At 35.5% G+C, this 288,358-nt stretch overlaps 2 protein-coding genes across 3 annotated transcripts in view; one reads left to right on the forward strand and one right to left on the reverse strand.

The window, feature by feature from the left end:
- Positions 1-9,185, forward strand: part of Insl6 (insulin like 6) — a 9,991-nt gene extending 806 nt beyond the window's left edge. Inside the window, exon 2 of the mRNA XM_076841466.2 lies at positions 8,845-9,185. Within this exon, the coding sequence (XP_076697581.1) occupies positions 8,845-9,185 (341 nt within the window). The remainder of the gene's footprint in view (positions 1-8,844) is intronic.
- Positions 9,186-41,782: 32,597 nt separating this feature from the next.
- On the reverse strand, positions 41,783-189,166 carry Jak2 (Janus kinase 2). 2 transcript variants are annotated; one of them, XM_076846003.2, is made up of 25 exons: positions 188,688-189,166; positions 188,289-188,375; positions 177,658-177,908; positions 126,760-126,883; positions 103,309-103,426; positions 94,294-94,439; positions 90,164-90,485; positions 88,915-89,034; positions 82,037-82,194; positions 79,952-80,063; positions 77,639-77,825; positions 76,826-76,953; positions 74,519-74,653; positions 73,658-73,745; positions 72,766-72,893; positions 71,888-72,026; positions 70,067-70,218; positions 69,768-69,918; positions 68,809-68,945; positions 53,310-53,499; positions 52,589-52,713; positions 52,253-52,425; positions 46,069-46,186; positions 43,685-43,798; positions 41,783-43,445 (listed from the first exon to the last, which is right to left on the reverse strand). In XM_076846003.2, exons 3-25 carry the CDS (start codon positions 177,881-177,883, stop codon positions 43,338-43,340), a joined length of 3,399 nt encoding a protein of 1,132 aa, XP_076702118.1. In that variant the 5' UTR covers positions 177,884-177,908; positions 188,289-188,375; positions 188,688-189,166; the 3' UTR covers positions 41,783-43,337. The 2 variants fall into 2 exon arrangements, with proteins under 2 accessions (XP_076702118.1, XP_076702117.1); XM_076846002.2 differs by having other exon boundaries at positions 188,249-188,375.
- Positions 189,167-288,358: the final 99,192 nt, after the last annotated feature.

Consider the following 288,358-nt stretch of genomic DNA (forward strand, 5'->3'; position numbering starts at 1 on the left):
TTTATCGGTTTTTGTCTTTATCTCCTCTGCTCACACTCGGTCCATTTTCCCATCAGACTTCACTTAAAAGTTCATGTACTTAGACTTCACCCACAAGTTCAAAGATAAGTTATTGAGAATTTCAAGACTGCAGCAACAGAACTTTAGAAGCAAACGCACAGCTTGGGCAACTGTACAAATCTCACACCTATAAAGCCAGCCAGGCATACCACATCATATTATGGGAACTATCTCATTCATGTTTTTACCTAAAATGCCTAGCAAAGGGCTTAGCATATAAATCTGTGCTTGGTATATATTTAATTTGTACTCTAAGCTTTCAAGCAGTTTTCAGGAAAATATTCTTGTGTCATGTCTGTAAGTATTGTCATGTATTTACATTTTTACATTTTGTGACTAACAGATTTCAGACCTTACATGATTTGCCATTTTAATAGAAAATGCACTCTGTTAATATTCTATTCACAATATAGTCATTGAAATTGTTGCCTTTTAAAGTAATTCACTTGATTTTTGGACAAATATTGTAAAAGTTAACTAAAATTAAGAAAAGAGTCAACTATCATGCCCAAAATAGACACTAATGTAGATGATTCAACAAACAGTGCTGGCACATTTTAAACACTTGCTCAATTTAACTTTTTAAGTGAGTGAATGAATGAATGAAGGGATGGCTGGATGGCTGAATGGAGTTAATTAAACTATTGCTGTTTAGAGAATGAAAATTTTGAGACAGAAACTATCAGACTATATCTCGATTATTTTACACCACCAAACCTACTTACAAATAAACTTATCTTGTCCTTCTCTTACAAAGGAGGAAGTCTCTCTCCCCAAAGTCTTCTACTTGTGATTTAGTTCAGTGATCCTCAGATTTAATGTTCATATGAATCACTTGGGAATTCTGTTAATGTAGAATATACAGAGTCTGATTCAATAAGTTGGTGATGGGATCTGAGATTTTGCATTTTTAACAAGTGCCTTGGGGGATGCTGATGATACAAGTTGGTGGGCAATATCTAAGTTACTAGGTCTATTTCACCTTCTCTGTTTTATTCCTTCCTTTTTTTTCTTTTCTCTGTTTGTTTTAGGTTTACTATCACATTAATTCAAAGAAAACTCTGTCATTGGTGCAGTCTTTCAGGCATTTCATTAGACTTCATATTCCAGCAGAGAATTCAGTAAGAAACTGCTACCTGCACTAGTAACATATGCTTTCCAAATCCTCTGCCTTATGAACCTCAGCTATCAAGCCTACTCTGAAGACAATTTTGGTGTTATTTATAATTTCTTGGATGAATAAATGATATTAATTCAGTGAGAGGGAATCTACAATGGAACTGGAGTTTCAAGTGTGTCTGATAATGTTTCAGAATTGTCATACTCACTAAACTTGTTAATATGGCAACTATTAGGTAAAGAATAATTTGGTGGAGTGGAAATATGTGCCACCATTGTTTTGAAATGTGTAAAGAAGGAAAAATATGTTTGAATGTATATCAAAAATTTAAAAAGTTAAAAGAGAAGATGACATTTATTCTGTCCTGTTAATTTCTCATGAATTAGAAATTGAGAGGTATGTGTTTTCAGTATTGAATATATAATTATGCCATTTATTTTACACATGATGTGCTTAAAAATTTATTAATTTTTTATTTAGCTGTCATCAGTGGGACACATTACTATATTAGATCAAGTCAGCTATCTACAATTTTAATCTTCTAATGATCTGTTTGACTCTTGACACAGGAAAAGATAGTGTGTACACTGATATTAAACATTTTTTTTCAGAACTACTCATACAAAACTTGAATCTGAAATTGTGTGCTTCTTGTTAGTAAGTGTGTGGACTGTGACTCCAAGACCTACCCAGAATATGGCACCATGAAACAGACATCATACTTCTAAACTATGGTTGAGTAGAGCCAGGTGAAATCATTCATGTTTCAACATCAGCTTTTCATAATCCATAACCCCTTTTGCAGTTAAATTGATCACATTCTCTTATTTTTGGTCTTATTCATCTATTCCTGGTTTTCTACTTGTATTTTTAGATATCACCACAACCTAGTCCATTCAGGGTTCCTCTCTTTACATAATAATTCAACATTATTTTAAAAGATTTGGTACCAAGGATTGTTGAGCCCAGGAGTACTTTGCCACTGAGCTACACTCATAGTCCTTTCTACTTTTCTTTTTTCATACCAGGGATTGAACCCAGACGCTCTTAACCACTGAGCCACATCCCCAGCCCTTTTTTGTTTTTATTTTGAGACAGGGTCTCACTAAGTAGCTTAGGGCCTCACTAAACTACTAAGATTCTCTTGAAATTTGTAATCTTTCTGCTTTAGCCTCCTAAGCCCCTGGGATTATAGGTTTGTGCCACCAAGCCTGGCCCTTTTTATTTTTTATTTTGAGATAGGGTGTCACTAAATTTCCCAGGCTGGCCTGGAACTTGTGATCCTCCTGCCTCAATCTCTTAATTACTGGGATTATAGGCATGTGCCACTGCACCCAGGCTAATTTAACACCATCTGAATAACTATTATGTGCTACATATTCTCTTGGTACTTGGGATATGAGAAGAAATAGTAAGGCTCCTGCCTTCATAAGGTATACAGAATGGTGAAGATAGAAAAATATAAGTAAATTATACAGTATATTAGAGCATCATCATCTTCACTTGTCCACTTTCTACTCCCATGCCCCTTCTCTCATGGGCAGCTTTTCCATACATTTATTATGTATGCTTGTTTTTATACATTTTGGAAAATTATGCATTGCTTCCAGTATAACTTTTAAATATATCTAAATTGTAGTTAAGATCTCTTGTTGTCATGTGAACATTTATTTCATTGCTTTTAACTGCTGCACACTACTCATTTTACCTCACCTTGCTCTTGGTTTGAGCATATTTCACATGCATCTTAGCCTTTTGGCTTTTCTCTTTCTGAAACATTCCTGCTTTTGTATTTGATTGGGGGTTTTTTTGGAGGGGGGTGGAGATTGTAATTATTCATTTGATTTTTAACAGTTATTCAAATACAATAGTTATACTTTTACTTTCCACACTATGTCCTTAATTCTTCTGGGGTTCATTTTTAGTTCTGGTCTAGATAGGGATACTATCTTGTATTAGTTTTCTCAACAAGTCTTATTTTTCTCTATATAAGGAGCTAGTTTCCTGAACCCTTTTACCAATCATTTTTTCCCATTGATTTACAGGGATCCACCTTTATTGTTTATTAAATTTGAATGAGCTTCCTATTCTATTTAACTGGTCTATTTGTTTGACCTTGTAACATGATTACACTATTTCTAACACTATAACTCTGTAGTATGTCATTTATCTGTGAGGGCAAGTCTTTGGTGTTTAACTTTTAAAAATTTTGTTCCCTTAAAATTGACCAAGTTAATTTCCAACCTTTATTCTTTTCTATATATAATGAATAGTATATTTATTTTTTAAAAATTCATATGAAAATTTAATTGGGATGCATGGAGTGTAGAGCTGAATTTGAAGAGAATTAACATCTTTATAACATTTAAGTCATCTCAATCAAAAATATAAAATATGTTTATATACTATTATTAGAATTTTTAAGTTTTCTCTATAGAGACTTTTTGTATTATTTAAGTTAATGCTTAACACTTTGTTTTTGATGCAATTATAAATAGTTGTGAATTATACTTCTTTGTTAGTGATTATTGGTTAGAGAAACTTAATTGATTTTAAAAGGTTGAACTTGATCCAGAAACCATGATGAAATATTTTCATGGTTCTAATAGTTTTCTGATTGTATAGGTTTTTCTATCATTTGCAAATGATAGTTTGTCAGTTTCTTTATAAACCATTTTTTTCTTTCCACATAGAGCTGGCTAGGTTGTCTAGTCATGTTAAATCAGTATGATAGTGGGATATCTTGTCTCCAGTCTTAAAGAGCATGCATTTAAATTTCTCCATTAGTCATATATTGGTAGGTTCATGTTATATAATCTTTACTAAGACAAGGAAACTTGCTAAGAGATTTATTTTTTATAATTAAGAGCAGGGTTTAAATTATTAAGAACTTTGTTTTGCTTTATGTATAGTCACGATTTTTAAATTTTTATCAATTAATTCAGCAAATACTTATGGGATACCAATTAAGTGGAAGGCATTGTTCTAGATCCTTGGGATACATAAATAGGACAAAACAGACAAAGGTTCTGGCCTCATGGAACTTGCATAAATAATAAATGTAATAAATAAGGAAATATTAGAAGGTAAAAATAGCTACAGAAAAAAATAAAAAATTAAATAGGATAAGGGAGACACATAGGATAAGGGATTGAAAGGTGGTGAGAGGACTCATTGAAAAGGTGATATTTGAGAAAGGACATTTTTGTGGTTTAAATGTGTCCATCAGAGTTCATGTGTTGGAAACCTACTCCCCAGTGCCACAGTGTTGGTGGTGGCACCTACTAAGAGGTGATTAGGTAAAAAGGGCTCTTCCCTCATAAGTAGATTCATGTTGTTAATGTTATTATCATAGGAGTGGGTTATCACAAGAGTGAATTATTTGTAAAAGCAATTTCATTCCCCTCTTGCTCTCTTGTCCTTGCCTTCTCTTGTCACTCTATCTACTATCCATGAGATGATGTATCACAATGGCTCTTACCAGATGCTGGCATCATGCTCCTGGATTTTCTAGACCCCAAGAACCATTAGGTATCGAAATTTATGTCCATTATAAATTACCTAGTATCAAGTATTTTGTTTCAAGCAGCAAAAATGGATTAAGACAGAGGTGGCAAGGGAATTATGCAAGTGAATATCTAGGGAAGAGCATTTAAGAGAAAACAGCTGAGTACAGAAAACTTTTGCCTGGTGCATATAGGAAACAGCAAGTATGCCAGGATGACTGGAACAGAGAGAGTAGATGAAAGTAGTAGAAGATAGGTCAGAGAAATATCAGTCAGGAAAGTTAAAATAGGGTGTTTTAGGCCATTTAAGAGACTTTATATTTTACTCTGACTGATATAGGGAGTAATTACAGTTTTTTTGAGCAGTAAAATGACATGAATAATTTTTTAAAGGGATCACTGTGCCTACTATGTTGAGAATAGACTATAGGGTAGAAAGAGTAGAAGCAGAGAGGTCTGTTAATGAGGGAGGGTCTTAAAGTTGGTAGCAGTGGAAATAGTGAAAACTATTATAATCTAGATATATTTGGGAAACTTTGAACAGAAAGAAATAATGACTTTCAAACATAAAAAAGTGATTCTAAAGTTTTTATGTGGACCACCTAGAAAGATGGGGTTTCCATCAACCAAGATTGGACAAGCCTCAAGTGGAACAGGTTTGGAAGACAATATTAATAATTCAGTTCTGGACATAGTTTTTAAAATCCAGGTAGAGTTTTAAATATATTGAGTTTGTTTAAATCAGAAATATTGAGGTAAAAATGTTCAGTAGAAAATATTCTATATGAATCTAGACTTTAGAAGAGAAATCCTGTTTGAAGGTAGAAATTTAGGATTTATAGTTGCATAGATGATTTTTGAGCCATAAGATTAAAGGAGATTACTAAGGGAGCAAATATAGATACAAAAGAACACCAAGAAATGAACCTTAGGAGACAAACATTTAAAAATTATGGAGGAAGAATTTGCAAAGGAGATAGAAAAAGGGATAGCTAGTCTAGTAGGAAGAAAAGAGAATGTGGTATCCTGGAAACCAAGTGAAGAACATCTTTCAAGAAGCGGTTGGTGAGGTTATAACTTTCATAATCTAATGTCTTCACCTCTGAACGTTTCTACACTGGCAATCATGTTTCCAACACATGAGTTTTTGGCAGGAGGCACTCATGTCCAAACCATAATATTCTACCCCTGGCCTCCAAAACCTCATTCTCATCTCACATTTCAAAATACATTTAGTGCATCTCCAAGGATCTTCATAATCTTAACAGTTCCAGTATTTCTCAAAAGTACTGAAGTCCAAAGTCTCAACTAAGATTCAAAACAAACTCTTGTTCTCCTCTAAAAATCAAAAGCAAATTACATATATCCAATATGCAGTGGCACAGAGTAAACATTCCAATTCCAAAAGGTAGGAATAGGGGTATAGAAAGAAGCAATACCAAAACTGAACCAGGCAAACATTAGGTCCTTTAACTACATATCTGCTACCTGAGCCACATGGTGGCAAGATGTGAGTTCCAAAGGGCTTGGACAGCCCTACCCCTGTGGCCTTGTAGGGTATATAGCACATATGGCCTCTCTCTGGACATATCCTTCAGCTTTCCTGAGCAAACATTCCATGTTCCTAGCATCTCTTCATCTCTTAATTGTTAGGGTATCCATTCCAGCTTTGGCTTCATTCTTCTTTTTTTTTTAATTAAATATTCTATATTCACATCAAACAAATCTTAACCACAATAATATTATATCATCTTTTTCTGAATATCAAGTAACAAACTGAGTGAGCAATTAGTTGCCAACATATCTTTTATTACATATTTTAAAATATATTATGGATTATAAAATTAGCACATTTGAATTTACAATTAAAACATTCACAGATTTGTTTTTAACTAAACTTAGCATGGTAGAAGAAACACTCCACCTTGCCTTTCTGACCTCTGCCCTGCTAGCCTCACTCTGTGTAGCTGCCTAATGTTGGGAACATCGTGTGCTCCCACTTTCTGCTGGAATCTTCAGTCCCATGTGGTCTCCAGTCTCAGAGTCTATTCCGGATCTGTCTCCCTGAGTCCCCATTTCTTCTAGTACACAGCCTTCTTAGGGCACCAGACCTCCTTCTTTAGGAGCAATGCTCATCTTCAACTGAGTTTCTTATCCATGAGGAGTTCTACAGGGTTCTCTATGATTGTCAACCTTGGCTCCATTATTACATCTTCACGTACCACCCTCTTGTGGGCTTCATACAAGGATTTCAATCCTGCTACAATTTTCTTGACATTCCAGGCCTTCCTTTGAAATCTTGGTAGAAGCCTCTCTGATCCCCTCATTCCATTATCCTACAATCCTGCAGAACCAGAGCCATGTAGACAATGCCAACATCTGCTGCCAACTTGTGTAGTAGCTTGCTCCATTGGTGCAGCAACCTCTGAGTTTCTGGGCAGCTGAGCATGGTGAATCAAATCCTGGGGAAACAACTTCCTCACCTGTTTGAGTAGGGTCTCTTCTCATATGACTTTTAACTCTTACCTTTCCCTTGATCTTGCCATAGGCATGGTCTTGCAGCTTCCTGAGATGTCCTCAAGGCATGTTTTCTCTTATCTCTGTCCAAAGTACTTACTTTATCTTTAGTGGTGGTAATCTCTTCAGCAACCATGCTTTCATGGCCCCAATTTTACATGTGCTCCTTTTCTAACTAAACTGCAAGTTTTTAAAATATTTGCTCTCCACTTTCTGCTCCTGATTCCCACAATAAACTTAGCTAAAAGCTGCCAGTTATGCCTGTGCCACCACCTGAATGCCATGATACAGAGAGGCTGGATTTATGGTGGAGGCTATTGACAAATATATCTTCCTAGAAGGTTCTATAGATGAGTCAGGTCATGACAGAAATCTAACAAGTCTCCAAATAATTGTCTTATGTAGTTGTTTTGTTTTCTTGTGGATAATATCCAATAATGTTGAATGAGTTAAGAGCACTATAACAGCAACAATTAGATCATTCATCAAACCTTGAGCATATACCACTTCTTGTTTCTTTATATTTTGATGAAGAACAAAATGGTTTCTGATGACTGTTTACTTATAAAATATCCATAAAAAGACAACCCAATTTAAAAATGGATGAAGACATTAAATGGACATTGATCCAAACAGGATATCCAGTAAGCACATGAAAAGATTGCTTAGTATCATTAAGCATTAGGTAAATATAGATAAAAACTCAATGAGATAATATTTCAAATCCATTAGGATAGCTGTATCAGAAAATGGAAAATGTCAAGTGTTGGTGAAAATATGGAGAAATTGGAACACTATTTTGACAGTGTTAAGATTGTGAAATGGTATAGTTGCTGTGGAAAAGTTTGTCGGTTCCTCAAAAAATTAAAATTACCATATGATCTATGTGTTTAGCCAGAAGAATTGAAAAAATATTCACATAAAAACTTGCATGTGAATGTTCATAGCAGTGCTTTTTTTGTATTAGCCCAAAAGTGTACACTACTTAAATGTTCATCAACTGATGGGAGATAAATGGATAAACACAATATAATGTGGAATATCTCTGCAACAGAATCTCTTTCCGTCATAAAGAAATAAAAAGATCACATATGTTACATCATGAACATAGAAAACATTATGCTAAATGAAAGAAACCAGACACAAACAGCCACATAGTATATACTTCCATTTATATTCCATTTACTGTATATACAAAGAAACAAAATAGATGCCTGGTTGCCAAGGGCAACCAAGGAGGAGAAACTAATAGTGACTGCTATTTTTTCTTGTTGTTTTTTGGGGTTAGTGTTTTTTTTTTGGGGGGGGCGGTGATATATATATTCTGGAATTAGATGGTAATGGTGGTTGTATATCCCTGTGAATATATTAAAAACCACCAACTTACATACTGTAAAATTTTATGGCACAGGAATATTTTAGTTAAAAATGTTATTACAAAAATGTTCAAAGAAATTATAGGAAAACCCCACAACTATTTTAGTTAAAAATATATATTGCCTTTGAATAACCATACTTTCTATTCTTTATTTAAAATGTAATTGTTTTTAATCATTAGCAGATTTCTAGTATTCCAATATTTAATTTCAATCTAAGGGAAAACTTTAATAAGGCAGTAATATTTTTCTTGTTTCTCAACAGCCTCTGCCTCTCCGGGAAAACCAATAAATAGTTTGAGGATACAGTCACACTCTAAGTATCACTATAAAAAGGTCAACTGGCTGCCCATCAAGATAAGCGATTATTCTTCATCAGATGATGTTGATCCATATTCTCATGACAGTATAAAACCTCAGAAGAAAAGCGCAGCTAAAATTAAAACACCATACAGTTTATTTTGGGGGAATCATCCCCAAAGAAAACGCAGAGGATTCTCAAATAAATGTTGTATTAAAGGATGTTCAAAAGCAGAACTTGCCATTGCATGTCTCCCATATATTGATTATTTAAACAATGATAAAAGAACCATCACTTTTGACTAAGATATGTTATCCATCCTATGAACTATATTAATTTAATAAAAGTTTATTATATTTAATTTACTATTTATTTTTGGTAATTGTACTTATAGGTACTGTGTTGTGAACTACATCTGAATGTACTTGCAAACACATATAGTAGTAATAGGAATCCTAGTATTTTCTTCAATGACTCCAATTTTTTTCTTACATTTCATATATTTTTTAAAGAAGATATTATTGGAGGTGGCAGGGTCCACGGAGGCATCTAAGAATCACCTGTTTGTTTTTTGTTATTATGAATTAACCCTCTGTTAGCTGAATTTAAATGGATTGTGGAATGTTATACATTCTATCTATATGACATACAGACTGATATCTGTGACTATTAGGTTCACCCAAGTATTAATCCACTACACTGTTGTAACAACTTAGAAATAACTAACCAACTACACTCCTGGTAGGAGTTCTTCTACTGTCATAGTAGGTACACTTTTATTTCCTTGAGTTGTATTACAGAAGTTGTATTACAGAAGAAAGATTCTCTTAAAATTTCTGCTGAGACAGTTCAGTGACTGTCAAGGTTTAAAATCCCTCCAAGATACTCTTTACTTTGAAGTTATAAAAATAAGGTATACGAACAAATTATTCTCAATATTATTCAGAAATCTGCAGCAGGGGTTCTCAAAACATGATCCTGGTCAAACCAGAAGCATCAGCATCTCCTGAGAATTTGCCATAGTTCAATCCCTGGGACTACCCTGCCCCATCCAAAGAAAAGAAATACAATTCTAAGGTTCCACCTAGACATGCTAAACCAAAAAGTGAGTATGGAGACCAGTAATCTGCTTCTTTTTTTAAAACAGGTTTTCCAAGTCATTTTGATGTATAGGTTAGAGGTTGAAAACCACTGGTAATAAAAGTCACTATGAATAGTTTTAAAGTCCTATAATGTATGTACTTGTATAGAAAAGGGCTAGGGATGTGGTGCAGTGGTTAAGTGCCCCTGTGTTCAATTTCTGGTACCAAAAATAAATGCACATCTAAATAAATATAGATGTTATTACACTACAGAACACCGAGTTTTGGTATATTTTTCTACTTTAAGTCCACATATGAGATAATTTTAATTCTACAAAGTAGATCAAACTTTAATCCAAAGAATCCAAAGTGTTATTTCTACTTTCCACCCATTAATTAATGAGTAAGCATCATTTTTTTAAAAAAAATCTCTATTTTCTTCTCCAAGTATGTGCTATAATGCTCTTTTCAATTAAAATTTTTATTCCTATTTAGCTCTGTTATTTAAGACAAAGGTTCTTTTTCACATATATCTATATCACACTCTGCAGGCATTAACAAATGTTGATTTTTTTCCCAAATGTTGCATTTTTAATCAACTTCAGGATATAGTTGATAGTTTTCTTTGTAACATATGGATCCACTTATTTATATAGATGATAACAGATTATATCATGGTTGAGTGAGAGAATATATCTGTAGCTTCAAATGAAGATTCAGAATTGCCTATGCTTGGGCTAAAAGTACACATGAACCACTTAGAAAATGTATAGGTAGTTTAGAAAATGTATTTGTAGTTTAAGAATAAGAATGCATCCTATTAACTTATTAATATCTACACATCAAAAATCCAAATTAGAAAATCATGAGGTTGACTGACAGCATTATTATTTGCACAGCTATTTAGTTCCCTACACACTTCAATAATTTGTATGTGCTTTAGCTTGGCTAATTATCTCCCAAAGGCCCATGAATTAAAAGCTTGGTCCCCAGCCTGTGGGAAGATAGAAAACCTTCTTTAGAAATGGGCCTAGTTGGAAATCTTCTGGTCATAGCAGGTATGGCCTCAAAGGAGATATTGGGATTGTGGCCCCCTCCTCTTATTCTGCTTCCCTGCCACCATGCAAGAGTACAGCTTCTTCGACCACACCCACCCACCATGATATATTCCCCTACCACAGGCCCAAAAGCAAAGGGGCCAAGAGACCCTGGACTAAAACCCTGAAACTGTTAGCCAAAACAGTTTCCTCTTTACAACTTAATTAATCTCTGGTGTTTGTTATGGTAATGAAAAGTTAACACCGGATGTTAGGTCATTTTTTATTTTCTATTTGGCTTAGTGTCTACCTTTCAATATTAAGAATTTACCAACAATGATGCTGTACACTTGGATAGAACACTCAAGTTTATCTTATAGGCTCTGTGGAGCAACCCCAAAGTAGGGGGAAAATAAATGAAAGCTAAGATACCTTGATAATTGTTAGGAGATAGTGAAGACATAGGTAAACAGAACAGGCAGATTGATGTTTGAGAGGTTGGCTCAACACACTTGACACATATAGACCATTTGAAAAGTGCTTGGTACAACACTGAGAAAAGACAAAATATAAAATAGGCATTGTAAGGAACTTCATTCTCCTTGGAATAAAACACTTTGTGAGTGAGTGCTGGGAGCCATCAGCCAAGTAGGTATGACAAATTCCTTGCCAGCTTACTCCCATGCTGTCTAGTGGAAGGACTTCTGAAAGGTGACCTTGCTCAAGGACCAGGGCAGGATCCGTGTTTAGGGTGTTCCCCCTTTAGAATAGGGCGGTTTAGCATAATAGGAGATTAGGGTGTTCCCCCTTTAGAATAGGGCAGTTTAGCATAATAGGAGATTAGGGTGTTCCCCCTTTAGAATAGGGCGCATCCTGCTGCTGAGTTCCTCTTGAGTGCTTAGGGTCAGACAGTATATTTTGGGAGACAGAAGCCCATGCGGAGAGGATTTGGGAGAAGTGGATTTGGACAGAGTAGTGGATTTGGGAGAAGTGGATTTGGGCAGAGTAGTGGATTTGGCAGAAGTGGATTTGGGCAGAGTAGTGGATTAGGGCAGAGTGTGGATTTGGGAGAGAACATGGATTTCCCCAGAACATGTTTGTAGACGGCCGGTGTGAGTTCGGGAATAAAGAATTGCTGTTTGAATCTACAAGCTGTGTGGAGACTCGAGATTTGTGCCCAGTCAGAGACTGCGGCAAGTGAGCCAATCAACTTAGCACTTCTCTGATCCCCAATTAACATATATGGTGAGCAATGCCAGTATTAATTAAGTCCCTAGACTAAAACACTTGGATGGCAAACCTTTATCAGAACCCCTGTCACTCAATGAGAGCTCTTTCCTTTCTTGCTTGCTTGAATAAATATTATTCTTTTGTGCTCATTCTCCACTATCCATGGATTTTATTCTTTGCATTAGTGAGACAAGAACCTTGTCTGGAGGAATGGCTGGTAGACTGTTGCTAAATGGCAATACCTGCTGCAGGGCTAATGAGCTGTAACAGCAAACAGGCCTCATCCACCACTATCCAAAACATCCAGTTCCAATATTAAGTATCTTGTTGAAGATCCTGCATGTTAAGTTACTTGTTGGTGGTAGAACGTAGAGCTGGATCATGATTTTAATCCTGACATTTCACCCAATACTACTATACTCAATAAAATCATGAACCAAAATTATCCACGCATTTTTGGTTGGCATTCATTATTTATCTTCTCCGTCATTTTGTTTGGCATTTGTGTTAAAGAGTAATCTATTTGTTGTCAGCACCAAGTCTCTTCTTTTTTACTCTGCTTCCTGATGCTGGGGCTTGGATTCTGTAAACCATGTTTTTCATAATAACTGGATTTTGTTAGGTTCTGTCAAGGGGGGCACTAGAGGATCCTCCTTCTCTTATCCTCCCACCTCACCATCACCCTGGCAGCATTTCTGTACACTGGGAGGGGCAGTTGTAGCCTCCACTTCTAGAGCCAGCCTCATCACTTTCCCTCAGACATACTGACACCAGCTACTTGCCTCTTTCTCAACTCTGTCACATCTCTGTAGTGGCCATCCCTCAAACTTCTAAGGCACAAACACTACTGGGGCAACATGTTCATCAAGAGGTTCCAGTTTAGACTCATGGGCGGCCCTTCCTCCAGGCTTTTAGTTCTTGATATCCTCAGCTTCCTTCTTGTGTTTTGGCATGGAAACTGTGTGGGAGGCGTGGGAGGATGCTGGGGTTTGAATCCAGGGCCTTGACATGCTGCTATCCAAACTCTACCAGCTATATCCCAAGCCCTTTCCTAAAGTTTCTCTCTCTGTATTAACTCAGTGTTCAACATTTTCCTTTTTAGTCCTCCAGTATGAGCTTAACTCTTTTATTTGTTCATTTAAATTACACATAATATTGGGATTTATTTTGACGTACCATACATGCATGGAATAATTGAATCCAATTTACCCCAGTACTTATCCTTTTTCTTCCCTCCTTCCTGCCTCCATTTCCTTTCCTCTACTCTACTGATCTTTCTTCTATTAATTATAGTTTTTGCTATTTTATTGCATTACGGACATACATAAAGGTCAAGTTCACTGTTTTATATTCATGTATGTACATAGGAAAAGTTTGGTAAAATTTATTCCACCATTCCTTCCTTTTCCCATCTCTCCACCCTCCCTCACCCCCTCAATCCCCTTCCTCTACTCATCTCTCTTCTATTTTCATGGAATTCTCTCCTCCCTTTCTTCTTGTTTTTTTTTCTTATTTTGTATTACGTTCTCTGCTAAAATAGTGTGGTTTCTTTCTGTTTACTTGAGTTGTCTGGAATGATAAAGTCCCTGACGGTGGTTTAGAAAGTGGTTTTGTGTTGAGAGCCACAGCCGAAGGGGCCCCAGCAAACTTTCAGACTGCCAGCTGATGAGCTGAAGGGGCCCCAGCAAACTTTCAGACTGCCAGCTGATGATTGGCTCACAGCGGCCCCAGCAACATCTAGCTGATTGGCTCCTCTGCGGTGATGCTCATTGGGCTGTTTCCCTGCCCTTTCAGACCACGGAGCTGCTCATTGGGGAACTTTTTTGGCTCCGCCCATGTGACCCAGCCAATCGGCCTCAAGAGCAGGAGGATTGTGGGAGGAGGAGGCTGGGTTGGGGTTTGTGGCTTGTGGGAAGCCGGTGGTGGCAGTTGGGCTCTGAGGGTTTTTTCCTGAGGAGCTGTTTTGTTTATCGTGGGTGGTTCTAAAAATAAAGTTAGTTTCTTTTGACAAGTGGCTCCTGAATTGTGCCCAGCCAGACTGCGGCAGTTTTGAGTTGTTTTAGGGCAAAAATGATAAAAGGGTTTCATCTTAAATGCAAACTCCAAATTATTAGCAACAACTTGCCCATTTATAGTTAATCTGTGTTGAGGAAACCACTGCCATCATAGCTGAATCTTCCCTTTTCTAGAATTTCATGTAAATGGGATTCTGCATTATATGCAATTATGTCTGACTAACTTTACTTAGCATAAGATTTTTGAGATACATATATATTGTTGTACAAATCAGTAAGTTGTTCCTTTTTATCTTTGCATTACATTCCATTGTGTTAGGAATAAATCTGCTATGAAAATGTATGGACAAATTTTAGTGTGGACATAAGTTTTAATTTCTCTTAGATAAATACATAGGCAATGCTGTAGCATCTGAAAAGTATAAATTTAATTTGTAAGAAATTGTCAAATTGATTTCCAAAGTGAGCTACAATTGCTCTGTATCCTCTATATCTGTAGTCATTCTAGTGAGAGTGTTGTGCTAGCTTGTTATGGTTAAGCCTTGTATTTTTCTGACAATGTTGAGCCTCTCCTCCTACTATTCTTGGCCATTTGGACACCTTCCTTTATGAATGTCTATAAAAATCTTCTGTTTATTTTTAACTGATTTTTTTCTGATTAATATAAGAAGTTTTAATTGATTCTGGATATAAATTCTTTATTGGATGTATACATTGTACAGATTTTCTCCCATTCTGACTTCCTTGCTTTTGTTTTCTGTGACTCTAAGGTTGAATCCAGGGGTGCTTTACCACTGAGTTATGTCTTCAGCCCTTTTTATATTTTGTTTTGAGACAGGGTCTCCCTAAGTTGCCAAGGTTGACTGCCACAATCTGCACAGTTGTTAATTCAGAAAACTGGTGAGGGCTGATGGGGGATTAAGAAAGGCACACAAACATTTAGAGAGAAAGTAGGATCAGGTGAGACACTGATCTCAGGTAGAGAAGAAGTGACCCAGAGCTGGCTCTGCACATTTATTATATAGGGTCTCACAATCAGGAAGATAAAGACAATATATATATATATAAAAAGACTAGAAACATTTTTGTAGCTATTCCACTGTTGCAATGCTAGGACCTTCCTGTAGAACCCAGGAAGCTCATTGTCCAAAGTGTCAATTACTATGGACAGGTTTGGAGCTTCCAACACTGGTGAAATATTATGGTTATCTTGCTATGCTTAGAATCCTCTATTCCTGGAAGCTATTGTCTGAGATCTAGGTCAAGACTAATATAGGTTCATGGTTTGCATTGAGCCTCCATGGACAGGGTGTCACCATAGTAACTGGGATTTTTTTTTTTCTGGTACACAGGATAGAACACAAACCACATGCCCAACCCCATTTTGTATTTTATTTAGAGACAGGGTCTCACTGAGTTGCCTAGCACCTCACTTTTGCTGAGGCTGGCTTTGAACTCAAGATCCTCCTGCCTTAACTTTCTGAGCTTCTGAGATTACTGTCTTGCTCCATCATACCCAGCTAACAACTGGGCAATCTTGACCCATACTTTTTGCACAGGAAGTCCTCAAGGTTTGGAAGTTCACAACAGCCACTAGCCAAAGACTCTGATCCAGATCACCACATACTTGACCATGAAATAGTGATTCTCCTGCTTCAGTTGGGCTTGTCTCTTTTTTGTTTCCTTGAAAATAAAAGAACAGATATTTTTAATTTTGATGAAGTTCAATATATCAATTTTCTTACTATTTCTGATATTTTGCATTTTAATTTTGCCTTTTTTTAAGTTCAAGATTTTCTCCCAAGTTTTCTTATAAAAGTTTTATAATTTTATCTTTTATGTTAGGTTTATGATCCATTTGAATTCGTTTATTCATTTCATTCTTAGGAGTCAGTGTTTGTTGTTTCCACTTTTTTCTAACCAGCAATTTCAAAAAATTTATTTCAATACTATTCTTTCCTCCAATCATCTTGGTGTGCAAGACGTGCACATATATAATCACACTCATATTTATATGGGTATATTTCTGTTACTCTATTTTGTTTCCTTAATCTACACATTTATCTATACATTTATCTTTATGCTAGTACCACACTGTCTCAATTACTACAACTTTTAACTAAGTTAAAATGTTTAAATATAATAGCTAAATTCTCTGACCTTTTAAAAATTTTTCAAAATTGTATTAACTATTTTTCCTTCTTTGTATTTCCATCTAAACATTAGAACCATTTGTTATCTTTTTTACAAAATTCTTTTGTAATTATGATAAGAGCTGCATTGATTCTATAGTTTAATTTGGGTGGAATTGAGTCTTGTGACCAATGAGTATGGTATATTTTTCTAATTTTTAGTCTTATATTGCAGCATAAGCTTATAATTTTCATCACACAATTCTTATATCTTGTTAAACATACCCCTGAGTATTTTACTTTTATGCTCTTATGAGTGATATTTTAAAAATTTTGTTTTTAACTGTTGCCAGTATAAATAGCTAACTTTTTATATCAGCTATGTATCCTACAACACTGTAAATTCAATTTTTCTAGTACCTTCTAAACTTTTATAGAATGTGTAGCATTTTCTACATAAACCATCATGTCATCTGTGGGTACAATTTTTCTTTCTTTATAACATGATGTCTCTTTTTCCCCTTGACTCATTGCATTGCCTAGGACCATTAATACAACATTGACTAGAGAGTTGCCCTTCTTGCCTTGTCCCAATCCTAGGGGAAAGCTTTTTTTTTTTTTTTTTTTTAACATCATTAAGTATCTTGTTAAAGATCAGTTTTAGGATTTTTGTAGATAAATTTTATGTGCTTGAAAAATTCCCTTCTATTTTCCTTGTTTGCTGTGAGTTTTTATTGTGAAAGGGTATTGAATTTTGTCTAATTCCTTTTCTGCATTAGTGAGATGATTATTTAGGCATTCTCTTTTATTCAGTTCATATAGTGAATATAGATCTGTTGCTAATGGGGGATTTTTGTGTCTACAGAGATATTAGTTTATGGTTTTATCTCATGTCTTTGTTTCTCCTTGATGTCAGAATAATGGACCTTAAAAAGAGATTTGTGAAGTGTTCCCTTCTTTATTTTCATAAATTAACTGTGAAGTATTATATGATTTATTCCTTAATTGTTTAATAGAATTTAACAGTGAGGTTATTTTGGCGAGGAGTTTTTAATTACAGTTCAATTTTTTAAAATATGTATTTCTATTTAAAATTTGTATGTCTTCTTGAGTCCGTTTTGGAATATTTTTCTCTTAAGAAATTTGCCAACTGTGTCCAAATTGAGTTATATTTATTGGCATAAAGTTGTTCATTATATTACCTCACAATCCTTTCAATGCCTGTAGATAGGTATTCTAACTCCTCTTTTATTACTGATTTTGATAATTTGTTTTTCTTTTTCTCTTGAAAAAGATTGATGAGCTGTGGTTCATCAATTCTATTAATCTTTTCAAATCATTGACATTTGATTTCAATGATATTTCTATTGTTTTTCTATTTAATTGATTTATGTTTCTAATTACATTTCCTTTGTTTTACTTACTTGAATTTATTTTTTGTGTGTGGTTTTCATAGTTTTATTGAGATAAAATTGAACTACAATAAAATATGCATATTTGAAGTATGAAATTTGATCAGTTTTGACATGTTTTGACACATATGTAACCAATACAAACAATATAAAAAACATTTTATTACATTTTTAAAAAATTGAAATCATGCAAACTGTGTTTTCTGCATGATATATTACATTAGAAATCAATCACCTGAAGATATATAGAACTCCACTCCCACATGCCAACTACTTCAAAATTAAATGGCACATTTACAAATATCTCATGGGTCAAGGAAAAAAGAAATAGAAAAGTAAATTTAAAAAATGCTTTGAACTAAGTGATAATAAAAGCTTAAAATAGGGGCTGAGGATGTAGCTCAGTAATAAAGCGCTCGTTCAGCACGTGTGAGACACTGAGTTTGATCCTCAACACCACATATAAATAAACAAAATAAAGGTATTATGTCCATCTACAACTAAAAATATATTTTTTAAATTTTTAAATATCAGAATCTCTGTGATGAAACAATACTAAGATGAACATTTGTAACTTAGTTGAATTTAATTTCCTTTTTGTTTTCTAGTTTCTTAAGTTATTGATTTTCTTCCTTTTCAGTAGAAGCATATAAAATTGTAAATTTCACTCTAAGCTGTAACATCACATGCTGTTTTCATTTTCATTCATTATAAAACATTTCCTATTTTATCTTGTGATTTTCTTTGATGTATGGGGTTATTGTTTATTTTCAATTTCTAATGTTTCAGCATTTATAAGATATCTTTATTTTATTGGCTTGTGTATATATTGCTGACAGAAAATATTAATTTAAACTTTTAAATTTTTTTGACAATTGTTTTATGGCCCACTATATACTTCATAATGAAAATTTTTTCATGTCTGCTTGAAATGAATACATATTATGCTGTTTGATACAATTAGGTCAAGTTTGTAGATACTATTGATCTTCTGTTTTCTTATTTTGTAATTTAGTGAAACAAAAATTTTGAAATCTCAATAATTTTAGGTTTGTATACTATTTTTAGGTCATTTATTTTTCATCCATTCATTCTTTATTTATTTCAACATTCTGTTGATAGGTGCCTGTCATGTTTTCTTGATAAATTGATCCGTTGGTCATTGTAATGTTTCCTTTTGATATTAGTAATTTTCTTGATATTAATATAGCCAATCCAGCTTGCTTTTGATTATTGTTTTCATTCCAATATCATTTTTCACCTATGTAGATTTTTATATTTAAAATTGGATTCTTATAAACATGTTATTGGTTCTTGCTTTGATATTAAGTTCAAAAATAACTGCCTTTTATCAGTGTGTTTAGATTATTGATTAATGTTAATTATCAATATGGTTTGAGTTTAATTTGATAAGTTTGACTTTTAAAAAAATTTATCCCATCTGATCTATTTTTCTTTCTTTTTTTTTCACTCTATTGGGCTAAATTTATTTATAGAATTTCATTTTATTCTCTCTTCTATTGACTATTTATCTTAATTTTTAAGTTTGGTTTTTGCTTGTTGCTCTGTCTATGGTAAATCACAGGCTGCCTTCAAATAATAATATACCATTTCACATGCAGTTTGAATTGTATAATTGCATGTTTCAATTTTTCCCTCCTATATTTTCTGCTATTTGTGTTATACTTTTATTGCTGTATATATCATAAACCATAAAAAAATTTTTTCTTTAAACTCAATTATCACTTTGGGGCTGGGGTTGTGGCTCAGTGGTAGAGTGCTTGCCTTGCATGCATGAGGCATTGGGTTCAATCCTCAGTACCACATAAGTATAAAATGAAGATATTGTGTCCACCTAAAACTAAAAAATATATATTTTTTTAAATTATCATTTTATTCATGTATTTTTATTTTTTCCACATTTTTATCAGTGCTTTATAGTTATTCATAACTGTGGGATTTGTTGTTGCATATTTGTGCATAAATATTTGGCCAACATTTTATGCACTTTTAGTGAGATTATTGCCATTTCATCCATCATTTAATGAAGTTTTACATTAAGTCACTATCTATCATGTAGCCATAGAATATCTTACACTAATTTACTTGGGGTTTTAATATTAGACTCTTGCTTTTTGAATCACTATTTTCTGACTGTTTTCATTAAGTCCTTATATTCCACAAATTTTTAAATACACCCACTGTGGTACAGACATTTCTCAGGTTTTGCTATGGTTTAGATGAGTATCCCCCAAAGGTCCATATTTAAAGGCTTGAAACTTAACATAGTATTGGGAGGCGTTGTGGATCTTTAAGAGGTGAGGCCTAATGGGAAGTCCTTAGATCATAGGGGAATGTCCTTTAAGGGTACAATGGGATACTGGTATCTCTGTCTCTATCTTGCTCCCTCTCTCTGTTTTTCTTTTGGAGATGTGACCATTTGCTCCTACATATGCTCCCACCATGATATTCCACCATCTTTCACCTTCACTGGAAGCCAAACCTATAGGACAACCCTATTTTAGACTTTAAACTTTTAAACATGTGAGCTAAATAAATCTTTTCTCTTTATTTAGTTGCTTCAAGTATATCTTTGTAACACAAAGCCAATAGTCTGTTTCATTAAAGTCATCTGAGCTTCATACTTGCTTCTAATAATTTATTTCATCATGCCTTGTAAAGGTATCTATGGATTTTAATACATATTATTTTTGTTTGTTCATCTGATTATTCAATAGTTTCTATTTGCTTGGAGGAAGCAAAATAGGATCCACTCTACTTGGCTGTTTGCCATCACAATCATTTTAGCTCTGTGCAGAATATCATATTCATTTTTATTAACCCTATTCAAGTTTTCTGAATCTATCAGCTGAAGTACTTTCAGAAAACCAATGTCCATCAATGGCATCTATTTTTTTCTGTAAAAAATGATGCATAGCATGACTCGTAGCATAAACATTTCTCTGAGAAAATGAGCACTTTCACCCATGAATTTATCTACAATAGAAATTATTCTACATTAAAGAATTTATTCTAGAGGCTGGGGATGTGGCTCAAATGGTAGCGTGCTCGCCTGGCCTGCGTGTGGCCCGGGTTCCATCCTCAGCACCACATACAAACAAAGATGTTGTGTCTGCTGAAAACTAAAAATAAATATTAAAATTCTCTCTCTCTCTCTCTCTCTCTCTCTCTCTCTCTCTCTCTCTCTCTCCCCTCCTCTCTCTCTCTCTCTCTCTCTCTCTCTCTCTCTTTTTAAAAAAAGAATTTATTCCACATTAAAAAAATTGAAGAATTTCAAGATGGCAGAATAGAGAAAGTTGCTTCCCTGGCTGCTCTGCAGCATGAAACAGAGAGCAGATTGCAGCTTCACAGAAAGGTGAGTGAACAAAAAAAGAGGGGTGGGGGGACTTCACTGGAATTTAATATTGGACGTTCAAAGCAGATTAAGAACTCAGGAAGTTGGATATACTAAAATAAAGAAGAAATCTCCAGTGTCATGGTTGCTGCCATGGACAGAGGCACCAGCCAGAGCAGTCCATCCATGAGGAAAGTGGAGGAATAAGGAAATTAAAGGAGCCCACATTTGAGGAGGCCTGATGTGTGTCTGCTTATGAAGAGTTTAGAAATCAAAGACACTGCCCAACTAAACTGAAAGTCATGCTATACAATATCCTTGTGCAGGAAAGAAGCCCCATCATGCTAGAACTGTCTGGAAGATAGAGGAAGGAACCATTTTGCATGTTGGAGGCCAGTAGCTGAGGGAGCCAATTCCTGGCAAACCCAAAATACAGGCCTAGCAAACACATAGAAGTGAGTCTAAGTGACCAGGAGAAAAATCAAATGTGGAGAGAGGTTTACACAGGAGAATACTTGTCAGAGAAACCCACTCAGCTCTCCCTCTCCCCCTCCAAACTGGCTGCTTGCAGGAATAGCTTGGAGAAATTCCCTGGCCAGGAATTCCAAAGGTGAGGGAGGAAGAAATTGAGTTTGGAGACTGAACCCAAGACCAAGAAATATGGGGCCCACAGGTGATGTAGTGGACTAAGAATTGGCTCCTCTACCACATGAGAGGAACTCAGGGTGGATCCCTGGGGTGCAGTCTTCCAACATGACTTGGTAATTGCTAGACCCAGGGAGTACACTGATTTAAAATCTCCAGATAGATTGGCATTCAGTGAAGAACCTGGATCCTATCTAAGCCTAAACCTTGCCTCCAGGAGTTCCACCTACAGAATTAATTATCTCACTCTAGCAACCCCACCCTGAAGGTGGAGCTTCACACACCAGACAACCTACCTAACACTGTTGAAAAGGGGAAGCTGAGAAGCTTTTGAAATTCAAGGGAAATAATTCTTTAACTTTTCATCAATACCTTCTTTTCCCCTTTCCCCCCCCCTCTAATTGTGACCTTAATGGTTCATGGACATTAACATCTGCTTTGAACTTATTTGTTGTTTTTTTTTTTTTCATTTCTAGCATTTTTGAAGCCAGTAATTTTTCATGGATCAGTTTTTTTCTTATCAGGACTGTAACATAACATTTAACTTTTAGTGTTACAGATGTCCTTCCCCTTAAGATACAGTTTAATAATCTAATGTTATCTGATCTTGCAAAATTCCTTTACTAATATGACCTCTGTGTCTAATAGAGAAACCTTTAATTCTGTTACTTAGATCTGAATAATCGTACTAGCAAACACTAAGTCTACCCGTGTAGGTTAGAAATAGCTGTAGGCTTTAAACTAAAAACTACTCTGGCAGTTCCTTTTGATAGTTATCAGGCATTCCTGCCTAAGAATCTCTTTTGTACCCTACAGTTTATTTATTCTTGGAAGTTACATTTAACTATTATTATTATTTAAAATGCCCAGGAATAACTGTGTTTTGGTTTTAACTGTCTTTGCTAAGTGTTTAAGATGAAGCAGTCAAACTGACTTTTGTTTCTATCTATTGTTAACAGTCAGTGAGTTTCCATGGGAATCCTGGGGGAACTTTACAGCACCTTCTTTTCAGCTAGTGCCATTTGCGCTAGGATGGGTCCAGGCCTTGTTTGACCATGTGGCTTCCCTTGGAAGCATCAGGAATGTCTCCCTTCTCTGATGACCCTCCTCTTCATAGCAAATGCACTAATTGGCTTTCTGTTCTCCAGTGGTCTCATTAATCTCTCTGATCGGGAGGTTAGGTGGCCCAGAGTTGCAAAGCTCTTTAGAGATGTCCCCTGTTCCCTGGATTCAGACTGACTCAGAGGGCAAGAGCCAAACATTGGTTTTCTTGGCCCTTTTAATTTAACTTTAATTTTAAAACTTAATCTTAAACATCCAGCAAATAAATTTCAACACCCTTATATTAAGTGTACTGGGCTTTAATGTCTATCTCTCTATCCTGTAGGTGATAACTCATTATCTTAAATCAACCCAGGTTGTGTGTTCTTAAATCAGTACCTCTACAAAACATTAACAGGCAATCTTTAGACCATTTATAAGAAAACTACAAAATAAAATTAACAAGAGTAAAAACATATTTAGTTCATGTAATAGATACCTTGAATTTTGGCAGAGTTATACATTATAATCCCCTGTTTGAGATCCTAGTAATCTTGATAAAAACCAACTTTTGGACACAACTTTAAATGTACTGAAATCTGGCCTACTTCTTTCATAGTCATTTTCATATGTAGTGAGATGGGACACAGAGCCTTATCTCAGGTAAGGCGGGGCTCTTCATAAATCTTAAGTACTGTAGTTCTGAAGCTGATCTTTGCTTTTTAGACATCATTTTACAAAGCCTACATAAATTGTTGCTCAAGTTCACATGAATATTAGCTAACACAATATAATATCACATCTAAAACATGAATTAAAGAAAGGCTGAAAGCTTTTAACCTTTTGTAGAAAAGTAGCAAAGTACTTTTGTGTTTTACAATATCAACCTTTACACAGATTAGTCTCTCATTAACTTAAAAATACATTTAAATTGTATCTCAGTGTAAAAAGTAACATAGGACTTTAATATCTTATTGATAACAAGTCCAGTTATAGAACACAAATGATATAAATAAATCTCCAACATGTTTTTCTTTTAAGCCTAAAATTACCATACAACTTTAGAACACCAGCTTGATATAATGTTCTTTTAAAGCTTCTACCTTTCAGACTTGTATACCTGGAAGATATGAACATATTAATAGCACCACAATTACATTGATGTTTTTATATTAACCAATTTATTTTTTAAAGAAATAACATAGCATAATTCTCTAAACAACAGTTTTTGTTTAACCAGCTGCTTAATTTCTTTAAGATTACTTGCTCAAAAAACTTATACATATAAAACCAACTTAAACAGACCTTCTTTATCACTTACTTAAACCCTCTTATTTACTTAATCACATAGACTCTCTTATCCAGAAACACATTTTCCCTCTATTAAATCCATACCTAGAACCTTTAATTTCTCTTTTCCATTTGTTAACCTCCTTTTCTGTTCACATTTTGAAACAATTCTTGTAAATTTCTGAATTTAGGCAGATTATTTCATAGACATCAACATTTTATTAGTTTTTTTAATCACCTAGGAAAAACTTATAAGCTTAATTTTAAAGACATCTTTACTTTCATGTACTTACCCAATTTAAATTGAACCATTTAAATCATGTGAATCAAACATATTTGGATCCATTTTTTTAATTTCATGAGGCTCCTCATATATCTGCCAATTGTCATATCACTGCATGATATATGGACATACACACATACAGACATACAACACATAACACAAGTGTGCACACATAACACAATAGTAAAGGCCTTGTAGCTTTTCTCAGGTGTAATCTCCATTGCAATGTTTAAAAAACTCCACAGTTGATCAAAAATAGAACTGATCAGAAAAACAATAACCTAGGTCTGTAGGATCAAAATCATGAGCTCAAAAAAATACAGAATCTAAGAAAAAAGCAAAAGTCCTAGAAAAAATGACCGGCCAGTAATTAGTAAATACCATATAATTTTTTTTTTTTTTTTTTTGGTTTAGTCTAGTTTGAGTTCAGGTAAAAAGACACTTTTACTTTTTTTTTTTCCCTTGGGCTTCAGATCAGTCTCCTACTGAGCTCTCAGGCTTCTTCTATTTGCATTTCAACTTAAGACCTGGCTGAGGTGTGGAAGGAGCAGGAAAAACTGGAATTCTGAGCAGAAGCCTCATGCCTAAGGCATTTTAACCTTAAGTCATAATTTTCAGGTTTGAATGGTGAAAATTATGATACAAGTTTAAGATACAATTCACAAAATTTCATACCTATTTATCTTCCTACACTAGAAAAACTTGCTCACACAAAACTGAAAATAGGATCTTACTTGATTAAAAAAAAAGCTACCATCAGAAGAAATTCCTTCAGTATCATTAAGCTACTTCCTTTGTTCTGAAGATCCTAAAGTAGTATTAAGTTACATTAAATCACCTGAAAAAAATTCCAAAAGAGAAACACACACTACCATGTATATCCAAAATTAAGCTTTAAAAATTCCCAAGACTGTTGTTATTCAATGTCATTTCAATAAGCCAGACCAACATCTCAATCCAACACTTTCCTTTCCTAAATCCTACACACTGAGGGGAACAGATACCATGTCATAATTTACTATCCTTGCCCAAATTAATGCTCTGGTACACCTAGTGAAATCTTCCCAGGCTACCCAGTTCAAAAATTGACGAAAAAATAAAACTAAATGATTGGGAGTTACTTGCCAACTTGGAAGTAGAGTTCTTTAATTTTCCATCCTAAGTATTTAAGTTCTCTGGCATGAATTATCTGAAATCATAAACTAAACAATTATCTAAACCCAACTTTTAATTGCAAGATTGTGCAATGCTTCAAAAACCCATTCAGATACCAGATTGTTACAATTAAAAAAAAATCATCTTTTAGACACACATTCAGCCAAGATAATTCCCAAGAATCAATCTATAATATCAACACATTACTGCATTCATTGTCCCCCCCCTTTTTTTTTTAAGTAGACAGAGGTGGAGTAATTCTTACAGTGCAGGGAAGGAAGAGGGAGTTCCCCGAAGCAAAATGGCTTTGGCAGCTGCTGGGAGCCCCTCAGTCCCTCCTTTTACTTACAGGATTAGTTCTTTTGGTTTGGTCTGGCACCAGGCACTCTCCATATCTCCTAACTTTTCAGTAGTCAGCTCCCAAAAAGCTCATCTTACATCCTTGGCATGCAGTTGTTTGGAGTGCTAGGCTCCCCAAGAAAGCAGAGGGGAGGCTCCTCTAGAGTCCTCCCTGGGATGTCAAAATTTGTAACTGAAAGTTCGGTTCCCATCCCCAAAGCCAATTAATGCCAATAACAATGAGGACAGGGTTTTGTGAAAAAGTAAAAGCGAGATATCAAAGTTCTTAGATCCCCAGCAGGCATTTCCCTCTGCAGTGGGTGCACTCAAGCCAGCCAACTATGGGAAAAGAAAACATTGCTTCCCTAATCCCATTTAACAAAGGGGAGTAAAGTTTATCAAAGCTCTTTAAATCATAGCAAAAAGGTGTAAAACATGAGATCAGAAAAGCTGGCGGTTCTATTGACTTTTGGTCCCTTACAGGAGAAGCATACTAGGGAAATTCTTAGGCTAAAATTTAGCTAAAGTTACCTCCACACATCTAAGGCAGATCAGAACTTGGGACTCTGCATCTGTCCAAAGTAAAACAATGCCATCACACTCAACAGAGACAGACAAAAAGACACAAAAAGGCACACAAAGACACAGATTACCTTTTCAGATTGTCAAAAAAACAGAAGTGGGGTGCTGGCTCCAAGCCAACTGGGGCCTTCCCTTCAGACAAACAGATTGGGGGAGTATCCCCCTCAGATTGGGTCTGACAACCAAAGATTGGGAGATTAGTTCTCTTGCCAGGGTGTTGGGGTGGAGATGGACAGGACAATAGAAACAAGCACACATAACACAAAATTCTCAGCATAGCCCCAGAATTTGCAACGTGTCGTGGATTGCTACCCAGAAACTACAAGCAGAGGCGGACTGCGGATCCATCAGCTACAAAATACTTTACTAAATACTTCTCAAAATACTTTACTAAAGGCAATCCACTCAGAACCCAGAAAGGGGCTGGGGACATCTCCCACAAACCCCGTCGGCTGCCCTTTGGTGCATCCACCTGGACCTTTTGCAGACCACACAACACAGAACCAGAACCTGCAGGCAACCTGAGTACAGAAACTTACAGATCAGCAATGCCTTTACTTACCGGCCGGGTTTTCATCATCTCTCGATTGGGGTGTCTGGGTAGGCTTATAATGGGGATCCCGGGTGAGCCCCCATATGTTATGCTTGAATTCGGGACCCCCAAAAGACCACCAGAGACCAAGATCTATGTAGGCAGCAAAGAGATGTTTATTGCAAACTAGCTCAGTCCTCTGTGCACACACAGCAACTGGTGATGCTGAGAGGCCGTGAGCCCAGGGTTTGCAGCAGTTTTATACATTCTTTGGGAAAGGCAGGGACCCCACACACATCATAGCATCTCTTAGCAAATCATCACACACCACGGGAAAATCAAACAACAACTCTAAAACATGATTAGCACATTCACTGGTGGGAACAAGTTGGGTAGGGGTGATTGGTTACTACAAAAGGGGGATTCATTTGAACTGATTGTTTAAGCCAAGAGGGGTGTTCGTGCTGAACTACAGGGTTTCCAACACCATAAACTACTGGGAGGGTCATCTGGCATCCCAGGTATTTCCCTGTCTCATGCTGATTGGTGGCTGCTAGGGGTTGCTATGGATCTCCACCTAGCCTGACTGAGTCAGGGACACCTGGCGCAGCAGATCTCTCCTGTTGTTTGTAGATAAGGAATTTAGCAGGGTGGGAATGTGCCTAGGAGTGCTCTGTGGGTCTTTCCAAGGACAAAGGTCATGTCCCTTCCTTGGACAGGCTTTGCTCTGAGGTAGAGGCTGGTTTTTTACACCCTGTTTTCCAACCTTCCAACCTGCAAGAGCCAGCCCCATCAGTCCCCACTAATTGCAGGTCTCATGAAGCTAAGTAGAGCCTCTCTCCAGCCTCTTTAACCTGTGTGTCCCATACCCCGCCCCCTACTGCCCTGGGTGAAATATACCCAAATTCTGACTTTTCTCATATTTTCTAGGCTCAGACAGGTCCAAACAGAGCTAACTTCATACTCATGGATCTGGGTTTCCAGTTTCTGTGGGCTCCACCATACTGGAATCCCAAAATGGCTCCTGGTTGGGCTCTCCATGGATAATTGATAAGCTCAGGTAAACAGTTTTTTTTTTTCAGATCTGTTTAATGAGTCAAACAGTCTCTGATTCAGCTAGGGCAGACTGCTTACTCCTCCAGTCTCAGGATTTTTCACTCTAAACCTGCTAAATACTTGCTAAGAATTTCTTTGTGGCCCAATATATGGTCTATTTTAGAGATGGATCCATGTGCTGCTGAGAAGAAAGTGTATTCAGTTCTTGATGGATGAAATATTCTATATGTCTGTTAAGTCTAATTTATTAATTGCTTCATTAGTTCCATAGCTTCTTAATTTAGTTTTTATTTGGAGTGTCTAACCAGTGGTGAGAAAGTTATGCTAAAGTCACCCAGTATTATTGTGTTGTGGTCTATTAGATTTTTGAAATTGAGAAGGGTTTACTGGATATACATAGATGTTCCATTGTTTGGGGCATAAATATTTATGATTATTATATCATCTTGATATATATAACTCAATTAAGCAGTATGAAATGACCTTCATAGTCCCTTATAATTAACTTTGGCTTGAAGTCCATTTTATGAGAATAGAAACCTTTGCTTGTTTATTATGTCCATGTTAATGGTATGTTTTTTCCCATTCTTTTATCTTCGGTCTGTGGATGTCTTTGCTTATGAGGTGAGTCTCTTGGAGACAGCATATTGTTGGGTCTTGCTTTTTTTATCCAATCTGAAAGTCTGTATCTTTTGATTAATGAGTTTAGGTCATTTACATCTAATGTTATTATTGATAAATGATTTTTATTCCCTATCATTTTGATTTATTTCTGGTTTTTAATTTGAATTAGTTTCCCCTATGATTGTCTATTCTTTTAGCATAGTTCCTTCCTTTGCTTGTTTTCATTTTGATTTTTCATTTCTTCTTCATGAAATATTTTAATGAGAATATTTTATAGTGCAAGGTTTCTAGTTGTGAATTATTTTAACTTTTGTTTATCATGGAAGTTTTTTATTTCATCATCAATTCTGAGGCTTAATTTTGCTGGATATAGTATTCTTATCTGTCATCCATTTGCTTTCAGAGATTGGTATATATTATTCTATGACCTCCCAGCTTTAAGGGTCTGGATTGAGAAATCAGCTGAGATCCAGATTATCTAAATGTGATATTTAGTTTGTCTCTGGCAGCCTTTAAAATTCTGTCATTGCTGTGTATGTTAGTCATTTTCATAATAATGTGCCTTGGTGTGGGTATGTTGTAATTTTGTATATTTGGGGTCCTGCAAGCCTCCTGTATTTGGTGTTCCATTTCATTCTTAAGATTTGGGAAATATTCTGATATTATTTCATTTAAAAGGTTGTGCATTCTTTTGGTTTGAATCTCTGAGCCTTCATCTATTCTGATAAATCTTAAGTTTGGTCTTTTCATGTTATACCATATTTCTTGAAATTTCTGTTCATGGACTCTTTACATTTTTCCCAGGGGGGTAAACCTTATTTCTAGATTATATATTTTGTCTTCATTGCCTGAAACAAGGTCTTCCAAGTGTTCTAGTATATTGGTGATGCTTTCCGTCATGAAATTCATTTGGAGACACAGAATAGCCAAAAAAAAAAAATCCTTAGTGAGAAAAGTGAAGCAGGAGGCATCACAATATCAGACCTTAAATTATATCGCAGAGCTGTAGTCACAACAACAACAAGGTATTGGCACCAAAACAGACATGAAGACGAATGGTTCAGAATAGAAGACACAGAGATAAACCCACATACAGTTATCTCACACTAGACAAAAACCATAAACATATATTGGAGAAAAGATACCCTCTTTAACAAATGATGCTAGGAAAACTGAAAATCCATATGTAGTAGGTTGAAATTGAGCTCCTGTATCTTACCCTGCACACTCAACTCAAAGTGAATCAAGGATCTTGGCATTAGACCAGGGACCCTGTACCTACTAGAAGAAAATGTAGACCCAAATCTCCATCATGTTGACTCGGAAACTAATTTCCTCAATAAGACTCCTAAAGCACAACAAAAAAAATCAAGAATCAATAAATGGGATGGCATCAAACTAAAAAGCTTCTTCATAGCAAAGAAAACAATCAAGAACGTGAACATAGAGCCTATAGAATGGGAGAAAATCTTTGCCACCTGCACCTCAGATACAGCATTAATCTCCAGGATATAAAAATAACTCAAAAAACTTAACACCCCAAAACCCAATAACCCAATAAATAAATGAGCAAAGAAAGAAACTGAGCCAGCACTTCATGAAAGAAGAAATATGAATGGTCGGCAAATATATCAAAAACTGTTCAATATTTCTAGCAATTAGCGAAATACAAACTAAAAGAAAAAGATTTCTCAGAAAACTTGAAATGGAACCACCATTTGACCCAGTTATCCAACTCCTCAGCTTATACCCAAAGGACTTAAAATCAGCATACTAGAGTGAAACAACCACATCAATGTTTAGCAGCTCAATTCATACTAGCCAATCTATAGAACCAACCTCAGTGCCCTTCAACAAATAATGAATAATGAAAATATGGTATATATACACAACGAAATATTACTCAGACATAAAATAGAATGAAATTATGGCATTTGCTGGTAAATCGATAGAACTGGAGACAATCATGCTAAGTGAAATAAACCAATCCTAGAAAACCAAAGGCGGGTGGACCAATGGTACAGAATAGAGGACACAGAGACCAATACACAAAATTATAACTTTCTTATATTTGATAAAGGGGCTAAAAGCATGCAATGGAGGAAGGATAACATCTTCAACAAATGGTGCTGGGAAAACTGGAAATCCATATGCAACAAAATGAAGCTGAACCCCTTTCTCTCGCCATGCACAAAAGTTAACTCAAAATGGATCAAAGAGCTTGATATCAAATCAGAGACTCTGCGCCTGATAGAAGAAAAAGTTGGCTCCGGTCTACATATTGTGGGGTCGGGCTCCAAATTCCTTAATAGGAAGCCCATATCCCAAGAGTTAATAACAAGAATAAACAAATGGGACTTACTTAAACTAAAAAGTTTTTTCTCAGCAAGAGAAACAATAAGAGAGGTAAATAGGGAGCCTACATCCTGGGAACAAATTTTTACCCATCACACCTCAGATAGAGCCCTAATATCCAGAATATACAAAGAACTCAAAAAATTAGACAACAAGATAACAAATAACCCAATCAACAAATGGGCCAAGGACCTGAACAGACACTTCTCAGAGGAGGACATACAATCAGTCAACAAGTACATGAAAAAATGCTCACCCTCTCTAGCAGTCAGAGAAATGCAAATCAAAACCACCGTAAGATACCATCTCACTCCAGTAAGATTGGCAGCCATTAGGAAGTCAAACAACAACAAGTGCTGGCGAGGATGTGGGGAAAAGGGTACTCTTGTACATTGCTGGTGGGACTGCAAATTGGTGTGGCCAATTTGGAAAGCAGTATGGAGATTCCTGGGAAAGCTGGGAATGGAACCACCATTTGACCCAGCTATCGCCCTCCTCGGACTATTCCCTGAGGACCTTAAAAGAGCGTACTATAGGGATACTGCCACATCAATGATCATAGCAGCACAATTCACAATAGCTAGACTGTGGAACCAACCTAGATGCCCTTCAGTAGATGAATGGATAAAAAATGTGGCATTTATACACAATGGAGTATTACACAGCACTAAAAAATGACAAAATCATGGAATTTGCAGGGAAATGGATGGCATTAGAGCAGATTATGCTAAGGTTTCCCGGCTGCTTGTATCTGGAGGGGGTGGGAGTCACACACCTGCTAAAGTGGATTCTGCTGGGAAGGAATTCCGCCGGCCGAACTCCGATGACGTCACCTCTGCTATGGCGGGCCCCAGGCTCCTTGCCGGAGTGTCCTAAGGGAGGGGTGGGACTGGTCTGTCTCTGGTTGGTTTCAGTTCTCGGTTCGCTATTTCACGAAGGCTTGGCTAGAGACCTCTTCCTAGAGTCCCTGCTGCTCCTGCTGAGCCCCGCCTCGGAGGCTAGCCGCTGAGTCGCTGGGGCCACGGGTGGGCGGTCAATGGTTGCTGAGTCACGCGGGCAGCGGCTGGCGGGTCCGGACCTCTGGACCTCTGCGCCACGTGGTGGAGATTCATTCGTCTGGAACAAACTGTCACTTCCAAAAATCCTACCAATTGCCGGCCGGTCTCTCTTCAGTGGAATTTCGCCAGGAGCCTCTCAGCAGGTTGAGTCCAAGCATATCAATGCGTTTCTCTGACCCCATTACTGAGGAGGTACTGAAAGCACTGCCTCCCCGCCCGCTGCCATGTTGGATCTCTTAGGTGATGTTGAGATGAGACTTTGGACCTTGGACTTGAGATTTGATGTTCCTCCTGCTCAAGTGCCAGAGAACCCAGGGGGGTGGGTTGCACATGCCAGGAGAAGCCCGTGCAGCGTCGGGTGGTAGGGCTTCACCCAGGCCCTGCAGATCCTCCTAGGGTTGACCCCAGGAAGTGCTCCAGTGAGCCTGCCCTTCGCTTGCCCTGTGAGCAGCAGCAGCAGCCAGAGGAAGCCAAGCTGCCTCTGAAGAAGGGTGGTGGCAGTGCCAGCGTGCCTGGCATTAGTCTTCGCTTTTTCCCCAATATCTCTTAAGGAAATCAAAAAGAAAACATTTTTTGTTAGGGCTGAGGTTGTGGCTCAGCGGTAGAGTGTTCGCCTAGCATGTGCAAGGTGCTGGTTTTGATTCTCAGCACCACATAGAAGTAAATAAATAGAATGAAAGTATTTTGTGCAACTACAACTACAAAATAAATTTTTAAAAACCATTTTATGTTTACCTTTATATTCACCATTTCTTGATCTTTTCATTTCTTTATTGTGGAATCAAGCTTCTAGGTAATATAATTTTCTTATTGTCTGAAGATCTTCCTTATTTATTTATTGTAGTAAGGTAATAATAAATTATCTCAGCTTTTGATTTCCTGAGAAGTCTTTATTTTGGATAATAAATTTTATGTAAGCCTTTACTTTGGAAAATATTCCTGTTTCGGAGGATATTGTATAAATTTTAAGTTAATAGTTGATTTTGTCCCTTGACATAGCTTTACTTTTAATTTTCATTCTGCTGAGGATTCATGATCTTCTTGAACCCCTGATGTTATTGTTTGAAATTTAAAACATTTTCAGTCATTAACTCTTTGAATAATTTCTACTTCTTTAAAATTTAATTAATTATTTATTTTTGTGTGTGTGTGATGCTGAGGATTGAACACAGGGCCTTGTGCATTTGAAGCAAGCACTCTACCAAGTAAGCTATATCCCCAGCCCCACTTCTACTTTTTTATTCTGAGTCTTCAATATGAACACAAGTTATAATACTTGAGGGTATTCCACAGGTCAGTGAAGTTCTGTTTGAGTTTTTGCCTTGTTTAAGTCTTTTCTTCTTTGTGCTTCAATTTAAGATAGCTTCTATTCTCACTCACATCCTACATGGGCGAGGGAAAGGGTTCTGTCAGAGGGATAGGCTGGCTGAGAAATAAAAGCTAAGAAAATAGTACTACAAAATAAACACAAAGCATCAGAAATATGTTTTCAGGGTGGAAGCAGCAACAGGCCAAGCAGACCAGAGGGATGCAGCTTCTAACTAAGAGCCTGCACACACTTTATTTATGCAGGAACAGATCAAAAGGATTCAATAGAAACTTCTTCACAAAAACAGGATAGGGGTGGGGACAGGTAGACTGTTCGGTTCTTAATGGGTCATGCTCACCTCTGGCGTTTTGTGAAAATTTTGGCAGAGCTGAAGAGGAGTCACATGTATCAGGCAGTCTCAAACCAGCAGGGTTGCCACTGGGAGTTCCCAGATACCAGATACTTTCCTACCCAATGGCTTCTATCCCAATTTAGTTCACACACATTTCATGGATGGCTTCCCACATTCTGTATTGGAATCATCATACAGTACACCTCACTTGTTTCTCTTCTCTAATGAAGCACAATCTTGCCTACCATCCAATGTCTGAATTGAGGTGTTTTTTATGTTTTATTCAGTTCTCTATTTGTATATAGGGGGAATCAAATCTGGTTACAATGACTCCATCATGGGCCAAAGTAAAAGACTCTGCTTCATGTTTCAGGAAATAGTAACGACACTAGATATGGGTGAACCATCAAATTGACAGTGTCAGCTGGTAGTTTCACTTCAAGCTTCAATGAGATAAAAGTTTATTAAAAGAAAATATTCTCCTGTTTCTATTATCAAATTTACAAATCTTGTTGTGTCCGCCAATAACTAAAAAATAAATATTAAAATTCTCTCTCTCCCCCTCTCACTCTCTCTTTAAAAAAAAATTACAAATCTACCCATATTACCCTCCATTTTACTATCTTTCCTCTAAATACAACTATAGAAGTACCCACATCTATTCAAGACTCATTTTTTTCTTGTGCTCTGGATTCCATTCAGGAAATCAATCCTTTTGTAATTTTCTTCCCCATATCATTCCCTCACTCTATTGTTCACCCCATCAGTATATAAATTTGGTATAATATCTCACAACTAAAAAACAAGAGTCCTCTTCACCCCATTAAACTGTCATGTTATTGTTTTGTTTCCCTTCATGGCAAAATTCTCAAGAGGATCTGCTTTCACAATTATCACTTCCTTGCCAACCTCATCACCTCTTCAACCCGATCCAGTCTGGAAGTTATCCTTCCACTATACTGAGTTTTCCCATCTGTTCAATGTGGCTAGTTCTGGTCGTCAATTTATGGTACCCCTATTACTTGATTTTTCCTACAACTCAATTGCTCTCTACAATTAAAACAATTGTTTTCTATAATTTTTTGTCTCTTGCCATAAGACTTCATTATCCTTTTTTCCCTTTTAGTTAAAATGACCATTCATTGCCTTTCCTTGCTGACTCTTCTTCATCAGTCTAACTTGTAAATGTCTGGGTCTTGCCTCTAGTTGCTTCATTTCTCTAACACTTCTTTAAGTTACCATTACATGTGTTATTTTAAATGCCAATCATCACCACTTGAAATCTATTAGCCATCTCAAATTTAACATATTCAAAAGAGAATTCTGTCTAAACTCACTTCTCTCCTGCTAGTAAATATCTCATACCAACCAAAACTTGAGACATCCCATGATCCTGCTCTCTCATCCTTTTAATCCAATATACCAATAGTATGGTTTTCTACTCTTCATTTCTATCACTACCTCCCTAGTCCAAGGTACAAGAAGCATTCAAGAAATACACGGTGAATAAACCAGTTGAGATGAGATGAAAAATTACTGTTGGAGAGTAGTGGGAGATAAATATAAGAAAGTTTAAGGTGTGTTTTGGAGGTCTTGGAATGACAGAAGCCTAGTTTAAAAGGGTAGCAGCACCAGGTGTAGTGGCACACACCTGTAATACCAGGACACTAAGGAAGGAGGACTATCTAAGCTCAAGAGTTTAAGACCAGCCTGTGCAACATACGAGATCCCACCTCAAAATCAAACTAAACAAATATAATAACATGGGGTGGGGAACAGAGGGAAGTATTCTTTTTGTACATGAGTCTCCTGAAAAGTAATACTTTTTTCATAATTTAAAATATGTTGCCATAACAGTTGTTAAAATTATGATGAAAAACAGCTAATGGAAGTAATACTAAGACACAGTTAGAAAGGTAGTCAAATTATTGAAAGAAAGAAAGAAAGAAAGAAAGGAAGGAAGGAAGGAAGGAAGGAAGGAAGGAAGGAAGGAAGGAAGGAAGGAAGGAAGAAAGAAAGAAAGAAAGAAAAAGAAAACAAAACCACCAAGATAGACCTTACCCCAGGGGTCCCTTCTTTTTTTTTTTTTAATTTGTTTTAGTTATACATGACAGTAGAGTCTATTTTGACATATTTATACCAACATGGAGTGTATCTTATTCTAGGATCCCAGTCTTGTGGATATACACTATGTTGAGATTCACCGTCGTATATTCATATATCTATGTCGGAATAATTTTACTCTCTTTCCTATTCTTAACCCTCCTCTTGTCCCTTTATTCCCCTTTGTCTAATCCAATGAACTTCTATTCTTCCCCACCCTACCCCCTTATTGTGTGTTAGTATCCACATATCACAGAGAAACATTCAACTTTTGTGTTTTGGGGGATTGGCTTATTTTACTTAGCACAATTGTCTCCAGATCCATCCATTTACCAGCAAATGTCATAAAATCATTCTTTTTGAAGTTAAATTTTGGTTCTGTCTCTGGTGAGTCTGGGATCATGGATTTTTTCCTCTAGGAAATAGGAAGAAACAGAAAACTTTTGAGAAGAGTGACACGTTTAAAATTGTGTTACAGGAAGAATGGCCTGTGATGTGAAACACATTATAATGAGAAAAGGTAGGAAGACTAATTAGGAGTTTATTACAATAGTCAATACCAAAAAAATTATAAGGGAGTATAAGAGAAGAGGTGACAGAAACACTAAGAAAGAGGAGAAAGTGCATATGGTTAAAAACAAGAGTCAAACTGGTGGAGGTGTATCTCAGTGGTAGAGCACTTGTTTACCATGTGCAAGGCCCTAGGTTCAATCCTCTAACAACAAAAAATAAAAACAAAAATAAAATACATAAAAACAAAAGTCAAAGGTTTTTACTCACATTTTGAGTTGTGATGACTAATAGAGTTGTGGTGCCATTATTATGACCAAGCATATTAAGAATGGAAGCTGTTTTGCAGTGAAAACATGAGTTCTGCCTAGTTCTGACATCTGTGAATGAGAGTTCTCAAGTGTGATTTTACTTGGTATAATTGGTGTAATTCTCTGGATCATTCACCATCATACAAATATGATGTATGATGGTTCTAGGTTAACATTCCCAAGGTAATTGATTTAATTTAAATAGAATGTCTATTTGCTATATATATATAACTGAAACTGCTCAAATTTTCTTTATCACTCATTCTACAGCAAATTCATCAGAAGTCACTTCATTTTAGTAACATGTTATTGAATGTTCTGTTGTTTTCTTAGGTATTTGCAAGTTGTTTTTATGATGCTTTCTAAAGATGCAACTTGGCCACGTCTCACTAATAGTAGCAACCCCTTGACAAACTTGAACATCTTTGTTCACCAACATTTAGCACAGTGTCTTGTTCAGTGAAGTCTCTCAAAATAAATTGTGATAAATAATTATGATTTGCTTACAACCTAAGCTTACTAAAAATAATTTAGCATGCTGTAGTAGATAGAGCATTTATCAATTCCAGAAGACAGCCTGGCTTTGCTCTTGACCAGATCTGTTATGTGGGCACATTAAGGTAACTGCTCTGGACTTAGTTTGCTCAGCTGTAACACGAATGGTTTCAAATAAATTTGATTCTTTTCTAGAACTTCAGTACTCTTTAATGTAGCAAATATTTTGGTGACTTTTGGAAAGTAGGGTTCAGTTCCTCAAGCAACTAGACAGATGTCTAGACTTGAATCCAATTTAAATCCTTATATTTTGACCTTGTATTCTGAGGAGCAAAGATCATCCAGTCCAAATTTTTTTTAAATTTAAACTTTCTCTTGTCATCTTACAAAAGATGGTATTATTCCCTAGATACAAAGACTTCAATAAATTGTTTAACAATTTAATTCTTTTGTTTGGAAAATAGGATGTAGTGATTCAACTAGAAATACATTCAAATAATTTCCACTAGGAACTGAAATGCTTTGGTCACCTTGCTTCCAGGGCAATATAACCACAGATCACTGCAGGCTATCTAGTTGATTTCTGCTTAATATGTATTGCTGCCAAAGCTATTAAAGGCAGCCTAGCCAAGTGGGGATTATAAATTCTGACATTGGAGTCAGACTGCCTGAGTTCAAATTCTAGTATTCTTTCTTTCTACATGTAGGACTTGAGAATTTACTATGTCTTGCTAAACTCCAGTTTCTATATATTTAAATATGAGAAAATTCTTCCTACTCATATAGTTATAAAATGAGATAATCCACATAGGAGGATACTATCCCTTCCCAAAGTAATCTCTACATTCAGTGTAACCTCTATCAAAATCTGAATGACTTTTTTTTTTTTTGTAAAAGTAGAAAACACATTCTAAAATTCATGTGAAATCTCAGGGGACCCTAAAAGTAGCCAAACCAGTCTTTAAAAAAACTTTCTAAAAAGTTACAGTGAGGCAATGATATAAGTATAGTCATTTAAGACTATATTTAAGTCATTTAGAGGAACAGAGAACAGAGAAATGAACTGTTGAGTGTTTGGCCAAAAGATTCTCAACAAGGGTGCCAAGATCAATTAGTTAGGAAAGGAGTTTTATCAATAAGTGGTGCTAGGACAACTCAATATGTATATGTAAAGGAATGGAATTGAAACATTACTTTATGTCACCTAGAAAAATTAACTCCAAATGGATTATAGACCCCTGAAAAAAAAATCAAACACTTAGAAGAAAACTTAAGAGCAAAAGCTTCATGAAATTGAATTTGGCATTGATACTTTGGTTATGACATCAAAAGCAAATGCAACAAATGTTTAATCCCTTGATTTTGTTGGAATATTTATTTAACAAGGAATTTTTAATTGATACCATCAGGATTTACCCTCAAAGAAAATAATCCAGGATTCCTTTGCTATGTCAATAAATGGTTTATCTATCTATTCTTTATATTCAATATGTGAACAAGATTTAGGACATTATGAAAATACTTAAGAGGTCATGATTTCACTATTACACCATTAACATGAATTACCTGATGCACCTTGAAAGTTGTAGGTAGTTAGCACTGTGGTATTAATGACTGAGTGCATATGCTAAAAGATCTGCAGCGATATATAATGTGGATACAGTCCTCAGAAAACTCGGAATGAAACCATTAATGACCCACATATCCAACTCCTTGGTCTATACCCAAAGGTCTTAAAATCAGAATATTATAGTGACACAGCCACGACAATCTTTATAGCAGCACAATTCACAATAGCTAAACTATGGAACCAACCAGATGCCCTTAAATAGATGAATGGATAAAGAAACTGTGGTATATGTACACAATGGAATATTATTCAGCATTAAAAGAAAAAAATTATGGCATCTGCAGGTAAATGGATGGAACTGAGAATATCATGCTAAGCAAAATAAGCGAATCCCCCCATATCAAAGGCCGAATGTTTTCTTTCCTGGTAAGCAGATACTAATTCACAATTAGTCGGGGGGGGGGGGCACTAGGGAAGAATAGTTACCATAGATTAGGTAGAGGGAAGTGAAAGAAGGGGAAGGAAAAGGAGAGGATATGGTGATAGGAATGATAGAATGAAACAGACATTATTACCTTATGTACATATATGACTGCAAAACCAATGTGAATCTACAACATGTACATTCGGAAAAATGAAAAGTTATACCCCATCTATGTATGATACATCAAAGTACATAAGTGAATTATACTGTCATATATAACTAATTAAAACAAATTTTAAAAACTAACAAAAAAAAAAAGAAAGAAAGGGGAAGGACTCTACCAAGAATTTAAGCATTAAAATGTAGCTCAACTATTTGAGCAAGTATAAGAATAAGAATGACCTACACAATGATTAGAGCCAAGATTTTGGCATTTGATTGAGTTTTCCCTACACTGAGCTTCCACGTGAAGTACAACAATCATAAGAGAGTAAAAGTTCAAGATATTGGGGACAAAAATTCTGTTAAGACACAAATAATCTCAGATTTGTCCTTTTCCCACCTCTTAGTCATTTCTCTTTAGGTCACAATTTCCAATCTCTTTTTAGGAAAAAGGTTGTCTTCTCCAATAAAGTCTCAATTTTTAGAATCATCTTCCTCTTAAATAATACTTTTGAAATTAATGGTGGCTCCTTAGGAAGTGTAATGGTATGCTCAATGTCCTAGTGTTGAACTTCAACATTTTTTCAAAGTCTTTGAACAAAAAGGTTAAAACTTGGTTCCAATTTTCTTTGTAAACAATACCTCACTCCTATTGTCAAGAATTTCTATTCAACAAACTGCAATGCACTATTACATGACTAATAAAGGAAAACGTGGTTATTAGGAGATTTGTGCTACCTTCAAAATTACTGGTAGAAATATATAAATAAGTATTCAAAATCGCTCCTAAAAATGAAAGAAAAGAAAGTCCTGGGAGAACTAGGGGAAATAGTGTGTGACCATTATTTTGTAAATGATTTCTGAACATCAGTCAAAGAATGCTATCAATCAACACAAAGCAATTCTTACTTGTCCTTTAGCTCTGGGCCACATGCAGTTTATATTTATATCTCAAGGCCTTTTCTAAGAAGATTGAAAGTATTTTCATTGGTGCTGTTCTAATGAAGTATCTGAAAAATTTCAACCAAATTCTCAAATTTCAAACAAAATCTCAAACAAATTTCCTTTTTGCTTTTTCTCCAATTAAAAATTGAAGAATCTTAAATGTTACTCAGGACATAAAAATAATAATGTCTAATGTAAGACATTACACATTTAGGATACACATAAAGGTTCATTGTTACAGAAACCTTCAACAGAACTATCTGCAGAAGAAGAAAGTATTATGTATGTATTTGAGTAGTCTTCCACTGTGTTCACATTTGAATTCCATGAATGTCAGGTTTATCTTTCTCATTTGTTTCTATTCACTTTAGTATCTTTGATTTCTTTAGTTCTTAACTTCAGTAGATAAGCTCCAACAAATCATGTAGTAACATGCTACCAGAAAATTCAGTCTCTGAGATTTGTATCTGCTCAAAGCATTTGAAGGATTCTAAACCTTTTCAGTAAAAATACCATCTACTTACATCTACTTATCTTTTTTTGGTGAAAAAAACACCTAAACATTTTCATCTATGTACATAATTGTGATTCGTTAGGTGAAATTACAAAAGAAAAACAATATCTGAACATCTATTACTTTGGTCTTTCAATTTTGTTGGAACATGCTAATGGTACAATAAAGACATTAACATCATCTCAATAAATTGAGCATATAAGCCACTCCATGGAAAATGGCTCCTTAGATAGAGAAATGTAGACATTTTCTAATGTTTATTGCACAATAAAACTGTTTAAATAAAATTCAAGTATCAGAATTTACACCTGTGATAAAAATTTCACTTAACTTTAAAACAGAACTATTGGATTATAAGAAAGTGCTGTTCCACAACAAATGGTAGTACCTCAGCAGCACACACAAATAGCATAAAAAAGTGATCATTTCCTAAAGCAAGCGCCCAGGGAAGTAGAGAATTACTTATATTAATATTACATAACATATTGAAATACGTACAGAACTCTTAAGTAAACATTTTTCCCTTATTTCTGAAGAATGTGAAGAAACATTTGGCATTAACTAATTGATACCATAATTACCTGTTTCTTTTATAAAACCAAATTAACATAGATACAGGGTTAACTTCTTACGTAGAGCCAAAATAAAAATTTTAAATATTCCAAACTCTCATTGTAAAAGAAATCTACTGAAAATTTTGAAATTTTACAATAAAGTAGTCTCTTTAGAAATTTAAGAATATTATGATTTGTTAGGTGACATTAAGAATATGTATGTGGGATTCTTTGAAACTAAAAACAAATGAAACACTAAAACAAAGATACTTTTTTAAAGAAAACAAACAAAATGCTACAGAAATTTGAGAAGAAACTTTAAGTACTTAAGTTTTAGTACAAAGTCTGAAATTAAGCATATTATATTTGCTGCTTTCATATGAAAAGTAGTAGAATCTCTTTCTTACTTGAAAGTCTACATAAATACCTATTATACTCAATTTTAATCAAAATATCTATTAGAAATTTTTTTAAAAAAATTGAATACACTCTCATTTTAGATGACATCTGTATCTGGTATATACTAAAATACCTTATAGACAAAGAATGCAAGAAGCATTTCTTTACTTTCCTTCCCTTCAACCCAAAATCGGAAATCTTAAGTATATGTTTTACAAAATGGCATACACCACTGAAAATAAAGAAGTCATTTCCTTCTTAACTATTATTAAACTTTGTATAATTAATTCACATACACACACATGCACACACACAAACCTACCATATTTTATTTTAGGTATGGGATCTAAATGGAGTCACAGTAAAACATGACAACAACAAATTATTTACACTTATATGAAAATATGTATGTTCTCTCTCCTTTTCCTTAAAACTATACATCATGAATTTTCTACTGGAATTTTTGAATCAAATTATTATAAGCATATTTTTTCACCAATTTACCTCTTTTGTGTAGGAGACACTCTGAAAAAAAATCTATGACTGCAATAGAAAGTTTGGAAACCACTCAAATACATACTCTTTAGAAAAATAATTCTTAATCCAATACGCATCTTAATGAGCTTGTACATTTTAGAAATTATTTTATGGCTTATGTTTAAATGTAATGCATTACCACAGGTTCCAGGGATTGAAGAATCTTATTGGCAGTCAACAGCTCAAGGGATGACAATATTTCCAGCATTCTTAATCTCAAAAATTTTAAAGAATACTATTCATTATAGTCTTAGAAAAGTCTGAAGATACTTCTATTAAAAAAAAAACATACTTACCACAAACAGATACAAGGGAAACAAATAAGAAAATAGATTGTGTTATGTCTTTGTAAGCTTGTTCCATTTCAAAATGTGTTCCTTGGAAGGTCAGGGAAATTTCCTATACAAATAAAACTAGACTTTTGTTCCCTCTGCTTTGAAAAATATTTACAGTACATGAAACTACAAGTCAAAAGTATAAGCCTGCTTAATATTGCCAGACAGTGACACAGATGAACAAGAACACAAAGTTGCTTATTCAATTTCTTAAACATCTTAATCTGTTTGCATAATGAAGTTATTTAAATCAATTATGGAAAAATTAGAAAACATTACTAATGAACATCAGCCCTTGTGTATCTCACACAAGATGCCAAAGTATAATACATTCACTGTGGTAAAAACTGTACATATATATTCTATGTATCTTTAACATTGAAAATTTTACATTATAATATTTCATCTCTCAAAAAGCTGAGTTGAAAAAGAGTCTATTTTTTCTTTTGCTAGAGGAGGAGATGTAACTGACAAAATTCATGATACTTTTCACAAACTTTCTTGCTCAAGACTCTTCATTAGTATCCTCTACAGATGGCTGAATGAAGAAAAATTCACAAAAGTTTGAAGTTTTGAGCAAGTATTTTCACATCTTTGCCAGCAGGCATCATGGTTTATATAAGAATGATATGTGTAAATATAGTCCACAGCATTGTGAAATATAAAACTTTCTTTTCTAAGTGTACTTTGGTCTCAGTTTAAACACAATTTCTTTTATCCAGACATGCTGTCCCTTATTTGATCCACTCGAAGTGCTAGGTCCCTGAAGGTGGGGCGCTGATTTACATTATTGTTCCAGCACTCTGTCATGATCATATAAATCTGTAAAAGAAAAAAAAATTACAATAAACCCTAAGTTCATCTTTTTAATTGGTGGAAAATGAATTTGGAATTTCTATTTAATTTTCCTATAGATTACATATTTCATAGCTATGCCTTGATTCACAGTCATCTATTTGTGTTATTTATGTAAAAGCTCAGCAATTTCAGTGACCTAAAATCGTAGAGTAAAAAGAAAAAGAAAAACCATGATTACTGTGAATTTAAAAAAAAAATGCTACCTCATCTGGGCATCCATCTGGCCTTGGTAATCTTCCATTACTCTTCAGGAGTTCTATCAAATGGAACACAATCATCTGTCCTTGCTTGTCATTGCCAATCATACGCATAAATTCCTGAAATACAAATTCATATTTTAATGATGCTTTTGTAGTTTTAATTTGAATTCTTTCTCAACTTCTTCTAGTAAATGGGAAAAATTCAGTTTATGTATTATTTTAAACTTTTTCAAAAAACAGACTATATTAAGAATCAAAAACTTCCTTTTCAGTCATATTTCAGAAAAGACTTAAATGGGTATGGAACCTCTTTAATTCCATTTCCACAACTTTTCTTGAGAAAGTTCAGAAACACATAAACTAAAAATGTATTACTTAAAGTTTTTTTTTCATTGTTGTTTTTAACACATCTTATTATATTTTAGTGGGAATGAAAAGTTGAATGTAAAAGAGGACATGAAAGAAGAAAATGCAGGATGAATATTTAAGTATAAATGAAATGCAGAGGAAGTTTTCATATGCTAAAGATCCATAAAATTCTGAACTATAAGTTGGAAAATATTTACAATAAACATATCATGTTTATTTTAAATACAGAGAACTATTATAAATTGGTAAGAAACATTACCAATGCAAAAATAGGCAAAGCATAGAAGAGACAATTTACACACACACATACTTTAAACATTCAATAAATACATACTCAACACACTAATAAGAAAAATGCAAGTAAAATAAAAAGATAACAACTCTCATATCGATTTCAAAAAATTACATAAAAACAATTGCTAGTATTGGCAAATAATAAAATGTATGCCCCTGAGCATTGCTGTTAAAATATAATCTTGTACAATTTTTCTTTATTATTTTGAAATGATTTAGAACCTTTACAAAAAGAAAGCTTTTACTAGCTCATAACCTTTCACCTATAATTATACTTTTATTCTAATAAACATAGATAAACAAATATTTATATAGGACTGTTCATTAAGTTCACTTAAGTATTATATTGAAATGTTACATAAATAAATGAAGATTGGAAAGCGTCCAGAAATCTATACCCTTATGATGGAATTCTACTTAGAAATTAGTAATGATATTTTTAGTAAATATTTCTTAATATAGTAAAATACCAAAAATGTAATAATGAAATAGCAGAATAGCAAACTGTACATTAAAACCTTACTTTTATAAGCCAATCATACTTCTTCATAAAATTTAACATTTATATATAAAATAAAAAGAGGCCAAGAAGAAAATATATCACAATATTAATGTGGTTGTTTCTGAGTAATTGCATTAGAGATGACTTTTATTTTTCATATTTTCCTATATTGAAAACAAATCTGAAATGAACAGAAAAAAATTACTTTGAAAGATTTAACTGGAATGATTTAGATTACTGAATTTACTTAAAATAATATTAAGAGATGCTTTGGCTTGGATGTAATTTGTCCTTTAAAGGGTCCTAGGTTAGAAATTCGGTCCCCAATGTGGAAGAATTAAGATGGTGGAATCTTTAAAAAGTGGGGCCTAGTGGAAAGTAATTAGGTCATGGAGGTCATAGCCCTCTGAATGGGATTAACCCTAGAAAGGGATTAAGGCTGGTTTTACAGAGTGTTACTTCTCCTGAAAGCAAGTCATTTTATAAAAAGAGCAAGACAATCCCCTCCTGGCTCTCTGGCTTCAAGTCCTGCCATATGATCCTTCAGCATGCAACTAGTTCCCTTTCTTCTAACCTGTCATATTGTGACACAGCCAAGGACTCTCTCACTAGAGGCTAAACATATGGGGCATCTTGATATTGAATGGGACTTTTGTCCTCCAAAACTATGAGCTAAATAAACTAACTCCTTTTCTTTTCTCCTTTCTTTCTTCTTTTCTCTTTCTCTCTTTTTCTTTATTTTTTTCTTTTCTTTTTTATTTTGATACTACGGAATTAAAGTCCCAGGTACTTTAACACTAAGCTACATTCCAGTATTTGTTTTTAAATTTTGAAACAGGGTCTCACTAATTTTCTTAGGGCCTTGCTAAATTGCTGACATTGGCCTAGAAATTGTAATCTTCCTGCCTCAGTTTTCCAAGTTTCTGGGATTATAGTGAGCCCAGCAAAACCTTTTTCTTTAAAAAGTACTCAGGTATTTTGCTACAGTAACAGAAAATGGACTAAGAAAGAGATTATACTAAAAAGTGTTCTAAAACATCCTTTGACAAATTTTAAGTTAATTTAATGAATAAATTTAGGGTTAATTTGTTGACAGTACCTTACAAGTTAGCAATTAAAGGCTCTAAAATGAGCCCTAGGCTTATTTTTATTCTTTAGGTAATACCTTTCTCATGTTAGGGGAAAAAGAAAGAAAGAAAAATACATTGAAAAGCAAACTGACCGCTGGCGGACTTTTACTCTTTTCAATGTATGTGAAAAGTTCATACAAAACCACTCCAAAGCTCCAAACATCCGAGGCCACAGAAAACTTGCTCTCTGTTAGAGATTCTGGAGCATACCTATACATGGAAAACATTTAAAAAGACAGTTATTCATGTGTCAATTCTAGATTTTACCAACAAAACATTACTTGTTTGTTTGTTTTAAATTTTATAGAAAAGCATTATAACATAGCAGGCCTGAGACTGACATCTTTGGAAGGACCTCCTTGCAATGTTGATCCTTGACGGTACCGGGGAACTTAAGATTTCAGGAAGGTTTCTACAATTCCCTAAATGATGAGCACCTTACTTGTGTCTAAAGTATTTATGCAAAAAAATGTGGTTTATGTTCACATCTGCTTTTCTTATGGGACTCTGGAATTTTGGTATGTGCCAGGCATAGAGTGCTATGTAACCATTCCTAATAAAAAAAATCTTGCATTCTAATGAGCTTCTCTGATAGACAATATCTCACATGTGTTGTGGTCATTTATTTGTGGAATAATAAAGTTATGTTCTATATAACTTTACTGGGACAGAAGATGGAAATTTGTGCCTGCTTTCCTCTAAGCTTTGTGCCACATACCTTTTCCCCCTTTGTTGATTTGCTGTGTTATTCTTCCTGTAATGAATCATGTTGTGAACAGGGCTATATGCTGAGTACTGTGAGTGTTCCCATCAAACTGTAGAGCCTGAGAGTGGTCTTGTGAATCTCTGACATACACAGATAAGGAAAATCTAAAGAAATTTATTTCTGTCTCTATGATCAGCTCCAAGGTCAAATGCAAAGTACCTTCTAAAAACTGAAAAATTAGTGTTTATGCAAAATTTGGGATGAGAGGGGAAAAGAAATATAAATTTAAGAATAAAAGAATGATATAAAGTTTCCATCAAAAAGAAAAAGTGTTTCTGTACCTTTTCAAATATTGTGACATTGGTATTAAATTTGAGTGCATTTAAAAGATTACTATAGTTGTTATTTAAATGTCAATATTTACCATAGTCAAGAAAATGATTATTCATAACTATCAAAAATTTACAAAGAAAAATTTAGCTATTCATTTAAAAATATCCTAGAGAAGGCTGGGGAAATATAGCTCAGTTGGTAGAGTCTTGTCTCACATGTACAAGGCCCTGGGGTTCAATCCCTAGCACCACACACACACACACACACACACAAATAGATAGATATATAGATATATAGATATAGATATATAGATAGATATCGTTTTAAGATTTCTTTAATAAGAAAAGAAATGTTTAAAAACCAATTATTTAGATTTAACAAAACGTTTAGAAACCAATTATTTAGATTTCTGAAAAAAATCTACCTATGTAGCTGCTTCTCTGCTCTTTGCCTCTTCTTAATGTATGTCCACTCTATAGCATCAGTCTTTTGGTCTCAGGATCCCCCATACGCTCTTAAAAATTATTGAGATTCCTCCCCCAAAATTTGTTAATGTGGATTATATTTACTCTTATTTGCTAATATTAAATATTGATATTAAGTATTAAAACTAAGAAAATACAAAACTATTAATTCATTTAGAGTAAAAAAGAAACCCATTACATCTTAAATAAATATGTGAGAAAAATATGATTTTTAAGCATTTTTTTAAATCTCTTTAATGTATGGGAAATAGAAACATGTCCTGTAGCCTCTGGAAAATTCTACTACATATTCATGAAAAAAATGAGAGTGAAAAATTCCAATTAAATCTTCATATTATTATGACTTGGAGTTCTACAGCACAAGTAGAGCTTTATACCTAAAATATGAATTTCACCATGTTGTTCATCTGTATAAATTTCACACCTTACACACTTGTTTACTATGTAAGGTCTGAACTCTACATGATATATGAGGCTTCTCTTAGGCCATTTATGCTGCTCTAACACAATACCTGACACTATAATTTATAAAAAACAGAAATTTATTGGGAAATCAAAGATCACAGTATAGACAAGCCCAGTTGTTGCAATTGATACATCCTTCAGAGGAAAGAATCACTGTGTCCTTAGATGGAAGAAGATGGAAGTTCCACAAGAGGAACCAAATGCTGGGAGAAACCTCCTTCCTAAGAGCCTTAATCCCATTCTCAAAAGACCCTCCTGTCTTAATCATCTCTTAAAGGCTTCCCTCTTAATACTATTCACATTGGCAACACCTAAATTTTGGAGAGCACACACAGGCCATACCAGCACTCAATCTCTTTCTAGCCCCAATTACATCCTGTTTGTTCTGTGATTATGCCTGTCACTTGCAAGCCCTTGATTCTTTTGCTCTTATCAAGTTCCTCATTGTCTATGTGGTAAATTCCTCCTAATCAATATTTGAAATATCATTTCTTAGTTATCATCTTTTTTACGCTTTACTTAAACACTCAGCAGAATTATTTGCACCCTTGTGTTTTACCATTATTTTCATTGTTGCACTTCCATACTGCATGAGAGTGATTTGATTATATATTTGTGTTATGGTTTGGATGTGAGGTGTCCCCCAAAAGCTCATGTGTGAGACAATGCAAGAAGTTTCAGAGGAGAAATAATTTGGGTTAACCCAATCAGTGATTTAATCCCCTGATAGGGATTAACTGAGTGGTAACTGATGTGGTGTAGTGTGGCTGGAGGTGGCGGGAACTGGGGTATAGCTTTGGGTATATATTTGTATCTGGCCAGTGGACTCACTCTCTGCTTCCAGATCACAATGATGTGAGCTGCTTCCCTCCGTCACACTCTTACGCCATGATGTTATACATCACCTCGAGCTCCAAGAAATGGAGCCGGCCTTCTACAGACTAAGACCTTTGAAACTGTGAGCTCTCAAACTTTTCCTTCTTTAAAATTCTTCTGGTCAGACCTTTTAGTCACAACAGTGAAATAGCTGACTAAAACAATTTGATTTTTCCTAAATTATGAGCTCTTAAAGGAAAGGATTATAGATAGTAGGCCTGTCAGCTGAATGTGCCTGCCATAACAAACTTTTCCTTTTACTCAACCTTACTAGTAAAGGACAGTTCTGTTCTGATGCTGATCCTATCTTCTCAAATTCCTTGCATGGAATTTGAAGCACAGTGGGTGGTTAATTAATGTTTATTACACTGGATTCAGTAAGTTTATACAAAGTTTATCCAAATCATTGAATTTTCACATAATTAATTGCCAATTAATTCCATTTAACTTCTTAATCTCCCACCCTAGAAAATGAAAAATGAAGAAAAAAAAAGAATGAAGTAAAAAATAAATTAAATTCTGGTATCACTTGGACATGACCAAAAGAAATGATCATGTAGATGAGTCTTCTAGTTTCGTACATACTCTAAAAATAATTAAATGAAGGTATTGCTAACAATTATCATGAGGATACGCTTTAAAAATTGTTTTTAAAATTATAAAACAATTTAAATATATATAAATTAGGACATTAAACTACCATGTACCTCTCAGCTAAACTCATCGTCTCTTATTTCATATATTACTCTCCATGTTCCCTGCTACTGAATTTATATGAAGTGAATTCCAATATGACAATATTTCAATTTCAAGATACATTTCCACATCTCTAAAAGATAAGAATTCTTCTTTAAAAAATATTCATAATACCATTATAAATTACACTTCTGTGGAAATAATCAATTTGTTCTAAATCATTGGTGTCTTTTTACCTGACTTTTCCAGAATAACAATTTGTAATAGATGGTATCAACTGTAAAATTTACAGTTACAAAATAAAATGAACATAAGTAGCACATATGGATGATCTATGAACTTAGCAGTAACAAACCAAACCATTAATATCTTTCTACTTATAAACACTATTGTTTGCATTAGCACTTCTAATTTTTTTTAATTTCTTACATACATGAGAATAGTGAATGCATTACAATCATAATTATCCTCACTCTGTATATAAAGTATGTTCATGCCAAATTATGCCATTATACATGAGCTCTCTTATTATTATTATTATTATTGCATTACAATTCTTAATACACCTTTATACCACAATTTATCATATCTCTGATCTTATATAGGTATGTTGACACCAAATTCACATCTTCATACATGTATTTTGTATAATGATGAGGGTCTCCTTCCACCATCCATGTTATTCCCTTTCTCCTTCCCTTTCCCTCCCACCCCTATTCCCTATCTAGAGATAATCTTCCACCCTTGCTTTCCCTTCCAACCCCATTTTGAATCATCCCCCTTTTATCAGAGAAGACATTTGGCATGTTTTTTTTTGGGGGGGGGGCGGGGGAGGGGAGATTGACTAACTTCACTTAGCATAATCTTCTCTAATGCCATCCATTTCCCTGCAAATGCAATGATCTTATTCTTCTAATTTTTAAGTCACATATAAAAGACTAAATAAAACATACTTATCTAAAATAAATAAAACCCCTCCTTTAACATTAATATCTGACTCAAATGACACTATCTTAATAGTATTATTTAAACAGATAAATAAAACAGAATTAAAGTCTATTTTTGGAATGTATACAAAACCAAAACAAATGATTTCAAAGTTATCCCTAGAAAAATGAAACATACCATAAAAGAGTGAAGGCATAAAGTAAAAACGTTTCATCAAAATATCTATCAACAGAACTTTTTTAATGTGTATACAGCACATTAAAAAATGAGGGTTTAATGTTCCTCAAAATAATTCACAATTTTCAGACCAATAATTATCTTCAGCTTCAAACTGTTATAACCTATAAAAATAATCAGTTAATGCCAGACTGTACACTACCATAGTTAGGAAAGCTTAAGAGCTCAAACTCTAGAATCAGACTATCTGGTTTAAATCCTAATTCTACTCTGTACCAGTCACATACTAGTGGGCAAACTGTTTAACTTATCTACACTTCAGTTCTTTCATGATTAAAATGGAGATGCAGGCTGGGCACAATGGCACATGCCTGTAATCCCAGCGGTTCAGGAGACTGAAACAGGAGAATTGCGAGTTCAAATCCAGCTTCAGCAACAGTGAGGCACTCAGTGAGACTCTGTCTCTAATAAAATACAAAATAGGGCTGGGGATGTGGATCAGTGATCTAGTACCCTTGAATTCAATCCCCAATACAAAAAAAAAGGAGATGCAGGTAGAGGAACCTTTATCTAAAATGCTTGGGAACAGAAGTGTTTCAGATTTCAGAATTTTTCAGATTTTGGAATGCTTATATAAAGTATACCAGTTAAGCATCCTTATTCTAAAAATCCATATTTTAAAGTGCTCCAAAATTTGAAACTTTTCAAGTGTCATGTGAGGGCTAAAAGATTTTGGATTTCAGAATTTTGTAGTAGGATTCATTTTTTTTTTTTTTCTTTTGGCAGTGCTGGGGTGTCACGAGCCATCTGTGGGCTGTGTGTGGACAGTTGTGCAACACAGCCTAATTGAATAGGGAAATCTGATGTCTGGGAACTTCCAGCGGACATTTCCTCTGGTTGACTGCTCAGATACATTGTGAGCCTCTTTCAAGCTCTGCCAGGTCCCACACAGCACCGGAGATGGGGTGACCTGCTACAGTCACACATCCCCTCTGAGATGGATGTGACTTATTAAGATGTCAATCAACCTGCTGACTACAAGATATCATGAAGCCAGACTCCCCTCTTGAAACTTTCCCCCTGCCTTTTATGTACCCCCTTAAATAAACCATAGGAGCCATTTTCTATTTGTCTAGCTCCAGCTCATGTGTGGACTGCATCTATCAGGGCTCCATCTTTAAAACTGTCTTTTCTAACTCTATCTTTTGTTCTTTACTAATTATTCTAGACTTTAATTTCTCAGGAGGCTTATCCCTCCAAGCAGGCAAGAATTCCCTGGTGAGATGCAAGACACCCGACCTTATGGATGAGTGTTCTATCATTGTGCTACACCCTCAATCCTTTTTCAGAGCATTTTGGATTTTCAGATTTGGGATACTCAGTATGTATTCACCAAGGGCTGTTATGAGGATTAAGTAAGATGATCCATGAAATGCATTTAACCCAATGTAACACATATGATAAATGATTGCTACTATAATAAGCAATATGAAACATTATTATATATTATATAATAATAATAGTAACAAAAATGTTTGAAGTTTGTGCTTTAAAATTTCATTTTATAATACTGAAATAGACTGTACTCACCAGAATATGGGACTTTCACCAGGTTCTTTCACTTTATAGTATTCTTTGTCTTGTGGCAAGACTTTAGTTAATCCAAAATCTCCAATTTTAACTCTGTTCTCATTCTCCACTAATATATTTCTTGTTGCTAGATCTCTATGGATATATCTTTTTGTACCAAGATACTCCATGCCCTATAAATAAAATAACATTTTGCTTTCAGCTGATTGCATAGACCTAATTTAAATGACTTCATCCTTATAAATTCCCTTTGTTAGCTAATAAAAAGTCTAGAAGATTTCTTAATTACTTCAATATGCTCTTCATCTACAAGAAAATAACAAGGATATTAGGTACCTTGCATATCTGAGATGTGTACTGCAGAAGTTTCTTGTGATCTATCCGTTCTTTATGTTTTTGGAGGTAGTCTCGTAAACTTCCATATGGTAAATATTCCATAATTAATCTTAGATTACGCCGTCCTTTTAATGTACAAACAGAACATAATAGTTTACTTTGCTTTATTTTACTTACTACTAAAAAATATATAAATAAGTTAAATAAATGTAAAATTATGTCTATGATGATAACACTTCATTATAACTTAAAGGTAATGTAGTAGTTAAGAATTACTTAGTTAAAAACTACACAGGGTTTTTTTTTAAATCCAAGTTTTGGGAACAATAATTAAAAATATGTTTCAGTCTTCTATGTTTATGTTTTAGTCTTCTTCTAAAATAAGTTGATAAGACAACTTTGATTTTCCTCATTTGTATTGAACAAAATCATGTAATTTAATAATCTTTTGATAGAAAATATAAGGAAAGATTTTTTTTAAAAAAGAAATTCCTGTTAAATTTAAGCAAGTGGTGAGGAGAATGATTAATCAAGCCAAAGACTTCCTGTAGTTATAGCCCATGACTACCAGGTACAATCTCTAGTCATATAGTATGCATCTGTCTATGGGCATTGTCATTGTCATATGCTAAGTCCAGATCTTAAAACATTAAGTGTTTTGATTACCCAGGATGTCAAAAACAAGTCTTCAGTTTAAAATAGGTTTCAATGTGCAACATACCAGCACTGTAGCATACTCCTTTGTACTTTACAATGTTGTCATGCTGCAGAGATTTCAGGATTTCAATTTCCCTTTCAAAGTCTCTGAGATGCTCCTCAGTACTGTGTTGGAGTTTTTTTACAGCCACCACTTCCCCAGTGTTGTCCTGTAGAGGATCATACCGGCACATCTCCACACTCCCAAAATTACCCTAAACAACACACTCCATTAAGATAGAAATCTCAAGTTTTTCAGACAAATTACTAATGAATTCTAATTATACAGGAAATCCTAGTAGCTGGAATTAGCAGACATATCTCTAAGCTAACATTAGGCAGATTGCAGAGCAAGAAAAGAAAATACTATCTCAACAAGTGGGTAGTAAACCTATATATTTAATTTTTTTCTAAAGAAATTATATTAAAATGCAAACTATTTCAAAAAGGCATTTTAAAAAAGGATAAACATTAATTACTAATTAATTAATAATTTTAAGCCAAAGGACATGCCAGAGAGTTCTTATATTTCTGTAACTAACTTTCAGAAAGAACTTCTTCAGATGTATCTTTTATATCATTCTAAGTGATCTGGATGAAATAAGGGTCTGTTACAAACTGAATGCCTACACTGTCTCAAAGTTTACCAGGAACCCTAATCCCCAATGTGACTGTATTTGGAGATAAGGCCTTGTGAGGAAGTAATGAAATTTAAATGAAGTTATTTAGAGTGGGTCCTAATGTAAATAGGCTAGTGCCCTAAAAAGAGCTGGATGAAACACTAGAGCTTTCTATCCCATGGGAGGACACACTAAGCAGGTGCCTTTGGAAGCTAGAAAAAGACACTTCACCAGAAAACAAACTCTGCTGGAAGTTTTATCTTGGACTTTCTATCCTTCAGAATTGTGAGAAATAAACTGTTGTTTAAACTACCCAGTTCAGAGTATTCTGCTATAGCAACCCAAGTACTAAATACAGAATCTGATCTATTTAAGAAAATAAATTTTTAACTTATGGGGATGTTCCTACACTTTTTTTAAAGATATTAGCCTTTAAGAAATTCATTCTCCTTTTACTTAGACTCAAGTTATTTATGTAGAATTGGTATGTCAACATATAAAATATAAAGTATATAATTTGTATATTAATCAAATTCATATATTTTGAATATTATTGTATTCTTAAAGAATATAGTTAGTTCTTGAGCTGCAAGACTATATGAGTGACTAAATTTTCAGTTATATACTTGATGTCAATTTTTTAAAAACCAAGACCATATGTAGGCTCAAAGTTAGATCTCTATTTTAGAGAAGGAGCCATGTGCTGCTGAGGAGAAAGTATATTCACTTGTTGATGGATGGAATATTCTATATATATGTCTGTTATGTCTAAATTATTTATTGTATTATTTAGTTCTATAGTTTCTTTATATAGGTTTTGTTTGGAAGATCTGTCTAGGAGTGAGAGAGGTGTGTTAAAGTCGCCCAGTATTATTGTGTTGTGGTCTATTTGATTCTTGAACTTGAGAAGAATTTGTTAGATGTACACAGATGCTCCATTGGTTGGAACATAAATATTTATAATTGTTATGTCTTGCTGATATATACTTTCCTTAAGTAGAATGAAATGTCCTTCTTTGTCTCTTCTGATTAACTTTGACTTGAAGTCCACTTTATCTGAAATGAGGATGGAAACCCCTGCATGTTTTCACAATCCATGAGTGATATGTTTTTTCCCATCCTTTCCCCTTCAGTCTGTGGATGTCTTTGCTCATGAAGTGAGTCTCTTGGAGACAGCATATTGTTGGGTCTTGCTTTTTAATCCAATCTGCCAGTCTGTTTCTTTTGATTATTGAATTTAGGCCATTTATACTCAAGGTTATTATTGAGATATGATTTGTATTCCCAGTCATTTTGATTTATTTCTAGTTTTTATTTTGACTTAGTTTCTCCTTTGGCTGAATATTCCTTTAGTGTAGTTCCTCCCTTTGCTGGTTTTCATTTTTTTTTTTCACTTCACCCTTATGGAATACTATGTTGAAAATTTTCTGTAGTAGAGGCTTTCTAGTTGTAAATTCTTTTAATTTTTGTTTATTATGGAAGGTTTTAATTTCATCTTCAAATATGAAACTTAACTTGCTGGATATAAAATTTTTGGATGGCATTAATTTTCTTTCAGAACTTGAAATATATTATTCCAGAACCTCCTATATCTGAGGGTCTAGGTTGAGGAATCAGTTGAGATCTGAATTGGTTTCCTCTTAAACATAATTTGATTTTTTTCTCTCACAGCCTTTAAGATTTTATACTTATGCTTTGGGTTAGTTATTCTTATTATAATGTGTCTTGGTGTGGGTCTGTTATAATTTTGTACATATAGACCATATTTTATGCCACAAAGCAACTCTTAGTAAATACAAAAAAAATGGAAATAATACCCTGCATTCTACCAGATTACAATGGGATGAAATTAGAAGTCAAAAATAAAATAAAAAATAGAAGCTACTCTAACAAATGGAAACTAAATAATACACTATTGAATAACAAATGGATAGTAGAAGAAATCATGGATGAAATTTTAAAAAATGACAACACCAGAACAACATATCAAAATCTCTGGGACACTATGAAGGCAGTACTAAGAGGCAAGTTTACTGCATTGAGCTCATTCACTAAAAGAAAAAAAAGCCAACAATAAATAACCTAACACTACATCTCAAAGCCCTGGAAAAAGAAGAACAAATCAATACCAAAAGCAGTAGAAGATAGGAAATAATTATGATCAGAGATAAAATCAATGAAACTGAAAAAAAGAAATAATTGGGAAAAAATGACAAAACAAAAAGTTGGCTCTTTGAAAAATAAATAAAAAAGATAAACCCCTAGCAATACTAACAAAGAGAAAAAGAGAGAAAATTCAAATTAGTAAAATACAAGATGAAGAAGGAAATATCCCAACATACACATCTGAAATTCAGAAGATAATTAGAAACTATTTTGAAAAATTATACTCCAATAAAATAGAAAATATCAAAGACATCAACAAATTTTTAGAGACAAACTGAATGAGGAGGTCATACACAATTTAAGCAGATCAATTTCAAGTAATGAAACAGAAAACACCATCAAAAGCCTACCAACCAAAAAAAGCTCAGGATCAGACAAATTCTTAGTCGACTTCTACAAGGCCTTCAAAGAATTATTAATAGTCCTCGAAGTATTCCATGAAATAGAAAGGAAGAAAAACCTTCCAAGCTCATACTATGAGGCGAATACTCCCTCATACCAAAACCAAAAAAAGATACATCAAGGAAAGATCAATATCCTTGATGAACATAGATGCACCTTATATCAAAGAAGACATTTGGCATTTGTTTTTTAGGGATTGGCTAGCTTCATGAACAGAGCAGGGAGGAGAGCATGAGAAGAAGATTAACATTAAACAGGGACGAAAGGTGGGAGAGAAAGGGAGAGAGAAGGGAAATTGCATGGAAATGGAAGGAGACCCTCATTGTTATACAAAATTACATATAAGAGGAAGTGAGGGGAAAGGGAAAAAAAACAAGGGGGAGAAATGAATTACAGTAGAGGGGGCAGAGAGAGAAGATGGGGGGGAGGGGGATAGTAGAGGATAGGAAAGGCAACAGAATACAACAGACACCAGTATGGCAATATGTAAAACAGTGGATGTGTAACCATTGTGATTCTGCAATCTGTATATGGGGTAAAAATGGGAGTTCATAACTCACTTGAATCAAATGTATGAAATATGATATGTCGAGAACTATGTAATGTTTTGAACAACCAATAATAAAAATTTAAAAAAAAGAACATAGATGCAAAAATTCTCAATGGAATTCTGTCAAATCACATATAAAAATATATTAAAAAGAGGGTGCACCATGATCAAGTGTGGTTCTCCCCAGTGATGCAGAGTCGGTTCAACATATGGAAGTCAATAAATGTTATACATCACATTAATAGACTTAAAAACAAAAATTATATGATCATCTCAACAGATGCAGAAAAAGTATTTGACAAAATAAAGTATCCATTCAACTTCAAAACACTAGAAAAACTAGGGATAGTAGGAACATACCTCAACATTGTAACAGCTATATATGCTAAACCCAAGGGCAGCATCATTTTAAATGGAGGAAAACTGAAAGCATTCCCTCTAAAAACTGGAAAAAGACAAAGATGTTCTCTTTCACCATTTCTATTCAACATCACGCTTGAAACTCTAGCCAGAGCAATTAGAAGAAAGAAATTAAAAGGATACTATGACTATTTGCTGATGTCATTATTCTATATCTAGAAGATCTAAAGAGTTCCGCCTGGAAACTTTTTAAACTAATAATTGAATTCAGCAAAGTAGAAGAATATAAAATTAATATCCATAAATCAAACATATCTTTATTTATCAAAGATGAATCCACTGAAAGAGAAATAAGGAAAACTACCCCATTCACAATAGTCTAAAAAAATAAAATATCTGGGAATCAATCTAACAAAAGAGGTGAAAGACCTCTAAAGTGAAAACTACAGAACACTAAGGAAATAAATTGAAGAAAACCTTAGAAGATGAAAAAGACCTCCCATGATCCTGGATAGGCAAAATTAATATGGTCAAAATGACCGTACTACCAAAAGCATTATACAGATTTAATGCAATTCTTATTAAAATCCAATGACATTCTTCATAGAAATAGAAACAACAATCATAAAGTTCATTTGGGAAAATAACAGACCCAGGATAGCCAAATAATCCTTAGCAAAAAAAAAAAAAAAAAAAGTGAAGCAGGAGGCATTATAATACCAGACCTTAAACTATACTACAGAGCTATAGTAACAAAACACGGTATGGTATTGGCAACAAAACAGCCAAGTAGACCAATGGTACAGAACAGAAGACACAAAGAAAAACCCACATAAATACAGTTATCTCGTACTAGACAAAGGTGCCAAAAACATTCACTGGAGAAAAGACAGCTTATTTAACAAATGGTGCTGGCAAAACTGGAAATCCATATGCAGCAAAATGAAATTAAACCTCTACCTCTCAGCCTGCACAAAAAACAACTCAAAGTGGATCAAAGACTTAGGCACTAGAACACAGACTCTGCACCTAACAGAAGAAAAAGTAGGCTCAAATCTTCACCATGTTGACCTAGGATCTGACTTCCATAACAAGACCCCTAAAGCACAAGAAGTAAAACCAAGAATCAATAAATGGGATGAATTCAAACTAAAAAGCTTCTTCTCAGCAAAGGAAACAATCAATAATGTGAGGAGAGAGCCTACATATTGGGAGAAAATCTTTACTACATGTACCTCAAATAAAGCACTAATCTCTAGGATATATAAAGAACTCAGAAAACCAAACACCAAAAAAAAAAACAAAACAAAAAAAACAAATAACCCAATCAATAAATGGACTAAGGAACTGAACAGATACTTCACAGAAGAAGAAATTCAATCAATCAACAAATATATTTTAAAAAGTTTCAACATCTCTAGCAATCAGAGAAACATAAATCAAAAATAAACTGAGAGGATCCAACATGGCGGCGGCCGCGGAGAGATCAAGTCACTGACCTCTTCAGCTGCGCGGGCATAGGGAGTCGTAAACTGTCTAAATGCTGTTTGCTCAGGATCACTAGGCAATGCTGAGCTGACATGGATCTGGGGCGAACAGTCTGGGCCTCTCAGAACACACACCTAGCCCTGATTGGCTGCATTCAAGCTCCGGTTTGCCTGCTTCTCGCAGCCATACTGCTGTGACTCAGCACTAACGATCCCACTGAAACAACTGCTCGGCCCTTCTGAACTGTGGAGGCAGAAGCCAACCGAGCCTTCATAGGCAGTGGCCACATGATTGAAACGGGGCTTGGGAGAGAGAGTCAGGACCCACCCGTTGCATTGGTCACCCGGCAAAGGGAACGAACTGTCACCATTAGCATGGGATACCACCATGGCAGAGAACTGACGCCACCAAAACACGGCAGAGGAGATAACTTCATTGAAACCAGCGGCGACAGTGACTTCTTCCCTTCCCTTCTAATATCTTTCCTCCCAAGCATCAAATAAATTTATAAGAATAAACAGTAACTCAGCAGTCAAACAGAACAAGAAGTAACATGAGCAGCATGAAAAAGCAAGGAAGAAAAGGAGTACAAACAATGCAGGACAGCCTAAATATTCAGGAGGACCTAGAGTCATCAGAAAAATGGTCATATAAAGAACTCAAGGAATACCTTAGACAGATGAAATGGAACCTTAAAGAGGATACAAGACAGCAAATTCAAACAGTGAAAGAACTCATTGAAAATGAATTACATAAACAGATAAAAGAAGAAGTTAAGCATCTTTATCAGGAGATAGAGATTATAAAAAAAAATCAAACAATAATTCTAGAAATGAAGGAAACTATAAACCAAATTAAAAACTCAAATGAGAGTATCACTAACAGAGTGGAGCAAGTAGAAGCCAGAACGTCAGATAATGAAGACAAAATATATCATCTTGAAAAGAGTCTAGCCAACTCAGAAAGGCTGGTAAAAAATCACGAGAAAAGCTTCCAAGAGATATGGGATAACATAAAAAAACCAAACTTACGAGTCATCGGGATAAGGAAGGTATAGAGATTCAAACCAAGGGAATGAGTAACCTGCTGAATGAAATAATTACAGAAAACATTCCAGAAATAAAAAAGGAAACAGATATACAAATTGTAGATGCATACAGGACACCGAGCACACAAAATCACAGTAGACCAACGCCAAGACACATTGTTATGAAGATATCCAATATACAGAACAAAGAGAAAATATTAAAAGCTACAAGAGAAAGAAGGCAGATTACATTCAGGGGTAAACCAATAAGATTAACAACGGATTTTTCATCACAGATGCTGAAAGCGAGAAGATCCTGGAACAACGTATTTCAAACACTGAAAGACAATGGATGCCAACCAAGAATTCTGTATCCAGCAAAATTAAGCTTCAGGTATGACAACGAAATAAAAATCTTTCATGATAAACAAAAGCTAAAAGAATTTGCAGCCAGAAAACCAGCATTGCAAAGCATCTTGAGCAAAACACTACATGAGGAAGAAATGAAAAACAATAACCGAAACCATCAGTGGGAAGTGCCTCGGTAAAGACAGAGGGCGGGGGGAAAGCTAATCATGGAGAAATGAACTAAATTTAAAAAAAAAAAAAGATAAATAATAAAACATGGCTGGAAGTACAAACCATATATCAATAGTAACTCTACCGTTAATGGCTTAAACTCTCCAATAAAGCGACATAGGCTGGTAAATGGATGGTACTAGAGCAGATTATGCTTAGTGAAGCTAGCCAATCCCTAAAAAACAAATACCAAATGTCTTCTTTGATATAATGAGAGCAACTAAGAACAGAGCAGGGAGGAAGAGCAGGAAGAAAAGATTAACATTAAACAGAGACATGTGGTGGGAGGGAAAGGGAGAGAAAAGGGAAATTGCATGGAAATGGAAGGAGACCCGCATTGTTATACAAAATTACATATAAGCGGTTGTGAGGGGAATGGGAAAATAAACAAGGAGAGAAAGAATTACAGTAGATGGGGTAGAGAGAGAAAATGGGAGGGGAGGGGAGGGGGGATAGTAGAGGATAGGAAAGGTAGCAGAATACAACAGTTACTAATAGGGCATTATGTAAAAATGTGGATGTGTAACCGATTTGATTCTGCAATCTGTATTTGGGGTAAAAATGGGAGTTCATAACCCACTTGAATCTAATGTATGAAATATGATATGTCAACAGCTTTGTAATGTTTTGAACAACCAATAAAAAAAAGAGAGAAAAAAAAAAGAATGTTTTCAGGATGACATTTAGATTCCTTAGTAGACCACACTGGATGCTGGGAGACTGTTAAAGCAAGACCTTTAAACTTAAAAGGGGAAATGATATCCAGCCTAGATTTATGTACCCATACAGTTCAGTCAAATATGGTGCTACAATAAAGATATCTGTTAGAGTCTGTAAACAAGTCAGGATGGCGCCTGGCATTTTGCCTGAGAAATGTTAGAGTCTGTAAACAAGTCTGGATGGCGCCTGGCAAAATGCCAGAGGGAGTGGTTTGTGAAGTAATGCCAGTGAGCCATTAAGTGTGGAGATTCCTGATTGGTTGACTGCTGTATCTAGTTTATGTTAATTGGATAAGCTGTGTGGAATGTATAAATACCTCTCCTGTCCTACAGAAAACGGCTCCCTCTCCTGCTGTAAAAAATAAATAAATAAATAAATAAACTGAGATTTCATGTCTCTCCAGTCAGAATGGCAATTATCAGGAATACAGGCAACAATAAATGTTGGCGAGGATGTGGTGTAAAAGGTACACTCATACATTGTTGGTGGGACTGAAAATTGGTGCAACCACTATGGAAAGCAGTATGGAGATTCCTCAAAAACTCATAATGAAAGCACCATTTGACCCAGCTACCCCACTACTTGTTTTATACCCAAACTACTTAGAATCAACGATACTACAGTAACACAGTTACCTCAATGCTTATGGCAGCTCAATGCACAATAGCTAGATTATGGAACCAACCTAGATGTCCCTCAATAGAAGAATGGATAAAGAAAATGTGGTACATATAATGGAATATTACTAAGCTTTAAAGAAGAGTGAAAGTATGGTATTTGCCAATAAATGCTCGGAGTTGGAAAATATCATGCTAAGCAAAATAAGGCAATCTCACAAAACCAAAGGCCAAATGTTTTCTCTAATATGCAGATGCTAATTCACAATAAGGGAGTACTTTAGGGAAGAATAGAGTTACCTTAGATTAAGTCGAGGGGAGTGAAGGGAGGGGAAGGGAAGGAATATGGGGATACGAGGAATAGTAGAATGAAACAGACATTATTACATTATGTAATACATACACACACACACACACACACACACACACACACACACACACATATGACTGCATGACCAATCTGATTCTACTCAGATATTTACTCAGAAAAATGATAAATTATATTCCATCTATGTATGATATATCAAAGTGCACAAATACATTCCACTGTCATGTATAACAAATTAAAACAAATTTTAATTTTTTTAAAAAGTTAGATCTCTAGTTACATAGTTTGAAAGGCCATAGAGAAGTGGTTAAAACCTGATACTCTCCAGTCAGACAGACTGGAGCTAGAATCTTGGTGTACTATATATTCCCTTTGTGACCTTAGACAATTCACTTACCTCTGTGAAAATGTTTTTTCCTCTTTAAAAATGGAAGATAATAAAATATCTACTTCATATTACCATTGTCAGAAATTATTCCAAAGGGTGCTTATAAAAACCAAAAGTGGGAAATGAGAATTTTATATCATTTCCCCTTACTTAACAATGTTAAAAGTTTATTTTCCAATAACATTATATATTCCTTGAAAATACATATTTTCTTGATTTTTTAATTATTGTATACTGTTAGGTAAATATACTAATTTTTAAAATTATAAACAATGTACACTAAGATAAGATTTTAAAGCACATTCATGTCATTGCAATGATACACTTATTCATAAATATCTGTGTACAACTTTACAGAGGATACTTAAGAATTAGCTGTTCAAAAAATAGGAGCATTTCAAAGGCCCTTCATATCTACTGCATCAGAAACTCTCTAGAAAAGTTTACTAAATTCTGTTATGATGAAAAGTGGGAAAGTGTTTATCCTATCTTTGCTAACACTGGCCACTATATTTTTTTTCTATAGTTTGTTAATTTGAGTGACAAAAATCAATCTTGCTGTTTTAATTTGGAACACCTCCATTTTCTTTTAGAAGAATAAGGGGAAGCCAAATGCTGAGGGCAAAGACAACAAGTAGAATAGAAAACCAGAAGGGAATGGAATGGAACCAAAGAAGAAACCATGTAAGGGAGAATAAAATAACCATCACTAAAAGAATCTTAAGTACCTTAGTCTGGAAATTAGTTCCAAATGGAGATAAACATTTATAACTATTTTTTTTCTTATAGCATTTGAGAGATAGAAGCATAAATAAGAAAAAAAATCAGAACTGTATTTTCACTATACTAGGAAATAACCGGGAAAGTGAATCTGATAGTCAAGGGGAAGAGGGTGATATAACTGCAGATATATGTGAAAGTAATTTCAGTGGTCCACCCAGAAATCTACTCAACAAGGAAAGAAGTCAGTTAAATCTAGAAAGTGGCTAACAGGCTTTAAAAGGAGGACAGTGTCAGCTGGGCTTGATAGTACATGCTGTAATCCCAGTGACTTAAGAGACTGAGGCAAAAGGCAAAAGCCTCAGCAATTTAGCAACATCTTGTCTCAAAAATTTAAAAAATGAAAAGGGCCTACAGTTTAGCTCAGTTTTAGAGCACCATGGTTTCAATCCATACCATTAAAAAAAAAAGAGAGAAAAGTGAATGTCAAAGATATTAGCAATACCCATGCTATTTTTTTAGTGTAAATTGAGAAGAGTCAAAACATACAAAGTAGAAGCATCTGTTGGTAATTAGAAGAGGAGACTTCAGGTTCTGAAATTCCATCAGCAAGGTTATTATAGGGAATTACAGAGTTCAAAGTACTCTCATCTAATACAGACACAGGGTAGAAAAGTTGAGAAGTTTTAAAAAGGCATTGGTTGGGCATTCATGCAGGAAGTAAAGTGAAGAAAATAATGAACACCCAAAGTACTCAAGGATTGTGAAGTGATGGTAAGAAGGAAGAATAACAATCATATTCAGAAAAGACTAAGAGTTTTGCTTATAGTTTCAAAGTGGTAGCGGTAAGGTATACAGATCTCTAAATTCTAGATCTATACCACAGAGGGATAGACAATAAAAAGGATTTTTAAAAAGCTAGGCTTAAATTAAGGCAAGAAGGTAAAGGATGTAAAGAACATATGTTAGGTATTAGTTCATTAGAATTCATGTGGCAGAAGAAAGGCTTCAAAATAGTTTCTTAGCTCTTTTTACAAGAATATTAAATAAAAAATACTTTCCTTGTTTATTTATAGTATGCTTAAATGAATTTAAACTCAAATAGTTATGTAAAATTTTTAAATGTTTTTAGAAGATTAAAATAATAATAACAAGGAATGCTATAAATTATGGCATAATACTTTTAACAATTAGGTTTCAAAGAGTATTAATAAAAATTTTTGATACTATAATAAATGAAAAATAGCAAGACAGAGAACTATATTCACATAATGATTCTATTTGAAAGGAACTATTATGTGGGAACACAGAGATGAACAAAGAGAAGGCATTTTTATTTTCCAATTTCTCCAATAATACGTATACATCATTTTCATAACTAGAAAAAATACTTTTAATAAAGAAAACAAACATTATAATTCTGTCTGTTGATTCTTCCTGTTTGTTATTTAAATCAGTGATGTTTTGATGTATTCTTTTTATGACTATTTCTTAAGTACCAGTATGTATTGCTGAATTTGAACCATATACGTGAACTGTTTTACTTCAGTATCTGAGTAACTTGTGTGCTTATGTGTTAGGGCTAAAGGAACTTTCTTTTATAAATTAAAGAAAAAAGAAGCAAAGAAAAACAAGATCAAATAAACAACAAAAGAGTATATGATTAGTAATTAAATTTTTTGGCAAAAAAAAAATGCCAGAAGCTTTCAGAAAAGGGAAAATCAATGACAAGCTGGAGACATGCAGGAAAAGCTTTATGGCATTGATGATAGTAACAGGCAATACCCATATGGCTTAGTCTTTCCTAACTGGAAACAGAATATAAAAATAGGACATCAATAGAAATTTCTATTTCCTTTTTATTCAGGAACATACTTAGGATAAGACACTGAACACAGTTTAAAAAGAAAAATAATCCAAAAGTTTAGTTATTTAAAGAAGACAAAACAGATGATGTGGGAGAGATACTATAAATTTTACTGCTAGATCTATCATAAAGGAAGTTTTGAAAAAACAGACATAAAGATTCTAGCACTCTTTCAAAAGTTTTTTTTCTTTGTTTTCAATAGTTTTATTATTTATTTATTTATTTTTAAAGAAAGAGAGAGAGAGAGAGAGAGAGAGAGAGAGAGAGAGAGAATCTCAATATTTATTTATTTATTTTTTTTTCAGTTTTCAGCGGACATAACATCTTTGTATGTGGTGCTGAGGATCCAACCTGGGCCACACGCATGCCAGGCGAGCGCGCTACCGCTTGAGCCACATCCCCAGCCCCTTTAATGGTTTTAGAAAGTTTCAATTTATCTTTAATGTTACTTACTTTATGATTAGAAAAATTGCAAACAATCATTAAAGTTCTACCCTGATTTGAGATGAAAATCTCTGTTTTTAAAGGAACAAACAGATGCTATAACATGTACATTTTCTAGTCTTTAATATTTATTTTCAAACCATGGTTGAAAACTTCAGGTGAAGTATGGATGACAGAACTATTTGAAAACCTCCTAATTCATACTTCCTAATTCATTTCTGCCTCTAAATTGGTCTTAACCATCAGCTATGAAAAAGTCCATCAATATTTAACACAGACATGCCTGAATAACAGGGAAATACATAATTTTTATTACCTCTCTAATCAGGTAAATAAGAAAGGGAAAATTGTAATTATGTTTTAAGAAAGCTCAAATATCCATTACTTTAGAAAATAATGAAAATCATCAGATTTTAAACTAAATAAGAGTAATCTGAATAAGTGAACAGTAAGCCAAAAGGCACTAATTGAACTACTGAAGGGTAGCTTTATCAATGTAGTTACTTTTTCTAAGCAATATATAGAAAAATATGTCACATGTCCAAAATTGGCATATGTGCCTAAATATTAATTCTCTTATAAAATATTTTAATAATATAGAAATATACTTATATCCAGCTGAGTTTGAATTATTACTAATATTGAGATTGTTGATTACAAATATGAGATTGTAAGGAACATTTACAAAATGGAAATTTTCTAAAAACAGAAACATACCCTAGCAATACCAGAAAATATTCCTAAAAATAATTTTTTAATATTTTGATACAAACAGGTATATCACAATTTACTACAGGCCTATTTCACTTAGGAATATTTTCTGGGTAATTCTAAACCAATTCTCACTAAGTACTAAATAATAACACAGTGTTGCATTCTTTTGCAAAAATTTTTATTTTTTATTTTTGGGGCCTCACGCATCCTAGGCAAATACTCTACCACTGAGCTACATCACTAGTCTTGCATCCTTGCAAATTATGACCAAAAGTATGTAAGAGCCATCCATGTATGACCAAAAGTATGTAAGGGCCATGTTAATGGAATTTTTGGTGAAAAGCAACTTGCAATAAGGAAGCTATGAACTATCTCAAAATTAAACAACAATCAAGCATATCACAAATATGTATAAAATAAGTAATGTTGACATTTGTTTCCAATCACATCTTAAGAAAATCTTAGAAACTGTGATCAGCATGGAATTTAAAAAGAATACAATCTTATCATACTTTCTTCCAAGGCTGTCTAGTTCCTAGAGTGCTCTTTAGATTGAAAAAAATTCTGATTCTAATAGCAACCATGATTTTTCACTTTAGATTCTGGAATTTGAAATATTGACTTTTTTCCTAGAAAGTCAAGAAAGGTCTTTTGTTGTTGCTGCTGTTGTTTTGTCTTCAGTTTTATTAAAGTAAAACTGGCAAATAAAAATTGTGTATATTTAAGTTATATAACATGATGATTAAATATATATGTATACATTGTGAAATGATTACTTTAATCAAGCTAATTAATATAGAAAGGGTCTTGATCATACAAATGTTCACATATTCATGTTCATATTAAGAAGAGATATAAGAAGAAAATTAAAAAGCTAATTGAAAATATCACTTTCAACTGAGTACAATGAAATTTCACTAGATTTCTTCCCTTTACTTCAAATAAATCAAACTTTTATTTCTAAAACTTTCTTTGTACTCTACCAAAATAAAAATTTCTAAGAGAGATAATAATACCCATTAAAGGCTTTATCTAGGGACTAGAGAAATTAAATTGTTCAGAATCATAGGTAAAATAATTTTAAGGCTCTCAGGATTTTGACACCAAAAATTATGATCAAATGTTCCAATGACTAGTGTTTATGGACATGAAAATATCTGTATACGACTAATAACAAATTGAGATGTATTCAACAATAAATCCATGAATAAGTCATACTGCATTAATTTCTGCCTTTTATGTTAATCACTTAGACTTTTACCATGTGATCAAAATAAAACCTTTTTGAGTAGAAAAAAAAATAATTTTATGTCTTAATGGCACAATATATGATTTGCCACAGAAAGACACTAGAAGATGCCAATATAACTGAAGCATATTTACACACCCCAAAAAAATTAAAATCAAAGAAGAAATGAACAGAAGAAATAGCATGGAATTAGAAATAGGGAAACAAAGACTCACATCACATCTGCCACTATCTTGCTATATAACCACTGGCCAATTATTTAACTTCTCAATACCTCAATTTTTCTTGTCAAAAAATAAAGAGATTTATTATTGTATCTAAGGAATCATTCCCCAAATTGTTCTAGAAAACACTTTCAATAAAATGACAATAAATAATTGAGAGAGACATTGAAAAGTCTTCTATGGTCTAATTAAGTTTAGACACACTACATACTACCAAGAAATTGGTTCTAGTGACATATAATGAGGCTAAAGTCAGCTAGTTTGTTGGAGGACTCTAAGATATTTCTCAATGATCCTCACCTTCCAGTATTCATGTTCTTACATAACATCTCTTCCTTTAGCATGTGAACTAGATTTCTTGACTCACTTGTGAAGAAAATATTGCAAGAGTGTGATGATGTGCTCTCTGATTCTATATATTAGGAATATTTTCTGGGTAATTCTAAACCAATTCTCACTAAGTACTAAATAATAACACAGTGTTGCATTAGGAAACAAATTTTTACTCCTCACACTTCAGATCTGAGGCTTTCAATGGCCATGTGACTGAGTCTGGAAGTAGTTCTTCCCCTAGTAGAGCCTTCAGATGAGACTGTGAGGCCTAATACCTTGAATAGCTAAATTGTTGCCAGGTTCCTGACTCACAGAAACTGGAGATAATAAATATTTGTCTGCAGCTGCTATGCTTCAGGTTAATTTGTTATACAGCAATAGATAACCAATATACCCCAATACCTAGACTATTTTATAAATAAGGAACAAACAGAAAAGTATTAATGTAGTTAAGTCAAGCAAGAGTCCCACAATCAAATCAATTTGGGAATTACTGCCCAATTTAATACCCTCTTGAAGATGTTCATTGCATATCTCACAATAAAAGCTCTGAGAAGTTCTTCATTTCTTTCCTTCAGTTCTTTATTTCACAGAACATGTCAGACAACTAAGCCTTTATTCTAAAAACACCCCTTAAAATATTTATGTAAAGTGAACTTTAGATACTCTTAAAAGCCTTTCTTATTCTCACATAAAATGTTATACTCTATTTGAAAAACTTAAGATACCTTGCCAAGTTGCTGTAGAAATTTCAAATGTCTCTCTTCAAATTGTGTAGGGTCTCTGTCTTCAAATGCACCAGAAAACCCTAGGGCACCAATCCTCATGTTTGGTAGCATGTCATTTTCTGTTAATAGTTCATAATCTGGAGAAATACAGAAAAACACCATCTTAAGTTGGCAAATACATTCTCTGCATTAAACTGATATACATTCAAGCTGACAAAATAATAAGAGTGAGTTAGAAATACTAAATGATATAAGAAAATGCAAATGGTTAGATTATCTTAATAGAGCTTTTACTTATTACTCGTATCTGATTCACCTTCAAGAAATATTTTACAAAGAATGAATGATTATTTTACAAAATAGGTAATTTTAATATTTAAAAAATAAGGTATATATTCTGATTTTTGTGGTGAGAATGGTGAGTAGGACTGAAGCAGGAAGTACCCATGGGGAAAATACATGTGTATTTAGCTCAATATTTGAAAGCAGATAAGAACAACCAAAACCAAATTCACTTCATGTTTAGAAGATCAATCATTAATAAAATATACAGGAACCAGTTGAAAACCTAAAGAACTAGTATTAAAAAAAATCAATGTAGTCAAATAAACATTTGTACAACCCAAATAAACATGCTTCTCATTACCTGGCAAACTAAAATTAAGTTGGAGTCTAATACTCCCATGTTGTGGGCATGTAATAAATTCTGTTTCTTTTTCGTTTTCAAATGAGCAAACAAACAAAAAATGAAGTTACTGAAGAATAAAAGGCATTTTAAAAAAATAAAAGACTACCCAATCAAGGAGATCAAAATATGTATAAAGCATGAAAAATCATATAAATTAAGAATGCCTAGAAGACATCATAAAACTTTTTGATAGGGACTGCAGAATTAATAAAGTTTATTAAATACAACAAAGAAAGATAGTGATCAGTATGATGACTTAATCAATACATACCTGGAGTAAATAAACTGTTAAGATCTCGTATAATGGCTCTGAAAGAAGGCCTAAAATCTGGTTCATAATCCATGCAATTATTTATAAGGTTTGCTAATTCTGTCCACTTTGGTGCAGGAAGCTGATGCCTATCTTCATAAAACTGTAGCTTCTACAATTAAAAAACAAAATGCTGAAAATAAATTGTATAATGATATACAACATTCTTATTAAAATTAATGTGTTAAGAAATATCAAATCATCTGGAAGAAACATGAAGGATCACAAAGTCATTCTAGAGTCAGTCTGTATCAACTTACTCTTTGAGAATCTAGAGCATTCAGAGGCTTATCTCCTCCACTGCAGATTTCCCATAAAGTGGTACCAAAACTCCACTTGTCTGTTGCCAAATTTAGATTTTTAGGATTTTCAATGCATTCAGGTGGTACCCATGGTATTCTCTCCTGAAGAACTTTTAAATGATAGGGACAAAGTATAATAGTTAATAATCCCCAGAAATAAACCAGTGTTTTACATGCAAATAGTTTTCAAATTTATTTGAATAATTGAGTCTTATTTTGTTGGAGGGGGAATGCTCATGCTCACACTTGCATAAGCTTGGAAGGTACATTTGAGATAATCTAATTCAATATTGCAGCTTTTAAAATGACAATATTGAGATGAACAAAACTGACTAATTTGTCAAAAAGGTACACAATTTGTTAGCAGAATGGACAGCATTAGAATCCTATACAAGGAATTCCTTATCACTTAAACTTCTTTGCATTACACCTTAGCATCTCAACTGGCATACTGCTTTCTCTATCTCTTCCCATTAGTTCACCTTTCAAAAAAAATTTTTTTAAAAATATAAAATTTGCCCTAAATACTTCCTGATATTTAAAATTTTTCTTTATAATGTGAAAATAGTAAATGTGTTATTAAATGATTGAAAGTGCTTAATGATTTATTACCACTGGCCATCCTGACTTTCAGATAAACAAGGATCAACAGACATTTACCATAACATGAAGTGAATGACTAAATTATACTAAAATATTCTAGGTATTGCTAAATTGTTTTCTGCTCAGATCATGGAAGTTCTAAAGTAAAGTTTCTGTGGTCCATGACTGCAACAGAAAGATGATATTCAAAGGAAGAAGAAGCAATATAACTCTATCATCTAATATTCTGGCACAGGTAGATAAATAGATTGTATATACATAATAATACACTATTATATCTTTCAGTATATTTTGGTAAAGCAATGTGAATATTTTTGCTGTATAATCAAGATTAAAGAGGACATCAATTCCCCTCCCCTTCAACATATGAATGTATTTTTTCTCTATCTTTATCTCCCATGGGAAAGGGTAAAACTTCCTTGAGTGCCAGATCTAAGACCCTATAAGATTTTCTGTCCTATACTATATTTATTGTTTATTATTGTCTATACTATTATTATTGTCTATACTATTATTGCTGTCTTCACTTTTGGATAAGTCATCAAGTTTAAGTACTACTGGATCAAGTAAGATACTCTACATCACTTCCAAAAACATTGATCATTTTAGATTCTAAATTAGAACATTTCATTAGAAATTTAGCTAAGACGATGAAATACAATTATAATATTATTTGGATACTACCACCGCCAAAAGAAAAAAAAAATTTCAACTCTTTGAAACTTTTACTATTAACTTACTGTGTAAACAGAAGATTAACAGACACACAAAAAAGGCTTTTTTAAGAAGAGTTATTAAATGTCAGAATTAGCCAAATAATTAAATGAGATCTCAAGCTGGATAATATCTTTTTTCAAACAAAAAGTTTTTTAAAAGTAACTAGAGAAAGGGAGATTTTAAACATTTACCATGGCTCAATGAATAATATTAGAAAATTTCAAATTAAAATGAAATAAAATCTCATTTTCCATAAAATAACTATGGACCAAAATTCATAACATAATTAGGGACCAAAATTGTTTTTTTTAATTATCTCACAGTCCACAGTGGCATGCTTATCATGAAGAAGAAATGGACAAAGACAAGGATGTAACTGTAACTTAATTGAAACTGTTAAAAGGGATAGCTTAATATTATTATTTAATCAATGTTAAATGCAATCCCTATTGAACTTACTGTCCTTTGGTAAAACTGTAATACTGATGCCAGGATCACTAAGTTTGATGAAAGGAGGATTTCCTGTTTTCCTGTCTTCTTCTCTGATAAGCAGAATATTTTTGGCACATACATTCCCATGAACAAGGGATTTTTCTTCCTGTTAAAGTTAAAAGGACATACATTGAAATATCAATCCATAAGTATTTGAGCATTTAATTTGGTCCAGACCCAAAGTAGATTTAAAGAAGAAAGATATGTAAGATAGCATAATAAATATTAACATGGTAGCATGCTTTGAGACAGTAAAAGTTTTTATGACAGTACAGTTTTCATTTGCACTTTACATAACACAATATACCCAGGATGAATAAATTAAAGCTACTCAGTATTACTTCACTTTCCAAAGCTAAGATTCTAAACAGTATATATTTCTAGATGGGAGGAAGTATTGTTTTCAGTTCAACAATAGGACATAGGTACATTCTGAGGGGTCTGAAAACTGGGTTGACATTCTAATATTCTGCTTCTCTGTCAACACTGCTTTCTACTGGACTTAAGGTTCAACTGTCCCCAAACACTGTAACAAGGTATTTTCTGCTATCCACAGCAACACAACATATTTCAGCATAATTTTTGGTTAAATTTTCTAACCCAACTGACACACTACAGATTGTCCAACAGTAGTTCTATGAGACCAATAGGATGAAAAAACTGTTTCTTTCTAAAGGTATTTTATTTAAAATGTATATATAAAATAATCCCTTTCATCACCTAACACAGATTTTTTGAATGACTCAGCATCTCACAAATTTATTTCCTTTTGCCAGATCAACATAATTTTACAGTGCTTCATAAAATAAAACAATAAGTTGTGATAAAAAATGCTAATTACTTACTAGAAAATGCATGGCCCATGCCAACTGTTTAGCCACTTCAAGTTTCCATAATATATTTATAGAATTTTTATTCTTTTTCAGATATGTATCTAGTGATCCATATTTTACAAACTCCTGAACCAGAATATCTGCATTAAAATATAGGTATAAAATAGGGCTCAAGTATAAATATAATTAAAAATGTATGTTTTAAACTTTTATAATTATATTTATAGTTATCTTTGGATATCATAGATAAATTAACTAAGCAAAATTCATTAATATAAATGAAATTTAATTAATATACAGAATTTTTAGTTTTTAGTTTATTCACAAGGGTAAGATATAGCAATATAAACAATTATATATATATATATATTTGAAATAATCACATGCAATATACATTATACAATATTATATATGCTATTACTCTAGTACAGATAAAGACTATTTCTGATATCAATATCTAGTAATTCCAGTCAGTTCCATTAATAATTCAGTCTTATTTATATACTTTGTCTTCATGATTCTAAATAAGGAATTATTTGGAATTATTTGAAAGGGCCAATTGTTTCAATGTTGTACTGAACCAGCCAAAATCTGTATTGCCATAGTAAACATAAAAGGTTGTAAGATGTTTGTTTACAATAATATTCTATTGTTTAGTCATTGTAACAAAAGGTGAATTAACTATCTTCTGCATTTTAACTTCATTCATTGGGTTCCTTTTCAACAAGGCATAACTGTACAGTCCTAAAATGTTTTCTGGTTCAACAATATTTAATACCTACTAAATTAAAGTTTACACTGATACCTAACTGTGATCATGAAATTGAATTTTCTATATAAGCAAGAAAAAGATTCTCTGGGAGAGGCATGACACTAACATAAGAAAGCAAATGGTTTTACTTACTCTCGTCTCCACAGACACATACTCCATAATTTAAAACCAAATGCTTATGAGAAAGCTGGCTCATCATGCTTGCTGCTTCAAAGAAAGACTGGGGAAAGAAAAATAACAAGACATGCAAAAAAATTATTGTGTGACTTTTATTCGTTAGTATCCATAGTTCAGAAAGATACTCTCTGCCATTAAAGAAATATAATTTCTCCTATACTCAGCAGGCTACAGTGTGCTTTGGTACCCTTATATGGACTTGCAACTGACATCAACCTTAATTTTCATGGTGAGGAAACCCTTAAGTAAGTCTGGAATACAGAGATAGCAATGAAATAAAGCAATAGTGGTAAAGAGTACTATGAACAATGCAAGTCAAACAGGCTTAGACCCAGAACTCCTGGAATACAGAGAGACACCAGACATGTGATATAGAACTGAAGTAGGAGGATATAAACTTTAAACAACGGTTCCTAAATAATTAAGAATGGTCTCTGTGCAAATAAATAACACCTATCTCAGGATACTGGTATTGTATTGATATCACTCTAACAACCAAACTTTGACAAGAACTTCTAATTCTATGAAACCCATAAGGCTCTGGAGAGCCAAGTTTAAAAGCCACTAATTCAGTATATGAAGAGATGTAATAATACCCATAACACAATGCTAAAAGTAATTAATTTGGAAATCAGCTATTATTTTTAAAATTCCTATAATTTTCAATAGCCCCATCGGAACACATTCTCAAAAAATTCCTTGACACAATTTTTAAAATTACAAATTTGAAAATCTGTATACATAAATCTTGTGTGCATATGAAATCACATCTCTACATAGTATAAACTACATGAACTGCCCAAAGAACATACATACCTCTGAATAATTTCTATGTGCTTTATCCAGAACTTTTAAAAGAACTTCCGTTTCATGCAGTTGACCATAGTCTCCTACTTCTCTTCTTATACCTTTAAAAATTTTTGTAAAAGTGCCTTGACCAAGGCTTTCATTCTTTAAAAGTAAAAAGAGATTTAAAAAATGAGTAAAATGGAGAAAGATGTGGGAAATAGGAAATATAACCAATGATGAAGACAAAAAATACAAGGCCATTGTAAACATTTCCTTTAAAAACTAAATCTAGATTGGAGATTCTAAATTAATTGTTTTATTCTTCTTTAAAAGTAATTAAAGACAGAAAACAAGGATTAATTAATAAAGTACATTTTGGTTCTACCCTTTTAAAAAATCTTCTGCATTGGCTGTAATTATCACTTTTTAAGAGTCAAGGTTTACCTACATTTATAGATGAGTCTCTTTTTCTGTTTGCCTTTCCTACTAATGCAAGAAAAAAGTAAACCAGTGTGGTCTGGGAAGGCAGAATATCTGACTTGTTCCTTATCACTAACTAGCTGTTTGACTTTGTATAGGCTATTTTCTCTCTTTGTGCTACACTTGTCTTGGTTTCTTCATCTGAGGAATAAGGAAAATAACAATCTTTCCCATAGAATTTTTTTAACAATAAGTGAATGAATACATGAAAGCACTATGGTACAGACCATGACACATAATAAATTCACATTAAATAACAGCTACAACTAGTAACAACAGTAGCAGTATTTCTTGTATATCCTCATTGACTGCTGAAAGCCTACACTCTGAAGCAGGATTATCGGTGTCCATATCCAAGCTCTACTCCTCTTTAGTTCTGTAATGTTAGTTAAATTTCTTGGCCATGAGATGTCATGCCTTTACAGTCTGGGTAATTCTACCATCTCTTCATGGAATTTTAACATCTATTAGTCTTCAAATTTCCCTTCCCTTAATTTATTTTTCATTTCTTTCTATTTGCTGCACCCTGGATAATTTCTTCAGGTCTACCTTTTAATTCAATAATACTCTTCAGTTATGAGTCATCTGCTTTCTGATCTGTCCATTTCACTTAAATGTCAATGAACATATATTTGATTTCTGGGTCTCCCTCCAACAAGAGTTCTTTATCCTTTAAAATAATGTCTTATTAAGCTGGGCACAGTGGCATACACCTATAATCCCTGTGACTCAGAAGGCTGAGGCAGGGAGATTGCAAGTTCAAAGCCAGCCTCAACAAAGTAGGGAGGCCTTAAGCAACTTAGTGAGACAATGTCTCAAAATAGAAAATAAAAAATGGCTAGGGATGTGGCTCAATGACTAAATTGATGGATTAGCTTAACCCATGGATTCAATCCCCAGTACCAAATAGTAGTAGTAGTAGTAGTAACAACAACAGAAACAATAATGTCTTATTTTAAGTTGTTTTCATTTTCCCATGTTTTCCATTCCTTTGTTTATCTTTAAATACACATGTTTTGCAGATCACACTGGTAGCATAAACTAAAATTCAAAAGCTTATGACTTAAATTCTTAGTAGAGTCTCTTTTTCCTAAGAGCCCAATTCAAATAGACAATGTTCCTTTTCCTCTCCTTTTGCAAGTGGGTCAATCTTTCTTTTTCCATATATATATTTTGAATTGAGGATGAATATTCTTGAGGGATTTGACTCAGAGATGGTCTCACTTTTAACTCCTATCCTTGCACAGCCTAACATATGGCCCTCTTCTTTGTACTGCTTTAAATTTTAAACTCCATGATAAATGAAACTAATCTCCATCCTCCCAACACCAACAGACAGCCAAATCATCAGCTCTTATATACTGTTTTGCTTTTAGTTCTTTCCTTATTTTTAATCCCTTGAATTTCCCTTAATTTCTTGAGAACTTGAGATTTAAGATATGTCTTTTATAGATTTTAAATTTTTATGTTTTGTAGAGGAATATTTTTAAATTTCTGAAAAAAAGGCTTTCATTCTTAAAATAATTAACTTTGCTAATTTCTCACACAAGATTGGCATATTCTTTATAAGAAATAAAAATATTTAAATTGCAAGTAAATTTTAACAGTATGGTTTATATCAAAATAGTTCCAAATGTCACACGAATATACGTAGGATAGTAAATCAAGAAAATAGTTATTGTTTTAACACTTGTTTTCTTTTTTTTTTTTTTTTTTATTTTGAGGTGCTGAGGATTGAACCCAGGGCCTTGTGCATGTGAGGCAAGCACTCTACCAACTGAGCTATATCCTCAGCCCACTGTTATTGTTTTAAGAGGATTAAAAAAAGACAATAATAAGTATCTAATGACTTACGAATATTAAATCTTCATTTCTGATTTTGTGAAACACCATTTGGTTCACATTATTATGCCTCTGTAATGTTGGTGAGGTTGGTACATCAGAAATGCCATTGGTTCTGAAGACCAGAAGATTTGATTTATCTAGGAGAAAAACAATAAAAATATATTTTTTGTATATATATATGTGTGTGTTTATAACTATATATATCATCAAAACACACTGAAAATACGAATTGCTACAAAGATGAATAAAATGAAATGTGTCCTATATGTAAAAAATTCTTAATAACTCATTGTTGTTAATCTTTTTTCCTAGAAAATTACTTTAGGGATCTATTCATTGAATTTTAAAGTACTCTTACCAATTATTTCATACATTCAAAATCATAATGTCTTCCTTAACAAATATGATTTTTTCAGGCATTTCCATAATTTTAATAAAGACTTATTATCTCAATAAATTACCAATCTATTTTTTAAAATATAGAAAGTAAAATCCTAAAAGCATGTTTAAGTTTATATTTAAAACACCTGAGAATTTGGTAGTGAGAACTTCCAGTTCAATAAGTAAGCAACTGATTTATACCAAGTAATTATTATCTTTAAAATGTCATTTTTACAAAAACAGAAATTCAAGTCACTTATATACAATTCAAACCAAACTATACAATCCTATTTGATGATGTTTGCATGACAGAATGCGACAAATTTAACTTGGTTTTGGACTACTGCTTTAATATTTCTTTTGAAATCCATGTATTTAAGTTACATCCCACCACAGATGCAATGCAAGACCAGTAATTTTTTTAAATAACTAGAAAATTACCTTTTGGCTTTGGGGGACAGCATTTAGTAAACTGGAAAATTATATTGTCTGAGCGAACAGTTTCCATCTGGTAGCAATTCAAAAGATCTTTAAGATTACTGAAATTCTTCTTAGTTCCACTGAGATTATATTCTCTATTTTCATTTTTAGTAATCAAACAGTGTTTATATTCAATGACACTTTCTTGCTTCAAAGTTTAATTATAAAGACAGGGAGAGAAAATCACAATAAACATCATAGTGATTATTTTGTCAAAAAAAATCACAAAACAATCAACAGAATATTCAGACATTTGAACTGTGAATCCTAAAGTAAGTGCTGGTATAGTGATATAGTCAAGAATTTCCTCAAAAAAAGCATAATTAAAATGTCATATAGCCTTTTACTAAAAGCAAGTAAGAAAGCAAGAAAAATTAATAGTAATTTATTAGATGAATAATATATAAAATCTAAACCTAGTGTTATCGTGGTCCTTCATAAGTTTGCTTCTCCCTCTATGTTCAACCTCAGTTCCTGCCCCTTCCAACATGCAATCTATTTTATAACCAAATTAAATGACTTAAATAATTTCAAGTACCTACCACACTGTTCACACCTTGGTAACTGTATTTGCCATTCCTCTACTATGATTGTACACCCTCCCTGAAATGAACTGTTACTCATTCTTTAAAACTCAAATCAAGCTCTACTTTTTCTGTAAGGTCCTAACAACAGTTACCCATTTCACAGAAAGGTTACTGAATACTTATTCCATTGCACCACTATTTTATTTGTTATAATTATCTCTAATATGGCACTTCTAATATTTTGCAGTTTTAAAATATTAGTCTTATGTGCTATACTATGAATTTGTTCCTCCATCTATTTTTTGGGGGGGTGGGGTAGTAGGGATTGAATCCTATTAAATGCCCTAGTAAGGGCAATTAACCAACCCTTCTTTATTTTTTATTTTGAGACAGGGTCTCACTAAGCTGCTTAGGGCCTTGTTAAGTTGCTGAGGTTGGTTTTGAACTTGTGATCTTCCTGTCTCAGTCTCCCAAGTTGCTGGGTTATCTTACTGTTTTTAAGCTGCTTTTTATAAGCATATTCATTCTACTTAGAACCATTTACAAAACATCTACCAAACCCTCAATTTCAATTTCAAATGTTTCCTTCTCCAAAAGACCTTTCTTAAAAATTGCAATCCTTTTTGTTATTGTCTATATTTGTCAATGCTAGATAATTACTAAGTTCAATTTCGTATTTTTTGTTATTTTAAAATTTTTGACTTTCAAAAGATAAGTTTCTCAAATATAGGGTTATATTGTATGTTCCCTAATGCCTATCATTCACATTAGAGTGGGCACATGTAGTAAATTATATATACATTTTGAATTTATAATTCAGTGTAATGAATTGTTAAATGTATAATAAAAAGATACTCTAAAATTAGAATATATTATCAACTTTATACAATAGTAAATGATGAGAAGAAACATCCAACCCTTTGTAACTATAATGTTCTAATTTCAAAAAAAGAAAAACTAAAAAAAAAATGGTAAATGATGGAGTAATCTACTTTCTATATTGATAATTAATCCATTCTCTACTTTTACTAAATATAAGATAGTTGCTTTTATAATAATTTTATTACCTTACTTTCTCTATTTGTAAAAAGTAAAATGTATCTAGATATTGTTATAAAGGTTCTCAGAGTTTAAACAATGAAATTGCCTTATAAATGATATTATCTTTTAAGATAATTTCAAATACTAAGTAAATCTTAAATAAGGTTGAAGATTATCTATATTAACAATGAAGTTTCACTGCAGTTTTTCACTTAAAACAAATTACAAATCATTATTCTTAAAATTGGAAAATCACTAGTTAAAAGTGCTATGATATTCAGTTTCTTTATTATTGCTCTGTTTTGCTCTAATTAGTAACTGCTGCTAGTAAAAAACAAATTTACTTCTAATTTATTTTATTCTACCTGGGAGGATACAGATTTCCATTTTGTGAAGAGACCACCAAAAATCTGATGAAATGCCATTTGACACAGTGATAATACCCAAACATCAAACAACAAAAAAAGAAATGCCAAATAGAACCATAGAAGAACATTGTATATCATTTTATACTTTAATGAAAACACTAGGAATTATATATTTATTTATGCAGAATTCCTGAGGTAAATGACACATTATCATGCCAGTTATATCCAGAGCTGTAATTCTGCATATTAAAAAATAAATACAGTATGGTAGATAAATATGAAGAGGAAAGCACATGGACTAAACAACATGCTACTATTAATAAATGTGATATACTAACCTCAACAGCAAAAGTCAGAAAATACTTATTAAAGTCCTTAGGACTACATCGAAGTACATACAGCCCAGTTTGATTACCTGCTTTTTTCAGTTTACTGATGGCAAAATCCATTCTAAAGGTAAAGAAGAAAGAATTTGAAGGCTAGAAAGCACCATGACGTTATGATCAAATGTTATCCAAAAATTCAGAAATAAAAATCTAAAACTCTCAGAATTTTTAGAAGACTTCTCTACTTTATACGTTTACAATAATCTTTCAAGAAAAAAATTAAAGTACCAAGCTATTTTACAATAAGTTCAAAATAATTCAAGGCAATTATATTACTTTAAAAACACAGAAAAGATATTATGAGATAAAAATCACAAAAAAATTCACTCAGATATTTTGCCTCTGATCACGGATTTAATATTTTAAAAATCATACTCACTCTTATAAGATTTCATTCAACTATGCAGACAACATATCAGAAATACTCCTCATGTCTCTTGTATCATAATTTAAGTTACTAATACGAACAATTATGTGCACTACTTTAACATTTAGTACAATATCAAAGTCTAACAGAAGGCTTGTGAGTAGCTGGAAGACTAATGAGTTTTAAATTTTTCTACATTTTTGAAGCTGCACATCTTAAAAGAAAAGCAAAATATAATCTGCATGAAAGCAAGAACCATTTCTATTTCAGGTGTCACCATATTTGTCATGCACAGACCAGTGCTTACATTTAGTAGGTACTTAGTAAACATTCTATAAATAAATAATGGAGATAAGGGTCAGGGAATGGATGAATGAAAGGAGTTTTTACACTGTTGAATATATAAATTACAAAGATAAATTTCAAGAAGTTCAACCTTATAGTAACAACCATATTTATTATTAAGTAAGCACTGAGCATAGCAGCAAGTCTTAAATATTATTCAAGATACATTTTCTCAAACATTTAGGTGTAGGTTAAGTTCAAGAAACATGCTCAGAATCCCAAATCTTTTTTGTATTCAGGTTCTTCAAATATGATACCAATCATAAAGAACATCCTATCTGAAAAATAACTAGGACTTGCATTAAATAAATTTTATACATCACAACTAGCTTTACCCAGTGTTAAAGCCAGGTTCTATAATTGTGTAGGTCAATATAGAAGTTATTAGCCATACATAGGTATTTAAATGTAAAGAAATTAAAATTGAATTAAATATAAAATTCAATTTCTCAGTTGCAGTAGCCACATTTCAAATGCTAAATAGCCACATATACCTAGTGCCTACTGGATTAAATATCCTATATAAAGAATATTTTTTTCATCACTGATGAAAATCCTATTGCACAGTCCTCATCTAGAAATATGGACATCATATATACATCTTGCATTTGAGGCTTCAGTAAAAGAAGTTGCATTATTCAAAAATAGTAACAATTTTCAAATTTTGACTTGTGGTTCCTTTGCAGTATTTCAAAATTAGTGTAATATAAATTGGAAGTGTTCTTTTAAAAAGAACATCTATGAGTTAACTAAGTATGCAAAAATAACTAAATGTTAAACTTGTATAACCAGTTGTGAGTATTGTAGATTGGGACACAGATGGTAAACTATGTCCAAAATAATTGTTATGTAATCTGACTTATGCAAACAGACTTTATGTCAAAAAAGAAAACATAAATTATAATAATATTTTTCAAAAACTTCTAAACCTACATCTATCATACAAAATTTTCTTTGTAAATACAGTCACCCCTTGGCATCCATAGAGGCTTGGTTCCAGAATCAAATTTGCTCAAATCCCTTATATAAAATGGTATAATTTTCACATGTAAATATGTACATCCTCCTCTATACATTAAATTGTCTCTAGATTATTAATAAAACCTAATAGAATGTAAATTCTATGTAAATAGCTAGTACACTGTGTTGTTTAGGAAATAATGAGAAATAAGGTTGGTACATATTCAGTACAGACACAAAATTTTTAAAATATATGTTTTCAATTGTAATTGACTACATCCATGTATGTGGAATCTAAAGATAAGGGACTGTGCAACATTTGCTTTAAATTTTTTTTTTTTACTTTTAAAGTTGGTATTACTCACGAAATTGGGCCATGACAGTTGCTTTGTATATTTTCAAGCATTGTTGGAGGTGCTACTTCCTTACACAGATAATGATGCGCATCTGCTGTTAATCTGTAATACCCATCAATTAATGACACAAAAGACAAGGCTTCTCTCAATGAGCTAAGTTCAATTTCCTAAGCAGAAAAAAGAAAAATAAGCTGTTAAGTATCATTTAAAAAAGTAAATTGAATGCTAAATAATAAAAATTCACTACACTCCATGTAATATCATTTCTCCTATTTTTATTTTTTTAAATTGCTTAAAAGTCTTTTGTGATTCCCAGTTACTTTATCATGTACTTCCACTTGTAGTTCACTCTATATCATAATTTTACTATATTTTCCAATACCCCTATTTGACTAATATGAGTCTTCTCAATTAGAAATTCATTTAATCTGATATAAAAGTTGGTATTGAGAGGTCATAAGCAGTTGTTTTTACATACCTATTGCACACTGCTAAGTATTCAGGATATAAACTAAAATGTTAGGATATGTTGTGATTGTATCATTATATATAGATATGTGAACATACACTCAGCCTAAAATATAGTATTTATCTAATGGGAAAACATACATACGTACATATATAAAAGTACATATATATGTGTGTATATATACACACACACATATTCAATTTTATTATGTCATGAAAAAATAAAGCCCTATTTAAAACAATAAAAATATGTAGTAGTGAGGATTAAAGCTAACCAAAAAATGTGCAAAATGATTATTAGAAAAACTTCAAAACACTTGTGCAACACAACTTTTTATTTGAATATACAAATAAATAAATTTTTCCTGCATGGGAGAATCCGACATGATCAAATGTAAAAATCTTCCCTAAGTTAATTTTCCATTTTGTCAAATCCTAAAAATACCAACGAATACTAGAGGACATAGCAAGAAGAACAAGGCAAATATGGGATTCAGAGAACTAGGGATCCAACATAAGAGAGATAAGATGATAATTGACAGGATGATAAAAAAAGAAATGCTGAAAGATTACAGCTGTGGTTATTAACACCTGTATCTAGAGAGCTTCCAGGTGAGATTAGGAAAGCCATTACCTAGTGATCAAGGCAGAGCTTCTCTGGAAGAAAGAGACATTATATAATATTTGACAGGTTTGACCATATGAAATTTTATACTGAGAAATGAGCTACTTTACAAAGTCTTTGCAGGGAATGGAAAGACAACTATAAATACAAAGGGGAAAAGCAATAATTAGCTACTGGAAAAACAAAAGATTACAAAAGAATGGAAATGTGATCTGAGTATACTTCTTGGCTCTTCAATAAATAATATTTACATAATCATAGTAGAAACATAGAATAGGGAGTTAGAACAAAAAATTTAATAAGAAGTATGTGATATGTTTGAATATTTACTTGATAAAATAAAGCCACAAAAATAGTTACTGTAGCTGGGTGTGTTGGTGCACACTTGTACTCCCAGTGGCTCAGTAGACTGAGACACAAGGATTGCAAATTCAAAGCCAACCTCAGCAACTTATCTAGGCCCTAAGCAAGTCAGCAAGACACTATCTCTAAATAAAATATAAAAAGGGTTGGGGTTGTGTCTCAGTGGTTATACACCCCTGGATTCAGTCCCTGATACAAACATTCTCTCTCTCTCTCTCTCTCTCTCTTTCTCTCTCTCTCTCTCTCTGCGTGTCTGGGGGAGGAGGGGGGGAAGGGGTGGGGGGAAGGGTGGGGAGGATACTGTAAAAGATTCTAGAAGCAAAATTAAAAGTCTTTGAGAATTACAAGTCAGTACAACAAATGATTAATACTCAATATGTACTGGGGGGAAAATCCTATAAGTCAACTAAAATTAAAAAGTAAAACTAGTCAAAGGATATGAAAAGGCAATCCATAGAGAAGAAATAAATATAGCTACCCTATATAAGCACATAAGAACTGCTCAATCTCAGGTTCCAATTAAATAAATAAAATATAACAAAAGGAATGCATTTTTACTCATCAATTTTGCAGAAAAATTAAGACTGATAATATTCAGTGTTGGCACAGGTTACAGGGACATGGGGGTATACACACATTGGAAACAATGTTGAGACGCACTTTAAAAGTCTATCAAATTATAAGTATTTATATCCTTGACCTAGCAATTTCACTTACGGGTATATCTCCTAATGAAATATTGACATATGTATTTAGAAAAGCATATTCAAATACCTTCTTTTAGCATTTTTTGTAATGACAAAAAATAGCCAAAATTAAGTGTCTCACAATACAATTATTATTAATTCTAAATTAAAGATATATACAGTATGGAATGATATGCAAAAGTTAATTATAAATTATAGGTTAAGGTATATATTCAATATAGAGAAAGATGCAATAGTTTTTTTTAATTAGATCTATATGTACACAGAATGACAAGTCTTTATTTTTTTTTAAATCAAGTTCAAGAACAATACATAAAGTATGGCCATATTTTTGTAAATAAAACATTTGTTTTAAATGACAATGAAAACATATATTTTAATGAAAATGCCATATATGCTGATATGTGTAAAAATACAAAGGCTAGAAAAATACATACACACAGATGGTCACCTATGGAAAGTGGGATAAGACTGAATGAATGTTGATGAAAAAGAATAACCTACTTGTGCTTACATAAGAAAACAAAGAAAAGGGACACACATAAGTAAATATAAAACAATACTGACTTAAAACATAAGAGGGGATAAAATGAAATAAAAGTATTTTAACAATCAAAATAAGTCAGAAATAAAACCAAACAAAATTCATGGGACAATCAGAAGCCAAATAGTAAAATGGCAGACTTAAAACCCAGCTGTGTTAGTAATTATGCCAAATTTAAATGGACAAAATACTATATTAAAATTAAAGATTTTTATTCATAAAAAGTAATTATTAAAAGTAAGATGGCAACCCACTAACTAGAAGATAGTATATATTTTAACAGATATCCTACAAAAGACGTGTATCCAGAATTTTTAAGAACTCTACAAATTGATAAGAAAAAAACAAACAAGTGAATGAAAATGAACAAAGACTTGCACAAGGACTTCATAAGCAGGCTATTCAAAAGAATAATAAGTATATTAAAAAGTGTTCAACATCATTAATCATCAGGGCAATGAAATAAAAACCACAGTGAGCTTCCAGTATGTATTCACCAGGATCACCTTTTTAGGCACAAAATTATAGCTTGGTGACCATATGGGGCAATTGAAAATTTCATACACTGATGAAAAAAAGGTGCATTAGTATAACAACTTTGGAAAACTGTTTATCAGTATCACCATGACTCAATAATCCCACTCTACCAATAGAAGAATGAATTTTAAAATGCAATACTGATTGTGGATACTAACACACAAAAGGGTGGTGAAGAATAGAAGTTCAGTGGATTGGGCAGAGGGATAAGAATGGGAAAGACAGTGGAGTGAGTCTGATACAGTTTTCCTATATACATGAACACACCATAATGAATCTCCACCATGTACAACCACAAGACTGGGATCCTAATTAGAATAAGATATACTCCGTGTTTGTATAAATATGTCAAAATATACTCTCATTTATATCTAAAAAGAATAAGTGTTTTTAAAAATGCAGTACTACCCAGGAATAAAAAAGGAATGTGTTGAGAGCCACAGCCGAAGGGGCTCCAGCAAACTTTCAGACTGCCAGCTGATGATTGGCTCACAGCGGCCCCAGCAACACCTAGCTGATTGGCTCCTCTGTGGAGATGCTCATTGAGCTGTTTCCCTGCCCTTTCAGACTACCAGCTGATGATTGGCTCACAGCGGCCCCAGCAACATCTAGCAACATCTAGCTGTTTGGCTCCTCTACGGTGATGCTCATTGGGCTGTTTCCCTGCCCTTTCAGACCACGGAGCTGCTCATTGGGGGACTTTTTTGGCTCCGCCCATGTGACCCAGCCAATCGGCCTCAAGAGCAGGAGGATTGTGGGAGGAAGAGGTTGTTGGGGTGTGTGGCTTGTGGGAAGCCGGTGGTGGCAGTTGGGCTCTGAGGGTTTTTTCCTGAGGAGCTGTTTTGTTTATCGTGGGTGATTCTAAAAATAAAGTTAGTTTCTTTTGACAAGTGGCTCCTGAATTGTGCCCAGCCAGACTGCGGCAGGAATGAACACGTAAAATCATGAGTTTTCAGATATGCTAAGAATAAGACCTAGATTTTTTAAAAATACATACAATATTATTCCATTTATATAACAGAGCAGAGATAATTGAACGTAAAAGTCAGAATGATGGGTACCTTAAATTGGAGGCAAGGGTGCAAAGAAGCATGTGGAAATCTTCTGAGAATACTGGAAACAGTCTATACCTTAAACCAGGTATGGCTACACAAGTGTGTGCATATGTAAAAATGTATTGAGCTATATACCTAAAATTAATGTATTTTACTGTGTTCAAGTTATGTCTCAACAAAAGTGAAAGAAGAAAAAATAAAAGAAACAAAAATAAAAGCTATATTGAACTACCTCAAAATTTAAAACGTCTAGGCATCAAAGGACACAAACAACAAAATAACAAAGCATACTATGAATAGAAGACAATATTTGCAAACCTATGTCTGATAGTGGGTTAATGTCCAGAATATAAATAACTATTACAACTCAACAACAAAAAATGGCAGCAAGTACATGAAAAGATGACCAACATCACTAACCATTAGGAAAATGCAAATTAAAACCATAGTGAGATACCACTTCATTCCCATTGGTATGGCTATTATTCAGAAAACAGAAAACAAAAAGTGTTGGTGAGAATGTGGAAAACCTAGAATGCTTGTGCACTGCTAGTAGGAATGTATAATGGTACAGCTACAACAGAAAATAGTAGGGTGGTTCCTCAAACAATCACATACAGAATACCATATGATCTATCAACTTTATTTCTTGGTTTATTTCCAAAGAAATTGAAAGCAGGGTCTTGAAAAGATATTTGAACATACATATTTACAGCAATGTTATCTACAATAGCCAAAAGGAGTGGAAACAACCCAAAAGAGTATTGATGGATGAATAGATAAACAAATATGGTATATATATATATATATATATATATATATATATATATATATATACATACACACACACACACACACACACAATGCTATATACATCTATTTTAAAGGAAGGAAATTCTGACACATGTTTTAACATGGATGTATCACATGCTAAGTAAAATACTAGTCACAAAAAGATAGTATTGTGTGATGCCACTTATAAGAGGTTTCTAGAGTAATCAAATTTATAGAGACAGAAAATAGAATGAGGTTGCAATAGTTTTTAATGGGTACAGAGTTTCAGTGTTGCAAAAATAAAAAGTTCTAGAGATTGGATGCACAGCAATGTGAATATACTAAACATTACTGAACTGCATGCTTAAAACAGTTATGAGTCTAAGCTTTATTTTGTATATATTTTACTAAAATTTTAAAACAATAAAAAGACAAAAAATGCCAGTGTAAAGAGAAAAAATGGTAATAAAAAACATAAAACTAACATATAATAGACTGGTAGAATGCAAGAATAAACAAAAATTAGTTACTTTCTTATATCCATCAACAATTTATTTGACAAATAAACTGAGAAAAGTTCTTACTTCTAATAAATAACAGAAAAGCATAATACATCATTAATAAAATTCAGCAAGAAACATGATATATCAAAATGAATAAAACTATCAAGTTACTGAAAAACAATATAATCCATGGATACAAGAGAAATATAAGGTATTCCTAAAATATATGTTATATGGAAAAGAAACATCAACTCTTCCCAAACTAATCTTTGATGCAATTACAACAAAATGTCAATGTAATATTTTTAAGAAGCTTTAGGAATACTCACAATTAAGAACTTAGGTTTTCAAATAATGGATTTGAATTTAAATAGCCTTAACATTTTACCAATACTGTGACCTCGGAAAGTTATTTAACTTCTCTGTATTGCAGACTTCATAAATTAAGCCAACAAGTCCACACACCTTTCCATAAGGAATATTACTAATAGAATATTCACATTAGCATCGACATACTTTTCCAGAAATACTTATTATAGATGCAGAAGGGGGTTGATAATTATTAAACACCCTTTCATCCATCCATGAAATTTTATCACACTCTTAAACTAGCTCCTAGAACACTGTGCAAAATGCAGGAAGTACAAACACACATGAAAATATAACTCTTGCCTTCAAGAAGTTCATAGCCTACTAGATAGTAGGTATACTTTATCATGTTTTTATCTACTAAGAACAGGAAAATGTGCTGAATAAAGTGACTTATAAGTCAGTTGTTTTTTTAGTAATCTTTTAGAATCAATCATGTCTTACAGATTGAGTGAAGCTGACCTGGGATTGGTTTGTATTTTGTCATATAAATTCCATATAATATTGCTTTATTTTTGTCCTTTAATTAGGCAGAATGGTTGGTATTATGCACATCCCTCTTGATTAAAAAAAAAATAGTCAAGAATGAGCATTACAACAGGCAACTAGCACAACCCAGAGTCAGAGGGAGTGGGGAAAAGAACTGGTACTTTGTTAATCACAAAACTGTATAAAAAACTGGGGGAAGAGTTTTTGGTAAAAAGTGAGGTGAAAGTTTTAAAAAAGTTCACTGAACTGATAATTATGTTTAGAGCTATATTATAACTATAATTTAAAAAGTAACTTTGGTGTTGTCATGTATAACTAATTAGAACTAACAAAAAAGATTTTTAAAAAGTAATTTTGGTATTACAAAAAAGTAAATTTGGCTTTTGGATTCTGAAATATTTATTGCTGATAAATGTTCAATGTAAACACTATTTAGTCGTAAAACAAACTTACCAAATTTTTACCATCTTGTTTATGGATAGTTACAATTCTACTTTCATTTGAGCCTTCCTGGTTTGCTTGCTTAATACTGACATCAATAACTTCAGGAAAATCACAATATAGTTGTAAATTCTGTAATTAAAAGCATTTAAAATTTAACAGTTATGGAACCATTTTTAAATAAAACTTATAAAAGAGACAACATTGGTTCAAAATTCTTTAAGAAATACAAATTTTTCCATCATATTTTTTTTAGAGAGAGATTTTTTTTTAATATTTATTTTTTTAGTTTTCGGCGGACACTTGTTTGTATGTGGTGCTGAGGATCAAACCCGGGCCGCATGCACGACAGGTGAGTGCGCTACCGCTTGAGCCACATCCTCAGCCCAAGAAATACAAATTTTTATTTATAACAATAGATAGGCATTATGTGATTCCTTCTTCCAAAATCCTAATCCCAAGACTATACTGTATCTTACTTTGACTTATAAATGAGAACATTAAAGGCTGCAAGGAATCAGGGCTGGGGGTATAGCTCAGTGGTAGAGCACTGGCTATCTCCTGCGAGGCGCTGGGTTCAATCCTCAGTACCACATAAAAATAAATAAATAAAATAAAGATATTGTGTCCAACTACAACTAAAAACTATTTTTTTAAAAAAAAAGAAGCAAGGAATCTAAAGTGTGTTATCATATTCTCCAACCCAATTAACATTAATAAGAACTGCTGCCAGAAAACTGAAAATCTAACTACCAAAAAAAAATTAAAAATAAGAACAAAATCATCTTAAATCTCTAAAACAATCTAAGAATAATACAAACATGAACAAATTTAAAACTTGCAGTGCAAACCTTAAAAAGTAAATTAATTATTTAACAGGTATATAGTATAATAAAAATTAATTTAAGTGAATATTTTCCATTTTATTTTATTATTGTGCCTTATTATCAATAATAATGAATGTAAAAAGGAGACAAGACTACCTTAAAAACCACTTAGAGAATCCAACCCCTTTCTGAAACTATAAGAAAGTCATTAGAAATTATTTTGTCTTAAAAAGATTAAATAAAAATCCATTTAAGAACAATGAGAGAAGAACTATAGATACAATCTTGATAGCGTCACATGCTACTAGAAACTTCCACTTCTAACAATGGAAGAAGTGCAAGACCAGGTTTGAAATAATTAAAACTACTTTGCTTATATTGTCATTCTACTTAAAATTTAAAACAAAGAATGAGAACATATCATTAAGGATTACCTGTTCTGTCAGTGTCTCACTTTCTTTATGTTTCCCTCTTGACCACTGAATTCCACCGTTTCCAGTTATTATAATGGTTGCAAAAATCTCCTCACCTGAAGGACCTCTTCCAGGTTCTTTTACTTCAAATTGCTCTGTGTAGAAGGCAGACTGAAGAGTTTCCAGATTTATAAGATACTTAAGTTTCAAGTTTCTGGCAGTGGCTTTGCATTGACTGAACTGCTGAATAAATTTGCGAAATCTGTACCTTATTCGCTTCCTTGTCAAAATATGATAGTCTTGAATCTTTGCTCGAACACATTTTGGTAAGAATGTCTTATAGCTAGGAATGAAGAGCATACACAGAAAAGGAAAACAAAGAAAACAAAAATTGGAAAATAAACCGAAAACAAAACTGAAAGACAAGTTCTTATCTTTTTCTATGATAGGTAGGTGCTACAATATAACCATCCACAGAGGAGAAAACCTCAATGTTTCATTTGATGGCACACATACTCTAAGTTACCATAAAGCTCAGAATAGAAGATTTTAATTTTCTTCTCCTCATGAAATGCACTCTCAGTCTATAAAAGAGTCTCTAAAAATTCATTTTCTCTGATTATCTTATTTCCCTGGGATGGTGATTTATAAGGTTTTTTTTTTGTACTGTGCTGAAAATATTTCCTATAATATGGAAATTTTTATTTGAATTTTAAACAGATTTTATCTGAATTTTGGAAATTGTTGCTTTTTTTGGTGCTGTTTGTTGTTCATTATGCAAACATACTTTTTTTTGTATAAGTTATTTTGTTAGGTTAACTTCTTAAATCCTAATAATTCCTCTGATTAAATAATTCTTTCTAGAAATACTCTGACCTTTCTGCACTTTTATCTCTATGTATTAAATAGCCTAAAAAGAGGAATAAATTAATATTTCTGCTTCTAGTGAACACAGACATACAGAGTAACCTCTTATATGTATTTTTTAATATTTATTTTTTAGATGTAGATGGACACAACACAATGCCTTTATTTTTTATGTGGTGCTGAGGATCAAACCCAGATCTCACCGGTGCTAGGCGAGCGCTCTTCTGCTGAGCCACAATCCCAGCCCTTATATGCATTTTTTTAAATCTAGTATTTACACTATTCAAAGATCTATATCCTACTGGATATTTCCAGAAACAAGCACCTTATTTCATTCTGCAAGGCCTAATTTCTCATCTGTTCTCCCATCAATTCTAAGTAACTTAACAGCAATTAGAGTTCCTTGTTTATTTTTCAGAAATTACCATCAAATAAGAATTCAGAAAACATCAGTGAATTAAATATGTTTTAAACTATTAAGAACAGCAGGCATGTTTTGCCACAGGGCAGGAATAAATTATTTATCCACTCTTAAAATACCATGGCACAGTAGATAAAAGAAAAATAGGTTAAGTGGGGGTATTTCAAATTTAAAACTTTTATTCTGCAAATGATAACTTCAAGAAAGTAAAAAAAATACACAGAATGGGAGAAATTATTTGCAAATATTATATGATAACTTGTATTGGAGACATCCAGAATATAAAAAGGACACTTACACCTCAATAATAAAAAGACAACTCAATTTTAAAATAAGCAGACAATTTCAAGAGACATTTTTCCAAAGGAGACATACATATGGCCAATAAGCACATGACAAGATGCTAACCATCAGTAGTTATTAAGGAAATGAAAATCAAAACCAGAATGGGATAACACTTTTACTTGGTAAGGTGGGTAAAATAAAGACAGAGGAGTGCGGAAAAAGTTGGAATTCTCATGTACTGCCAGTGAATCTAATATGGTATAGCTGCTTGGGAAAAGTTTGGTAGTTTGTCAAAAAGTTAAACTGAGTTATTGAATGAAATAGGAATTCTACTCCTAAGCATATACACTGGAGAAATAGATATATACATCCACAAAATAACTCACATACAACCCTTTATACCATCATTATTCACAGCAGCCAAGAAGCAGAAACAAGCCAAATTTTCATCAAGTGATGAACAGGTAACCAAAAACTAAAACTAAAACTAAAAAGGAATGAAATATTGATATATGCTACAACATGGAAGAACCTTAAAAACATTATGCTAAGTAAAAGAAGCCAGACAGAAAATGATACCACATATTGTCTGATTCCAATTATATGAAATGTCCAGAATAGGTAATCCACTGAGACAAGAATTAGATAAGTGATTGCCAGAGATTGGGGAGAAAGAGGATGAGGGCTGAATGCTAATGAATATGGGATTTCTGTTAGGAAGGATAAAAATGTTCTAAAATCACATTGTTATTTTCTTTTACAATGCTGTGAACACAACAAAAAATATTTAATTGTTTACTTTAAATAGGTGAACTTCATGATATGTGAATTTCAATAAGTTGTTTTAAAGTATCATCAAGTTTTAAAAGGAATGTGTAATATTCATGCAATTTAAAAAGTAAAGCAAAAATAACGATGCAGAATTTTGCAGATATGTTTATATACTGGTTCAGAGTATGGGTTAAGAGAATCAGAGAAATACAATTAATAAACAAGAATAATAGATGACATATGTTTCAACCTATATGGAAAGATTCTATTTAACTTTGGATATGATCTAGTCTCAAATGCAGAATTATCCCACCACAGTAGAAGCCTAAAGATGGCTTCATATTTACAACATTCGCCTTTAGTGGCTCAAAGCTTCAATTCTTCAACTGTGTTTCTTTCAATTTTCATCAACAATTTTTAAGATTCTGTTCTACTGTAACCTGGCATATACCAAGTATTTAATAAATAGCTGTTTGAATGAATGAATGAATAAATGGATGGATGAATACACTAACATATAAGACATATCTGTCTGCATCTTAATAAAGACCAAGGAATTAGTGGAAAATAGAAATGTTTTTGGTGTTCTTTTGAATGTAGTCTTCTAGATTCCTGAGTGAGTTCATGAAATCATACCTATGGCCTATTCCATTTGAGTTAAGGCCTAACAGACATCTGCAAGCAAAATAAAACCAAACTTAAAACCAAAGAGAGAAACATAGAAACTGATCTAAAAATTGGGTATTGAACTACTTTGAGAAACTTAGTGACAAAACAATGTCAAAAAAAAAAGGAAGTCAACCACATTGACTTTTAATCTCGTAAGTATGTAACTTGTAAAATATTTCATCTTCAAAACATAAGGAAAATCAAAGTATTCTTATATAGAAGTTCTTGGGGGGCAGATACTAGAGATTGAACCCAGGGGTGCTCTATCACTGAACTACAGCCCCAACTCCCACCTCTTTTTATGAAGTTCTCCAGACTGGCATCAAACTTGCCATCCTCCTGCCTCAGCTTCCCGAGTTACGGGGATTATAGGCATGCACAACCATGCCCAGTTATATAAAACTTCTTTAAAAAGTGGAAATTTTGTAGACATTAAACCTATACAGTAGAAGTAGTGTTTCAAAGAACTGTAATTTTAAAATTGTCATGATTGTCAAATTCCAATATGCAGAATAATAATTTGGGGAATGCTGAGTTTGGATAACTTGTATAAACAGAATCCCTGAAGTACTTGTAAAATTTCATATTTGTGGGCTTCATCTTAGAATCTTCTCTTTTTCTATTTTTTGGGGGGAGGGAGGCACAGAGTGCTTAACTACTGAGCCACACTCTCAGCTCTTTTCTTAAAATACGTTATTTAGAAACAGGGTCTTTCTATTGCTTAGGGAAGAATCTTCAATTTTAACAAGCCCCTCAGGTGATTCTAATGCAAGTAAAATACAGACCACAATTTGAGAAATACTGATTCAGATAATTTATACAAAAAATTTGAGGATCTACTACCAAAAATTATTCCTGCAGATGTTCTTTCCATTCATCTCATCTTACCTACCCTTTTCAGAATAAATGAATCAAACAATAAATTGATACTGATCATCTATGATACTTTCTGTAGCACTACAACTTTTTCAATAATTTCATCTTACAAAGTATGTGTCATACACAAGAAAAATAGTTACCCATGTGATTTTTTTATTATAAAATCAAAAGATGGGGACAAACACAAAAAACACTAGTAAATTCTATAAAATCTCTAATTGTTCACATTTATGCATATGCATATGCAGCAGGAAATTACCTGATAGAGTTATAAATAGCCAGTGGAGTCTGATCATTTTCTTTGGCTATTCTCATCATATCTAACACTGCCATCCCAAGACATTCTTCCTGTGTTTCATGAGTCACAGGCACTTTTATCCATCCATGCACAAAATCATGCCGCCACTAAAAGAAACAAAAATATCTAAGGAAATATCTCAGCATAAGTTTTAATCTGCTATCATATTTTAACCAATAACATAATTTCCATAAAATATGTATTTAAAAGGCATAAGTCAAAAAACAGCATTAGAAACATAAACTATAGCCCATGTATCAATATAATCCTATCTTCTCAGAGCCATGTTAGAATTCTGTAGTAATCATGAAATAATTTGTCCAGAATGGTCCTATTTCAAAGATATTTGGACAACGAAAGCTTATTGTTGTCTTCATTGGAATATAAGTATTTATTTTAAGGCTATGCAAGAAAAATGCTCACCATAGAAAATGTCTCATTTTCCTAATTCTTTTTTTTGATACCAGGGATTGAACTCAGGGACACTATACATCCCCAGTCCTACTTTGTATTTTATTTAGAGACAGGGTCTCACTGAGTTGCTTAGCACTTTGCTTTTGCTAAAGCTGGTTTTGAACTCATGATTCTCCTGCCTCAGCCTCCTGAGCTGCTGGGATTACAGGCATGTGCCAACGTGCCCAGCCTAATTCATTTCCATGAGAGTACTGAATTATCTTGTAGATCAGAAAGCACTAGAATTCTTCCTAGCTTTGTTGAAATGGATCCATACTAATAAATTGATGACCATACAGTTTTATTTAACAAAAGAAATGCAAACATGATTTTTTCTGTAATGATCATATATTAAAATCAATTTTCAGTGATAAAAAGGCATAGGTCAACTCCTTAATTTTGCCATAAAATTTTAGTAAAAAAATAATTTGCAAATGAAAACCAATTTAAATTGGGTTTGCAGCTATAGAACACACATGCTGTCAAGCTATTTCATTGCATGTGTTTTCAAACTGTATCTCCTACATAAAAATTACCTAAATTAAAATAGTAACCAATTATGTCCTGAATTCCACTTAAGTTAAAAGCATTATAATAGAGATTGTGTTGCATACAAAGAAACACATAATACAGGCTTAGCCATCAAAAGGTCTAAAATGTAGTTTAGAAGCTAAACATGAAAACAAATAATTTTAATGCCAGATACTTAAGAAGTGCCACAAAATTGATGATTGAGGATATTTGAGAAAGGTGAAATTGTATCCACTTAGGGTAAACAGGAAAGGTTTCATGGTTGATTTAAAATGTTATGTAAGCTTAAATGATGAAGAAATTTTTGATGAGTAAAAAATCAGTAAGAAAATAGAATGACAAAAAAAAAGCAAAAGACATGTACAGAGATTCAAACCAGTTTGGTTGGGGGCAGAATATAGGTAATCTTGAATGAACTGACTCTATAAACAATAAAGATCTGGTTTTTAAAGCATCAATTTCACCATATCTCTTTCAGTGCTAGAGCAGTAGCAGTCACAAATGTGCTTAAAGAAAATTAAATGTGCTCAGAGAAGTTGTAAGAGGCTGCTGTATGGCTCAGATAGAAGATAATAAGTATATGATATAGAAAACAGAAGACATTAAAATTATCTCACCACTAGATAGATCCTCCAAACAAAAACTAAATAAAGAAGCTATAGAACTAAAAAATATAATTAATAATTTAGACTTAACAGACATATAGAATCTTTCATTCATCAACAAATTAATACACTTTTTTTCAGCAGCACACAGATCCTTCTCTAAAATAGACCATAGCTTAGGCCACAAAGCAACTCTTAGCAAATACAAAAAAGTAAAGATAATACTGTGAATTCTATCAGATCATAATGAAATGAAATTAGAAATCAATAATAGAATAAAAAATACAAGCTACTCTAACAAATGGAGACTCAATAATATCTATTGAATGACAAATGGATAGCAGAAGAAATCAGGAATGAAATTTTTAAAAAATACTTAAGAGGTAAATGAGAATTGCAATACAATATATCAAAATCTCTGGGACACTATGAAGGTAGTGCTAGGAGGAAAGTTCATTACAGTAAGCCCATTCATTAAAAGAATAGAAAGACAACAAATAAATAACATAATATCACATCTCAAAGCTCTAGAAAAAGAACAACAAATCAACACCAAAAGCAGTAGGAAACAGGAAATAAATAAAATCAGAGCTGACATCAATGAAACTGAAACAAAAAAAAATCAACAAAACAAAAAGTTGGTTCTTTGAAAAAGTTAATAAAATTAACAAATCCTTTGCCAAGCTAACAAAGAGGAAGAGAGAGAAAACTCAAAAGCCTAAAATTTATAATGAAAAAGGAAATATCACAATGGACACTACTGAAAGACAGATGATACTCAAATTATTTTGAAAATTTATACTCAAATAAAAGAGAAATTCTTGAAGACATCAACAATTTTTTTGAGACATATGACCTACCTAAATAGAATCAGGAGGACACAGGAAATTTAAACAGATAGATCTTAAGAAATGAAATTGAAGATGTAATCAAAAGCCTAACAACAAAGAAAAGCCCAGGACCAGACAGAGTCTCATCCAACTTCTACAAGACATTCAAAGAAGAACTAACACCAATTCTCCTCAAATTATTCCATGAAATAGAAAAGAAAGGAAACCCTCCAAACTCATTCTATTAAACTAGTATCACTCAGATACCAAAACCAAAAAAAAAAAGACAGGAAATTTCAGACCAATATCCTTGATGAACATAGATGCAAAAATTCTTAACAAAATACTTGCAAATCACATACAAAACTATGTTTAAAAGATATGCATTCTAGTGTCATTTATAAACTAAAAAAAAAGATAGTGCACCATGATCAAGTGGGGTTCAACCCAGGGATGTAAGGTTGGTTAAACATATGAAAATCAATAAATGCAAAACATCAATACACTTATAACAGGAATCATATGATCATCTCAATAGATGCAGAAAAAAGCATATGACAAAATACAGCATCCACTCACCTTTAAAATACTAGAAAAACTAGGGGAAATATGAACACACCTCAACACTGTAAAGTCTATATATGCTAAATCCTAGGCCAACATCATTGTAAATGGAGAAAAACTGAAACCATTCCCTTTAAAACCTGGATCAAGACAGGGATGCCCTTCCACCACTTCTATTCAAGATAGTCCTAGAAACTCTAGCCAGAGCAATTAGACAGAAAAAATTAAAGGGATACAAATAGGAAACTATCAAATATCAAACTATGCCTATTTGCTGATGACATGATTCTATATGTAGATGACCCAAAAAACTTTCAGAAATCATAAATGAATTCAGCAAAGTAGCAGGATATAAAATTAATACCCATAAATCAAATGCATTCCTATATATCAGTGATGAATCAATTGAAAGAGAAATTAGGAAAATAATCCCATTCACAAAAACTTTAAAACAATAACATATTTGGGAATCAATTTAAAAAAGAGGTGAAGGACCTCTTCAATGAAAACTACAGAACTCTAAAGAAAGAAATTTTAGAAGACTGAAAGATCACCCATGTTTTTGGATATACAGAATCGATATTGTCAAAATGGCCATACTATCAAAAATGCTATATAGATTTAATACAATTCCTATTAAGATTTTGATGATTTTCTTCATAGAAATAGAAAGGGCATAAAATTCATTTGGAAAAATAAGAGGCCCAGAAAGTAATTTTCAGCAAGAAAAGTAAAGCAAGAGGCATTACAATATCAAATCTTAAAACATACTTCAGTGTTATCATAACAAACATGGCATGGTATCGGCACCAAACACATGAAGATCAATGGTACAGAACAGAAGACACAGAGAAAAACCCACATAAATACAATAATCTCAGACTAGACAAAGGCACCATAAACATACATTGGAGAAAAGATAGCTTCTTCAACAAATGGTGCTAGGAAAACTAGAAATCCATATGAAGAAAAATGAAATCCTCTTACCCTACACAAAACTCAACTGAAGTGGATCCAGAACACAGGCATTAGATCAGAGACCCTACACCTACTAGAAGAAAAAGTAGTCCCAAACCTCCATCATGTTGGCTTAGGAACCTACTTCCTCAACCAGATTACTAAAGCATGAGAAGTAAAATCAAGCATCAATAAATGGAATAGCAATCCCACTAAAAAGCTTCTTCACAGCAAAGGAAACAATCAAGACTATGAACAGAAAGCCTACAGAATGGGGGAAAATCTTTGCCACCTGCACCTCAGACAGAGTATTAATCTCTAGGATATGTGAAGAACTCAAAAAACTTACACATACAAAAAATAATAATAACCCAGTCAATAAATAGGCAAAGGAACTGAACACTTTACAGAAGAAGAAAAAAATGTTCAACATCTCTAGCAATTAGAGAAATGCAAATTAAAACTACGCTGAGATTCCATCTCACACTAGTCAGAATGGCAATTACTAAGAATACAAGTAATAATGACTGTTGGCAAAGATGTGGGGGAAAGGGTTCACTCATACATTAGTGGTGAGACTGCAAACTAGTGCAACCACTCTAGAAAGCAGTATGGAGATTCCTCAGAAAACTTGGAATGGAACCACCATTTAACCCAGTTATCCCACTCCTTGGCTTATATCCAAAGAACTTAAAATTAGCAGACTACAGTAATACAGCTACATCAATGTTCATAGCAGCTCAATTCAAAATAGTCAAGCTTTAGAACCAACCTGATTACCCTTCAACAGATGAATGGATAAAGAAAATGTGATATATGTATACACAATGGAATATTACTCAATCATAAAGAAGAACAAAATTATGGCATTTTCCAGTAAGTGGATGGAACTGGAGAATAGCATGCTAAGTGAAATAAGCAAGTCTCAGAAAACCAAAGGTCAAATATTCTCTCTGATATGTGGATACCAACCCATAATAAGTGAGGGTAAAGAGAGGAAGTTTAGAAATTCATTGGATTAGATAAAGGAGAATGAAAGGAAGGGAGAGGAGATGGGAATAGTAAAGACACTAGAATGAATCAGACATAATTTTCCTATGCTCATAAATATACGAACAGTATAATTTCACATCATGTTCAGCCACAAGAATGAAATCAAAACTGTAATGGGTTGCATCCCATGTATGTATCATATGTCAAAATACACCCTACTGTCATGTTTATCTAAAAACAACAAACTAAAAAAATAAAATAAAACTTACAAAATGTAAAAATAAATAAATAAATAAAGGCTGGATGGAACCTTAAAAAAATACAGGTACAAATAAATGTTGACAAGGATGTAGGGAAATAGGTACACTCATGCATTCCTATTGGAACTGCAAATTTGTGCAACCACTCTGGAAAGCAGTATGGAAATTCCTTAGAAAACTTGGAATGGAACCACCATTTGACCCAGCTAACCCACTACTTGGCTTATACACAAAGGACTTAAAATCAGCATACTAAAGTAACACAGCCCATCACTGTTTATAGTAGCTCAATTCACAACAGCTAAGCTAAAGAACTAAACTATAGGTCCTTCAACAAATGAATGGATAAACAAAATGTGGTATATATAAACAATGGAATATTACTCAACCATGAAAAAGAGTAAAATTATGGCATTTGCCATCAATGGATGGAACTGGAGACTGTTATGTTAAGTGAAATAAGCCAATCCCCAAAAAAGAAAGGCTGAATGTTCTCCTTGATATGCAGAAGCTCACTCAACAATAGGTGGAGATGGAGAGGGGAGAGGAGTGGAGGGAGGTTCACTGGATTGTACAGGGGGAAAATGGGGGAAAGGGAGGGGAAATGGATATGGGAAAGACATTAGAATGAATTAGACATAACTTTCCTATGTTCATATATTAATACACAACCAATATAACTCCACATCATGTACAACCACAAAAATGGGAAGTTATAATCCATGTATGTATGATTTTTCAAAATATATTCTGTCATATAAAAGTAAAAAGAACAAAAAAATTTTTAAAGTTTTATAGAAATTTTTAAGAACTTAGAAGATAAATAATTTGATTAAAAATAATAAATACACATTTTAAAGTGGTATTTGACTTTCTATTAATAAAATATAAATTATATTTCACTAAACAAAAATAAACTACACTTTTTAAAAAGTACAAACCAAAAAAAAATCATTATTAACTGAACCAAAGGTCTAAATGTTAGTAATACAAAACTTATTTAAGGAATAAGTTAGATTTCTCTCTGCTCAATTTTAAACACTTATTTCCTCACACTTTTGAAAATGGGCAAGTTATATTGTTTAAATAGGATGATCAATAACTAGATAGATTATTTCTAATAGCATGCTTTTTGTTCTATATGGCATACAAAACTAGCAGATAATAAGTTCTGCTTATCAGAAATTCTGTTGAACTCATGATCAAAAGACAGTAAATATTTTAAAAAATCAGTGAGAGCAAATATTGTATACAATATTTGTATACAAGTATTTCTTAAGTCATGGATTTCAGTTCTGTTTGTAATTTTTTTTTGAGGAACTACTATGTTATTTTCCAAAGAGGTTGCACCATTTATCATTTCTATAAGCAGAGTGCAAGTGTTCCAATTTCTCCACATCCTTAGCAATACTTAGTTTTTTGATAATAACTGTCCTGATATGTGTGCAATGGTATCTCACTATGATTTGAATTTTCACTTCCCTAGTGGAAGTGCTGTTATGGATCTTTTCATATGTTTGTTGGCCATATGTATATTTTTTTGGAGAAATGTCTATCTGTGTGCACATGAATGCAGCCGGACCTTTCCCTAACAGCATAAAAAAAAAATAACTCAAAATTGATTGAAGGCTTAAATGGAAGAGCTAAAATATAAAACTCTTAGAAGAAAACATGGAGGAAAGGCTCATGCACTGGATTTGGCAATGATTTCTTGGGTATGACACCAAAAGCATAAGCAACAAAACAAAAAATAAAAATTTGGAATACATCAAAACATAAAAGTTTTGTCCATCAAAAACACAAGCAACAGAGTGAAAAGGCAACATATGTAATAGGAAAATATACGTAAAAACATACACCTGATAAGGGATTAATGTTCAGAATACAGAAAGAACTCCTACAATTCAACAAGAAAAACAAACAACATGAATAAAAAATGGGCAAAGGACTTGAATAGACATTACTCCAAAAAAGGATACAAAAATGATGAACACACATATGAAAAGATACTTAAAACATCACTAGCCATGAGAGAAATGCAAATAAGAACCTTAATGATAAACCATTTCATATCCATCAGGACAGCTATTATCAGAAAAACAAAGTATTGTCAAATATGTAGAAAAATCGTAACACTTGTACACTACATGTAGGAATGAAAAATGGTACAGCCACATTGCAAAACAGTATAGTAGCTCTCCAAAAAATTGCAAACAGAATTCCCATATGATCCAGGAATTCAAATTGTGGATATATGTCCAAAAAATTGAAAGCAGGGACTCAAATATATAATGAGTGAATACATAAAATATAGTATAAGACATACAATGGAATAATATTATTCAGCTCTAAAAAGGAAGGAAATTCTCACACTTGCTACATTGCTTTTTCTGAGCATTTTATCACTCAAGTCTTGCCCCAGCTCCAAAATTAGCTGGTTGCTGACCAAACATGGATGAACCTTTAAGACATTATGCTAAGTAAAATAAGCCAGCCACAAAAAAAGACAAAAGATGTTATAATTCCATTTGTATGAGGTATTTAAGACAGGCAAATATGTATAGATAGAAAGTAGAATGGTGATTGACAAGGCCCAGGGAAGGAAGAAATGGAGAATTACTTTTTAATGGGTATGAAGCTTTAGTTTGGAAAGATGAAAAGTGTTCTAGAGATGGAGGGTTGGTGATATTTGTAAAATAATGTGAATATACTTAATTAATGTGCATGAACTATATACTTAATAATGGTTAAAGTGGTCAATTTTTATGTATTTTTACCATAATAAAAACAAATTGGTTTACCCTGTCTCTAAATAAAAATACAAAAAGGGCTGTGGCTGTGACTCAGTGGTCAAGTGCCCCTGAGTTCAATCCCTGGTAACCAAAAACAAAAACAAAAACAAAACTGGTTGACTTCAAACCCCAATAAGGTAAATATTTTCTGATTTATTGTTCATAAACTTAACAAGCCTTATTGGGCTTTTTGGAAATGTGAGGCATGAGGATCTATAGGGTTATTTCCTATGACATTGGCAAATTTTATTTAGAACTCCTTAATTTAATAATACCTTATGAATATCTTTACCCAAGAGCACTAACTGTCTTTTCTTTTCTTTCTTTAGTTTCTATTCATTTGACTCCAACAACACATGAAAACAAAAATTATTTAATAATAAAATATTTCAATTAAGATGAAAGAGAAGAAAATATTATGAAACATTCAAACACAATACAAAATTTAGTATAACAGTACTAATGAACAAATGGCTAAAGCACAGCTCTTAGAATATCAATATCCAGTAACATTCCTATGAGGACTTAAAATATCAATATCCAGTAACCTTCCTATGAGGACCTATTCAAGCTACCATAGATGATTTTTTGTATTGCTTTCTTTACTTTTCAATACCCACTGTTTAAGTCCAAAATTAATCAAAAAAAAAGAAAACACTCAAGAAATTGTACTGTCTAGTATTTCAGCCACATAGGTCCATATGACTCATAGTGTAAAACTCAGTGTACACTTTGTGAAATCCTTAAAATGATCTAAAGCCCTAAAATAAAAGAAAATTTAAAAAGATCAATTCAACAAATCCATTTAAAATAAATTCTATCATTCATAAATCATGAGATTAAAATTTATTGTTAAAAAGACTATCTCTACACCCGCCATGCAACACAGAACTCAGTTTTCCCAGATGAAGTTTCCCCTGATTAAGAGATATACTACATGAAAAGATATTTATCACTTACTGCACATACAAATAAGATAATATAATCATACCTGAGCAAAAAGATAAGACATGACGAAGTCATCAAGAAGAGGAGCTTCCGCACCTCGAGATATCCCATGCCGATAAGTTCTGTTGCTGCCACTGCAATACCAGTGAGGAAAGTAAAATCTAAAAGACAGTTAAAACAGTCCATTAGCCTCTAAAGAGATCAAAATATAAACGTTTTGTATAAATAACCACTTTCAGCATAATTAAAGGTGTCTTTTCTTATCAGAAAACCTATGAATAAGACCTTGATAATAATGTAGATAGAAAATACAAGAAACACAAGGGTAAAATCAATATATTGTTTACTTTGATGCAATATAGAATGTAGAATATAGAAATAATCATAGGTAACAGAATTGTAGAAATGTTAAAATGCTTAATTCATTAACATCAGTAAAGGAATCAAAACGTTAAATTGGGATGAAAAAATAATTACTTCTTCTTTTAGAGAAATGAAAATTAAAACTATCCTTCAAATAATAAACAAGTACTCTCTATTGATTCAGTTGATAGTATTCAATTTAATGTTCTGTAAAATATCCACAGTGTTGTATCAACATCACTATAATGTAAGTATTTTGCTGAAGATTTTTATAACTATATTTATAAAGTATACTGATCTGTATCTTTCTTTTCTTCTAGGTATCTTTGAATTAGTTACCATAGAAAACAGCTGGAAGGTATTCGCACATTTTCTACTTCTTGTCAATAACTGGTAATAATTCTTTAAATGTTTGATAGAATTAACCAGTTAAACCATTTGGGCCTGAACTTTTCTTCATGGGGAGTTTTCTTGAGTTATGAGTTCATTCTCTTTACTAGTTATAGATCTATTTCGACTTTCTATTACTTCTTTTGTTAGTTACTATAATTTGAATCTTTCTAGGCATTTGTGCATTTAGTCTTGGTTGCCGAATTTGTTAGCAGAAAATTGTTTCTGATAATTCTTTTTATTTCTATAGTCATAATGATGTTCCCTTTCCCATTCCCAATTTTAATAACTTTTCTTCTCTCATTTTCAGTCTAGTCAAAAGCAGGTCAAGTTTGTTGATCTTTTCAAAGAACTTTCTCTCTCTATTGTGTTTCTAAATTTCATTTATTTCTACTCTCACCTTTATTATTTCCTTCCTTCTACTTGCTTTAATTTACTGTTCTCTTTCTATATTTTCTTTTCTCTTTTATTTTATTTTTTTAATACCAGGGATTGAACCCAAGAGCACTTAACCACTGAGTTATATGTCCAACCCACTCCTTTTTAAATATTTTATTTAGAGAAAGGGTCTCATTAAGTCTTGTGGAATCTAAGTTACTAATCCTCCTGCCTCTGCTTCTGGAGCCACTGGGATTACAGACATGTGCCACCATGCCCAGCTTCTTAATGGGAAAGTTACAGATTTGGAATGTTTTCATTTATAACATAGGTGCTTATAAATAAAAATCCCCCTTCTAAACACTGCTTTAGTTGCATAGGGCAAATCTGACAATTTGGGTTTTCATTTTCAGTCACATCAAAGTATTTTCTGTTTTTCCCTCCTTTGACTCTTTGGCTATTTAGAAGCGTGTTGGTAATAACCATATGTTTGCAAATTTTCCAGTTTTCCTTCTGTTACTAATTTTTAATGTAATTCCACTGTGGTAAGAGAACATACATAGTATGGTTTCATCTTTCTTGTTTTTACTGAGACTCGTTTTACAGCTTAACATATACTGGAGAATGGTCAATGTGTACTTTAAAATAAGGTATATCACGTGTTGTTGAATGGAATGTTCTACATAAGTCTGTGTATCTATCTGTTTTATAGGTTGTCCAAGTCTTCTATTTCCTGGTTATATTCAATATAATTGTCCCCTCTGTTACTGAAAGTGGGATACTGAAATCTCCAAATATTGTTGTTCAATTGTCCATTTTTTCCTCATTCTATTTGTTTTTGATTCATATATTTTGGGGCACTACTGTTACAATTCATTTTTGTCTGTAATTGTTATGTCTTCCTAATGAATTGGCCCACATCCTTATAAAATGGTTCCTTTTATTTCTAGCAATAATTTTTGTCTGAAAGTCTATTTTGTCTGATATTATAGTATAATTATTATAGGTGTCTTTTGTTCACTGTATACCTAGTAAATCTTTTTTATTACTTGTTTCTTACTTTTTGTCATATAACAATAGGTATCTTTTAACTGTGATTGCAATATTGCAATCTTGCTGCCTCAGCCTTGTAAGCAGCTGCAATTACAAGTGTGCACTATCACACCAGGTTTTACTGTATTTTCTCTACCCATTCATCTGTTGATGGGCACCTACACTGATTCCATACCTTGGATTTTAAGCACAGTGCTACAATAAACAAGGAACTGCAAGTTCTTTTATTTTCTTTGTTATAATTTATTCTTTCTAGTTAATTACAATACCAGGATACACTCTGACATTATCACAAAGGTATAGAATTCAACCCACTCCAATTCAACACCAGCCCTTCCCCCCCACACTGGTGCCTGCTCCCCATCGATCCATTTTGTTTTGTTTTGTTTTGTTTAATTATCGTCCTGTAAGCACCCATAATGCCAGGACCCATTATGCCACATCCATGCATGCACATACAAAGTTTAGTCAGATTCATTCATTGGTCTACTCTTTTCCCATCCCTTTTTCCTCCTGCTCAATACCCTTGACCTATTCCACTAATTTTTCCTGTTTTGATGAAATTTCCTCATCTCCTTCTTTTTTCCTTTCCTTTTTTTATTTCCCCCTCTTATATTATGGGTTAGCTTCCATATCAGAGAAAACATTCATCATTTGATTTTTTTTAATTGCCTTATTTCACTCTCGAGTTCACTCTCTTATTTCAGTTGCCAATTCCATTCATTTACCAGAAAATACCTAATTTCATTCTCTTTTATGGTTGAGTACTATTTCACTTTGTATGAATACCATATTTTCTTCATCCATTATCTGTTGATTCCATAGCTTGACTACCATGAGTTGAGCTAATATAAACATGGATGTGGCTGCATCACTTTACTATGCTGATTTAAAATATTTTTAATATATTCCAAGGAGGGGATAGTTGGGTCATATGATGGTTCCATTCCTAGTTTTTTGAGGAATCTCCATAATGTTTTCCAGATTAATTTGCAGTCCCCCACCAACAACGTACCTTTTCCCCTACATCATAACATTTTTGTTATTTGTTTCTTGATAATTGCCATTCTGACTAGAATGAGATGAAATCTCAATGTAGTTTTGATTTGCATTTCCCTAATTGCTAGAGATGCTAAATAGTTTTTCATATATTTGTTGAACATTTGTATTTCTTCTTTTGAAAAGTGTCTGTTAGTTTTTTGCCCATTAATTGACTGGGTTTTTTTCTTTTTTTAGCGTGAAGTTTTTTGAGTTCTTTGGATATTAATATCTTATCTGAGGAAGAGGTGGCAAAGATCTCTGCCCATTCCATAGACTCTCTCTTTATACTCTTAATTATTTCCTTTGCTGTTAAGAAGCTTTTTAATTTGGTGCCACGCCGTGTATTGATTTTTTTTTTATTTCTTGTGTTCTATGAGTCTTGTTAAGGAAGTTGGTTCCTGTGCTGACATGTTGGAGAGTTGGGCCTACATTTTCTTCTAGCAATTGCAGGATCTCTGGTCTAATTCCTAGGTCTTTCAGTCAGCTTTGGTAAAGGGTAAGAGACAGGTTAAATTTCATTCCATTACATATGGATTTCTAGTTTTTCCAGCACCATTTGTTAAAAAACCTGTCTTTTTTCCACTGTATGTTTTTGGCACCTTCATCTAATATCAGATAACTGTATTTATGTGATTTTTAATCTCTGTGCTTTCTATTCTATTCCATTGGGTTTTGTAACTGTTCTGTTATCATGCTGGTTCTGTTACAATAGATCTGTAGTATAATTTGAGGTCAGATATTACTTCACTTTTCTCATTAAGGATTACTTTAGCTATTCTGGGTCTCTTATTTTTCCAAATGAATTTCCTAAATGCTTTTTCTAGTTCTGAGAAGAATGTCATTAGAATTTTGATGGGAATTGCATTGAATCTATATAGCACTTTTGGTAGTATGACAATTTTGACAGTATTAATTCTGTCTATCCAAGAACACATGGTAGGTCTTTCTATCTTGTAATGTGTCTTGAATTTCTTTATTTAATGTTCTGTAGTTTTCATTTTAAAGTCTTTCACCTCTTGCTAGTTTGATTCCGAAGTATTTTATTTTATTTTTTGATGCTATTGTTAATAGGACAGTTTTCCTAATTTCTATTTCAGCAGATTCATCATTGGAGTATAGGAAAAGGAATGATTTATGGGTGTTGACTTTATATCCTGAGCTCTAGAAGTCTTCTGGTGGAGTTTTATTTATCTTCTAAATATAGAATCATGTCATCAGCAAAGAGATAAGCTCTTGAGCTCTTCTTATTGTATCCCTTTAATTTCCTTTTCAATTGCTCTGACTAGAGTTTTAAGGTAATGTTGAATAAGAATAGTGAAAGTGGGTATCCTTCTCTTGTTTCTATTTGTAGAGGAAATGCTTTAGCTTTTCTCCATTCAGTATAAAGTTGGCCTTAGGTTTGTCATACACAGCCTTTAAGTTCCTTCTATCCCTAGTTTTTCAAGCGTTTTTAAAGGTGAATGGATGCTGTGCTTTGTCATATGCTTTTTCTCCATCTATTAAGATAATTATGTGATTCTTGACCTTGACTCTATTTACATATTTACATAAATTACATTTACTGATTTCCATACGTTAAGCCAACCTTGCATTTGATCATGTGCACTATCTTTTTAATGTATTTTTATATAAGGTTTGCCTATATGTTATTACAAATTTTTGCATTTATGTTCATCAAGAATATTGGCCTGAAGTTTTCCTTCCTTGATGTCTCTGCTTTCGGTATCAGCATGATACTGGCTTCACAGATTGAGTTCGGCAGTGTTCCCTCCTTTTCTAATTCATGAAATAATTTGAGAAGAATCAGTATTAGCTCTTTAAAGGTCTGAAGAACTCAGCTGAGAATCCATCAAGTCCTGGGCTTTTCTTTGTTGAAAGGTTTTTGACAGCTGCTTCAATTTCATTATTCAATATTGATCTGTTTAAGTTTACTATATCCTTAAGGTTCAATTTGCATGAATCATAGGTCTCTAGGAATTTATCAATATCTTCAAGGTTTTATAGCTTATTGGAGTATAAATTTTCAAAATGGTTTCTGATGACCTTCTGGATTTCACTAGTGTCTGTGGTGATACTCCTTTTTATGTCAGATTTTTTTTAGTGTTTTCTCTTTTTCTTTTGTTTACTTTGGCCAAGGGTTTATTAACCTCATGTATCTTTTCAAAAAATAAATCTTGCTGTACCCCGAGGTCTTTTCTCTGAGCACGGCCTTGGACCTGAATTCTGACACTATCTGCCTGGTTGCTGCAGCTGAACCAGAATTATCCTGTCAATCAACCGCCACCTGTACCGCTATCACAATTGATGCTGGCTCTGATTCCACTGCTGCCAGCCTAAGATCACCTGGAGGTCTTCTTTCTGGGTGCTACAGCCACAGTAGAAATCACTGCCTGGGATGCAACTGAAGCCAACATTGCTGCTGATCCCTGGAGATCGCCTGGTGATGCTAGCCCCACAGCTGCAGTTGCAGCTGCCTCTGCAGCCACCGCTACTGCTGACCCTTTGCCTACTGCCAACAACAACCACCACTACTGCAGCTTCAGGGGAGACTCCAGATTTGGTTGCACATGCTGTACCAATTTTTGGGACACCAGTCAAGGCCTGAAGCCAGGGTGCCAGCAGTTTCATCACCACAAGAGCCTCTGTCTAGGGACTCCATCTGGGACCAGTGTGGAAGTCCCTGCAGGTTTGAAGGAGCCTGGGATCTTCCTGCTGCATTTCGGGGTTGCTTCTTTGCATTAGTGTATCCCTGGTGGTCTCTCTGCAAGTAGGAGCAGCACTGAGATCTTGGGACTGCACTGTGGCTGAGCCTGAAGTACCTGAAGACAAATCAGTGGGATAGAGACTGATTTTACGAGGACTGATCTGGGTTTGGTGATCCCGAGAGACGTCAAAGAGAGGACTGTGAAACTGACAGAGACAATTCAACTTTTCAGCAAGATTTATTTTATTTTATTTTTTGATTTACTAATGTCTCTTACTATATTTGGAACAGAATATTTTTTATGCATCAGTATGTAGAGGACAATGATATATAAATGGTGTTTTGCTGTATTCTTATGTCTTTAATTTTTTTCTCTTTATTCGTATCCTTTCTCTCTTGCCTATTTTCTTTCCAATTTTTCTCTAATCAACAGCCAAATATAGAATAACGTGATTCTATATTTAGAAGATCCAAAAAAGACATAGACTGGCAGATAGGATTAAAAAGCAATATGCTGTCTCCAAGAGACTCACCTCATGGGCAAAGACATCCACAGGCTGGTGAAAGGATGGGAAAAAACTTATCACTCATATGGACTGCATAAACAAGCAGGGGTTTCCATTCTAATTTCAGATAAAGTAGACTTTGAACCAAAGTTAATCAGAAGACACAAAGAAAGACATTTCATACTTCTTAAGGGAAGTATATATAAGCAGGTGTAACAATTATAAATATTTATGCCCCAAACAATGGAGCATCTATGTACATCAAACAAATCCTTCTCAATTTCAAGAATCAAATAGACCGAAATATAATACTGGGTGACTTCAGTACACCTCTCTCACTACTGGGCACATCTTCCAAACAAAAACTAAATAGGGAAAGTATAGAACTAAATAATACAATCAATAATTTAGACATAACAGACATATATAGAATATTTCATCCATCAATGAGCAAATATACTTTCTTCTCAGTAGCACATGGATCCTCCTCTAAAATAGACCATATCTTATGCCACACAGCAACTTTTAGTAAATAGAGAAAGAGAGAGAGAGAGAGAGAGAGAGAGAGAGAGAGAGAGAGATAAGACCCTGAATTCTATCAGACCACAATGGAATGAAATTAGAAATCAATGATAAAATAAAAAGTAGAAGCTACTGTAACAAATGGAAACTAAATAATACACAATTAAATGATGAATAAAGAGTAGAAGAAAACAAAGATGAAATAAAATAATTCTTAGAGGTAAATGAGAACACTGATATAACATATCAAAATCTCTAGGACACTATGAAGTCAGTATTAAGAGGCAAGTTTATTGCATTGACCTCATTCATTAAAAGAATAAAAAGTCAAAAAATAAATGATTAACGATACATCACAAAGCCCTAAAAAAAGAACAAATCAATGCCAAAAGCAGTAGAAGACAGAAAATAATTAAAATCAGAGCTGAAATTAATGAAATCTAAACAAAAGAAACAATTGAAAAAATTGACAAAACAAAAAGTTGATTCTCTGAAAAAATAAATAAAATAGATAAACCCCTGGCCATGCTAATGAAGAGAACAAGAGAGAAAACTCAAATTACTGAAATACAAGATGAAGAAGGAAATATCACAATGGACACATCTGAAATACCGAAGATAATTAGAAACTATTTTGAAAATGTATACTCTAATAAAATAGAAAATATCAAAGGCGTTGACAAATTTCTAGAGGCATACGATCTTACCCAAACTGAATGAAGAGGTCATACATGATTTAAACAGATCAATTTCAAGTAATAAAATAGAAAATACCATCAAAAGTCTACCAACCAAGAAAAGCTCAGGACCAGATGGATTCTCAGCCAAGTTCTACAAGACTTTCAAAGAAGAATTAACACCAATACACCTCAAAGAATTCCATGAAATAGGAAAGGAGGGAATCCTTCCAAACTCATTCTATGAAGTTAATATCACCTTCATACCAAAACCAGATAAAGACACATCAACGAAAGAAAATTTCAGACCAATATCCCTGATGAATATAGATGCAAAAATTCTCAATAAAATTCTGCCAAATCGCATACAAACACATATTAAAAAGATAGTGTTCCACAATCAAGTGGGATACATCCCAGGGATGCAGGGTTGGTTCAACATACAGAAATCAATAAACTTAATTCAATAAACTTAATTCAACATATTAACATACTTAAAAACAAAAATCATATGATTATCTCAATAGATGCAGAAAAAGCATTTGACAAAATACAGCACACCTTCATGTTCAAAACACTAGGAAAACTAGGGATAGTAGGAACATATACCTCAACATTGTAAAAGCTATATATGCTAAACCCAGGGCCAGCATCATTCTAACTAGAAAAAAATTGAAAACATTCCTGCTAAAAACTGGAACAACACAAGAAATATCCTCTCTAACCATTTCTATTTAATATCATCACCCTTGAAACTCTAGCCAAAGCAATTAGACAGAAGAAAGAAATTAAAGGGATACAAATAGATAAAGAAGAACTCAAACTATAAGTATTTACTTATGACATGATTTTATATCTAGAAAATCCACAAAATTCCACCAGGAAACTTCTTGAACTAACAGATGAATTCAGCAAAGTGGCAGGATATAAAATCAACACCCATAAATCAAATGTATCCCTATACATCAGCAATGAATCCACTGAAAGAGAAATTAGGAAAACTTCTCCATTCACTATAGCCTCAAAAAAACAAAATTCCTGGGAATCAATCCAACAAAAGAGGTGACAGGCCTCTACAATGAAAACTATAGAACTCTAAAGAAAAAAATTGAAGAAAATCTCAAAAGATGGAAAGATCTCCCATGCTCCTGGATAGGCAGAATTAATATTGTCAAAATAGCCATACTACCAAAAGTGTTATACAGATTTGATGCAATTCCTATCAAAATCACAATGACAGTCTTCATAGAAATAGAAGAAGCAACATGGAATTTATTTGGAAAGATAAGAGACCCAGAATAGCTAAAGCAATGCATAGCAAGAAAAGTGAGACAGGAGGCGCCATAATACCAGATCTTAAACTATACTACAGAGCTATAGTAACAAAAATGGCATGGTATTGGCACTGAAATAGACTTGTAGACCAATGATACAAAATAGAGGACACTGAGATAAACCCATATAAACTAGACAAGGAGGCCAAAAACATTCACTGGAGAAAAGATAGCCTATTCAACAAATGGTGCTGGCAAAACTGGAAATCCATATGCAGCAAAATTAAATTAAACCTTTACCTCTCACCCGGCACAAAAATCAAGTCAAAGTAGATCAAATACTTAGGCACTAGAACAGAGACCCTGTGCCTAATAGAAGAAAAAATAGGCCCAGATCTTCACCACATTGGCCTAGGATCTGACTTCCTTTACAAGATTCCTAAAGCACAAGAAGTAAAATCAAGAATCAATAAATGTGATGCATTCAAATTAAAAAGTTTCTTATCAGCCAAAGTAAGAATTAATAACATGAAATAGCCAGCATATTCGGAGAAAATCTTTACCACATGCACCTCTGACAAAGCATTAATCCCTAGGACATACAAAGAACTCAAAAAAGTTAATACCAAAAAAAAAAAAAAAAAAACAAATAACCCATCAATAAATTGGCTAAGGAACTGAAAAGACACTTCACAGAAGAAGAAATTCAATCAATCAACAAATATATGAAAAAAATTTCAACATCTCTAGCAATCAGAGAAATGCAAATCAAAACTCCTCTAAGATTTCATCTTACTCCTGTCAGAATGGAAATTATCAAGAATACAAGCAACAATAAATGTTGGCAAGGATGTGGTGAAAAAGGTATACTCATACATTGCTGGTGGGACATAGTAATTGGTGCAATTACTATGGAAAGCAGTATGCAGATTCCTCAAAAAACTGGGAATGAAAGCAGAATTTGACCCAGCTATCCCACTACTTGGTTTATACCCAAACGACTTAGAATCAACGTACTACAGTAACGCAACCACCTCAATGCTTATGGCAGCTCAATGCACAACAGCTAGATTATGGAACCAACCTAAGTGTCCCTCAATAGAAGAATGGATAAAGAAAATATGGTACACATACTCAATGGAATATTACTCAGATTTAAAGAAGAGTGAAAGTATGGTATTTGCCAGTAAATGCTCGAAGTTGGAAAATATCATGCTAAGCAAAATAAGGCAATCCCACAAAACCAAAGGCCGAATGTTTTCTCTAACATTCGGATGCAATTCACAATAAGGCAGAGAGAGCACTAGGGAAGAATAGAGTTACCTTAGATTAAGTAGAGGGAAGTGATGGGAGGGGGGTTATGGGGACGTGAAGATAGGAAAAATGGTGGAATGAAACCGACCTTATTACTGTATGTATATATATGACTACATGACCAATGATTCTGTAACATGTACACTCAGAAAAAGAGAAATCATATCCCATCTATGTATGATCCCCCAAAGTACATAAATGCATTCTACTGTCATATACAACTAATTAAATCAAGTAAAAAAATTAAAAATAAGTAACTCTTAGTTGTTGATCTTTTGTATTTTTTTATTCTTAAGGTCATTGATTTTGATTCTGATTTTAATTATTTCATCTCTTCTACTGATTTTCGTATGGGTTTGTTCTTATTGCTCTAGGGACTTGAGATATAATGTTAGATTTATTTGTTATCTTTCTACTACTTAGATGTATGAACTCAATGTTATAATTTTTTCTCTTAGAACTGCCTTCACACTGTCCCAGAGATTTTGATATATCACTATTCTCATTTACTTCAGAGAATTTTTTTTATTTCTCCCCCAATTTCTTCTGCTATCCATTTGTCATTCAAATGTGTATTATTTAATCTCCACGTATTAGATTGGTTTCTGGAGTTTTTTTAAATCTTATCTAGATTTCTAATTTGATTCTATTATGATCTAATAGAATATAAAGTATTATCTCTATTTTTTTGTATTTGATAAGATTTGCTTTGTGACCTAAAATATGGTCTATTTTAGAAAATGTTCCATGTGCTGCTGAGAAAAAAGAAATACAGTTGTTCATTAATGAACAAAATATTCTATAGATGTCTTTTAAGTCCATATTATTAATTGTATTTTTTAGTTCTTTATTAGTTTATGTCTGGATGATCTATCCAGTAGTAAGTAAGGTGTATTAGAGTAACCCTGTATTATTGGACTGTGGTCTATTTGATTCTTAATGTTGAGAAGGGTTTGTTTTGTATATGTAGAAGCATCATTATTGGGGGTATAAATACTTACAATCATTATATCTGGTAGTTGTATGATTTCCTTAACCAGGATGAAGTTACCTTTGTCTCTTTTGATTAATTTTGGCTTGAAGTCCACTTTGTCCAATATGAGATAGCTACCCCTGCTTGTTTATGAGTACCATTTGAATGATATGTCTTTTCCCATCCTTTCACCTTCGGTCTGTAGATGTCTTTGCCTATGTGGTGAGTCTCTTGATGAGAGCATATTTTTGGATCTTGTTTTTTAATCCAATTTACAACCTATGTCTTTTAAGAATTTAGATCAGGGCTGGGGATGTGGCTCAAGCGGTAGCGCGCCCGTCTGGCATGCGTGTGGCCCGGGTTCGATCCTCAGCACCACATACAAACAAAGATGTTGTGTCCGCTGATAAATAAAAAATAAATAAATATTAAAAAATTCTCTCACTCTCTCTTTAAAAAAAAAAAAAAAAAAAAAAAAAAAAAAAAGAATTTAGATCATTTACATTATATGTTATTATAGAGAAATGATTTTTATTTTCTGTAATTTTAATTTATTTCTAATGTTAGAATCTGACTTTACTCTCCCCAATGGACTATTCTTCTAGTATAACTTATCCCCATGCTGGTTTTCATTTCTTCAAAAATATTTCATTGAGTATATTTTATAGGAAAGGCTTTCTGGTTATTCTTTTATCTTCTGTTTAACATTGAGATTTTTATTTCATCTTTAATTCTGAAGCTTAATTTTGCTGAGTATAGGATTCCTGGTTGGCATCCATTTGCTTTTGGAGCTTGGTATATATTATCCCAAACCCTCCTGGGCCCTTAGGGTCTAGGTTCAGAAATAAGTTGAAATCCAGATTGGTTTACTTCTAAATGTGACAGGTCATTTTTCTCTTGCAGCTTTTAAAAGTCTATCATTCTATATGTGAGGCATTTTCATTTTAATGTGGATGTAATAATAATGGAGTGGATCTATTCAGACTTTTTATATTTTGAGTCCTATATGCCTCTTGTATTTGTATTTCAATTTCATTCTTAATATTTGGAGATTTTTTTGATTAGTTCATTGAAAAGATTGTACATCCCTTTAGCTTGTATTTCAAGCTAAACCTATCCCCCAATAATTCTTAAATTTCACCTCTTGATGTTATTCCAGATTTTTTGAATATTCTGGTCATGGACTCATAACATCTTTTCTTTACAGTCAACTTTATTTTATTTTCAAGATCATATACTTTGTCTTTGAGGCCTAAAAATCTACCTTCAGAGTGATCTAATCTATTAGTGATGCTTTTAACTGGATTTTTATTTGGTTTAATGAGTTTTTCACTTTCAGGATTTACATTTGGTTCCTTTTCAGAATCCCTCCATCTCTTTATTGGTGATCTTTCACTTCCTGTATTTTCTCTCTAATTTCATTTTTTACATCTATTTTAGCTTAAAGAACATTTGACTATGAACTCTCTAAACTTTTTCTGACATTTCCTCCCCTTTGTGTTGATGGAGTCAGTTGTTGAAAAATTATGAGTTATCAGAAATGGTTTATTCCCTTGATTTTTCATATTGTTTGTATGTCCACCTATCAGGATAGTCACCACTTCTTTTAAGTAACAGACTACTTTGTGACCTTCTTTCTTGTAAAAGTCCTATGTTAGGTGAATATCCAAATATTGATACTTTAAGTCAATGTGTAACTTATGCTGATCCCAGTATCAGCACCACTTTGAAAGATGCCTTTTAACCCTATTTACTATAATCACTTCAGAGCCAAACCTCAATTCAACCTTATGAGAACAAAAACTTGCTTCTATTATTCTCCACAATTCCTCAAATCCAGAGATATACTTGTAGTAAAGTTCTGAAATAGATCAAAAAATTACTTCCTAATCTACTAAAATTGCTATAACTCTAAATGAGGGCTAAAGCAGGGATAAGAAAGATTGAGCAAAAAGGAAAAAAGAGAAGAAAAGAGAAAAAAAGGAAAATAGAAAGAATAATCTATAGCAAGGTAAAAAGGAAGAATAGATGGATGGTAAGCATTTGAGGTAGTAGCAGATAATGCAAGAGGATGAACAGCAGGTAACAGAAGCAAGTATAAATTAGAATTAGGAAAACAAACATAGAAAGATTCTAATTAATGCTTTAAACAATTAGATGAAATACATTCAAGTGGGTTGAAAGTACAATCTTAGCTAATACGGTAACCAGCATTGTTCAAGTTATTTATATGTTCAAAGTTGATTTTAGATAAAGAAGAATGGAATTATAGCATGTATTGGTGAATGGATGGAACTGGAGAATATTATGCTACATGAAGTAAGCTAGTCCCCAAAACCCAAAGACAGAATGTTCTCTCTAATATAACCCACAACAAGGGAGGGAAGATTGGAAGTTCACTGGGCTAGAAAAAGGGGACTAAAAGGAAGGGAGAGGGAATGGGAATAGAAAAGACAGTAGAATGAATTGGACATATCTTTACTAACCTTGTATATGAATACACAACCAATGTAACTCCATATCATATACAACCACAAAAATGCAATCCTAACTGGAACAAGTTATACTTATTCTATGTATGTATAATATGTAACATACACTTTACTTCCATGTATATCTAGAAAGAATAAATATTTATAATTTTTTAAAAACATACTCTTATTTGAAATGGTGAGAAATTTGAAATTGTATTATTTTTCTTGTTTTATATTGTTCTTGATGATTTGGATGTGTCATTTACTTCTGAAATAAGTAATAAAAGTTGGAATTAAAAGTGGAAAAAAACAAAGTTGATATTAGAGTTACTTATAATAAAACCATGTCAAGGTGAAGAAAATTCTTTTTAAATCTTGGTTTGAATTTTATTGGGGTTCGGACATTTAGCAGATGTCCATCATTCTTTGGCTGTGGATCTCTCTAAAATTTTCAGGAGCACAGGAGTCAATTCCCTAGCTGCTGTGGAGCTCCCACCAACTAGTTCTGTTTTATCAGCTCAGGATCCTGAAGTTGACTGCTTGGAGGGTAGAGTGTTGTGACTTGGTTTTTTCTATTATGTGTAGGAATTCAGGATGCAGGCTCTGGAGTATCCCTGTGATTACTGTGAATCACCATGAACCTGCTCCCCTCTACAGGAGCCTTTTCATGGTGGTGTAAATCCTGGTGGCTCTCTGTGAACATACAATCTCTGGCTGTGTATTTTCCACAGGTGTTCTGTGATCCAGCAGTATTCCCCTGGCCAACACCAGTCTCTGGAGTACTGTAGTATAGGAATTCAGTTAGTTCAATTGGGTCCTAATTTCCATTGCTCCGTACTGTGAACAACAGGAGTTGATTACCTCTGTTGACTAAGACTGATGCAAGATCCAGCCAACATCCAAACAATGCCCTTTCACTCACTAGTTGTGATCACAGGTAAGGCTGGAAGCCAGTTAGGGCTGAAAACAGCCACTTCCCATTGCCTTGGATCAGGCAATTTTTCACTTTAACTGATCTCCCTCTAGCTATGTTTGCAGATGCCTATCCTGGGATATTCAGGGAATTTCTCCTAGCAGCCTTCTACTCAGGCTGCCACCATCCAGGAACTGGATCTCTATATCACTAAATATTCAGGCAGCTTCCCTCTGGTATGGTCCCATGATTGAGAGGACAGTCCCTAGGATTCTCACAATGCCTCCCCACATTGTCAATAGTTGGGACTGGGGCTGCCCAGATGGATCCACTTTCCTCTGCTGTGGCCAAAGACGTTTTGCTGCTCTGTCTCTGGGTCACAGAGGATACGTGCTTCCCCCACACAGGTCTGCTCTACCCTACTCCCCTTGTTAAGGGGAAGAGGGATGAGTTTCCATGATTTTCAGCCCAATATTGGTCCCTTTAGAAGTTCCTTCTGGTTGGATTCTTAAGCGGTCTCACTACAGGGGACTTCCCTCTGATTTAATTTGCAGCTCTCTGGACTTGGAAAGATGCCACAATGATTTAAGAGAGTGATTAGTTGTTGGCTGAGGGCTCCACAAGATGGCTGTAGACTCCAAGCATAGCTTTCTTTTCACAATTTGGTTTAAGCTGCTTGCTCTCTTTATAGGACCCTACCGTTCCCATTGCACTTTAAATTTTGACTGCCTTGCAAGTATTTTTATATGGATAAAACTAAAAGATTTTCCACTCCATCTCGCTCTCTCTGTTGACTCTCCCCCACCCCCACCCAGGTTTAGGTTCAGATTAGGGAACTCTGAGCTTATTTTTTAACATCTTTATTTATTTATTTTTGTGTGTGTGTGGTGCTGAGGATCAAACGCAGCACGCCACATATACTAGGTGAGCATTCTACCACTGAGCCACAACCCCAACTCCTATTTATTTATTTTTATGTGGTGCTGAAGATCGAACCCAGTGCCTCATATGTGCTAGGCAAGTGCTCTACCACTAAGCAACAACCCCAGCCCTCTAAGCTTATTTTCAGCTCTAGTAACCAATCTTCAAGTTTCTCCAGGTTTCAGATTTTGTAATATCGACTCTTAGGTTATTTATTTTGTCATCCACCTCTCAATTCCGCTTTTCCTTCAATGCCTTCTTTCTGCACTGCCCTTTTGTTTGGGTTACTCTTTTTTTGTTGTTTTTGAGTTCTTTATATATTCCGAAAGTCAATCCTTTGTAAAATGAATAACTGGGGAAAAAATTTTTTTCCCATTCTGTGGGTTGTCTCTTCAGTCTGCTGATTGTTTCCTTTAGTGGGCAGATTTTTAATTTGATGTGATCACATTTAATAATTCTTGTTTCCTGAGCTACTAGAGTCCTATCTGGGAAATCATTGCCTGTGCCAATATCTTGAAATGTTTCTCCTATGTAGTTTTAATGCCCTACATTAAGGTTGTTGATGCATTTTGAGCTGATTTTTTTTTTAAACCAGGAGAGAGATAGGTGTCTAGTTCAAATCCTTTACATGTGGATATCCAGTTTTTCCAGGATTATTTGTTGAAGAGGCTATCCTTTCTATAACACATATTTTGGGCACTTTTGCTAGGAATCAGATGGTGAAAAATGTCCAGGTTTATCTCTGGGTCTCCATTGATATACATTTATGTTATTATGCTAATATTATGCATATTAGTAACAATTTGTTACTGTTATCTGTAACATGTTTTAAAATCAAGTATTGTAATGTGTCCAGCACTACTCTTTTTACTCAAGATTGCTTTAGCTATTCAGGGTCCTTTGTGCTTCCATATGAATTTTAGGATTGTTTTTCCTAGTTCTGTGAAGAATGACATTAGTGTTTTGATGGGGATTGCATCAGTTCTGGGCTTTCTTTGTGAGGAGATTTTTATTATTATCTCAATTTCATTACTTATTATTTATCTATTTGGATTTTTTATATTTTCTGAGTTCAATTTTGGTAGGTCATGTGTCCCAAAACTTGTATATTTCTTAAAGTTTTTCCAATTTATGCCATATAGTTTTTCAAAATATTACCTAATGATCCATTGAACTTTAGTGATGTGTGTTGCAATGTTTCCTTTTTAATATCTAATTTTATCTGTTTCAGTCTTCTCTCTTTCTTTTGGCTATTTAGATAAAGGTTTGTCAGTTTTGTTTATTTCCAAAGAACCAACTCTCATTGATTTTCTTAGTCTCTATTTCATCTCTGATACTTATTATCTCTTTTTTTGTTGTTTTTGTTGGTTCTTATTTTTCTAAGGCCTTTAAATGCATCATTAGACTATTTACTTGAGATCACACTATTTTTTTTTATGTTGGTGCTTACAGCTATAAACTTTCTCTTAGTACTGCTTTCTCTGTAGCCCACTAATTCTGCTATGTTGCATTTACATTTTCATTTGAGTCCAGGAATTTTTAAATTTCCTGTCTGATTTCTTCAATGACAATGTTCCTTTAATATTACATTGTTCCATCTCCATGTGTTTAATTTTTGCAGTTTTCTTGCTGTTGATTTCTAGTTTTATTCCATGTGATCATTTAAGATGCAAAAAATTATTTCAATTCTTCTTAATTTTTTAAGGCTTGCTTTGTGGCCTAATATACGGTCTATCTTGGAAAAAGTTCCATATATTGATTATATATATATATATATATATATATATACACACACACACACACACACACACACACACACACACACATACTACAGCAGTTGGAGGGAATATTATGTAGCTGTCAAGTTCATTTGACTTGCAATGTAATTTAACTTTGATGTTTCTACATTGATTTTTGACTAGATGATCTATCTATCTATTGTAATAGTGGGATATTGATGCTGCACACTGTTTTTGTATTGGGATCTATCTCTCCCTGTATGTCTAGTAGTATTTATTAATTGGGTGTTCCCATGTTCAGTATATAAATATATTTATAATCATTATATGTTTATAATGAATTGTGTCCTTGTTCTAATTCATTTTATCTTGAAGTCTATTTTGTCAAATGTAAGTATAACTACTTCTGCTTGGTTCTGGATTCCATTTGTTTGAAATATCATTTTCCATGCTTTCAGTTTCCATCTGTGTATGTCACTACAGGTGATCTGACTTCCTTATAGGCATCATATTGTTGGGTCTTGTTATACAACATACATATTTTGACTTAGTGTTTTATCTATTAATAATTAAAGCAATAATTAAAATTCAAAGGATCATTAGAGAATATTTTGAAAAACTATATGGAATAAATTGGAAAATCTTATTCAGTCACTTATCCAGACTGCATCTTTTAACTGGAGCATCGAGATCATTTATATTCAGGGATATTATTAACTTGTTCCTGTCATTTTGTTGTTTTTCTTTTCATTGATTTGAATATCATGTGTTTCTTTCTTTCTTTCTTATTCTTAGTTTAATGATTTCTTATATCTTAGAAGTTTAATGATTTACTGTGTTTATAATGTTTGATTCTTTCCTACTTCTCATTTGTTTGCCTACTCTTCTAATGAAATTTATTCTTGTAATTTTATTGTGAATAAATTATTATTATAATTGTGTTTATATTTCTTTTTCTTCTGGGTATAGGATTCCTTTAAATATCTTCCATAAAGCTGATCTGATGGTCATGAATTCCCTTGGTTTATGCTTACTTGGAAGGTGTTAATTTTATCTTCAATTCTGAAGAATAATTGTGCTGCAATCTTGGTTGGCAATTATTTTCTTTGAGGACTTGAAATATATCATTCCACGCCCTCCTAGCCTTTAGAGCTTCTGATGAGAATTCTGCTGTTAGTCTAACGGGATTTAGTTTAAATGTGATTTGGTGCTTTTCTTTTGTAGATTTTAACATTCTTTTTCTTGTACTTTTGGCAATTTATACTATGTCATGGAGAGGTTCTTTTCTGTTCATGTCTACTAGAGGTTATAAATGCCTCCTGTATCTAGATATGCACATCTTTCCCAAGATTTGGGAAATTTTCTGACATTACTTCATTATAGCATGTTAATGAGCTAGCTGGAAATGTGGCGGTCAGTAAGCAAAGATTCTCAGGAGCTTTTTGGGCTGGGCCCTCCTTAGATGATGTAATATGTCCCCAGATACCCCACAGGAGGGAGAGGCAATGGAGATGTTGGAAGTCTCAATCTCTTTAAACCACACATCTTTGAGTGACAAATTCTGTACTTGAGGAGCTTACTGGGACTCTTTCCCTTTCATCTATACCACCCAGGGGATATCTCCTGTCCTCCTGCCATGATGACATGCAATCGATGCTGGGAAGCTCTATTTCTCCCACTACTCTGTTATCAAAAATCTAGGTTTCTCCACATTTCTTTCTCTCTACTATTGAATTCCAGTGCTCTCTTACAGTCACTCACCTCAACAAGCAGCTATACACCTGTTGTTTTGGTTCTATCTTGTAAAAAAGCAGGTGAGTTTTGAGTGCCTCTGATTCACCATCTTGAATCCTCCCTGCTTTTTACTTTATATTGTATCTTTTAAAATCCCTTACTTTCACCCTATTGTATCTTTGAATATAAAACATGCCTCTAAAATCATATGTAGTTGGATCATGTTTTTCATTCATTTCTTTAATCTCTGCCTTTTGACTTAGTGTTTTATCTATTAATAATTAAAGCAATTACAATGAAGGAGGACTTATGTCTGTCATTGTGTTAGTAATTTCTAAACAGCTTGTCTTTTTTGTTCATCTATTTCCCTATACTGCTTTCGTTTACATTAAAAAGATATTTTCTAGTGTATTGTTTTAAGTCCCTTGTTTTTTTCTTTTACTATATACTTTTGAGTTATAAGGAGTAGCTCTTAGGATTATAATTAACATCTTAACTTAAAATAATCTTGTTTTTATTAATACCAACTTAATAATGACACTATATACAAACTTGTTTCTATATCCTTTGTGTTATTGTCATATAAATTACATCTTTATTCACCATAAGCTCTTCAACAGTTTTTAACTATTGCTTTCTTATGTTTTCTTGATCTAACTCATACATATTTTATAACAGAAATGAAGAATAACACCAGGCAAATAAGATTTTTCCAATTATATAAGGTCTCCTCTTCAATATTATCTGGTCAGACTTTTCTTTGAACTTTTGATTATAGGTAGCTATGGATATATGACCCTTTAGTTTAAGAAAAGGAATTTCTATTCTAATGATAAGAGAAACATTTTTCAATTCTTGAGGAGAGATTAGCAAACTGCAGCTCATAGGTCAAATCTAGCCCACTGCCAGTCTCAGTAAATAATTTGTTATAATTTTTGAGACACAGCTATCCCTACTGATTTACTTATTGTCTCTGAATTCTTTCACACAACAGGCTTGGATAGTTAACAGGAGAAACAGTATGACTTACAAAGCCTTAAATATTTAGTATCTATCACTTTTCAAAAGAAATTGCTGATCCAGCCTGCTCTACATGCAGTTTTAAATAAAAAGGAACCTTTGTTGATTGCATAAAATATGGTAAATAAAGAAAAATGTGGAAAATTCTTCATAAGATATTTATATATTGTCAATTTATATAACATTCTAGCAAGCTGCAAATACAAAATTTTAGTCTAAAACCTGAAGGAATGTCTTATATAATTTTGGATATATTTAATACCAGATACTTTGCTATTAGTTGCTGTGAAATGACTTCATTTCTCTTTGTGGCATATAGAAACAAGTGATTTTTGAAAATATTAACCATAGAAATTTAGCGCCCTGCTGAAAGCTTATAACTTATGCCTGTAGCCTTGTTCATATCTTGATAGAATTGATAACAATTCTATCAATTCCAATGACTTTTTGTTTCTTTGTTCTCAATTGTTAAACATTTTAGTTATTTTTCTTGTCTTACTATATTAGTTAGGAACTCCTCTAAAATCCTGATGTAGTAGCGATTGTGGACATCTTCGCTTTCTTGTCTTCTTATTTTTTAAAAATATTTATTTTTTAGTTGTAGTTGGACACAATACCTTTATTTTATTTACTTATATGTGGTGTTGAGGATCGAATCCTGGGCCTCGCACATGCTAGGCAGACGCTCTACCACTGAGTTACAACTCTAGCCCCCTTATTCTTCATTTGAAAGAGAATGACTCTAACATTTACCACTAAAAATATTTGCTACATGTTTTTAGTAGATATACTTTATCATTTTAAGTACTTTCATTTTAAATCTTACTTTATATTAAAGTTTCTTTTTCCTTTCTTTTTGTAATTACAAGTGAGTCCATATTCTTTTTAGTATGCCCTACTGTCTGCCTGCAAAGAATTGATATGGTACATGAATAAGGGCCACCTATAAACTAAAAATCCACAGAAATATGGATTTTTAGATTATAGGAGGAATAGCAGGTGACACAAGATTATAGGAGGAATAGCAGGTGACACAAGAACAGCAAATACTATAAAATTATTCTCCAAAGATGATACACAATATTAAGTTTTCACTAGTAAAATAATTATGAGAACTTGCTGGCTTCAAGTATTCATTATTTTTATAACTAATGAGATCAAGCATTTTTTCAAAAAGACATTACTTATTTGTCCTTTTGTGAAATGACATCTCTTTATGTACTTTTAAGTAACTAATTAATATAACAGTATTTTAAATTTTAGTTTAGTAAAACTACTAACAAATATCTGATTTGTTAAAACCATCTTTAAAGTTTGCATTTTAATTTTGATAGTTGATTTTAACTTTCAGAAGTTTAAATTTTTTTATAGTTAACAATAGTAATCAGTCCCGTATGATTTCTTCTACTGTTTTCAAGCTTAAATGGTATTTTCCAAAGAAATTCATGGTTATTCAATTCCAATTCAAGTATGACTTTATGGTTTTTTTACACATTTCTATTCATATATCAATGTACTCTTAAATCAATCTAAAATTTATTTACATATACATTGTCAAGTAAGAAGCCAAAATTTATCCAATCAGGTAACCAACTGTCCTATCAACATTTATTGACCAACCTTTCCCTTCCCCATTCATATGAAAAGATTTCATCATATATTAAGTTTCCACCCATATGAAGGACTACATATTTTAAGCTATATAAATGTCATCACTCTATGGATGTTATTATTTTGAATTTAATTATGCAGCTTCAATAATAGATACCGCTTTGTAGCTTCATATAATGTGACAATATCTCCTAAAATATTTTATAACAAGTGAATTTCCTTTCTTTTGATTATCTTATTTAATTAGTAATTTGAGATTAACTTTGTAATAATGTGGCAAGTTCCTTAAAATGCTTTGTTGAGATTTTACTGGATTAGAGTTAATTCTATATTTTAAGAAAAATCATTATCTTTATAGTATGCCATCTCTCCAGTCCAGTACACTCAGTAGCCCTCCCTATACATGAGTTCTGCACCTGTAGATTCAATCAACTGCTGATCAAAAATATTTAGGAAAAAACTGAATCTGAACGTATATGCTTTTTTGTTGTTATTTCCTACATAACACAGCATAACAACTATTTACATACCATTTATATTGTATGATGTATTATGAAGTTCTAGAGATGGTTTAAATTATATTATAGGTTGAGTATAGGTTACATGCTAATATTAGGAATACGCGACTTGAGCATTTGTGGATGATGATATCTGAGGGGGTACCTATAACCAACACCCAATAGATAATGAGGGATGGCTGTATTATACTCTTATTATTCATGTTTTCAATAAAGTTGGTAATTTTTCCATCCTGTCTGGTGTTTTTCTTAATAAGATTATTCCTGAATGCTTAATGTTTTGCAGCTATTTTGAGTGGATCGTCTTCATCTATTATGTTAAGATTGCCAGTATATAAGAATGACATTTTTGTAAATGACACTTACTGAACACTAATTTTGTCTTTTTGATAATTTCATTAAAAAATGATCTGTTGAATGTAATGTAAATTATATCCTGAAATCAGAAAATTTAAACACATCAAACTACATATTTTCATATAGAATAGAGTGAAGGAAAGAAGCAATACAATATTAAAATATAGTAAAAATCAAACAATTGATAGGTACAATGTTAATATTTACATATTATTCTTTAATGAGGTACATATAATATGGTTAAAAGGCAAGCTTAGGAAAAAACTTTGGTTGGATTTGAACCCTGCCATTTCCTACCTATGAGACCATAAGTAAATATAAGAAATACCTCAAAGCTATATCTAAAAATAATAAATTTTTTAAAAAAAATTTAAAAAAGAAATACCTCAAATCATCAGATATTTTTAACATGGAACTTTAATACCTCATGAAGTTGTGAAGAAAAATAATACATATAAATCCTTGGAAAACCACAGGTATGTGTTATTTGCTTCCTGCTTTTGAATACAAAAATACTTCTGGATTTCTCTAAGTAGGCATTACACATTGCCATATATTATTAAATAAATTAACTTAAATATTAAGGCTCTAGGGCTGGGGATATAGCTCGGTTCACAGGGCACTTGCCTCGAATGCACAAGGCCCTGAGTTCAATCCCCCTCCCCAAAAAAAGACTTTAAGACTATAAATGAACACCAATAAAAATGTATCTTTTTCATTTCAACTTTTCAAAAAAGTTATTTATGAAAGAAGAAATGTGAGGCCATATTTTAATGCACAAAACATGAAATTTCCTGGGAAATCAGCAATATTCCAAACATTTTGAATTTTACTAATAAAGGCCAATCCTACCCCTTTTTATTAAATTTCATTTCACTAATTATAATCTAAAGGGGTTAAGTGGCAACTCACCAAAAAACATTATAATTATCAAATTATATAGCTGGAACTCTCTCACACTTTGCCCTTTTTCCAAAAAGTAAGACTCTGTACATCATAAACAATAAAGTACCTTATTCTGTAGAGTACATTATGCCTTGTTGATTCATCTATATGGAAGACGTGGTTGGGGGGGTACCAGATCCTGTCTGTTTCACTCATTAAAGCAAACATATTATGATACACAGGTGTGATACCTAGAAAAGCAGCAGAAATAAAAAGGATTACAGATAGTTTAAAAAAAAACTGTTAGAAATCAGGAGAAAATGCAGTAGCAATTGAAATCTTCTGGTACAACAACATTTAAAACTGAACTTTTAATCAGACACCTTTTATGCTCCATATTATTAAAATATGACTGTTGAGTTGGGCGTGGTGACATACACCTGTAATCCCAGGTATTTAGGAAACTGAAGCTGGAAGATCTCAGGTTCAGGGCCATCTTCAGCAGCCTCAGCAAATTAGCAAGACCCTGTCTCAAAAAAATACAAGATCTAGGGATGCAGGCCAATGGTAGAGTACTCCTAAGTTTAATCACCAGTACTGCCTAGTGATTAAATATATATAAAAACAAAAAACAAACAACAACAAAATATCCCAATAATCATCTCACACACAGATACACACACACACACACTCACACCCATCCTTCATGCAGTTTTTTTTAAATCCCGTTTTAATTGTCTTCTATAGAAAAGTTAATTCATATGTTCAAGTTTCCTTTAATTGAAGGGAAGCCTATTTGTGTATGTACATATGTGTGTGTGTTTTTATTGATATGGAGAGTATCAAATCATTAAAATATTTAGAAATCATCCAACACTTTTAAAAGAATGATGGAATGATGAAATGATTTCATTTTAAAATGAAAAGTTTTATACAATCCACTAGTAATTACATCCCTTTCACCTTTATTTTTTTTTCTTATAAAGACTTTAAGATCAGCATCTTTACTGTCAACATAAAATGCGCAAGGCTACATGATTTTATCAGATATTTTAGGCAACAGATAAATGGTTGAAGGGCACTGAGTTAAAAAACATATAGAAAACCTAAGCCTCACTAATACTACATATTATTTTCAAACAAATATTAAACATTCACATACATGCATACAAGCACACAAATGCACACAATAATCATCTGAACTCAAAATTAGGTCTCCACAAATGTCAAAGAAAACCAAGTATTCATGTTTTCCTAGTGATGCTTCAATTAATTCAGAAATGAATATGTAAAAATGATTTTAAATCCTTTATATCTGAAATATAAATTTCACAAAAACAAAGATTACTTTTATTCTAGTAATATTTTCATTCTTTTCCATTGCAGACAAAAACAATATCAACCCTACACTGTCAACAAAGATTTAAATTCTGAATTTAAACTGTTAACATAACTATCTATAGATGTATAATAATTTCAGCAGGTATTAAAAAAAACAACATTATTCAGTAGCAACTTTTAAACTGTATCCCTGCATTCATTCTTTTACTTACAAATATTTATAAATATCTCAGATATTTAAATTTCTTTAATATTTTAATTTCTTAAAATTTAATTTTGATTTAAAAATTAAATTAAAATGCATAAATTAAAATGCATTTATAGTGAATGATTACCAAATACCACACATTAAAAATTTGTGAACTACAACTAGAAAGACTCAGAAGGAAAATTATAGCTATAATCTGCTAACATTAGAAAATAGCAAGAAAGATCTAAGTATCTACCTCATTACATTAGAGAACAAAAATGAAGGAAGCACAGATAAAAAGAAGTTAACAGAGGATACTCAATAGAGAATTGACAAAAGATAATTCTTCGGAATTATTTACAAAATAAACATGTCTTTGTTAAGTCTAAAAAAGAATAAAAGGCATAAACACTATGAATTTTTAAAAAACATAATAATAGGTTGTGAAGGCCAAAAGATAGTACTGTAACTACAAATACATTTGAAAATAGTGGACAATTTTGAGAAAAATACAAATGTAGAAAAAGTTCAAGAAATAAAAAACTCCAACGGAACTATAATCATGTAAGACATAGAATCAACCCACTTTTTAAAATGGAGAAGACAGAAAAAGAGGAAGGAAAATAACAAAGAAGAAAGGAAAAACCATCAGATCTGATTGGAATTTATATGTGAATTCAACCAAACAAGAAAGACAATTCCATCTTAAACATACTATTACAGAGAATAGAAAAGAAGCAAACAGAGAGTTGAAATTGGCCATGAAACCCAAACCAGACAGAGATCATAAAAGAGTAATCTCACTTACCAAAATAAATGTAAAAAATCCTAAACTAAGGGAGATCCAAGATGGCGGGCTACAAGAAAGCTGAATTCTGTGTCGCTCTGTGACCTGGGATTCAAGAAGTGGGAATACTGTTTCTCTGCAAGTGATTAGTGGACTCCCAACAGCTGTTCGTACACAGGTCTCCAGGCCTTAGCATTAACACAAATCTCCTGGCCACATGCCGAGGCAGGACCCCTGGGTGCCCAAGCAGGACCACCAGCATCAGCACCCATGCATGACTCTCAGCTGCCCACCCAAGTAGGAATCCTAGCCACTATCCACACTCAGGAATTCCGGCTGCCACTCCCATGTGGACCACCATCTACCAACGTGGGGCACCCCCAGATGCCTCCATCTTGGGACACTGCAATCACCGCCACAGTCCCCTACAGGCAATAGCCTACACCTGGGGACACCTCACAGAGTCTGGAGACAGCTGCCAGACACAACACAGCATACCACAGAGCTGCATCTCTGAACATGACACCCACCACTATTGCCCAGCCCCATATGGCCTGACACCCCATTGCTGAAAGCAGCTACCTCCAACTTGGGACACCTTCGTGGCCATCTTTAATTAGGGCAACCTCCAGCTTAGAAAACCAACTGGGGCTCAGAAGCAATATCAAGATACCTTTAGTCCCCAACTCCCCCCATCTGCCTGGCAGCCACAAACCCAGCACAGTGCTTGCAGCTATGTGGACAATGGATAGCTCGAAAAACCTGGTTCTAAACTGCCCAATACAAAACACCTCTCCATGACAGGTATAAAGCTCCCAGAGCACAGCCCACAAGACCTCCAGAGAAAAAGGTTCCTGATTGGGAAGTAGAAAGAGAGTGGGTAAGTGAGATACAGCTTAGAGACTAAATTAGAGACCAGGAATTGTGAGGTTTACAAGTAATATAAGACGATAAGACCAGGCACCCACATCAAAGAATCTCCCAGAGGAGATCCTTGAGGTACAGTCTCCCATCTGGGACCAGCAAGTGCTATACCCCACATCTAGGAGCTCTGACCAAAGACTGACACTCCCACCATCCTGAGGGTGGAGATACCAGTGAATAATAGACAACCCCACCTGTTGGACAAGAAGGGAGGCAGGAAAGATACTGATCTCCAACCAAAACAATCCTTGTATCTTCCTTCAAGATTTTCTTTTCTCTCTCTCCTGCCCTCACATCCCCAACATTGTGAAACCAAGTATTTTTCATGAATTAGGCTACTGAGAACTGAAATATCTGAATGTATATTAGAGTTGTGTTGTATATTCTTTCTTCTACCTCCTATTTTTACATTTTTTAATTTGTCTTAATATTTCTATTGTCTTCCCACTTACTTGTCTCCCCAAAATCACTTTCTCTCTCTTCTCCTGCTACTAACCAACTTCCTTAGATTCCTCTTTCACACTTCTTTCATTCTTTCTAAGATCTAATAACTCTATAACCTCACCTCCTATCCCCTCAACATTTCATCCTATACCTCAACCTGGTTCTTTGTCTACCATCAGAAACTGTAGACACTTTTCCAAACCTACTCTTTACACTGTTGATAATAATTGAACTCACCATTTCTGTGTATTATGACAAAACCATAAACATCTTAATAGCAGCTACTGGTTTAAGGTTGTATATTGTTTGTATTGTGATCTGTTAATATTGTTCTCCTCCTTAAAGGAGAGGTATTGGAACCCTATAGGGACACTATAAGCAGATAGGATAAAAACTGCAACATCTTGGATCTGCAGTGCTAGAAGGGAAGAAACACAAACAAGAAAAAACAAGGAAAGAAAGTGTCCCAAACAATTCAAGATACTACATTATTAGAATCCATGGCTAGCACAACAGAAGAAATTACAAATAAGGAATTCAATATATACATAATTAAAATGTTCTGTGAACTAAAGGATGATATAATAAAGGAAATACAGGCAGCAAAAGAACATTTCAATAATAAGCTACATAAACAAATACAGGAAGCAAAAGATTACTTCAATAGAGGTTCTGAAAAAAAAAAAAAGAAATCCTTGAAATAAAGAAACAGCAAACCAAATTAAAAACTCAATAGAAAGCACCACCAATAGATTAGAACACTTGGTAGACAGGACCTCAGACAATGAAGACAAAATATATAATCTTGGAAAGTATACTGACCACACAGTGAAGATGGTAAGAAACCATGAGCAGAACAGTCAAGAATTATGGGATAACATAAAAAGACCAAATTTAAGAGTTAGTGGGATAGAGGAAGGCATACAGTTTGAAATCAAAGGAATGAACTATCTAGTCAATAAAATAATATCAGAAATTTTTCCAAACATGAAGAATGAATTGGAAAATCAAATACAAGAGGCTTATAGGACACCAAACATACAAAATCACAACAGATCCACACTAAGGCACATTATAATGAAAATTCTTGGCATACAAAATGAAGAGAGAATTTTAAAAGCCACAAGAAAAAGAAATCAGATTACATACAGGGGAAAACAATTAGGATATCTGCAGATTTTTCAACCCAGACCCTTATAGCTAATATCCTGGAACAACATATACCAAGCTCTGAAAGGAAATGGATGCCAACCAAGAATCTTATATCCAGCAAAATTAAGCTTTAGATTTTATGATGAAATAAAAACCTTCCATGATAAACAAAAATTAAAAGAATTTACTACTAGAAAGCCTGCACTACAGAACATAACTCAGAAAAATATTCCAGGAGCAGGAAATGAAAAACAACAATGAAAATCAGAACAGGGAGGTTTTACACTAAAGGAAAATCAATCAAAGGAGAAACCAAGTCAAGTTAAATACCAAAAATAAACAGAAAATGACTGGAAAAACAAATCGTGTCTCAATAATAACCCTGAATGTTAATAGCCTAAACTCACCAATCAAAAGACATAGATTGGCAGCTTAGATTTAAAAAAAAAAAAAAAAAAAGACCCAACAATATGCCCCTTCAAGAGACTCATCTCATAAGAAAAGACATCCATAGACTGAAGGTGAAAGGTTGGGGGAAAAAAAAATACCACTCACATGGACTACAGAAAATAGCAGGGATTTCCATCCTCATATCAAATAAAGTAGACTTCAAGCCAAAGTTAATCAAAAGGAATAAATAAGGACATTTTATACTGATTAAAGGAACCATACATCAACAAGTCATAACAATTGTAAGTATACATACCCCCAAACAATAGAGCATCTACATTCATCAAACAAACTCTTGTCAAGTTCAAGAGTCAAATAGACCACAATACAATAATGGGTGACTTTAACACACCTCTTTCACCACTGGATAGATCTTCCAAAAAGCTAAACAAAGAAACTATAGAACACAATAATACAATCAATAACTTAGACTTAACAGATATATATAGAATATTTAATCCATCAATGAGAATACATTTTCTTCTCAGCAGCACATAGATCCTTCTCTAAAACCAACCATATATTATGCCACAAAGCAACTCTTAGCAAATACAAAATAAAAGAGATACTACCCTGCATTCTATGAGATCATAATGGAATTAAACTGGAAATAAATGATAAAATAAAAAATGGAAGCTACTCCTACACCTGGAGACTAAATAATATGCTGCTAAATGAACAATGGGTGCAAAAGACACCAAAGAGGAGACTAAAAAATTCTTAGAGGTAAATGAGTACACTGATAGAACATATCGAAATCTCTGGGACACTACAAAGGCAGCACAAGGAGGGAAGTTCATTGCATGGAGTTCATTCCTTAAAAGAAGAAAAACTCAACAAATAAATGGTCTAATATTACATCTCAAAGCCCTAGAAAAGCAAGAACAAATCAACACCAAAAGCGGTAGAAGATGAGAAATAATTAAAATCAAAGATGAAATCAATGAAATTAAAATAAAAGAAACTATTGAAAAAATTAACAAAACAAAAAGTTAATTCTTTGAAAAAATAAAATTGATAAAACTTTTACCATGCTAATGAAGTGAAGGAGAGGGAAAACTCAAATCATTAACATATGTGATGAAAAAGGAAATATCATGATGAACATTACAGAAATGCAGAAGATAATTAGAAATTATTTTGAAAATTTGTACTCTGTTAAAATAGTAAAATATCAAAGCCATCGACAAATTTTTAGAGTCATATGATTTGCCGAAACTGAATCAGGATGATATATACAAGTTAAACAAATCGATTTCAAGCAATGAAATAGAAGACGCCATCAGAAGCCTACCAGCCAAGAAAAGCCCAGGACCAGATGGATACACAGCTAAGTTCTACAAGACCTTCAAAGAAGAACTAATACCAATACTCCTCAAATTTTTTCATGAAACAGAAAAAGAGGGAACACTTCCAAACTCATTCTATGAGGCCAGTAACACTATGATTCCAAAACCAGACAAACACACTTCAAAGAAAGAAAACTTCATATCAATATCTCTAATGAACATAGATAAAAAAAATTCTCAATAAAATACTGGCAAATTGAATACAAAATATATCAAAATTATAATGCACCACATGCAAGTGGGATTCATCCCAGGGATGAAAGGTCGGTTCAACATATGAAAATCAATAAATGTAATTCATTATATCAACAGACTTAAAGATAAGAATCATATAATCAACCCAATAGATTCAGAAAAAGCATTCAACAAAATACAGCACCCTTCATGTTCAAAACACTAGGAAAACTAGGGATAACAGGAAGATACCTCAAAATTGTAAAAGGTATATCTGCTAAGACTAAGGCCAACATCATTCTAAATAGATAAAAATTGAAAGCATTTCCTCTAAAAACTGGAACAAGACAGAGATGCCCTCTTTCACCACTTCTACTTCACATAATTTTTGAAACACTAGCCAGAGCAATTAGAAAAAAGAAATTAAAAGGATATGGTTAGGAAAAGAAGAACTCAAAATTAGCACTATTTGCTGACAATATGATTCTATATCTACAAGACCCAAAAAATTGCACCAGAAAACTTCTAGAACTAATAAATGAATTCAGAAAAGTAGCAAGATATAAAATCAACACCCATAAATCAAGGCATTTCTTTTTTTTTTTTTCTACTTAAATGGGTAATTTTATTGTGAGTTATACCTCAGTAAAACATTTAAACGTATGGATATATTTGACACAATTACAGTTCTAGAAATTTGTCCTTCAGAATGATTTATGTTTATATACCTTGTTGTTCAAAGATTCAAGGCATTTCTTTACATGAGTGACAAATCCTCTGAAAGGAAAACTACCCCATTTACAATACCCCCCCACAAAAATAAAATACTTGCAAATCAACTTAACGAAAAAGGTAAAAGACTTCTATAATGAAAACTACAGAATGCTAAAGAATGAAATTAAAGAAGACCTTAGAAGATGAAAAGATCTACCTTGTTCTTGGATAGCAGAATTAATATTGTCAAAATGACCATACTACCAAAAGCAATACACAGTTTTAATTCAATTCCAATCAAAATCCCAATGACATTCCTCATAGAAATGGAAAAAGAAGTCATGAAATTCATCTGGAAAAATAAGAGACCCAGAATAGCTAAAGCAATCCTTAGCAAGAAGAATGAAGCAGGTGATATCACTATACCAGACCTTAAACTATACTGTAGTGCAATTATAACAAAAACAGCATGCTATTGGCACCAAAACAGACTTGTATACCAATGGTACAAAACAGAGAACACAAAGACAAACCCTCATAAATACAGTTACCTCATATAAGACAAAGGCGCCAAAAACATATATTGAAGAAAAGATAGCCTCTTCAACAAATGGTGCTAGGAAAACTGAAAATCCATATGCAGCACAATGAAATTAAATTCCTATCTATCACCATGTACACAAAACTCAACTCAAAAGTGGATCAAGGACCTAGGAATTAAATCAGAGATCCTGCACCTAATAGAAGAAAAGATAGGCCCAAATCTTTGTCATGTTGGATTAGGCCTCAACTTCCTTAATAAGACTCCTATAGCACAACAAATAAAATCAAGAATCAATAAATGGTATAGATTCAAACTAAAAAGCTTCTTTTAAGCCAAAGAAACAATAATTTAGGTGAACAGAGAGCATACAGAATGGGAGCAAATTTTTACCACACACACATCAGATAGAGAGCACTAATTTCTAGGATATATAAAGAATTTAAAAATCTTAACGCCAAAAAAATAAACAACCCAATCAACAAATGGGTGAAGGAACTGAATAGACACTTCTCAGATGATAAATAATCAATTAACAAATATATGAAAAAAAGGTTCAACGTCTCTAGCAACTAGAGAAATGCAAATCAAAACTACTCTAAGATTTCATCTCATTCCAGTCAGAATGGCAGCTATTAAGAATACAAACAACAATAAGTGTTGGAAATGATGTGGGGGAAAAAGACACACTTATACATTGCTGGTGGGACTGCAAATTTGTGCAACCACTCTGGAAAGCAGTATGAAGATTCCTTGGAAAACTTGGAATGGAACCACCATTTGATCCAGCTATCCCACTCTTTGGTTTATACCCAAAGGACTTAAAAACAGCATACTACAGTGACATAGCCACATCAATGTTTATAGCACCACAATAGCTAAATTGTGGAACCAACCTAGACGCACTTCAGTCAATAAATGGATTAGAAAAATGTGATATATATACAAAATGTAATACTACTCAGCATTAAAGAGAATAAAATCATGGCATTTGCAGGTAAATAGATGCAATTGGAGAATATAATGCAAGTGAAGTAAGCTAATTCCAAAAACTAAATGCCAAATGTTTTCTCTGATATGAGGATGCTGATCCATAATGAGGATGGGCAGGGTACACGGAAGGATGGAGGGACTCTATATAGGGTAAAGAGGAGGGAGGGAAAGGAAGGGGAAATAGGGGAAAGACAGTAGAATGAGATGGACATCATTACCCTAAGTATATGTATGAAGATAAAAATGGTGTGACTCCACTTTGTGTACAACCAGAGACACAAAAAAATTGTGCTCTATATGTGTACTATGAATTGAAATGCATTCTGCTGTCATGCATAACATATTAGAATAAATAAATATATTTTTTAAAACTCCTAAACTAAGTACCAGCAAAGCAAATCCACTGATGTTTCTTTAAAAATATTACAAAAATATTCATCCATTTATCTTAGGATTGGTAGAGATAACAAAATCTAAAAAAAAAATCTATTAATGCAATTCATCACAATAATGTATTAGGGCAGGTTTCAAGATGGCTGAATAGCAATGGTCACTTTCCTGGCTGCTTCATGACATAAAACTAAGAAAGCAGACAGGCAGTTTCTCAGCAAGCTAGGTGAACAAAAATAAAGCAGGGCAGAGTACTGGAATTTAAAACTGGACATGCAAAGCTGATAGATTGATCTGGGAGTCAGGAGGTTGAATATAATAAAATAAGGGAGAAATCCCCAGCACCACAGCTGCTGTTGCAGCCAGAGGTACAAGCCAGAGCAGTCCCTTTGAAAGCAAAGCAGAGGGATGAGGGAATTAAAGGAACCCACATTTTTAGGAGGCCTGATGTGTGTCTGAGGTATGGAGAGTTTAGAGATCAAAGACACTGCCTGACTAAAATGAAAGGCATGCTATACAATATCCTTATGAGGAAAAGGAGCCACCATCTCTTCTGGAAGCATGTAGAAAACAGAGGAAGCAACCATTTTGCAGCTGTGGTGTGGGAGCCAGCAGCTGAGGGAAACAATTCCTGGTAAACCAGAGTTTGGCCCAAAATATAAGCCTGGCTAACCCACACTGCACAACAAGAAGTGTGCCTAAGCGACCAGGAAAAAATCAAATGTGGAGAGAGGTTTACACAGGGAACAATAGGTTGTGGGAACTCACCCAACTTCCCTCCAGTCCCTCCAATCCAGCAGCTGGCAGTACTGTCTGGGAGAGACTAACCTGGCTAGGAATTCAAAAGGGCAGGGCAGGGGAGGGGGTTTCAGTTTGAAGACTGAATCTGAGACCAGGAAACTTGAGGATGCACAGGTAACATAGTGGACTGAGAATTAGCTCCTCTGCCACACAAGTGTAATCCAGGAGAGTTCAATGGGTTGCAGTCTTCCATTGTGGACCATCACCTGCTGGTCACTAGACCTACACTGATTTAAAATTTCCAGACCAGCTGGCATTCAGCCAAGAGCCTGGAGGCCACCTAAGTCCAAGCCCCACCTCCATGAATTCCACCTATAGGATTACCTCTCTCATTCCAGCAATCCACCCACAGAGTGGGGCATCACATTGCAGAGGGTATCACCTAACACTGCTGAGAATCTTTCGAACTCCAATCGAACTTGAACTTTTCTTGAGATGTTTTTTCTTCTTTTTTTTATTTTCTCTTGTTTACTTGTTACCTTCATAAACATCTATACATACTTATATTTGGGTTTTTTCCTCATTTTTAGAATTTTTGAAGCCAATTATTTTTCATGGATGAGTTTTATTTTGAGGACTAAGATGTTTGGTTAGTATATTTCAGTATTGTTTGTATTCTTTTATTTCTGTTTTTAATTTAATTTTTTAAAATTTTACTTTATGTTTTTTTCTCTCACTTATGTTTCCCTTGATTCTCTTTCTCTCTTTTCTCTGTTACTAGATAATCTCTACTGTTCTCTTTTTTACTAGTCCTTTAATTTTTTAATTCTATCTTCTCTTCTTCTCCTTCATAATCATCACATCTTATATCACTTCTATTCTCTCCCTGTCCACCATTTGAAACTGTAAACACTTTTGCAAACTTGCTGTTTTTATTGTAGGCAATAACTGATAATATCATTTATGTTTATTGTGGCAATTAACATTATAGATGTCATAGCAGCAAATATTTAGTTTGATGCTGTATATTTTTTTGCTTTGGTGGTAGTTATTATCTGTCTCTCCCTACATGGTGAGGTTCTGGAAACCTTCAGGGATATCATAAGTCCAGAGGGTAGAAACTCTACTGCCTCAAATCCATACTGTTAGATGGGTAGACACACAAACAACATGAAAAAGCAAAGGAACAAATCGCCCCAAACAAAACAAGATATTCCAGTAACAAAATTCATCAACTCCACAGTGGAAAAAATGTAAGAGAAGGAGTTTAGAATGTATATAATTCAACTTATCTGTGACGTAAAGTACCATATAAGTCATGAAATCAGAGAGGAAGTGAAAGATCACTTCAATAAAGAGATGGAGATTCTGAAAAAAAAAATCAAGCAGAAATCCTCAAAATGGAGGAATCAATAAACCAAATTAAAATTTCAATTGTAAGCATCACCAATAGACTAGGATTACTTGTAAGACAGAGTTTCAGACAATGAAGACAAAATATATACTGTTGGCCATAGATAAAAGATGTTTAAAGACCATGAACGGAACTTCTAAGATATATAGGATAACCTGATCAGGTGATTTACTGGAATAGATGAAGGTTTAGAGACATAAACCAAGAAATGCACAATATTTTCAATGAAATGATACCAGAAAGTTTCACAATAATATATTAAAGAAATATTTAGGGGGACCCAACAAGGCTGCCGGCAAGGAGGCAGCACTTTCAATGCCTCCGCAGTAACGGGAGCAGAGAGGCCCATTAATTCACCTGCATGCGGCCTGCTGAGGGACTTCTAGCAAAATTCCGCTGAAAGGAGACCTGCCGGGAATTAGTAAGTCTATTAGAGGGGTCACTTTGTCCCAGACGAGTGAATCTCAGAGAGTGAATCTCAGCAGCGAGGATCCCGCCGGCCAAAGCCGAACTCACGGCCAACGCCGAACTCCCGCTGCCCACACTTTGCAGCGTGCTTACAAACGGCCACAGCCTGCTTGGGCCCCAGCCGGCCTAGCGCAGAAGCGGTTCGTTCAGCGCTGCAAACGACCACCCCCTCCCCTCCCCCGCCGGCTCGGCGCTGTGAACAACGACCCCCACCCCCCACCCCCCGCGCTCCTGTGAACAGCTCCCGCGGGGGCGCAGTCCTGCCGGCCCAGCCGAAAAACCGCTGCTCACACATTGCAGCGAGCATACGGAAGGCGGGGCCCTGCCTTCCCAGCTCTGTGAGCCGCCTTTGGAGGTTTGGCACTGCAAACAACCACCCCAACCCCCAACCCCGCGCTCCTGTGGACAGTCCCCGCCTGCCGGGCGCTGCTAAAGGCCCCGCCCGCCCGGCTCTTGCACGGGGAATCAGGAGTGTCGTGGGACCCGCGGCACGGAATTCCGGCTACCGCTATCACCAGTGCTGACAACTGAGGCCTCTTGCACCAGCTTCCAGGGGCGTGGCTACCAGAGGACAAGCAAATTTGCAGGGGGTTCTCAGCCCCAACCTCTACAAACTTAGGGTCCAAGGGAATGGCAAACAGGGAGAATGTGCCCAGGCGTTCTTGAAAACAGGGCTCACAGGAGCAGCAGACTTGGTGTGTAGCCAATATTGTGGTGAGCATCACCGGTGCACTCAGGATTAGAGACCCGCCCAGTCCAGGAGGAAGAGCTGCTGCACAGTGACTGGCTCCCACCTACTGAGAGGAGAAGCGTGGCCCGGTGGGCACAGCTCCACCTACTGGAAGAATAGTGAATCGAACTCTAAGACTGCATGTATTAAAAATTTTTTCTTTTTTTTTTTTATTGGTTTTGTTTTGTTTTTGTTGTTGTTGTTTTCCCCCAATTTTTTTAAATTCATTTTATTTTATTTTTTAATACTAATTTTCATTTTTATTATTGTGATTATGATTTCTTTTTAATTCTTTTTAATTTTCTGTTTCCTTTCTCTCTCTCTTCTTTTCTTCTGTCTTTGCATTTCTTTTCAATTCTCATATTCCCCCTTCCTTGAATTCTGCCTGCTTACTTTCATTCTCTTTGGTGACTTATTCCCTCCCCCTATAATACCTTTCCTCCCAAGCAGCAAATAAATTTATAGGAGTAATCAGAAACTCAGTAGTCAAACAGAACAATAAGCAATATGAAAAAGCAAGGAAGGAAAGGAGTACAAACAATGCAGTACAGCCTAAATATCCAAGAGGATATAGATTCATCAGAAAAATGGTCATATAAAAAACTCAAGGAACACCTTAGACAGATGGAATGGAACCTTAAAGAGGATACGAGACAGCAAATTCAAGCAGCGAAAGAACACATTGAGAACGAATTACAAAAACAGATAAAAGAAGAAGTTAAGCATCTCTATCAGGAGATAGAGATTATAAAAAAGAATCAGACAATAACCTTAGAAATGAAGGAACTTATAAGCCAAATTAGAAACTCAAACGAGAGCATCACTAATAGAGTGGAGCAAGTAGAAGCCAGAACGTCAGATAATGAAGACAAAATATATCATCTTGAAAAGAGTCTAGCCAACTCTGATAGGCTGGTTAAAAATCACGAGAGAAGCATCCAAGAGATATGTGATAACATTAAAAAACCAAATTTAAGAGTGATCGGGATAGAGGAAGGCACAGAGATTCAAACCAAGGGAATGTGTAATCTACTACATGAAATAATTACAGAAAACTTTCCAGAAATAAAAAAGGAAACAGATATACAAATTGTAGATGCATACAGAACACCGAGCATACAAAATCAAAGTAGACCAACGCCAAGACACATTGTTATGAAGATATCCAATATACAGAACAAAGAGAAAATATTAAAAGCTACAAGAGAAAGGAGGCAGATTACATTCAGGGGTAAACCAATAAGGTTAACAGCGGATTTTTCATCACAGACACTGAAAGCAAGAAGATCCTGGAACAACGTATTTCAAACACTGAAAGACAATGGATGCCAACCAAGAATTCTGTATCCAGCAAAATTAAGCTTCAGGTACGACAATGAAATAAAAATCTTTCATGATAAACAAAAGCTAAAAGAATTTGCAGCCAGAAAACCAGCATTGCAAAGCATCTTGAGTAAAACACTACACGAGGAAGAAATGAGAAACAATAACCAAAGTCAACAGTGGGAAGTGCCCCAGTAAAGACTGACGGAGGGGGGAAAGCTAATCATGGAGAAATAAACTAAATTTAAAAAAAAAAAAAAAAGAGAGAGACAAATAATCAAACATGGATGGAAGTACAAACCATATAGCAATAGTAACTCTAAACATTAATGGTTTAAACTCTCCAATAAAGCGACATAGACTGGTAACATGGATTAAAAAAACAAATCCAACAATATGCTGCCTCCAGGAGACACATCTGACTGGAAAAGACATACACAGGCTGAAGGTGAAAGGTTGGGAAAAAATATACCACGCACACGGTCCTCGCAAACAAGCAGGTGTGGCCATCCTCATATCGAACAAAATCGACTTCAAGACTAAGTTAATCCAAAGGGATAAGGAAGGGCATTATATACTGTTAAAAGGAACCATTCACCAACAAGACATAACAATAATCAATATTTATGCACCAAATAATGGTGCTGCGACGTTCATAAAACAAATTCTCCTCAAGTTCAAGAATCAAATAGACCACAACACAATAATTATGGGTGACTTCAACACACCTCCCTCACCATTGGACAGATCCTCCAAACAAAAGTTGAATAAAGAAACTATAGATCTAAATAACACAATCAATAACCTAGACTTAACTGACGTATATAGAATATATCAACCATCATCAAGTGGATATACTTTTTTCTCAGCAGCACATGGATCCTTCTCAAAAATAGACCATATATTATGCCATAGGGCAACCCTCAGTAAATATAAAGGGGTGGAGATAATACCATGCATTTTATCTGATCATAATGGAATGAAACTGGAAATCAATGATAAAAGAAGGATGGGAAAATCCTATATCACATGGAAAATGAACAATATGTTACTGAATGATCAAGGGGTCACAGAAGACATAAAGGAGGAAATCAAAAAATTCTTAGAGATAAATGAAAATACAGACACAACTTATCGGAATCTATGGGACACAATGAAAGCAGTTTTAAGAGGGAAATTCGTCGCCTGGAGGTCATTCCTCAAAAAAAAGAAAAACCAACAAATAAATGAGCTCACACTTCATCTCAAAGCCCTAGAAAAGAAAGAACAAAACAACAGCAAATACAGCAGAAGGCAAGAAATAATTAAAATCAGAGCGGAAATCAACGAAATTGAAACAAAAGAAACTATTGAAAAAATCAACAAAACTAAAAGTTGGTTCTTCGAAAAAATAAACAAGATTGACAGACCCTTAGCCATGCTAACGAAGAGAAGAAGAGAGAGAACTCAAATTACTAACATACGGGATGAAAAAGGCAATATCACAACAGATGCTACAGAAATACAGAAGACAATTAGAAATTATTTTGAAAACCTATATTCCAATAAAATAGAAGATAGTGAAGACATCGATAAATTTCTTAAGACATATGATTTGCCCAGACTGAGTCAGGAGGATACACACAATTTGAACAGACCAATATCAATGGATGAAATTGAAGAAGCAATCAAGAGACTACCCACCAAGAAAAACCCGGGACCGGATGGGTATACAGCGGAGTTTTACAAAACTTTTAAAGAAGAATTAATACCAATACTTTTCAAGTTATTTCAGGAAATAGAAAAAGAGGGAGCTCTTCCAAATTCATTCTATGAGGCCAACATCACGTTGATTCCGAAACCAGACAAAGACACCTCAAAGAAAGAAAACTACAGACCAATATCCCTGATGAACCTAGATGCAAAAATCTTCAATAAAATTCTGGCGAATCGGATACAAAGGCACATCAAAAAAATTGTGCACCATGATCAAGTAGGATTCATCCCTGGGATGCAAGGATGGTTCAATATACGGAAATCAATAAATGTTATTCACCACATCAATAGACTTAAAGATAAGAACCATATGATCATCTCGATAGACGCAGAAAAAGCATTTGACAAAGTACAGCATCCCTTTATGTTCAAAACATTAGAAAAACTAGGGATAACAGGAAATTACCTTGACATTGTAAAAGCTATCTATGCTAAGCCTCAGGCTAGCATCATTCTGAATGGAGAAAAATTGAAGGCATTCCCTCTAAAATCTGGAACAAGACAGGGATGCCCTCTATCACCACTTCTATTCAATATAGTTCTCAAAACACTGGCCAGAGCAATTAGACAGACGAAAGAAATTAAAGGCATAAAAATTGGAAAAGAAGAACTTAAATTATCATTATTTGCGGATGACATGATTTTATACCTAGAAGACCCAAAAGGGTCTACAAAAAAACTACTAGAACTAATAAATGAATTCAGCAAAGTAGCAGGATATAAAATCAACACGCATAAATCAAAGGCATTCTTGTATATCAGCAACAAAACTTCTGAAATGGAAATGAGGAAAACCACTCCATTCACAATATCCTCAAAAAAAATAAAATACTTGGGAATCAACCTAACAAAAGAAGTGAAAGATTTATACAATGAAAACTACAGAACCCTAAAGAGAGAAGTAGAAGAAGATCTTAGAAGATGGAAAAATATACCCTGTTCATGGATAGGCAGAACTAACATCATCAAAATGGCGATATTACCAAAAGTTCTATATAGGTTTAATGCAATGCCAATCAAAATCCCAAAGGCATTGCTTGTAGAAATAGATAAAGCAATCATGAAATTCATATGGAAAAATAAAAGACCCAGAATAGCAAAAGCAATTCTAAGCAGGAAGTGCGAATCAGGCGGTATAGCGATACCGGATTTCAAACTATATTACAGAGCAATAGTAACAAAGACAGCAAGGTACTGGTACCAAAACAGGCGGGTGGACCAATAGTACAGAATAGAGGACACAGAGACCAATCCACAAAATTACAACTATCTTATATTTGATAAAGGGGCTAAAAGCATGCAATGGAGGAAGGATAGCATCTTCAACAAATGGTGTTGGGAAAACTGGAAATCCATATGCAACAAAATGAAACTGAACCCCCTCCTCTCACCATGCACAAAAGTTAACTCAAAATGGATCAAAGACCTTGATATCAAATCAGAGACTCGGCGTCTGATAGAAGAAAAAGTTGGCTACGATCTACATATAGTGGGGTCGGGCTCCAAATTCCTTAATAGGACACCCATAGCACAAGAGTTAATAGCAAGAATCAACAAATGGGACTTACTTAAACTAAAAAGTTTTTTCACAGCAAGAGAAACAATAAGAGAAGTAAATAGGGAGCCTACATCATGGGAACAAATATTTACTCCTCACACATCAGATAGAGCCCTAATATCCAGAATATACAAAGAACTCAAAAAATTAGACAATAAGATAACAAATAACCCAATCAACAAATGGGCCAAGGGCCTGAACAGAAACTTCTCAGAGGAGGACATACAATCAATCAACAAGTACATGAAAAAATGCTCATCATCTCTAGCAGTCAGAGAAATGCAAATCAAAACCACCCTAAGATACCATCTCATTCCAGTAAGATTGGCAGCCATTAGGAAGTCAAACAACAACAAGTGCTGGCGAGGATGTGGGGAAAAGGGTTCTCTTGTGCATTGCTGGTGGGGCTGCAAATTGGTGCGGCCAATTTGGAAAGCAGTATGGAGATTCCTGGGAAAGCGGGGAATGGAACCACCATTTGACCCAGCTATTGCCCTTCTCGGACTATTCCCTGAAGATCTTAAAAGAGCGTATTACAGGGATACTGCCACATCGATGTTCATAGCAGCACAATTTACAATAGCTAGATTGTGGAACCAACCCAGATGCCCTTCAATGGATGAATGGATTAAAAAAATGTGGCATCTATACACCATGGAGTATTACGCAGCACTAAAAAATGACAAAATCTTGGAATTTGCAGGGAAATGGATGGCACTAGAGCAGATTATGCTTAGTGAAGCTAGCCAATCCCTAAAAAACAAATACCAAATGTCTTCTTTGATATAATGAGAGCAACTTAGAATAAAGCAGGGAGGAAGAGCAGGAAGAAATGATTAACATTAAACAGAGACATGAGGTGGGAGGGAAAGGGAGAGAAAAGGGGAATTGCATGGAAACGGAGGGAGACCCTCATTGTTATACTAAATTACATATAAGAGGTTGTAAGTGGAATGGGAAAACAAACAAGGTGAGAAATGAATTACAGTAGAAGGGGTAGAGAGAGAAGATGGGAGGGGAGGGGAGGGGGGACAGTAGAGGATAGGAAAGGCAGCAGAATACAACAGTTACTAGTATGGTATTATGTAAAAATGTGGATGTGTAACCCATGTGATTCTGCAATCTCTACTTGGGGTAAAAAAGGGAGTTCATAACTCACTTGAAGCTAATGTATGCTAATGTATGAAATATGATATGTCAAGAGCTTTGTAGGGTTTTGAACAACCAATAAAAAAAAATCTAAAAAAAATAAATAAATAAATAAAAATAAAATATAAAAATGATGGGGGACATGGCTTAGTAGGTAAGTGCCCCTGGGTTCAATCCCAAGTGCTCCCCCCCCAAAAAAAATGTTAATATTCTCTTCAGATTACATGATTCCTATTTTGCCTTTATGTGTATGGGAATATAAAAAATTAATCAATGACAGTAAATCAGATTGTAAAAAAAAAAAAAAAGAAAAAAGAAATATTTAAAGTAAAAAAATGGCAAAATTATAAATTTACAAAGTTCAGTGGTGAGTACCCTCGTACCTATTTTTCTTTTATAAATGAACTATTATTTGACATATTTTATAATTAAAACAGCATTAAAAATTAACAATGGCAAAAATGGAAATAAATTATTCATAGTACAAGAAACCCATATGACTAATAATCATGCAAAAGGAGAATAATATGTAGTATTGAAGGAAATACAAACTAAAATTACATGAGAGCACTTTATCCCCACTCATCTAGCAAAAACAATAAGGATAAACACCTAATAGTGAATTGTAGTGAAAATGATATTGCTACAATAGTAATATAAACTAGAAATATAAACTGGTACACTTCTAAGAAAGCAATATATAATTCAACTTAGAGAAATTGATGTCTACAAAAATTCAAAATAAAACTTCAGCCCAACATCCACTCCTATGTATTCCTAAAAGGGTAATAAGGAGGTAAGAAAATAGAAACAAAACAAAACATAAATTTAAGAGCCAAAAATAAGAAAAACTTGTGGTCATAAGAGCAAATGTAAATGGTTTAAGTAGATTTTTCACAATGTGTTTTTCATAAGAAAAGCAAGATGGACACCAGAATATGATTTCATTTAAAAGAATTACCTCAAAATTCTAAACTGGTGGGAGGCAAAATATTCTACAGAAATGATAACTATGTAATTACAGAAAAGATCACAAACAATCATAAAGAAGGGCTGCCATAATTATCAGGATGGAGACTATGAGTACAGGAAAGAAAGAGTACAGTGGAGAAGAAACTTCATTTTTGTTAAAAGGAATTCAGAAGATAGAAATGGGAACCCCTCATGTAAAAAAGGAATAAAAGTGAAAGAAAATAAAAAAAGTAAAAAGTTGTCAAGAATAAAAAAAGGAGGTAAAGGAATACCAAGATGAGGCAGGTTCATCCTATAATTCATATCCAAACTACAGAGAATAATGACTTATGTAAACTTTAAAATAACCATAACAATGTCATTCAAATAATATACCAAAAAGTTATTTTGACTAGGTGAATTATGTATTGAAGAATGTTTTAAATTCGAATGTCATCATCTAATTAATCAAACATCATAATTCCATGTACATGCCTTGAACTTCTTTTATTTAGAAGGTATAATTCTCCTCTACCACTAAGTGTCTAGGTACACAACTACTGCTCTAGGTTCACAAGAAACACAGTGGGAGATGAAACTGCCCAAGAAGGGGCCATAAGAGACCTGATACACCAGTTAGAAAAACACTAGAAAGAGAACCTTAATTTCAAAGCTGGCATTTATGTTAAATGTCACCATCTAAATAAAATTTTAATCTCTATTCTTAACATATTGTAAGGATTTTTTAGAATAATACAATGCCATGATTTTTCAAACAATAGAGCATTTATATAAAGCATGAAAAATGAATTCATATTCATGACTCATCAGAATTTCTGAAATGATGAATAATGAGTTTTTAATATAAATAAGACCCTATACCTTAATTGGAGGTATAAAAATAAGAAAATGAATGTGTAGACATATAAATTGGCACAAATAGGTCAAAAAAAGGAGATAAGCACCTAAAGAAAATGGTTGAATTAGCATTGCAAACAAATAACAAAAGACAACACTTATATGTCATGTTTAGTCAAAGATTTCTTATTCCAAAATTGTAGCTATATATTATATTAGTTACATTTGTTTCTTAGTAATTTACATTAATTGGGTTGTACTAAAGAAGAAGAAAAAATATATAAAATATATTAGAGATATATTTTATAATGAAAAGATAGGACCTCAAAGAAACCTCAGAATCATTGTTAACTCCCTTTCTATCCCTACTATTATGGTTCTGATATGAGGTATCTCCCAAAAGCTCATGTATAAGTCAATGCAATATAGCTTAGAGGTGAAATGATTAGGTTATGAAAACCATAACATAATCAGTACATTAATTCACTAATAGAGATTAACTGAATAGTAACTATAGTCAGGTAGGATGTAGCTGAAGCAGGTTAATCATTAGGGGCATGCCTTTTGGGTATGCATTTTGTCCATGATCAGAGGTCTCTGTCTGTCTGTCTCTCTCTCTCTCTCTCTCTCTCTCTCTCTCTCTCTCTCTCTCTCTCTCGGCCATGTCCTAAGCTGCTTTACTTTGTCACATCCTTCCACCAAGATGTTCTGCCTCACCTGGCTGTCTATAGACTGAGACCTCAAAAACTATGATCCCCAAAATACACATTTCCTCCTCTAATTGTTATTATTAGATCACTAGGTCACAGCAGTAAAACAGCTGACTAAAACACCAGTATGCCATATCCAAATTCTTTATACTCTTATCTATTAAAAATCACTAAGTATGTTTCTTTCTTTCCCAGACCATTTCACAGAATTGTCATTCTATTCATAATCTAGAGAAGGTCTAGCCATCCTTCTGCTAATATTAACAGAGTCCTTATTTTACAATAGGTGCAAGGCAGGTATTATAAATACAAGAATGAAGAAGAATGCCTAACATTAAGGCTCTCAGAGTATAGTAGATGAGACAAAGAAGACATTGGAAAATTAAAATTCAAAAATTTTGTGCAATTAGTAGAGACCACAGAAGAGCAGAGAGGTACAGAAGAGAGGTAAAAAAAAAAGTTATCACGAGAGTCAGTAGAGTAAAAATTTCAAAAAAAAAAAAAAAAAAGGCTTCTGAAAATGTAATTCATAAACCAAAATACTTAGGAGCTAGGTATTATATTCTACATAATTCCAAGCAGAAATCATAAAATGTACATAGGCATGGAGGTGGAACTGTATATTATCTGTAAATGTTTCTGGAGCTAAAATAGTTATACAGAAAAAAAAAGTGCTACATAACCTAGCAGTTATAGATAGGATGAGCATATAAGCCAGGTGGACCAAATAATTTCAGTTCATGTATAGTGTCTCAGCATAATAACAATTAGTATTAGTGTTAGTATTTTGGTGGTGCTTGGGATTAAATCAAGAAACACTATACTTCTGAACTACCTCTCCAGCCTGTTTTTTATCTTATTTTGAGACAGGGCCTCACTAGGTTGCTGAAGCTAGCCTCCAGTTTTTAATCCTTCTGACTTATTTTTCTCCTAAGTAGATAGGATTGCAGATGTGTTCCACTGTGCATGGCCAATGCATTTTTTTTATTTTTGTATTTTTTATTAGTGCATTACAATTGTACATAATGGTGGGATTTGTTGTTACATATTAGTACATGTACACCATATAACAACTATAATTTGGTCAATTTGGCTCCCCAGCACTTTCTCCTCCCTCCCTCCTCCCACTCCTGGGTCCCTTACATATTCTGATCTTCCTTTGATTTTTACATTTATTTTCCTTTTTCCTCTCTAACTTCCACACATGAGAGAAAACATATGACCCTGGACCTTCTGAGTTTGGCTTATTTTGCTTAAAATAATGTTCCCATTTTTCCTGCAAATGATATAATTTCATTCTTCTACATGATTGAATAAAGGTCCTTTATGTATATATATCACATTTTTTTCCACTCATTTGTTGATGAACACTTAGGCTGATTACATAGTTTGGCTATTGTAAATTATGCTGATTTTAACATGGAAAGGCATTTACTGCAATAGTATGATGACTTTAATTCTTCAGGAAAAATACTGAGAAGTGGTATATCTAGGTCATATGGTGGTTCCACACTCAGTCTTTCAAGAAACATCCAGACTGATTTTCACAGTGGTTTAGCCAATATATAATCTCACCCAAAATGTAAAAGTGTTCCTTTTCCTCCACATCTTCTCCAGCATATATTATTTTTTGTATTCTTAATGACTGCCATTCTCTCTACTGTGAGATGAAATCTCAGTGCAGTTTTGCTTTGCATTTCCCTAACTACATAATGTCCTCTACAAAATTAGGTACTTTATGATTTATCATATACAGTGACTTACTTATTATATAAAGAGGTAAAGTGGGAGGATTTACAACTATTTTGGAGAAGGTTCCATGAGTCATTAAGAAGAAACTGTATTCAGTTATTGTTAGATGGAATGTTCTATTGATATCTGTTAAGTCCATTTGATTTATAATACTTTCCAAGTACAAAGAATTTTACTGAGTTGAAGTCTGGGTGACCTACCTAATGGTGAGAAAGATATGTTGATATCACCCAATATTATGGTACTGGGGTCTATCTGGGGCTTTAATTTGAATAGTATCTCTTTTATATAATTATCTATACCCACATTGGGGACATAAATATTTATAATTGTTATATCTTGTCTTGTTGGATTATTCCCTTTACTAGTATGAAGTGACCTTATTTGTCTCTTCTAGTTAATTTTGGTTTGAACTCTGATTGAGATGAGAAGAGTTATTCCTATATGTTTTGGGGCTCCATTCACATAGTATATCAACTTCTATACTTGCCCTTTCAGCCTGTGACTGTCTTTGTCTGTAAGGTGAGTCTTTTGCAAAAAACATAGTTGGGTCTTATTTTTGAATCCATTCTGCCAGCCTATGTCTTTTAAATGGAGAGTTTAGACTATTTACATTCAATCTTATTATAGAGATGTTTGTTAATTCTGCTGTTTTGATTTATTAATAATATTTTATTTGGTTCATGTTTTATTTGGTCTCATTTACTTAGCTACCCTCAAATGAGATTTGTTCACTTATGATTTCTGGGGTTTGTATTTTGCTTCTTCTGTATGGAATATTTCTTTAAGTTCTGTAATGCCATTTCAGTAGTCATGAATTATTTTAGTTTCTTTTTGTTTAGAAAAGTTTTTATTTCTTTTTAGATTTTTAAGGATAGCTTTGCTGCATAAAACAATCTTGGTTAACAGTTACTTTCTTTTAGGACTTGGAACACACCAAACTAAGCTCTCCTGGCTTTTAGAGCTTGTGCTGAGAAATGAGACGTAATCCTGATTGGCTTACCCTGATGTGACCTGACATTTTTCTCTTGAGGCATTTAAATTCTACCCTTGTTCTGTAGGTTAGGCATTTTTTGATCTCTATTTGAGAGTTCTGGATGCATCTTATATCTGGATGTCCACCTCGTTCTCAACGTTTGGAAATTTTTCTGTTATTACTTTCCTGAAGAGGCTTCTTATTCCAATTAGCATGCATCTCACAAGTCTCCTCAATTCCAATGATACAAAATTTGACCCTAATATTTTCCCAGAGTTCTTGTATATTCTGGTTATGGTTACTTATTTTCTTTATTCTGTCTGAATGTTCATGGCTTGCCACTTTGTCTTCCAGCTGTGAGATTCTGTATTCATCATGGTCTATGCTATTGGAAAAACTTTCAACTGAGCATTTTATTTGATTTATTGTGACTTTCACTTCCAAAATTTCTGTTTGGTTCTTTTTCAATATTTCTTTCTCTTTATTGAATTTCTCATTCATATGCTATACTGACTTTCTTAATTCATTCAGTTTTTTCTGCATTCTTAGAATTTATTGATCATTTTTATAATCATTCTTTTTAATTCTTCATCTGGTAATTCATCCACTTTAATATCTCTGTAGTTAGTTGCTGGTGAATTATGAACTTAAGGAAGTGTCATGTTACCTTGTTTATTCATATTTCTTGTCTTCCTGTATTGGGTTTTATGCATCTGTTAGGATGGATTTTTTTTCCATTCTTTTGTGGGGGCCCTTTTAGGGCACAGCCATCTCTTGCCAAAGTATCCTAGAGTAATCTGAATTGATACCCCCTTACAGGTGTGGTAATCACAGAACTTGTATTAATTCTATTTTTGCTGTAGCTATGGATGGATGTCCTTTAGTAGGACCTAAATGCCTACTCTGAGCCATTCCTACTTAGGGCCTTATCATTAGTTTGGGTTTTTGTCTCTCCTGTTCTTTGTATAAAAGCATAGCTGTGATATATGCCCAGAATCCCAGTGATTTGGTAGGCTGAGACAGGATAACCTCAAGTTCAAGACCAGCCTTAGCAAATTAGCAAGGTCCTCAGCAACTTAAACTTTGTCTCAAAATTAAAAAAAAAAAAAGTTTTAAAAGAGTTGGGGATGTAATTCATGGTAAAGTACGCCTGGGTTCAAGGCACAGTACCAAAAAAAAAGTATAGCTGAAGTCTGAATGTTGTTAATTTGTATGTGGAGCAAGGCACCCTGTCTTTGGCTGAGTTAGTTCAGCAGCACATTCTCTACCCTGTGAACTTGTAGTGTCCCTATAGTTTCCTAGCAACTCACAGAATCAGGGAAAACAACAGCAATAGCTAATAATATAAGTATTAAAATAAACACCTGACTCCTAATATAACATCTTCAACATTTTGTTCATTACTACAATGAACAAAAACAGTGGGGTCAGCATGTGCCAAAAGCAAAAACAATAAACAACCATGAACTAGATCTGGCATTAAAACAAATAGCAGGTGTCAACTATATTATCCACACCGGTAATAACTGCACCAGCATGAATGGTGGGGACAGAAGTTATATAAACTAATTAGTCCTAAAAGATGGTAAAAATACAGATCATTAAGAAAAAAGAAAATGTGACAGAAAGGTAGAAGAGAGTTTCCAATGGTCAAAAAGAAAACAGAGAGAAACCAGAACAGGTGTAGCAGGTGATGGTTATGAGGAAGTAGTATGAGAAAAAGGAGAGGAGAAGAAACAAACAAAAGAGTAAAACAAAACAAAAACTAAACAAACCAAAAGCCCTAATCCTAAAAAAGGGGGAGGGGGCAAGAAAAAATAACTACATTTTATTAAATTCTAAAAATGAGAAAAAAAGAAACAAAAAGGTACACTTATACATTGCTGGTGGGACTGAAAATTTGTGCAGCCAATATGGAAAGCAGTATGGAGATTCCTTGGAAAACTGGGAATGGAACCACCATTTGACCCAGCTATCCCTCTCCTCAGTCTATACCCAAAGGACTTAAAAACAGGATACTACAGGGACACAGCCACATCAATGTTTACTGCAGCACAATTCACAATAGCTAAACTGTGGAACCAACCTAGATGGCCTTTAACAGATGAATGAATAAAAAAAAATGTGGCATATAAATACACAATGGAATATTACTCAGCAATAAAAGAGAATAAAATCATGGCATTTGCAGGTAAATGGATGGCACTGGAGAAGATAATGCTAAATGAAGTTAGTCAATCCCAAAAAAACAAATGCCAAATGTTTTCTCTGATATAAGGAGGCTGATTCATAGTCAAGTAGAAAGGAAGAGCATGGGAGGAATGGACAAACTCTAGATAGGGCAGAGGGGTAGGAGGGAAAGAGAGGGATCAGGGGGTTAGCAAGGATGGTGGAATGTGATAGACATCATTATGCAAAGTGCATGTATGAAGACACGAATTGGTGTCAACATACTTTATATACAAACAGAGATATGAAAAATTGTGCTATATATGTATAATAAGAATTATAATGCATTCGCTGTCATTTATTTTTTAAAATCAATTTTAAAAAAATTTTAAAAATAAATACATATATGTCCATATGTCCATACACAAATCAACACAAGAATACCAAAAACAAATAAATAAAAACAGAAGAAAATATTCTTAATGAAAAATTAAGGAACTGTCTCCAGTAAGGTGGTCAAAATAGTTGATGATAATGGATGCCTTCACATAACTGTCATTATTTCTATTTCTTCTTGGGATATTTACTGAGAGAAAGGGTGTGGGAGAATGTTTTGTGATATTCACTTAGCTGACAATTACAGTGGCCAAACCCTGAAGCTGGCTGAAATAGCTCTCATCTTCCCTTCTCACAAATATAAGGCAGAATGGAGTTGGATGTACTTTCAATTAAAGTTTTGTCTGCACAGACCAGATGAATGCACTCTCTGGGCAGGGTTGCTACAGACTTCTGAGAGAAGTTCTTGTGGTTGGGGATTAAGTCTAATCAGTAATCAGGCCTTAGAGGCTTTGTTGGATGTTATCTGCTCTGGAGAGATTAGATCAACACACCTCTAAGGCCTGTCAGGGGTCTGGATCTCAGAAGCCTCCAAAGAATTGTACTCATGCCAGGTGCAGTGGCACACGCCTGTAATCCCAGCAGCTCGGGAGTCTGAGACAGGAGGATCCCAAGTTCATAGCCAGCCTCAGCAAATAGTGAGGCTCTAAGCAACTCAGTGAGACCCTGTCTTTAATAAAATACAAAAAATAGGGCTAGAGATGTGGCTCAGTGATTGAGTGCCCCAGTTCAGTCCCTGTTCTTCAAACACACACACACACACACACACACACACACACACACACAAAGAATTATGCTCAACCACAGGGAGCCAAACCTCCACATGCTCTGCTGCCCAGGAACACAACCTTCCGAGGCTTAATAATTGAGTGTATTCACATCTACCTGTTTAAATTTCACAACCCTCTTCAGCTGGTAAGGTGAACCATCAGATTTAAAGGAAAAGCAGTTGGCTTCCCTTCATTTTTCTGACTTGAATCCCCCTGGGTACAATCTTCTCTATGCCTGTTTCACTCATATACTGCCAGTTATCCCTAAGCCGAAGGGTAGGTACTTTCCAGGACAGTATGGCAATGTTTGTTATGATCTCCCTTACTCTTGCAGCAGGAAGCTGCAGTGTGGCCTCCTCAAGAGATGGCTGGTACCTCAGCTCCCCACTTTCTAGTTGAGAAACAGAGCACTTCTCAACATCCAGTTCACAGTGAAGCCTCTGGATCAGCTATATTTAGGCTGCTTTTCTGGGCTACAAAGTTTTCCATACCAGATCTATCCATTGTATTTCTTTCTCTGTGTTATCCCTCCCCTCTATGGTGAACCAGTGCCACTGTCTTTGCCCCTGCCTCCACAAGCTTGGTCCCAATGTACTTTTTTCTTTGTTCAATACACCCGAATTTCTGAGTCTTTAAGATATTCTGATTGTCCAATACTGAATTTCAGTGAAATCCCTTCTACCCACCTATCTGAGAAGCAGTATTCCCAATGTTTAAATCCTGAGACATGGAGCAACTATGTATGCATTCTTCCTCTAACCTACCATCCTGAACCTCTCCTCCACAGCATAATTATTAATAACATTTCAAAAGCGTTACAGTTTGAAATGTGGCAACATAGTTATTCAGTGTAAGCTCAAAATCAAATATGGTTAAGTCCAAATTCTGCCAACTACCAGCTTGACAAACTTGTGATAGTTAATTTCTCTAAGCCTGTTTCATCATCTATGGAATTAAGACCAAAAAAAAAACTGAGCTCATAAGAGAGTTGGAAGAATAAAAGTGATGATATGATTAAAGTGCTTAGCAAAGCATGTGGCACAAAAGAACAGGTTTCATAGCAAAGATCCCAGGAGCATGTCCTAACTGTGTTATATGAGCTACATAAATACTTTTTTATTGTTTGCTTATTTCTCCTAACTGAATCAGCTAGACCAATACTTTTCTAACTTGATGTGTCTAAGAGTAACTTAGGGACTGTGTTAAATATACATCATTTTTCAGTAAATCTAAGAGGGGCCTCAATTCTGTGACCTTGGAAAAAAATTTTTAATAAACAAGATAATCAGAAAATCCCCAAAACAAATCAGTATCCAGAGTTACTGTATTATTTAAATATCCAGTTTTTAACAAAAAGACCATAAGACATGCAAAGAAACAGAAAAGTGTAATCCATAAACAGGAAAAAAGAAAGCAGCAGATACTGTTTAAAAAGGATGTCAGATTTAACAAATAATTCAAAGCAGCCATTGTAAATATGTTGATTACAGAAGTAAGGAAAGACAGATAGCTGTGAAATACATTGCTCCAAGTTTCTACTCTTCCAAAGAAATTTTTAAAAAAAGAAAGAAAGAAAGAGAAGAAAAACTGAGTAAAAATTGTCACAGTGAACTCCATAAGAACTCTGAAAAATAGTCAAAGAATAATCAAATAATGCTGAATTAAGAAAATAATGACTTAAATATGGTAGGAAAATTTTGCAGCATTTTTACATTCCCTTTCACCATCCCTTCCCTGTTCAGTAAGGTGTTGAGGATAGTAAAAGGTGGTCTCACTGTGGAATTCTGTTCCCTGGCTCTAGAATGTTCAGAGTCAACCTTAGTCTCAGTGGACTGTTTTTCCTCTCTATTGATATTACTAGAGGCTGACCAAAAAACTGATGCAAGAAACTCACCTATGTTTCACTTAATTCAGAACTTTCTTGGGGCAGAAAAGTGACACAAGAAGATTCTTGACAACACTGTAAGGCAAATTAACAATTAATGCAAAGTGGGGCAAAGGTCTAAATCTGGGACGAACAACAGACACAGTGAAAGCCAAACAGGAAATACAGGGAGAAAGTTTATTTGGGAAATTAGGGCACTGAAATGCACTCACATATATTGGAAAATAGAAAGGTTACTTCCATGCTAGTGGAAGGGCACTGAGAGAAGACTGTAAACTTTCACTTTGTAATGGTCCAACTATATACTATCTACAAGAGACTCATTTTAAATATAAAGGCACAAATAGATTGAAAGAAAAAAGATAGAAAAAGATCATACATGAAAATAGTAAGCAAAGGCAGGCAAGCATAACTACAATAACATCAGACCAAACAGACTTTAAGGCAAAAAGTGTTATAAAAGACAAAAAGAACATTATGTAATCTTTCAAGAAGTATCAATCTTTCAAGAAGATATAATGATTATAAAGATATATGTAACTAACAAAATAGCTCCAAAACATATAAACCAAAAATTGAGAACTCAAGGGAAAAATAGATAACTCAACAATAATAGAGAATTCAATATCCCATCCTCAATAATGGGAAAAAAAAACTTCACAGAACAATAAAGCACACAGGACTTAAATAAAAACTATAAATTCACTAGATTTAACAGACATTAGGAAAAAACACTACTCTAAAACAATACACTTTTCAAGTGCATATGGAATATTCTCCAGAATTGGCCATGCTAGATCAAAACATTAATCTCAATAAATTGTTAAAGATTGAAATCATCCAAAGTTTTCTTCTTTGACCACAATGTAATGAAGAAAATTAGAAATAATAAAAGAAGAAAAATAAGAAATTTTACAAATATGTGGAAATTAACCCACTGTGAAATAATCAGTGGGTCAAAGAAACCACAGGATATTATAAAATACATTGAGATAAATGAAAGCAAAAACACATCAAAAATTATGGGATACAGAGAAACCAACAGATAGAGGGAAAGCTATGGTTGTAAACATCTACATTAAAAACAAAGCCAGTCAAGGTGGCACACACCTATAATGCCAGAGACTTAGGAGGCTAAAACTAAAGGCTCACAAGTTCAAGATCAGCCTTGGAAACTTACTGAGTCCATGTCTCAAAACTAAAAGTGCTGGGGATATAGACCAGTGGTAAAGCTTACCTGAGTTTAATCCCCAGTAATGCAAAAAAAGAAAAGAAAGAGTGAAGGCATCAAGTCAATAACCCAAACTAACTCTATACACCCTAAGGAACAAGAGGGAAAAATAAAACTAAACTCAAAGCAAATAGAAAGAAGAAAATAACAAAGACTAGAGCAGAGACAAAAAGAATAGCAAATAGAAAAATAGGAAAAAAAAAAATCAATGAAACCATAAGTTAGTTCTATGAAATGATAAATAAAAGACAAACTTTTAGCTAGATTGAATAAGAAAAAAGAAAAAGATTCAAACTGCCAAAATTAGATATGAATGTGAGTACAATACTATTGACACTACAGAAATAAAAGGGATTATAAGAAATACCATAACAAATTATTCCCAACAACTATACAACCCATATGAGACACCAAAATTTCTAAAAAAGAACTTTTTACAAATTGACTTAACAAGAAATAGAAAATCTAAATAGATCTAAAAGAAATAAAAAGATTGATTACTGTAATCAATAACTTCTCAAGAAATAAAAGCTCAGTTCCAGATGGCTTTATTTATGATTTCGATGAATCATTTAAAGGAAAATAACAACAAGGCCCACTCAAAAATCTTCCAAAAACCAGAAAAGGCGAGACCACCCCAACTGGAGGAGAAGCCCAGCCTCCTGCCTGCACGGTAGGCAGACCACACGGCCTGGAGAGGTGGCACAGCTGCCCGCCTTCGCGGTACACGGACCACGCCAACTGGAGTAGGGGCCCAGCCGCCTGCCTGCGGGGTAGACAGACCACCCCAACTGGAGGAGGGGCCCAGCCGCCACCTGCGCAGTAGGCAGACCACCCCAACTGAAGGAGGGGCCCAGCTGCCCACCCGTGCGGTCACCTGACTGAGCTCTGGACAAACATATGGTCTCCACAACACCTCCCACCTCATCAAACACCTTATGAGAAAAACTGATGGAACTCAACTTGGAAAATCACACCAAACCTTAAAACCCATCAAGCGGTGGGCGTGGCTACCAGCTGGGTTCTGTAGCGGATCAGGCACCTGGTTAACACAGTAGAGAATAAGAGTAGAGAGGCCACAGGTGGAAGCTCAAGTCCTCTCACATTGACTACCACCACCACCCTGAACCCAGAGACTCAAGCTAGGAATAGACAACGCCATCAACTAGAAGAAAAGAAAACAGAGTTCTGAGAGACATATTTTTTTCTTTCTTTTTTTCTCTTCTCTCTCTCTTTTCATCCATTCATCCATTCTCCTTTACCCTTCCCCCTCTGATCCTCGAAATCTCAACATATGTGAAACCAAGAATTGTGCATGAAAAAGGTCTTTAACAACTGAATCACCAGAATAATATAATATAGAGGAATTGCATATTCCCCACCTCCCTCCCCCCCTTTTGTTTCTTTTCAATTTTCTCTTATTTTCTTTTTCCCGCTCTATTTTTTCTCTTTCTTTCCTTGTTATTTGTTTTTCTCCTTCTTACTCCCTCTATCCCACTTGAGATACCCTAAATTTTACTATTTATAAGTAGGGTAATCTTATAAATACAGATAGGAATTTGAATCTATATATTCTTCCATAAATTACCTATCTATTGGTTAGAGCTTTCCAAAGTTACTAAGTTAGATTAACCCCATACCCTCACTCCTTTCCCCCTAAACATAACATCCTACACCTGAAATTCAGTTTTCTTCAAGCTACCAGAAACAGTATGCCTTTCATGAATCTAATGACTCTATTTGTAAACGATAATCAAAACCAACATTTGTAGACATAGAGTCTAGCTATAAATGTAGTAATAAGGAAAACGTGTGCTTAGATGATGTACTATTGATATTGAGAACTGTTAACATTGTCTTTCTCCACAAAAGGGAGACTTTGGAACTATACAAGAGCAATATAAATATATAGGGGGAAAATCAATAACACAACAGTTTCACAAAGCAGAAAGAAACGCGAGAAGTATAAAAAGTCAAGGAAAGAAAGAACCACAAGCACTGCAGTTGAACTCAACTTTAGAAGAGGTAATATCTGCAGCAGATGGAATGTAAGATAAAGAATTCAGGATATACCTGCTTCAGATGATCTGGAGTCTCAAGGAAGACATTAGACAGCAAAATCAGACAATGAAAGATCACTTTGACAATGAATTAAATAAAGAAATCCAAGAAGCAAAAGATCAACTATATAGGGAGATAGAGGTTATAAAAAACGAACAAACAGAAATCCTAGAAATGCAGGAAGCAATAAACCAAATTAAAAACTCAAATGAGAGTACTACCAGCAGAGTAGAACACTTAGAAGATAGAACATCAGACAATGAAGACAAAGTATTTCAACTTGAACATAGACAGCTCAGTAAGACTGTTAAGAAACCATGAGCAGAACATCCAAGAAATATGGGATAACATAAAGAGACCAAACGTAAGAGTTATTGGGATACAGGAAAGTATAGAAGTCCAAACCAAAGGAATGAGCAATCTTTTCAATGAAATAATATGAAAAAACTTCCCAGACTTGAAGAATTGCTGAGAGCCACAGCGGAGTCTGTATGGTCCCTGGCATTTTGCCAACAGTATTGATTGATAGGCGAGGCATTACTATCCGCCTCTGCCGCTACTTTTGAGTTCTCGCACTATTTTGGAGTTCTCATGGGGATTTCCGGGGATTCCCCGAGAGTTCCCATTGGTTGGGGAAGTGCATGAGGAGATATTTCCGGGGGAGATATTTCCGGCTGGGGGTTTCCTGCACCAGCCTCGTGGGATTCGGGAGAATTCCCCAGGAGCTTGTGTGAGGTTTTTTCTTGCAGTTTAAAAATAAAGTTTGTTCCTGCTTCAGTGGCTCATGATTTGTGCCTACCCAGACTGCGGCAAAGAATGAAACAGAATCCCAAATCCTAGAAGCCTACAGGATGCCGAATGTGCAAAATCATAAGAGATCCACACCAAGACACATTATAATGAAGATGCCCAACATACAGAATAAGGAGATAATTTTAAAAGCTACAAGAGAAAGGAAACAGATTACATTTAGGGGTAAACCAATCAGGATAACAGCTGATCTTTCAACACAGACCCTGAAAGCTAGAAGATCCTGGAACAACATATTTCAAATGCTGAAAGAAAATGGGTTCCAACCAAGAATCATATATCCAGCGAAAATAAGCTTCAGGATGGAAGATGAAATTAAAACCTTCCACGATAAACAAAAGTTAAAAGAATTTGCAGCTAGAAAACCAGCTCTTCTAAGCATCCTTGGCAAAACATTACAGGAAGAGGAAATGAAAAATAACAATGAAAACCAACAGCGGGAGGTAGTACACTAAAGGGAAAAAATAATCAAAGAGGAAAAATAAATCATGTTAAGTAACATAAATAAACAAATAGGGCTGGAAGTACAAACCATATCTCAATAGTAACCCTAAATGTTAATGGCTTAAAATCACCAATTAAGAGACACATGCTAGTACAATGGATGAAAAAAAAAGATCCAACAATATGTTGCCTACAGGAGACACATTTGATAGGAAAAGACATACATACATAGACTGAAGGTGAAAGGCTGGGAAAAATCATATCACTCATATGGACCTTGAAAACAAGCAAGAGGGTCCATATTCATATCAAATAAAATAGAGTTCAAGCCAAAGTTAATCAAAAGGGATAAAAAAGAACACTGCATACTGCTCAAGGGAATCATACACCAACAAGACATAACAATCATAAATATATATGCCCCAAACAATGGGAAAGCTATGTTCATCAAACAAATACTTCTCAAGTTCAAGAGTCAAATACACCACAATACAATAATTATGGGAGACTTCAACACACTTCTCTCACCACTGGACAGATCTTCCAAACAAAAGTTGAATAAAGAAACTATAGAACTCAATAATACAATTAATAACCTAGACTTAACTGACATATATAGAATATACCACCCAACATCAAGCAGTTACACTTTTTCTCAGCAGCACATGGATCCTTCTCAAAAACAGACAATATATTGTGTCACAGGGCAACTCTTAGAAATTATAAAAGAGTAGAGATAATACCATGCATCCTATCTGATCATAATGGAATGAAACTGGAAATCAACGATAAAAGGAAGAAGAAAAAATCCTGCATCACTTGGAGAATGAACAATATGTTACTGAATGATCAATGGGTTACAGAAGACATCAAGGAGGAAATTAAAAAATTCATAGAGATAAATGAAAACACAGACACAACATATTGGAATCTATGGGACACAATGAAAGCAGTTCTAAGAGGAAAATTCATTGCTTGGAGTTCATTCCTTAAAAGAAGAAAAAAACCAACAAATAAATGATCTCACAGTTCATCTAAAAACCCTAGAAAAAGAAGATCAAAACAACAGCAAAAGTAGTAGAAGGCAAGAAATACTTAAAATCAGAGCTGAAATCAATGAAATTGATACAAAAGAAACAATTGAAAAAATTGACAAAACTAAAAGTTGGTTCTTTGAAAAAATAAATAAGATCGACAGGCCCTTAGCCATGCTAACAAAGAGAAGAAGAGAGAGAACTCAAATTACTAGCATATGGGATGAAAAAGGCAATGTCACAACAGACACTTCAGAAACACAGAAGATAATTAGAAATTATTTTGAATCCTTATACTCCAATAAAATAGAAGATGGTGAAGGCATCGGTAAATTTCTTAAGTCATATGATCTGCCCAGATTGAGTAAGGGGGATATACATTACCTAAAGAGACCAATATCAATTGAGGAAATAGAAGAAGCCATCAAAAGACTACCAACTAAGAAAAGCCCAGGACCAGATGGGTATACAGCAGAGTTTTACAAAACCTTTAAAGAAGAACTAATACCAATACTTTTCAAGGTATTTCAGTGTTGAGAGCCACAGCTGAAGGGGCCCCAGCAAACTTCCAGCTGCCAGAAAACTTCCAGCTGCCAGCTGATGATTGGCTCACAGCGGCCCCAGCAAACTTCTAGCTGCCAACTGATTGGCTCCTCTGTGGTGATGCTCATTGGGCTATTTCCCCACCCTTTCAGACCACAGAGCTGCTCATTGGGGGACTTTTTTTGGCTCTGCCCATGCAACCCAGCCAATCGGCCTCAAGAGCAGGAGGAGTGGGGGAGGTTGAGAGGCTTGTGGGAAGCCGGTGGTGGCAGTTGGGCTCTGAGGGTTTTTCCTGAGGAACTGTGTGGTGTGGTTAGTGTGTTCTAAAAATAAAGTTCGTTTCTTTTGACAAGTGGCTCCTGAATTGTGCCCAGCCAGACTGCGGCATTTGGTGGCTCGCACAGGAACGACTGAGGGAAGTGATAAGGTAAACTGGACGCCCCTGAGGGCAGGGCGAGAGGATGGGTAGCCATTTTAAGATTCTTCTTTTGTTTTGCTTCACTTTTGTTTTAAGTTGCCTATCCCTGGAGATGTGTAAGATGGAAGAAAAACCACCTACATCTGAGGAACAGATAGGGAGAAAGGACGGATGTACATTTCAGGGGGATAGAAAAGCTATAATGATTTTCTGTTGTTCCAATTTTGTTTCATTCTGTTTCAGTTTTGTTTGGCGTTATCTTGTTGGGTTGTATTATAGTTATAGTAGAAATATTCAAGTAAAAGAGAAGGTCTCTCGAGCTAGTCAGACAGAGAAAAAAAATCAAGTAAAAAAGAAGGTCTCTCAAGCTAGTCAGACAGAAGAAAAAATACAAGTAAAAGAGAAGGCCTCTCGAGCTAGTCAGACAGAGGAAAAAATTTAAGTAAAAAGAGAAGGTCTCTCGAACTAGTCAGACAGAGGAAAAAAATTCAAGTAAAAGAGAAGGCCTCTCAAGCTAGTCAGACAGAAAAAGAAAGTTTAGAGCAGAAAAAGCCATCAGGGGGAAAGTTACAACAGGAGACTGCTACTAACACCTTTCTATCACCAGAGGGTGAAAGTGTCCAACAGCGCCACGTCTACAGGAGACTGCTACTAACACCTTTCTATCACCAGAGGACATAAGTGTCCAACCAACAAGGCCACCTCCATATGCTGGGAGGCCCCCAACACCCGCAGTTGATAGATGGGATCCTGAGACAGGATCTCAAATATTAACATGCCCTGTATTAGAGGCAGGAAGGCAGCGAATTCACAATGCTTTAAATTTCAAAACAGTGAAGCAGCTAAAAGAGGCTGTAACAAACTATAATCCTCAAGCACCCTTCACTGTAAGCATGGTCGAATCCATTAACAACTTGAACATGATGCCAGCAGATTGGGCTAATATGTGTAAAGCTGTGCTAAATGGAGGACAATACCTGTTATGGAAGGTTGCCAATGAGGAATTTTGCAAGGAGACGGCTAGGCGAAATGCAGCAGCTGGTTATCCTCAGAGAAATCGAAATATGTTGTTAGGAAAGAGACCTTATGAGGATCAGCAGCAACAAATTGCGTATACGCACAAATTTCTGTAGATGCGGTTAGGGCATGGAAGACTTTACAAGGACATGGAGGTTTACAAGGTCAATTATCTAAGGTAATACAAGGAGCTAATGAACATTACGCTAAATTTGTAGATAGGCTTATTCAAACAGCTACCAGAGTTTTTGGGAATACAGAACAAGCAATGCCATTAATAAAACAACTGGCTTATGAGCAAGCGAATCGTTGGTGCGGAGAAGTCATTAGACCATGGAAACATGATGATTTAAACACATATATTAAATTATGTAGAGACATTAATGAAAAAGGGCAAGTCGTGGCAGCTGCAGTACAACAGGTTTTAGATGCCAGGCCAAGAACATGCTACAACTGTGAACAAACAGGACATTTTAAAAGAAATTGCCCCATAGGAGGAGGGTTTAACAAAACTAGGTATCAAAGAAGTAGAATACCGGGTATTTGCCCACGATGCCGTAGAGGGAGACATTGGGCTAATGAATGCCGTTCTCAAACCACCATAGAGGGTACTCCGTTATCAAAAAATGAACAAGGACCAGGTGTTTATCCATGATATAGTGGAGAAAGGCATCGGGCTCCGTTGCCAAAAAATGGACAGGGGGGCCCAATGCTCCGGGGCCCAAGACCACCATATACAGAGCACTGGAGAAACCCAGCAACCCCCTCAGGGTAGTGCCCAGGACACATTGTCCATTAGATCCCTCATCAGATAAACCAGAGTGAGCACAGGGTTGGACATCTGCGCCTCCGCCAGATCAGTACTAACTCCAGAGATGGGAGTTCAAATCATTCCCACAGGGGTAAAAGGACCTCTTCCCCAAGGAACAGTAGGCTTATTATTGGGACGTAGTTCATCTACATTAAAAGGACTTATGATAAGTCCTGGGGTAATTGATCCCGATTATGAAGGTGAAATTATAAAAATTATAGCCAGTTCTCCAAAGGGTATATCAGTAATTTCACCAGGAGATAGATTAGCACAGTTAATAATAATACCCAGCCTACATGATAAATTTTCCAGTTGTACTGTAGAAAGAGGTTCCAGGGGACTAGGCTCCACAGGTGTAGATTGGGCTATGCTTTGTTGAAATTTAGATTCTCGCCCCATGCTAAAACTAAATATTCAAGGACATGAATTTAATGGGCTACTGGATACAGGTGCAGACCTTAGCATCATCTCTCGTCAAGAATGGCCAAAACATTGGCCATTACAACAAGCCACTCAAACGCTTCGAGGCCTAGGAGTGGTGACTAATCCCCATAGAAGTGCAATGGTATTAGATTGGAAGGATCTTGAAGGATGTGAAGGAACTATACAGCCATATGTATTGGATCATCTTCCCGTAAATTTACGGGGAAGAGATGTCCTATATCAATTAGGTTTGACATTAACAAATAACATCAACCAAAATGCACCCACTATTATGGCTAGACAAGGTTTTAGGAAAGGAAAAAGATTAGAAAAACAAGAACAAGGTATAGCAGCACCAATACAAATAGGTCAAGGAACAGACAGACATGGGTTGGATTTTCAGAAAGGGCCACTGAGACAATAAAAATTACATAGAAATCAGAAAGACCAGTATGGGTTCCTCAGTGGTCCCTGACTAAAGAAAAGATACAAGCAACCCATGACCTGGTCAAACAACAATTAGCGTAAGGACATATACAACCTTCTGTATCTCCCCATAATACTCCCATTTTTGTCATCAAAAAGAAATCTGGTAAATGGAGATTACTGCAAGATTTAAGAGCCATGAATAATGAGATGGTTATTATGGGACCTGCTCAATCAGGGATTCCTCAATTGTCTGTTTTGCCAAAAACTTGGAATGTTTTAGTTATAGATATTAAAGATTGGTTTTTTTCAATTCCAATTCATCCTGAGGATAGTCCACGTTTTGCATTTACTATCCCTGCACTGAATCATGAAGGTCCTGATCAGATATATGAATGGAAAGTACTCCCTCAAGGGATGGCTAACAGCCCAACTATGTGTCAAATTTATGTTAATAAAGTAATCCAGCCACTTAGAAATCAAAATCCTGAACTACAAATATTTCACTATATGAATGATGTATTATGAACACACAAAGATAAAAACACATTGCTAGAATGTTATGCCACACTTACAAACTTATTAAAAAATTATAATCTAGAGATAGCAATAGATAAAGTACAATTAAATTTTCCAATTAATTATTTAGGAGTTCTATTATCCTCAACCATAGTCCGTCCACCAAAAATTCAAATACGAGTAGATCAACTCAAATCACTTAATGACTTTCAAAAGTTATTAGGAGACATAAATTGGATAAGGCCTTATCTAGGTATACCAACAGGAGAGTTGGGACCTTTATTTGATATCCTAAAAGGTCCATCAGATCCAAATTCACCATGAATGTTAACGCCTGAAGCAAGAAAGGCATTAAAAATCATTGAAACATATATGGAAAATATGCATTTGGATAGAATTGATAAAAGTTTGCCTTTATTATTTATTGTACTACCAACAAAAAATATTCCTACAGGAGTATTTTGGCAATAAGGTCCATTATTATGGATACATTTATCTTATTCTCCTAACACTATTCTTACTAGGTATCCTGAGGCTATAGGACAGTTAATACTCAAAGGAATAAAAGCAGCAAAGGGAGTGTTTGGAATTTCTCCCAATAAAATTATTACTCCATATACTATGAATCAAATTGATGAGTTAGCTAATGAGTTAAATACTTGGGCAATAATCATGTGCAAATCTAATATTTCATTTGATAACCACTTACCATCTAATCCTTTATTGTCTTTTTGGTCATCGCATCCTGTAGTTTTTCCAAAAATGACAAGAAAAACACCTATCGGGAATGCTCTAAATATATTCACTGATGGATCAAATAATGGTACAGCAGCAATAGTTACATCTGATAAAACTTTTACATTTTTAGTACCCAAACAATCAGCTCAAAAGGTAGAGCTTAATGCAGTATTACAAGCTTTTGTGATATTTAAAGATTCTGTATTTAATTTGTTTTCTCATAGTCAGTATACAGTTAATGCTATAGTATCCCTTGAAGATGCTGGTAGGATTTCCCCTTCCTCTACTGTTTTCTCTTTGCTTTCCACCATACAAAGTCTAATCTGGGACAGAAAAGATCCATTCTTCATAGGACATATCAGGGCACATACAGGAATGCCTGGAGCCCTTAGTTTGGGCAATGATTTAGCAGATAAAACTACACATAACATACATATTTTCTCTACACTAGAAGAAGCTACAAATTTTCATAAAAAGTTCCATGTCAATGCTAATACTTAACAAAAGCATTTTAAAATAACTAAGGAACAAGCTAGACAAATAATAAAACAATGTCAAAATTGTGTGACCTTTTTACCACAAGTTAATCTTGGAGTCAATCCTAGAGGATTGATACTTAACAATATTTGGCAGATGGATGTCACACACTTGCCAGAATTTGGAAAATTAAAATATTTGCATGTTACAGTTGATACTACTTCTGGATTTTTGATGGGCTCCCTTCATGCCAGAGAAAAAACTATAAGGATATTATAGCTCATTGCTTACAAAATTTTGCTACTGTGGGCATTCCAAAACAGTTAAAAACAGATAATACCCCTGGTTATACTTCTACCTCTTTTAAACAACTTTGCTCAACATTTGAAATTACTCATATAACAGGAATACCATACAATCCATAGGGACAAGGCATAGTTGAAAGAGCTCATCAAACTATTAAAATGTACTTATTAAAGCAAAAAGAAGGAATTGGGAAGGGGTATATATTCCCCAAAGATAAACATAAAATAACCCTTTTTACTCTAAGCTTTTTAAATTTGGATTCATCAGGACTTAGTGCTACAGAAAGGCATATGTGTCCAAAAAATGTACATAAGCCCAAGGTACTTTGGAAGGATATTCTAACAGGACAATGGAAAGGTCCTGACCCAGTGATTGTCTGGAGTCGGGGGTCTGTTTATGTGTTTCCACAGGGAGAACAGCAGCCGATTTGGATTCCAGAAAGATTAACTAAAGTGATTTCTACAGACCAAAAAGAAGATGATTTGGCTCAAATCCATAACAACTGATATCCAAAACTCCAGTTTGGCTATTCTTACATCTGCGACAGAACTATGATGCTTTTTTCAATATCTATTTTATTATTGCCCTTTCCCATATCATGAAGTTCTATTTTGTTTTTTGAGTTCATACAGACCTAGGTTAATGTTTTGCTGATCAGTTCTATTTTTTTGACTATAGAGTTTTTAAACATTGCAATGGAGATTTCACCTGTAAAAGTTATAAGGCCTTTACTATTATGTTATGTGTTGTGTGCACACTTGTGCCCTATGTTGTATTTTTGTATGTACGTATGTCCATATATCATATATGATGAGCGCTCATGAAAAAATGGATCCAAATATTGGTTTTTTTCACGTAATTTAAATGGTTTAATTTAAATTGGGTAAAGAGCTGTTGAGGATTGTTTTAATATATGAACAAAAAAGGAGGTTAACAGATCTGTTTGTTTACTTTCACCTTTCCTTTTCATTATATTTAATAATTCTGTTGAATATAAGGTACATTGTTAAGAAAATTGTTTTCTAAAAAAAGAAAATTGTTTTCTTTTAGTGCCTTCTGGAATGTTATATAATTTTTTCTTTAGCCATTATTGCCAGAATTCCTATCTTCATCCAAGTGCCGGTGAAGACAAAGATAAAACCAATCTACAGCTTCTGCAATAGCCATCACTGAACTGCTTGCAGAACTTGCCTGGACTATGTATCACTTGTATGCATTGTGAACTCACTTGTATGCATTGTGAACTATCTGTTGGTGCAGTGACTTGTGGTAGTGTTGGGGTATTTTTGCTGATGGTGTCATCGGTGATACAATTTTTCCAAAAGGAGCCATCACTGAACTGCTTGCAGAACTTGCCTGGACTATGTATCACTTGTATGCAATGTGAACTTACTTGTATGCATTGTGAACTATCTATTGGTGCAGCGACTTGTGGTGGTGTTGGGGTATTTTTGCTGATGCTGTCATCGGTGCTACAATTTTTCCAAAAGGAGCCATCAATTGGCTTGGTGTATCTTTCTCCCTTCTGCTTGTCATGGTCGTTCAGCTAAATTTTGGGGGCCCACAGAGGTGAGGCAAAGAACCTCACACCCCCGCTGGTACAAAGACCTATCCACAGGTGTGGCTGTATGCTGTACCCGTAGTCAATGACGGGCAAGATCCAATTGCAATGGTACCAACCTAAGACAGGAGGCTGACGCCTTGAGGTCAGCTCATCCGATGACAGGTAAGGACCATATGTACTATTGGACAACCTAAGGCAGGCACGGTCCCTAAGCCACATGCTTGTTGTTTAAACAGAGAGGGGCAGATGTTGAGAGCCACAGCCGAAGGGGCCCCAGCAAACTTCCAGCTGCCAGCAAACTTCCAGCTGTCAGCTGATGATTGGCTCACAGCGGCCCCAGCAAACTTCTAGCTGCCAACTGATTGGCTCCTCTGCAGTGATGCTCATTGGGCTGTTTCCCCACCCTTTCAGACCACAGAGCTGCTCATTAGGGGACTTTTGTTGGCTCTGCCCATGCAACCCAGACAATCGGCCTTGAGAGCAGGAGGAATGGGGGAGGTTGAGAGGCTTGTGGGAAGCCAGTGGTGGCAGTTGGGCTCTGAGGGTTTTTCCTGAGGAGCTGTGTGATGTGGTGTGTGTGTTCTAAAAACAAAGTTCATTTTTTTTGACAAGTGGCTCCTGAATTGTGCCCAGCCAGACTACAGCATTTCAGGAAAGAGAAAAAGAGGGAGAACTTCCAAATTCATTCTAGGAGGCCAATGTCAACCCAATCCCTAAACCAGACAAAGACACTTCAAAGAAGGAAAACTACAGACCAATATCTCTAATGAACATAGATGCAAAAATCCTCAATAAAATTCTGTAAATCGGATACAGAAACATATCAAAAAGATCGTGTATCATGATCAAGTGGGATTCATCCCTGGGATGCAAGGCTGGTTCAATATACGGAAATCAATAAATGTTATTCACCACATCAATAGACTTAAAGATAAGAACCATACGATCATCTCGATAGATGCAGAAAAAGCATTCAATAAAGTACAGCATCCCTTTATGTTCAAAACACTGGAAAAACTAGGGATAACAGGAACATACCTCAATATTGTAAAAGCTATCTATGCTAAGCCTCAGGCTAGCATCATTCTGAATGGAGAAAAATTGAAGGCATTCCCACTAAAATCTGGAACAAGACAGGGATGCCCTCTCTCACCACTTCTGTTCAACATAGTTCTTAAAACACTGGCCAGAGCAATTAGACAGATGAAAGATATTAAAGGCAAAAAATAGGAAAAGAAAAACTTAAATTATCATTATTTGCAGATGTCATGATTCTATACCTAGCAGACCCAAAAGGGTCTACAAAAAAACTACTAGAGCTAATAAAAGAATTCAACAAAGTGGCAGGATATAAAATCAATACACATAAATCAAAGGCATCCCTGTATATCAGCGACAAATCTTCTGAAACGGAAATGAGGACAACCATTCCATTCACAATATCCTCAAAAAAAATAAAATACTTGGGAATCAACCTAACAAAAGAGGTTAAAGATTTATACAATGAACACTACAGAACCTTAAAGAGAGAAATAGAAGAAGATCTTAGAAGATGGAAAAATATACCCTGTTCGTGGATAGGCAGAACTAACATCATCAAAATGGCGATATTACCAAAAGTTCTCTATAGGTTTAATACAATGCCAATCAAAATCCCAACGGCATTTCTTGTAGAAATAGATAAAGCAATCATGAAATTCATATGGAAAAATAAAAGACCCAGAATAGCAAAAACAACTCTAAGCAAGAAGTGTGAATCAGGCGGTATAGCGATACCAGACTTAAACTATACTACAGAGCAATACTAACAAAAACAGCATGGTACTGATACCAAAACAGGCGGGTGGACCAATGGTACAGAATAGAGGACACAGAGACCAATCCACAAAATTACAACTATCTTATATTTGACAAAGGGGATAAAAGCATGCAATGGAGAAAGGATAGCATCTTCAACAAATGGTGCTGGGAAAACTGGAAATCCATATGCAACAAAATGAAACTGAATCCCTTTCTCTCGCCATGCACAAAAGTTAACTCAAAATGGATCAAGGAGCTTGATATCAAATCAGAGACTCTGCATCTGATAGAAGAAAAAGTTGGCTATGATCTACATATTGTGGGATCGGGCTCCAAATTCCTTAATAGGACACCCATAGAACAAGAGTTAAAAACAAGAATCAACAAATGGGACTTACTCAAACTAAAAAGTTTTTTCTCAGCAAGAGAAACAATAAGAGAGGTAAATAGGGAGCCTACATCCTGGGAACAAATCTTTACTCCTCACACTTCAGATAGAGCCCTAATATCCAGAGTATACAAAGAACTCAAAAAATTAAACAATAAGAAAACAAATAACCCAATCAACAAATGGGCCAAGGACCTGAACAGACACTTCTCAGAGGAGGACATACAGTCAATCAACAAGTACATGAAAAAATGCTCACCATCTCTAGCAGTCAGAGAAATGCAAATCAAAACCACCCTAAGATAACCATCTCACTCCAGTAAGATTGGCAGCCATTATGAAGTCAAACAACAACAAGTGCTGGCAAGGATGTGGGGAAAAGGGTACACTTGAACATTGCTGATGGGACTGCAAATTGGTGTAGCCAATTTGGAAAGCAGTATGGAGATTCCTTGGAAAGCTGGGAATGGAACCACCATTTGACCCAGCTATCCCCCTTCTCAGACTATTCCCTAAAGACCTTAAAAGAGCGTACTATAGGGATACTGCTACATCGATGTTCATAGCAGCACAATTCACAGTAGCTAGACTGTGGAACCAACCTAGATGCCCTTCAATAGATGAATGGATAAAAAAAAAATGTGGCATTTATACACAATGGAGTATTACTCTGCACTAAAAAATGACAAAATTATGGCATTTGCAGGGAAATGGATGGCATTAGAGCAGATTATGCTAAGTGAAGCTAACCTATCCCTAAAAAACAAATGCCAAATGTCTTCTTTGATATAAGGAGAGCAACTAAGAACAGAGCAGGGAGGAAGAGCATGAGAAGATTAACATTAAACAGGGACGGGAGGTGGGAGGGAAAGAGAGAGAGAAGGGAAATTGCATGGAAGTGGAAGGAGACCCTCATCGTTATACAAAATTACATATAAGAGGAAGTGAGGAAAAAGAGGGAAAAATAAGGGAGAGAAATGAAGTACAGTAGATGGGGTAGAGAGAGAAGATGGGAGGGGAGGGGAGAGGAGGGGGGATAGTAGAGGATAGGAAAGGCAGCAGAATACAACAGACACCAGTATGGCAGTATGTAAAAATGTGGATGTGTAACCGATGTGATTCTGCAATCTGTATACGGGGGAAAATGGGAGTTCATAACCCACTTGAATCAAATGTATGAAATACGATATGTCAAGAGCTTTGTAATGTTTTGAACAACTAATAAAAAAAAGTAAATTTATGTCAATGAATGCATACTGTATACAAATTTAAACTGTTCATCTTCCAATTAGTATTAGTGTGCTTTACTTTTATATTCTAGTTCAAAACTAAATATATGAAAATAATTTTCTCCAACTCACATTAAATGATTATTCTTACTTATATTGATCAGATAATCTCATCTGCATTGTTAAATAAGACAGATAAATTCATGTTACAGCATATTCTTATATCAGACATTTAATTTACCTCTAGAATTAAAATCATAACTAGTCTTCAAAACAAACATAAATTGGTCCTTCTAGTAAAAGAACAATTAAAAATTAGATCCCATGATATAAGCTCTTTAGTAATTTCAATGGTCCAGTAAAATGTGTCACCTCTACAGAAAGAGTTCTATGGTCCATAGTTTTGGATAGATTATAAAGACAGATCTCAAGAATAAAAATTATTTTAAGATACACCAAAGAAATAAGAAAACTGCATTTAAGGGGAGAGACTGATAGAGATCTTCAACAACTAACTACAAAAAATGATGATCTTCAACCTTGAATGTAAAATGTTTCATCAATATTTTAAATTGAATACATACTCCAACACTTTGTTTTTATGGTGTACTCAGGATGTAGCTTTAAGATTGAGTTATGAGAGTAGAAAGAAAAGGCAGATTAGAGAGGAAGGATGCACTTCCCAGCAGTTCCTAAGCTACATATGGAAAGAGCCAGAAGACTGCTCCTCAGCAAAGCAGGTAACTAAGGGAACTCACTCAAATTCAATACAGTAAAAGAAACCATACAGACAAAAAAATCAGGATCTTCAAATATAATATAAGAAATAATGCTACAGATTTGCCAGCCTTTCTGTCAGCAGCAGGCACAGCTGATGAGGGGAGAGAAGCACAGGTAGAAAGAGTTTCTCTATACTCTAAAATTATAATTCATGGGAGGGACCCAAGACCCAGATGTCCTACAGAGATCGGCATCTCCCCAGCAAGAGAGGGTATGAATCAAATCTCAAATACCTACAAACAGAGCTCCAAAATTCAGTGAAGATTAAATTCCAACTACTGGAACTTCCAATTTAGAATTTTGTACCACCCCCATTACAGAAGTACACAATTTGTAGGCACTCCCAATTCTATCCCACCCTATCCCGGGAGACAGGAAGCTGAGAGCTACTATACCCAGCTTTGGCTCCTAGCCACAGTGCCTAGCAGCTAGATAAGGAACAAAAAGATGGAACTCCTATCCCTTAAGCCAAGGGTTAGACAGCCCAAAAATAAATTCAAAAAATGAAAAATCATTCGTGCCAATAATTCTGATAACCTCAGTGGAAACAAGCCCTTTATTTCTCATGAAGAATTTTTAATTTTTTTTTAATATTCCACCATTTAAAATTTTTTTGCAATTAAATGTTTTGTCTTTATTTTAATTTTGAAAGATTTATTAAAGGCTCAAGTAAAGAGATCCTGCTACCAGGCAATACAACTCAGTCAAGTAATAGCGAATCTCATTCCATTTACAACTTAACTCCACCCAAGCTTCAGTGATACTTCAACACATAAAATAGGGGAGACAAAAAAATCAAAACATTAACCAGTCCCCAAGAAGGAACAACCAGGCAGGAACCTCAAGTCCTACTTCCAAACATCTACTCATGCATCAAAAACAGACAGAAGTCCCAGAACAAAGAAGATAGGGAAGGGGACTTCATCTCAATTGATGGATGAAAACATGAGGGAACAGGGAAATAAGTCTTTCCACTCAAAAAAATTTTTTCACAATACCCCAACAATATGCAAGTAAATGAAATTCCAGAAAAGACTACAAAAAACTGATTTATAAAATGTCCAATGAACTAAAAGAAGGTCTAAGGAACAAATTATGAGAATATAGGAAATGAAAGACTATTTCAATAAAAAATAGAGATAATGAAAAAAATCAGAATTCCTAAAAATGAAAGTCAAAATGAATCAAATTTAAAATTATCTTAAATGCATCACCAACAGATTAGATTTCATAGAAAACAGAACATCAGACCTTGAAGACAGAACTTCAGCCCTTGAACACATGGTATATGAACTTGAATACTCAGTATGCAATAAAAGACCATGATCAAAACATACAAGAACTCTGGGACAGCATCAAGAGAACAAACCTGAGAGTCTTTGAAATACAAGAGAATGTGGAGATATAGACTAAAGGCATTAAGAATATCTTCAATGAGATAATAACAGAAAATATTTCCCATACTGGAAATGAGACATTCACATAAAGGACACATATAGTTCCCAAATACACAAGATCAAAACAGAATCTCTCCAAGACACATCATAATCAAAATGCTTAACACAGAAATTAAGGAAAGAATATTAAAAGCTGCAGAAATAAAATGTCAGGTCACATTTAGAGGCAAGCCAACAAAGCTCACTTTCGACTTCTTAACTCAGACCCTAAAAATCAAAGAGGGTCTGGAATGAGATATTCTAAGCTTTAAGAAAAAAACAAATTGTCAGTCAAGATTGCCATATTCAACAAAGCTCTCTTTTTAAATCTATGAGTAAATAAAAACTTTTCATGATTAAGAATAAAAGAATTAATGACCAATAAGCTAGACTACAAAGAATATTCAAAGATAGACTGTATCCAGAGAAACCCAAAAACAAACCCCAAAGCCCCCAAATAAATGAAGATCTCTAGAATAGCAACCAACTAAATGAAAATCAAGTCAGAATTAAATATAGAAAAAAACCAAAATGGCAGGAACAAGCATCTATAATAACACTGAATGCAAATGATCTCAAGTCCCTAATTTAAAGACATAGATTAGCAGAATGGTCTAAAACAAAGATCCAACTGTTTGAAAGAGACTTATCTCATAGGCTGACAATAAAAGTATGGAAAAAGATATTTCACACAAATATAGTACAAATGCAACCAGGAGTAGCTAGTCTCATATCTCACAAAGCAGAAATCAATCAGAAATTAATAAGAAGAGACAAATAAGGCCACTACATACTAGCAAAGGGAACAATACAACAAAGATACAAAAATTATAAATATATATGTCCCCAAAGGTCATTGCACCTAATTACCAAAAAAAAAAAAAATACTTCTTGACATGAAATCCTGGATAGACTACAATACAATAACACTGGATGATTTCAACATACCCTTATCACTAACAGACAGGTATCAAACCAAATCAGTAAAGATATTTCTAACGGAAATAATATAATAAATCAAATGGACCTAACAAACATCTACAGAATATTTCACTATAAAAGAGTTTAATTTATTTTCTTCTTAGAAGCGCATAGAACATTTTCCAAAATAGACCATATTCTAGGTCACAATGTAAGTCTTGGCGAATTTAAAAAATATATATGTATAATAGCATGCATCCTATCAGACCATAATAAAATGAAAATAGAAATCAACAGCAAAAAAATGGAAAACACATAAATACATAGAGATTGAATAATAGTCTTTTAAATGATCACAAAAGAAATGAGGAGAAATCAAAACATTCTTAGAAATAAATGAGAACAGAGATATAACAACAAAATTTCTGTGACAAAATAAAGGCAGTACTAAGAAGAAAATGTATTGAGTGCCTACATTAAAAACTAGATTCCAAATAAACTTACACTCTACCTTAGGAAAAAAAAACCTAACTCCAAAATCAAAAGGCAAGAAATGATAAATATCAGAGTCAAAACTGGTGAAATAGAGAATAAAAAAAAAATACACAGGGTCTGTAACAAAGAGTTGGTTCTTCTAAAAGATGAGTAAAACTAATAAACTCTTAGCCAAACTAACCAAGAAAAAAAGAGAGAGAAAACCTAAATCAACAAAATTAGAGATGAAACAGGAGATATCATCTCCTGTATCTGGATCTGTATCCATCTGAAATGTAAAGGATCATGAGAAACTGTTTTTAAAATCTAACCTCCACTATACTAGAAAATATAGAAGACACTAACAAATTTCTAGACACATATGACCTGCCCAAATTGAACCAGGAAGATAAAGAAAACCTAAATAGACCAATAACAAGTAATGAAATTGAAACAGCAATTAAAAATCTTCAACAAAAAAAACAAAAACAGGATTAGATGGATTCTCAGCAGAGTTCTAGCAGACTTTTAAAGAAAAACTAACACAACTTTTTCTCAATTAATCCATAAAATTGAAAGGAAAGAAACACTCCCAAATACATTCTATAAAATCAGAAAAACCCTGATACCAAAATCAGACAAATATACACCGAGAAAAGAAAACTATAGATCAATATCCCTGATGAATATAGATGCAAAAATCCTTAATAAAATATTAGCAAATTGCATTCTGAAACACATCAAAAAGATAATATATAATGATCAAGTCAGTTTCATCTTAGAAATGCAAGGTTTGTTCAACATATGCAATGACTGCAAATCACCATGTAAATAGGATTAAGGATAAGAATCATATGAGCATCTTCAATAGATGCTGAAAAGGGTTTTGATAAAATCCAGCCCCATTCATGTTAAAAATACTGAAGGAACTAGGGATAGAAGGAACTAACCTCAACATTACAAAGGCGATCTATGACAAACCCAACCAAATATCATACTAAATGGAGAAAAACTAAAAGCATTTACTCTAAAATCAGGAATAAAACAGGATGTTCACTCTCATCACTTCTATTCAATATACTTCTTGAAACTCCAGCCAGAACAATCAGGCAAGAGAAGGAAATTAAGGGATACAAATAGGAAAAGAAGTCAAATTATCTCTATTTTGCTAATAACATAATCCAAAAAACTCCACCAGAAGACTTCTAGAATTGATAAATGAATTCAGTAAAATAGCATAATACAAGATCAACATTCTAAATCAAAAGCTTTACACACACACACACACACACACACACACACACACACACACACACAATGGAGTTTTACTCAGCCATTAAAAGGAATGGAATTATGGCATCTGTCAGTAAATGGATGGAAATGGAGAACATCATGCTAAGTGAAATACGCCTGACTCAGATAATCAAGGGTCAAATGTTTTCTCTCCTATGTGGAAACTAAAGAAAAATAAGAGAAATAGGGGGTGGGGGGCCAGGGATCAGATATTATAATGATATAGGGAAGATCAGTGGAGTGAAAGAAAGAGAGAGGAAGGGAGGAAGGATGGGAGAGAGGGGGAAATGTGGGATGAATTTAACAAAATCATACTATGTGCATATATAAATATACCATAGTGAATTCCACCTTTATGCACATGTATAAAGCACCCAACAAATATAAATAAATAAATAAATAAATAAATAAATAAATAAATGAAAGAAAGATCTGTAGAGGAAAGAGAGTAGGAGGAAGGAGGACAAGAGGGAAAGGAAGGGCACCAGGGACTAAAACAGAGTAAATCAAAATTCATTCATGTATGATTTTGTCAAAATTAACTCAACTACTATGTACAATTAAAATACTCTAATAAAAAATAGATTAAGTTATGAGATATTTCATAATAGGATTTTTTAGTTACCTTATATGGCCTTTAAAAAAATGCCCAGTAAATATTTATAAGCAGCCCAAGGAAAAGTCACCTTAAATTCTCTTCTAGTACTGTTATCCTTTTTTACGCATGTTAAAACACACCTGCATTATCCATATGCACTTAATTGGAGTAGCATAATCAAAGCAATGATCTATCAGTACAAAGAAAAAATGCTGATTTTTAATACTTACCACAAGCTTTAGAAGCAGCAACACATATTTCTTCTGCAATGTACTCTCCACTTGGAAACTTAAGATAATCTCCCTCAGCTTTCCCAAGGGAATGGTAAAGATACACTTGAAGAATTGGATCTATATGCTTTAGAGAATTAGTGTTTCCAGGAATATCACCATTCTGATGTACAGGAGATGTGGATGTTGTTTCCATTTCTGTCATCATAAGGCAAGCCATTCCCATGCAGAGTCTTTCTCAGAACATTGCCCTATTAGAGAAAAAAAATTATAAATCGAAGTGATATTAATAAATTATCCCTCATACACAAAGAAGTCTTCTTGACAGCAATGACCCTCAAAGTCCTTAGCACAGTGCAAGAAATCAAATCATAATCATAATATAAATATGCAATACTAACAAAAAACATTAAAATCAATTACAGGCAGCAGAAGAAACATGACTACACAACAACTGAATTACTCTGACAATTGCTTAGTGGTGTCTACAGGAGAACACCAACATTCAAGCTGGAATAACCAATGAGTTTCATTAAAAAGATTTAAAACTGACCTTGAAAATGGATTATATTTAGATGAATGAATAGTCTAAGAGACTAAATGTGCTAAAGAGTAAGAAGCTACAAGACATGTGCAGTAATTTATTGGGGTGAATTGCAATTTATGAGAAGTTATACCACCAGGGAAAGGATTAAAAATACAAATGCATACTTGTGGCAAGACTGTTTGTGACCTACTCAATCAATATTCTTTTTCCTTGATACAGAATCTCAATTTTATTGGAGATACCTAAGTGCCTCCCCAAAATTGCACTTACCCACAGATGGACAGTTACATGAACATGTTTCAGCAAATGAGATTTAGGTGGAAGTTATTGGATAGTTCTTTGAGGACCATCTTTGAGGCTGACCTAGCTGGCATGATCTTTTTTGCTTTTTTCTTTGCACCTTCTTTCTATCTGAATCTGACCATAATTTAGGATAGAGCAGTCACCAGAACACCATGAGGCAGACATGAAGGAAAAGCCAATATAAACACCTAGCAGGCCTAAGCAGCTGAATCTGTGCCAGAAATCACATACCTACTGTCACACATCTTGTTACTTGCAAATTAATGCAATCCTAACTTATAAGTACAAAATTAAAGAAAGGAAGGTTTAAATGGCAGGTCAAAGAATTAAAACTTGATTCCACAGACAACAAATTAGAAAGGTGATATAATTAACACTTTAAAAAAATTATTGCAGCAGTTCAAACAGGAGCAAGAATCTTAACTGAAATAGCTGAATTAGAAGTAATATAAAAACAAGACTTGATGCTACTACATATGGAGGGAGCTAAGGGAGTAAAAGATGATGTTCAGAGTTCAAACTTAGGACATATGTAAAACCATAAACTGAAATAAGAAAGTGAGAAGGACATTGCCCCTTGACTTTGGAAGGTGAAAAGTATAAGGACTACTGTTTTGCACGTTTTCATTTAGAAATTTAATTGGGTAATTATACCAGAATTGAGCTGGCAGCCAAAAGATGAGATTGGTATTTAGAAGAGTCATGAATAGAAATGAAAATCTTTCCCACAGATATAATCATAGGCAGCAGGGTAGGGATGTGAAAAATATCAAACAAACTCAAAGTATTTTCTATGTGTGGAGCAATGCTTTAAGTCATACAGATACAAAGAAAATACTGAATAAGTACATTGCAACTTACTCAATTTATTCTATATTCATATTGAGAATATTACTCTATTAGAGAAAATATTAGTGTTAATGCTTTGTTATTCAAATACTACCCCATGAAACTTGCAGTGGGCAAAATAAAACAAAAACCTGACAATTGTTGGAACAGATATAAAACCACAAGATTTTTGAAGTCCATCTGCAACTGAATGTGCAAAATTTTAAAGAATTTTAATTTGTTAAAAAATATATAATTTAAAAGCCATTTCTTGTAATCTATTAACTCTTGTTAACTGTAGAAATTCAATTAAATACAGCACAAGAAGTTCTAAGAGGGAAGTTAACAGCAATAAACACATCAAAAAAGATCTCAAATAACCTAACATTATAGATCAAGGAACTAGAAAAACAAAAACAAAAAACTAAGCCCAAAGTTATAAAGAAAGAAATAATAAGACCAGAGCAGAAATAAATGAAAAATAACTAGAAATATAATGGAAAAGATCAACAAAACTAGTTCAATTTTTTAAAAGTCAATTAAAATAAATTATTAGTATTATAGAGCAAATTTGCTAGAATTATATCACTTTGTGCTCACCACTGTTTTGGACTTCTAAATTTTCCTTCTGGGCTTACCTCTTCAAGTGGAAATATCTCTTTTGGTAGATCTTTCAGTGAGTTTTAGTGGGTTTTTAAGTTGTAGTCATTAAAAAATATTTTGCCCTCACTCTCAAAATTCTATAGTTCTTTTCCCCAGCACAGTAAAATATTGCTATATTGTTTTATGGAATCTGTTGATATAAATATAAAGTCTGCTGTCATATTAGAATCATATTTTTCCATCTAGTCATTTTAATATTTTTTTGTTTAACAGCAATGTTTATAACTTCTTTGCAATCATATTGGTGTAGATTTATTTTTATTTATCTTAATCAAAATTTACTATATACTTTTAACTTTAAGCCTTGAAGATTTTGTTTTTTCCCCCCATTCCAGATAAATTCTCAGCAACCACACATTCAAAAGTCACCTTTTTATCATACCCTCTAATTTTTCTTAGCAGAGTTATTTATTAACCCTGGGAGCCTCTCAAGTTCTCTTGCACATTCCTTAATTGTTCGTGCCCATGGTGACAAAAGTTAGGACAATGTTCACCTTGGAAGGACAAGGAGACTGACTGGTAGGAGGTATAGAAGCACACAAGACTACTGGGGTGCTGGTAATAATCTATTATGGTCAGTAATGGTTAACACAAATGTGTTCATCTTATGAAAACTCTTCAAGCTATACACTTATGTCACACTTCAATTAAAGGCTTACTTTAAAAATTTTTATAAGTAAATTCATGTTTCAGACTTTTTTATATATATATTTTTGTAGTACCGGAGATCAAACCCAAAGCCTTGTGCATGTAACACAAGCACTCCATCACTAAGCTATATCCCCATCCCTTTTTATTTTATTTTGAGACAGGGCCTCACAAAGTTTCCCAGGCTGGCTTTGAACTTGTGATCCAGAAATGCCAGAAAACATCGTGATCCTCCTGCCTCAGTCTCCCAAGTAGCTGGGACAACAGTAGTGCACTACAATATTCAGCTTGTGTTTCAATTTTCAATTTTTTTGACTATCTTTCTTTGCATTAGAATTCTTTATGTATTTTGAAATTTGGTTTGCAAGCTCATCGCACTGTTTCCTTACCCCTGAAACACATGTGAGTCTGTGATCACCCCTTCTTGTTTATGGTTGCCTCAACCTAGCTATCCATATATAGCATGAAGTCTCACAACAAGTTAAAATTTCTGACAGGAAGAGACATCATATACAATGTAAATTCAATCACAAAGCAGGGATGCTTGGCTCCATTTTGGTGTTTTAAACTCTGCATCATCTAAAATTCCTAAGCCTGCAACTCATTCAAAACTATAGCACCAGGCAGCATATGGCAGAAGGATCCTTTTCCAATAGCCCATATAGAAGAAAGCAATGGCTATCAGTAAAACTTGTCATCCTGGACCCCAGCACCTGCTTCTACACAAGGAAACCACAGGCTTTAACCTACTCTGTTTTGTATTTATATTCTATAGGTATGTTCAGCTTGATCTGTTTTTATCTAGAATATGTGTTTTTGTTGTTGTTATCACTTTTTACATTTTAGAATGATTCAAACAAGTTTAGAACAAAAAGGATGTTAAATGAATATCACACCACATCAAACATAATCTAGAATTCTACAGGCACTCAATAAATGTTTGCCTAATTTTAAAAAATCAGGATTTTAGAAAACATATGTATACACTATAGAATACATTTTCAATTTTTAAAATAAATGACTATAGCTTTATACAGCATGGATAAATCTTAGAAATACAATGCAGTGAAAACAGTAGATTGTAGACTTGTAAGCTATAAAATAACCATTTTTGTGAAGCTCAAAACAAGCAAAAATGAAAAGTGCATGGTCAAGATATACATTAAAACAAGTCAAGGGGCTGGGGTTGTGGCTCAGAGGTAGAGTGCTTGCCTATCATGCCTGAGGCACTGGGTTCGATCTCCAGCACCACATAAAAATAAAGATATTGTGTCCACCTATAACTAAAAATAAATATTTTTTAAAAAGTCAAAAAATAAAAAAGCAAAAAACAATGTCAAACCAATTCAATAAATGAATGTCTCATTCATTACTGTACTCCAGTGCCTAGAACAGTGCCTTACACATGGAAGTTGTTGAACAAATAAAGATTAAGTTAGAGTTGTAATGAATTTTAATACAAAATAATTGGAAATAAGCAGAGGAATAACTAGAGAGAATCACATATGTAAGTGCAAATAAATGATAATATTCTAGTTCCTAGAATGAATGTGGTTTAATGGATATTTAACATATTATTCTTTAGAACTCACATGTAAGTTATATATATATTCTATTTTTACATGATTTTCCCCTTTATGTACAATGAAATGTACAAATCTCAAGTGTATTCAATGAGTCTGAACAATGCACATACCTATGTAGCCCAAAGCCTACAGAAATTATCATTATCCCAGAAAGTTCTTTTATGCTCTTTCTCCACCAATCCCTGCTCCTACCATCCAAGCAGGCACTACTTTTCCGATTTTTTTTTTCCACTATAGGCTAGATTATTCTTTTGCTCACTGATTGTCTTATATCACTAGAATAAAAATTTGCAAAAAGTGCTAAACTGGATGTCTCATTCACTACTGCATTCTTATTGCCTAGAATAGGGCCGGACACAAGGAAGTTGTGAAATTAATGAAGAGTAAATAAGCATTATAATGAATTTTAATCAGCCTATACCTATTCAATGGAAACACAGAACCTCAAATGTGAAACTTTTAGAAGTTAATATTATCAAAATTTACTCATATACTTTATAACTCTAAGAGACACTGACTTCTCGGATCAATAATACCCAAGAGCAAATAATGAAACAGACTAAAACACTAAGCTGGGAACTAAAAGATCTAAAAATAATTTTAATCCACTATTATTACAAAGTAATGACAAGTGAATTACACCTTCCTGGCTTCAATAATAAAATTAATAAATTAAATTACAAATGTTTTTCTCTATTCTTAAAAATCTATGATTTCCAGTCAGTTAACACATAGCTTAAATACCAAATAAATAATTCAAGTGCTGTAAAACTGACAAGGAGAAAATGATTGTGATTACTAAAAAGAAGGAAAAGTTTTAGAAGTTTCACATAACAATTACAACATGGGCTAGAGCTTAAAAGAAAAAAAGAATTTAAAGAATGAGAAACAGAACATTATTTTCAGGGAGAAAGGAACTAAAAACATGAAAAGAAGAATGTGCAAAGCATATTCCTGGAAGATACAGGTCCCCCAAAAAAGAAGAATTAAGGGAAAATTAAATTTATAATGATTCAGGAAAGGTGGTACATGCCTGTAATCCCAACTACTAGAGAAGCAAAGGCAGGAGGATCACGAGTTTGAGGCCAACCTGAGAAACTTAGAGAGATCCTGTCTCAAAATAAAAAAGGGCTGAATATGTAGTATAGTGGTATAACACCCCTGGATTCAACTCAAGTACTGCTAAAGAAATAAAATATCATGTCTAATCTTCATGTTTCAAATTAGCAAAGACCAAGTCATCTGAAAACATTCTGTTAATAAAGGTGTAGAAAATCATGTCTATATTAATTTGGCAACATGTGTTAAAATTGAGAATACTTTCCAATTCCCAAGGCTAAATACCAGATCCACACTCAGTTCTGAGTACTAGAGTGCCAGCCTTCATTTCTTTACCAAGTTCTAGTCATATGTCCCAATGTCTGGCTATAGATTTTCACTTTTCTATCAAGTGTCACCTCAAACTCAACATATAAAAAATAGACCCTACTACAGATAGAACCTCAACTCACTACTATGTATACAATTTTGTCAGTACTATCATAATCAAACTCTAGTTCTTTCTTTGTCATTAAAAATTGAATAACATCAAACATATTTCTCTGGGTCTCAACATTTCTTATGCACAAAATGTATGAACTGGCTCAAATGTTCTAAGATGTCTTATAGTTCCAAAACCCTCTGATTTCCTGCCACTGAGGATCAAAACTTCAAAGTCATTTTAAATTACTCCTCTCCCCATATCCTCTTTTTTTATCCAGTCCAAGACAGAGTCTTGTGACATCTCTCCACTCTGACTTATTTCCACTAAGTCCAATTCTGCATTATTTCAGGCAGAGAATATTTTCCTACATCTATCGCTTCATTTTCAATTTCATACTACACTAGTACTGGCACCACTTTAATTTTCCTAAAATATTTATTTTAGAAAGCTCTTTCCCAATCTAAAACTTTTAAAACTTCTTCTTTACCTATGGGGAAAAATACATTCTCTCATCCTAATCCTTAAAGTCTCCATAAACCAACTCCAATCTACATTTAACCTGATTTCTTACTACTTTCTCACACAAACTTTCATTTCTGTCAAATTTTCTATGTTCTCTATAAATGTCATATATATTCATCTTTGATTACTTCCTACACAAGTTCATTTCTCTTACACAAAATCAGATCCTGACTAATTTGAGTCTTTCTCCTCTCTAAACCTTCTCTGCTCACTTCAATCCTAAGTGGTCTCGAATATTTACAACTTTTAGTATTTATCTTATATCCCCAATTATACCATAAGTCTCCAGAAAAAAGAACCTATTTAATATTTTCTGTATCTCCTTCAGATGTAGCAAAATACTATTTATGGAGCAGCTATTAGTAAATATTTGGTGACTAAAGCCCTTTTTAATTTAAAACGAATATATATTTATTGAATATTGCCCATGTGTTCTGTACTGTGTGTTTTTTAAACCTAAGGTACTATGCCTCAAAAAATACACAATAAAACTGAAAAGATATAAGACAAGGAAAATAACTATCAAACAACCAAAACATAGCATATAATTAAACTATGTGAAGATGTGCTTAGGACTATGAAGTTATGTGAATACAGAGACCAAAAAAAAAAAAAACACACAATTTACTGAGAAACCATTGCACAAATTAGATAGAATTTCATTATTATAACAGTAGCATTAATTAATAATTACAATAATTAACACTTAAGGAGATCTTAAGGTGCTAGGCTTAAGAGCTTTTAATGTATTAATTCTTTTAATTCTTACTATAATCCTGTTGAAAAAGTACCATAATTCTTTTCATTTTCCAGATTAGGGGACTGACACACTGATCAGTTGTTCCATAACAAGTAGCTGTGAAATAGGGTGTAGAATTAAGATGGCGAACATAAGCAAAAGTTAACGAATAGACCAAACATAGCTTGTTATCAGAAAATGGAGAAATTAACTTGCCTATCTACAGCAGAGAATATGTGCTGAGAATCCTTAGACAAAAGACTGAACAGAGAAGAGACTAATAGAATGTCATAAAAGCTAGGAAAACAAAGTTAAATTTAATGGGTGAAAAAAAAATCCACTTAAAACATGGGAATAAGAGAATGCCACAATAAGGAGTATTATAATGATAACTTTACTTAGCACAAGCTGGAGGAAGAGACAAGATTTTGAGAAGCTTATACAATGTTCAATGTTTTAAGCATTGAAACAAGTCTTGGGATTCAAGTGGGGAAAGGGAGAAAGCAGAATTGTGATATACAAAAAAAACTAATAGCTATATTGAATGGATTAATATAAAAGATAAATGGAAGAGGCAATTTAGAGATAATGCCTAATTTAAAGCCTACATGACCAGGAAAAGGAAATTTTTAGCTTTGTGTTAATCAGTTTTCAGAATACTTGACATAATTAACTTAAAACTAGGAAAGGTTTATCTGGATTTATGGTTTCATTCCTTGGATGCTTGGGCCCATTGCTTTGGGCCTACGGTGACAGAACTTGTGATGCTGAGCATGTGGAAGAGAAGGCCTGTTCACCTTATGACAGCAAGGAAGTAAAGAGAAAGAAGGGGTCTGGGTTCTAAACCACCTCCAAAAGAGGGATACCCCAAATAACTTAACTTCCTTCCACTAATCACCACCTCCCAAAGGTTCCACAACCTCCCAGTAGTGCTACAAGCTGGTGACCAAACTTTTAACTCAAGGGCCTTTGGGGGATATTCAAGATCCAAAGTAAGACAGGTGTATAAGATGATGACTTTTATTTGGATCATATTCAGCTTAAGGAGATAATCAGAAATAGTGTCAGACCAGTAATGAAAAAACTAGTAAGTGTAATGACAAGTAAGCAACAGAATTAGTTTTAAAGTGAAAGAACTGAGCAGAAATTATAATGATATAAAAGGAGAGGAAATATATTAAGCCATGATCAATTGGCCCTGGCTTTTTGTATCAATAATTGTATCAGAAAAGCCAACTAAATACTAACACAGAGATTCTGAAATTGTCTCCAATCAAGGAGCTCTTAGAATCTCAGTAATGTTTTTCATGACATCCCTGCACTAAAAGAAATATTTCAGCATGTTCAAACAACCTAATAAGTACTATTATTCTTACAATTTAATGTCTGTTAGGCACTATACAACTTCTCAAACCTCAGAATTCAATTAAACACTACCAATAATTTCCTGTTCCACACCAACTTTCAAATAATTAGTAGTTGATTTTCAGCAGAGTATCCTTTGAAAACATAGCTTTACAAAGATAGAATGTTATAGAAAGGGATGTAGGTATCTGACACTGAAATTGTAAAGTAGCTCAAACTAATAGTTCAAGCCTGAGTTCACTGATGCTCCAGGCACCTTAGTACACAGTTTGGGGAAACTGGAGACTAAAGGAAAAGGCTCCAAAAAAGCAAAAATAACATAATGGGGGAAGAACAACAAAAAAAAGTTCTTAGTATAGTGAACCACAGGAGGGCAGCACACAAGCTACAAGGGGCAGGACGATGGGGCTCAAAAAGAGAGATAATAGTAAAAGGCTACAAGACCTCTTAGCCAGTTCAAGATCTAAAAGTCTTTTTGCTCCTCAAACTAAAGAGCAAGAAACACTGGTCACTGGCAGATCACTGTATGTGAAGTCATCTTACCTTTCTTTGATTCCCCTTTGCCTGCCCAATTGCAACAGCAGTCAAGACTTTTTTTCTTTCTCTCCCTGCCTTCCCCACTCAGGGTTTCACTATATTGCCCAAGCTGGTCTCAAACTTCTGGACTCAAGTGATCCTCCCACCTCAACCCCAGGACAAGCACCAGGCACCAGAATGGCTTAACCAAGACTTCTTTAGCAGTCAGGCAATTTACTACTTTACATGCATCTTATTTAAAACCTATAACAATCTTATAAGAAAAATGTGGCTCAAAGACATTTTAAATAATACAAGTGTTTAGAAGCAAGAATATCATGATTCAAATATAGATCTAACTCTAAAGCCAAATTTCTTTCCTATTTGCCTAAAAATCTTCCTTTCAGGAATACCCAGGTCAGGAAGGGAAAGATATTACATTTGTCTCCCATACCTGAGACACCTGTTTCAAATCACTAAGGAAAAGATACTGAAAGAAACTATTTCCTAATCAGTCCCTTCAAATATGCTATAAACTCCAAACAGAATACTCACTTGGAGCAAAAATAAGCATTATGTGCTCATCTAGCCAACAAGTACTGCAGCTTTCCTGTACAAGTAAACACATGCACTATTATGGCAAGTGCTGGACACATTTAATTTACATACATGTTACACTCCAAAAAATAACTACACATACAAGCAAGTGAATCTCACACTTCATCAAGCAAAAGGTGAAGCAGATGGGAGTAAAGAAGCCAAAAAACTGACTATTCATTTTCAAATCTGCTGGGTGTTATTATCAGATTATATGCAGTAGCCCAACAACTCACTTGTATAAACCTATTATGAAACCAAAAGCAATCAACATCTCCCTATTTCCACTTCTGTTTTCTTTCTCCACATTTCTCCTCCTTTCTATGACATACTCAGCTGTTCCTATCCTTTCATTGAGAGAAAGGAGTTTCCCTTGAAAGATTAATAACCACCCGAAAGTAAACTGGGTAAATTCAACCGACACAGCAAGATCAGACAGATAAAACTACCCAGGAAGAATTCAATGTGGTAGCAGAAAGCGCAGCAAGAACAGCTCAATAGGTATTCCTTACTACCTGGAAATATCCCTCTGAAAGTTTAAGAATTTCTGGCCGTTTGAAGATAAAGAGAAAGGGATGCTTTGCTTTTTTCTGCAAAGCCATGTTACTTTTTAAGACCAACAAGAAATGTTTCTTGAAATATCTAAAAGCAACAATAAACATCTCAAAATTATTGTCCCAAGCCAACATTAAAAGTTCAGCTCTGCCATTTTCAGAGTAAGCAAGAGGAGCCCTGCCTGTCTACACAGGCATCCAACCTTCCTACGCACCCACAGCTCGCCTTTACACCCTCACCTTACTGCAGCAATAGAGGACAGCAGCCAGGATATCATACCCACTGTCGCGGGAGGGGGAGGAAGGGCCTCTTTTTCTGCAGAAGAGAAACAGTTCACATCTTGTTCCCGTTGCCTGCTTCTGAAACCTAAAAATAGAAGCAGCTGTTACTACCGCAGAAATCCAGGGGAAATAGATGCTCTTTTCTAGGATGTTTAGATGTCTCAAAAATGTTAAAGAGGGACAAGTAAGGAGGGAGAGACTATGAGGGACACACGGATGCAAATATCAACAGCAAGGCATTCCGTCCTCGGTTTTGTCTTAAAGAGGAAGATTTTCTGGCTAAGTTCACTGCCACTGGCCGGAGTGGGGTGGGGGGGAGTCGGGGATCGCGAGGTGGTAAGGGGTTGGAGAGACAACTGCTGCCCTCATCTAGACGCCAGGCAGCGACAACACCCACCGGCTGCGCGGATCGGGCGACAAGGGACTGTCCTCAAGCCCTAAAGAGTTGCTTCTTCACGGTGCCTCCGGTGGGCCAAGGTCTGCGAAGCCAGGGACCCAGCACGGGTCCGAGCGTCCGCCAGGCTGGGCCCTCGCGGGCCCTCCCGTGTGGGCTCGGCTCCCACTCACATCCCTCGGCGGCGAGGACCCGGCCTGTCCCCGCGCCGCGGCAGCCCTCCGCCCCGACGGGTGCCGCAAGACCGGGCTCAGGGGCCCACGGGCCTGAGGTGGCTGACACGGCGGCGCGAACTCCGGAGAGCGCCGGGCGCCCGCCTAGCCTGTCAGCGCCGCGGGAGGCCGTTAGCGGCGACCGCTGCTGCCCCCTTCTGCTCCTCTTCCGCTCTCCTTCCTGCAGCCCACACCACTCCCACTTTGGGCAGCCGGGAAGCCCGTCACAGACGTTGTCTCCACCCTTTCCCGAGCCACACCGTCTTCTCAGCGCCGTAGGCGACACAGCTTAGGACGCCCTGTTTGCGTCGGACTCAGCCTCCGCGTTGGCCTCGAGTCCAACCGCCAGTGGGCGGCGGACTAAGGCCGGCTGCTGCAGGGCCAAGGAGGCGGCGGGACTCTCTCCTGACTGCGCGTGCGCCGCTCGGCAGGCTGCGCTTTTCCTGGCGCTCGCCGGGGTTTGGAAAGGGTGGGCCACGCAGGACCGAGGCCTCTCGGGAAGCTGGTGTGCGCGCGTGGAGATTCCCGGGGCAACCCCCGGGCGTGAGCGCACGAGGAAGTTAAGGTAGCGGCGGCTCGCTGAGCGCCAGGGCCTGGCCTCGGCTGGGTGTCAGCACTGGTCCCGGCACTCCCCAGATGGGCGTGTATGTGGCCGCCGCCCGCCGTGAAGGCGGCTGGGAATGAGTCAGCCGGGCTGGGAAGGCCCCACTGCACGCAGGCTGGCACCAAAGGAGGAAGGGCTGCCTCCGCACGGAGAGTTTCCCCTCCAGTGCACGTTGTCCTCTTCTGCTTTCGCTTCCACATTCCGGGTACTGCAAACCCGTCCTTACCCAGGCTCTGGGCCGCAAGGGTCGGAACAACTGGCGCTGTTTAGTGGCAATACAATCCCGAATGAGCCCCTGACTCCAGTGAGCCACCTCTATTGAAAAAGGGAGAGGGTAGAATTAGGCTCACAGCGAATGAAGAGAAAACTTCTGTTAAGAGCCTTATTCATTCATTGAAACATTTACCTGTTGCCTACTGGGTCCTAGATGAAGGCAACCCGCATTTCCCTGTCAGGTTGGAGCCTGTCTTTTCACACAAGTGACAAAGTATGCTTTGAATGTGTAATGTACTGGGTGTGTAATTCCCCCTAAGAAAAATAATAGTAAAGGAGTAGAAAGTGAGGGGGACGTTATTTTATGGAGGCCAAAAAAGACTTGTTAGAGTTAACAACATTTCAGCAAAGTTCTGTAGAATGAGAATGTGACAATCCACGAAGAGTTTAAGGTAGAGGGACTAGCAAAAACAAAGACCCTAAGAAGGGAATGTGTTTGGCAAGTTGAAAGACCAGGAAATAAGTCATTGTGACTGGATGACAGTGAAGGAGGGGACAGTGGTAAGAGGTGAGGCAAAAGGCTTTGTTGAGTACCAGAGTGTATTTTGTCCACCTGAATGAAGTGATGCATTTATGGCTTCTGTTTCCCCTTACATAAACGATGTTGCCATTCAGATCTATCTTGTATGTGTTTCTTTAAATAAACTTCATCAGTGTAACCCCTGCATTTCTTCCTACATATGACCCATTGCAGAAGATCTCTAAGCAAATGATAGCAGGATATGAAATTACTTGAATTCACACTGACTCCTTTAAATAATGAACTAGAGCCATTGTTTTCTCATAAGATGCGGGGTGGGAAAATTTACAGGGATATTGCATACCTGTGGTTACTGTCTTATAAGCAAAATATGCTGGAGCTCCTTTTTTTTGTTGTTAGAAACTGGAGTGTTTACTCAATGGCAAAACTAAAATCTGTCTAAAATATTAGGCTGAAATTACAAACAACAACCACCATGAGATTTCCCTTTTCTATAAACAAAAACTCTTGCTGAGGTAAAGGCTGGAACACAAACCCACACAAAGAAGCGCTGAAGATGGTCATAAAGTCATTGTTAAAATTAGAAACAACAGAACTGTGGGAAAAGATTATCTTTCCTGAAGAAAAAAATAAGTTTTAGAACTCTGAAACTATGTGCATGTATCATTGTAATAAATGATGTTCCTATATTTTGCAATGATGTGTTATTCAATTTGGCAATGTCTGTTACTGTCTCCCACCCTGTTTTCCAGGAAAAGAAGTTTGGAACTAGTGAATATTCAGGAATTTTTTTTTTTGGGGGGGGACGCTTTTTTTTGTACTGGGGATAGAATCCAGAGGCACTTTACCACTGAGACACATCCTCAGTCCATTTCTTTTCTTTCTTTTTTGAGACAGGATTTCACCAAGTTGCTTGGGGCCTTGCTAAATTGCTTCAGCTAGCTTTGAACTTACAATCCTCCTGCCTTTAGCCTCCCAAGTCACTGGGATTACAAGCATGTGCCACCATGCCCAGCAGGAATTTCTTTTTTATATTAGAAATTTGGGTATGGAAGATAAGGTGCACAAGCAAAATATATTACCCATAAACTTACAAAATGAGAAATTGAGAAATTCTCTACCTACCCACACTGATAGATGAAGTAACTTGCTTATGTTATTCAGAGAGAAAAAGTCTCTCTCCTCCCTACTATATGATTTTAAGCCAATGCTATGCTGGAATGTTGATCTCTTTTTACTCTGTGTATTAGGGGATTTGGGAGCTCTTTAGAGAGTTCCTAGTAATATATCTCGAAATTTGCAAACATTTAGAAATTTACCCTTGTTCTTTAATAATGAAAAAGGAGAATTCTAAAGAATTTGATCAAGTCTTTGAAGTCATTCACTCAATATGGAGATAAGAAATGTTAACTAGATGGTTAACACATTTGGATTCAAAACTGATTATATAGTCACATTTACAGTTTAAAACAAGCAGCTAGTTGTCAATTATGGCACCCTGTATGGATTCACGTGGCAAGAGTCTGTCTTTCCACTATGGGAGAGCATGGCAGCAGAGGATCTTACATGCTGCACCCAAGACCATACCTGCAACAAAACTTGACTTAGTCAAGTGGGAGATGGGGTCTTGGCTTCTATTTTTTTTTTTTTTAAGTTCTTGGGTAGTTTTGATATAAAACCATGGTTGAAAATCCATGGCCAATTGTTTAAGAAATTACACTTGACAGTCCAAACAACGCAGGTTTTAATCAAAGCTTCTCTTTCCTCATCAGTCAGGATAATAGCATTTCTCTTGCTTGAAGAGACTTGTTTTAGTTTTAGTTTCTTTTCCACATTTTTCTATTGTTGCATTACAGTTGTAATTATTGATGGGATTTGTTATTGCATACTTGTATATACACACATTGAAGAGATACTTTTAAGATTAAACAGTATTTTTAAACCCTTAAGCATAACTATTAAGTACTTAAGGAAAAGTGGGACAGTAAGACACCATGTCTGTGAATGCCCCTTTCTTTTTCCAAAAACCCTGCCAAGTTATGAGAACAAGCCTGGGCCAGAATGTCCAGATACATATTATCTTGAAGGACACTGGCTTTCTCTTATGCAAATGGGAGATAGGGAAAATTAATGTTATTTGTAAAAAATTCCTTTTTGCAACTACACCAGTACAGTTGCTCCTTGGGGTACTAGTCATACGATAAACTAAGCAAGCTAATGTTGATGATGAGATTGGAAGAAGAGATGAAGGATCCCCCTAGAGGATTCAGAGGGCCCATGGACCCATCAACACCTTGATTTAGGAAGTCTAGCCTCAGAACTATGAAAGAATAAATATTTATGATTTAGGGATGGGGTTGTGGCTCAGAGGTAGAGCGCTCACCTAGCATGCACAAATGAGGCACTGGGTTCAATCTTCAGCACTACATAAAGTAAAATAAAGACATTATGTTCACCTATAACTAAAAAAATAGATATTTTTTTAAAAATTATGATTTAAGACACCAAATTTGTAGCACTTTACTTCTGCAGTCTACAAAACTATTATGCCATCCTACAAGCCTTGAGAATAATTTTTTTGTTGTTATTGCTAACATGCTGGGAATTGAACCCAGGGTCTCACACATACTAGGCAAGTAAGAGCCCTACCACTGAGCTACACCCAGTCATTTTTATCTTTTATCTTGAGACATGGTCTCACTCTGTTGCCCAGGCTGGCATCAAACTTATGATCCTCCTTCCTCAGCCTCCTGAGTAGCTGAGATTACAGGCATGCAGAATTTTCTCTTTTGCCAGCCACACCTGACACAGCCTCCCACTGAACATTGATATAACTGTCCACTTGAAGGAGGAAAAAGTACTTTTTTTGCTTTCTACTTTTGTGTAATGGAGCTTCTGCTTAATTGTTCATTGACTGTCACCTTCACTAGTTACAGAACAAGCATAAAATGGTGTAATAGTCCTAAGGCAAACTCTTTGGCTGAGTACTCCAATGCCACAAGAATTTTAGTATCATGTGCTTTCCACTCGGATGCCAATTCAGCTCTTTCACTATTCACAGGAAATGTGCTGGGAATCAACAGCATTACAAGTAATAAAATTTTAGTAAGAGTGATGACTTTGAAAAATTTTAAAAACAACTGTTCATTACTGGAGTAGAGATGTTTTAAGGCCCAAGAAAACTTACTGTTTTTACATTTTAGAACCTATTACCCATATTAAAGGGTTTCTAAATATATTTGTTGAGCAAGCTACTTTTTCTCCCTTTTAATTCACAAGTAAACATTAATACATACTAATTGTGGAAAATCCAATTTAATTCACAAAGTGAAAATTGCTGTTAATCCTCTTCCTGGCCCTCTTCACTTTCCAGAATTAGCACTGATAATTATCTGAGGAATAACCTTTCCAACTTTTTTCAAAGCATTTTCCTACTTATTTCCTGTAGATATAGTTTGAGTTCTGTAAACAACATGAATAATTCTACACGTTTCTGATATATTTTTTTAGTTTCAATATCTTGTCTTTATATATTCTTTTTAAAATTTTTTATTTATTTTAATGAGTTATATGTGACAGTAGAATATATTTATGCAATCTAATATATCCTACATAGTTGGGATATAATTTCTCGTTTTTTTGAGAGCACATGTTGTAGAATTATATTGGTCATGCAGTCATATATATATACATAAAGTAATAATGTTTGTTTTGTTCTACTATCTTTCCTATCCCCACATCCCCTGCCCTCCCGTCTTTTCATTTCTCTTTACCTAATCTAAGGTAACGTTATTCTTCTCTAATGCTCCCCCGCTTATTGTGAATTAGCAGCCACACATTAAAGAAAACATTTGGCCTTTGGTTTTGTGGGATTGCCTTATTTTGCGTAGCATGTATTCTCCAACTCCATCCACTTATAGGCAAATGCCATAATTTCATTCTTCTTTAATGCTGAGTAATATCCCATTGAATATATATATACCACATTTTCTTTATCCATTCATCTATTGAAGGACACCTAGGTTGGTTCCATTGTTTAGCTCTTGTGAATTGAACTGCTGTAAACATTGACAAGCCTGCATTACTGTAGCATGCTGATTTTAAGTCCTTTGGATATAAACCAAGGAGTGGGATTGCTGGGTCAAATTGTGGTTCCATTTCAAGTCTCCTGAGGAATCTCCATACGGCTTTTCACAATGGTTGCACCAATTTGCAGTCCCACCAGCAATGAATGAGTATACCTTTTTTCCCACATCCTCACCAACATTTATTGTTGCCTGTATTCTTGATGATTGCCATTCTGACAGGAGTGAGATGAAATCTTAGTGTAGTTTTGATTTTAATTTCTCTAGTTGCTAGAGATGTTGAACACTTTTTTATATATTTGTTGATCGATTGTATTTCTTCTTCTGTGAAATGTCTGTTCAGTTCCTTAGTCCATTTATTGATTGGATTATTTGGTTTTTGGGTGTTAAGTTTTTTGAGTTCTTTATATATCCTAGAGATTAATTCTGTTACATTTTTTCACTTAATGTATCTTGGAGATCTTTCATTTCAATACATATAGCTTTTCCTCATTTTTAAAAAATTATTATATAACATTCAAAAATATGCAACTCATAATATTAATTATATTTATGCTCTGCTTTTTGACAATAAAAATGATAAAACAGGGCTGGGGTTGTGGCTCAGTGGTAGAGTGCTCGCCTAGCATGCATGAGGCACTGGGTTCAATCCTTAGCACCACATACATATAAAATAAAGATATTGTATCCACCTAAAACTAAAAAATAAATATTAAAAAACAATGATAAAATAGAACACCTATATATTTCATGAGCATAAAAGTATTTCCTAAGACAGATATTTAGAAATAGATTTTCTGAACAAAGGAAAATATACATTGAAAATTTGTTGGCAATTGCCAAATCAGCTTGCAAAAATTTCACAGCCATCTATCAATGCTATTTCACTATAATCTCACAAATTCTGGATATTATGAATCTTTAATTTTAGATAACATTAATTCCAAATCACAGTCATTCTGATAGTTTGACATGTATTCATTAAACATCTATTATATGACAGGTATTTGGCAAATGTCAAATAATCTTTAGTGTGATATTAGATAACAATATTAGATTATGAAATTCACCAACCATATTGATGAAGAAAATAATTTTTCAATTAATGGTACAGCTTTTTATACCATTTCCTTACTGGAGAAAAATTATTCCTTTGAGAAAATGCTAGTGAAATATAAAGATCACAGATAATTACTATTGGGAAACTGGATCAGTTATTCAATCTTTCTGAACTTCTGTTTCCTACTCTCAGCAATGAGAGTAACAGAAGTGTTTTATCTTGATTGATCTGAAGTGACAATGAGATGATATATAGTAAACACTCAATAAATTTCTGATAACAATAATAGGTAACATTCCAGTGCTTACAATGTATCAAGCATTGTTCAATTTATATGTACTAAAAAAAAAAAAAAAAAAAAACAACCTCTAGTATTTTCATCATGCTTAGTCACTGCCTCACTGACTGAGAGGAGCCCAAGGAGGGAGGTATGAGAGGAAAAAGAGAAGGCTTTCAGTGTAAACTCTGCAACTGACCAGAAGTGGAATCAGCTGGAGGCACTCAGCCAAATATGCACCTCATAACAGGTTTTCTTGGGCTGAGCACCTCTATGACTGCCTAAGAGTAAGAGAAGATACGTTATAAGAACATAAAACTAACAGCAGATTTTTAAAAATTTTTTGGTTGATTTGTTTTCCTATTATAGAGAGCAAGGTTAGTTGGGTGCAGTGGTACATACCTATCATCCCAGCCACTAAGAAGACTGAGGCAAGAGGATCATAAATTCAAGGCCAGCCCAGCAATTTAGAGATCCTGTCTCAAAATAATTTAAAAAAAAAAAAAGTTGGGTATGTAGCTCAGTAGTAAAGAGCTCCTGGGTTCAATCCTAGGTTCAAATAGGATTTTAAAAAAACAAGGTAACTGACAGAGAATGGAGGAGAGGAAGTAGAAATGTTGAGGTTTTAAGATAAAAGTGGAGGCATGAAGAAGTTCTCTAGAAGAGTAGGAGGGTGAAAGGACCAAGGACATGCACAGTTTGATTATTAGGCAGAATTAAGAGCCCACTAGACCTCAGGAATCTGACGTGAGATTCAGCAGCGGTGTGGTTGTGGGTTTTTCTCCACCCACACTCAGCTGCATAAGTCAAAGACCAGAATAAAGAAACAGTTCAATTAAAGCAGGGTTGGAATTTTCCCAGGTGTGTAAGACGAAGTGAAAAAGGGGCAAAAGTTGAGAATGCATGCAAATAACAGATACAGGTTATTTGTATCCCTTATCCAAAATGTTTGGGACCAGAAGCGTTGCAGATTTTAGATTTTTGTGGGTTTTAGAATATTTGCAAATTTTCAGATTTTGGAGCATTTTGGATTTTGAGTTTTCAGATTAGGGAAGTTCAAACTGTACAATAGTTGATCATGGAATTTAAAGTAGGTAAATGGGGCTGGGGTTGTGGCTCAAGTGGTAGCGCGCTCGCCTGGCATGTGTGCAGCCCGGGTTCGATTCTCAGCACCACGTACAAACAACAATGTTGTGTCCACCGATAACTAAAAAATAAGTATTAAAAAATTCTCTCTCTCCCCGCCCCTCTCCCCTCTCTCACTCTCTCTTTAAGAAATAAAAAAAAAGAAAAAATAAATAAAGTAGGTAAATAAGGAAATGAAGATATGGAGGTATAAGAGTAGTCTCCTTTAGGCTTTGAATATAACCCTCGCTGCTCTGCCACTGCAACTTAGTTTTAAAATGGACATGTTTCTTTCTCTTCCTCTCTCCCTGCTCCTCCTTAATCTTTCTCCCTCATCTCTCCCCCTCCCTAATCCCAAGGGAAACAGGATTACCTTTCTTCCCCATCCTAGGCAGAGTTATCCATCCTTGAGTACACATACTGCATAAAACCCAGCAAACCAGACTTTGGGGATAGTAATGTAATGCCAGATTCGTTGGACCCCAATAGATGCAATCATATAAGAGTCTTTATTGCAAGCTGGAGCCTGGACTCACAACTGTTTCCGATGCAGCGGTCCTGAGGAGTAAGTCCCCCAACCCTTAGTTCAGTGAGGATTTATAGGTTTTGGGGGGATCATCTATGCATCACAATATCACACAGCAAATCATTTCATACTGCAGGAAATCAAACAACAACTCTTAACATTGATTAGCACATTCCCTGGCGGGAATAAATTGGGTAAGGGTGATTGGTGAGTTCAAGAGGTGAATACATTTGAACTGATGGGTTTAGGCCACAAGGTGTTGCAAGAGTGTATAACCTAAACTGCAGGGTTGCCTAATCATGTTGTCAATCATTGAAACTACTGGGAGGGTCACCTGGCATTTCAGATATTTCCCCTGTCTCATGCTGATTGGTGGTTGCTAGGGGGTTGCTATGGGTTCTCACCTAGCATAACTGAGTCAGGGCCACCTGGCGCTGCAGATCCCCCTGGCTAAACAACTCAGCAGGGTGGGTATGTGCCTAGAAGCATTCTGTGGGTTTTTCCAAGGACAAGGCTCAAGCATCCTCTCTCTGGACAGGTCTTAAGGTAGAAGCTGGTTTCTCGAAAATGGAGTCACATCAGTTTCTCTGTAACAGAAGGTGTCAGAAATGACAATCTCCCAGATTAACAAGTAAATTACAACTACAACAGAGAACATATGGAATGTAGCCTTTGAATCATCTCTTTAAAAGCCCCCTGCTTCTGCTGATGGGCGGAATCACAGCCTCTTGGACAGGAGTCCCCTATGTTTCTCCTTTGCTAGCAAAGCTATAAACCATTTTTTGTTTTGTTTTGTTTTGTTTTTTCTTTTTCTCAAAACTGTGTCCTCATTATTGGATTGGCATCAGGGACAAGAACTGTGTAAGGGCAAGCAGAAGACAATGTCTGTCCCAGTGGGCAATTCTTTGAAGGATCACTGAAGTTGAGTGTGACCTGGAAATAGTAGAGATGGAAATACAAAAGGTAGTAAGATTTCAGGGAAGCTTCTGCTGCCGGCTTGTCCACCATGTTCCCATTATACAAATAGTTTTTGTCTCTCAAATCAAAGTGCAGCTACTACTTTGAAGAATTATCCTTAACTATTTGAATGATGAAAATGTTCCTTGTCTAGATAAAAGATTATCTTTATCAGTTTCAATAGCTATCAGACCTTAAGCCTTAACGCATGCCTCACACTGAGTTTTTAAAGTCATAACCGCAGGTAGTATCTCCATTTTTACTTCCTTTTTTTGGCCTTCATTAATAATATCAAAACAAACTTGAATTCTTTTCCTGATCTTTGACCTAATTTTAAAAACTCTGGGAGATTATTTTCTTTAGAACATTTTTTGAAATATTTTTAGTTGTGGATGGAAACAATATTTTTATTTTGCTTATTTATTTTTATGTGGTACTGAGGATCAAACCCAGTGCCTCACACATGCTAGGTAAGCACTCTACCACTGAGCCACAACCCCAGTCCTAGAACATTTTTTTTAAAGTAATATTCTTCAAACATTTTTTTTTTTTCTTTGCAATACTTGGGATTGAACTCTGGACCTAGCTCTACCACTGAGCTACATCCCCAACCCTTTTTATTTTCTAATTTTATTTCCTAAATTGCTGAGGCTGGCCTAGAACATGTGATCTTCTTGCTCTACCCACTTGAGTAGCTAGAATTACAGGCATGTCCCACCATGCCTAGCTGTTTTTTTTTTTTTTTTTTTTTTTTGGACTCATGTAAGTTTTTCCACTCCCTTCTCCACTACAGTTGAATCCTCAAGCCTTGCTACTCCCTGTGTGATCTGGAGTCCAACAGTATCAGAATGACTTATCCAGCAATATCAGGGTCTTAGGCTCTACTCCAGATGTTCTGAGTTGGGTTCTATATTTCAACAAGATCCTCGGTTAATTTTTACCAGCACTGCAATTTGAGAAGCACTTTTATAAAAACATTTCAAGGACGTTAAAATATACATTACTTCTCATAAGACTTTTTGCCAGTAACAGAACCTTTTCAGGAAAATTCAAAGTTTAAGATTACTTATGAAGTTGGAGTATAATTTAGAATAGTTCTTTCAATAACTTGGTAATATATTCAAGAATCTTAAAGTGGTGGGCTGGGGATGTGGCTCACTAGTAAGGTGTTTGCCTGGCACGTGTGAGGCTTTGGGTCTACCTCCAACAACAAAATAAAATTTTTTTAAAAAATTAACTTCAAAATAGACTAACTACATTGTTTGTTTCTGTTGTTGTTGTTTTTGAGTAACTACATTTCTGGAAATGTATGCTAAAGAAAGAATCCGATAGAACGGTAAAAGTTTTTAAATATAAAAATGTTCATCTAAAGTGTTTTTTAAAATTAGAAACAAACTCAACATTTCTCAACAGTGCAGAAGTAATAAATTATGGTACTGCAATGGGTGGAATGTTATTTAACAACCAAAATTATGTTCACTAAAATACATGACATCGACAGAAAATGGCAAAGTAGAGAAATATAGGTCTCTGTCCCTCTGCAAAACCAACGAATGAACTATCTAAACGTGTCAAATTCAATTTTTGTGGAATTGAACTCTTTCTGTAATCATCTAGTTAAAAACTCAGAACAAGGGCTAGGGATATAGCTCAGTTGGTAGAGTGCCTCATATTCACAAGGCCCTGAGTTCAATCCCCAGCACCACACACACACACACACACACACACACACACACATACACAGACTAAGAACAAGCAGGAGGAGATTTGGAGCAGAATCTACTTTGTGCTTGAGAACACTGCAATCTGCTAAATTGCCTACCTCCCATCCCCCACACCTGGCAGTGGCCAGGAGGATCACACTCCTGGAGCAGGTTGCCAGGACCAGGGGGAACAAGGCAAATTTTATTCTCAAAACACCATGAATTTGAGTTTTGAGCTCCTGAAACTCCTGACATTTCCCTTAAAGACCTGCACAAAGGATTCATTTTGTTTCATCTGACTCAGAGTGTGCCCAGAGCTGGGGTAGCTTCCGGGGTAGCTCTTTTTGAAAGCATTAAAGACATACCTATTGATCACAGTGGCAAGGGCAAGGACCAACACTTTGGACAGAAAATAAGACTGGAAAGAAAAAGACTGGAAGAGGAGATATATAGTAGGGATTTTTAAAGCTCCCTAGTATACAGGAAAATTAAGAGACTATGGGCACATCCAGTGCAAGACATAAACTCCACAAACAAAGAGCTGCTGTGTATGGTGGCATAGGTCTATAGTTCCAGCTACTTGGGAGGCCAGGCAGGAGGATTCCTTGAGCCTATGAGTCTAAGACCACCTTGGGAAACACAGTAAGAAATGAGAACCCATCTCAAAAAAAAAAAGAAAAAAAAATTTAAAAAGAGGGAAAAATTTTAAACCAAAATCGCATAAAGGAGAATACATATACACAATAAATGTTCAGGTGTCCTAAACACATAAATAAATGTTCAAAACCATTAGTCAATGAGATATTGCTGTAAACACATCAGAATGGCTGAAATAAGAAGACTTTGCAACACCAAATGTCAGTGACAGTAAAAACAATTGAAACTCTTCACACTGTACTAAGTTATTCATTATTTATTACATGTTGCTCAATTTAAGTTTTTAAGGGTTTCTTACCTATGAGGTACAGGGACATAATGGGTTAAGATTGTGCATTCACTGTATGTAAAATCTTAACTTCTCCAAAATCCATATACAAATATTGGATTCTAATTAATGATATGCATGCTGAAGTACTAGATGGAGTATAATGATATCTACAACTTCACCTTGAAATGCCTAAAAATCCAGATGGAGAGAGAGATCAATAGATGATTGGATAAGCATGTGATGAAGCAAATTAATTGCTAATTATAGAACTAGGTGGTGAGCATACCTGAATTCACTGTGCAGATATTTCATTTTTCCACATACTAGACAATTTTCATAATAAAATATTAGAAAAAAAAACCTATGTGTTAAAAAAAATCCTGAAAGGAAAAACACAATTGACCTTGACATTTTGGAATATTTTTTCAAGTTATTTATAATGGCACATATTGATTTGATAAAAAAATGCAATATACAACTTTAAAACTTCCTGCCATTTCTATGGTACAAAAACAAATAGGTTTTTTTCAATTTTTTACTAATCAGTGGAATATAGCTTTCTAGCTAAACAATGAATCCAAGTTTTTAAATGAAACTTTACATTAAAAACAAAATGAACACTATTGTCCCATAATTAAATTATTTTAATTTGGTTAAATTAATTGAAGCACATTTTCTTTGTACTTTCAGAGGGTTTCACCCTCAAGAGCTTCACAGTCTAATTATATCATAGATATTAAGTAGTTGTGTGATTTCATTCACAAATGTAACCTTCTGTTAGGAATATCTTTAAAATATACATGAAAATGTCTGACTCACTTTATGAAATAATGTAAAATAGAATAGTCATGCACTATTGCATAATGCTTTCAAGAGTGAAGCCTGTATGATAGTAGTCCCATTTAATTTTGGGTACTAACACAGCCTTCTTAATTTGTGTAAGTACCTTTTTTTTTTTTTTTTGGTACGGGGAATTGAATTCAAAGGCATTTGACCACTGAACCATATCCACAGCCCTATTTTGTATTTTGTTTAGAGAAAGGGTCTCACTGAGTTGCTTAGTGCCTTGCTGTTGCTGAGGCTGACTTTGAACTTGTGATCCTCCTGTCTCAGCCTCCCCAGCTGCTGGGATTATAGGCATGCACCATGGCGCCCGGCCTTGTATAAGTACTTTCTATGATATTGGAAGAACAAAATTGCCTAACAATGCATTTCTCAGAACATGCCCCATCATTAAGTGATACATAGCTATATGATGGATACATAGGTATTTTGAAAATGTAAAGTTCTGATAATAAATCTGTTGAGATGGTATTAAGATATTTTTTCTTTTTATTCATGTTGAATACCATAAATTTGACTTTTATGCATTTTCCAAAGACTTAATTAAACTGGCTATAGTCGTTTTTTATTGTAAAAATGATTTCTATGACTTGCTTAATTACCCTTTTATTATAACAATAATGGTTATAAGTTATTTTTGTCTATTCAAGGAAAAAAGCTCTTTTGGGTAAGGGACCTGGCCTCAGTTGATTGAATATAGAGGACCATGAAATGATAAGGCTGAAAAATTGTGCTTTCATTCATTCTTTCGAGATAATTGCTAGTTATCGGAATGTGAATTTACTTTTTCTTTGGAGAAGACATCTAGGTACTGTATTTCAAACCAAAAGTTACATTTCAGAAGGAAGTCCCCTAAGCTAGAACACAAATGCCAAGCTCTCATCTTTCAGTGTCCCCATCTATCCATTTAGGCTAAGCTAGAAAAATTTTCCAAAATTGAAATGACCCTGACATCATTGCCTGACATTGATAATTCCCTGATCTCTTATTTGTATCCAAATTTTAAACTGAATTTTGAGGAACAAAAATATGTTCCTCCATTAATTTAAAAATCAGATAAAATTCCCTAACAGTTTTCCTTGAACCTATCACTTGCTCTTCTCCCCTTGATTTATGAACTCTTCTTATTTCTTAAGAGTTTAAAGTTCTTGTTTCAATGTGAATGACTCTATCTTGAACTTAGACTTTATTTATCTCTTGCTTTTGCTTTTTATACCAAAACAAAGAAATAAAAAATTTCCAGAGAAGTGTTCTCATTTTGAAAAATTGAAAACAGAACCTCTAGTTAAAAACTTTTGCCTTTAAATCAGCTTTTTTAAAAAAAGAAGGCTTATTTTTGTAGAGACTCATAACATAATAAAATTTAAAACCACAAGGAACTACTTTTCTTGAGTCACCTTTTCTTACCAAATAGTGGTTTCTATCAAGTGATTTCCTTTCAGGGTACATCTTACTCCCTGGTTACACACCCCTAAAAAACAAGTCTGTGAGTATAGGAGTGGGTATGTGGGGATGGGTAACCTAAAGTCAAAATCCAAAATCAAAATTTCACCTACAATTTCTACTTGGCTAGATATCCAGCATAGTCAAAACTAGCAATTTCATTAAAGTATCATGAAATATATGGTAATTGAACTATTACCATAATAATAGTTCAAATATATGGTAAATATATATAATATATATGGTAATTGAACTATATTATATTAAGTTTTCACTGGTCTATTTGAAAAAAACAGGATATTGTTTACACATGGAATAATGTTACTTATTCTGCAAGCCAGTGGGTATTTCTCTTGAATTACTTGAATTAATATACTAGATATTGTCCACATACACCAATCTATCCACATAGATTACTGTTCTCAATCCTTCACCTCCTTCCTCTGCCATGTGAACTTCCCATGGGAATTATTTTTCTACCCCATTTATGCTAGGAAAGATCATGTATATGACTTGCTTTGGTCGATGAATGAATAACAGCAAACACAGATACAGGCCTTAAATAAGTAGTTTGACTGGGCCTCTTGTGTTTGATGTTCAATTGGGAGAAGAATGTGTTTCAGGTAGCTAATGGGATTGTAAAGCAGAGCATGTGAAGCAGACCTGATAGCAATCTGAAACACTGATACAAGCCTAGCTGTCCTGCAACAGAAGCAAACGGGTACCCCCTGGTTCATCCACGGACCCTGAACAAAGAAAATAAAATGCTTGTTTTCATAAACCATTGAGTTTGTGAGTTGTTTATTACAGTAGCGGTAGCATTACAATAGCTGACTAATATATTGTATAGTTCCCTTTTGTTCATTGTCATACATATGTGTGAAAACTAACTGGTAGAGTTATATACTTATAGTAATTTTCAATCCTATGATATGCAATGGGAAGTTCAGACAAGCAAGCACATTCTAGTAGCCAGGGTTTCTTGCTAATATCAAGAAAATAGACAAATGTAAACATTAGATAAGCTTCTGTAATGAAATTGGGGAAGAGAGTGAAGTAAAGGAATCAATAAAGATGTAGAAAATTCTAAAGCTTGTAAGAGCCAAATAAAAATAGCTCAATACTAACTGAACAATCTGCCTTGATAACAGATTTAGTGACATAGCCCTAAACTGAATTCTCCTCTGGTATCAGAGCCTGAAGTGTTACACTCTGCAACAATCTCTTCCTGTTTTCCTCTATTTGATTTGAACTAGTGACATTAGATGTTTTCCTTCCCAATCTCAGAGCTAGGATAAACAGGATATCCTAGAGAACAGATGAGGGGGATTTCTTGATAGCATATTGTAGGTCCTTCAAAACTATGCTTCAAGAAAAGCTCTTTTTTTTCTATAGTCTCACTCCAGTTAGAGGACAGAACAGGAAGAAATCAGAGACTGGACCTATCCCTGGGATGCTTATTTTTGGAAAAGGGGTTTCATAATTATAAGTCCCCCAACAAGATTACAAGATTACTTTGTATTCCTGATAGTCAAGGTTAGTTACTAGAGTTTTGGGAATAGGACAGAGAAAAATTAATTTAAATATAGCACTTTTGGATTAAAAATGAAGTACCAGATTTATATCTTGATTAATAAGAAAATACTTCTTTCTATCATAACAATAATTCTGATCATTTCTTTGTATACATCATTTTTTTATATATATTATATGATTTTTCATGTGGTTACAAACTAGTGAAACTCAACATTTTTCTGTTTCCATGTCACTGATTTACCTAAGGTATTTCCACTAGGGTTATCTACTGTAATGTCACTATCTGTCATAATTTTTTCATAATCACTATTTAGAATGGCTGCTGAATAGATGTACCATAATCTAATCAATTATTTCCTATGGACTTTAGAGTGTGACCAATACTTCTGTATTACAAATAACTTTCCTAGGCTGAGGATGTGGCTCAAGCGGTAGCACGCTCGCCTGGCTTGCGTGCGGCCCGGGTTCGATCCTCAGCACCATATACAAACAAAGATGTTGTGCCTGCCAAAAACTAAAAAAAAATAAATAAATATTAAAAAATTCTCTCTCTCTCTCTCTCTCTCTCTCTCTCTCTCTCTCTCTCTCTCTCTCTTTAAAACAAAAACAAAAACAAAAAAACAAATAACTTTCCTATAATGAAGCACTATCTTCAATGATACTTTTTTAAATCTTTGGGTTATTTTCTTAAATTTCCCAGAAGATTCTACTGGGCAAAAGGATATAAATATTTTTAAAATATCTTGATAAATACATCTAAATTGATTGTGCTAAAAATAAAAGACTTTATTTCTGTTGGGCTGAGTAGCACAGTCCCATTAATTTCAGGCTGAAGCAAGAGAATCATAAGTTTGAGGGCAGCCTGGGCAATTTAATGAGACTCTACCTAAAAATAAAAAATTAAATGGATGTAGCTTCGTGGTAAAGCACTTGGCTAACATGTGCAAAGTCCTGGGATCAATCTTTAGTACCACAAAACAAAACCCTAATTCCACTGGTAATGTGTGGAATTATTACAAACACTGAATATTATCATGAATGATGCTTGTTTTGTAGCTACATGAATGGAAGAAAAAAAGCATTTTAATTTCTACTTCTTGAAGTGAGATAGAACATGTTGTTTAACTACCTAGATGATCTCCTCCTAAGTATCTATTTATTACACTGTGAAAGAACTGAAGTAACTTTCAAGCAGTACGGACCAACATTTGTTGGATTTATTGTTTCTTATGTGAATATTTCATGTGGGTTGCCCTATGGCTTTGTATATGAATCTATTCCCACAAAATAAGTCTGTCAGGAACATTCTTTTACAAAAATCTAAGAAAAAAAGCAGAGCAACAACAAAATATTTCTGGGGAAAAAATGCTAGAACATTTTGCCAGCATTTATTGACTTTCATTCAAAATATTGAGTTTATAGAGGGACCTAATCAACTTAACAAACCAGCCAAAAACAACAGTACAGGACTGATCAAATTCCATTTGAACAAATACCACACGGATAGGGTAATTTCAGAGGGCAGAAGTAGGACCAATGAGGGGAAGTTGAAAGGAGACAAGATTTTTGCCTGTGATAGGAAGGACTTTCAAAGAGCTCGAGTTCAAAATGGACATAGTCTATCCTGTGAGGCAGCCACAAAGATGGTTAGAAGTAGTTTGGAGGGCTATATATCAGGGTACAGGAGACTTGCAGTGATCAGGATGGGTGACAACCCTTAAACCCCAAATTTTTGGTTCTAGGAATAGGGAACTACTTTGTGTAGGAGAGAGAAAGAGGAAGAAACTGTCTCTTCTTGAGGGTGGGGCTGACTATAGATAGAATTTTGAAATAGAGTTTATCTTCAACATCTTCTCACTTCCCTTTCTGAATTTTGCTTTCTATCTTCCCCAGATCTAAGGCCTAATGTAGCACCACTCCTAATGCATTATTCCTTTCTCTCTAACTACTTCAAAACCCCCATTCTTCCAATACAGCTAACCTTAACTAGGTGTTGAAAGAGAAGCAATCTGTTTGAAACATTTCACTCTGAAATGTGAATCAATGATAGTTCCATGTCCTTCCCAGACACATATGAATTTTCTAAATAAGATGTTTTGAAAACCCAAAACTAACAATGTATGGTAAACTAAACTCCAACTAATACAACATCTAGAGTTCCAACTCCTTTAATAATGGTCTGATGATCTTGAGGACATTACTAAACCACCTTGTGTGTTTCAATATTTTCATCAATAAATGAGGAAGATATATAGTGAAACCAGAGGATTGAAATAACCTGCCTAACCTAATGCTTGATACATGGATATTAATAAATGCTAGTTATGATTTTCGCCTATGCAGTCCTCCATGCACGGGTATAAACATGAATTTCTAACTTTCTTCTTTCTTTCTCTACTTGACTCTCTAAAACCTATATTCCTTTGTCGAGGGGGTGGGCCTCCAAGTCAGAGACTGGACAGCTGAGATGCTTGAGTAAAAAGAAGACCTTTTCAAGTCCAGCTGTCTATTCTACCATTTTATATAACATTATTATCTACCATTACTTTTTTTTCCATTTTCTCTTTATTTTGTATTCATTTATTTTCACTTGATTAGTTTTTGGACTGGGGATTAAATTTTTATTTGAAAATTTGATGAATATTTTCAATGTCTCATTTTCTAATACATATATTTAAGACAGTGGTTTCCCTCTGAGAAGCATATTGATTATAACCCACATATTTTGTACAGTAATGTTTCTGTCCATTCATCTTTACATGCTTTGAAATTTTCATTTGATTTTCCCCTTAATCCAGGAGTTATTTATTAATGTGTTTTTACTTTTTCACCTATATAACCATAGTGGAAATTATTTTGATTTGTGACTCATGAGCAGTCTTATTATGAATATAACCTTATAATAAATAAATGTACTCCATTTATTATTAAAAAACCTTAAAAACCAGAAGCCATCTGATGGGTCCTCTTTGTGTCATAGTGATGTTCATTCTAAAAGTTTATATTTAATGCAGGCAAGCTTTAAAAAAGTCTTCATTAAACATATTTTAAAAATAAATAATATAGTATGGTCCTTTCAGCAAACCACATCAATTACTTTAAAAACTCTGTAACAACAAATAAATTATATTTTATTATCAATGAAGGAAGTTGTAATAAAAGCAAAAGTATGGTTAGCCAAAATTTAAAATCTTGGGCATGCATGTGTATGTGCATATGAATGTGTAAAATGCAACATCTTTGCAGATGTAATACATTTATTGTCACATGCTTAGCTAAAATTTAGCAGTGTTTTATTAGTGGTTTCAGCATGGAAGTTAATTATGTAACTATTTTTATTTTGAAAGCCACTTTGGGAGTTCTTATCTTAATGAGATAGCAGAATTGACATCCTCCCAAACTGGGTTAGTTGTTTACTTATGAAAAAATTTTGTCTTTTTTCCCACAAATACTAGGGCCCAAATTCACAGTCTTATTAATGTGCAAATTAAGAGATCATAATCTACTCTTATATTTGGGTCTTAAAGGGTAAACAGATACTTTGGTTTGCCCAGGATTTGGGGGTTTCCTGAGATATGGAACTTTCAGTGTTAACATGGGGACAATCTAGGACAAATTTAGACAGTTGGTTACCCTACCTTTTTTTTTTTTTAGTGAATATGCTTTATTTTTAAATTGACACATCAAAATTGTACATACTTATGAGGTACCATTTAATGCTTCAATAAATGTGTACAATGAGTAATATTCAAATCAGGATAAGCACATCTGTCTCCTTAAATATTTATCATTTCTTTATAGTGAAAACATTCAAAATTCTTCCAGATTTTTTGAAATAATACAGTACATTATTGTCATCTATACCCACTCTAATTTTTATAGTACACCAGAACATATTTCTCTTATCTAATTATAACTTAGTATTTATTGACCAACCTTTCCCCGTCTCTCCCTCCCTAATACTCTTCCTAGCCTCTGCTAACTGCGATTCTACTCTCAACTTCTATGAGATAATGTTTTTAGATTCTACATGTGAATGAGATCATCTATACATGACTTTTTTTTAATAGTGAGAGAGAGGAGAGAGAGGGAGAGAGAATTTTTTAATATTTATTTTTTAGTTCTCAGCGGACACAACATCTTTGTCTGTATGTGGTGCTGAGGATCGAACCCGGGCCGCACGCATGCCAGGCGAGCGCGCTACCACTTGAGCCACATCCCCAGCCCTATGCATGACTTTTTTGACTTAACATAATGATCTCCACTTCTGATGATGGACATTTAGGAAATCCTGGCTATTGTGAATAGTGTTTCAGTGAACATGAGTATGCAAATGTCACTTTGACAGACTGATTTCGTTTTCTTTGGATATACCACAGTGGTGGGATTGCTGGGTTATATGATAGTTCTATTTTTTATTTTTTGAGGCACCTCCATGTTGTTTTCCATAATGGTTATACTAGTTTACATTCCCACCGTAGATGTGCAAGAGTTCCCTTTTCTCTACATCCTTACAACACTTGTGACTTTTGCTTTTGGATGATAACTACTGTTACTGGAGTGAAATGATGTCTCTTGTAGTTTTAATTTGTATTTCCCTGATGATTAGTGATGCTAAGTATTTTTTTGAATACACATTGGTTATTTCTCTGTCTTTCTTGAGAACTGTTTATTTAGAGCCAGGCAGGCTGGTGCACACCTGTAATCCTAGGGAGGCTGAGGCAGGAGGATTGCAAGTTTAAGACTAACTTCAGCAACTTCTTCAGCAAGGCCCAAAACACTGATACCCTGTCTCAAAATAAAACATTTTTAAAAGAGTTAGGAATATAGCTCAGTGCTTAAGCACCTGTGAATCTGATTTCTGGTGAGGAGCAGAGAGAGAGAGAGAGAAGTTTATTTAGGTCTTTTGTGCACTTTTCCATCAGATTGTAGTTTTTGTGTGTTAGTTACTGGGTTGTTTGAATTCTTATATATTCTGGACATTAATGGCTTCTCAGATATATAAACAAACTACAAACATTTTCTCCCATCCTAGGTTGTCTCTTAACTCTGTTGATTACTATATTTGTAATGCAGAAATTTTTTAGTTTGACATAATGCCATAATCCCTATTTTGTCTATTTTTGCTTTTGCTTCATGCTTTTGGGGTCTGCTTGGAAACATAAACAAAACCACCCTTGTCCATTCCAATGTCCTGAAGTGTCTTGCCAGCGAAGAAACTCGTTTTTTCTAGTAATTTCATAGTTTCAGATGTTACATTTAATTCTTTAGCCCATTTTTATAGATTTTTTAATATGGTAAGAGTTCCATTTTTTTGTATGAGGATTTCCAATTTTTCCAGCATCATTTGTGCAAGAGACTGTTATTTCTCCAAAGGGTCTTAGCACCTTGTTGAAGACCAATTGACTGTAGATGTGTGGTCTGACTTCTAGGCATTCTACATATTACATTGATCTATGTGTCTGTTTTTATGCCAATATCATGCTGTTTTGATTACTATATCTTTTTTGAAGTCAAGTAGTGCAATGCTTCCTGCTTTGTTCTTTTTGTTTAGGATGGCTTTGGCTATTCAGGGTTTCTTTTTGTTCCAAACAAATTATAGGATTGTTTTTCTAGTTCTGCAAAACTAGACTCTACTGATATTCTGATAGGGATTACATTAAATTTGTAGATTGTTTTGGTTGTAGAGGACATCTTAACAGTGATTCTTCCAACTCATGAACTTGAATATTTTTCCATTTTATGTGTGTGTGTGTGTGTGTCCTCTTCAGTCTTACTCACCAACATTTCAAGTTTTCATTGTAGAGTTCTTTCACTTTCTTATGATTTCCTAGGTATTTTATTATTTTTCTGGGTATCTATTAGAAATGGGATTAGACAGGCATGATGGTGCTTGATCCCAATGACTTGGGAGGCTGAGATGTGAATCACAGATTCAAGCCAACCTCAGCAACTTAGCAAGGCCCACAGCAACTTAGCAAGGCACTATCTCAAAATAAAAAATAAAAAGGACTGAGGATGTGGCTCAGTGGTTAAGAGCCCCAGGAATTCTTTCAATTCCTTGAAAGAAAAGGAGAGAGAGAGAGAGAGAGAGAGAGAGAGAGAGAGAGAGAGAGAGAAAGAAGAAGAAGAAGAAGGAGGAGGAGGAGGAGGAGGAGAGGAGGGGGAGGAGGAGGAAGAGGAGGGGGAAGAGGAGGAAGGAGGAGGGTGGAGGAGGAGGAAGGAGGAAGGTGGAGGAGGAGGGGGAAGAGGAAGAAGGAGGAGGGTGGAGGAGGAGGGGGAAGAGGAAGAAGGAGGGGGGAAGGGGAAGGGGAAGGGGAAGAGGAGAGGAGAGGAGAGGAGAGGAGAGGAGAAGAGAAGAGAAGAGAAGAGAAGAGAAGAGAAGAGAAGAGAAGAGAAGGAAGGAAAGAAGGATTGCTTTCTTGATTTCTTTTTCAGGTAATTTACTATTGATGTATAGAAGCTCTACTAATTTTTATATGTTGATTTTGTATCCTTCAACTTTGCAGAATTCAGTAATTGAATATAATTATTCAATTATAAGTTTTCTGGCAAAGTCTTTTGGGTTTTCTATACATAGATTGTGCCAGTTTCAATCAATGACAATTTTATTTCCTCCTTTCTAATTTGGATACCCTTTATTTTTTTTCTTGTCTGTACTACTACGTTGAATAAAAGTGGTGAAATTGGGCATCCTTGTCTTATCCAGATCTTAGAGAGAAAGCTTTTATTTGTTCCCCATTCAGTATGATGTTAGCCATGGACATGTCGTATATAACCTTTATTATGTTGAAATACATTCTTTCTAAATTTAATTTGTTCAGAGTTTTTATCATGAGGGACTTGAATTTTATCAGATGCTATTTCTTTCATTAATTGAGATGATCATATGGATTTTGCCCTTTTTTTGTAGATCTGATATATCAGAGTTATTGATTTGTGTAAATTGAACTATCTTCACATCCCTGGATGAATCTCATTGGATATTGGTGAGTAATCTCTTCCATGTGCTGTTGGATTTGGCTTCGTGGTATTTTGTTGAAAATTTTTGCATCTATGTTCAAAATAAGATATTGGTCTATACATTTCTTTTGTTGTTATTGTGTTTTGTATAGTTTTGGCATCAGGTTAATATTGACCTTGTAGAATGTTTGTAAGAATTCTCTTTTCTATTTTTTGGAATAATTTGAGAAGAATTGGTATTAGTTCTTCTTCTTTTTTTAATATTTATTTTTTAGTTGTAGTTGGACACAATACCTTTATTTTATTTATTTATTCTTATGTGGTGCTGAGGATCAAACCAGGGCCTCGCTTATGCGAGGCAAGCACTCTACCGCTGAGCCACAACCCCAACCCCTTAGTCCTTCTTTTAATATTTGGTACAATTCAGCACTGAAGCCATCTGGTCGTGGACTTTTCTTTGATGGGAAACTCTTTTTAAATTACTGATTCATCTTATTATTTCTTATTGGTCTGCTCGAGTTTTATATTTTTTCATGTATTTTAGTAAAGGACATGTATCCAGGAATTGGTCCATTTCTTACAAGTTATCAAATTTGTTGACATGGAATTGTTCAACATAGTCTCTAATAATCATTTGTATTTCTGTGGTGTAAATTGTAATGTCTCCTTTTTTCAACTCCAATTCTCTCTCTCTCTTTCTCTCCCACCCCACCATCGTCACCCTCCTTCCCTTCCCTTTCTTAGTTTGGCAAAAGGTTTGTCAATTTTGTCTATCTTTTTTAGAAAAGCAGCTCTTCATTTAGTTGATATTTTGTTTTGTTTTAAATCTCTGTTTATTTCTGCTCTGATATTTATTGTTTCTTTGTTTGATTCAAGGGATAGCAGAAAAGCCATCTGTACCTCAAATTATCCATAAACTCTGAAAACACTATCTTGTTTCCCAATCTTCAATTTTTACCTTTAGAGTCAATTCTTAATATATACCCCCCAAATTACACTCTAAAAACTACACTTTTAAGGATTATTTCTATAGTTTGTTGCTAGAATTACACATCAGCAACTTAGGCATTACCTTTAAAAGTCCTTCATTACAAAATGCAAATCTGGAGAGCTGCCGCCCGTGCCTGCAAGGTAGGCAGACCTGCTACCCACCGGGAAAACAGGCCCAGCGGCCCACCAGTGTGGTAAACACATCACCCCAATTGGAGGAAGGGCCCAGCCGCAGCCGGCAAGGTAGGCAGACCGTGCGTCCTGGAGAAGGGGCCCAGCGGCCCTCCGGGCTAGTTGAAAGATCACCCCAATTGGAGGAGGGGCACAGCTGCTGCCTGCGCCTGCATGGTAGGCAGACTTTCCACCAGGAGAGCAGGCCCAGCAACTCGCCTGAGCAGTAGATAGACCTCCCCAGTTGGAGGAGCCCAGTCTCCTGCCAGTGAGGTAGACAGACCACTCCAACTGGAGGAGGGGCCCTGCCGCCTGCCCGTGCAGTCACCTGACCGAGCTCTTGACAAACATAAGGTTTCCCCAATACCCCCACATCATCAAACAACTTATGAGAAAAAATTATGGAACTCATCTTGGAGAATCCCACCAACCCTTAAAACCCACCAACCGGTTGACTGGCGTGGCTACCAGTGCGGTTCTGTAGCGGATCAGGCACCTGGTTTACATCTCAGAGAATAAGAGTAGAGAGGCCACAGGTGGAAGCTCAAGTCCACTCACACTGACTATCACCACCATCCTGAACCCAGAGACTCAAGCTAGGAATAGACAATGCCACCAACTGGAAGAAAAGAAAACAGAGTTCTGAGAGACATTTTTTTCTTTTTTTCTTTCTTTTTCTCTCTTCTCTCTCTCTTTTCGGCCATTCACCCAGTCTCCTCTACCCTTCCCCCTCGGGTCTTCGCATCCTCAACATATGTGAAACCAAAAATTGTACACGAAAAAGGTCTTTAACAACTGAATCACCAGAAAAATATACTATAGAGGAATTATATATGCTCCACCTCCCTTCCCCCTTTTTATTCCTTTTCTTTTTTCTCGTATTTTCTATTTCCTGCTCTCTTTTTTCTCTCCCTTTCCTTGTTATCTGTTTTCCTCCCTCCTACTCCCTCTATCCCACTTGCAACCCCTTAAATTTTATTATTCATAAATAGGGTAATCTTATAAATACAGATAGGAATTTGAATCTATACATTCTTCCATAAATTACCCATCTATTGATTAGAGCTCTCCAAAGTTACTAAGTTAGATTAACCCCATACCCTCACTCCTTTCGCCATAAACATAACATCCTACACCTGAAATCCAGTTTTCTTCAAGCTACCAGAAATGGTATGCCTTTCATGAAACTAATGACTATATTTGTAAACAATAATCTTAACCAACATTTGTAGACATAGAGTCTAGATATAAATGCAGTAATAAGGAAAACGTGTGCTTAGATGATATACTATTGATATTGAGAACTGTTAACACTGTATTTTCCACAAAAGGAGACATTGCAACTATACAAGAGCAATATAAATATATAGGGGAAAAATTCAATAACACAACAGTTTCACCAAGCAGAAAGAAACGCGAGCAGTATGAAAAGACAAGGAAAGAAAGGACCACAAGCAATGCAGGTCAACTCAACTTTAGAAGAGGTAATATCTGCAGCAGATGGAATGTCAGATAAAGAATTCAGGATATACATGCTTCAGATGATCTGGAGTCTCAAGGAAGACATTAGACAGCAAAATCAGACAATGAAAGATCACTTTGACAATGAATTACATAAACAAATCCAAGAAGCAAAAGATGAACTATATAGGGAGACAGAGGTTATAAAAAAAAAAAAACAGAAATCCTAGAAATGCAGGAAGCAATAAACCAAATTAAAAACTCAAATGAGAGTACTACCAGCAGAGTAGAACACTTAGAAGATAGAACATCAGACAATGAAGACAAAGTATTTCAACTTGAAAAGAACATAGACAGCTCAGCGAGACTGTTAAGAAACCATGAGCAGAACATCCAAGAAATATGGGATAACATAAAGAGACCAAACTTAAGAGTCATTGGGATACAGGAAGTTACAGAGGTCCAAACCAAAGGAATGAGCAATCTGTTCAACGAAATAATACGAGAAAACTTCCCAGACTTGAAGAATGAGACAGAATCCAAAATCCTAGAAGTCGGGGCTGGGGATGTGGCTCAGGCGGTAGCGCGCTCACCTGGCATGCATGTGGCCCGGGTTCGATCCTCAGCACAATATAGAGACAAAGATGTTGTGTCCGCCAAATAGTAAAAAAATAAATATTAAAATTCTCTCTCTCTCTCCCTCTTTCTAACTCTCTCTCACTCTTTCTAAAAAAAAAAAAAAATCTTAAAAAAAAAACCCTAGAAGTCTACAGGACGCCAAATGTGCAAAATCATAAGAGATCCACACCTAGACACATTATAATGAAGATGCCCAACATACAGAATAAGGAGAGAATTTTAAAAGTTACAAGAGAAAGGAAGCAGATTACATTTAGGGGTAAACCAATCAGGATAACAGCTGATCTTTCAACACAGACTCTGAAAGCTAGAAGATCCTGGAACAACATATTTCAAATGCTGAAAGAAAATGGGTTCCAACCAAGAATCATATATCCAGCGAAATTAAGCTTCAGGATGGAAGATGAAATTAAAACCTTCCACGAAAACAAAAGTTTAAAGAATTTGCAGCTAGAAAACCATCTCTTCAAAAACATCCTCAGGAAAACATTAGAGGAAGAGGAAATGGAAAATAACAATGAAAACCAACAGTGGGAGGTAATACAATAAGGGAAAAAATAATCAAAGAGGAAAAACAAACCATGTTAAGTAACATAAATAAACAAATATGGCTGGAAGAACAATCCATATCTCAATAATAACCTTAAATGTTAATGGCTTAAACTCACCAATTAAGAGACACAGGCTAGTTGAATGGATAAAAAAAAAAAAAAAGATCCAACAATATGCTGCCTACAGGAGACACATTTGATAGGAAAAGACATACATAGACTGAAGGTGAAAGGCTGGGAAAAATCATATCACTCATATGGACTTCGGAAACAAGCAGGAGTGTCCATACTCATATCAAATAAAATAGATTTCAAGCCAAAGTTAATCAAAAGGGATAAAGAGGGACACTACATACTGCTCAAGGAAACCATACACAAATAAGACATAAGAATCATAAATATATATGCCCCCCAAAATGGTGCAACTATGTTCATCAAACAAACTCTTCTCAAGTTCAAGAGTCTAATAGACCACCATACAATAATTATGGGAGACTTCAACACACCTCTCTCACCACTGGACAGATCTTCCAAACAAAAGTTGAATAAAGAAACTATAGAACTCAATAATACAATTAACAACCGAGACTTAATTGACATATATAGAATATACCACCCAACATCAAGCAGTTACACTTTTTTCTCAGCAGCACATGGATCCTTCTCAAAAATAGATCATATATTATGTCACAGGGCAACTCTTAGACAATATAAAGGAGTAGAGATAATACCATGCATCTTATCTGATCATAATGGAATGAAACTGGAAATCAACGATAAAAGAAGGAAGGAAAAATCATGCATCACTTGGAGAATGAACAATAGGTTACTGAATGATCAATGGGTTATAGAAGACATCAAGGAGGAAATTAAAAAATTCTTAGAGATAAATGAAAGCACAGACACAACATATCAGAATCTATGGGACACAATGAAAGCAGTTCTAAGAGGAAAATTCATTGCTTGGAGTTCATTCCTTAAAAAAAGAAAAAAACCAACAAATAAATGATCTCACACTTCATCTCAAAATCCTAGAAAAAGAAGATCAAAACAACAGCAAAAGAAGTAGAAGGCAAGAAATAATTAAAATTGGAACTGAAATTAATTAAATCAAAACAAAAGAAACAATTGAAAAAATTAACAAAACTAAAAGTTGGTTCTTTGAAAAAATAAATAAGATCGACAGACCCTTAGCCATGCTAACGAAGAGAAGAAGAGAGAGAACTCAAATTACTAGCATACGGGATGAAAAAGGCAATATCACAACAGACACTTCAGAAATACAGAAGATAATTAGAAATTATTTTGAATCCTTATACTCCAATAAAATAGAAGGTAGTGAAGGCATCGATAAATTTCTTAAGTCATATGATCTGCCCAGATTGAGTCAGGAGGATATAAACAACTTAAACAGACCAATATCAATTGAGGAAATAGAAGAAGCCATCAAAAAATTACCAACTAAGGAAAGCCCAGGACCGGATGGGTATACAGCAGAGTTTTACAAAACCTTAAAGAAGAACTAATACCAATACTTTTCAAGCTATTTCAGGAAATAGAAAAAGAGGGAGAACTTCCAAATTCATTCTATGAGGCCAACATCACCCTGATCCCAAAACCAGACAAAGACACTTCAAAGAAAGAAAACTACAGACCAATATCTCTAATGAACCTAGATGCAAAAATCCTCAATAAAATTCTGGCAATCGGATACAAAAACATATCAAAAAAATTGTGCACAATGATCAAGTAGGATTCATCCCTGGGATGCAAGGCTGGTTCAATATACGGAAATCAATAAATGTTATTCACGACATCAATAGACTTAAAGATAAGAACCATATGATCATCTCGATAGATGCAGAAAAAGCATTCAACAAAGTACAGCATCCCTTTATGTTCAAAACTCTAGAAAAACTAGGGATAACAGGAACATACCTCAATATTGTAAAAGCTATCTATGCTGAGCCTCAGGCTAGCATCATTCTGAATGGAGAAAAATTGAAGGCATTCCCTCTAAAATCTGGAACAAGACAGGGATGCCCTCTCTCACCACTTCTGTTCAACATAGTTCTCAAAACACTGGCCAGAGCAATTAGACAGATGAAAGAAATTAAAGGCATAAAAATAGGAAAAGAAGAATTTAACTATGACTATTTGCAGTTACATGATTCTATACCTTGCAGACCCAAAAGAGTCTACAAAGAAACTATTAGAGCTAATAAATGAATTCAGCAAAGTGGCAGGATATAAAATCAACACACATAAATTAAAGGCATTCCTGTATATTAACAACAAATCTTCTGAAATGCAAATGAGGACAACCACTTCATTCACAATATCCTCAAAAAAAATAAAATACTTGGGAATCAACCTAACAAAAGAGGTGAAAGACTTATACAATAAAAACTATAGAACCCTAAAGAGAGAAATAGAAGAAGATCTTAGAAGATGGAAAAATATACCCTGTTCATGGATAGGCAAAACTAACATCGTCAAAATCTCTATAGGTTTAATGCAATGCCAATCAAAATCCCAATGGCATTTCTTGTAGAAATAGATAAAGCAATCATGAAATTCATATGGAAAAATAAAAGACCCAGAATAGCAAAAACAACTCTAAGCAAGAAGTGTGAATCAGACGGTATAGCGATACCAGACTTCAAACTATACTACAGAGCAATAGTAACAACAACAGCATGGTACTGGTACCAAAACAGGCGGGTGAACCAATAGTACAGAATAGAGGACACAGAGACCAATCTACAAAATTACAACTATCTTATATTTGATAAAGGGGCTAAAAGCATGTAATGGAGGAAGGATAGCATCTTCAACAAATGGTGCTGGGAAAACTGGAAATCCATATGCAACAAAATGAAACTGAATCCCTTTCTCTCGCCATGCACAAAAGTTAACTCAAAATGGATCAAGGAGCTTGATATCAAATCAGAGACACTGCATCTGATAGAAGAAAAAGTTGGCTATGATCTACATATTGTGGGGTTGGGCTCCAAATTCCTCAATACGACACCCATAGCACAAGAGTTAATAACTAGAATCAACAAATGGGACTTATTCAAACTAAAAAGTTTTTTCTCAGCAAGAGAAACAATAAGAGAGGTAAATAGGGAGCCTACATCCTGGGAACAAATCTTTACTCCTCACACTTCAGATAGAGCCCTAATATCCAGAGTATACAAAGAACTCAAAAAATTAAACAATAAGAAAACAAATAACCCAATCAACAAATGGGCCAAGGACCTGAACAGACACTTCTCAGAGGAGGACATACAGTCAATCAACAAGTACATGAAAAAATGCTCACCATCTCTAGCAGTCAGAGAAATGCAAATCAAAAGCACCCTAAGATACCATCTCACTCCACTAAGATTGGCAGCCATTAAGAAGTCAAACAACAACAAGTGCTGGCGAGGATGTGGGGAAAAGGGTACTCTTGTATATTGCTGGTGGGACTGCAAATTGGTGCGGCCAATTTGGAAAGCAGTATGGAGATTTCTTGAAAAGCTGGGAATGGAACCACCATGTGACCCAGCTATTCCCCTTCTCGGTCTATTCCCTAAAGACCTAAAAAGAGCATACTACAGGGACACTGCTACATCGATGTTCATAGCAGCACAATTCACAATAGCAAGACTGTGGAACCAACCTAGATGCCCTTCAATAGATGAATGGATTAAAAAAACGTGGCATTTATACACAATGGAGTATTACTCTGCATTAAAAAATGACAAAATCATAGAATTTGCAGGGAAATGGATGGCATTAGAGCAGATTATGCTAAGTGAAGCTAGCCAATCCCTTAAAAACAAATGCCAAATGTCTTCTTTGATATAAGGAGAGTAACTAAGAACAGAGTAGGGAGGAAGAGCATGAGAAGAAGACTAACATTAAACAGGGACAAGAGGTGGGAGGGAAAGGGAGAGAGAAGGGAAATTGCATGGAAATGGAAGGAGACTGTCATCGTTATACAAAATTACATACAAGAGGAAGTGAGGGGAAAGGGAAAAAAGGGGGGGAGAAATGAATTACAATAGATGGGGTAGAGAGAGAATAGGGGAGGGGAGGGGGATAGTAGAGGATAGGAAAGCAGCAGAATACAACAGACACTAGTATGGCAATATGTAAATCAGTGGATGTGTAACCGATGTGATTCTGCAATCTGTATACAGGGTAAAAATGGGAGTTCATAACCCACTTGAATCAAAGTGTGAAATATGATATATCAATAACTATGTAATGTTTTGAACAGCCAACAATAAAAATTTTTTAAAAAGTGCAAATCTGGAAAAGAAGAAGGAAGATGATTTTTGACTCTTCTCATCTCCTAGCCTAAAATATCCTTGGAAAGAATTAAAGAACAACCTAATAAGAGTGACACAGAATGTAAATGAGACCAGGTGTCCCCAGCTGAGCTGCCCCTTTTCTGCAACTCCTTTTTTTTTTTTTTTTTTTTTTTGTACAAGGATTGAACGCAGCAGTGCTTAACCACTGAGACATATCCCCCGCCCTTTTACTATTTCTTTTGGGACAGGGTCTCACTAAATTGCTTAGAGCCTTGCTATATTTCTGAAATTGGCTTTGAACTTGTGATCCTCCTGTCTCAGCCTCCCAGTCGATGTGATTCAAGCATGAGTCACAGTGGCCATCCTTTTCTACACCTTTATTCAGGTCATTAGTTCTTCATTCTCATTTTCCCTTTCTTATGACAAAACCTCTCTCAGAACAGGAGATCATAAGTGGATCTACACTACATATAAGAATTAGAATAAGTTTAAATCTTCATGAAGCTTAAAGTTTTATTCAAAGGACTATGCATGTTAAATAGAAATAAAGTTTGTCTTAAGCAAAAAAAAAAAAAAGAGGCACAAAGTGGGAAATTTGAGGTACAGTTACATAAAGAAGAAAACCTGCAGGGGCCTAAAATTCACTTAAGCCACCACCTTCCAAAAGTATAGAGAGTACTGTGGAGCTTCTACAAATAGGAAATTTTCATTAAGAAAAACTCCCTTTCATTCTTTCAATAAACATTTGCTGGGCATTTGCTGTGTGCCTGGCACATTGTGCTACTGAGATAAATGAAACATCTTTCTATCAACAGGACCTTCTGGTTCAGGTAAGAGAGATCCATGTGTGCTATGTATTCTATAGAGGCACAATAAGATGTTATAGTAATAGGAAAGGAGTGCTCTGGGTGATGATAACTGACAGGATTTCAGGATGGGACAGTGAATACAGAATTTAAGTTTATAACACCTATGCTCATAAAATAGCCTGAGAAGAAAGTCAAGTCCAAAAAGCAAAATATTTCCTATTTCACAAAACCCCTTCCTGAAACCAAGTTTTGAACTCAAAATTATATTGACTATTAAAAAAACCCTAAAAATGTTATTTTTATATATACAAAAATGTATATTCATTAGTTAATATATAGCAAACATTTCAAGAACCAAAACTTAAAGTAAATCTAAGAGTGTAAATAACTTATGCAATTCTAAAGAAATTGCAAACTCAATTAAAACTATTTTTCTGGAGGAGTAATGATTCAAAACCCCAAATAGAAAAATACTCCAGCTCTTGTGGGCAATGAGCTTGGCTTTGTTGTGGTTGGTATTAATGATGCCATTGATGTTATTCTTGACTTTTATCTTTTTCTCTTTCATTTCCCATAAATGAAATCTGTTTCCATTTCATGATTTCTACTTCCCAAATTACATTACATGCTAAATGAGTCATCTTTCATTCTTAGCCTCACAATGAAATCTTCCAACCCACATTCCCTTTCTCACTTTTACAAATCAGAAATCGAATGAAGCATTTGGTCTTGGTTTCTTAATTTTATTCCTACTTATTTCAACAGCACAACTGGGCACTTTCTTCAGGAAGCACTACAGATTTTCAAGGAGATTATGGAGACTGATTGGAGTTATATTACCTTCCCTCAGGTTATCAGTGGAAAAATCAAAGCCTGTCAAAGTTCAGAAGTAAATGAAATTCTGATGCAGTGAAAAGATCACACAAGGGAGTTGTTCATTCTCTAAATTTTTTAAAAGTGAGAGAGTGACAATCAAAAGATGTCACTAGAAAATATTATAATTCTACAGGAATACAGAAGTGAATCTTTTTAGATTCTAACATGATTTACTGGCTCTGTGAACTCAAGCAAGTTATTCAATATCACTAATCCCTTACCACACCTGCAAGAGAACCACGATAGCACTTTTCTCATAAGACTTAATAGGATCAAATGAGGCAAATGTGTTAAATGCTTCCCAGGACCAGCATTTTCCTGAGTCCTTCCCAAAGTACATTTTTGGGCTCCATTCTTCCATTTTCCACTCCAGACACTTGGCCCTCCTCCAGCCTCCTTGAGTACTGAGAGCCTGCTTGTATTACTTCTGCTTGGATTTGGTTACTTGAGAACCCCAACAGCAACTTTTTTTTCCTTTTTTTTTTTTTTTGGAGGGGGGTGGATACCAGGGATTGAATTCAGGGGCACTTGACCACTAAACCACATCCCCAGCCCTCTTTGGTATTTCATTTAGAGACAGAGTCTCACTGAGTTGCTTAGTGCCTCACTTTTGCTGAGGCTGGCTTTGAACTTGTATCCTCCTGCCTCAGCCTCCCCAGTGGCTGGGATTACAGGTGTGCATCACCATGCCTGGCTTCCCAGCAGCAACTTGAAGGGAGAAAAGAGATTGAAGGTGAGGTATGTGTTACCATAGGGATATCAATATTCCTTGACAGATGGCCAGTCACAAGGCCTGTGAAGTGGCCCATTCCTCACAGCCTCCAGGCCTAGATGAAGGAACCAAGCCTTCCCTTGGCCACTGTGTTCTCTCTGGTAGTTTCTTATATATTCCCAAGCCACTTAAATACTCCCTGTGTTAAACTTTCCTCAGGTTACCCAGCTGGAGTACACCATTTGATAAAGCAGCCTGCAGGTCCCAGTGGCAGCCTTAGCACCTGCAGTAGTAGTGATCATTGGAGACTGAAGTCAAGTATTAAATGAATTATAGAAATGAAGCAAAATACATAATATGATGTAAATAAGTCCCCCCTCCTTAGTTTCTCGGAATTTTTCATAACATATCTGAGGAATTGCTTTCTCTTTGAAGATTGTCTTCTTTTTAGGATTACCAGATTTAGAATCAACAACATCAGTTATGACATCCAGTTAAATTTGGATTGCACATAAGCAACAAATAGATACTTAGTGTATGTCACAAATATCAATATTGTTTATCAGAAATCTATTCATTGTTTATCTGTAATTCAAATTTTACTAAGCATCCTGTAATTTATTTGGTAACCCTATTTGACATGGAAGATATGGACCTTCCATTCATTGTTTCTTAAATATATATTTAGGAATACATTTGCCTTTACTACCAGGTGACAAAGTCAACTTTCATGATTGGTAAGTACCTTCCTACAGAAAAATATGTTCCCTATCAGCCTGAGAACACAAGTAATGAATACAGAAAGGCCAGCCTCTGAGTTGTATTCTATTCAAGAGAAATTGATTAAACCTGCCTTTCCCTCCAGCCCTTCCAGCTGCAATTCCCTATATATTACCCTTGGCCAAGGAGGACTATAGAGACCACAATTGATTGGACAACTGCCTGATAGTGACTAACATCATCTTGCATAGAAAGATGAGCTGAACCAATCAGATTTCTGGAATCTCTAATAAATTTTGACTAAAGAAAAGAGGCAGTTATCAATTGGAGCCATAAAAAGAAGAAAAGAGGCCTAGATAAGATTTGTACAAACCAAAATAAGACAGTAGAAAGTTGGGATAAAATACAGTCATCAGAGAGGGAAAGAATACATTTGCATTACAGACAGAAGCAGACTTTCAAAGAGTACCTAAGATCCATTAATGATGGAAAACTAGAGAAAGTTGCATTTATTCATGAGATCTCCACAAACTCTTAGCATGCAGAACCAACCTCAGGCTCCTGGTTCACCAAAACTCAGTTACTTTTCTTTCTCTTGCAAAATTAGGTATTAACTTTCCTTATATCCTTAAAATAGCTTCCTTCTTATTTGCAGTAATTCAAGTGAATATTCTTGTGAACAAAAACACAAACAACCATCCTGGACCATAGACTGTTGGGCCTCAAACAGATTAGGTAGTTTCAACAAGAAATTCACATGCAACTCAGCCCTGTGAAAGTTCAGAACTCTATTATCAGAAAAGAGGGAGAGTGGCAAGGGGATAAAGGGCACCATCTACTCATTTCAGGCCCTAATTTCTAGGGTTCTGTAATTGGGACCCCCTCAATAAATGCAGACAGCATACTGCTCTTCTTACTTACCTTCTGTTCCTGTTTCTCCCATTCCTTGCTAAATGCAGTTATGGTGGTGCTGCAGCTGTTGTTGAGCCACATCCAAAGCAATAAACACTGCAGCAACAAAATCTAGTTTTCCAAGAGACTACTGTCTCCATGTATTTTGCTAATGAGGTAATCTATTCCTATATAATGAACATTAAGTATAAAAAATCAGGTTGAATATTATTTTCTAAGAAAATAAGTGTTAGAGAAGATGTGTAGAAATTGGAAAACTTACGTATTGCTAGTGGGAGTGTAAAACGGTGCAGCTTCTATGGAAAACAGTTTGATGGTTCCTCAAAAAATTCAACAAAGGGTCAGGGGTCTGGCTGCATTATAGAGTACTTGTTTAGTATGTCTGAGGCCCTGTATTCAGTCCTGCTGTTTTCTTCTCAAAGTCTAGTTTATGTATGAATTACCTGGGTATCTTGCTAGGTGCAAATTCTTATTGGTGCTCTACAGTAGTGTCTGAGCAGTTCTAAGCTCCCAGGTAACACCAGTGTCACTGGTCAATGGACCACACTTTGAGACTTATCTTTGCCAGTTGTGTATGTATGTCATCTAAAAATTCAATCAGCATTTAAGAAGCGATTCTAAGATTTACAACTTTTTTTTATTAAGAGAATCTTCATATACCACATTTTTATTACCCACATTTCCTCAGCCTAATATAACATTCCTCCATGCCCTTCCCTCCAAAGCCCAGATGTTATCATCAGCTACTTAAGATTTCTGAATGCTTATCCTCAATTCCGCTTTTGTCTATCTTCACGTGTTCTTGTAGATTTAACTATAGATCCAGACATATCAGTTTAATGAACTAAAATTATTTCCACATTTTAGTTGTGGTACAAAAAAAGGCAATATCAACATTTCAGTCAGGCTTTTTGCCAGATAATTTAGGAATAATACAAGATACCTGTTATGGTTTAAATATGAGACGTTCCCCTAAAGCTCGTGTATAAGACAACACAGAATATTCAGGGGTAAAATTATTAGATTATGAGAGCTGTAGCCTTGAAGTGTTTTAATTTATCTGATGGATTAATAATTTGAATGAATTAACAGTCTGGTAAGTATAGGCAAGCAAGTCATGACTGGAAGAAGTAGGTCAGTAGAGGTATACCTTTGGGAATATATTATCCTCAGCACCCTGCACCCTGTTCATTCTGCTTCCTGGCTGCCATGAGCTGAGCAGCTTTCCTCTGCCACGCTTTTGCACCATGATGTTCTGCCTCATCTTAGGTCTAGAGCTATGGAGTTGTCTGACCATGAACTGAATTTCTGAAACCATGAGCCAAAATAAATGTTACTTTTTGTGCTTTAAGTTGTTCTTGTCAGATCTTTTGCTCACAGTGATCCACAAATGACAAGCAAAATACCTTTCCCAATGATAATGAAAACCATTCCTTTTCTTCATCAATCAATAATAAAGCTGAAAAATATATTTTAGACTTCCATGAAAACAAATATAAAAATTATACCAATTATGTATGAATAAATTCATTTTGTCACACAATTTTGTCGTCAGAGAAGACACAGAAACTTCAGGTTTCCAACAGTCTTAAAATGTATGAGATCTTAAATAATGATGGTGATTAGAATTTCAGTACCTTGCCTTTTGAAAAAGCACATTGGGTGAGCTATTAATTAAGATTGGTAAATGGATGTCATTACAAAAGATGTTAGCATCAACTTGTCAGATTAAGTATAAACCAAGAAGAACAGAAGACAAATTTCAGAGCTTTACTCAAAGTCTTTTTTTTGGGGGGGTGGGTAGTTCCAGGGATCAAACCCGGAGGGCACTTAACCTCTGAGCCACATCTCTAGCCCTTTTTATGTTTTACTTTGATACAGGGTCTTGCTAAGTTGCTGAGGGCCTTACTACATTGCTGAGGCTGTCTTTGAACCTGCAATCCTCCTGTCTCAGCCTCCTGAGTGGCTGGGATTACAGGTATACACCCCCATGCCCAGCTCTAACTTTTATCTGATGCTGGAACAATGCTGGTGCCAGTTTAACTGGTTCAACCCATTTAGAAAACATGGCTCAAAAGTCACAAAAAGTTTATAAATGTGCAATGTCCAATAGTAATGAATGATAGCAATGTATCTAATGATATTAATACTAAAAATACTGAAGAGAGGAAGTAAAAACAATAAACAATACAGCAGAGAATTTGTGATAATAGTTACTCAAAATATATTTTTCCTAAACAGCTGATGATGACAATTTAAGGATTCAATTACAGTATCTGATGATTTCAATTTTATAACAAAAAGCACTGAGATAAGCTTTCAGAGCAATAAATAAGGACACTACAATAATAGAAGCCATAATAAATAATGCAAAAAACAAATCCTAAATTCATGTTCCAAATAGCTATTTAGCAATAAATAAGTAAGATGAAAACTTAAAGAAGAAATAAAACCTTGATCAAGAAATTTCAATCCTGTGCTTCCAGAAAAACATGTATCAAAAAGATAAAGCATTAATTAAAAAATACTACAGATCTGAATAATTTATTTTATTGCTCAGTGCTTCTTAGATTAATTTCTTCATGAAAAAATACTCTCAGAGCTCATAGCCAAGACAGAATTTTCTTTCCTAATTAACAGATATTCTTTCTTAAGTGACAAAAAAGACTATAGAACTACTTCATAAAGTCTCAAAATTATAAAATCTATGCATTTTCTTTTTTGTCAAGGCTGTTAGAAAGCTCAGGGCCAAATTTTACTTTTAATGATGCCACTTTCTTCAGTTTGACTGCTTGAGACAGTATAAAGTCTGCCCTCCTCTGCTTGACTTTCTTATTGTATCTGTTATTTTATTTTAAACCACCTCCTGTGTGTTTTGAAGTATATCATGAAAAATAAATCAATACAAATGTAGGTTTGAAATGGTATCTAATAAGAGAACAAGTTGTTCAGACATGTTGGAAATCCTTGGCTATCCTCAGAATTGGCTCTTCTAAAAATGGACAGGATCAGGCAGGCATTCCTGGGTTGTAAGGATTTTAAAGGACTCCTTGTCATTTGCATAAACCAGCATTAAAATGCATGGCACAAATATAGATGGTTCAGATGTGAGATTTTTTTTTTGGCAAACTCTGTCATGAAATGTCTGCTACACTGGTTTGAATCTGTTTCTCTAATTAGCATAGTGTGCATGGGCCATTTTCTTTCCCAGTTCCTAGCTTGCTTATCTCCACTTTGGCTTCCTCAGTACTGATCTTTTTCCAACCCTTGCTAAGAACAATTCTCACCTAGGGAATCCAGCAAGCTAATTCTTCCAAAAGCTAATCACTTCCAATGCCCAGACCTGACCAAGTCTGTTTAAATCCTGGCACAATGGGAGACACCATGAAAAACATGAGAACCAAGGGAATTCAGAACACATGCCTTCTTTCATTACAATGCACATTACAAAGAGACAAGCAGAAAAGCACTTCATAATTATAAAAAAAGCCTGAACTCTATAAACATCAATGCTATAAACTTGAAAACAATAAAGACACATGGAAATGTTAATGTCTCAAAATCTATGTAAAGAAAATATTTCTAAGCCTGATTATCTTTCCTGAATTACAAGCTCAATTTTCCAAATTTCTTTTATATAGCTATTATGGTTTGGATATGAGGTATCCCCCCCCAAACTCCTGTTAATGCAGAAATATTCAGAAGTTAAATGATTAGATTAATCAACCCATCCTGGTTCAACAGACTAGGTAAGTGGTAAGTGACCAAAGGAAGTAAGTCTCTGGGGTTGTGCCCTGTGAAAGCAAATGAAAAAGAAAGAAAAAGAAACAGAGACAGACCTCAATGGATCAGCAATGCTTTACTAAGCAGCAGAGGGACACATTTTCAAGAGGAAAATGGCAACTGGTTACAATAGGGGGTCCATGTTTTTTAGTGTTCAGTGAGATTGAGTCATAGCTGAATGTGCCAGTTGGGCAGTCAAGGGAACAGTTGCAGATATGGGAATTTTTGAAAGTCCAGCACTCATCGTTTTCCTTTTCTCCCTGGGGCTCATTGTTCTCCTTATCTTCCTGGGGGTTGTTATTTTCCATATTCTTCATTCCAGACTCTGGAATAATAATGGGATAATAAATAGGGACATCAATATCATAGCTGGCTGCTTCCTGCTGAAAAGGGGTAAAGTAGAAGTACCCCCCCTTCAAAATTCTGAGAGAGAATACAGAAATCCCAGAGTTGAGGCTTAAAAGGGATGTTTATGGAAGAAGTCTCAAAGTCATTGTAGGTGAATTCCCCTTTTTGTGGTTTCAGAGAATCAGATTGTGAGTGCAGAAGGAGAAAGGCTTTGACATGTTCCTGGGAGGCAGTTTGAGCTAAATGGGTTACCTTGCTAAAAAGCTATTTCTGTATAAAATTAAGAATATAAGGAAAATGTGCTGGGGTTGTGGCTTAGTGGTAGAACATTCACCTAGCACACATGGGGCACTGGGTTTGATCCTCAGCACCACATACAAATAAAATAAAGATATTGTATCTACCTACAACTAAATATATATATATATCTCACAGGGAGGAAAGATTATTATGATAAATATTAGGGGGGGATAGGCTGGGGATATAGCTCAGGAATAAAGCACTTGTCTTGCACATGTGAAGCACTAGGTTCCATCCTCAGCACCACATAAAAATAAATAAAGAGATTGTGTCTATCTACAATTAAAAATTTTTTTAATATTAAGGGGGAGTAACCAGTAGATCCATTGTTTTAAATCCCCCAATAAGGACCACTAGGAATCAGCTAGTTCTCATCTCCACTGTCCGAGGCAGTCAGTACTGAAGCTGTTTAACATTGTCAGTTACCAATCCTGACTGGTTTACATAGAAACAGCTTTCTTCCCTGAGGAAGAGGCAGAGGCCACTATGTTTGGCAGTGAAGAGATCTAGGCCCCAACAGTTTTATAAAAGGACAGATGCCAAAGAGTTCAATTGATTTTTTAAAGTTAGTACTGAGTTGGCAACCTGTTGGATGTTTTCAATAATCTTTCTGATAATTTTTTTGGCAATGAATTGAGGTCCCAGTTCTACTGCTCCTGAGCCAATCCCAATGGATATCTCTAGCTCTATGAGTAAGAGAACAAACTGAAGGGCTCTCTTATGTGTGTACTGTTATCAGGATAGGCAAACATTGGTTGTTAGGGAAAAATGTCAATTTGAAGAGCAAGGAAGAGCAAGGTACAGAGGCTAGTCCAATTTTTGGTAGGCTGGGGTAAATATGAACCTCACAAAGAAAAAATGTCTCAGAATTTGGGGGCACCAGGGCTGTGGGACTGACACAAGTGTATATCTTAAGCTCTTTTAAAATAACTATTGTTTTTTTCTTTTAAATACCTAGGTGGGACTGTTCTTTGGTTATAACTGGTTTTGCTAGATGTTTAAGACCAAACTGGTTAAAATGACCTTGATCTTATCTATTGTTAAGAGTCAGCTGAGTTCCCTCAGTGGATCATTCTTGGGAACTTGTGAGCAGCATCTCAGCTTCTTTAGTGCCATCTGCCAGGATGGGTCAGAGTCTCCTTGGCCATGTGGTTTCCCTTGGAAGCATCCAGGATGTCTCCTTCTCCAAAGACCCTTCTCTTTGCATCATGTGCACTGATCAGCTTTATGTTCTCCAGAGTCTCACTAATCTCCCTGATCAGGAGATCATGTGGCCCAGAGTCACAAAACTATTAGAGAAGTTTTCCCTTTTTCACTGGGTTCAAGCTACTCAGAGGTCAAGAGCCAAATATTGGCTATTTTCTTTCTTGGTCCTTTTATTCTTTAATATTTAATCTCTAAGTTTTGATCTTAAACATCTAGCAAAACAGTTTCACCAGTCTTAAAGTAAGAGTACTGAGTTTTACCTTTAATTTCTATAACTTTATAGTTATTTACCTCTTGTATTTAATTAGGGTCAGTGTTAGTGCTAGAAGTTAGCCCTACATCCTGCCTGTTCTATACATGATGGCCTATTATCTGAAATTAACTCATGTTGTTATATTAGAAGTTGTGCTTTTGTAAGGAACTAATATATAATAGTTAAATCTTACAAGGAAAATACAAAATGAAATTAATAAGAGTAAAAACATATTCAGTTTGTATAATAGTTATGAACTAAGAAACATAATTTTTATAATCCCAACCCTTTATTTTAAACTTTAGTTTGAAGAGCACCAGCTTGGTAAATGTTTTTCTAAACCTTACACTTTGAATATATGTGTACATGGAAGATATGAATACTTTTAGGAAAATTCAGAATCTGTAGTGTAGTGTAATACTCTAAACTAACAGTTGTTGTTTAACTAGAGTTGTAGGAACCCTAACTTCTTTAAGACTGGTTTCCTAAATAATAAAACTTAACAGACACAAATTATCTTGATAGATAAGAGCAGATTAATGTTGTAATAAATTCTTATTATTTCAACATATAGAGGATTAAACTTTGATTTATATCAATACATTAATATTTGGCCTTAGGAAATAGCCTTCCTTATGAAATTTCTGTATTTTCCAATTATTCCTCTTAAAAAGATGAAATACTTTATGTACTTTAAATTTACAGTACTTTAATTGAAACAGAGCTGAAACTTTTTGGACTCTTTGCATATAGAATTTCACCTATTAGAACTTTAACTCTTAGTAACATTGCTTTAGTGAAGACTAAGGAAAAAAGCAATCTTAGACCCTTATTTATTTACCAATTTATAAAAAACACATTTTGATGTTAAATTGCCTTATAGAATTTAAGAAGTCAAGATTATTTGATTTTATATTTAGCAGTTGATGTTTTTTAGCACTTTAATTTTGTAAATTAATCATATATCTCCTCTAACAAACATTCATTTTTAACTGTAAAAAACAAGATAGCAGACAAGTGTAGTTAACAGTACTATACTCTGCCCTGTTCAAGAAAAATACTTGTAAAATAAATATTACATTTTAGACATTTTGTAGAAACCAACACTCTGTTAACTGTCTGACCACCTAGAATAACTTGTGAGTTAGTAATTTTAAAGACATCATTACTCTCATCTGTTTACCTAATTTAAATTGAACTTTTTAAAGTCACATGAACTAAAAGAGAAATGGGTCCCTTTCTCTTTTAAATTTTAATTTATGGGCTGGGGATGTGGCTCAAGCGGTAGCGCACTCGCCTAGCATGCGTGCAGCCCGGGTTCGATCCTCAGCACCACATACAAACAAAGATGTTGTGTCCGCCGAAAACTAAAAAATAAATATTAAAAAATTATTAAAAAAAATTAATTTATGAGTTCTCATTTATCGATATGCCAATTTTGATACCATGTATATGACATATGGACACAAACACATATATAGACACAACACAATACCCAGGTGTGTACACATACATAAAACAGACAGGAAACAGAGATTTTGTAGCTGTTTGTAGATAGGTAGGAGGTAATGCTACAGATGTTTGTTAAAGCCGCTATGAGATTTACACTGTTAAAAATTAAAATAGAGCTTATCAGTCGTTCATTAGTACTTGAATACAGAGGCCTATGGTAAGTATATAGTTCAACATCCATGGTGAACAATCAATCAAAGACTTAGGTGGCCAGTTGTCCTCAAAGGCTATCAGATTCATTCCCAACATCATCATGTTTATGTCCTTTTTTTTTTTAGAATTTTGTAAAAGGAGATTCTCCAATGTATTTGAGAGCTAACCCTTGAAAATTTGGCCTCTGAACAGTCAGAGAACAAAAATCTCTATAGTTAGATAAATTAAGACTGATCAGAAAGAAAAAATAATAATTTAGGCACACAGGAACTAGTATGAATTTACCATAAAATCATGAGCTCCAAAATATAGAATTTTCAAAAACAAGAATTCTAAAATAATAATAATAATAAGGCCATAATTAGTAAAAGAGCATGAAGAACACCTTTATGAGATCAGAGTGCACTTTTGGGTCAGATTAGCATCAGTTCAGATATTGAAAGAATGATAGAGCCCTGAAATCCTTAGGTAAAGATTTTCAAGGCATGTATATATGAGATCATTCCATCTTCCCTCCCTGTGCTGCAGTGTTCAGGAAGGAGCTTATTAAGAAAGCCTCATGGTAGACTGCTAAGAGGAGATAGATAGCGAGCCATTTAGGTCCCACAAGCAGCTTGGACTTAAAAGTGACACTTTTTCTCCCCTTTGGTTTTAATTGGATCTCTGCAAGCCTTATAAATCTTACAAGCTCTGCAGACTCTGTAAGCCTTGGATAGATAGAGATCTGGCAGAAGCTAAGAAGGAAGGAAGATGCTGTTTTGAGCAAAATCTCATGAAGAGAGCATTTTAACCATTTTTTTATTTCCCCAGTTGGTAATCAGGCCAGGTTTAGATGCAGAAGATTATTGGGCAGCTCCTGTATCTCAATTGTGATTAGGTTATCTCCTACTTTTTGAGGATGACACTCCTTTATGAATAAAAAAAAAATTAAAGAGAACAAAACATGAGTGCCTGTGCTGAGAAAACTGTCACTTTGACTAGGGGGTATCCTCCTGATCCCAGAGCCTCTAGTGATCAGCAATTTCTGCCTGTCCTTCCATGACCTCTGGCTGGGATCACACTCAGAATGAAGGATAATAACTAACTTCTTTGTAACTATTTTAACTTAAGAGAGGACATTTGTCAGCTAGTTGTGCCCTTAAAAATTCTTACATGTTCTCTTTGTCCTTTTGGATCCTCATACTCATAGGACCATGCTTTCATATTATTTTCCTCAATTTGAAGTGGGAGGCAGGCCTGTTAGTGCTCTGTGTGATATTGCCACTACAGAAAAATTAATAATAATTTGGATTCTGAAAAACCAGCCTCTATCTCACAGCAAAGCCTGACCAAGGAAGGGACATGACCTTTGTCTTTGGAAAGACCCACAGAGCACTCCTAGGCACATTCCCACCCTGCTAAGTTGTTTATCTACAAATAACAGGAGAGATCTGCTGCACCAGGTGTCCCTGATTCAGTCAGGCTAGGTGGGGACCCGTAGCAACCTCCTAGCAGCCACCAATCAACATGAGACAGGGAAAATACCTGGGATGCTAGATGACCCTTCCAGTAGTTTATAGTGTTGGGAAACCATGTAGTTCAGCATAAACACCCCTCTTGGCTTAAACCAATCAGTTCAAATGAATCCCCCTCTTGTAGTAACTAATCACCCCTACCCAACTTGTTCCCGCCAGTGAATGTGCTAATCATGTTTTAGAGTTGTTTTATGATTTTCCTATGGTGTGTGATGATTTGCTAAAAGATGCTATGATGTATGTGAAGTCCCTGCCTTCTCCAAAGAGTGTATAAAACTGCTGCAAACCCTGGGCTCGGGGCCTCTCAGCATCACCAGTTGCTGTGTGTGTGCACGGAGGACCGAGCTAGCTCGCAATAAACACCTCTTTGCTGCTTACATCGATCTTGGTCTCTGGTGGTCTTTTGGGGGTCCCAAATTTGAGCATAACAATCCCTGAACTAGAACAGATGAAGGTAGTTTTAGTCTAATTGAGACAGATTTTCTAGTCTTTTTTCTGCCACATGAGGAGAATACAGGGGGAAAATTGTGTCTTGTGAGAGTCTAAAGAAGGTAGTCTAATTTTAAAGCTAGGGAGCTCTATCTTGAGAATCTCTCATCATAATGGATCCCTGTTTAAGAGACTGACAGTATTGACATAATTGGGGTAAAAGCATTTCTGAAGAGAGAGCTATTGCTTGTCTCACACTCTGGGGATTAACAGGTCACCTCTTTTCCAAAGACCTCAGAGCAGACCAAGATTTCATCTCAGAATCCAAGATTCATTGAACAAGGGTGCCCTCCACTATGGGACGAAGTCAACCAGAAACAGACAGATAGTGATCAATATTTGGTACCCCTTAGGGCTGTCAGGGTCAGACTTGGAACATGAGACCTTCATGCAGCACTGGGGAGTGGTTCTGGCCAGCTGCCTTTAGTTGTCTCAAGCCTTCCTCTGTCCCACACCAAATTTCTCCCACAGAAAACAAACTGAAGAAATTGAGGAATGAAATTCCCAACACCTAGTGAAAGGTGATCTAACCTACCTCTTATCAACATTATTTTGGGTCTGTATGTCTCTTAAATGAACAGATAGTTTGTTAAGGAATGTGACATATCCTGTCCACAACAGCCAGGAAGGGCTGCAGGTAAATCCCTTCTTAGAAAAAAAAAAAAAAAAGCATGTGGGGATCATCACAGTGGGCCCATTTGCTAGAATTATTATACACAACATTTAGCTTTTATAATGTCACAGGTGTCCTCCAGAACTGTAGTTAAGATGTCCAATGCCATTTGATTTTTGCAAAATTCTCCTTCTCCTCCTCCTCCTCCTCCTTCTTCTTCTTTTTGGCACTACCTTTGTGTTTAGTAGGTATCCCTTTTTCTGTATCAGTTAGGGGTTGGTAAAGTTAGTTAGAACTTTTATGTGCCACATTATATCTTTTAGACTAATATGAGGGATAAATTTTGGGGTTAGGTAATCATACTAGCAAACACAGAAACAGATCAAGCTCAACTATGTAGGAGGTTAGAAAGATTTGTAGGTCTCAGAAAAAAGCTAGTGACAGTCTCTTTTGATAGTTATTAGGAACTCCTATCTATGAAACTTTCCTTTATAGCCTCCAACTTTACTTACTTTAGGTGGAAGTTCATCTGCTTTTGGGGGGCAGTAAATGAAGAAGAGGGCTGGGGGTAGGGAGCTTATGAAGTGGGGAATCAGTGAGAATTAATTGTAGAGCAGAGAGATTTTGACTAATGAGGACCTTGACTGAAGGTAAAAGAAAGTTTTGAGACAAGAAACCTCAAGCCATTTGCCATTTTGTTGGAGAAAATTGTCTAAGTCTTGGAGAATTTGAGGGTCAATGTTTCCAAATTCCAAATTCAAGCCATTGACTTAGGTTGTCTATTTTTTACTACAGCCATATCTGAGAACTAAACTTAATGAGGCATCCAATTTTAAGTGTGATTTGGAATTGGAGGTTTTTAAAATTATTTATGAGTCAACCTATGTGGAAGTTCCATAGGACTGGGTAGCTCAGAGCAATGGACTCAGCCATTTGTAGACTGACACCTTGGAAAATGCAAGCCCTATATAAACTTTCCTCTCCTAAGTTGTTCTTCCCAAATATTTTGGTCATAGTGATACAAAATCTGACTAAAACAGAAATTGGTACCAATAATTGGAGTCATTGCTGTTACTAACCTGACCATGTGGTACAGAAGCCTTTGGAAATGATTTCTGGGAGGGATTTAGAAGTTTAGGCTATAAAATCCTTATAATTTTGTAAATGTTTTGCTCAAATTCGGGACCCCCAGAAGACCACCAGAGACCAAGATCAATGTAAACAGCAAAGAGGTGCTTATTTCGAGCTAGCTCGGTCCTCCGCACACACACACACAGCAACTGGTGATGCTGAGAGGCCCCGAGCCCAGGGTTTGCAGCAGTTTTATACATTCTTTGGAGAAGGCAGGGACTTCACATACATCATAGCATCTCTTAGCAAATCATCACACACCATGGGAAAATCAAATAACAACTCTAAAACATGATTAGCACATTCACTGGCGGGAACAGGTTGGGTAGGGGTGAATGGTTACTACAAGAGGGGGATTCATTTGAACTAATTGGTTTAGGCCATGAGGGGAGTATGTGCTGAACTACATGGTTTCTCAATATGTTATCAACCACCACAAACTACTGGGAGGGTCATCTGGCATCCCAGGTATTTCCTTGTCTCATGCTGATTGGTGGCTGCTAGGGGATTGCTATGAATCCCCACCTAGCCTGACTGAGTCAGGGACACCTGGTACAACAGATTTCTCCTGTTATTTGTAGATAAACAACTTAGCAGGGTGGGAATGTGCCTAGGAGTGCTCTGTAGGTCTTTCCAAAGACAAAGGTCATGTCCCTTCCTTGGTCAGGCTTTGCTCTGAGGTAGAGGCTGGTTTTTCATAAACAGAGCTTATTAGGCAATTCTGGTGGTAGTTCAGAAGATCAGAATGCCAAAGGGAATATAGACTATGCTCATGATGTTTCAATAGGAAATGAAGACTCTTGGGAAATGGACTATAGGCCATTCAAGTTTTGTTCTGGCAAAGAACTAGTTTTACCCAAGTCCTGAGATCTGTGTGAGACTGAATTTAAGAGTGATGGGCTAATTAATGTAGAGGAAATTTTAAGGCAGCACAGCATTCAGGTATAGGTATTGCTGGAAGATTTTAGCCAGATTTATTCTGAGAATCAGGAGCAGAAACAGAGCTAGACAATTTTTTAAAAACATGAATACTGGCCAGAAATTGCATATGAGTCTGGGACAATGGAAACTGTGCTTGTTGATGAGATGATAGCACCTTAAAAGATGCTAATTACTTTCCAAAGAAACAATAGAAAAGATGCTTGGAGGGCATCTCAGGAATTTGTAAGACCACACCCACAGAAGGCTAAAGGATATTGAAGGGGGAAATTCCTTTGAGAAGACCTTGTGAGAGGTGCTCTGCTTGCATGGGGGAGGGTGCTAGGAAGTTGTTTCACCTTGCTGAGCTGAGCAGGACTCAGAGGATGTTGTAGCCTTGCTTCCAGGGGGCCCATATTTTGCACCAGCTGGCAGCAGACCTTGGCATTATCCACATGGTGCTGGTTCTGTAAGAATGCAGGATGCTGGAGTTAGAAGTCATAGAGTCTTCTACCAAGATATCAAAGGAAGGCCTGGGTGGTCAGGCAAGGTATGGTAGGGTTGGAGGCTTGGCAGGCTGCACCTGAGAATGCAATGCATGTGAAGTTGTAACAGTGAAGCCAAAATTGGAATGGAGACCCTAGGTATCAAGAGATGCACATTCGTGAACTACTGAAAAAAGCTATAGGGAGAGCCAGGCTGAAAAAGAACCCATGTGCAATGTAAAGTTCAATGAGATAGGCTGCTCAAGCCCTTTGGAAATAGCGTTGTGCAGTCAAATGTGCTAGATGCCAGACACTGAATTACTGGCCAAGTTGCAGGACCTATTTTCCCTACTGGGTTTCAGTTTTGCTTTGGTCCAATGCCTTCTTTCTATGCTCTTATGCAGGAATGGGAATGTTTATTCTGTGCCACTGTATATTGGATATATTTAACTTTCTTTTTATTTTCACAGGGATTCACATCCAATGAAAAACCAGCTTCTACCTCAGAGCAAAGCCTGTCCAAGGAAGGGGGCATGACCTTTGTCTTTGGAAAGACCCACAGAGCACTCCTAGGCACATACACACCCTGCTGAGTTGTTTATCTACAAATAACAGGAGAGATCTGCTGTGCCAGGTGTCCCTGATTCAGTCAGGCTTGGTGGGGACCCTTAGCAACCCCCTAGCAGCCACCAATCAGCATGAGACAAGGAAATACCTGGGATGCCAGATGACCCTCCCAGTAGTTTGTGGTGGTTGATAATATGTTGGGAAACCATGTAGTTCAGCATGTACTCCCCTCATGGCTTAAACCAATCAGTTCAAACGAATCCCCCTCTTTGACTAGCCAATCACTCTTACCCAACTTGTTCCCGCTAGTGAATGTGCCAGTCAATGTTAAGAGTTGATTAGTTTATGAGAGAGTTGTTTGATTTTCCCACGGTGTGTGATGATTTGCTAAGAGATGCTATGATGTGTGTGAAGTCCCTGCCTTCCCCAAAGAGTGTATAAAACTGCTGCAAACCCTGGGCTTGGGGCCTCTCAGGGTCACCAGTTGCTGTGTGTGTGCACGGAGGACCGAGCTAGCTTGCAATAAGCACCTCTTTGCTGCTTACATCAATCTTGGTCTGGTGGTCTTTTGGGGGTCCCGAATTCGAGCATAACACCAAAAGTTTGTCTGAGTTCTCATAGGAGAATATGGATGGGGGAAAAGCTAAAACCAGGGGAATACTGGAGATGAAAGAAATGCATTTTGCATTGTGAGATGGATATGAGCTTTTGGGAACCAGAAATGGAATGTTATGCTTTGGATATGAGGAATACCTCCAAATCTCCTGTTAATGCAATTGTTAGCACAAAGAGACCAGGCTGACACAAACTTCACAAATCAGCCAAAAGCCTTTATTCAGGAATAGAGTCATGGTTCTGGTGGACCCATTCTCCTGGTGGAAAATGAGCCACTGAACAAAGGAGGGGACTGGACTTATATGGGTTATACTGAGAGGTGACTTAATTAATAAGACTGTCAGCTTGTGAACTCAGAAATTTGGGGTCTATTTTACTGGGTAAAATGGGAGGGAATCTGGGGTTAGTAGTCAATCTCTAGGATTTATCTTACTAGAAAAAATGGAGGACCTGGGGTCAGTGGTTGGTATCTGGAAGGAATTTGATTAGGGAAGGATTAATGCTTTGGCCACTTGCCAGAGGTTGCTTTTCTAGGTTTGATGGACACGTCCTCCCAGGGTCTGTTTTATTCCTGGGAAATTGATTCTTTATGTACTGGGAAAGGATCAATGCTCCCAGTGTATGGCTTTCTTTCTCACTCCCCTTTTCTCAGATTTCACTATTTGGGGGTTTGTCATACTCCATATTTAATAGCAATAACATTCAGAGGTGAAAGATGAGTTTATGAGAGTTATAACTTAATAAGTCCATCTTATTTTAAATTGATTATGTAATAACAGCAGGCAGGTAGGACATTCCTAGAGGAGGGGAATCACTGGAGGTGTACCCTGGCAGGGTGCATCTTACCTGTGGCCTCAACCTCCTCTGCTTTCTGACCCAGCCATGAGTTGAGCAGCTTTCCTCTACAGAGCCCCTCCCTCAAAATGTGCTGCCATAGCTTGGACCCAGAGAAATGGAGTGAGCCATCTATGGATTGAGACCCCTGAAACCATGAGCCTCAAATGAACTTTTTCTCCTCTTAAGTTGTTCTTATTAGGTATTTTGGTCACAGTGACACAAAAGCTGACTAAAACAATAGCTCATTCATTTGCCCATCAAATATTTATTAAGTATCTACTTGTGTCAGGCTTGGGATTGAACAATGGGATATAAGTGTGAAGGTGAGAAATAAAGAGCTCACAATTTTGCACAGAGGCAATTATACTTATGATATCAACAACCTAAGTTCAGGTTGTGGTGAGTCCCTTAATTGTGTGCAGAAATAAATTCTCTGAGTAAGGGGGTTACCTAAATATTAATAACAAGACCCCCAAAGTGCAAGAAGTTAAATCATGAATCAATAAATGGGATGGATTCAAATTAAAAAGCTTCTCCTCAGCAAAGGAAATAATTAATAACAAGAGGAAAGAGCCTCTTGAGAGGAAAGAGCCTCTTGAGAGAAAATCTTTACCACATGCACCTTTGATAAAGCATTAATCTCTAGGATATATAAAGAACTCAAAAAACTTAACACCAGAAAAACAAATAACCCAATCAGTAAATAGGCCAAGGAACTGAACAGACACTTCACAGAAGAAGAAATACAATTGATCAACAAATACATGAAAAAGTGTTCAACATCTCTAGCAATTAGAGAAATACAAATTAAAACTACTCCAAGAATTCATCTCACTCCTGTCAGAATGGCAATCATCAAGAATACAGGCAACAATAAATGTTGGCATGGATGATGTGGTGAAAAACATACACACATACATTGCTGGTGGGACTGCAAATTGGTGCAACTACTCTGGAAAGCAGTATGGAGATTCCTCAGAAAACTTGGAATGAAATCTCCATTTGACCTAGCTATCTCACTACTTGGTTTATACCCAAAGGACTTAAAATAAGCCCCATCATTAGGTGGCTTAATTGGAACTATGAGACATAGCCACATTAATATTTATTGCAGCTCAATTCACAATAGCTAGACTATGGAACCAACCTAGGTGTCCCGTAATTGATGAATGGATTGGATTATATATATATATATATATATATATATATATATATATATATATATATATATATATATGAAACATATACCCAATGGGATATTACTCAGCTTTAAAGAAGAGTGAAATACACCAGTAAATGTTTTTCTCTAATATGCAGATGCTAATTCACAATAAGATGGAGGGTGGGTGGCACTAGAGAAGAATAGTGATACCTTAGATTAGTTAGAGGGAAGTGATGGGAGGGGAGGGGAGGTAGGGATAGGAGGAATAGTAGAATGAAGCAGACATTATTACTGTATGTATATACGTGACTACATGACCAATATGATTCTGTAACATGTACACTCAGAAAAATGAGAAATTATATCCCATCTACGTATGATATAGCAAAGTGCATAAATGCATTCTATTGTCATGTATAACTAATAAAACAAATTTTAAAAATTAAAAAAAAAAGATTAATAAGGGCAGGAAAGGACTAGAATTTGGTGTGGAAGTAAGAAAGAATGGTGGGCCTGAAATTTGAGTGGGGGGTGTATATGAGAGAAATATGAGAGAATTGGAAAGGTGAAAGACTTAAATTTTATGTAAATTTGAGGAGACTTAATGACTAAACACTAATCAAGGGAGGAAAGTAGCATGGATAACATAGAGGCTTCTGGTTTTGGCAGAAGGAATCAGTACTTTGACCTGGAAGAACTGTAATTAACTGCTTCAATCTCCCTGCTTGCTATTGATCCATTTAGGTTTTCTGTATCCTCTTGATTAATTTTAATAGACCATATTCATCTTGAAATGTAGACTTTTTTAAGATTTTTCAATTTATTGGTGAATAAGTTTTTAAAATAGCGCCTAATGATTCTCTCGAGTTCTGTGATGTCTATGGTGCTAATTTGAGAATTCTATCTATTTTTTTTTCTTGTTTGTTTAGTTTGGATTAGAGTTTTTCAGTATACTTTATTTTTTCACAGAGCCAACACTTAATTTCATTAATTCTTTGTGTTATTTATTCTCTATTTCATTGATTTTGGCTCTGATCTTAATTATTTCCTTTCTTATACTAGTTTCAGGATTCTTGTTTTTCTAGGTCCTTGAGACACATCATTAGGTGGCTTAATTGGGAGCTTTCTAGTTTTCTTATGCAGCCACTCATAGATGTAAACTCTCCTCTTAGAACTGCCTTCATCATATCCTAAAAATTTTGGTATACTATATAACCTTTCTCATTTGAATCTAAAAAGTTTTTAGTTTTTACCTGATTTCTTCTATCATCCAATCATTGTTCAAAAATGTATATTCAATCTCCAGGAACTTATGTAGTTTCTGTAGTTTTTCTTGGTGCTGATTTCTAATTTTTCCCATTATGATCTGATACAATGAAAGGAGTTATATATCAATTTTTCCCTTCATATTTGCTATGAATTTCTTTGTGGCCAAAAATATGTTCTCTTTTGAATAAGGTACCATGAACAGCTGAGAAGAAAGTGAATTTGGCTGTTGTTAAATGAAATACTCTATAGAAATTTCTGTTAAGTTCATTTGATAAATAATATTTTCATGTGTAAAGAATCTTTACTGTGTGTGTGTGTGTCTGGATGATCCATCTATTGGTGAGATAGGAGTGTTGGTGCACTCAATATTATTGGGGCTCCACTTGTATGGTATGTTATTTTCCATCTTTTCACTTTTAGCCAGTATATGTCTTTGACTGTAAGATGAATCTCTTACAAAAAAAAAAAGGGGGGGGGTATGAATCCATTCTTCCAGTCCATGTTTTTTAGTTGGATAGTTGAGACTATTTATATTCAGTGATAGCATAAAGAGATGTTTATTAAATCCTGCCATTTTGATTTATTTCTAATGTTTACTTTGGTCCTGTTTCTCATTTTCTTCACTTCTCTTCATACGTGATTAATCCATTTGTGAATTCTGGAATATGTATTTAATTTTTTTTCCTTTGTGCAGTATTTAAGTACTTTTTGTAGTTCTAGCTTAGAATTCATGAATTCTTTCAGTTTATGCTTATCTTAGGGGGTTTTTAGTTCTTCTTCAATTCTAAAGGATAGTTTCATTGGATATACCAATCTTGGCTGACAGTTAATTTGGTATGATATGTTCTAAGCCCTCTTGGATTTCAGAGCTTCTACTAAGAAATAAGAAGTTATTCTAATTGTTTTGCTTCTAAATATGACAATATGTTTTCTCTTGAGGTTTTTCATCCTTGCTATTATGTCTGTCCTGTAGAGTTTTATTTTTATCTTCTTTGGTAGTGATTGATGTGTTTTGATATCATGTGTTACGTGAGAACTTGAGGATCCCACTTTTCCTATAGGTCTAACAAGAGTGGGATTCTGTTGATATGTCAGTTGTGTCACATATGTTAGGATTTGTGGGTTACACCCTCTGTGTTACTTTTCTTCATGTAACTCTATATATTGTAAAAAGATATAAGATTGATCTAGTTGGAGAACCTTTGTGCTGTGGTGTTCACAGTCTTTGTCTTTTTGGGGATCTGCATACCTCCTGTATCTGGAAGTCCATCTTATTCTCAAGGTTTAGGATTTTTTTCTGTTACAATTTCTCTGAGTAGGTTATCCATGCTATTAGCCTGCATCCCATAACCTTCTTAAATTCTATTGATTCTAATATTTGTTCTCTTCATGTTGTCCCAGATTTTCTGTATATTCTGGTCATGGTTACTTATTTTATTTTTGTTAATATTGTCTGAATGCTCAAGACCAGACACCTTGAACATTCTATACTCAAGAATATGAGTATAGAATATTCCATATATATAGAATACAGCTTTCATATTTCATATATATATATATATATATATATATATATATATATATATATAATATTCTATACTCGTATTCTTGAGGATAGAATGCTTCCCATTTCTGAGATTCTGTCATTTGCATAGTACACTCTATTGGAGAGACTTTCCACTGAATATATTTTTTGTGACTTTCATTTCCAAAATTTCTGTTTGGTTCCTTTTCATTATCCATATCTTTTTGCTGAATATCTCATTCATACCTTTTCGTGACTTTCCTAAATCATTTGACATTTTTCTGTATTCTCTTAGAATTTATTGATAATTTTTATAGTCACATTTTAAAATTATTTATCTGGCATTTTGCCAGTTCAATATCTTTGGAATCAGTTGCTGGTGAATTATGAACCTTAGGAGATGTCATGTTACCTTTATTATACTTTCTCTCTTTTTTTTTGGAGGGAGCAATACTAGTGATTAAACCCAGAGGTACTTAACTACTGAGCAACATCCCCAACACTTTTTTTTAAAAAGTTGTTTTTATTTTGAGACAGAGTCTCACCAAGTTGCTTAGGGCCTTGCTAAGTTGCTGAAACTGGCTTTGAATTTGTAATCATCCTGCCTCAGCCTTCGAAGATGCTGAGATTATAGATGTGTGTCATCACATCCAGCTTTCATATTTCTTATAGTTTTGTGTTGGGTTTTATGCGTCTGCCAGTATGTATTTTTCCTTGACTCCTTTGTGTGGGTCTTTATAGGGCACAGTCTTTTTTTATTTTTATTTTTAGACAAAATGTTTTAGGATATCAGATTGTTGTGAATTTCTTGTTCTATTTTCAAGTGGTTTCTATAGTATAGTTTCCCTGCTCATTCTTTGGTGATAATTGGTGTGTTTTGATACTGTGTGTGTTATGTTAGAACTTGAGGATTCCACTTTCCCTATAGGTCTAACAAGAGTGGGATCCTTATTTTTGATCTGTCAATTGTGTCACATATGGTAGGATTTGTGGGTTACACACACTGTGATTGCTCTTCTTCATGTAACTCTGTATATTATAAAAAGGTATAAGAGTAATCTAGTTGGAGAACCTTAGTGAGATGGTTTTCACAGTCTTTGTGTTAATTCTCTCTGTTTTTGCTGTAGGAGTGTATGTCCATGAGTTGGACCTGACTCCCTCCACTCAAGTCATTTCTGCTTGTGGCCTAGTCATTGGTTGGGGGGTTTTCTCACCCTTATTCTTTGTATTAAAGTACTAATGGAGATTGAGCTTGGTTATTTTGTATGTAAAACAAGGTGCACTTTCTATTGACCGGGATTTTGGTGTTGCTCAGCTACCCAGTGAACTTTTAGTGTACTAGTACATTCCCAGCTCCTCACAGAAAGGGGGAAAACAAACAACTGCAACAAGAGTATGAACAATATATAGCATTAAAACAAATACTTAATGCCTACTCTGACATATACAACACTAATTGCCACAAAAATATGAATGGCAGGATCAGCAATTGACAATAATAACAATGACAAATAGCTGTGAACTAGATCATGTATTAAAGAAAACCACAGGTGTCAACTGCACCATTCACAGTAATAATAATCACAAGATGAGTGGTGGGGGCAGGAATTACATAAATCAAATAGTCCTAAAAGATGATAAGAATACAGTTCATTAAGAGAAAAGAAATGTGATAGGAATGTGATATCTATACTTATACCAAGTATAGGTATAAACCTATGACTAAGAAAATGTTTAGAATGTTCAAAATGTGAACAGAGAGGAAGCAGAAGAGATGTAGCAAATGACAGCTATAAAGAAGTAGGAGAAAAAAATAAATTAAATAAATAGGACAAAAGAAGTTGAGAGAATTATATATAGCCTCTGGGACAAGAGTCCCCTGTGCTTCTCCTTTGCTAGCAAAGTAATAAACCTTTTTCCTTTTCCTCAAAAACTTGTCTCTGTTATTGGGTTGGCATTGGGGATGAGGACCAATCTTTCAGTAACAAATTAGTAACCTTGGCATGACCTGAAAGCAGCCCCAGCTCCAGTTTTCTTGGACAGATCTAGCATTCCAAGTGACTCCTCCCACACTTCCATGCTGAGAATACAAGGTAGCTGGTGAATTTGTTGAGAGCTGACCACTGGAGAAAGACCATGTGAGTTTACCTCAGACTGAACCAGAGGAGCTATTCCTGTGAGTAAAGGGAGGGACTAAGGAACTGTCCTAGCAGCTGCCAAAGCTCCTTTTGCTTCAGGGAACTCTCACCTTCCCTCCATGAACTGCAGAATCTGCTTCATCAGTTGCTCTACTTTGACAAAAAGGAAACTGAACTCCATAAAGTTTCAACACACCCTTGGCCAGCTGCTAAGTCACGCTGTGTGCAAACCAAGACCCTTGATTCCACACATCTGGTTCCTCTTTGTGGGAACATCTGGTCCCTCTTTGTGATAATATCTGTGGCATAATTTGTTATAGGATTCTTAGTTAAACAGGACTCTGAAACATAGGGATTTTACTCCCTTCTGATCTGCTCTAGGTTTTCATCTGTCTGTCAGGCTAGATTGGGGAATTCCCTCTGATTCTTTGTGTTGCTGTTTGTATCTGTTACTGGCCCCTTTAAAACATGGGCAACACTGTATCAATTTCCACCCATGGTCTCTTGGAAAGATCCTGGCTGACTAGGCCAAGTAAAGGTCTAAAACTATGACTAAGAAAAAGATGGTGTTTTACTGTAACACAGTCTGACTGATAAGTGTTCTGGAAGGGGAAGAAAGGTAGCCATTGTCTTATACTCTGAATTACCATACACTCTTGCAGTTGGAGTGATTGTGCAAGGGGTCAGGAAAATGGGAAGAAATCCCATATGTGCAGGCATTTATATTGCTACATAATAAGGAGTCTGAACATCCAGGGACTAAGTTGATGGTGCAGAGAAAGGCATGGCCTCTCATAGAGACAGTTGGTAGAGAAAGTTGAGGAGGATTTGATGAACTTAACTATAAGAAACCCCTTCAATCCTAATTCACCTCTGGCTCCCACTAACTCTCTTAGTCTTATAGGGAGCCATTCACATGAAGGGGAGGTGGAGCAAAATGGGCTCCCACTATGGGCATCACAAGGCTATGACTCAGGGTCAGGGATAACCTCCTCATCTAAAACCTTCCAGGGAACTCCTTTTGGCTGGGGAGCACCTGTTGCTGGGGCAGGTCAATAATTCCCCCTAAGGTTATACCCTATTGGCACAAATGCACAGGGGAAACCAGCAGGATATTATTGGGCTTATAGTTCCTTCTTAACTTCTGAATTGGAAAAATTCAAACCCAACCTATTTAGAAGACACACAGAAAATGGATGAGTTGTTTACTATCATTTTCGCCACTCACTACTCCACCTGGACAGACATACAAACTCTGGTTAACATGTTACTCACAGCTGATGAATACTGAGTAGTGATAGATAAGGCAAGACAAGAAGTTCAGAGGCTCCATTATGAGGATCCCAATCACACCCCTGCACCAGCAAAAGCTATTCCTATGAGGGAGCCCAATTGGGACTCAAATGCGGTGGCAGACAGTGCAATGATTAAACATTATGGGAAACATATTTTGGTGGGACTCATGAGGGGAGTACCCAAGCAAAAAGTTTTAAATAACATTCAGCAGTTACAGCAAAAGATCAATGAGTACCTGTCAGAATTTTTAGAATGAGTTTATCAGGCAAACAGGAAATACACAGATGCAGATCCAGAAGCCCCTGAAAATCTTTGCATGGTCAAAATAACTTTCATTGGGCAAAGTGCCCCAGACATAAGGAGGAAACTTTAGTGGATAAAAGGGGAAATTGGTATAAATCCCTCACAGCTGGTTATATTGCCTAAGTATACAGTGCCCAAGAGAAACAGAAAAATAAAATCAGCATGTGTTTTCTTGGTAACCTCCACAAAGGGAGACTTAAGAAAATTCAAAAGAAGGGATAGGAATGGGCATCCTTCATTAAGGCAAGTCCCATGAGCCTACTGTAAGGAGGAACAACATTGGAAAAAAGATTGTCCAAGGATGTGAAGAATTGTCCAAGTACCAGATCTCCCCCTGAAAAAGAAATGGTCTCCTGAATCCAAGGCTTAGATGACAAGTGATGGGGTCCAGGGCTCCAGGCCTTTTTGAAGGCTTCTACCAGCCCCAGAAGAGCCCCAGTAACCTGCTGTCAATAAATTATATAGCCAATTTTGTGTTACTCTTGACGTAGAGAACTCACTTACAGTTGATGGCATTGTGAAAATGATAAGAGAGACAGATCAGGCTCAAAAATTTCCTGTGATCCTACCCCTGTAATGCAACCTGAGAGAAAAAAAAAATTAAGGCAAAGTTTTTGTATATGCTGGATTGTTCAACCCTCTCCTGGGATGAAATTTGTCATGTAAATTAAATGCACAGATAACATTCATAAGGATTGTTTCAGTATATAAATTTAAGAAAGGGTCCAAAACTCAAAAAGATAAAAGTTATAGGTATGGAAATATATTTTAGTACAGAAAATTAAAAGGTAAAAGAAATGTTTCTGGACAAGTAAGTATTTTGTCTGATAAAGTAATATTTTTGTGCTAATGTTCACAATGAAAGGGAGGACAAAACTAAGGAAATAACCAAGTTGTGAATGTCTAAGTAAGTTGCAGAAGGTTTGTGGCAGGTAAATCTCAAAAAGTTTGTGTTTGTGATTAAATTGGTTATAATTAGAACAAAGTTATTTGGACTTTAATGTGTGAATATGAGCAAAAGTATGAAATATTGATATGCTATTATCTATCAAGAAAATTTTCTTGGGCTGGGGATGTGGCTCAAGCAGTAGCGCTCGCCTGGCATGCGTGCGGCCCGGGTTCGATCCTCAGCACCATATACAAACAAAGATGTTGTGTCCACCGAAAACTAAAAAATAAATATTAAATATTCTCTCTCTCTCTCTCTCTCTGTCTCTCTCAAAAAAAAAAGAAAAAAAGAAAATTTTCTTGTATCTATTATGTTTTATTATTTAGGAAAACTAAGTCATATAGGAATTAGGGTTTATACTTGTTTTAAAGTCTTTTCAACAATTACTTTATAACTGATTAGATAGATGATTATTTTAGGTTATGACTATAGTTGACACCCTGAACATATGTGACTAGATATAAGTATACATCTGAGAATTATATCTACCTGAGCCTAAGAGTTATGTAAAAGCTTATAAAATGAAAGTTTATCTAGTTTACTGGCAAGGTAACAAATAAGTGCCCTCCTTTTTACATTGTATCTGACATAGAAGGGCAACATTGTCACTTGAAGACCTTCCTTGATTTGACAAAGCCAATTTCTGATCATTAACACTGTTTTCTAAATGTATAAGATATTTAAGAATATTATTTGATTTTTGCTAGTATTGTTAATACATGACAAACTGTATTTATCATTTCCATAATCTCTGGGTTCTAAATTGTACTTTGAAAGTTAAATTTAATTAAATGTAAAGCTCAGAGGAAAGCAGTTCACCAAGTTGGTGTCCTCAAAACTAAAATTCTCTGTAGAAATAGTCTTGGAATTGTATAGAAATAACAAATTTGGTTGCTATTTATTCATGTCATTTGAAAAAGAGGATCAGAGGATTGTAGAGAACAGGAAGCCAGCACACATTCTGCAAAAAGGAAGAGAATCACTGGAGACAGAAATGTCCCTGATGCTTCCAAGAGAAGCCACATGTGTTCATCAAGACTCTGACCCATCCTGGCAAATGGCACTACTAGTAGAGGAAAGCTAAAGACGCCAAGAGGCTTTGCATACTTTCCTAAGAGTGATCTCTGAGGAATCTCAGCTGACCCTTAGGAGAAGATAGGAGGAAGGTCAGTTTTGATCAACCTGGTCTTAAACACCTTGCAGGAGAGTATAGCCTAAACCCAGTTCTACCTGGACATTTAAAAGGAAAGACAATGTTTCTTTTAATGTAACTTAAGATGAACACTTGTGTCAGCCCTACCAAAAGTAAGTAAAGCTGAAGAATATAAAGGAAAGGTTTTTCTGTAGGAGTACCTAATAATGATGGTCACAAAGGATGGTCTAGAGTCACAAGTTTGTCCTGAGTTAATTTGAGACTGATCTTGCTACAAATCTTCCTAACTTGATCTGCTTTTGATAAACTTGATCTGCTTTTCACTGATAAGATTATTATTTACTGGGTTCATGGTTTTCAGAGACTTGCTTTTGTGCTAATAATTTATATATATAAAAAAAGCAATGCTTCACTGTTCTGTTTATTTTTTACTTAACCTGATCCCTGCCCTATGTATGCCCTGTCTAGTCACCTGCTATCTGCAACTGTGGACCCCTGAACTGCTCTTATGCTGAATATCCTTAACTGTCCATGCCCCACCTGATAGAGAATAGGGACTTTGGGATACTTCCCCCAAATTCACCCTCTTTCAGCAGGAAGCGTCTTGGAGATATCGTTGCCCAATTTTTCATAGAATGTAGAAATTGACAGTGGGGAAATGTAACAGTGGTTCACTTTATGCTTTGAATATAGCCCTTCCTGCTCTGCCACTGTAACTTAGTTTTAAAATGGACATGTTTCTTTCTCTTCCTCTCTCCCTGTTCCTCCTAATCCCAGGGGAAACAAGATTACCTTTCTTCCCCATCCTAGGCAGAGTTATCTGTCCTTGAGTAATACCCACCATGGGAACCAAGTAATCCAGACTTTGGGGATAGTAACAGAGGTATCAAAAATGACTATCTCCCAAATTAACAAGTAAATTACAACTCCATCAGAGAACACATGGAATGTGGCCTTTGAATTACCTCTTTAAAAGCCCCTTATTCCTGCTGAGGGACAGAATCACAGGCTCTGGGATGGGAGTCCTCTGTGTTTCTCCTTTGCTAACAAAGTAATAAAACTTATTTTTCCTCAAAAAGAGAGGGAGGGAGGGAGGGAGGGAGGGAGGGAGGGAGGGAGGGAGAGAGAGAGAGAGAGAGAGAGAGAAAGGGTACAAAGTTGACTATAAGAGGGAGAAGAAAAAAGAGAAAGAGAAACAAAAAACAGACAAAAAACACTAACCTTCAAATGAAAGAACAAAGAAAAATAATAAACATTCTTAAATGAACAAAAAGGAAATATATATGTTTGTACATATATATTTTCATGAACTAATAAAGACCCCAAAATGGAGGGGGGGAGTTAATTAAAAAGAAAAGACTGTCTCCATTTTGGTGATCAAAATTGTCAACAAGAATACATGTTCACATTCTATGCCAGAGTGCCCTTATTTCTGTTTCTTCTTGAGCTATATACCCCTTGGAGAGAGCAAAGACAGAGGGTTATTAAACTCATCTTTTTACTATGTTGCTCACTGCACTGCCAGCTGTTGTGGCTTGAAACTGAAGCTAGTTGAATCAGCTTTCACTTTTTCTTCTCACCAGTACAAGGTCAGATGGAATATCAATTGGTATTCTGTGCAGACAGAACATATCAATGTGCTCCCAGTTTGGGGCTGCTACAGAGTTGTACATTGGAAGTACCAGCAACTGAAATTTACCTCTAATCAGGCCTTTGGAACTTTGTTGAGTGGTATCTGCTCTAGAAAGATTAGATCAACATACTCCTGGGGCCAGGCAGATGCTGATCTCTGCTGACCATCTGGATCTCAGGGACCTCCCAAGAATTCTACTAGTAAGGCACAGGAGTCAACCCTCCACAGGTCTCACACATTCCACCACCCATGAACTTTGCCTTCCCAGGTTCATTCCCTGAATGAAATCACACCCACTTCTCAGTTTCCAGGCCCTCTTTATCTGTCACATGAGCCACCAGACTCAAAGGGAAAACAAATTTTACTTCCCTTCCTATCTCTCACTTGAGTGTCCTGGGATACAATCTTCTCTGAGCCTATTGAATTCATATTCTGCTAGGCACACCCTAGGCCATGTGATAGGCAGTTGCTAGGTTAGTATGACAATGTTTGCTATGATCTCCTAGGTTTGCGGATGCAAGCTGCAGCATGGCCTGATTCAAGATGGATCCCGCCTCAGCTCTCCACTTGTCAGTTGAGAAACACATATCATTTCTCAAATGCCAGCTCACTCTGGAGCATCTAGTTAAGTTCAAACTGGTTTTCAGTTCTGTTGGTAAAGATGGCGACCGGAGCGCTTCTCTTCCGGGAGCTCAGGTTCATGATGCACTGAATGGCGCGCAAACCGTCACCTCCAATCCCTGTGAATGGTGTGAACTTTGAATGGCTACACCTCCAATCCCTGAAGTGGCACGAACTCTCGGCCAATGAAGAAGTAGCAGCCCACTCACCTTGCTCCTCCTCATCCTGTGTTAAGCCCATAAATATCAACACCCTGTTCATGCTTACACTCTTACTCTTACTCTCTTATTCTCTCTCTCTCTCTCTCTCCCCCCCCCTCTCTCTCTCTCTCCCCCTCCCTCTCTCCCTCCCTCCCCCCTCCCTCCCCCCCTCCCTCCCCCCCTTCTCTTCTGTGACTGGCTGCTACGGTCCTGCTAATAAAATCTCGGACAGGTAAATGGTTATTTTGGCTTGTTGAGTTTACGGAGCTTTTCCACCATTCTTTAAAAGTTCTTCAGGTTTTTCTATGTCAAATTAGTCCACTGTATTTCTCTCTGTCTTTCCTTCACTTTGCAGTGAATGAGCACTGCTGCTGCTGCCACCACCAGCTTGGCTCTGATGTACTCTTTCTTAAACTTTGTTCAATGCACCCAAATTTCTAAGAGTCTCTGTCCAATTTTGAATTTCCATGAATTCTTTCTTTCACTCACAAAACTGAGCAGCAGTATTGCCATCACTTAAATCCCAACTCACAGAGCAACTGGAAACCTTTTTAAGTGGTTGATAAAGGCCAAAAGAAGAATATTTTGTGACATGAAAATTAAATGAAAATGAAATTTCAATGACTATAGTTTTATTGAAACACAACTATACTCATTCATTTACATGTGAATGTTGTCATATAACAACAAAGTAAAGTAGTTACAACAGAGACTGTGAAAAACCAGCCTCTACCTCGGAGCAAAGCCTGTACAAGGAAGGGACATGACCTTTGTCCTTGGAAAGACCCACAGAGCACTCCTAGGCACATTCCCACCCTGCTAAGTTGTTTAACTACAAATAACAGGAGAGATCTGCTGCGCCAGGTGTCCCTGACTCAGTCAGGCTAGGTGGGGACCCATAGCAGCCCCCTAGCAGCCACCAATCAGCATGAGACAGGGAAATACCTGGGATGCCAGATGACCCTCCCAGTAGTTTATGGTGCTGGGAAACCATGTAGTTCAGCACATACACCCCTCTTGGCTTAAACCAATCAGTTCAAATGAATACCCCCTTTGTACTGACCAATCACCCCTAGACAACTTGTTCCCGCCAGTGAATGTGCTAATCATGTTTTAGAGTTGTTATTTGATTTTTCCGCGGTGTGTGATGATTTGCTAAAAGAGGCTATGATGTATGTGAAGTCCCTGCCCTCTCCAAAAAATGTATAAAATGCTGCAAACCCTGGGTTCGGGGCCTCTCAGCATCACCAGTTGCTGTGTGTGCGTGCAGAGGACCGAGCTAGCTCGCAATAAACACCTCTTTGCTGCTTACATCGATCTTGGGTCTCTGGTGGTCTTTTGGGGGTCCTGAATTCGAGCTTAACAACTGTAAGGCTTTGGAAGTCTAAAAAGTTTACTATGTGGCCCACTATAGAAAAAGTTTGCCAACATCTGGAACAAACTACTGATTAACAACAAATCTCTAAGCACTTGAAATCAGAAAAATGAATGACAGAATTCTGTAGAGGAAGCCATCCTCAGATTCCTAAGCCTACAGTAATTTAGAGAGGAAGCCAGAATTTCCCTTAGAAGGTCTCATTTAATCTTTTGCCTTTTAATTAAGGGGTTTACTCCTATTTTTATAAATGAAAAAAACTGAATTTAGGTATTTAGAGGTGGTGCAGACAAACTTCTGGGCAAAGGTGGTACAAAAGAGAAATTCAGAATCTTTACTCTTACTTTACATTTGACAGACCAACTCCAATTGTACGATTCTACAAAAAAAGAAAAGGAAAAAAAAAAAAAAAAGACAACCAGAGAGCATCACCAAAACCATGACCAACAGAGGGACATTTAAATTGACCAGCCAAGACCTTTCTCAAGAGACTACCTATAAGAACAATTCAACATTGGCCATGTCTTAAAAAGGGCAGTAACAGATACAAACAAAACAAAAACTCAGACAACCAGAGGGAATTCCCAAATCCAAGGCCAACAGATGAGAATCTAAAACAAACCAGAAGGGAGTAAATATCCCTAGGTTCTCAAGTCCCATTTATCCATGACTCCTACACCAGTGATGCCACAGATGTTCCCACAGAGAAACCAGATGTGTAGAATCAGGGATCTTGACTTATACACCAGAAGACTTACCAGATGCGCAAGGATGTCTTGACTTTACTAAGTTCAGTTCCTTTTTCTCAAAGTGGACCATGATGGAGCAATAGTATCATTCAGGGAGAGAAGGTGGGAATTCCATGAAGCAAAAGGAGCTTTGGAAGCTGCTGGGAACCATCCCTCGGTCCCTCCCTTACTCTAGGAATAGCTCCTCCAGTTCAACCCAAGGCAAATTCACCTGTCTACTCTCTCCCGCAGATGGCTCTCAACAAGTTTGTCAGCAACCTTGCATCCTCAGCATGTAAATGGGGTTCCTTGTTTTTTCAAATATATTTTGAGTTTTTATGTATTTTTAGTCACTTCTAAAATTCACACATAATAAAACTCCTTTGTTGTTACATAATTGTGTGACTACCTCCCAAATCAACACACAAACCAGCTGCATCACCACACGAACTTTCCTCATGCTACTTCTTTGTATTCACTTCCAATCCCCCAAACCACTAATCTCATTTTCTCTTATCCTTTTGCTTTCCCAGATTTCATGTAAATGGAATAATACAGTATATATACCCTTTTGAGGCTGGCTTCTTTCACTTAGCATAATCCATTTCAGATCCATTCATCTTATGGGTATTAGTAGTTTATTCACTTTTATTACTGAGTAGTGTTCCACTGTTTGGCTGTTTCCACAGTTTGTTAATCCATTCACCAGTCCAAGGACATTTGTGTTGTTCTCATTTTTTTATTATGAATTAAGACATTAAAACATGTGCCTATCAGGTTGCATGTGAATATACACTTTAAGTTTCCTTGACAATACCCAGCAGTAGCACTCCCAGTTCACATTGTTAAGTTGTATGTTTCATTTCGCTTGAAATTGACAAATTGTTTTTCAATGGCTGTGCTATGTTCCATTTTCATTAACAATTTATGAGATTTCCAGCTTTCTGCATCTTAATCATAACTTAGTATTGTCAGATTTATTTGTGTGTTTTATTTTTTTAGATATACTAAAAGTATAATATATAGTATGGTATATTTAGTATGTGGTAGTATCTCATGATCTTAATTTGTGTTTGTTTCAACTTGAATTTTCTACAAGTGTCATTTTTTTAGGGAAAAATATTGAAAGTTATACTTAAAGATAGAACATAGAACTTTAGAGTTCTAAAAGATATTTTTATAGGCTTCCTTTTATAGTTTTCCTTTGTAAGTGTGGTGCACAATCAGACAAGAACCACCTATTTTACTCAAGAGATCACATGTTACTCCCAGCTCTGCCACTTTATAACTGTGAAACCATATCCTCCAGGGCTGATTCCTCAATTGAAAAATGAGGGTTTGGACCACCTCAGTTGTTCTCAACTTGCCTGAATCTTAAAGACACCTAGGAAGACTTAAAAGACTTTTTTTCTTTTTTTTTTCCACATTTTTAATTGGTGCATTATAATTGTACATATTGATGGTATTTGTTGTTCTATATCATACATACATACAATTTAATAATATAATTTGGCTAATATCATTCCCCAGCACTTTCCCCCTCCCTTCCTTCTTCCTACTCCTTGGTCCCTTTCCTCTGCTGATCTCCCTTTGATTTTTAGGAGATCCATCCCTAGGTTTCTTTTCTTTGTTCCTCTATAGCTTCCACATATGAGAGAAATCATATGACCCTTGACCTGAGTTTGACTTATTTACAGTCCCACCAACAGTGTAAAAGTGTGCCTTTTTCTTCACATCCTCTCCAGCATTTATTATTATTTGTATTCTTGATGATTGCCATTCTAACTGGTGTGAGATAAAATCTCAATGTGGTTTTGATTTGTATTTCCCTAATTGCTTTGATGTTGAATATTTGAATACACACACACACACACACACACACACACACACACACCGGGGATTGAACTCAGGGGCACTCAATCTGAGTCACATCCCCAGCCCTATTTTGTATTTTATTTAGAGACAGTCTCTCACTGAGTTGCTTAGCAACTCGCTTTTGCTGAGGCTGGCTTTGAACTCAGTATCCTCCTGTCTCAGTCTCCTGAGCTGCTGGGATTATAGCGTATGCCACTGGCCTAATCTGTAATCATTTTCAAACACCAACTTTTTTTTCCTTTTCATTTTATTTGTTTAAGAGTGAGGTCTCATTCTTGTCTAGGTTGGCCTCAAACTCCTGGGCTCAAATAATTCTCCTTCCTCAGTCTCCCTCATACCTGCGGCTAAAGTGCAGGCCACTGGGCCTGGCTAAAACTTCAAATTTTTGTTAGTCTAATTTCAGCTATATTAGGCTCTTTGAGTCAGGCCCACTACACTGGAGCTGGATATTTCTTTTTCTAGGGTGGAAGGCTCTTATGCACAGCAGGATGTTAAGCAGCATCCCTTGCCTCTACCCACCAGGTGCTAGGAATAATCCCCCCAAGCCAGCCCCAGTTATCAGTTAACCAAAAATGTCTCTGAACATTGCCAAATGTCCTTTGGGAGGCATTTCTTGCCTGATTGAAACCTACTGCTTCACTGCAAGTCACAGTAAGCCAAGCACCATTCAGCAGAATTTAAATGAAACATGTTATGTCTTGTTTTTTTTTTTTTTTTTTTCCTGTCTGCTAGTGTCTCCACCCTAACTTTTTATTAAACCAACAGAGAAACTCTTTCCAGACTTTAATTTTGAGATTGAGTCATCAACAACCAGCAGAGGGCACCTCTAAACATCAACTGATAACTTCTACTTTCTTCTGAGCCCCTGTGGGTGGTGATAAGATAAAATCACAGGTGGCAGCTCAAACCCACAACCCCTACATGTCAGATGAAGGGAGTATAAGGAGCAAGACAAGATTAGGGCTGAAGAAGAATCTGAGGAGAGAAAAGATAACCAGAGAATTGGCAATGATCAAAAATGTGGACCATTGAACTGGAAACTGGTTCTAGAAACTAATGATGATTCCAGCCCCAGGAAGAACTGAGGTCATTTCTAGTTTCTAGGAAGGGCCTAGAAGGAGTGTGGAGGAACATTTAGACTTCTTTCTCCTTTTTCCTGGCCTAACCAAACTGCACATAAGATGAAGCACCCTATTAAGATATAAATAGTCCCTCACCACTTGCGACCTTGTGAGGGAGCCCAAGATATCACATTGCAACAGCCAGTATGTCGTAAATTATAATGGCTACAGTACAGGTTATATCATCTAATTTTCTGAAAGGTCTTAACATTCCAGAAGTCTCTCCAAGCTCCTGCCATGCTGGTTTTGTTATTATTCTCAATAAAATACTCTTCATTCAGTTTTAAGAATTATGAAATCTTCCAAAAACAGGTCTTCTAAAGTCAGCTTTGATTGCACCCGCCTTATCTTTACCTGCAGGCTTGATTTGCCCCCTGGGTTTCCTTCTTTCAACAACATATTCCAAACATCTTTCAGGGGGCCTTTACCTGGACAAACAGTTCTAGATTGTTGCCTCTTTGGTATTTTGGCAAAATCAGAGTAGTACCTATCTCACAAAGAGAAGAAAGGCCATCTGAGATAGTAATTTTTTTCTAAAAATAGATTTATCATATTTTCCCATTTTAAAATAATACATGCTCAGTACAGAAAATTTGCTAAGTAGAGAAGAGTTTAAAAAAATAAAAGAAGAAGGTAATGAAAGTTAATTGAAATTTAAGAACAAGAAAAATCTACCAGTGTGAACACTTCATCAAACTAAATAAATCACTTGCATCCTCAAGCATCTCCTTGGCCCTTGAGTACAAATATCCTCAGAGGATAAATATGTTAAACTTTAATCTAAAGTTTTCTTTGGAATACAGTGTTGCATAGAGAGGAAGAATTTAGGTTTGGAATCAACTAGCCCTGGGTTAAGTACTAACTCTGGCAACTGACAGATGTTCGACCTTGGGAAAATTACCTAATCTCTTCAATTGTTGCTTTCCATCACTTAAAAGGGGGGGTTGAGTGTGATGATAATAGAACTCAATTTTGTGATGACTAAAGGGGATAATGTTCCAATTCCTTAGGAATAATATGGGGCATATACTAAGTATTTTTTTATATCTCTTTATCTAAGAATTTTGTAATAAAGTCTTTCAAATAGATATTGAGGTTTTTAAAGTCCTATATCTTTTTATGGTACTGTAGATTGAGCCCAGGGGCATGCTACCACTGAGCCATATTCCTCTAGCCATTTAACTTTTTTATTTTGAGACAGGTTCTTGCCAAGTTGCATAAACTGGCCTTGAACGTGGGATCCTTCTGCCTCAGCCTCCTGAAACACTGGGAATACTGTTGAGCACCACTGTGCTTGGCTCCTGGAGTCCAAAACTCTTGAAGACCAATGTCTTTGGAGTATCTCTATTTGCCAGTTTCATGATATACTTAATCCAGTATAAAATCCAGTCCCTAAAAAATAATAAAATCTTACCATATTTCCTCTAACTCAACACCTACATGTTACAAGTAGAGACTCAAAAAAAGAGAGTAAGTGCCTGACCCAAGAAACTATAGTTGATCTCAGAACTGGGATCACACAGCTTCTTCTCTTTAGAGAAAATATAGGCAGATTGGATCTGAATCCATTTTTAAGCCAATTTTAATTCAATATATAGTTAATATCAATATATTATTGTCACTTGCTTTCACAGATGATAAACCTTGGTGAATTATAAACTGCAGAAGCTTTGTGTCCATGTTTGAATTTTGATTCTTTCCCTTAAGGTAAAAAAGACAACCATGATCTTTGGCCTAACATAGTGTCTAGGATACAGTCAATGATTAAAATTAGTTGATGTTACATGACTCAATGTTATGAAAGGTATTGGGTTTTTCTTCAGAATAGGGAAGAATACAATTATGCTTTATAGTAGATTGGTTATGCCTAAAAGATACTAAGTACTTAGGGACAACACCCAGCAGGATAGATTTTAAAGAACAATGAAAATGGATGATTCTGTAATTTGAGAGAGATGTAGAATTATAATTTGCTAAGAGGTTATAAAACACTCTGTGAATCTCTTGAGAACAAAGCTGAGAAAGTTAAATGACTTTGCAGGATTCAAATTAATTCAGAACACAAATTTAAGAAGTTTGGGAGTTTTTGTCTTCTCCTGGAGCCATTTTGGTTTTTTCAAGATGTTGTACTTTAGTTTCTGGAATTACCATATAGTACAAATTGAACAGACTCCAACTGATAACAGAATGGCTAACTCTAAGACTAAATGGTAAACCTAACATAATTTGTGTTGCATTTAAGGAAATTCAAACTGAACACAATTGCTTATAAATTTAATGGAATTTCCCCTTGAAATTCCTTCTGAAGTTGTTGATATTTGCATTTTTGTTTCACAGTAACTTTTTCAACCAAGAGGTAGGATGGTCCTGTAGTCATACAGCAGTAAGACAACACAGTGTTTTTATATGACTTGCAAGGAAACATCTATCAAAAATTACCAAAAGCAACAGAAAATGAGAATCATATCAGTGTTACAAAAAATTTAGACGTCCGTAGACTTCAGAAGTTTATGTGTATTTGGAACTGTAGTGTCTCTCCCTTCATTTTAAAATTATAGGGAATGCCTTCAGTTTTTCTCCATTTAGAATGATGTTAGCCTGAGGCTTAGCATATATAGCTTTTACAATGTTGAGGTAAGTTCCTGTTATCCCTAGTTTTTCTAGTGTTTTGAACATAAAGGGATGCTGTACTTTGTCAAATGCTTTTTCTGCATCTATCAAGATGATCATATGGTTCTTATCTTTAAGTCTATTGATGTGGTGAATAACATTTATTGATTTCCGTATATTGAACCAGCCTTGCATCCCAGGGATGAATCCTACTTGATCATGGTGCACAATTTTTTTGATATGCTTTTGCATTCGATTCGCCAGGATTTTATTGAGAATTTTTGCATCTAAGTTCATTAGAGATATTGGTCTATAGTTTTCTTTCTTTGAAGTGTCTTTGTCTGGTTTTGGGATCAGGGTTATGTTGGCCTCATAGAATGAATTTGGAAGAGCATCATTCTAAATGGAGAAAAACTGAAGGCATTCCCTCTAAAATCTGGAACTAGACAGGGATGCCCTCTTTCACCACTTCTATTCAACTTAGTTCTTGAAATACTAGCCAGAGCAATTAGACAGACAAAAGAAATTAAAGGCATAAAAATAGGAAAAGAAGAACTTAAATTATCGCTATTTGCGGATGACATGATAATATACTTAACAGACCCAAAAGGGTCTACAAAGAAACTGCTAGAGTTAATAAATGAATTCAGCAAAGTGGCAGGATATAAAATCAATACGCATAAATCAAAGGCATTCCTGTATATCAGCAACAAAACTTCTGAAATGGAAATGAGGAAAACCACCCCATTCACAATATCCTCAAAGAAAATAAGATACTTGGGAATCAACCTAACAAAAGAGGTGAAAGATTTATACAATGAAAACTACAGAACCCTAAAGAGAGAGATAGAAGAAGATCTTAGAAGATGGAAAAATGTACCCTGTTCATGGATAGGCAGAACTAACATTATCAAAATGGCGATATTACCCAAACTTATCTACAGGTTTAATGCGATGCCAATCAAAATCCCAATGGCATTTCTTGTAGAAATAGATAAAGCAATCATGAAATTCATATGGAATAACAAAAGACCCAGAATAGCAAAAGCAATTCTAAGCAGGAAGTGTGAATCTGGAGGTATAGCGATACCAGAGTTCAAACTGTACTACAAAGCAATAGTAACAAAAACAGCATGGTACTGGTACCAAAACAGGCAGGTGGATCAATGGTACAGAATAGAGGACACAGAAACCAATCCATAAAATTACAAATTTCTTATATTTGATAAAGGGGCTAAAAACATGCAATGGAGGAAGGATAGCATCTTCAACAAATGGTGCTGGGAAAATTGGAAATCCATATGCAACAAAATGAAACTGAATTCCTTTCTCTCGCCATGCACAAAAGTTAACTCAAAATGGATCAAGGAGCTTGATATCAAAGCAGAGACCCTGCACCTGATAGAAGAAAAAGTTGGCTCCGATCTACATATTGTGGGGTCAGGCTCCAAATTCCTTAATAGGACGCCCATAGCCCAAGAGTTAATAACAAGAATAAACAAATGGGACTTACTTAAACTGAAAAGTTTTTTCTCAGCAAGAGAAACAATAAGAGAAGTAAATAGGGAGCCTACATCCTGGGAACAAATCTTTACTCCTCACACTTCAGATAGAGCCCTAATTTCCAGAATATACAAAGAACTCAAAAAATTAAACAATAAGATAACAAATAACCCAATCAACAAATGGGCCAAGGACCTGAACAGACACTTCTCAGAAGAAGACATACAGTCAATTAATAAGTACATGAAAAAATGCTCACCATCTCTAGCAGTCAGAGAAATGCAAATCAAAACCACCCTAAGATACCATCTCACTCCAGTAAGATTAGCAGCCATTAGGAAGTCAAACAACAATAAGTGCTGGTGAGGATGTGGGGAAAAGAGTACACTTGTACATTGCTGGTGGGACTGCAAAATGGTGCAGCCAATATGGAAAGCAGTATGGAGATTCGTGGGAAAGCTGGGAATGGAACCACCATTTGACCCAGCTATCGCCCTCCTCGGACTATTCCCTGAGGACCTTAAAAGAGCATGCTATAGGGATACTGCCACATCCATGTTCATAGCAGCACAATTCACAATAGCCAGACTGTGGAACCAACCTAGATGCCCTTCAATAGATGAATGGATAAAAAAAATGTGGCATCTATACACAATGGAGTATTATGCAGCACTAAAAAATGACAAAATCATTGAATTTTCAGGGAAATGGATGGCATTAGAGCAGATTATGCTAAGTGAAGCTAGCCAATCCTTAAAAAACAAATGCCAAATGTCTTCTTTGATTTAAGGAGAGCAACTAAGAACTGAACAGAGGGAAAGAGCATGAGGAAAATATTAACATTAAACTGAGACAAGTGATAGGAGGGAAAGGGAGAGAGAAGGGAAAGTGCATGGAAACGGAAGGACACCCTCATTTTTATACGAAATCACATATACAAGGTTGTGAGGGGAAAGGGGGGGAAGGGAGAGAATGGAACAACAACAGATGAGGTAGAGAGGGAAGATGAGAGGGGAGGGGAGGGGGGATAGTAGGGGATAGGAAAGTCAGTAGAATACAACAGTCATTAATATGGTATTATGTAAACATTGTGAAAGTGTAACTGATGTGATTCTGCAATCTATATTTGGGGTAAAAATGGAAATGCATAACTCATTTGAATCAAATATATGGAAGATGAAAAAATTAATTAATTAATTAATTTAAAAAAATAAAATAAAATAAAATTATACTTCTTCGTTCAGTCCCAACTTTCCGGTAAAATCTTACTTTCTCAGTGTTGCGATATGCCAAACAGTAATGTTTTGAGAAAGTATATATTTAAAGGGAAAGTATTACTATTGGTCTGACATAAAGTAAATCCTTATTATTAGAATACTTATTGTGAATTTACCTAATTGATAAAATTTATTTTTAACCTTAAAGTCAATACTGAAAGAACTTTAGCAGTCATTTACAGACGTACACAGAATGGAGAAAATTTTTTATTATCCGAGATACACATTCACTGGTGAGGAAAACAAAGCAATTGTTCTGCCTTCTTGTTTCAGTTTTTATACTGTAAATAACTATTCTTTTCTTTTTTTTAATATTCTTTTTATAATCTAATTAAAATCATGTTTTTCATATTTTTGTTGGTGGTTTTGATATTTAAAACAACCCCCAGATAAGGGCTCTAGTGAGGCAAGCACTCTACCAACTGAGCTACAACTGCCACAGTCTGGCTGTGCACAAAAATCACGAGCCACTCAAACAGAAACAAATTTTATTTTTGAAACTCCCGCCAATGCCCTGTAAGCTCCCGGGAAATACACCGACCCACACACGTCGCGGTCTCCTGGACACCAACAGGAAGTCCCTCCTCCGGAATTCCCTCCTACCACACTTCCCCAACCAATGGAAACTCTCCAGGAGTCCCTTAGCAGGTCGAGGTGGACAGCAGGGGTCTAATATCCATATGAATGCAGATCTTAACATAATCATGTCATCTCAATGGCTTGCTGGCGTCACCTTTCAACCAAAAATGCCATGCATCATACTACTTGGCTATGGCTCTTAGCATACAACCTCAGCCCATAGATGGTCTTTAATATCTTAAAACAGCTGAAGTGCTGCCTAGTGTTCACCAGAGGTTGTGATGGGCTTTATTGAGAAAATAAATGTGTTTGGTATTATTTATGCAGGAGTTGAAGTGCTGCTGGCCAATGGACCAATGCTAATGAATCAACAATACATGGTGAATTAAGATGTTTTTAAACAGAAGACAGGACTGGGGATATAGCTCAGTGATAGAGCACTTGCCTAGAGTGTGTTAGGCCTATGTTTGATCCCCACCACCCCAAAACAAACAAAACAGAAACACACATAAAACAAGGTTACATACTGATCATTTGACAACAACACTATGAACAGAGACTCAGAGGAACCTAGTCATGTATTTCCCCTAAGAGCAATGATCCAGAATTGGTTATTCAGTGTTCACAACATTAGGGGACTACTGTAAATTCCGAGTTAACCATCATCAGATTGCGGTTATCTGTTTACCCCCATATCTACTCGGGTTGGTTCTAGATATAACTCTAAGTTAGACATACCTATACTTTGTACTTTCCATTAAGAATATAGTTAAAGGATTCCAAATGGTTAGTCTTCTTAGGATGACATATCTGAATATAATTTTATTTCTCCTAATTTAATTCCTCAAAACTAAGTTCATTTGGAACCAATTATACTTCCCAGATTGAAGTATGTCCAACTATCTTACCGGGTCCATCAAGGTTTGTTTTCACCTACAAACTTAGATGATAAATAATGTTCTCTATGAGCTAACAAATTGGTGCAAAAAATAATTCAGAAACCTGGGTCATATACATATTAGAATGTAACTAATTTCTTTGGCTAACTGAATCTAAAATTAATTTGGTTCTTTCTTTTCCAACAGGGAATTTACATGGGTAGAGAACAGATATAATTCAATGATAATTTAGTGGAAAATTAGCCAAGAACATCTGTGGTTTTTTATCAATATTTTTTCTTCCATAGACTTATATCTTTTTATTATTTAAAATATATGTAAAGGATTATGAAGTATGTTAAGATAGAAGAGATAATAAAGTTATGTCAATTTTCTTCCAAAGCAACATAAAAAAGTCATCATATCCATAAGGATTCAAATTAAAGAGACCAATATTTATGTTGCTAGAAGATTTTAATAGGACTTATATAAAAGCCATTTAAAAAAAAAAAAAACAGTACTTAGGATTCTCAAGCAGGTTATATTGAAAAACCAACCTCTACCTCAGAGCAAAGCCTGTCCAAGGAAGGGGGCGTGACCCTTGTCATTGGAAAGACCCACAGAGCACTCCTAGGCACATACCCACCCTGCTGAGTTGTTTTTCTACAAATAACAGGAGAGATCTGCTGCGCCAGGTGTCCCTGACTCAGTCAGGCTAGGTGAGGACCCATAGCAACCCCCTAGCAACCACCAATCAGCATGAGACAGGGAAAAAACCTTGGATGTCAGATGACACTCCCAGTAGTTTATGGTGGTTGATAACAAGTTGGGAAACCATGTAGTTCAGCACATACTCCCCTCTTGGCTTAAACAAATCAGTCAAATGAATCCCCCTCTTGTACTAGCCAATCACCCTTACTCAACTTGTCCCCACCAGTGAATGTGCTAATCATGTTTTAGAGGTGTTTTGTGATTTTCCCGCGGTGTGTGATGATTTGCTAAGAGATACTATGATGTATGTAAAGTCCCTGCCTTCCCCAAAGAGTGTATAAAACTGCTGCAAACCCTGGACTCGGGGCCTCTCAGGGTCACGAGTTGCTGTGTGCGTGCAGAGGATGGAGCTAACTCACAATAAACACCTCTTTGCTGCTTACATCGATCTTGGTCTCTGGTGGTCTTTGGGGATCCCAAATTTGAGCATAACAATATCAAGGATAAAGAATGGACATTAAATATGAAATATAGTCTAAATAGTTCTTACAGAGAGGGGGACGCTTAATATTGAGAAACTGATGTGACTCCATTTTGAAAAAACCAGCCTCTATCTTAGAGCAGGGCCTGTCCAAGGGAGGGTGACCCTTGTTCTTGGAAAACCCACAGAGCCTTCCTAGGCACGTGGCTACCCTGCTGAATTATTTGTGAGTAAACAGGAAAGGCCTGTGGTGCCAGATGTCCCTGATTCAGGAATGCTACTTCCTAGAAAGACAAAAAATGCTTGAGGCCTAAGGCCTAACCATGATGACCCATACTAACCCCCTACCAATCAGCATGAGACAGGGAAGATACCTGGAATGCCTGGAATGCCAGGTGATCTCCAGTAGTCTCAGTGATTGATAACATGTTAGGAAACCAAGTAGTTTAGCCCAGTGCACCCTGGCAACCCTTTGTGGCCTAAACCCATCAGTTCAAATGTATCCACCTCTTGAATAACCAATTACCCTTACTGGACTTGTTCCCTCCAGTGAATGTGCTAATCAATATTAAGAGTTCTTGTTTGATTTTCCCATGGTATGAAATGATTTGTTGTGTGATGTTATGACACATAGAATATTCCCCCAAACCTGTAAAATCTCACTGAACAAAGGACCAGGACTCAGTACTCGGAAACGCTGTGAGTCCAGGCTCAAGCTTGCAATAAAGACTCTTGTGGGCTTGCATCAGATTCGGCTCCTGGTGGTCTGTCCGGGTTCCCCAAATCCGGTATTGCAATACTGGATATAATTTAGTGGTCAGTAACAAGGCTTGTTACTTAATATTTTATATATTAATTTCATATAACTCTTCCAGGTGATAAAGTGCTAATTGGATGGTGATAAACTATAGAAAGTACTTCCAAAGCCATGACCCAAAGTATACTTGTAAAATAGCAGTCTCAAAGTTATCCCTTATAACTTCACACACACACACACAAACACACACACACACACACACACACACACACACACAAACATTTGTCCCTTTGATTCTTAAAAAATTCAGCTGATGGTTTGCAGCTGATGTTAAAAATATATATACAGGGCTGGGGTTGTGATTCAGTGGTAGAGCACTTGTCTAGCATTGTGTGAGCACTGAGTTGGATCCTAAGCATCACATATAAATAAATAAATAAATGCCCATCAACAACTAAAGTAATATAAATACACACACACACACACACACACACACACATGCACACACACATATTTATACAACTGTTAGATGTTTTCATAAAAGTCCTTAAAATATAATAGTAAGCATAACTTTACTCTTTCACAAAAATATGATGCATTTTTCAAAACCTGAACTGAAGTTACTTTGCAGCTGGACTCCAAGGCTATCCACATTTAAATCCAACTAGTTAGGTTCAAATCCTGGCCCTATCTCTTACAGTCTGTGTAACATTATATAACCCCATGAAGATAATAAGAAGCTACCTTGAGTGAGATAACATGTGTGAAACAACTAACAAAGTTTTTTACATAAGTAATTTGCAATAGACAATAACAAATATTATTTTAGAGCTGCCCAGAACTAGGTGAAAGAACAAGGAACTATATTTCACATGAATAAGACAATGAATAAATGTGTTCAAAGAGAAAAAGAAATTAGTTGAAAATTTCAAGGGAAGAGACTGAACAATTGAAAAACCTGGGCCATTCAAGTCCAGAAAACTTTGGAACATAGACAGAAAAGTGATACTGCCAATTACTGTGAGGAGACCTTGCTTCCCTGAATGCTGAAGTATAACTGTCGGGAGCCATTCTCACACGTGACTGGGTGACTCCCGGTTAGGGTCTGAGGCGCTCTGGCTGTGTCGGAGCTTTCCCGGCCCTCTCCTGTTGCGAGAACCTGTCCCTGTGGGGGTGTAACTGACCACTGACCCCGGAGGCCCAATCGCTGACCCTGACCTTGGAGTGCGGCCCCCCTTCAACCTTCATTGGATGGAATTCTCCCCTGAATTTCTTGTTCCCCAATAAAAGGCTACTCCCTGGCGTGCTCGCTCTCTCTCTCTCCTGCTAGCCCTGAGTAATCCTTGCTGCCCTGCCAGGCGGTTAGAGGAGGGAACCAGAGAGGGGAGCCGTCTCGGACCTGGTCATAGAAAAAGGTAACTGAGTCTGTGTGTTTATTTCGATCTCACTAGCTAACTTTTATGCCAAGAACCTCATTAATGAAACCATTGCGCTGGCCGCATGGTAGATATAACACCAGAGAAGCACACCGAGGCAAGTGTAGAGTGGAAAACAAAAAGGCTTTATTAAAGGATAGCAAAGAAGACGCCCCTCCTTCCCCAAGAAGAAGAGGATCCAAAAGGCGGAATCCATGGGATGGGAGGTCTTCTCCTTTTTATGTCCAAGGTCTTCTTTTGTCTTCCTACTTTCCTGTCCTTTATCTTGCTATTTCCCTCTCACCTGCATGTTGTGGGGGATGCAGGTGGGAAGGCCAAAAGGTAGAAAACAGGTGGGCCAATGGGGCGGGGAGAAGTGATCCTAAAAGACCTAAGCAATCTCATTCTACTTGGAACCTCATTTTGCTCTGAAACTTAACCCTTGACCTACTGCAGTCCTAAAGTCAGGAAAATACCACAGAAAAGCTCTGTGGAAACAGTTCTCGGAAAATCCACAGATGGTGATCACCTAAGATAGGCCAAGATATCAAAATATCTGAAATTCCAGATGGCCTCCACCTAGGTGTGATGACCAATATCTAAACTAGAAGCCTTGCAGTTTGGCATGTACTCCCCTTGCGACATCCTCACGATTTAAACCAATCAATTTTAAGTGTGTCAACCCCATGAACTAACCAATAATTCTTTCCAGATTCTTTCCCACCACTTGATACTCTAATCATGTTTTAGAGTTGTTATTTGATTTTCCCGCAGTGTGTGATGATTTGCTAAGAGATACTATGATGTATGTGGGGGTCCCTGCCTTCTCCAAAGAGTGTATAAAACTGCTGCAAACACTGGGCTCAGTGTCACCTGTTGCTGTGTGCGTGAGGAGGACCGAGCTAGCTCGTAATAAACACCTCTTTGCTGCATATATCGATCTTGGTCTCTGGTGGTCTTTTGGGGGTCCCGAATTCGAGCATAACAATCCCCGCTGGAAGGGCCAAGGGTGATTTGATTAGCATTTGCTGGGAGCTGCTTCAAAAACAGTCTTTTAGGATGGGTCCAGGCCTTGGGGGGCATTAATATTTCAATCTCCCAGGTGTAGTTCTGATTTCCCCAGCTCAGATCAGATTCCATTGTCTTTATGGACTCCATTTTCTTTATTAGACTTCATATCAGACCTGATTTACCTATTAACTACCTATCTTTAAATCTGGCTTCAAAAGCAGAGAGGGAAAATGTGATTCCATAAATGGATGAATGAAAGACCAAATTGGAAACTAAGAGTAAAGACTAAGGCAATATAAATGTCATCATCGTGTAAATGTCCAAGTCAAGTAGTTGGGACTGAGAAATCTTAGGAGGTGAATTAACAGTTTTGTAATGTCAGATTCATGGGACCCCAGTAGATCTCCAGGAGTCGAATCTGATGCAATCACACAAGAGCCTATATTGCAAGCTTGAGCCTGGACTCACAACCTTTTCAAATGCAGCAGTCCCGAGGAGTGAGTCCTGGCCCTTAGTTCAGTGAGGATTTATAAGTTCTGGGGGATACTCTATGCATTACAACATCACACAGCAAATCATTTCAAACTGAGGGAAAATCAAACAACAACTCTTAACATTAATTAATTAAGGGTTGCCTAATCATGTTATCAATCACCAGAACTACTGTGAGCATCACCTGGCATTTGAGGTATTTTCCCTGTCTCATGCTGATTGGTGGTTGCTAGGGGGTTGAAAAGGTAACTAAGTCAGGACACCTGGTGCTGCAGATCTCTCCTATTATTTACAGACAAACAACTCAGCAGGGTGGCTATGTGCCTAGGAGCATTCTGTGGGTTTTCCCAAGGACAAGGGTCACACCCCCCTCCTGCTGGACAGACCTTGAGGTAGAAGCTGGTTTCTCAAAAATGGAGTTACGTCAGTTTCTCAGTTTCTCTGAAAGAGAATTCATCTGAGGAGGCTCAACTTCTACTGATATGGTTTGAATGTGTTACCTAAATTCATGTGTTAGAAATTTAATCCTAAATATAACAGTGTTGAGAAGGTGAACCTTTAAGAAATGTAAGAGTTCATGAATGGATTAATGACGTTATCATGAAAGTAGATTTGTATAAAAGTAAGTTTCATCCTCACTTCTCTTCTTCCTATCCCTCTCCCTTGTGATGCCTTTCACCATGTTATGATAACAGAAGTCCCTCACAAGATACTGTGATAAACCCAGCCTAATTCCTTTTTAAGATCAGGAACCAACTTGTCAAAAGTTATAAAAGATTCATTTCTGTTTTTTATAAAATATTAGGATTTCTATTTGGCCTGGCCATATTGTGATGTTTTAAACTTGCTTGTAATGCCTGCCCATGCCTTGAACTCACCCATGCTGATTGGAGGTTGCTAGGGGTTTGAATAGGTAACTGATTTTTCCCTAACCAGATAACAACCTTCTCTGAAACCCTAATGGTGCCTCATAAATTCTAATGTTGGGATCGAATTTTACTCCCTAAATGCTGAATCATTTAGACCATTAACCTACTACCTGATTTTGTATTATGCTTGTCAAAATCCTGTTATCTGTAAGTTCTCATGACACCCCCTTTTTTGAAACATTTTGTGCTATAAAACCGCTCTCCTAGAGATCTGGAGCACTGTCTTCTATCCCATGGGTTTCAGGAAAGGCAGTCCCAGCTAGTCAGAATTATAAGCTTGCTTTAATTTGATTTAAAACTGAAGTCAATGGTCTTTTCTTTGCATCGTAGTTTAACAACTGGCCCTCAATCTGGAACCTCTCAGCCTCCGAAACTATGACCAACAAATTTCTCTTCATTATAAATTGCCTAGTCTGTGGCATTCAGTTATAGAAAAGCAAAATGACACTTAACCACTGTTGAAGGCACCAAACTCCAATAGATCTGGGGCCCTAACAATTTTTGTAATGAGGCATTTCATGCCATTAAAGTTGGCATCATTGGGCTAGAAAACATTTAAGGGTAAGGGGAAATGGCCAAAATAATTCATGAAAACCGGATTATTTAGTCTACATAACAGATGTGAAATATAGCTCTGCTGGTACATATGAATAAGGAAGTAGATTTATTTACCAAACTTGAATATAGTCACATTGTAAATAGATGCACTTCTCCAATTTTCTATGAAAAAGTGCCAGATTTTGCACTTTCTTTGTTGCTATGTTTTCCCAATCAGTTATAAACCATTACATAGTACTACTGCACATGACTAGGATTCAGCCATGCCACAAACAACTTGACTTGTGAATCCTACAACTCTTCAAATTGTCTCTACTGAATCAGAAGAGCACACTTGTTGGTAAAGATGGTGCCCGGAGTGCTTCTCTTACGGGAGCTCAGGTCCATGACGCACTGAATGGCGCGGGAACCGTCACCTCCAATCTCTGTGAATGGCACAAACTTTGAATGGCGCACCTCCAATGCCTGAAGTGGTTAGAACTCCCAGCCAATGAAGAAGTAACAGCCCACTCACCTTGCTCCTCCTCATCCTGTGTTAAGCCTATAAATATCAACACCCTGTTCGTGTTCCCTCTCTTACTCTCTTGCTCTTACTCTCTTACTCTTACTCTCTTACTCCCTCTCTCTCTTACTCCCACCCTCCCCCCTCTCTCCCCCTCTCTTCTCTCTCTCTCTCTACCTCTCCCTCTCCCTCTCTCCCTCTCCCTCTCTCCCTCCCGACCCCCTTCTCTTATGTGACTGGCTGCTATAGTCATGCTAATAAAATCTAGGACAGGTAAACGATTGTTTTGGCTTGTTGAGTTTACGGAGCTTTTCCACCGCCCTTTACATTGGTGCCAAAACTCGGGATGGGATCCCCGTCGCTCAAGGTGGAACCTTGTTCCCAAACTCCGAGCCCAACCATACCTGTCGTAGTCCACTCCTCTGATCGCCTGCCTGACATCCACCACCAGCCTGCAGATTGGTGAGTTCCGTTCCTGCATCCCATGAGCGCCTGAACCCTAACTCACCATGTTAGAGTCTGTAAACAAGTCTGGATGGTGCCTGGCAAAATGCCAGAGGGAGTGGTTTGTGAAGTAACAAAAGTGAGCCATTAAGTGTGGAGATTCCTTATTGGTTGACTGCTGTATCTAGTTTATGCTAATTAAGATAAACTGTGTGGAATATATAAATACCTCAGTTGTCCTACAATAAACGGCTCCTACTCCTGCTGTATCAATCTACACAAGTTGTTCGTCACCCCCCGGCACACCATAACTAGAGAATTGGCCCTTGAGTGTCCGGTAATCCCTCCAGGTGTTTTAGGGGGGGAATGCACCCCACCCAGACTCATCAGGGTCATGGTGAACCCCAGGTCGCTCTGCTAGGACACCCCTGGGAATTGACCACCTGGGACGTAGGATTAATTCTCTCTAACTCCTCCATCTCCCTTCACTCTTATCTCCAGTGGACGGGTTAGCGTAATTGCTACAGCCAATCTCACCTGAGTCCGTAACTCTGTTCCTCCCGTTCCTGACTCTCTCGTTCCAGTCGAAAAACATTCCTGACATCAGGTTGCCTGCGGCCCCGGCCCTATTTGGGTCTCACAGATGGCACTTCACTGGTGATGACCAGGTAGTGCCCTTTGTATTTCCTCATGGCAGTCAGTCATTTTGGGGACGCCCACTTGATCCTCCGTTCGCCCCAAGCTTCCAGGAAGCTTTTTATGGCCCGGGTTTTCTCACTCTCCCTCTCTCTTACTCTTTCTCTGACTCCCATCTTGCCCTTCCAGCATGGGAAAGTTCTTGTCCCTCCCAGCTGATTCTCCCTTGCGGTGCCTCTTAGACAATTTGAAAACCCTGAGCCTGGCCCCTGATATTAAACTGAAAAGGCTCATAAAATTCTGTACCCAGGACTGGCCTACATACCCCTTAGACAACCAAAACGTTTGGCCCACATGTGGGTCTCTGGATCCCAATTTACTCCGGGATCTTTTTAATTACTGTGAGTGATCAAAGAAGTGGAAAGAGATTCCCTATGTTGAGGCTTTTTTCTTGCTTCAATCTCATCCAAATCTCTGCACCCGATGCAAGCCTCAACAGCTACTCCTTGCTCTCAAACCTCCTTCCTCCTCCTCTTCTCCACCCTCTGCCTCCACATCTTCTCCTCCTCCTTCCTCTTCTCTGCTCTCCGCCTCCACTTTCCATCCGGCTGATGAACTGCCTCCATAACACTCTCCCCCGCCCTCAGCCCTGCTTTCCCCACTTTTACCTCCTCCCACTTCCCCGTCTTCTACATCTGTGGCTTCTTCTTCAGACACTTCTCTTCCTCTTCCTCCCGACACTCCGCACAAATTCCTCCCACTTCCGTTCCTTCCGCCCCAGTCACTCCAACTCAGTTTAGTCCACCTGCCACCCGTTCAGCCACCTCTTCATGCACTAATACAGCACCTAACCCATAAGTCATCACATCTCATCACCTGACTCAAACTTCACATGTTGTGGCCCCCCTTCGGGAGGTCACCGGGCCGGACGGGATTTTAAGGGTTTATGTTTCTTTTTCTATGCTTGGCCTTTCTCAAGTAGAAAAAAATTGTGATCTTACATTGAAAACTCTGTCTCTTATATTAAAGAGTTTCAATACTTAACTCAAGCCTATAGCCTCACCTTTCATGATCTCTATGATTCTGCCCAATACTCTCCTCCCTGAGGAAAGGAGAAGGGTCTGGGACCAGGCTAGGGCCTATGCAGACCAGGTTCATCAGACTAATGCCCACCATCCCTTAGGGGCCCAGGCGGTTCCAGACCAAGACCCCCATTGGGATTATAATGACCTCCAAGACCTGGGACGTAGGGACCACCTTATTATCTGTCTAATAGCTGGCCTAAAGGCGGCAGCATAAAAGGCTGTTAACTTTGATAAACTCCAGGAAGTCATCCAGGAGAAAAATGAAAACCTCTCGGCCTTCCTAGACTGACTAACAAAGGCTCTCCTTCAGTACACTAATTTGGACCCTGAATCCCCAGATGGGAGGCAACTTCTTATGACCTATTTCTCTCTCACAAAGCTACCCCGACATCCGGGCAAAGCTAAAAAATTAGAGAGGGAACCCTTGCCTCCTCAGACCGAGGTGTTGGCCATGGCCTTCAAGGTCTACCGCAACAGAGATGAAAGAGCAAAACGCCAAAAATGCCAGATGTTGGCCCAGGTGTTACAGGGCTCCTTCCAACCTATGGAAAGGGGGAGACACCAACCCCCCAATGAGGACCCTTGGGCCCTGCTTTAAGTGTGGTGATGAAGGACATTGGGCTAGAGCTTGCCTTAACCCCAGAGCACCACTCAGACCGTGCCTCAGATGCTGACATCCTGGCCACTGGGGATCGGACCACCCCAATTCCTGGAGGGGAGCTGAGGTCAGTCACCTTGCCAGTGACTTGCTGGGCCTAGCAGCCGAGGATTGAGGGGGGCTTGGGTCTTTTGTCCCAACCTATTCAATCACCAAGCAGGAACCCAGGGTGGTTATGTGAGTTGGTGGGCGTCCCATAAACTTTTTGGTAGACACTGGGGCCACATTCTCGGTTCTGAGAGAGTTTTGGGGAACCACCTATCCCTCTGAATCTCCTATTTAGGAGGTCAAACCATCATCCCACGCAGAACTCCTCCCCTCACTTGCTCCTTATCTGAGTTCTCCTTTTCACACGATTTCTTGGTTATGCCTCAGTGTCCGGTGCCCTTGCTGGGAAGGGATATACTATCCATCTTGTAGGCCCCCATAACCTTACCGTTATTGTCCTCCCCTACTTATATCTTCCTCATGGCTTTACTCCCCGATGAAGAAGAGACTTTACCCCTTTGTGTCTGGTGTGGAGACCCCAACGACCACCAGAACACACATTTTCCCCTCCCCTGTAAAATAGTAGATCCAATTGTATGGGATTCTGAAACCCCGTCCCCTGCAAATTGCTCTTCTGTGGAAGTGCATCTTAAAGACCCTAACCTCTTCCCAAACCAGGCCCAATACCCGCTGCCAAATGCCAGTCTTAAGGGCCTAAAGCCAATCATTCAGAGCTTACTAAGAAAGGGGTTCCTCCGTCCCACACACTCTCCATTCAATACCCCAATTTTAGCAGAAACAAGCCTAATGGAACATACCATTTGGTGCAGGACTTAAGGTTAATAAATTCTTCAACCAGGCCCATTCATCCCTTGGTTCCAAACCCTTATACTATCCTTTCCTCCATTCCTGAAAACTCCACCTGTTTTTCAGTTATTTAAAGATGCCTTCTTTTCGATTCCACTATCTGTCTCTTCCCAAGACCTATTTGCCTTCACCTGGTCTGATCTAGAAACTAGACATTCCCGACAGTTAACCAGGACTGTCCTGCCCCAGGGGTTTCGAGACAGCCCACATATTTTTGGACAAGTCCTCGCTGGAGATCTTGAGGATTTTTTCCCTGTATGGCCCGATTCAACCCTCCTACAATATGTTGATGACTTCCTCCTCTGTAGTCCCTCATTAGAAACTTCAAAGTCTGACACAGCCACCCTCCTGAATTTTCTTGCTCACCGAGGATATAGGGTTTCTCCGCAAAAGGTGCAGCTCTCTCTCTGAGGTTGTTTACTTAGGGTTCCACATTTCACCAGGGAAGAAAGCTATCACAACCGATAGAAAAGGCCTTATTGAAAGCCTTCCAGTACCAAAAACTAAAGAGGAGATTCTCTTGTTCCTGGGTCTAGCAGGCTATTTTAGGGCATGGATACCAAATTACTCATTAATTGCCAGACCATTATATGATTTTAGCAAAGGGGAACAAGCATGAACCCTTGTTACTTTCAGCAGAACCACATTTCAGAGCCCTCCAGAAGGCCCTCTTACAAGCACAGGCTCTACACCTGCCAGATGTTAATAGGCCTTTTACTCTCTATGTTCATGAAAACAAAGGGCAAGGCTTGGGGGTGTGGGAAGCCATTCTTGCACGTGATTGGGCACCTCCCGGATTGGGTGTGAGGCATTCTGGCCAAACTGTGTCGGAGCTATCCCCACCCTCTCCAGGTGCGAGAGCCTGTCCATGTGGGGGTGTGACTGAACACTGACCCTGAGACCAATCACTGACCCTGACCTTGGAATGCTGTCCCCCTCAACCTTCATTGGATGGAATTTTCCCCTGAATTTCTTGTTCCCCAATAAAAGGCCACTCCCTGGCGTGCTCTCTATCTCTCCTACTAGTGCTGAGTAAGCCTTGCTGCCCCACCGGGTGGTTCGAGGTGAGAGCCAGAGGGGAGAGCCGTCTCAGACCTGGTCATAGAAAAAGGTAATTGAGTCTGTGTGTGTTTATTTTGATCTCACTAGTTAACTTCTGGCCATGAACCTCTTTAATGAAACCAGCGTGCTGGTTGCCTGGTGGGTGGGGGTGCTAGGACAAATGTATGGGCCCACCTTTGCTCTGGTGGCATACCTTTCGAAACAGTTAGATCCAACTGTCCGGGGATGGGCTCCTTGTCTCCACGCCCTAGCAGCCTCCTGTGTTTTATTAAAGGAATCACAAAAGCTTACCTTTGGAGCCCAAATCACTGTCACCTCCCCTCATCACCTCAAGGACTTGCTAACATACAAAGGACTGTAAACCCTCCCTCCCTGTCGAATTCTCTCTCTCTCTTGGTCTCTTTCCTCTTTGACTCATTCGTGTCCTTCCAAACCTGTACCCCTCTCAACCCAGCAACTCTGTTACCCATTCAGGCTTACCCATTAAGTCAAACACAGTCCCCAATATATAAATGCAGGGAAATTCTAGAAAACTTCCTCCCATACCCAACTAATATCACTGAGGGACCTCTAGACCAACCTGATTACACCTGGTTCACTGATGGCAGCTCCTTTATGCATGCGGGGATCAGAAAAGCTGGATATGCCATAGTGTCCCTATCATGAGTAATAGAAGCCAATCCCCTGCCTGCAAATACCACCAACCAACAGGCTGAGCTGGTAGTTGCAACTCGAGCCTGAGAATTGGCAACAGGGAAAAATCTTACGCTTTATACTGATTCAAATATGTTTTGCACATTTTTTTTATCTTATGCAGCAATTTGGAAGGAGAGAGTTCTCCTGAACTCAAAGGGCACCTCTATAACCAATTCCACACACTCACCCAGCTACTATAAGCCTCCCAGCTTCCTAAAAAACTTGGAGTTGTCCATTGCAGATCACACCAAAATGACTCCTCCCCTGTCACACAGGGGAATTCAAAAGCAGATCAGGCATCTAGGTCAGTCGCTCTTTCAGACCTCACCAGATCTCTCATTGCCACGTGCTCTCCATCATTACCCAATAACGGAGACCCACCTAAACATGCCCTCTTTACTTACCTCCACTCCATTTTTCACACCATTCTGCAGACTCTCAAAGCCTTTCTCCACTCTTTCTTTGACTCCCCAGGATAAAGAAGTGATACAGCAAATCACAGCCTCATGCTAGATATGCAAAAGAGTGAATTCAAATACATCTTTAAAACCCATAACCTTCCCTTTTCATCAGGCTAGGGTCATATTCCCTGGGAAGATTGGCAAATCGACTTTACCAACATGCCCAGAGTAAAAAACTTCAAAGACATACTAGTTTTAATAGACACATTCTCAGGTTGGGTAGAGGCCTTCCCCACCTCAAATAAGCGGGCTACCACAGTTGTTAACATCCTCCTAACCAAAGTAATCCCTCGGTTTGGGATGCCCGCTTCAATCCAATCTGACAAAGGGTCTGAGTTTGTCTCTCAAGTAACTCAGAATGTGGCAAAGACATTGTCCATACCATGGCACTTTCATTGTCCTATCGCCCCCAAGCCTCATGTAAGGTTGAGCGAGCCAACTGCACAATGAAAGACATCATAACAAAACTATCTTTAGAGACTCATTTAGATTGGGTTAAACTCCTCCCTCTTGCCCTACTACACATGAGGGCTTTACCAAAAAAGCCATCTCTTGCCTTCCCCTTTGAGATAATGTATGGTCATCCCCTTCTCCCCCCAGGAATCTCACCAGAGCCTTAGGCCCTCCCCGACTAATATGCTCTTCCCTTCCTTTTCCTTATACACTCTGAGCTAAAGAAGCAACAAGATTTGTTGCTTCCAGATCCAGAGAACTCAGCTGCCTCCTTTCTGCTCAAACCAGGAGAATGGGTCTACTTTTCTTCCCCAGGGGAAAGATCTCCCCTAACCCCAGAATGGGAAGGGCCATTACAGATAGTCCTGTTACATCCAATGCTGCAAACTCCAACAGGAAGGAAAGAAACTAACCCCCTGGATTCATATTTCTAGGTTAAAAGCATCGGCAAGCCACAGTGATTTTTCACAGTCAGGCACCACCCTTCATCCCATTCCTGAGAAAAACATACATAAGAATGGGCCTCCTGATAGGATCTAGGAACCCACAGCAACACAGTACACCCATACCTTTTTTAGAAATCAGCATTGGCAAAGCAATCCTATTGGGACCTCTTCACAAACCCTGTCAGCTGCTATATTCTCTCGATACTGGTACCTCTTGTTGGTCTTTTTATTCTGTGCCTTCCTTTCTTGCATCTTAAAATTCCTTCAAGGACAAATTAACAAAATCTCTAACCAAACTTTCAATCAGCTCCTCTTCAGGGATTACCAACTACTTGCCAATGAGCTAGATGTCATGGACATCCAGTCATCCCAAGAAACCTCCATCAAGTGTTGAAAGATGAAGATACCAAATGACAGACTCCACCAAAGGGCCATCTCTACCCCACCATGCCAAATAAAATAAGCCCTTGGTTTTCAGCTTTATATGTTCTAATTTGCCTTCTCCCGGGGATAGACTTTTTTCTACTAGCCCTACAGACTGGACATGCCAGAAATTAATGCTGTTTCTTTTCATAGTTGCAGAGCATGTTCATGGACTTCTCCCCAGAGGAAATCCATGCCTTCAGTGCATGGATATGGGGCCTCCTGGCCATTCTTCTCCAACCAATTAACCTCCTTCCCTCCCTCTAAACAACGTCCCTATTCAGCAGGAAGTAGCCAGATCGAGTACGACGCCCCGAAACCAAAACAAAAAAGGGAGGAATGTTGGTAAATATGGCACCCGGAGTGCTTCTCTTCCAAGAGCTCAGATGTATTAGTAAAGATGGTGCCCGGAGTGCTTCTCTTCTGGGAGCTCAGGTCCGTGACAAACTGAATGGCGCACAAACCATCACCTCCAATCCCTGTGAATGGTGCGAACTTTGAATGGTGCACCTCCAATCCCTGAAGTGGCGCAAACTCTCAGCCAATGAAGAAGTAACAGCCCATTCACCTTGCTCCTCCTCATCCTGTGTTAAGCCCATAAATATCAACACCCTGTTTGTGTTCCCTCTCTTACTCTCTTGCTCTTACTCTCTTACTCTCTTGCTCTTACTCTCTTACTCTCTTGCTCTCCCTCTCTCTCTTACTCTCCCCTCTCTTCTCCCCCCTCCTCTCCCCTTCCCCTCCTTTCTCCCCCTCCTTCTTCTCTCTCTCTCTCTCTCTCTCTCTCTCAACCCCCTTCTCTTCTGCAACTGGCTGCTACAGTCCTGCTAATAAAATCTCAGACAGGTAAATGGTTGTTTTGGCTTGTTGAGTTTACGGAGCATTTTCCACTGCCCTTTATAACACTGATCATGCACAAGTTGTCATCGAAATGTCATTTTGAACATTATTTCTAAATTCTAACTTGAATTTTCTATACTTATGTTGTTGTGGATTAGTATCAAGAAGTTCACAGACCAGCATCTGTCTGTAGACCAAAATTTGAATAAGTGCGGCTATGGAGGGTTTTAAGCCTAATTAGCTCAGGTAGAGGATATAGAAAAATCATAATAAATTGAAGGCATGTTGACCTCCAGTTCTACATGGCTAATCAAACGTGTTTCTTCTCACTCACTGTATCCCATTAGAATGATAGGGTAAAAATGTAAACATAAAAATAACTTAAAAGAAAACATAGAAAGGAAAAGACAGGCTTCCAGATCCCCTTAAGACTGAGAAACAATGGGAAGATATAACATATATTGACAGTAAAACCTACGAAGCCTAAAACACAAAAGGAGGGAAAAACATCCACAGATAAAAATGAGTTTCCTAAGTGTTATGGTTTAGATGTGAGTTGTCCCACAAAAGCTCCTGTTAATGTAGGAATATTCAGAGGTGATATGCTTAGATTACAGGAGCTGTAACTATCGGTCCATCTGAGTTTCAATGGACTGACTGGGTGGTAACTGTAGGCAGGTGGAGTGTAGCTGGAGGAGGTGGATCACTGGATGACCTGGAAGAGTGCATCTTTCATGTGTCCTCTTTTGGCTTGCCACCCCTGCTTCATGACCCCATCAGGAGCTGAACAGCTTTCCTCTGCTAGACTCTTCCTCCACGATACCCGCCTTGGGCCCAGAGCAATGGAGTCAGCAGTCTGTGGATTGAGACCGATGAAACCATAAGCCATAAACCATAAACTATAAGCCATAAACTTTCCCTCCTCTAAGCTATTTTTGTTGGATATTTTGGTCACAGTGATAAAAAAGCTAACTAAAACATCAAGAGATTTCTAGAATGCCTCAATATTGGAGACAACAATATGTGGGAGAAAGAGTGAGCTTTGAGCTATCAGCTTGGTAATGTATTAATAATGGTGTAGTCAACATATGGATAACCTACAAACATTCATTTGTTTTTCCTCCCTGATGGTATACCTCAAGCTTGTTCTACTCCTTTCCCAAATAAATTATAGAGCTCTGGGGAGACCAACTGTCTCAGCTTCAAGGCTGGGGATCATTGATCTAAGTGAAATTATGTCTCTTGATTTATTCAAGAATGGGCATGTGACTAAAGACTGGTCAATAACAAGATGTTTGCTAGATGGAAGTAAGGAATTATAAAGCACTGAGTGTCAAAAACAGCCAACCTACAGATGAAAAAACTAAGAAATCATCAGAACCTGAGCTTTTGATGACATTGTTGAACTTTTGTTTTACTGGAAAAGTTAAAAATTTAGTTTACTAAAAGATCTGCATTCTCACATAGAGCAACAGCAAACAAAGGAATCTAAAAGTTTAAAGAAATTGTAAAAATTTTAAAACAAAAAATATAAAGCTGAAGTCAATGCCTTGGATCATTCTTAAGGCTGAAACATTGAAACTGACATAATGGCTTGTTTCTACATCCAAGCGTCAAACTGGGAGCAGATGTGAGCAGCCAGTTTGCTTGTTAATGAAAATTTATCTGTGGTGACAATTTTACTCTTAGGGCATTTTAGGTAAGAAACATACATTTGAAAGAATATAGAAACATGAATTTAAGACATCTAAGTATGATTTCAATAACAGTCAATTAGAATAGGCATTCTATTATTATCCCATAACAAACTAACAAACTCTGACATATCTTTTCTGATATGGTATATAAAAACAGTATGAAATACCAAAGAATTATCTTTTTTAAGGTATGTTTCTTTAGATTCTACGTTTCAAAGTCTAGGATAATATGTAGCCTGAATAGTTAAAAGCAGCTGAATGTCAACTTATACAATACCACTTTAGGATATTCTTATCCCATCAACAAAATTCCGTGTGGAGAAAAAATTATTATGTATTAAAATAAAAGTGAAGCCCCCTCCCCCAACACATGCAAAAACACTTGCAAATTACAAGGAGACTGTCTTGAACAAAAATAATCTTAATTATAGATTAGAGGCATTAAAGCCAGCAGGCATAAGAACACCATCCTGCCTAGGAGAATGGATATTTGGGATGAAACCAACTGTTCCATGTGCACCTGGGGAGATGTGCTTTTCAGAGTGGGAGGGGATGTAAAGAAGAACTAACCCAAGCTCCTGAACCCTGGAGGCTTTATGTGCTCCTTCATAACAGCCAGTTTGGTTCTCTGCATCCTGGTGCCAAAAAATGTTAACAAAACAAATACAATCTAAAAGAAAATTTTAAGCAGGTGATGGTAATATAACAGTAAGTACCTTATTGTGTGCCAATTATTTATGCCATAACTCTGGCAATTGTCAGGAAGTATACAAAGATCACCTGAGTAATTTTTTAAAATAAAAATTTTCTTCTTTCATGGTGGCAGAAGTTCATAAGATTTGTAAACAGCAATACAAAAAACGTAACTTAACAGAGCTTGTACAAAACAAGAAATAAATCCAAATTTACAAGTGGATTAAAAACAACAAGGGCAGCTTCATGCAAAGTTCTCCCTCCTGTGTCAAGTGATTTGTTTTTCATTACAAATCAAATTTTTATGTAAAAAACTGGTATTTGGGGGAGAGCTAACATTGCATGCAAAGTACCCAAAGGATGTTCCAAAATTTGACTTGGGGTATACTACTCCCTGTGAAATGGTAGAGTGCCCCAGAAAATCTATGTCTTGTACTTCTGAACCCAGAGAAGATTTGCATATTCCAAAACAACTCCCCTTCAAACGTTCCTATTCTACTTTCCAAACCAGTGAGACTGGGAAAATATTCACAAATCATACATCTGATAAGAGATTGATATCCAGAGTATATAAAGAACTTCTACAACTCAATGACAACCATAACAAAACAACTCAATCCAAAACTGGGCAAAGGAATGAAAGAGATATTTTTCCAAAGATGATATACAAATGGCCAATAAACCACAGGGAGAAGTATTAAATATACTTCGTTGGGAAATGCAAATTGAAACCATAAAGAAATACCACTTTTTAACTGAAAATAAGTAATGATGAGAATGTGGAGAAATTGAAACCATGGTGATTTGATGGTAGGACTGTGAAATTGTATAGTCAATGGAGAAAAGAGTATGAGAGTTCCTCAAAAAATGAAACAGAATTACCATATGATCCAGTAATTCCAATTCTGGATACTTACCCGGAAGAAAGGAAAGCAGGGACTTGAACAAATATTTTCATATCAATGTTTATTGAAGCATTATCTATAATAACCAAAAGGTGGAACCAACTCAAATGTCCACCATCAGATAATGAACAAATAAAATGTATATATGTAAAATGAAATATCCAGCTTTCAAAAGGAATGAGATTTTGATACGTGCTACAACATGGATTAACAATGAAAACATTGTGCTCAGTATATATAATATATATTATATTATTCAATTTACATGAGGCATCTAGAAAAAGTAAATTTATAAAGCCAGAAATTATAATACAGGATACCAAGGACTGAAGGGGGTGGTTATTGTTTAATGGGTAGAGTTTCTGTTTGATATGTTTTTAAAGTTCTGAAAATGAATAGTGGTGATGGTTGTACAATATAGTGAATGTATTTACTGCCAATGAATGGTACACTTAAAAATGGCTAAAATGGCAACTTTTATCTTATGCATATTTTATTACAATTAAAACAAACATTTGTGCCATGGGTCTTATAAAAGAATCTGCAGCCGCTGCCAGATATAGAAGGATCTTATTCAGGATGAGGGGAAACACTTTAGCAATATGAATTCCACAGGGAAAATGCTAGTTATATTTTCCCAGAAATGAGTGATATAAAGGAACACAATGGCATAAAAAAAAGACTACATGGAAGTCAAATATAGTCATTGCCAAAATTTTAAAAACTCAGTATTTCTGAATGACTAAATGAAGACAGTTGAAGAGAGAAGTTTATAATCTATGAACTTTGACCAAAATAATTACCTATAGCCACGCAATAAAAAAATAATATAAGAAAAAGCCATGGAGGATAAATAATTGATAAAAGCTCTAGTTACTTCTAACAGTTGATAACACACTTGTGAATTCTGATGTGGTTGCCGGTTGGGGAAAAGAGTACCCTCTACAGGCAGCTCTCAGCAGTCAGGCAATTAGGAACTACCTCAGCCAAGAGATCTGGGGTTACATCTCCTACTTGGGATGGCTCTCACTCAAGATGGATCTACCTGAGGATATAAAAGTCCAGTCACTTTTTAGAACTACAGACCTCTGAAGAGGCATCCACAATCAGAATTCCTGACAATGTAGGCTGAAATACCACACGAAGGCATCACAAAGAGATTTCTTTTCTTTCCCTTCCCATTTATGGATCCCAAAACACATCCTAATAAAATTCTTTTTGACTCAGAGACTGTTTCCTGGAGAACTGAAACGGCAACAAATACTAGAAAAAAATGTGATTTCAAGAAAATAGAAACTAAACAGAAACTCTATCAAAAGAAAAAAATTTTTTAAAAGGGTTGGAGATGTGGATCAGTGGTAAATCGCCCCTGGGTTCAGTTCCCGGTAACTAATACACACAAATAATAATAAAAAATAATAATGATAAATAAATAAAACAAATGTGTTGGAACATTTTACCTCCTTTGGGACCACGGCCATTATTGGGTGTTGGGTGAGGTGGCCTCAAGGGTTCTTCCAGAGCATTTCCGTATACGTGACCTGGCTGGATTGGCGTGCTTGGGCTTTTTTGACTTTAGCCCCACCTAATGGTTTAATTTGATATCTGCCTAAGCCCTTAGTGATAGTGACATAACTGCCCCTTATTGGTTCTCACTGCTGTCTCTTTTTACCCTCTCCTATCACTATATAACCTTGTCCCTGACACAATAAAGTTGAGATTGCTGCACCTCTATGGTTGACTTCACTCCCGACTGGGTGTGATTCTTGGCCAGGCTGGGTGGCGGGCCAGGTAGCGACACTTACCCTCTTGCTCAGCCCCTCGGAGATGGCAGGCTGGTCCTGCCTGTCTCCCACGTACCCATGTCGCGGGGAGCGTCACAAATGTTTTAAGTAATTTAACAAATATAGGCAGAAGCAGGAGTAGAAGGGAGAGGCAAGGACTAGGGAAGAGTAAAAGCATCTACTCTTCATGAAGGAGAAGTCTATATTTATGAGTTAATTCTCAATATCAATCTGAAACAACACTACCTGGTAAAGCTTTTTTGTTATTGTTTTACTTTGCTTTGTTTTAGAAACATTAAGGGAAACTGGATTAAAGGAGGATTAGAGGAAAAATGCACTTTAAAATTGCTCTGTGTCTCAAGATTCAAGAAATAGAAGTGCTGCTTCTAAGCAGGGCAGAGTGATTACAGTTGTGCACTGATCCTGGGAAGACCATAATCATGGGTGGTAGAGTTTGTGAGACCTATGGAAGGAGGGTTACCTCACCCAATGAGTAGAATTCTTGGGGGACTCCTGAGACTCAGAGCCCAGCAGAGCTCTTCCTCTGACTGGCCCTGGGGATGTATTGATCTAATTCTCTGGAGCAGATTCTACCCTGTAAAACTCTGAAGTTCCAATCAGAAAGACTTCTTATTTCTCAGCACACACAGACTCCAAAATCTAGGAGGCCTTGGGACATAAATAACTGTCAACTAAAATGGCAGTGTCCAGCAAATCTATTCTTCAGAAGGAGAAATGAAAACCTTCCGGGATAAATAGAAACTCAAAAAAATTTTTTTAAAAAAGACTATTAAGCTAATCCAGAACTACATAAAATACTTAAAGAAATGCTACACATGGAATAAATTTTTAAAATAAAAAACTAAACTAAACTAAAAAACCCCCAGAACTTGCAAATGGACTTATCTCATTTGAAGAGTAACTAAGCAAATGAGAAATAGAACTGAATTAAACCTTATAAATAAATCAAAATGGCAGGAATTAATAAACATCTCTTTATAAAACACTAAATGTAAATGGTCTCACTCTCTAATTCAAAGACAGACTGGCAAGATGGATTAAAAAACAAAATCCAAGTATATGTTATTTCCAAGAAACTAATCTTGCAGGCAAATACTACCACTGGCTGAAAGTTAAAGGATGGAAAACGATATTTCACACAAATGAAGCCCCAAAAGAAATGAGTAGATCTTCTCATATCTGAAAAGGCAGACTTTAAGCCAAAATTAATCAGAAGAGACAAAGAAAGTCACTTCATACAGGTAAAGGAAACAGTCCACAAGAATAATAATAATAGTAAATCTTTATGCCCCAATGTCAGGGCACCTAACTACATAACACAGACACTACTAGACTTCAAGATTCAGAACCCAATGCAATAAAACTGGATGACTTCAACACTTCTCTCTCATCAATACATAGATCATCCAGAAATAGTAAAGAATCTTCAGACCTAAAAAATATTATAAATCAAATGGACCAACAAATACAGAATATTCCATCCAACAACAGCCAAATTCACTTTCAACAGATGCTATGATATCTTCTTCAAAAGAGAAGATATTGTGGACCACAAACAACCTTACCAAATATTTAAAAAAAAAGAAATTTATATAATTCCTCATCTTCTCAGATCATAAAAAATATAATTAGAAATCGACAAGGACAACTACAGAAATTATATGAATACATGGAGATTGAATAATATACTTTTGAACAATGAATAGGTGACAGAAGAAATCAGATGAGAAATTAAAAGTTTCTTAGATTCAAATGAGAAGGGCGATACAGCATACAGGAAACTCAGGGACACTATGAAGGCAGTTCTAAGGAAAGTTTATAGTTATGAGTTGCTTCATAAGAAAACTAGAATGGGGGCTGGAGATGTGGCTCAAGCGGTAGCACGCTTGCCTGGCATGCTGAGGTTCGATCCTCAGCACCACATAAAAATAAAAAATAAAAATGTTGTGTCCACTGAAAACTAAAAAAATAAATATTAAAAATTTCTCTCTCTCAAAAAAAAAAAAAAACTAGAATGATCTCAAAAAAGACAACCAAATGATGCATCTTAAAGACCTACAGAAACCAAAACAAAGCAATTCCAAAACCATTAGAAGGAAGGAAATAATTGATATCAGAGCCAAAATCAATACAGAATAAAAAAACACAAAGAATCAATGAAATGAAGAAGTGGTTCTATGAAAAGATAAAAAATATTGATAAATACTAATCCAAACTAAACAAAAGAAAAACAAGACACAAATTAATAAAATAGAAATTAAAAGGGGATAGCACCATAGACATCACAGAAATTCAGAGGATTATTAGGGACTATTTTGAAAACTTTATACTCCTATAGATTGGAAAATTTAAAATAAATGTATACATTTCTAGAAAGCTATGACTTGCTGAACTGTACCAACAGGATGCAGAAAACCTAAACAGAACAATAACAAGCAATGAGACAAAGGCAGTAATAAAAACAATCAACTCCCCCCAGAAAAAATAAAAAAAAACCCAGGATCAGATGGATTATCAGCTGAATTATACCAGACCTTTAAATAAGAACTAATATGAATGCTTCTCAAATTATTCTATGAAATAGAAAGCCATGGAACACTTCCCAATCTTTCTATGAAGTCAGTATCACCCTAATATCAAATTCAGATAAGGTCACACCAAGGAAAGAAAACTACAGGACAATATCCTTGATGAACATAGATGCAAAAATCCTCAATAAAATATTAACAAATCTTATCCAACAACACATTAAGATTATATATCATTACCAAGTTGGTTTCATTCCAGGGATGCAAAGATGGTTTACCATACAAAAATCAACAATTGTAATGCACAACATCCATAGAATTAAAGACCAAAATTACAAAGTTATCTCCATAAATACAAAAAAAGCTTTTGACAAAATTCAACACCCATTCATGATAAAAAATATTGAAAAAACTAGGGATAGAAGGGATTTACCTCAACATTATAAAGGATGTATACAATCCCAAAGCCAAAATCATAGTGAATGATTTTGAAATAATAAATATGATGAAAGGGAAATCAAGAAAACAATTCCATTCACAATACCCTCAAAAAAATAATAAACTACCTAGGACTAAGTCTATCCAAGGAGCTGAAAGACCTCTATGATGACACTTATAAAACACTGAAGGAAGAAAAGGGAGAAGACACTAGAAGATGGAGAGACTTATTATCATCAATAGGCAGAACTAATATTGTTAAAGTGGCCATATTATCAAAAGAAATCTACAGATTCAATGCAAACAATCCCAAAATTAATTTGGAAGAATAAAAGACCCATAATAGCCAAAGCAGTTTTAAGCCAAAAAAGCACTTCTGGAGACATTATTATATTAGCTATAGTAACAAAAATTGCATGGTACGGTCATCTCATCTGTGACAGAGATGCCAAAAACCTCCTCTGGAGAAAAGATCGCCTTTTTTTACAAATGGTGCTAGGAAAACCAACTATCCATACATAGAAAAATGAAACTAGATCACTGTATCTTATCCTACACAAAAATCAACCCAAGATGCAGCAGAGGGACTGGGGTTGTGGCTCAGCAGTATAGTGCTCACCTAGCATGTGTGAGGCCCTGGGTTCCATCCTCAGCACCACATAAAAATAAATTTAAAAAAATAAAGGGGCTGGGGCTGTAGCTCGGCGGTAGCACACTTGCCTGGCATGTGTGAGGCACTGGGTTTGATTCTCAGCATCGCATATAAATAAATAAATAAATAAAGGTCTATCAACAACTAAAAAAAATAAATAAATAAACAAAAATTATATATATATATATATATATATATATATATATATATATATATATATATATAGTTTTTTTTAAAGATGCATCAGAGACCTTGGAATGAGACCAGAAGCTTTGTAAGAAAACATAGAGTCAACACAGGGAAAGAACTCCTCAATAGGACTCCTAAAATTCAGGAAATAGTAGCAAGTATTAATAAATGTAATGACATCAAATTAAAAAGCTTCTGCACAGCAAAGTAAGGAAGAGCATGAAGAGAGATCCTACAGAATTGGAGAAAATCTGTATTAGGTACTCTTCTAACAGAGATTAATATCCAGAATATATAAAGAGCTCAAAAAAATTAACATTAAAAACCAAAATAACCCAATCAATAAATGGGCAATGAACTAAACTGACATTTCTCAGGAGAAGAAATAAAAATAGCCAACAAATTTATGAAAAAGTGTTTCACATCTTTTGTAATTAGGAATATGCAAATTAAAACTTCACTGAGATTTCATCTCACTTCAGTGAGAATGGCAATCATTAAGAATATAAATGACAATAAATGCTGGAGAATATGTGGGGGAAAAGGAATTATACTGATTATACAGTTGTATTGTGTACACGCATAAATATGCAACTATGAATCTTACTACTATGTATAATTGTAATACACGAATAAAAAAGAAAAAATATATACAAAAATAAGTGCTCAAAATGCCAAAGTAGTGTTTCTCAAATTTTAATGTGCATAAGTGTAACATGGTTGGCTTATTTTAAAATGTAGATTTCAAGACCCTGATTCCCAGAAATTTCAATGTCATAGGCATGATGTGGGATGCAGGAAGGTGTAGTTTTAACAAATACCAGTCTTTTTTTTATAACTTTATTTGGTTTATTTATTTATTATTTTTTGGGGGGTGCTGAGGATCGATCCCAGTGCTTCACAAATGCAAGATGAGTACTCTACCACTGAACCACAATCTCAGCCCCAAATACCAGTCTTAAGGTAGGTGGTACTGTGAACACAGTTTGAAAAACACTGTCCTAGAGAATTAAAAACAACAACAAAGAAAATTCAACCAATTCAACTTAACAAACAAGGGAGGAAATAATTTTTTTAAATGAGAAAGTAAAACAATATACTAGGATCAGGAGGAAACATCAATAATCAGAAGGAGTGTGAAGGGGTGCAATTTCCTATTTAAAGAGTAATCAGCTTTTATTTAAAACTTAATCCAGCTATAAATTATTTATAAAACTTTAAAAGAAAATGACACAGAAAGCCAGGTGTAATCCCAGCTACTCAGGAAACTGAGGTGGGAAGATCACCAGGACCCAGAGTTAGAGGTCAGCTTTGGCAGCATAGCAAGACCTTGCCTCAAAACAAAACAGTGCACAATGCTCTGACTTTGATTCCCAGCACAGATACACACACACACACACACACACACACACACACACAGAACACACACACTCACACAAAAAATAGTTATAAATAAAATTATATATATGCATATGTATATGCAGCTGGCTAGTAGAACAAGAGTGGCAAAATTAATAGGATGAAATGATTAGAATTCAAGGCAATAATCTTTAAATGAGAAAAGGGATGCATCATACTGATAAATTCATTTACTAATAAAAGTTTTATGTATCTTTATATATGGAATTAAAATAAATAACTTTAAAACTACAAACAAAATATAATCACAAATTATCAGACTAATAATCAATTTGATCTTTTTAATGAGCAAATAAGTGAATTTAAATTGTTCATTTATGGTAATTTTAAAAATCATGTAAAAGTGGAGA

Source organism: Callospermophilus lateralis, chromosome 2 (assembly GCF_048772815.1).
Source record: "Callospermophilus lateralis isolate mCalLat2 chromosome 2, mCalLat2.hap1, whole genome shotgun sequence".
Lineage (NCBI taxonomy): Eukaryota > Metazoa > Chordata > Mammalia > Rodentia > Sciuridae > Callospermophilus > Callospermophilus lateralis.

What these genes read in the sequence shown, in the direction of transcription:
- Jak2 (XM_076846003.2), bottom strand. Translation starts at nt 177,883, where the DNA reads ATGGGAATGGCTTGCCTTATGATGACAGAAATGGAAACAACATCCACA. An exon ending in GCTATTTATAACTCTATCAG is followed by an intron (nt 90,486 to 94,293) that starts GTAATTTCCTGC and finishes CTTCATTCCTAG; the next exon opens with CTATAAGACATTCTTACCAA. An exon ending in ACACATCTCAGATATGCAAG is followed by an intron (nt 52,426 to 52,588) that starts GTACCTAATATC and finishes TTTTATTTATAG; the next exon opens with GGCATGGAGTATCTTGGTAC.